Here is a 245,443-nt window from a genome sequence, read left to right as displayed (position 1 = left end):
CAAGACTTTTATTATGAAGTGATGTTGGGTTTTGTCAAAGGCTTTTTTTCTATCTAATGAGATGGTCATGTAATTTTGTCTTTCAGTCTGTTTATAAGGTGAATTATGTTTATCAGTTTACATATGTGGAACCATTCCTGCATCTCTGGTGATCTTTTTGATGTGTTTTTGGACTTGGTTTGTAAGTATTTTGTTGAGCATTTCTGTACCTATGTTTATAAGGAAAATTGGTCTGTTATTCTGTTTGTTGAGTCTTTCTGTGGTTTAGGCACTAGGGAATTGTGGTCTCATTAAAAATTGGGCAATGATTTTTCTGTTTCTGTTTTACAGAATTATTTGAGAATTATTGGCATTGATTTCTCTTTGAAAATATGGTAGAATTCTATCCTCTATCCATCTGGGCATGGGCTTCTTCCTAAACCTTTTTTATTTCACTAAGGATAATAGGTCTGTTTAAAATGATTATCTGATCTTGATTTAACCTTGGTAGGTTGTATATATCAAGAAATGTATTCATCTCTTCCAGGCTTTCCAGTTTTTGGAATACAAATATTTAAAGTATGTCCTTATGACTCTTTGGGTTTCCTCATCATCTATTGTTATCCACCTATAACTTTCTTTAACTTTATTAAGTTGGATCTTTCATCTCCACCTTTTAGATAATTTGACTAAGAGTTGTTTATCTGTCTTATTGATTTTCGCAAAGAACCAACTCTTCGTTTCATTGATTCTTTTGTATTGTTTTATTTTCTTTACTTGCTTCTGTTTTATTGATTTTACCCAAGAGTTTAATTATTTATTCTCACCCACTTCTTTTGGGTGTTATTTCTTCTCTTTTTTCCAAATCTTTCAGGTGTGCCATGAAATTGCTGAGATATCTCTCACCCCACTCCACCTCCACTTAAATGTAGGCACTGGTGCTGTGATGTTGTCTCTTAGGACCATCTTCTTTGTACTCACAAGAGTGGGCACATTGTGTGTTCATTTTCAGTACATTCTAGAAAGTCATTTCTTTCTTAATGTTTTTTCTTGATTCATTTTCCATTCAGAAGTGAATAGTTCAGTTTCCATGAGTTTGTAAACTTCCTGTTGCAGTTTACTATCCAGCTTTAACCAATGGTGGTCAGACAGGAAGCAGGGTGCTACTTCAATTGTCTTATATCTGTTGACACTTGTTTTGCATCCAAGTAAGTGGTCTGTTTTGGAGAAAGTTCCATGAGCTGCTGAGGACAAAATGAAATCTTTTGTTTGTGTGAAATGCTATTTTCACCTCTCTGCTAGGCCCATTTGACACTACTTAGCTCCAGCATTTATTTTAGCTTTTGTCTGGATGACCTGTCTATTGGTGAGAGTCGAGTAGTAAAGTTAGCCACTGTCACTGTGTAAGAGTAAATATGGGATTTAAGCTGTAGTAATGGTTCTCTTATGAACTTGGGTTTGGCACATAGATGTTTAGAATCACAATGTCCAGTTGGTAGATTTTTCCTATAATGAGTCTTTAGTGTCCTTTCCTACCTCTTCTGATTGGTTTTGGTTTAAAGTCTATTTTGTCAGGTACTAAAATGGCTATATCTGCTTGCTTCTTGGCTCCATTTATCTGGGCTATCCTTTCCCATCATTTTGCCATGAGGTCATGTCTATTCTTGGTATGAAGGTGTGTTCCTTGGATGCAGCAGAGGGATGGATCCTGTTTTTGAATTTAGTCTCTTCATGTTTATTTTTCTATTGGGGTATTGAGGCCGTTGATGTTGAGAACTATTAATAAGCAGTACTTGTTGATTCCTGTTATTTTGTTGTTAAGATGTGAATTTTTTTCCTCCTCATTTGATTTGATGGTATGCTTATTTCCCCTTGTGTTTTTTGGGCGTGATTAACCTCTTCTGGTTGAAGTTTTCCTTCTAGTGTCTTCTGTAGAACTGGATTTGAAGGGGTATACTGTGTAAATTGGGTTGCTGTGGAGTCGCTTTCTTTGTCCATCTATTGTGATTGAAAGTCTTGCTTGTAGTGTGGATTAGTGTCTGTGGAAGTCAGACTTTGTTCTCTTTCCCTTTGTCTCTACAGTCTGAAATATAACTCTCTTGATCTATGATGTCATTTAACTCAGATGTTCCTCTAGCATTTATGTTTTATTATAAAAGTAAAATAAAAGCTGGCAACATAAAACCAGTGAGATTTTGGACCTTAAATTTGAGAAAATAAATAATCCATCTTGGCTGTGGCAGGTTCCAGCTCTCAGTGAGTCCTCAAGGTGCTTATCATATATTTTGCTCTAAGTTACTTAGCATGCTTTACTCTTGAGAATAGTTGTTTGGTAGTGCAGCTGATGGCAAAGAACAAACACATAAGACATGATTGACAGGTGAGAAATATTTGTCTCTGGGAAGATAGGACCGGAAAGTGTCTAGTAAAGAGAAGGGGCTTTTCTTTTTTGAGTTGACATCAGATTGTAGCTCTATGTAGTTCCTATAATTTCTACTTTACTTGAAAGTTTACAGGCAACATTTTTATTTTAACTGAATATAGAATCATGAGTATGCCAAACTATTATTTCCTGAAAAAGAAAAATAGATCTTGTATATCAAATGAAAAGTAATCCAAATATTTGTTTTGCTGTTGAAATATATGATCATTCATCCTAATTTTGGCTTGCCATAATTTCATTTGAAATGCTGTTAAGGTTTAAAACATTACATAAATAATGGCCTTTGCCTTGAAAACTCATGTTCGATTATTCAAGGATTTGTTTTATGTTATTTTATGTATGTGGATCTTTTGCTTGCAAGCATGTCTGTGCACCATGTGTGTACAGTGCCCATCGAAGCCATGGATTCCCCTGGAGCTGGAGTTATAGATGGCAGGTAACTATCATGTCCTGTAGTAGCTACTCACCTGATACTTCTGAAAGTTACCCGAATAAAACTCATCGGTTCTCCAAGTTGAACTTTGGTCTAACACTGGCTACCTATTTCAGGTGAGTAGATTTTTTTCCCTCTGTTCTTTCCAGGATCCATGCAACAGACAAAAGCGCGAGAATCCCAGGAAACCTGAAGCCTAGATAGCTTCACAGATGCAGCAGAAAAACAAACAGCTCCATCCCGTTTTTACAAACGAAATGGGAGGCGTGAACTGGCACCCAGGTTGTTTTCTAACCTCCATGTGCACAGTGCACCATTGGCATGCCCATATTTACGCACACAGATGTGTGAACACACACACCACAGAGTTCATAAATCATATCCTTTCTGAAAAGAAATTAATTTCATCACAGTCATCCATGAACACTTTCAGAGATTTCCTGGAATTGACAGTGATTTCATCCCTTGGCCCTTAGGAAATTCAGTCTTGATGATGAGTGCATGTCATCACTCACTGATAACACGTTATGAACATACACTTTTATTTACTATGCCGTTGTATTTCTTCTAACATGAGTTTTTATTTTATTAATTGTGCAAGTCTTCTCTTTCATCTGCCATTGCTGGAGCATCATCAGCAACCGTATCAGAAATACTGACAGCAGACAAAGAAAATTACTTTAAGATTCTCAAATCTTCTAATTTAATTGGAACTGGAGAAGCCATCACTCTAGTGACATTATGTCACCAATGACTCTAAACAAAATGGCAAGTTAAGCAGGATAGTGCTGTCATTCATCACCTAAACATACAATTATCAGATCTAGAGCGGTAGATCTATCTAGAGTTTTTTCAGTTTCTTCAGTTCATCAGAATGTGGTCTGATGGGAGAGCCCAATTACAAAAAACAAACAGCAAACACGGAAATCCTACTTACCCCCCCCCCCCCGCCCCTCACCCCCCCCCCCCCCGCGGTCTCCCGCCCCCTGCCCCCCGCCCCCCAGAACTTATCATTTCTGGCGTGTTTCACACATTTGCCATCAGTAAGCACTTCCCATACTTGTGTTACCAGTTATGCTGCCACAGAGCTAGCTTTATGATGGAATCTGGGCTGAAACATTTAAATATTGCTGAGGAGACAGACGTTTATGCAGCTCAATTGTTTTGACTTTTGGTAGCGTGGTTTTTCTTTTCCTTCAGATATCACCTTCTCAAATTACTATCTTTGAACATTTGCACAAATTTTCAAAATCTCTACAAAATAATCTAAATATCTGACTGCTTATCCTGACAAAAATAGTCACCTGCTCAAATTTCACTGAACAGTCTTCATTCATCCATGGCTTTCCGCAGCCTGATGCTTGCTCCAGGCTCCCACGGTGGGGCTCACAGAGGGTCAGCGTTGGCTGAACTGTACACTCAGCAGAGGGCTTTGGGATTCTGTTTCTGTCTTGCCATCTGCTTGAGCATAGCACCACTAGAAGCAGAGCTTCCCGGCATATCACTTCTCTGCCTTTGCCACGTGACACTTTTTGTCTGCCTTTCTTCAGTTTTGTTTTTTCTCTCCTAAATGTCTGTTTCTTGAGTACCATGTTGATTTTGTGATGTTCTCGGTCTTAGTCACTCTCTATCATTGGAAATATGGAGGTCCTTAGACCCACTTTCCTTCCAACATGGACATTGCATACTCTTCCTATTCTTTTTTGTAAAGATTCATATTAAAGAAGATGTTTTTAAGACTGGAGTGGTGGTGCATGCCTTTTAATCTCAGAACTTAGAAGGCAGAGGCAGGTGGATCTCTGTGAGTTTGAGGCCAGCCTGGTCTACAAAGCAACTCTAGGACAGCCAAGGCTACACAGAGAAACCCTGTCTTGAAAAACTGAAAAAGAAAAAAAAAGAAAAAAAAGAAAAGATATTTTTGGCCACTTCTGAGAGCTATTGTCCAACTTTCCTCAGTTACTCCCCTGGAGATCCTAGTGGACCATACCTGCAGGCCATTTGCCATGTTCTTTCTTTCTCTATTGATATTTATATAGAGATCTTATCACAAGTGACCTTGTTGAACTTCCTGATACACACATAATCTGTTTTTGCCCTACACTTATATACATTTTGTTATTTTGATACACAAGGTAGGCTTTCCAGTACGAGCATGAATATAGATGCCGTGTCTCATCTCCAATCTAAAAGGTGCACACCTGTGATGTCATAGAAGTTAATCTGTTAGGGCTTATAGTAGGTAGCTTTGACCAGGTTAATACGCTTTCATTTCTTCTTTACCGTGAGTTGAAATTGCTACCACAATTGAGTATTGATGTATAAGTGCGTTTTACACACTAATGAAGATTATAATGTGATTTTCACCTTGAATTGTTTATTGATTGTTGTAGTAGTATATATTTTGATATAAAAATAGCTTTTCATATAGATAGCTTTAATCTGATTGAGTAAACTCCATGGGGCATTCCCAACAGCTGTGGTACTCTGACAGATAGGCAAGCAGACTCATAAACACACACCAAACATTAGAGCTTCCACTTACTAATATTTGGTTTAGAAAGTTTATATCCCATGTAACACTAGCTTATAATTGTTCCTTACTCATAGTATTTTATGTCTGATTCTGGAACTGATGCTATCTTGTCATAAAATGAGACAACTCAAGGGTGCCTTTTTTTTTCTATTCTGTAGGACAGTTCGTATAAATTTGGGTTGATATATTCCTTGAAATAGTAATCCTGAGACGTCAGCATGAATCCTCATGCACATTCATTAGCCTCACACTCAGGGTTTCTAATTTAGCAGGTCTAAATCAGACCTTGAGTTTTCATTTATGACACATACACAGCTGATCCTGATGCTTTTGTGCTGGGATCTAGACTTTAATAGCCAATTTAAAACTTGGTAAAATGTATTTGTAGATCATCTGAGCCTGCTTATTTTGTTTTGATAAATAATGTGGAGATTCTTAAACCATTCACTATCTTCATGACTCATTTTTAGTTCTGTTTTTTGTGATGTGTATTTTGGTAGGCTATGTTTCTTAAAAGAACAAAACAATATTAGTGAGCACTATATTTTTTGCATAGATTATAAAATAGTACAAATTGTTTAGGTTTTTTATTAAGTAAGATTGTAAGCATTATAGATATACATTTTAGTTTTGAATAAGCTAATATTATGGTAAAGGTGAGAGGAGAAATAATGAGTTTAGGCTTATGCCCACATCTGAATTGGAATGGAGATTGAACCTATAAGAAGCATATATGTGTGTGTGTGTGTGTGTGTGTGTGTGTATAGTATGTGTACATATATACATATATTATACACTAGATATGTATATGTACACATATATGTACTACCCTACACCTGTATATATACATATATATATATATGATGACAATAAATTTATGGCCCCAAATGAAGAAATTTGCCAAGAATAATAGATATAGATTTTGCCAAGGATAACAGTTTCCAACGTTTCAAAGCCATTCTTTAAAAAGTAAGCACTTTAGGACTGGAAAGATGGCTCATTTGGTAAAGTACTGGTGCAAGCATGAGGCTGTGTTTACATCCTAGCATATGTGTAAAAGCCAGAGATGGCAGTGTGCATCTGTCATCCTGACACGGCAGAAGCAGAGACAGGTTTGTTCCTGAGTTCATTGAACTCCACATTCAGTGATTGATCTTGTCTCAAAAATAAGGTGGAGAGAGGTTGAGGAAGACACCAGACATTGCCCACTGATGAACCTCTAGCTTCCATGTATACAATAACGTGTACATACATCCCTGCACTGTACACATGTGCGCATGAACCCACATACATACATACATACATACATACATACATATATATACACACATTAATATGTACATACATTCCTTTTAACACACACACACACACAATATAAATACTTCAGAATACGTCTTTAAAAGAAAAAATATGCCTTAAAAACCTGAGAGTTTCTTAGGGGAGATTAGCTTTTATTTCAATTTGAGAAATAAACATTTTAAGAGCTTTATGAGCAGATATTGGTTAAAAATAATACTTGAAATGTTTGAATTAGAACTTGCTTTTTTGTGAGCTTGAATTAGTTCAAGCTGAAATAGTAGGAAGCAGGTTTTACCCACATCCATCACTAAACAACTACAAAACAGCACATGAGAAAAGATTTTTTGAAAATCTTAGGCTACAGCCAGTGCAAGATGGGGATCCCTGAGAGAAGACAAACACAAGAAGAGCTCAATATCAGCTTATTGTTTGGAGGTACTTTTGGGGGAATTATGTTTTTTATTTGTTTGGGTTTGGCTTTTTTGAGACAGGGTACCCTGTGTATCCTTGGCTGCCCTGGAACTTACTATGTATAGCAGGCTGGCCTCGAACTCACAGAGTTCCACTTGCCTCTGCCTCCCAGGGAGGTGGGTTTACAGGTGTGTGCCACCAGGCCTGGCTAGTATGTTCATTAGTACATCAGTGATACAATTTATTGGTATTTATGCACATATTATCTGAATCTAACTTCATATATTAGTATGTAACTTGGGTATATGAAAGTACACTCACATAAAGAACTGCAGACACACATAAAATCTATACCATCTTACTTACTTTGCCTTGCTGCAGAAATTACATTTTTTAAACCTAAAGCTCAAAGTCATTAAATCTCCTTTCCTTTTAGCATTATAAGCATCTGTGGACAAAAGATGATGATTTCTTTATTATGTTTATGTTTATTATGCCTAAGAATCTTCCTGGCATACAACTGCATGGAATAAATGAAGTATTAAAAGCAAAGAGGTTAAGTTACAAGCAACATTACTTCAAGAATTTGCAGGGAGAAAGACAGCAAGGTGCTTCCAAGAGCCACAGAAATTTGTGGAAATGGTCATTTTCTGTTAGGTAAATTGCCTTACTTTAAACTGTAAAATGAAAACCTTTTTAAAAGCAAATACTGCTCATCTAACACATGCTTAGTGTAATTCCCCATTTGATACAAACTCAAACCAATGCATTCTGAATTCATAGCTCTTTTTTATTACTTAAAACAAAATTTATATATATATATGTATATATATATATTTTTTTTTGATCATATTCTTCCCCTCCCTCAAGTCCTCCGAGATCCTCTCACCCACTCTACCCAACCAACTTTAACCTCTTTCTCAAGTAAGCCAACAAAAACCCAATACCACTGTACTGAATGAATTTTAATCCAGCAACACGGCTGCTCTGGCAAGGGATCTCATCCCAAACCTTCTAAGTCTATGTGATCTGGCTGCAGTGCAGACATGCTCTGGATTACAGTGTGATCTGGCTGGAATATAGACACACCCTTAGCATACACACTTTTGTTCCAAAACCATGAAGGTAAGGTTGGTTTACAGAAGGAAGCAACCATGTTTGAAAGTGATGTCTAACCAAAGGGCGACAAATCAGAGAAAGATATAACAGAATAGGTCAGAGATAGGATATTCCCCAACTCTCATGAGAACAGAACAGAGTTTTTACTAAGAGTTTTTGGCCAGGACAATTTTACATGGACAGGTTGTAGAGAGAACCAGCTAGGCACAGTTGAAGACAAAGTAAACTGGAGAATGAGAAGGAGCCAGAACATTAAAACATATTGCCAGAATTTGAGGCCAGGTAGGGCAATTCAACAAGAAGTCAATAGAAGCCCATTTGAATCAGTCAGATTTGAGGGGAGTTTAGGCCAGAACAGGTGAGTTGACGCAGCCAGCAAGAGTTCAGATAGACAGCTGGGTGTGGTGGTGCACTCCTTTAATCCTAGCACTCAGGAGGTAGAGGCAGGCAGATCTCTGAGATCCAGGCCAGCCTGGTCTATGAAGCGAGTCCAGGACAGCCAGGGCTCTTACACAGAAAAACCCTGTTTCAAAAAACAAACAACAACAACAACAAAAGTTCAGATAGAGCTAGAAAGGCTTAGGAATGGGTTTTATCTTCTCCCCTCATCTGAAACATAAACAACATTTACATACAATAATATCTCTACTACAAACAAATAAAACAAAATAACACTAAAAGACTAAAGGGGAAAAAAAAAACCCTACTAAACTGTAAGCAAAAAAGGCACACACACCAAAGGCCTGTCCTGGAGTGGTTGATCTACTCAATGTCACTCCACTGGAGAAAAGTGACTTTCCCTCTCTCAGCAGGTATGAAAGACAGTTCAGTTGTTCACCTTTCCCCTAGTGGCTAGGCTTTCATTCATTCATTCATTTGTTCATTCATTCACTCACTCACTCATTCATTAAAAAAATAACAATACAAAAGCAGTTTTCATTGAGACTTTAGGCGAGAGTAGCATGGAAGAATGGGGAAATAACAGGACCCACAGGGTCCTGGAAACCTACAAGAAGAACTTTATGACAGGCAGATCTGGGTCCTGGGGTCCTCCTCAAACTAAGGCACCAGCCAAGGAGAAATAGGCAGTAAACTTCGAACCCCTACCAAGACCTAGCCGACGAACACGATATTCTCCACTGTTGAGTGGAGAGTGAGATCTGATTCTCACGTGAACTCTGGTGCCCCTTTTCTGACCATGTCCCCTGGATGGGGAGGCCTGGTGGCACTCAGAAGAAGGATAGCAAGTTACCAAGAAGAGACTCAATAATCTTAGAGCATACATAGGGGGAAGAAGTCTCCCTCAATCACAGACATAGGGGAGGGGAGAAGGGGGGAAGTGGGAGGGAGGGAGGAATGGGAGGAAACAGGGGAAGGGCTAACAATCAAGATGTAATATGAATAAATTAAAAAAAAAAGCAGTTTTCATGTGGAAGGCAGGTATAGGAATGCAAACAGAGTCCAGTGATTCTGCTAAGTTAGAACAACAACAAAAAGAAAAAGGAAAGAAAGCCATTCTGCTTAGTAACGTTCATGAGGAGGGAAGAGGTCACGAAGAGTGAGTAGCAGATTCTTCAGAACCCCTTGTCTTCAGCTGAGAAGTGACCTGCACACAGTGACAGGTGACCCTTCATAAGGACCACAGCGTGGCTCACCACCGGGGAAGCTGACAGAACAATTCCCAAGACTACACAGGGTTGTAAATTATCTTCATCCATAGACGAGGATTTGTGAAGCCCCTATAATGCAAAGAGCATCAGGGGTGGGGCACTTAGTGAGGATGACTTGGTTGCTAGTCTCATGGTCTCTGATCTACTGGTTGATAAAAGAGGAATCCCCGCTCCCCTCCCCCACCTGAAACACTGAAGCCTGGTATTAGGCAGAAGATATTAATTGTGGTTTACTGGGCACATATCCTCACACCCCAGGAGTGGACACTGAATGCCATGGAGAATGACAGATGGGTCACGTGGGGATAAGTAGACCCATAAGCACCGAAAGAGGTAGGCTTTGCAGTAACAGGATGGCTGGTGTGGTACCCATTAGTTCGCAAGGCGGGTTGTGATTGGTTGTTTTGAATGATTCTGTAGGTTGACAGTGAAGTAAGATATGTTAAGTTGAAGACAGGGCGGGTGCAGCTTGTCGTACTGGCAAGGAAAAATCATTTTTCACTGGTAGAAGATTTGTTGATGAGAATAAGATCCATGGAGCTGGTTGGTTCCCGGAGAAATGTGAGACTCAGAGACAGAACTTGAAATGTAAATTTAACACCATACACATATACACAACTGGTGGCAAAATCTTAACTATTTTACAGTTTACATATTACCAGCTGTACTCCAGAACACAGTTACCACCATCTTAAAAAACGTAAAAGATAGCAACAGTAGTATAAAACCCACAATACTTACTACTAATCAAGATGAAAATGTTACCATAAGGTACAGAAAACCCCGATTTAGCAAAGAGAAAATTAAATTAATTGAAATGAATCCAGGAAAACAGCAGTGATAAGATTAGAAATCACATATGTAGTCCTCCTACAAATCTTACCTGTATGTTCATGAAGGTAGAACATGCCATGGGATGATGAGTAAAATAGAATGGTTAAAAATAGCCCGGATAGAATTTCTAAAGATGAAAAATATACAACATGAGATTAAGACCGGTAGGCACCTTGGAAGGAAAAGTGGTGAACATGAAAACAATGATGGGAAAGATCCACAAGAAAGCACAGGGGAAACAGAGTGGGTTAAAGTGCATCAGAAGCCAGTGTCCCGTAGCATAACATCTAGTGACATAACGTGCGTGCAGTTAAAATTGTAGAGGAACGAAGTGAAGGAGGAAGTGCTAGAGGCATATCCGTAAACAGGGCCCACCAAATTTTAACAAAAGCTATACATCTCATGATACAGGAATCTTGATAAAAATCATTAGAAATATGCCAAAACACATCATAGTTCAACTGTTAAAAGCTCCAAAGGAAATGCTGATAACAGTCAGAGAAGGAATAAAAATACAAAGGACATTTAACAGTGTAGACTCGTCTTGATCCAAAAAAGGAGTGCAGCAATAGCATCAGAGTTCAGCAAATGAACATGGTCAGCCCACCATTTGCAAGTCAGTAAAACTATGTTTCAAATCCCGAAGCAAAATTAAGCTCTCTTCTGACTAAAAAAGCTGAAGGGATTCCTTGCCAGCAGACATGTGCACTAGGAATTATAAGAGACACTTCCTGGGCAGATGGAAAATATCATTGGAAGGAAATGTGGATTTAATCTAGGCAGTGGAAAGCCCCTAAAAGAGCAAACAGAAGATGGATATCTTATTATTAAATAAGCTTTTCAGTACCTTTAAAGATAGAGACCGTGTTAAACAAACAGAGTAGCGATGTGCTGTGATATTTAAATGTGATATTTAAAGCATTTGTAGGTTAAAATATGTGACAGAATGGGAGGATTAAATATATGACAGAGGAAAGGTGGGGAATGTGGACTTGCGATTTCATGGTGTTTAGGTAGTGTGTAGGCTGAAAAATATCAAACCCCACCAGTCTTGTCACATCCCTGTAGCACACGCACTTGGTAGGCCGAGGAAGGAGGACCAGCAGTCCACAGAGACTTTGGACTACGCAGGAAGAAAACATACTGGAGCCTGTGAGATGGTTCAGCAGATGAGGTTGCTTGTTCAAAGCCTGATGAGCTGAGATTGAGCACTTGTATCCACATGGCAGGCGGAGAGGATGGACGACTGCAAGTTGTCATCTGACCTCTACCCAGGTGTATGGAATACTTTCTCTCTCCCACACATAATAAAAATACAATTAAAATATTTTAAAAATAAAATATATTGGTTAAAGTTGCCTTCTCTCTCTCTCTCTCTCTCTCTCTCTCTCTCTCTCTCTCTCTCTCATACACACACACACACACACACACACACACACACACACACACACACACACGTAAGTAATGCTACCACAATTGCTGGATATATGTGTGTGTGTGTAAGTCATCATATACATACACAATCAATAATAGCAACAAAATAAAGTAAAAATGATAATCCAAAAGAATAGAACCAATGGATAGAATTTTAAATGGCACAGTTATAAAGCCAGGAGTTTGCCAGGCATGGTGGTGCACACCTGTACTCCCAGCAGTTGAGAGGTAGCAGGAGGAGGATTGAGAGTTCAAGACTAGTCTTAGCTATGCAAAAACTGCAATGCCAGCTGGGGCAAGAAGAGACTTTGTCTTCAAACAAACAGACAAACAATAACAAAACAAAACAAAAAAAAAAAAAAAGAAAAAAGAAAAAGAAAAAGAAGTAGAACAAAATGAAGCAAATAATCAGAAAATTTTGACCTCTACACACAGGTGATTATATTAAATATAAAAAGTCCAACACATTAGTTAAAAAAGCAGAGCTGGGGACATAGTACGGTAATGTGCTTGGTGTTCCAGCATTAGAACCTGAGTTCAATTTCTAGAACACATATAAAAAACAAACAAAATCTCACAAAAATGATGGTATAGTCCTGTAATGCCACTGCTGAAGAGGCAAAGAGACGGTGGCCATGTTATACTCTCAACCCTTGGAACAATATATTTAGATTAAATTTAATTAAAAATGTCCAAATTTGGTAGTCATTAAGAGAAGGAGACATTTTCTTCATTGTTGGGCATGGATGTCTGTGCAGCTGGACTCAGGTGAGGCTCTAAGCAACTCAGGTGCATTGTGTGGCATGGGGCATGTGTGCACAGTGTGTGCAGGCAAGAGCCATAGGCTGTCAAACTCATTATTGTTAGAAGCTATGTGTGTGCATAGTCCAAACCAAGAGGGCTCTCAAGCTGCTGAAATATTTCCTACTTTCATTGTTTCAAGAACAGTAATTGTGCTGAGAAGTGATATAGGGAGTCTCTAATTTTTGTAATTTAATGAGTTAAAAGACTTCACAGGCCATGAACTGTGGAGATAGCAAATTTCTCTATAAAAGGTATTCCTCACCCATGTTGATTCACGAAGAAATGAATAGTCTGAATATCCCTATAATCTCTTAAATATGAACAAATTATTATATGAATCCCTACAAGTTAACTTGTGGCTATTTTGCTTACCTACTAAGCTATACAACTATTTAAGAGAAAATAATATAAGCTTTTACAAAACTATGGAATATTTTCCAATGTTTTATGAGGCCATTTGTTTTTAACTGATACCAAAGCTGCTCAAAGAAAAAAAAAAGCCCCAAACAAACAAACAAACAAAAAATAACTGCCCCATTAAAAAAATTATGGATTAATATTCTTTATATACAGATACAAAAAGTCCCAAACACATTATAGAAAACTGAGCCCAAGACATGTTAAATGTATAATGCATAGTAACCAAGTGGGTTATCATAGAAGCAATGATTGTCTCTAATCAAGATATATCTATATTGTAGGCTTACATATATAAATAAATAAATAACCTGCTTCCAACTTACCCCAGTGAATCAAGAAAAAGCACAATCCTATGATTGTTTCCTGAAAAACAAATTGACAAAGAACACAGAAATACTTTAAGCTAAGTGCAATGGTGCATGAACTTGGAGAAGGAGATAAAAAGAGCAGGAGTTCAAGGCCCCTTTTGGTTATAAGTTTGAGACCAACCAGAGCGTTCTGAGACCCTGACTCAAAAAGTAAAAATATAACCAACCAACCGAATGGACAAACAACCCCCTTTCCATACTTAACCTGATTTTTTAAAGGTGTGTGCAGAAACCTAAGCTGATATAGTACTTGGTGTGGAGAATCGGTGCTTTCTAAGCTCAGGAACAAGACATAGGTGTGTGTTTTTCTCAGTCACAGCATGGGCAAGAAGGATTCTATCACAAAAATTAAACACCTGGAGGGGGATTTCCCCTCTGTATATTTGTGGCTGAGTCCGTGCTGTCTGCTGAGAGATGAGAGGGAGGAAAGGTCACATCCCACAAGATTCCTTCCCAGGAGCCATTTACTGCAACCTTTCCAGAGTCCCTTTTAGGATAGAGCTTTTGGGTCATTGACACTTGGAAAAAAAAAATCAGACTATATTTTAGACCACAAATTCTACTTGGTAGACACTTTTTTGTTTGTTTGTTTTAAGACCTGATCTCAGGAATATTTAAGTGACTATTGAATTAAAATTTCTTGCAGTTCTAAATGGTTCAGACAACTTAAAAAATTACTGTACTTTTTCATGGCCCCAGCTTTTCATTTAATAAACAAAGATCCAGAAAAAAGACCCGCCAAGCTGGGTGGTGGTGGCACAGACCTTTAATCCCAGCACTCAGGAGGCAGAGGCAGGCTGATCGCTGTGAGTTCGAGGTCAACCTGGTCTACAAAGCAAATCCAGGACAGCCAAGGCTACACAGAGAAACCCTGTCTCGAAAAACCAAAAAGATAAAAGAAAAAAGATACAAAGAAAGACCCCGAAACGTCTACAGTAGTAGGTTTTCATGACTTTAAAAATAGTCTTGTGTGATGTGTCCTTTGGCTATTCCCTCCTCTGGCAATGCCACTTCTGCTTCCGTAGTCTCCTTTAGCAATTTGTACCCGTGCTCTCTTTTCTCTCCCTTGAGCACCATCTTGTTGTGTGGCCCCTTACTAATTCTCTGATCTCGTGAGTATTTCAGATGAAGCACAGACAGCCGAAAGTTCAAAGCTAACATTCGTGAATGAGAAATAAAACATGCCATTTGTCTTTCTTGGTGCAGGTCTTGCTTAGAATAATTATTTACAGCTACACACACACACACACACACACACACACACACACACACACACACACCCCACACACGAGAAAGGCTCCTACTTTCTCTTCTAACTTGGCTTTGACATTGTCCCAGGAGTTTTCTCACATGGATCCCTGACTAAGGCCTCCTAGAGGCTCTCTCAGTCAGAGCATCTGGAATGGAGCCAGGCAGCCTTCATCTCCAGGTCTGGATGCTGCTCTCTGCGGTCGCACTGGTCCAGAACCAGACAGTATCTAGTTCTAGGTCTGTCATCTAGTACTAGATGACACATTTTTGGATGAAAACTAGGGACACTACAGTAATTCAAGTCGTCTAAAATAGCATAGCACAAAAATATGTGTGGCAGTCATGTAGAAATATTTGTACAGAAAAGCTAGCGTTCTCTGCTTGGTGACATGGGTATGTTCTAAGGTAATGGAACACCTGGCTGGATTGTGTGTACCGCTTACGACATTTTATCCTTTTGTTGGCTTCCCCCCCCCCCCCATGTACGAAGCTGTCTCTTGGTTTTTATCAACATCAAATGCAGTTGTTACTCCTACAACAATAAGAGACGGATGAATCCCAGCCAAATATGGACGTGTATAGCCTCAGAATATGGACTCAGATTACTCTGAATGACAAATCCTTCTGTAAAAGAAGTTGCACAAATTTTTGTAGCCTCAGGATAAAATGGGTAAACCCACTACTCTTTTAGCAAGTGTGTCATTAAGGAATCATGTAGGTGAGCTGCGTCAAAATGGGAAAATCTATGTTTGTGGTGTAACTCCATTCTTAGTGTAGTGCGGGTGGAAGCTAGCAATCAGCTAGGTTTAACAGTACATTCCAAAAGGGTTTATGAGTATTATTATATTCATCTATGAATTTAAATCTCCCAGGTATATAGATTTGACTGTATCTATGGTCTGTGCTGTCTTATTATTCCATCTTGCTCCCTGCTTTCATGACAATATTCTGGGATGTGGTACTCAAAATGATTACTGAGATTTGCTAAATGACTCTTACATGCATAATGTATACTTTGTTGCATCGTCCACAAAACTCCAGAACATAGTAACAGTAACCTTTTAAAAACATTGTTTAAGCAAATTATAGTCTTGTAGTTCCTACAATTCTCACTGAACTACACAATGAATTCTTAACCCACATTGCCTACTTGGTTTGCATTACTGCAATGTTGCTCAGAAGGGGGAATTAGTCCTAATATGATTACTTAGTTGTCAGTCATCTGCTGGCATGCATCCATTCTCACCTCTGTCAACTAGCAAGTAGAACATGGTGGAGTGTATGTGCTCGGATATATTTACAGATTGAAGATAATTCAGACACATAAAGAATGACAAATTGTGCCAGAACCCAAAACCTTTAAAACATGGCCATTGCTGTGATGTTGAACTGGGCATGGTTTAAATGTAGTCACAGGAAGTTCATGTGTTGAAATTATAAACATATGGACCATTATGAAGAACTGGAGTTGGGAATTTAATGACTTTGGTGCTCATAGGTGAGACACAGGGTGATTATTAGGACTGGAAAAAGTTGTCATGGTTGTGTCTGATGATTGACTATTAGTTTTATTTAAAAAAAACAGACCAGACAGGAAGATACATAGACCTACATTCACACTCTATTAGCATTATACACATGAAAGAACACTCAAGATAAATGATGTAGAAGGAAGAAAGATTCACGTTTGTCCATCGTTCCAGGAGTTTTAGGCTGTGGCCTTGTCCCTATGTGCATCTGACAAAGGAAGATATTCTCATGGGAGGGCACAACAAAGGTGTGCCTCCAGCAACCCACTTCTAACTGGTTCCCTTCCTCCTAATAACACATTCAGCTATGAACTTACTGATGGATTGATTAGTCCACTGAGAAAGTTACCATCCTCTTAATCTACTCACGTCTCATCAGCATCACTAGGGCCAGGCTTTCAACGCTTGGGCATTTACCTGGGGGCAGTGCATACCCAAATTTCATATTTCATTACTTGATCCTAGAGGCTCATGTCTATCTCCAAAGTTAAAGTGCCCTTAGCCTGTCAGCATAGGCCCCTACAGTGCAAGAACGCTAGCACTGTTCCTAAGTCCAAGCTTAAAATGCTTCTTTGATAATTCAACGCAAACTCTTAGCCAGGAACCTGTATTTTTAAAAGTATCACATATGTCTATATTGGTACAATGGTGTGAGAGGAACAAAATTACCATTTCAATAGGAGGACACACAGCAACAGGATGAGCCTAACGTGTGTTATAAATAAATAAAGCAGGACAAATATTATATCTTGCATTTCTATGTCTTGAGTTCCAGAGGCGTCCGTCTTTCGGGCTGCAGTCCACATCGCCTCTTTTCCAGTCCGATGTGTTCTCTGCACACGGCATTCCTTTTTGTGTGGTACACGCTCCACATTCTTGGAATCTTCGTTGTGGCTTAGATATCACGTTCATACTTTTATCCATTGGCCTCTCATGGTCATCTAGCAAGTATTCTGACTTTGTTGCACATTACCTGGACCAGGCCCTTCCTTTAAAAGCCAGCCTTTGTGGCCACATAATTGCAGCACTGTGAATACCTGCCAAAGCGGCAGCATCTGGAGAAGGCCGGAGTCGGCCACTACCTCATGCAGTCTCACAGTCTGCCTGACTCATGGCTTCAGTGCCCTTTGAGTAGTCTTCTAGCTGGACACACCAGCACACACGTCTCTAGGAGACCCTGTGCAAGAAGGCTGCTTGAAGCTGTCTTCCCCATTGTCTTTTGAATGACTTTTATACCCTTGGGCCTGCAATGGGTACAATCTGACCAATTCCTTGAGATGCCCACAAGCCATCTCTTCATTTGTGTCTCAGCAAAGTATTGAACTTTTCTTTATAATGACACTACTATCTAGCAATCACTCCTTTCTTCATTACAACATCACACCCACTTTTTTTTTTACTTAGTTGTACCACACATCCCCTCCTAATCTTTATACTCCTTTTGTTCACAGTTTCACTGTAAGTGTATCTAAAGCCAGGCAGCAATATCTGCATAAGAGCACGAATTATGGTCTGCCTAGAAGTCTCCACCAGATTAATTAGTGCCTTCGCTTTACACACAACTTGCAACAAAGTCCTTGGCATATATTTGAGGTAAGTTATTTGCCTCACGACAACATGAACGGACTTGTCTAATCCCCCAGGGGACCATTTATTTCCACCTGAAACCTCTCGAGCATACTTGTCCACACTCCTGACAGCGTTCTGGCCTTTGGGGTTCACAGCGAGCACCATCACCCACAACTGCCTATGAAACTTAACTTGCAGCGTCCCAAGCATTTCCCTAGCCTGCTTCCAATTTCCAAATTCTGCTCATAAACATGTTCCAGTGGCTTCTAAATATCACGCTTGGGTGTAATCAGGGCAGCGACCCTATTTCTGGCCACCAGTTTCCTATGCTAGCTGCCCGTTGCTGAGAACACCTTAAATGTGAGTCAGCTGATGAGAAGAATTTGTTTTGGTTCAGAGTTTCAGAGGCTTCAGCAATGAGCACTTGGCTTCATTAATCTGGACGTGATTAATTAATTCATGAAGTGGCATGAGGCAGAAACGTCTGTGCTTCTCTGTCCTGTTCCTGACTGTCCCCCATTTCACTTCTCACATTTGAAAATAAATTGTTACTTTCTGGCTAAATGAGTAGATTATAATATTACCATTTTTAATTTTAAAAGACAAGCACATTTTGATCTAATAATGCTTTAAAAAAATAATTCAGCTGGGGAGATGACTCAGATGGTAAAGAGCTTGCTGCCTGTGTGCGAAGACCTGAGTTTGATTCTCAGCGCCTGTGTGAAAAAGCCAAGAAGGGTCGGCTAGGCCTGTAATCTTTGCGCTAAGGAGATGGAGATGGTTGGATCTCGGTGACTTTTCTGGATGGCCTGTCTAGTTGAGCTCTGGGTTCATGAGAGAGGGACTTTGTCTCAAAGAACAAGGTAAAGAATGATTGAAGGACGTGCATAGTGTTGACCTCTGGCCTCCACATTCAGGGAACACACATGCACAATCTGTGTCCATTTCCTCGTCCCTTGCTTCCTTCCTCCCTCCCTCCCTCCCTCGCTCCCTCCCTCCCTCCCTGCCTCCCTCCCTCCCTCCCTCCCTACAGATACCTATCCGAGAAAAGACAGATGGAGAGAAGAAATGAGAGAAAGAAGTTCAAGGTTAAGAAATGCACACGCTGAAAGTATGTTGTGTAACAAATGAGAAGAGTCGACTCTTTATAAAGATATGAGCCAACGGAGAAAAGCTGAACATGTAAAGATAGAAAAAAATGATTCTCAAAATAGTAACGAGGGCTTTTAAATGAGAATGGCACAAATCCCAGTGTAACTGGCCTGATAAAACTATCAGGGCCATTGTAAAGAACATTGTAGAATCCCAGAACAGTACAGATATCCAAGCTGGCCAAGGGGATCTTGGGATTCCTTAGGGGAAAAAGACAACTTATATTATTTTAATATATGCACTTTGCCACATATGCATAGATTTAGTTACGGTACATTACATGAAAGCCTATGTATCTGTAAGCCTATGATGCCATAAGAGATTTGTATTCAGGGACATGGCTAACCCATGTAGAGAAACTTAATTTTAGTTTCAGCAGGTACTCATTTCCACATATCAAGGAAAACACATATTCACTGGAAATAAAAACAACATGATAATATTTTATTACTCTGAGGTTGTCTTCACACTCTCATGGGGATCTCCAGTGGTTTGAACAAGCTTTGACCATTTGAAGATTATCTTAGTTTGATATATTGGACTTAAGTAGTCTAGAACCAAGGACCAAGGTTAAATAGAAGGGCCACTTGCTTTCTTTTCTTTTCTTTTTCTTTTGGCTTCCATTCCTACTAAATTTTGCCAACAGTTCTGGAGTCAAGGAGAACACACTATTAAAAAACTGGACATCAGCGCATAAAACCAAGAAAGTGTTTGGCCCCAGATGCAGGGCAGAATCTGCTGGATTTCTTAGAACCCTCTGTGTTTTGGGGCTTGGCTGGGAAGGGAGCTCAAGGGAGATCCTTTGGCTCTTCCTGTGCAGCTGGGTGGAAGGACTAGCCAGGGTTGTGCAACACACACCAGATAAAAGCCCCCATCATTTACATGAAGCAAGAAATTTAAAGTGCATGAAAACCACTGTCTTTCTATAAAACCAAACAAAATTAACCATCAAGAGCACTCTTTTTTTTTTTCTGACGGAGAAATAAGTACAATCTACAATTGGTCCTCCTCTGAAAGTACTCCCGAAGAAATGTTAAAATTCTAAAGTTCCACAGCAGCATTTATTTTCTCTTTGCTTCCTATCCTGCTGGTAGAATTGGCAGTCATCATCTTCAATGTTTAAAGTGTCAACTCTAGGTTTAACAGACCTCTGTTGAGTTTGTGTTCTCAGTAACTTCCCTGTTCTTCACACACAGCTCTCATTTGTTTGTTACCTATTTCTTTTTATTTATTTATTTATTTTATTTTTTATTTTTTCTCCTTTATTAATTTATTCTTTTTACATCTCAATGGTTATCCCATCCCTTGTATCCTCTCATTCTTCCCTCCCTCCCATTTTCCCCTTATTCCCCTCCCCTATGACTGTTCCTGAGGGGGATTACCTCCCCCTGTATATGTTCATAGGGTATCAAGTCTCTTCTTGGTAACCTGCTGTCCTTCCTCTGAGTGCCCCCAGGTCTCTCCCTCCAGGGGACATGGTCAAAGGTGAGGCACTTACACTTACCAGGAAACTGAGACAGAGGGGAGGACATTCTAGTGGGACTCTAGATGAGAGAAGCATGGGAGAATGGCAAAGTAGAAGGATCCAGAGGGTCCTAGAAGCCTACAAGTAGAACACTATGATAGGCAGATTTGGGCTCAGGGGTCCCGCTCAAACTAAGGCACCAGCCAAGGACAATACAGGCGGTAAACCTTAAACCCCTACCCAGATCTAGCCAAAGGACAGAACACTCTCCACAGTAGAGTAGAGAGTGGGATATGACTTTCTCACATACTCTGGTGCCTCACCTTTGACCTTGTTACCTATTTCTTGTGAGACAGACTTTACTGTTGGAACCATCTCTTCTGTCCTGTTTTACTATTTTATTTGCATCATCCAGTTTGGGGCTGACAGTGAAAGTTCAGTGAATGAGTGGTTTCTCAAACTAGCTCATTAGGAATTGAATCTGTATTTCTTCTCTTAACAGGAATTGTGGACTGGATATTTGCATAACTTCACCTTACAAAGACATAGAGATGATTTATTAATCAAAAGGTACCACATATTACTGCCATAGTATAATTATGGAATATTCCTCATGGGCAAATATGTTTGGACACTGGATCCCTAGCTAACTGTGCTGATTTGGAAGGTTGTGGATCCATTAAAAGGTGGAAACTTCCTGGAGAGCAGGGACATTAAAGGAAGGTATTGAGGTTTTATAGCCTGACTCTACTTCCTGTCTGCTTTCTGCTATCTAACTATAGATGCAATGTGACCATGCTCCTGTGGCCATGTCTTCAGAGCCACTGTGGACATATCCTTTCTGAAGCCATGAGCTAAAGCAAACCCTTTCACCCTTAAGTTGCTTCTAGTGAAAGCAACATGATAGGAAATCTTCCAGAACAGATTTGCATGGCCTCACCTGGTAAAGGCACAGAAATGAGCAGTGCAGAATGTTTTATGAGAATGTTGCCATGTGGAAAAGATCCCTTGAGCATCCAGTTTATCCCCAAAGCTATTTCAGTGTCTTCAAAAGTCTTGGGAAATTTCTGAACATAAGAAAAACATAACTTCAGTAAGTCTTTATTTGTTGCTTCATCTGTTTTAAAATAGCCTTTCAGCACATATATCTACTAGAATCCTGATGTTCTGAGACTGGCATCATTCAATTTTCCCTATAAAAGCATCATTACAGTGTTTTAGACTGAAGCTTCAGGACCAAACTTCTACTTGGTTGATGAGGTTTAGCCATGGAGAAGACCTGTTTGCATCTAGAGTTGATAAGCACTATGTCACTTAGAGAAAATCCAGAACTTGTAGAGCTTGCCTTTCTGCTCAAATCCATTTCTTGGCTTTCACTGCATGGAATATGCAATAATATACCGACTTTAGATTGTAGTCTCCCTTTTCCACTTATAATAGAAATCCTGAAGTTATCTCAACATATGTGTACCTGAAGGTAAGGCTTGGTGTTCCCTCAGTCTTTGCGACAGCTAAGATGCCCTGCAGCTAAGTTCAGGTCGGTGTCACCTTACGATAGGTTTGCTCTGTTCTATTATCTCAGAGATTTTAGAAATCTCTTTAGATGGTAATTTGACAATACTGGTTCTTTCCCTTTTTCTTCAAGCACTCCTCTTTCTGGCTGCAGCACGGTTCAGCTGGAATTTAACTGTATCTCTTGTACCGCAAGGTGGACATCATGAACTCAGATTAACGGAGCTCTTTAAGACCCTAGAGAGTTCTGAGCCAGCCCAGCAACACAAATGTTCAGAAATTTCTCTTTACATTGATTTATTTAAATTACATTTAACAAGTTCTCTCTCTCTCTCTCTCTCTCTCTCTCTCTCTCTCTCTCTCTCTCTCTCTCTCTGTTCCACCTGTGAATCTTGGCATCAAACTCTGTGGTCAGACATAGTGTGTATATCTGGTGCAGATAATCCATCTTGTTGACTTGAAGTTTGATGTGCTTATTTTGCATAATGAACTAGAAACAACACCTATCTTCTTTAAGCAACTATTAGTTATATACAGCCAAGCTAATCTTAAGTGAAGCAGAATTCAAGGCAGATCATTACATAAGATCACATTCAATTGGAGCAATATCCCAAGAGTACCAAGAAGGGTTTCCAGTGACCACATCCCACCCACTAGCACTGAGGCCTAAAGTCGTACTGTGAGACTTAAACAAAATTAGACTACGATGGCCAGCATCTTGGTAGCCAGTTCATAAGAATTCAAGGCATCATTATAAGAAGCTTGCATTCTCCCTGGAGCTGGGATAGATATAATTTTCATTTTATGAATGGATTTAGCCTTTTCAATATGTACCAACATTTTAATACCGTTAAATCAAGTATCCACAAAAGTCAGTGTCACCTTATTAAAATTTCTTCTGTATAGTGAGTGTAATTATGCTGATAAACTTTTTCCCAGCAGCGTGAAACCCTTAATACAATTACTGACTATTGTTTTCCCATCTTTGGTTATGGCTTGGAGTGTTCTTCCTAGGAAATAGAATTGTGCAAATGTTGACTCCATGACTACCTTTCTATGTCCCCAGGGTCTAGCACTATTCCTGTCACAGAGATCATCATCTCATATTTATTGAATCAAGGACAATGAGACCCACGAGTGACAATCTTACGAATTAGAGAAAGCATGCGGTGAGTGCTGTTTTGTAACAGTTACCTAGGCTAGACAGAATTCCTTATTGTAGTTAAAGTTCCGGTGAATGAAACACTTCACGCTAAGTGGTACTCACTAAAACAATCTTACTCCAGCTGTTCTATTTGGAGATAACAGGCCCTGGTATGCTGATTCAGCAGTCCCTAACTGTGACTTTGTGTCATTCCCACCCTTGGAGACCAAACAAAACCGTTTCTATAATGGCCTCTATTACTCTCAGAAGTAGGTTACGAAGCAGTCAGCTGATTCATCTCTGGAGATGCCTCTCGTTGACCTTGTTAGAAGCAGATAAGCAGTGTCTGGGCTGGGAGAATGCGAACATGAATGCTGTGAAAGGACATGGAAGTTGCACTGTAAAGACCTAGAGGTATTTTCTTGTAACCAGGAGTGGGCAACAACCAACAGTCAGAAACGAAACCAGGGCGTCAGCCACACAATTACAGGGGCGGGGGGGGGGGCGGTGAATATTCTACAAACCCAACTAAGGTTGGACAAGACCCTGACTCTGAGATGACGAAGGCCTACATTTTTGGCAAGAACCAAACCAGAAGAAGCAGTTAGCCCAGTCCAAGGTTCCCGACACTCAGAGACTGTGAATTACTTCGGGAAATCTTAGTTTGTGCTCGTTGATTTCATGGCTATGTTCATTATATTATCTTATACAGTACCCGGACTCTGTTTTGTCACAGTATTTACAGAAGACAAAATTGAGTTTTGAAAGATTAAACAAAGTACCAAGGTTGGTTTACCTAGAATGTGTACAGCGCATGAACACATTAGGAAGGCCATGCAATCAGTAGAAAGTTCTATTCTGTATGTTCTATGTTGGAGAAGAAAGAGAATTGCAGCTGTTGACCTGGTGGGATTGCTTCTGTCCAACAAAGTGCACCTTGAACACCTCAATTCTCCCTAAAATGTGATGGTCCTAATACCAAATCTTTGACTTTCACTTTCATAGAGGCTCCACATTTTAAGAGCTACTTTGTAGCTCTGATTCGCGTACAATTTTTTATGTAGCTTCAAACTCACAGTGGAGGATCCTGCATCTTGAATACTGAGATGAGAGCTGTGGACCCCAACGCTTGGCTCTTACAGCTGCACCTTAAGAATGCCTGTGATTCTTACTTTCCCTCGATGTCTTATTTTTTTTTTTTCAATATTTGATTCCGCTATTTTATTTGATATATTCATGTTGCAAAAACCTCTCAGGCACCAAATATCATGAAGAACAGGAAGGAAGAGAGGAGTGGGGCAGAGGGATGAATGGAAAAAGTAAAGATGAGAGAGAAGAGTGGCAGAAACTACGTAGTGAGTTTTACAACTAAGGCAGCTGGGAGTCAAAGAAGGTAAGTGACTTGCCCAAGGCCACCTGCTTTACAGTTTATAAAGCGCGGTCCCCGAATAGGCTGGTTAAGACTTAATCCAGCTTCTCAGGCTGGTGAATGCGTGACTCCTCTTAGCAGAGGGCTTCCCAGGCTTTGCTCTGTGCGTACAGTTGAGGTACACACCTACTCTGTCTCTTCCTGAGATGCTCACATTGCAACAGACAACTATGCTTCTGGTTGATTTGCGGCCTTCTGCATTGTTAATAGGAAAAGGCCGATTGAATGGGAACATGAAACCAGAGTATTTGGATGCGTGTTTTCATCCATACATACTTGACAAATCACACTTCAAACTCAGGATTAAAAACAATGCTTTGGAAACAAATCAGGCCACAGTTACACCCGAGGGGAAAATTTCCAATATTAGAAAAGAGGGAAAAAAATGACAAAGCAGATGGGTGTAGAAGGAAGGAAGGAAATAAGAGGATAAGGAGGATTATAATACAAAACTAAAAATTAGATTTTTCAGAAATAAATATACTCTCGTGTTTGCGCTGTATCTTTGCAAGCCTTAAACAGCTCCTGCTTGTGTCATGCATCATGAATGTAGTCAGAGCTGTAAAACTCCTTGGAGCATGTGGAATACCATAGAATCTAGAACATTCTGAACCATCTGCCTTGCCATTACTTCATTTTACAATTGGAGATAAGATTGCTTGCTCTGCATTATATTTTTCTCCACGGATCAATATGCCCATTAACTACTTTAAGACATCACGGAGAAAAGATAATTTTGAAGAAGAAAAGTAACTCTTGAGCCCTCTCTCAGAGTCTCTCTCCATAGCCATAATCAGTGACTGCTCACCCGTCCGGTTGTTCACGGTGGAGAGGATGGAGCCCTTCTAAGCCTTTGCCTTTTCTTGCACATCCCAGCTATAGCCAGTGAACGAATCCAGTAGCTCAATTTGTACAACAGTTCCAGGCTGGGGCCCTTTATTACCAGATCCACTGCAGATGCCCCCTTGCTACGTCAACTTGTCTCGGCTGTTTCCTTTGTTTTCCTCCCCCAACTCTACTTCTGCTGGAATATCACACACGTTGTGGGGAATCCTCTGCAGCACTTCTTGAGAGCTGCTACCACCTAGTCAAGAGTAAAATTCAAATCTCACGCCTATCACCCTCCGCCTTCACTCCACTCTGTTTAAAAAATGCTGTCAGATCTTGGGATCTTGTAATTGCAAAACTTTTAATAGTGGCCAGAAGATGCAGGGTAAAGTTTTACAAGAGTGCACAGTCGGCGGTCTCTAAATGTCTAAAATTCTGTTTGATTGATCTATTTTAAGGCAACTGAATGTATAAATTTGAGTTTGGCACAGGCTTTTAAAGTAGTGGAGCTCAGCCTCCTGCAAGAAAATAAACAAATTAGGGACCAAGACACGAGGCCACCTTTATTTTATTTCTCTAACAAATGTTATGAGGCTTCTTTTTATGGTTTTGTCATAAAGTATTTTCTGAGTTTAATACATTTCCTAGTAGTTTAATACTGGACATGGTCATTTGTTCCTATTTTATTTTTATTCTAAAAGATTATCTTTAGGATGAATTAATATGTAACATAAAACGTTACTCTCATACAGTGCGCACTTAGTACAATGCAAATTAATGTTTACTGAACTGTTTTTAAAGTTGGAAGTTCTAAGCAGCACAAGGACCGCTCCAGCTGGATGGCTAACAGGAAGATGATGGGTAGTAGCCCCAGAGCCTTCTGGCAGAGATCAAGGAGGAAGCTTTTGAAGGAAATACAACAAGGGCCAGGCATACAACAGTGATTACAGGATGATAATTACAGAATGGACTTAAAGACAGTATAGAAAATTTGGATAAGACCCTATAAGCAGATTAAATAAGCTTCTGGCTTAAGAGAAGGGCCTGATTTGCCAAGCTAGAAAAGACAGAAGGTATGTAAATTTAATGCCAGGAGGATGACAACTCAGTTTGCTGAAGCATATGTTTGAAAAGCTATATAGGGCACCAGAAGCGAGTTTCGTTTGAATTCCCTTGAATTGCCCATTAACTATAAGGATATGGGGAAGACTAGGGATAGAAATTTAGATGTTAGAGGATCCAGGTTAAATGTGGTTAATATCTTATAAGTGAGCAAGATTTTTAGTATGGCAGGGAATCACAGCTGACTGATACCATGGAAAACATGCAAGGAAAGGGTGCTCAGAAGGCAAAGTCAAGCATCTCCAGCAACCATAGGGCACATAAGGTAAGGACTGAAATACGCCTCTTGGGTTTAGTAACATCTGCAAGGTGGGACTTCTGACAGAGATAATGACTCACAGATTGGCATCAGAGAGTCTTAGGATGTGAGGAGGTAGATGTGAGTCCATAGTACTCTGAAGAAACAAGTAATTGTCTGAGGGAGAGAGAGAAAAAAAATGGAATATGGCAACTGAGAATTTGAAAAAAACTGAAACATACCTGATTTAACAAAGGTCCCTAAAGAAATAGAAAGACTTGAACCAAACAATGTAGCTATTCTGCTGTGTGTATCATGGGAGGATCTGGAAGTGGAAAAAACGATCTTGTATAAGTGTCAGCATCGTCTCTCCGATGTAGAGTTCATTTGCTAGGAGTGATGGAGAACATCAAAGTAGTAAAGGCTCAAAAATATTATTGTGGGCTATGAAAGAGGAAATGGGCCAGAGCAATTAGAAGTGTTGCTGTGTAGTGCTAATGTCTCCACTGATGTGGGGGACTGTGAGTTTGTTGTGGCATCAGTCCATGCTGTCCTGGCATTTCCCCCCATTGGGGTTTGGCAGCCAAATAAGTGATGGGAAAAGGGGGTAGTGCTTGATCTACAGTTAGCTCTGGCATTTCAGGAAGGACAGAAAGAAAGATTACAGTCTCAAAAAAGGGTTTCAAAAGTAATGAGTCACAAGATTTATAGGCATGGGTGAATAAGGTGGGCCGCTCAATGTCTACTCATAGCAAGAAGCAATGCTGATTTGCATGACTGATCTCTGTTTGCAACATCACAAATATGAGGTGGGTATTACTTTGCCAGTTTATAAATGAGGAAATGAGCTCAGATAAATAATGAAATGAACCAAGTATAGAGATGAGAAATGAAGATAGGTTTGACACACAGAATATAACTTAGAAGACCAAAAGATAGAGACAGCAGAAAATTGATGAGATTGTGGAGAAAATATGGGAATTCTAGAAATGATAATCCCAAAGCTCATCACAGCTTGAGTTGGTACCATTGGTCTTTATGCACATATTGGTGTGAAAGTGTTGGATTACTACCCATACGAAAGTACCAGTCATCAAGTTAGAACAGAGGTTCTCAACAGGGTTCTCACGACCCCTTGGAGATGAACGAACCATTCAGAGGGGTCACAGATTAGATAGCCTGCATATCAGATAGTTACATTACAATTCATAACAGTAGCAGCAGTTATGAAGTGGCAACAAAAAATAAACATGCTGGGGGAAGCATGAGAAACTGGGTTAAATCGTCGCAGCACTAGGAAGGTCGAGAATCACTCAGAGAGGAGTTAGTAGAGTTAAAAAGGCGATTGTGTGATTGGCATTTGTGTCCTTTCAGTGTGGGAGTTGGGGGCAGGAATGGAAGTGGCATGGAAGAGAAAAGCATGCTTTTGCCAAGTGTAAAGATTTTTAAAAAGCAGCGCCCATCCCACTCCTCAGATTCTGTTCTTTTCCTCATCTATGCAGCTTCCGGTCTGACTTTGCCACTCCGATCGTCTACTTCCCTCCCAGTTTCACACTCGGACTTCTAAATCGGGAACCCCTGAGCATCCCCACTGACACACCAAACTCAACTAGGATCGTGACTTTTGATAAAACTCAGATGCGCACTTGAGCTCTCAGGTCGTGGTTTGGAGGACACAACGGAATGGTTGCTTGTAAAGAGTTCAAATGAACTTACAAAGGGCACTTCAGCTCAGGAATGCCACTTAGATTAGGTAGTTTCCAGGCCCTGATACTGAGGTAGAAGTACCACCATGCGCAGCCCCCCCCGACCGCCCCTCCCACGCCCGCTCCGAGATGGCAAGCTGCCCACCGACCATGGCTTTGTTAGACCCTTTGGGTAATGACTGCATTGGTCTTTTCACTTCTTTTAAACTTGTGGTCAGTTAAAGCCTCCGTGGGGTGATCTTTGTCCACGACAACTGCTCTTAATCCCTAGTTCATGTGTAGTTTCTTTAGTATCTGGCCATGATTTTCTTATCATTTGTCCCAAATCTATCATTGTAGCCTGTGTGACTCACCATTTTGATTTTTTTTTTCATTTCACATATCAATGACCTCTTTTTTCATTATCTTACCTCTTTTTTTCATTTTCTTATTATTTCAGATGTAGTGAGTTACCGAGATGAAAGCAACAGGCTGGATGAAGGACACAGACTCTAGCATACCATAACGCGACTCGCAGTCGACACTGATGAATTATGTCAGCATCCCTTACCTCCCTTACCCACAGTTGCTCAGTGAGGTACAAAGTCTGCTCTTCACAGATGATACTCTAAATTTTTAGTCACGAAGATATCCTGAAGCACTCTGCCACATCTTTTGATAAATATAATTCTGTGAAGATGTCTTAATGTATTACTATAAAAACCCCTAAGCAGGAAAGTACCAGGAGCAAGGCAGAGGCTGAGTATAGACACTGCTGTGACTCAGGCTTCCTGTGCTACCTCCTCAATGGCTGCACAGATACAAGAAAATGACTTTTCTGACCTTGTGTCTGATTTTACAAGTTAATATCTAATGGGAGAGCAAGCATTAGCTACCATTAACTCATAAGAAACTTGAAGACTTGCCTTTTACCCCAGCTTAAATTTCTGTTGGGCAGAAAACTCGAATTCTATATTTATTGTTGGATCTGCACTGTAAACATTACATTAGGCTTCCATTTTTAGCTGTTAAATAAAAGAAGTTAATGGAGAGAGTTTAGCTGCATTTTTGCTGAATATGAAAAGTACAAGATGCTTTGTGTCAGCAGCTGACTACATTAATAAAACATCTCATTTTTAATTGAGTTGCTCAAAGCAGGCCAACATGTGAAAGAGTTATAAGCTGCTACACAGTATAAGGTGAGTTCAACAAGATTGCATACAGTGGCCTGCCACTGAATGTAGTTGAAAAGGCAGAAAGTATAGAGCAGGAATGTATAACTCATGTATTCAAAGTTGTAGTAGAATATTTCACTGGGTAATAATGTCAACAAACACCTTTTGTTATTGTCCATGATTTGAACTGATTCAAATGCTAGTTTGGAACTTGATCGAATAAGAAATGGTATCCTTAAATTAATATTAATGCTATTATTATTTTACATTTTATAGCATATCACATTTAATATTTATTTATATAATCTATATTTATACAATATATCCTTATATATAAATTTATATTAATTATTTATGTTTATAATTTAGAAGTAATCTTGTGGTTAACTTAGAAGCATGGCTTAATAAATATTTATTTTTATGCTAACTATAATTATGGCAGTATTTTCTAAGCCTCTAGCAATCAATGAAAACACAGACACTTGATGTATTTAAAATGAGCCTTTACCCATGGCAAGGCAGATAGTACCTGCTAAGCCGTCCTCCAATAACTCCCATTCCATTCCATCTGCTTGTAATAATTTCTATTTGGGCTACTTCCTATTCATAATCCCAAAATACTTGCTAATGTTCTCCATCTCTTTCCATGAAAGAAAATTCAAAGTTCTTTCTCTGGGGCCACATGATTCTATTCCATGGAGATTCTCTTCCTCTTCTTCTTCTGTCCTGTATTTCTCTCTCTCAAGATTCTCTCTGTCTTCTAAAGCCCATGGGTACTTAGCCACACCTATCTCATTTGCCTTCCCAGGTATATCATCTTTTTATTGGTCAAATAGGAATATGTTTTTATGCAAGGTTACACAGCAATTTATTTGGCCTACATTAAAAAAAAAAAAACCAAGTAGTAATTGTCATCAAAATACATTAGACCAACCTCCAACATAATCTATTTAACTTTATGATTCCTTTATAAAATAACATGCAATGAGTAGAGATTTCTAGGGTTGTGTGAGTTTTTTTCTTGATTAAAACATTTTGGACAATTTCATATATGTGTATAATTCACACTGATTATTCTTACCCCTAGTCAGGCCTAACTCCCACCCACCCATCAGTCGTCCACTCCTGTCTACAGGTTACTTTCTCACGCTCATGTCTTTCTGTTTTGTTTTATGATCTGCTGAGTTTAACTGGGGTCCTCAGAGTGGTTAAGGGGATGGAGCTGCAGCATGGATCCTACTGTGCTCAAGTGGGATCATGTCTGAAGGTAGTGACTCCTCTCTCCCAGAATCCATCAGCAGATAAGAACACAGCCCCAGCTGGGTGTGGTGGCGCTTGCCTTTAAACCCGGCGCTTGGGCAGACACGGTGCAGGTAACCACAGCATCTGTGATGTCATGGTGACAGTGGATATTAAGGCTGACAGTATTTGTTTGTGGGTCGGAACATAGGTGTTTAGAAGGCAGTTTATGTCATGGCCACATAGCTGGATAACGTTAATAGAGTAGATCACCTCTTCTTGAATCTTTCCACCTTTTGTTGTTCTTCCTGTGTTAATGTCACCTATGTTGGACTAACCTTAGTTTCTTAAGGCATCCTCCATGCCAAATACCAAGTAACCTCTTCTAGTTTCCTGGCTTCTACATGCACTCCGAGTTAAGCACAGCTGCAGAGAATCAAAGCTAGGGGCCACAGTGTTTGTAAGTCCCTGGCAACTAGTTGAGTATGAGGTATTGCCTACATGTTGAGAAGCTTGATTTAAGCTGTAAGTAGGATACGGTTGTGGATGGACGAAGAGTTAAAGTGGGATAGCATTGCCAGTTGCGTGCACAGAAAGTGGGACAGTCAAGTGAAAGAGAGGACAGAAATTTTCTTTCTGGGATTGTTAAATATTATGGAGAATACAAAGAGAGAGTTGGAAAGATGTGTTGGGACAAGTCAGAGGGAAATGCTGTTAAAACTGATACGTGCTCATCACAACGAATAGTTTCAGTTGTACCTCTAGTCTTGTCCCAAGTTAGAATAACTCTAACACTTGTCCATTAGGTTAAATGTACTAAAAGGAGAAGCAGCTATCAACTCGAGAAGGAGGAGCCATAGTGGGGGTTCCAGGCAGGGTAGCTGGAAGGGGATGGAAGGAGGAAAGGGAGAAGGAAGTGGTTTAATTCTACTTCAATTAAAACCAGTCCTCAGGAAGGCAGAGGCAGGTGGATCTCTGTGAGTTTGAGGCCAACCTGGTCTACAAAGCAAGTCCAGGACAGCCAAGGCTACACTGAGAAACCATGTCTCAAAAAACTAAAAGTAAGAGAGAGATAGAGACAGAGATAGAGATACATAGAGAGAGAGAGAGAGAAGAAAGAAGTGAAAAGAAAAGAAAAGAAAGGAAGGAAGGGAGGAAAGGAGGAAGGAACAGACTAGCACGCTGCTCTGGTCTACTTTGTTTCTTTATAAAGAAGAGCCATTTAAAAATATTAAGTTTTTCCCCCACATTGTGTGTTATAATTCTAAACTGTATTATTGTTATTGAATAAATGTTCTTTTTAGCATCACCCCTAAGATAGTCACCACCAACACAAGCACTGCAGACCTAAGTAGGTCCTGCCATAGCTCATCCTTGCCTTGAGTACCCTTGCTTACCCACTAATGGCAGGCCTTCTCTCTGGCCTTGCCTTTATTACACATCTGCAGATTTCTTATATTTCATTCCTTTCTCAACGGACTGTTTTATCTTTGTGATTTTATTGAAACAATTCATGAAAGACTATCCAGGGGGGACATGTCAATATTAGATAGATTGATTTTTATTGTGACATTTGAGTATCATAGTTTTCTTGGTTCTTGGTCTATTTACCTTTTAGTCCTTCAGTCTCAAATTCTTTCATAATTTTACTTGGCCTTCTTTCTTTCCCCCCAATACAGGATTTGTTTTGCTCGTCTGCTTCCTCTTACAGGATGGCATGTGTCGTGGGCACTACCTTTTAATGGTTCCTAATGTATGTCCCCTCTGTGTTTTTCTGCTTTGACTCAGGCTCCATTCATTGTATTTTTGATTATGATTTTATATTTTGCCATCCAAAACTGTTGGTCATCATTCTTCTTTATGGATTTTTAGCAAAATCTACCTGTTCATCTCCACCGAACAAAAGTTTGCAAGGAATATGAAATTATGCCAATGACTTCCATAAAGGTTAAAAAAAATAAAATCCTCATCAATGTTTTCAAGGTAATGTCAATAGCCTTCTCATATACATGGTTTTCTGCTTATATACATCTTATTTTTTTTAACCAGAGTAATTCTTCCAAGTGTAAATTCTGCTTTATTTATATCTCCTGTCATGTCCTGTGCCACCCAGTCCATCATTCCCCTACTTTGCCACTCTAGCAAAGAAAAAGAGTCAAATTCAGGAGGAGATTCAGACTGCTGGACAGTCATCCTTGACATCTCTATCCACAGCTCAGCGAAGGCCTCATTCCTCTTGTCCACCACATTGTTTTGCATCAGTAAAAAACAAAACAAACCAAAAACATTAATACTATGTGGATGTAAACGTGAGTTTCTTACTCCAGGAAGATTAAAAGATGTCAAGCAGTCTTACACACTTACATCATGAGTATTAAGCATGCTTGCCTGGCAAACATTAGATACGAAACTTATAACAGGTTTGTGTGTGTGTGTGTGTGTGTGTGTGTGTGTTTCATATATATTTGTGTAGGTACCTCTGTCTTAGATTGACTTGGAAGCTCTGTTTTAAACAGAGCTCATAGCAAGCAATAGTTCACTGAGGACCCATCTTGCGCTTCATGTCTTTTGTTTTGTTTATCCCTTGTAGTGACTCTGTACAGTAACAATGTGTTTTTTTAACAATGTGTTCATTTTGTATGAGAAGATACTGAGAATTGGAGCCTAAGCCATTTTTCCAGTGTTGCAGGATCAACTCTAGAGAGAGGTCTCTGTTCCCAAAGCCTGTGCTTTTCCCACTAATGCACCCAACAGCCCCACACCCCAGCTGATGGCGTAGTGTCCTCCAGGGATACTGTTTAAGGGTTCATCTTGGCAGCTTCTCTCAAGGAAGGGTCTGCCTGTCCCTGGAGGCCATCAGAGGGGGGCTGGCCAACTGGGAGAGAAAGAGGGACAGAAGAGCAAATTCTCCACAGGAGGTGGATAAAGGACTGTGTGAAGAGACACACACAAAGGATTGGTGGTGTCCTCACCTGTTACTTCTCTTTTCTCCTTCCTCTCTGCCCCTCTGTCTTCTCCTCTTCTTTCCGTTTGTTTATTTTCAGCGGGTTGTGATTTTCTGTGTTACACTGAGAAGCATGTGCAAACTGAAAACACTCCTCTCAAAACTCACAGTATAAACCCACCTCTGCTTTTGTTTACATGATTAATTGTAAAAAATCAGGCCAATCCCTTTAAACTTATTACAACTCATTGCTTGGACACCTTTGTGGAGGGAGTGCCTAGAATTTAGGGCAGCCTGTATGCGGCCCACCTACAAATAGTAACTAGGTCAATTCAGTCAAAGGCAGGGAGCGCTGGATGAAATGGTTGTTACCTTTAAAAAACATGCTAAAGTGAAACTAACTGTGCTGGTTTGGTTTGGAGCATCTAAGGAATATATAACTTCATGTTACTAGGAACAAACAGTAAGCACATGAAACTACATCTCAGGCTCAGCTAAATGACCTTTTTCTGCCAAATGCTACTCTATGGAAAGAGAGACATGTGCACTTGAAAAATTATTCTACAAAATGAAATATTGCTATGCATTTATTGAATTCTTCAGAAATATTTACTTTTTCTCTGGTAGCAAGTTTATCTAATTTTTTAAAAACAGATATTTGTGATAAAAAAAATAAATGAGGGTAGATAAATTGGGGTAATTCCACTTTTATTTATTTTCTTTTAGATTTAATTATATATATACAATTATAATGTGTATAATATACATATATAATACATAAGTTATATATTAACAATGCATATTATATTATATCATTATATAACATATAAAATAACTATAGTAATCTCAAATTAATAATATAATTTATACATATATAATATTAATCATGTGTTAATATATAATGTATCATATTTAATATATTATAGATAATATATAATTAAATCTAAGAGAAAATAAGTATAAAAACAGCATATATCATATGTTATATAACATGTATTGCTTTATGTGCATGAGCGTGTTGCTGCATGCATGCCTGTGCAGCATGCACATATCTGGTACCCATGGAGGTGGGAACAGGGCATCAGATCCCTAGCAACTGCACTTGTTGGGCTGTGCTGTGTTGCTGTGAGCTGCTTGGTATTGAACACGGCTCCTCTGCAAAAGCAAGAAGTGCTCTTAACCACTGAGGCATCATTCCAGATCCTCATTTTAACCCTTATTGGTTGCTACAAATAAGACAAGATGATTTTGTGGAGGTGTTATAACTTACTCACACGTTATATAAATTTCTAGTGCATTCTCTTTTTTGGTATCAGGCACAATGCTTAACACACTATCTGTAGAGACTTATTTAAAACATTACGTAAAGTAAGTGGAAGGCTTTGTGGGAAACAAGGACCTGCATGTTTGTAATGCTTACCTGGAGTGGTTGGATTCTTATATGTAATTATTTTGCATAGGAAGGAAGCTTGGTCATCATGTAGTCTCTTTACAAACATTAATTGTATAGGGAGACTACACACAGTTAAATGCATAGGAAGTCCACAAGGTTTGCCCTTTTTTTCTCAACATGACGAGAGTTGTTAAATGTCATAACCACAGCGGTACTCTCTTACAATGGATGTGCTGTGCCTGGCTAACATATTAGAGTTGAGACTTTGAGACTTTTTTTCTTTATGCCAAGTACAAGAATAATTACAACTATCTATTGCAATTTTCAAATCTAAATGAACTGGTTTAGCAAAGACACGCTTATTGTACTTGTCTCACATACTAGAAAACTAGAGAATTAGCATGTATTACTAAGATTAACCCAACTTGTGAGAAGACATTTTTCAGACAACAGTGTTATATTTGAGATACAAAGTAAAACCAATGCACTCTTTGGTTTGCTTTGGTTATTAGTGGAAAATATTTTTCAAATTAAAAGAGAAATCCATTCTCTATTAGCAGTACTAAGAAAAGTCAGCTCCCATTCTCACCCCACTGCGTGCCAAGCTTTCCTTCCAGATGTTTTTTCGTATTTATTTTGCAATGTTTATTATGACAGTCCAAGATGTTCATGCCTTAGAGATACATTGGCGAGTTTATTTATAGAGAGACAGCTTCTTGAAGCGAAGACAGTTTACTTTGGGTGTGGGTTAAGCTACACAAGCACCAGAAAAAAAAAAAACGGGGCGTGCCTGGCTTTCTCCAGTGTGTTTCTGTTAACGCTTAGTTCCTTTGATTATGAGGACTCTGTTTTCTGTTTGTGTTTTGTAATACTGGACACTTTGTAGGACTCACCTTGTGAGAAACGAGCTCATAGTCGTTACCTTGCACAGGAAATGGGAGGAACCATGGCTAGCTGGAAGATAGACTAGAAACGCTTGCTTATGAGTCTGGCAGCCATCAGAGGTGAGATAGGAATAGATGGGGTTTCTTAAGCCACCTGGATGGAGAACAGGTGACTATATGTTGACAGGAACACTGATGTTTCTCAATGGAAACTTAGGCCAGCGACCACGGGAGCAACCCACGGTTCTGTTTGTCAATCAAGTTGGCTCCAGATACTTGCAGAGGAAAGATTCTTTTACCCTCTTGTTATGCATTGCAGACTGGAAAGGTGTTGAACTGTAAAGGCAGGAAGAGGCAGAATAGCCAAATTTTTCTTTTTTTTTAAAAATTTTTTATTAATTTATTCTTGTTACATCTCAGTGGTTATCCCATCCCTTGTATCCACCCATTCTTCTCTCCCTCCCATTTTCCCCTTATTCCCCTCCCCTATGACTGTTCCTGAGGGGGATTATCTCCCCCTGTATATGTTCATAGGGTATCAAGTCTCTTCTTGGTAGCCTGCTGTCCTTCCTCTGAGTGCCACCAGGTCTCCCCCTCCAGGGGACATGGTCAAATATGAGACACCAGAGTTCGTGTGAAAGTCATACCCCACTCTCCACTCAACTGTGGATAATGTTCTGTCCATTGGCTAGATCTAGGTAGGGGTTTAAAGTTTACTGCCTGTATTGAGAGAAGCATGGGAAAATAGCAAAGTAAAAGGATCCAGAGGGTCCTAGAAACCTACAAGTAGAACATTATGATAGGCAGATTTGGGCCCAGGGGTCCCACTCAAACTAAGGCACCAGCCAAGTTTTTCTTTCTTTCTTTCTTTCTTTCTTTCTTTCTTTCTTTCTTTCTTTCTTTCTTTCTTCCTTCTCCTTCTCCTTCTCCTTCTCCTTCTCCTTCTCCTTCTCCTTCTCCTTCTCCTTCTCCTTCTTCTTCTTCTTCTTCTTCTTCTTCTTCTTCTTCTTCTTCTTCTTCTTCTTCTTCTTCTTCTACCTCAGGGCCACTTTTGATAATTGATAAATTACCAAAATATTGGTTAACTGGCAAATTGAACAGCATTTATTTCAACAATAAGGCAGGGTTATCCCTGACTTCAGTAAGTTATCTTTACTTCACTTTGTTGTGTTCCTCAAAGTGTGTTTGTCATTTTCCTTTTTTTTTGTTTTACTCAAGACAGGGTCTCTCTCTGCAGCCTTGGCTGTCCTGGACTCACTTTGTAGACCAGGCACATAGAAATCCACCTGCCTCTGCTTCCCAAGTGCTGGGATTAAAGGCATGCTCTGCCATGCCAGGCTGTAGTTTACCTCTTACAAGAGACCAGGAGCACCAGGAATGCTCGGGATCCTGGGAAGTCTGGGGGCGGGGGTGCTGAGACATCATCCCCTGACATCCTTAGAGCCCTGCAGGGAAGCCTTTTGCCAGAGCCTGACTGGGGACTCCATTCCTTCCAACCCTCTTCCTCACTCTGTCCTTCCCTTCCAGGGGCAGTCTGTGGAGGGATGTATTCTGAAGGGTTCTCGACTCACTTTTAACATAACATGTCTTCCTTGTGTTTTCAACAGACAGGAGGAAAAGCAAAGTTACCTGGCACTTTTTCTTGGAGGAACTGAAATGATCACATACCCAGAAAAAGTCTCGACAAGTAAGTTGCCTGTGGCTGGATGCTCCGTAAGATGGAGTTTTAGTTTTTAGTCATTTGAAATACTGCCACATGGGAACATTGATTTTTTAAAATTTTTTATGTTTTGTCCTGTCTAGGAACTCACTCCTGGTTGTCACAGAGACATTTTCTTTTAGATTGGCCATTAAATAACTCTTGTTTCATGTGAATTTGTACTTAACTGTGTATATTTTTTCTTTTTTTTTTTTGGGTGGAGTTAGGTTCTAATACCTTATTTAAAAAAAAAAAAGAAAGAATCAGCTTGAAAAACAGTGGTATGTTTTCATCTTATTTGTACCAGATAGAAAGCATTAATATTTATTGTGAATGCTAGGTGTGATATATGAGTTAAAATAACACAAGCCTTCAACCTCACTGAGAGACTTGGTAATGCTTTCAGAACACTCAGGTCTAGTGTGATAGCTTTCCTGGGGTATCACAACGTTGACAGTGCTTTGCTGTGCGTTAAGGATGACAGACTCTACCTGCCGTCAGCTTGGCTTATGTATTTACATGATGTGGTTCTGATGGATGGAAAGGATGTCCATTACCTTGTTTTCTATTCGAGACTCACATAGAGCTCCCTAAACATGGAGTAAATGATCCTTGTTAAACCAATTTTAATTTACAACTTATTGATTCCTAATTATACTTTGTTGGTTTAGTCTTTATCTGTTATCTAATTGACTGATTTCTTGGGGGACGGGTGTTGGGAAGGGTGTAGGCGTGGAAGCGAATTGTTCACAGTCATAGGGGAGGAGAGTAAGGGAAAAATGGGAGGGAGGGAGGAATGAGAGGATACAAGGGATGGGATAACCATTGAGATGTAATATGAATAAATTAATAAAATAAAGAAATAAAATAAAAAATAAACAAACAAAAAATGTCGAGAAAAAAAAAAAAAAAGAATGCTTGTGAGCAAATGAGCTGCTCTAACCACCACGGATACGATGATACAAATTTGGAATATCTAGAGATCCTGGACAAGTGTGTTCTAAAATGATTCCTTTCTTTCTATAAATAATAGCACTTTAGATTCTATTAGGTGTTCTGTATGCACAACTCAAACACATCTTATTAACCCTTTCATGTGTACATAACAAGCTGTTCTTCCAACCTTCCATCTTCAACAAGTACAAATGCCGACCTTGTGCGATAATTCATCCTCCTCTCTCCTCAACGTGAAAACTCCAGCACTAAAAGGAGATGAGCAATCAAGAACAAGGAGTTTCTTGCTAGAAGCCGAGTCACTTTCCTAAAGAGACTCTACTTGTCTCTGTCCTTTAGGATCATAAATTAAACTCATTGCTGCTTTGGGGTAAGACAGATATTTTTGGGGATCATTTGAAATCCTCCCCCTCTTTCTTCTCCTCCTCCTCCCCACCCCTCCTCCTCCTCCTCCTCCTCCTCCTCCTCTTCTTCTTCTTCTTCTTCTTCTTCTTCTTCCTCCTTCTCCTCCTCCTCCTCCTCCTCCTCCTCCTCTTCTTCTTCTTCTTCCTCCTCCTCCTCCTCCTCCTCCTCCTCCTCCTCCTCCTCTTCTTCTTCTTCCTCCTCCTCCTCCTCCTCCTCCTCCTCCTCCTTCTCCTCTTTCTTCTTCTTTGGCTTTAAGGTACCGAGGTCAGATGGGTAGCACATTGGGGCCAAGCACATCTAGGATGACCACATCTGACTCACAAACAACTCAGTTTCAAGCTTCAAGATTTAGTAGCGTTTATCTCACTGTTTTGGGGCATGACAATATTGGCAGTTGTTCTTCTCCTGACCCTCTTAATGCAACTCCAGCTCTAGTAGCTGTAGAAAAGCCAACCAGAGGGATTGGCTGCTGCTTAGAGGACTGCTCACCTCAGGCCCTAGCACCGTCAACTCCTTTTCAGGAAGGATCTGAATAATTTCCTCTAAGAATAAAATCCCCAGTGAGGCAGCGGTGTGAGGAATGGAGAAGGAAAAGCAGTCTGGTCAATATCGAAAGTTCCCGATATTTGCCAGTTCTCTGTCTTTACAAATAAGAATTTAATCTCTTTTAATCTCACTTGATTGAATGATTTATTGATTGAGTGTGCAAATGTATGTGTGCGTGTGTGTGTCTGTGTGTGTGTTTGGGGTTGAGATGCCATATAGCACACGTGGAAGCCAGAGAACAGCTTTCCAGAGTCTATCCTCTCTTTCTGCTATGGGGGCTCTGGGGGTCCAACATAGGTTGTCAGGCTCAGGGATTACGCACCTTTATCTGAAAAGTAAACCATACCTTCTCCAATTTTGAGTAATTTTCATTGCCTACAGCTACAGATACTGAAGTTGTTTATCTGCCAGATTATTTTGTGGCCGAGTAATTTTATCTGCTGAAATGCTTATGCTGTTGATGTCCTAGAGGATGGGATGCTTGTAGTACTTGGGTGTCTCTTATCCCTGTATCTTAATGGCTAGGAATAAAAGTCATTCCTATCTTGTAGTTAGTCTTTCAATTCCTTCTGTCTCTCTTTCCTTTCTCCTACCTTCACTTTTCTCTCCACCTTCGTTCCTTTCTTTATTACATTAAATAGATGAACAAGAAAGGGTGTGAGAGCACTAGAACATGTGTACTCAGTGTCTCAATGTGGCTCAAATGAGCCAGGCATCATTTGAGGTTGCCTTGCCTGTTCCAACACTGAAGCTATGTTTCTGCATTTTGATGTACCTGCATGAGGACTAGGGGAAGCATGACAGTGCTGGTCATCACTGTGTGGACAAATAGAGGACAACTGAACTGAGAGGCGGAGCAAAAGCCCGAGGCTTTCCCAGGCTCCAGACCTGCTGCTCTCTTCTGGACTGATAATTGTCTTTTCTCCTGTGGCACATAGTGTGCAGCTCTCCCTTTAAGTCCTCTTGCTGCTCAATGCATTTGTTTATCACTCCATCATGCTGGGAGCCTTATGCTGGGTTCTGATTTAGGGGTAAGTCTTATTCTACACTGTTCCTCTAAGAGAACTTCTGAATCTTCCTTATGAAGTAGATTCTTAGACAATAACATATAATAGCCAATCTTGGAACCAAAGTACAGTGATTTTTGAAAGATACGGTGAAAGGAGGTTGGAGTTGACCAGAGCTGGATATGACTTCTGGGCTCACTGAATATGGATTGTACGAACTTTAGATACTTCTCTGTGCCTCAAGTCTCTTGTTTTTGGAACATCGGCATCACTAACTTCCTTAGAGGGATTTTGGCGTAATTGCATAGTACATCTTACTGAGAACACTACTGGATACCATAAAGGAGACCCACCGATTTCTTTTTTTTTGTTGTTTCTTCCTATTTTTTTCCTCCTTTATTAATTTATTCTTGTTACATCTCAATGGTTATCCCATCCCTTGTATCCTCCCATTCTTTCCTCCCTCCCAATTTCCCCTTATTCCCCTCCCCTATGACTGTTCCTGAGGGGGATTACCTTCCCCTCTATATGATCATAGGGTATCAAGTCTCTTCTTGGTAACCTGCTCCAGCGAACACTCTCTCTTCGATTTCTTTCTATTAAAAAAAACCATGACAAAAACATTGGAATAAGACAAAGATATGTTAAATTGATGAGAGTAGATATCATCGCTTAAAATGTTTTTTTTTCTGAGTGACTTTTGAAGGCGTAGTGATAAATGAGACGTTTATTATATCTTCTTTAGAAGTTCATGCCAGATCATGGAAGAAGGGCAGACAAACTACAGGAGCTGAGGGAAGGGGCAGGGTTGTGAGCGCTGACTTTCAGGTACTGTGGCACTCACAGCAGTTGTGATTAGCTGCTGGAGATCAGCATGAGACTGGGTTCCTCAACAACCTGTTACTAGGGAGGGAGGGGGAGAAAATGCAGTTCCACCTGTTAGTGGGAGCAGGAAGGGACAATTTCTGTAATGGTGTAGCTACTAGCGAGGTGCACCTGAAAACCAACCCTCCTCATCCATGCTACTGTAAGTAACACTAAAAAAAAAAAAATAATAATAATAAAAAACATCAGTGGGCTGCAAAGCGAAGCAAAGTGAAGCAAAGCAAAACAGAAGCATGTAAGAGTGAAAGAGGACCAGTTCTGAAGAGGAAGGGGTCAGCAAGAGTAGGAGGTGGACAGACGGACAGGAGCAGGTAAAGGATTGTGGCTATGTTGAAAAGCACATCATGTGCACTTGAAAATGGTGTTAATAAACCATTATGATGCTCGGCTAATATATGCTGGAAAGGAATTAAAATGGGAACTCTCAATTGATCTGAGCAATGGCTTTAATTAACCTCTTAATGGAAGATGAGCTCCGCATACACTCGCTCAGTGTGTGAGAAGTGAAGCCTCATAATGCATCCATCTGAAAAAAGAAGCCTTTCCCCAGTAATTTGCCTAAGGACAGTCGCAAAGCTACAGAGAAAGAACTTCGTCAGTCATCTTGCTATTGAAATACATTACCAGTCAATGGGGCTCTAGGGACATCACTGTGATGTGGGAGAAATACCAAACGCTCTCTGGCCTGGGAGTCACCTCCATCCCCCAACCCCATTCTTGCTGCAATGAGAAGTGGAGACCCCAAGGGTTAAGTGACATACCAATGGCTACAGATCTGAGGACAACTGTTCAGGTGATAGAACGGCTACAAATCCAGACTTTGGAGGTTTGTAGGTAGAATTTGGAGTATGCACCATGTCTGGGTATGTACCATGTCTGACAGATGCATGCTCTTCTACTCTTTGAATCGTATCTCTATATCAAGAACTCCCTGGACATCTGCTGCTATCAGCAATGTCTTTTATGGTGAGTGAGTGAAGTTTCCCATAAGTCAGTGCTGAGGCTTTGTTCAAGGAGGCTGCCTGCTTGAGTATTATATGAGTTCTGTGCTTAAGGATCTACCAGGTTGGATTGGAGTTTTATTTGAAGTTATTATCACATATCTTCATGTGTATTCTATCCAAAGTATGATTAATGTTAGTTGCAATTTGTTTTCTATTATATTTACTATTTAGCTTTGCATCAAAGATATAAATATTTTGTGGTGTAGAGAGCCGTACGGAAAGACATGACAGTAATTTGTCTCTGTTTTCTCTGTCTTGTTGGATTGTATTCTTTTCCTAGCCCTTACCAGGAAGTGTTGGTGAAAGAATGAAGATAAATACTTGTAAAAATTTTGTTGTGATCCACACTCAACAGAGATGCTGTTCGATACATCCAGAAGTTCTTGAATTGAGACATGCTTCCACTTAATGTAAATCTGTAGAGTGAGGTTTGAGTCCCTTGCGTAATGCATGGTTTACATGAGGCTTGAATAGGAACTCTCCTAAACAGAGGGCATAGATGCAGTTGATTAGACAATTTATGGTGTACGGATTAGAAAAAAAACCCACCAGAGTAAGAAAGAGGAATACAGTATTTAAAACTTTTATATCTTAAAAGAGAAGTGGGAAACCATTTAAGTCAAGAAGCTCACATGAGCAGTAGAGTTGGAGGAGGAAAGATGCCCAGAGACAGACAGGTAGGAGGCGGATTCAGTGCAGCTTGTCAGAAGGCAGTGGCCTTGAGAGGGCTGGAAGGTGGTTCACAGGGCAGCTGCACACCCCTTGCCCCTGCAGAAGGCTAGAAAGTGGGTCCTGAGAGAATGTGCTGCACACTCAGAGATTCCCGCCTCCTGGGCAGGACTGTCTGGGTCCTCAGGAAAACACGGTTGAGGATTTCTGCTAGGGTGACTCCAGTTCCCAAAAGAGATCCACAGGCTGAGAAAATACGGACAAGAAAGGGCTAAATGTTGAAGATGCAGGAGGAACTGACACCCAAAGTGCTCATTTCTAAGAAATAAGGAGAAGGGGCAGTGAGATCCTTTAGGTAGGCTCCTGTGTCCATAATACATTTTTTTTATTAAAGTAAGAAAACATTAATAAATATCCCCTAGCATCCCATAAGCAAGCTTCTGTTCACTCAGGCAATGGTGGACTCACAGAGGAAGAAGTGAGAATCTTATTTTCTGAATTTGTGCGACACTAGTTTTTGCATAGAGTAGACTTCTTCTTCCTAGTTCTTGAGTGTCTAAACCTCACCCAATAAAACAAGTGAACCAAGCTTTAAAAACTATTAACAAATATATTTATTGTGGTGGCTTTCTCCCCTACTAGATACACCTTGCTAGCAGTTAGTATCCCTTTAGTTCCAGGTGGACCCTTAAGCAGGTAATGAAATTGTTTTTTTCCCCTCATTAAGAAAGGAACACACACAACTTTGCAAACATGTTCATATTCACCTCACTCTAGTTTTTGTTTTCTATAAAGTCAAAATTTTTTTCTTCTAATAAGTATGTTTTTGCTTTTTGGAAGAAAGTTACAGGTACATGTTTACAGACTTATATAAACCGAGGTGTAGGAGACGATCAACCACACAGTGCCAACACAGATTGGAGACCTGTTCCAGGTGACCACAGCCCTTCGCGGTTCTGGAACGCACAAGATCATCTCCAGCGCTACGATTTCTTCCATAGTTTGCTCTACTCCAGTCCCACACAGTATATTTAACTCTGTTATGCACACTCAGTTTCTCGCAGAAATACAGGATGAGGGCAATAGAAGTAATCTTAAAACATTTGCTTCTGTGACGATAAACTCTAGAATTCCAAATGCCAGGCCCTAGTTCTGAGCGTTCACTAGATCTCCTGGACAAATCCACCCTGTGCTTGGAGCGATGCTTCTCTCCCCTGACCTTTGTTCTGAGGGACACTGCATTTTTGAAGTTGCAGAATTATCTTTTGCTTCTTAAAGACAATTACTCGAAGAATACTTTTTTTTTTAATAGGGAAAAGATGTTTCTTCTCCAGGTGTCATCATTACACTGAGGATAGCTTATAGCTTATTGATAATTATGTACATATTTTCTTGTCTTTTAACAATACACAGAAGCACATAAGATAACCATCTGAAAGCATCCCTTCCTTGAACGTTTGGCTCTTTGCTGTTAACTACGCTTGCATGAAGGATATAGCAACTATTCGGAATGTTGTTTAGACAGAGTGGTAACTGATGTGTTGTCCGTTTGTGGTCCTAATGGCTAGAACACCTGTCCTGGACATCTGGTTGAGACAGCAGCATGATGAGTCTACAGTAACCTCACAGGACCCTCTAGTGTACAGTGCTCACTGATACTGGTTTCTGTTGTTTATCTTGGGCTTTTCTCTTCTGCTGCTGCTGTCGGTCTTTGTTTTCCCGCTGCTCTGGGCTCTCTCTGCTGGACTCCAAACCTTTGCTGTCAGAGCTTGCTTCCTTCCTCTCTTCTTTATTGAGTTTTTTCCGTTTTCTCTCCCTTCCTTTTTTTCCTGAAATAAAAGGAAATTTATTTTAAAACGCTGTGTTCAATCATATTCTCCTTGGTTATTCTAAGTTGTTAAAAAGAGCAGTTCTTCCCCTCCCTCAAGTTATATATTATACTAACAGATAACAATGTACTCAGTGCTTTTGTTAAACCAATAGACATTTTGTGACTAATAAAATTAGGGGATTTATTTATTTATTTTTTCACTCTTTAAAAATATATTTTATTAATTTATTCATATTACATCTCAATTGTTTTTTCTCCTTTATTAATTTATTCTTGTTACATCTCAATGGTTATCCCATCCCTTGTATCCTCCCATTCTTCCCTCCCTCCCATTTTCCCCTTATTCCCCTCCCCTATGACTGTTCCTGAGGGGGATTACCTCCCCCTGTGTATGTTCATAGGGTATCAAGTCTCTTCTTGGTAACCTGCTGTCCTTCCTCTGAGTGCCACCAGGTCTCCCCCTCCAGGGGACATGGTCAAAGGTGAGGCACCAGACTATGTGAGAAAGTAATATCCCACTCTCCACTCTACTGTGGAGAGTGTTCTGTCCACTGGCTAGATCTGGGTAGGGGGTTAAGGTTTACCGCCTGTATTGTCCTTGGCTGGTGCCTGAGCCCAAATCTGCCTATCATAATGTTCTACTTGTAGGCTTCTAGGACCCTCTGGATCCTTCTACTTTGCCATTCTCCCATGCTTCTCTCATATAGAGTCCCACTAGAATGACCTCCCCTCTGTCTCAGTTTCCTGGTAAGTGAAGGCTTTCGTGGGACATGCCCCTTGGGCTAATATGCAGATATAAGTGAGCATATACCATTTGAGTCTTTCTGCTTCTGGGTTAACTCACTCATTATGATCATTTCTAGCTCAATCCATTTATCCACAAGTTTCGAGAATTCCCCTACATCTGACAAAGGTCTAATATCCAAAATATATAAAGAACTCAAGAAATTAAACACCACCAAACCAAATAACCCAATTGAGAAATGGGGCTTGGAACTAAACAGAGAATTCTCAACAGAGGAATATCAAATGGCTGAGAAACACTTAAAGAAATGCTCAACCTCCTTAATCATCAGGGAAATGCAAATCAAAACAACTCTGAGATTCCATCTTACACCCATCAGAATGGCTAAGATCAAAAATTCAAGCGACACCACATGCTGGCAAGGATGTGGGGAGAGAGGAACACTCCTTCATTGCTGGTGGGAATGCAAACTAGTACAACCACTTTGGAAATCTATCTGGTGCTATCTCAGAAAAATGGGAATAGGGCTTCCTTAAGACCCAGCTATTCCACTCCTTGGAGTATACCCAGAAGATGCTCCAGCACACAACAAGAAAATGTGCTCAACCATGTTCATAGCAGCCTTATTCATAATAGCCAGAACATGGAAACAGCCTAAGTGTCCCTCAATAAAAGAATGGATAAAGAAACTGTGGTACATATACACTATGGAATACTATTCAGCTATTAAAAACAAGGAATTCCCGAAATTTATGGATAAATGGATTGAGCTAGAAATGATCATAATGAGTGAGTTAACCCAGAAGCAGAAAGACTCAAATGGTATATACTCACTTATATCTGCATATTAGCCCAAGGGGATTTATTTTTACATGACAGTCACTTATACGCGGTGAATGGAAAACTTCACATGATTTTTTTTTTAACCATCTGAAATCTTCATTAATATGTAAATTTATCTGGTTCATATTTAAAGCACTATTTTACATTCAAATTTACATATTTGCAGTTACATATTTGCAAGCTGTGGTGTTATTTGCATGTTACCTAAGAGAAGAGAATTGATTTGTATAGCAAATATGGAAATAATAGTTCATAATGCATACCAAGATAATTATGCTATATTTTAGCACAAACTGAAATTAATTTGCATTGCAATTTTATTGTGTGCAGAGTGTGTTGAATATGATTGATAATAGTGCTAAGGTATAAGTTAAAAGGACAGAAACTTTTTGTTTTTAATCAACCAAGCAGATACTTCTCAGATGCATGCTGTATTCTGTGGAGACTCTTGACCTTGAACTGGGTTTGTAACATAGTTTTAGTCCAGACTCATACTGTGTGGTAATTTTCCAAGTGAAATCATATAACTATGAAAAAATTTGGTGAGTATTTGGCCAAGATACCAAAATGGATACTTTTTTTTCTATTTATTTAAGAGTAGAAAATTAACTTTTGTCAGGTGAACAACTTTTTTTTACATAAAATTTATGATTTTTATTTTATTTTAAATTTATGATTTTTAAGGACATGGCTTTCATAAGATTCATTAAAATATATGTACCAATAGAAGTTATTTATGGGGCTGGAGAGATGGCTCAGTGGTTAAGAGCACCGTCTGTTCTTCTGAAGGTCCTGAGTTTAATTCCCAGCAACCACTTGGTGGCTCACAACCACCTGTAATGAGATCTGGTGCCTCTTGTGGTGGGCAGGCACCCGTGTGGGCAGACTACCGTGTAAATAATAAATAAATCTTCAAAAAAGAAGTTATTTATACCCAGATCAATTCCAATGAAAGCTTAAAACCAATTATTCTTCGATGTGAGACAAATCTTAAATGTTAACCCCATACTCTCAGCCATGCAAACTTTGAAATATGCCTGCCTACAGTGAGGCACTATGGATGAAATTATTTTGGAAAAAATTATTTGTGTGAGAGAACCAAAATATTTTCGTGACCTGAAACACAGCCTGCAAATACTGAATTCAGTGGCTTGGCTCTTCTTGTCGTATGCTCTGGCTACAGAACTCCAGGGAGTGGTGTTATTGATGCTTCGTATGTATGCTAGGCCACTTCAGTCTCTTGGATTAATGACTTTATGCCATGAATAGCTTTGTCATGAGACTATATTTACAAAACCTTCCATTCAGATCATGAAAACTTGCCTTGTTGAGTTTGACAGAGTACATGTCCAATTTTTGAACGCCAGTAGGACAGTCAATAAAAATGAGAGTCCGGAGGAAGGTGAAACAAATATCAAATTATCTGAGGCATATGGGGTTGGACAAAAACAGTCAAGCATTGCTTCTAAGTGGAACTACTTATCCATTGATGTGTCAATTTCATTTTTCTTTTCACGACTAGATTTTTAAAGACAGACCCCAGGCCCTTTTGTTGGTTTTAATGACCACATTACATACTTGCAGAGCTGACTTGAAAGAGGTAACTAAACAAAAGGACAAAACAAACAAACAAACAAACAAACAAAAAACCAAAAAACAAAACAAAAAAAACCTGAATAGCAAATTTCCCTTCCTGACTATATAGTATAATTTAGTTTCCACAAAGCTTCATAGGCTGAGACTAGGCTAGTTTTCATGCACTGGAGTTTCTTTTCAGGAGGACTTGCAAGCACTAGATGACATACTATCTCTAGTTTGAGGGTCACCTTGAGGGTGTTCAAGTTCAACTCTTTAAAAAAAAAAAAGTCAACAAAAATCACTCCAACGTTCTGCATGAATTACTGACTCAAACAAAATGTTATTTTTATGGAAATTAACCAGAAGTTCAGTGTTTGACATTGTTCTCTTGATGATGGTCCAACATATTACAGCTGTGATCCCAACCATAACTTTTAGAAACATAAGAAATGTATTGTTTCTTTCTCGGTTATGGCTTGATTTATATGGTTTTTTTTTTTTTGGCCACTTGTGGCAACAAATTCAAACTTCCAAAATATTTCTGCTTACTAGCAAACTGATATGATTATTTCTTAAGACAGGCAGAAACATTTTTGGAAGTATCGTGGAGTTCAGTATTATGGCTTTATTATCCAAGAAACAGCTATTTAGTCTAGGCGGTGGGTGAAAAGGGAGGTTCTGCAGCAGCAACAGGAAACTAGCACATTGTACGTTTTTGCTGTCCAATGGAGGATTATTGCACAAGAGAAAAAAAATGAGATTATTCTTTTTCTTCACAGGCCATGTGTTAGTAGTTGGAAATGTTCAGTGTTTTTCTGCATAAATAATATATTTTACTCTTGTCCAAGGAATAAAATAGACATGCCCAGAATGGCTGCAGTCCATTAAAAATCATGTGCAATTTGGGATAATTTTGTAAGGTTTTCATTAAAGGGACTTCTCTTTCTATTGTAGCAACTTGGTGAGTTTTCATTGATGTGGTTAATAGTTATTTTGTGACTCTCTTGCAATTTTGCAAACTAAGCATTTCAATTAAAACAATCTGGTGTGTGTGTGTGTGTGTGTGTGTGTGTGTGTGTGTGTGTGTGTTGCCCTTCACTGAACATGCATGCGTATAGTACTCATGGCTATGTGTAGGTGTGCCTGACTGTAAAATCTTCTAATGATTTTCTTCTTCTCAATGTTTTAGCTATACAGGGGAGGTTTAAGCAGAAATCATCAAAGAGACATTGCTATTTGTAATGGAGTACAATCTCAGCCTGGTAGGATTTTGAATGTCCTCTTTAGAACTCAGGTTAAAATTTAATTGCCATGGTAACCATAGTTTTAAAGGGAACTCCACCCTTGTAAATAGAGTAAGGCTTCTATCATGGCAATGCGTTATTGCAAGAGTGGATTCCTGATGGCAGAACCATTTTGGCCCCAATTCCTCTCTCTGTCTCACACAAACCTACCAGCCTTTCTAACATATACCACACAGCCAGAGAGACCTCATGAGACCCCAGTGCAGCATCCTTAGACTTCTGGCCTCCATGTCCATGTGATAAGTGAGCTCCTATTGTCCATAACATACTCCGTGAAAGTCTTGTAGAAAAATAGAAAATTGGCCAGGAAGGCCCTTGTAGAGAGGCACTTGCTGTGAAGTTTAGAATACCATCCTTAGGGTCAGAGAACACTGCTCAGATTCCAAGTCTAATTCGTAGTCATAACTGCATAACCTTTTGCAAATTTTCTGACAAGCCTGAGGATTAACTGGTACTTCGAGTATAAACAATCCTTTCTTTCTGCTCAACTGTTGAAGGTTGAATAGGATGACTGCAGAGTGCTCTGCATGCTGCCTAACATGGTAGTCTGTGGCAAACAAACGCTTATATTGAGATTACAAAGCACCAGTATGTGGTTAGTCTTCACTTCATGCTGAAGTTGTGCTCTGACCCGAGCCTAAGTGTGAGATATCAAGAAGAGTGGCTACTGTGGTCCCCACGCCTCACTGAGACGGAGCAACCACAAGCTCTTACAGGGACACTCAGGAAGCACTGGACTCAGCTAACAGTCTTGGTGCAATTCCTCAGAGATGTTTAAGCTAAACCTCAGACAACAACAAAGTTTGTCCGGCTGATGAAGAAAGAGGGCAGGGTAGGCAGTGGATGATATGCCAGCATCCGACGGCATGCAAGGACATGCTGACCTGGGGCACTGAAAGTACACTTCCTTGGTTTGATCAGAGTCTATATATAGGACGTTACTGAGGAGTGCTGGCTTCAATCGCCACATTTGGAATTTCTCCCGAAGTGCTAGTGTTACTGAAAACCCTGGAAGGACAACTACCAGAATACCAGGGCATAGCGGAGTTTGGAGATTTAGGTTACATATTTTTGAATTTTAAAAAAACCAACAACCCAGTAACTCTGTATTTTAATATGTGACTTTACAGTTCCCAGTAACTTGTTATACATGATAAAAATCCATAAAGGGAGGATGGCTGGCACTTATAACTCAGTCTCACAGCTTTATACGCTTAAGTTTAATTCTTGTCAGGTTCATACATGTATACAAACATATTTTAGAAATGTCCTTTTCCCACTGCCCTCTCTTAAGAGACTAACATTCAAAAAGAGTGGCTGAAATCTCTATGCCGACAATGAAGCCACACATGACTTAAAGACTTAACACAAATCAGCATCGCGAATGTGACTATATAATAGATAGTGTTGAGAGTGTGAAATCTTTCTCTATTGATGAAAAAACATGTAGTCTTTTACATAAGCACTGTCTAAAATCTTCTATAGATCTGATTCAAAACAAAGATGCCTTTTAAAATGGAGGTTCCTAAACTCTGTCCTTGACAGTATGACTTGGTAGTTGGTCTTTCTTTCTTTCTTTCTTTCTTTCTTTCTTTCTTTCTTTCTTTCTTTCTTTCTTTCTGTCTTTTTTTTTCCCCTTGGTAGTTTTTATAAAGAAACCAGGTACCCATAGTTAACAACTTCAGACCTACTTTATTTCCCCTTTTCTTTCTTTTTCTTTCTCTCTTTCTCTCTCTCTTTCTTTCTTTCTTTCTTTCTTTCTTTTAGCATTTTCTTTTATTCCCAATGATTTTATTTAAAATAGAATTTCATCTCTTTCCTCCTGCCTTTGCTTACTCCAGCCCCTCCCAGAAACCCTCTCTCAAATCCCTTCCAGCTCCCTTTGCCATTCTCAAGTTGATAGCATCCTTTTCTTTATTATTATTACACACATTATGTGTATATATGCACACATACACACAAAACCTTTTGAGTTTATTTTGATATCTGCCACACCTGAAAACTGCATTTAAAGCTGATTTCCTTAAGTATATGCAACCAAAGTTTAATTCAGATCACATGGTTTCTAATGATGTGTTTTTCATAATGGATGTAAACTTGGCAAAGACGTATTAATCCTAGTAATTTGTAAGCACAGTTTTAAGATTAGGTATATTTAGAATAGGAACTGAGATGGAATTTGAAAATTAGTTGCAAATACTCTTTTAAGAAAATGTCAAAAATCTATGACCAAAAAAGAGTAAATATTTACAACTAACTGAGAGCAGAAAATATCTTGAATTACTTTCTTTATACAGTCCATATTATACATTATGTATTAGACATTAAAGTCCCATGTGAAAACCCAAGCCTTAAAGTACATTCAACACTCTTTTAAACATAATGGGAGTATGAAAGAGAGGTATTTTTCCTGGAATCATGAGTGACAAGTACTTAGATTATAAATACCATGTGGTGTTTTGTTTTTGTTTTCTGTTTTTTGTGGTTTTTTGGTACACTTCAAAATGTTTAAGGAGTTTATTTTAAGGAGTTTATTTGTGAAGTTCTTAAAATTGCCATCAGGGGGAGCTGAGGAGCTTTAAGTAGTTCCATGTTTCAAGAAAAACTAGGCTAGATTTTTTTTTCTTTAACAACAACAACAACAACAACAACAAAACCTAAACTTGTGCTCCCCACTCTAGACTGAGAAATGAACATTACAGATTCTATGGCTCCAACCAAATAGCAAAATATCCTTCTAAGAAGATAAAAGTTTGTCCACTATGCCTTTAGTTATAAAATGGAATTCAACCTCAAGCCCATGGCTTTATATGTTAAATGAGAGTCAATCTGACTTGCAGATCTAAATTTGGCCATGTTTTCATGTACAAAGGACACTAATGACAACTTTCATTAGTGTTAGGTAATATGTCAGTGGAGTAGCATTGCAAGGGACGGGGGCTGCTACAGTGTAGAGACTTTTATGCAGTAATTATGATCTGCTGTGTAGATACATAGTTAAAAGGCCTTTGACCTGAGGGCTGTATAAACACAGGACGGCGTGACCCAGTGGTGAAGAACCCAGCTGAAAGTCATCAAGGCCAAATGGCCTTCTCGGCTATATTATTACCCAGTAGAGCTGACTTGAGGAACATACTCAGACCTTTTGCCCTCTTTCACTTGTTTGTCTTATTACTAAAACAGATATATGTATGGCCTCTACTGCCATTCTAAGAAATACAGTACAAGAACAGTTTAAGAGATTAGACATCTTTTATAGACTAATAGGCAGAAACTTAATTTCTTCAATTTGAAATGTAAAGCTATCCAAATTATGTCTTCTGTCAGACTATAGGCAAAGCAGTTCTGTTGCTTTTCTACTTGACTTGTAGAGGTAGAGTGCCTTTGATTAGCAAGTCAGGGAAATTTAACTTGACCTAATACTATGCACTCTACTGAATGCTGTTTAATTAGGGATGGTCTCCTGAAGCCAGGTTGCAGTGACAGCTCTCTGTTCAATGAGATCTGCTAAGATTTAGATTGTGTTTTACCCTCAATTGGAAAAGAAGATTTTAAGAGGTGCCTTCTACTCATGTTGTATTCTTTTCAGAATTCAGAAAGAAGAAAACGCTTAAGGTAAGATCTTACACGTACATTTTAGGAGGCGGAGGCAGATAAATCCAAGTTTCCTAACGCAGCCCTTGGTTCTTGTCCTCTGTGACTTGTCCCGGCTTGCTTCCTCACCCACTTGGCTGGCCTCACACTTCCTCTTCCTGCTCATCTCTGTACCCCACCCCCACCATGTGCCCCCATTCCATTTTCTGATGGCATATACTTGTTAACTGGGAACACAATTTCTAGAAGCCCTTGCCTTGAGTTATAGACTCATGGTAAATCCTCTGGCCACATGGCCTCTTCCTGGCCCCTTCCTCAGTTTTCGAAGCTTTCTCTAGGTGGGGGTACTTTACTTAATGTTTACTTCTGCAGGTGCCCTCTGGCCCCCAGTGAGGATTCCTGCAGCAATCTGGGTGCACAGGGTGAGTGCAGGTCTGGTCTTAAAAGCCTGTGATGCCACCTAGGAAGATCTCCAGTTCAAGGTGAGCCTGAGCAGCTTCTAGAGACCTAAAGAGAGAGCTTGGAGGTCATAGGTAGAGTGCTAGCCTACCAGGTACAAAGGTCAAGAAGCTTCCAGCCCTAACACTGCCAACAATTTTTTTTTTCAAATTTCAGGCAACATTTTTAAAACAGTAAGGATCACCAGACTTCAGTGAACCCTTCCACGAACACATATACTTGTAGTTAAGAATGTTGTGACTGTAAGCTTTTAACGGACATTTTGAAAAAAAAAAAAAGGGTTCCTAAACACAGTTCTCACTGCCTTTATTACCTATTTCAGCTCAACCTCACATATTTTCTCATGGTGAAGCTTAGTTTATATACTAGGCATGATAGGAGACTAGCAAGAACAAATGATCATTAATAACCGCATATTGCAACAAAAGTTATGTTGATGTGTCTTAGTCTGTCTTTCTCCAGTTTCTTCTTTCCCTGAGTCCACCTCTGGCCTTGTGATACTGTGAGCCTAAGCACGACGAAAGTCCACATAACAGAGCTGGCCATTTAAATAAGTCTGTATCGTACACACGGCAGATGGCTTAGACCAAAGGTGACTCTTGGTCTGAGTGGATGCAGCTTGTCCTAATAGCACATCATTTATTCATCTCTAGAACAGTTAGCTAATATGTTAGAACCACAGTTGACTATGAGCGGTAAAACCTCTGATAAGAGGAGATTCTTCAGATTTTAGTCTCCACATAAAGATGTGAATGCCTATAACTCCAAAGTTGGTGGGCAGAGACAGATGGAATTGGCCTAGCTGAAATAGCAAGCTTTATATTAGTGAGAAATACTAACTCGAAATACATACATACATACATACATATACATACATATATGTATACATACATACATATATGTATACATACATATACATACATACATATATGTATACACACACAGGTACATACATTAGAGTTATAGAGAAAGCCACTTCAAAATTTCCTCTAGCTTCCACATGAGTGCACAAGGATGTGCTCTATCACACACGTGCATATTTAACACACACAGACACACATCTACTATCTATTATATTTTCTCTATTCAATTCAGAAACATTATTTGACTATTAAACTGTCATCATAAAATTATTTTAATCCTTTTCAAAATTATGAAATACTTTTGTATTTTCTCATCACCAAAACAGATATAGCCTTTGAAAATCCTACTGAAAGGTGGAACGCACTCCTTTTAGGAACTATTTCATCTTCATGAGCAACATAAACATCAGTGATCACAATGTTTTAGGACCTGTTATATTAATAGTTATTAGGGAAATGTTTGTAATGATAATTTATATTTTACATGAGTGAGCGTTTGCTCTGATATATGTATGTGTGTGTGGTGACTGCAGAGGTCCGAGGAGAGCATCAGATCCCCTGCAACTGGAGTTATAGATGACTGTGAGCCACCATGTGGGTGCTGGGGATGGACGTCAGGTTCTCTGCAAGAGTAAGCGCTCTTCATCACTGAGCTACCTCTCCACTGCCTTTAAGAGCATCTTTTGAGAGATTTCCCTCACTTCTCTCTTGTTTTGGTTCATTATCCACTAAGGAGTCAGAATCTGAAACTGGAATTTTGGTTCATGTCATTACAAAGTTTTCCGTGACCCACACAGAGTTAAGTCAATCCCACCTCCTGAATCTGTTGCCTTGACCCAAGCCTGAGCTCCTTGTTTGCATAAGCCCTAAAGAAACTCTTTACAGCACTGGACATGGCCTAGTAGGATGTCTTCTTGTTGTACCCACTATTAAATGAATTGAAAGAAAAAAATTGGAGAATATACTCAAAGATTTTTCTTAAAGACAGAACTATTGGCAATGTTTAAAAATGTACTCATTTTACAAGTAAGATGAACCTTATTGTATAATATTTTAAGAAACAGGGTAGGGCATGACACTTTATATTAGATATTTTAAATTTAATAATATTTTTATGGACTTATTTCTCTTAAATAGACTGTTATTTGGCTAAATGTTTTGTTGAACTTCTTGATTTTAGTATTTTAAATGTAAGAATTCTTAATTTTGAAATACCTTCTACCACATTAGGTCAGATTACAAAACTCTTGGGTCAAGCACAATAATTTACATGTTGAAATGTTTTTGGTTGGCACATGTCTGAATTAGATGCTGAGTCTTAAACAGTTTCATCTACTGCATAAGCATATATATATATATATATATATATATATATATATATATATAAATTCTGAGAGTCACTTGATGCCAAAAATGTGTTTAAATTCATTCTAGTTTAATTCATTAATTTTCTTGTTCCTTTCTTTGATCATAAAACTCATGCCTATCTTATAAAATATATGTTACAGCCCACTAACAAGTCATTCTTCATAGAATATTTGGCTATTTTATATAGCAGCTATAATCCTGTGATCATTATTTGTAAACAGAAATAAGAATACTTACAGTTCAGAAAGCTGGAGAAGTTTTTTTAATCACTTGAGAATGTATTTTGATCAAGTTTACTCTGAATTCCCTTTGACTGCTCCTTCTATCACCTCTCACTGTACTATTCCTTCACTATTTCATTTATCTTTTTCTTAAAAAAAAAAACAAAACACCAAAAACAGAACAAAACAAAAACTGAAACCCATTGAGTCCACTTAGTGCTGCCAGTGTGTGCCTGGGTGTAGGGCATCTCCTGGAGCCCTGGTAGCCTCCCAAGAGCTCAATTCCTGTGAACAAACAAAGAAACAAAAAAAAACAAAACAAAACAAAACAAAAACAAAAAACCAACCCTCATCCCCTACCTCCCCCCCCCCCCCGCCACTGATTTGCCCTATCCCAGAAGCCATCAGTTGTTAACCTTGCACATGTCCCATGCATGTTGTCATGGTTACCGCAGTCATAGATGCGCAACTGGCCTGCTGTGCCCATGACACGCTGGCTCTGCAGTCTACTATCTCTTACTCTTGCAGTCTCTCCCCTACTCCCTTAGGTGATGACCCTTGAGCCTTGGAAGGAGATGGGGTGTGGACAGATGTCCCTTTGGGGTTGAATACACTGGAGTCTCTTATTCTCTGAACTTTGACCAGTTGTGGGTCTCTGTGTTAACTGTCATTTACCTTAAAATGAATCTTCCCTGATGAGCACTAAGAGATGCCCTAAGCTGTAAGCCATCAGTAGGTGATTTAATGTTATTTCCATCTAGCATAATAATAGCAATAAGTTCTCCCTTAGGACCCACAACCCACCTACCCCGGGGATGCCGGCTTTGTTAGTGGTATCAGGCATGAATTCTGTCTTAATGAAGTATGCCTTAAATTCAGTCAAGACATTACTGATTACTCTCCGTACATGCACACCACTATTGCACCGATGGGCAGTGGCTGAGCACTAACATTTTAATGATCATAGAGATGTAGTTGGCAATATCATTCCTCACTAAAAATTTTCAATTTGGACCGACTTTTCTCAAAACATTAGTAAATATCACCCAAAGGAACTGATCTGTTCATGTCCTTTACGTGTGTGCATGTGTGTGTGTGTGTGTGTGTGTGTGTGTGTGTGTGTACAGTGTCTGTGAAATGACAGAGGAGGATATCAGGTGCTCTATCACAGCACTCTCCAATTTATTCCCTTGGCAGGGTCTCTCACTGAACCTAGAGTTTGAGTGACAGCCGGCAAGTCCTAGGAACTTTCCTGGCTCTGCCATGCTAGCTCTGGGACAACAGCGGGTTTGTGGCCACACACAGTTTTTCACATGAGTGCTGGGGATTTGAAATCAGATCTCCATCCCTGTGCTGCATGAAGTCTTAACAACTGAGACTTCTTCCCAACCCATCATCTTTTTAAATTTCTGTCATAGTTACATTCTGTGCCATTTCCCTTCTCGCTACCCACCCCAGTTTGCATCCTTGATTTGCTGAGAATACATGAAAAACATGTGATGTTTATGACAACTATGGTTGCCCTCAGAATGTGGGAAGCATGGGTGACAGGAGCCCCATGGAAATGCCATGCTCTTCATAAGATGATGTAGAATTTTACACATAGCCCATACAGTCTTCTCATATACTTTAAGCCATCCTGAGATGGATTTAAATGATGATGTTGGCATCTTGGGATTGATACTACCTAATACAATACCCATGGACTATAAATAAACTATTATGCTTACTTGTTTAAAGAATAATGCCAAGATTAAAAGTCTACACATGTTCAGACAGATGAATTTTGATCTGAACTCAGTTGAATTTTCAAAGGCAGAGCTGTGGTTTGAGAGATGATGTAATTCTTTTTAAAATAACTTCAGCAAGTTCTTTCAGTAATTTAAACATTAAAAGCGGAGAAGGGACTCTTAGAAATCTCTATCATGCAGATTCTAAATTTAAAGTACATATATCATATTTAAGATTTCCTATAGAGGTATTTACAATCAGCATATACAATTATCAATCCGGCCACCTACCCAGCAATACCATGAAGTTTGGAAAATTTCTTCTTTAGTTCCTGACTATAATTACTTCCTTTAAAAGAGTTTTAATATTCTTTCTCATGAATTAGTTGGTTTAAATTTTGTGCCAATTTAAAATGGCTTCATCACTAATGAAGAGGAAGGCCTCAAGTACTATCTATATTGCGGATTGCTCTGGAAGCTTACATTTTCAAAAGCAGTTCTTTGTGTATCTTCATTTTCTTGCTCTAAATCTTTCTGAGTTGACTCATGTTTTCCCACCTTCGGCTCAGGGACTAGATTCTAGACAGATGCCTGACAGGCAGACAGGAGAGGGGTCGGGTGGAGGGGGTGGGGATGGGGGTGGCACAGACAGCCCAAATGAAGGCATTCTCTGTTTTCTTCCATATCCAGGACAATAGATTTGGCAAGCTTCTGTTTCTTCTGGTGAACCACTTTTCTGTTTGACCTGTCCAGACAGGCCCCGGACTTTGGCTGTGAGCCAGTCAGCCAGCCTGCTCTTCCTTGTCTAAGATGGCCAATCCAAGTACAAAATAAAGGGATGGGCTGATCTAGCTCACCAAACCCACTTACTCCTCCAGTCCTCCAAGGGGAACGTGATTTCAGACCCTGAAGTCTCTCATCTGTAAAAAGCCTTCTTCTTTCTGCACCCCTTTCTTTATGTGCAACCTTCTTCACTTTTGATACTTTTGTGCCTGAAACATTCCCTGCCTTTCAGGTACTTTTCCCAGTGAGCCATTTCCCCAGCCCTGTGTCAATATTAGACTCTTAATGTATACGGCTTGATATTTTTTTTTGATATAGGGTAGTATATTCATTGTATCTCCTGCAGAGTTCTGAGTAAAAATGCATTTGGTTTTATCCATTTTTCTTCAGCTGCACATGCAAGTCCCACACTATATTCTTCCATGTGTGGAAGAGATGTTCTCAAATCTCTTCATGGTAACTATTGTTTTAAAAGGGAATCTCTAAGCCAAGGGCATTGTCTTCATCTTTGATGAATTATAGCTTTCTAATTAGCAGGAAAGGCCTTTGTTTCCAAAGGCCGAACAGAATGCTACTTGAGAAATTTGCTCCAGCTGGGTAAATTAAAGAACTGAAAGAATTCCAAAAAAAAGAGACTGTTCTCTGGGCATGTATCATTTGATTTTCATTCGGATAAATTTCTACTTGCTCCAAGGATTTGTCTCAGAATTTTGTTCTTCCAAGACAGAAAAGGAAGTGTTGATAGCCACGCTTGGCTCCACCCCACTTCTTCCCTTACTCAAGCTGTCTGTTTCAGTGATTGACAAGGCTGTATGCCTTGCCCTTGCTGACAGGCTGGCGTGATTGATTATATAAGAAATCGTGATATTATTCGCCCCAGCTCATCCTCTTATGCACTACTTCACTCTGCTGTTAATTCTATTTCTACTACAGCCTACTCGGTCTTTTCTTTGAAGTGTTTGCTGTCCTGTGGGGTGGGGCGAGTAACTGTAATCTAGGATGCCATCACGGGGAATAAAAATAACTTCTAAATGCGCACTTTGTGACACTTTTTTTGCTAAACACATTACAGCCTTTTATGGTGGCCAGTTAAAATTTCCAACTATTTATTGATTACATTAAGCTAATTCTGAAATGCTTGCATATTCTTGTCCTTTTTTTTTTCTTTTCTCCTTTTCCTTTGATTCACTGTTCTCTTTGTCCTTTGTCTTTGCTGTATGCCATTTTGAACTCTTGTCATAACTGGTTTGAAGAATGCGCGGGAGCTGTTGGTGTACTACAGTGGTAGGGGTATGCTTGACATTCCCAAAGCCCTGTGTTCTGATCCTAACACCACGGAAACATACAAGCAAGAGTGCTCACAGAAACTTCACTTCAGTGTTTCTAGTTTCACCCTTGTTGCTGTGATAAGACATCCTGTCAAAAAGACAACTTGGGTGAGAAGGGTTTGCTTGGCTCATAATTCCAGACTAAAGCATCACTGCAGGGAAGTCACCGAATTGGATACTTGAGGGAGATGGTCAGTTAAGAGCAGAGAGAAACTTCAGCATGGGTGCATGCTGCTTGCTTGCTCTCTTTGGTTTAGGTTGGTGTCTGGACACTTAGTTCAGATCTTCTACTCCCTACCATCCTGGCACCCCATCCTATCCAGCTGAGGAACTAGTACTGAAAACACTGGATTTCGTTCTTACCACATCGCTTATGTGTTAAGACAATTTTCCCACAGACATGCCCCAGGCTAGCCCAAAAGTAGGCACCTTCGTTGAGTTTCCTTCTCGTTCTAGGATGCGTCAAACAGTAAAAGCTGATCACCCGCAGTCAACATTACCATATTGAACTTTGTGATTACAGGTATTATGTAGGTAAGAGCCTGAGGGCAGAGTTCACCTACGGCAAGGAGTGAATTGTTGCAACAAGTGCTTTTCCTATTCTGTGCAACAGACAAACTCAACATGCCTTCCACATGCATTGCTCCAGCCAGCAAGACGGCTCTTTGTAATTGCTTCAGTAGTGGTTACATAGCGACTTAATTTTCTTAAAATATTTTAGCAGTTGGCTGCTCAGTGATTTATTAGTATTAGTAATGTTTTACTGTATTTTATTTAAAGCTTTCTATCATTCTTTGTCTATCACTCTATTGATGTGTGTCAGGGTGGGTGAGGGTTGGAAGAGTAGACACATGTGTATCAAATGTGCTTGATTGTTTGTGTGTGTGTGTATGCATATATTTATTTATAGGTCTGTTCCAACCGCAGATGGAAAAGTTCTATTTTTTTTGGTGTGGATTTAAAAATATAAATCCCAAGACAGCTGGCTTTTCAATTTAATCTTTGATAACTTTAAATGGAAGTGTTTCCTTTGAAGGGCCATTTCAAAAGTTTGAAACTTCAAGAAATATGTTTCACTGTATCTCCCAGCACCCCTCTTTTGCTTTTTCTAAAATAAGTCTCTAGCCCAGCCTGACCTCTAACTCTCCACATAAATAAGATGACCATGAACTTCTGGTCTTCTCCCTCCACCTCCAGAGCTGTGATTACAGGTATACGATGCTGTACGCAGGCTATGTAGCTCATGGTAGGCGAGCACTCTATCAACTAGTCTGTGCTGCAGACGTCAATGTTTTCTTAGCAACTGTAGTTTGTTAAGTAACAACAGTAAAAATGGAATATGGTTTTGTAATGAACACCTGATTATGGCGAAATAGATCAAAGAATTGCTTTCATTTTGGGAGGGATCACAAACTTCTCTGTATGTTTTGTCCATCACCATTGACACTGTCTATGATATTTCTTTGGTCCCAAACAATATGTTTCCCCCTACTAGTTTTGATTTGCTAAGTATATTGCAATAGATAACCCAACACATCTGTATTTCTTTTTCAACCCATCTAAGTGATATTGGGTTTTGTTTCTATTTTTTTTTATGTTAAGTATAATTACAATAACTGGTGTGGAAGGATTGTGATGAACTTTCCCTATAGAAATTCTCTCTTTGGCTCATCAGTGTTCTAACATGGAATACAACAGCTAGGGCAGATGACGTAGTGGCAGGATGGGCTGAGGATAATGTTGTGAGGTTTCTAGGTGGAGGTTTCTGACCTACTTGCTTGATTTTGTACATAGAGAGAAGCACGTGAAATACATATTACTGTTTCCTTGGTGAGCATCAACTCATTGCTCCAAAACCAGGTGGTAATTCCACTTTTCTTTTTTTTCAAGGGTCGTGCAGTAGCTATTCAATAAATATGTATTGACTAAGTTCAATTAAAAAAACAACAATCTTTTCTTAATTTTGGGGCCATCTTGCAATGAAGAAGGAGCGAGGAAGGGCAGACATTGACATAGAAGCCTTTACTAGTGCATTCTCTTGTGTTTAGAACTCTGCGTTCCAGACACATCATCTGAGTTCTCAGCCAGTTAGACCCTCCAGATACTGGATTCAAGTGGCTACAGTTCACTCAGAGGCATCATGGTCCCAGGAAAATTATTTTAGCTTGTCATGCTGTAGTCAGTTCTTTCTGGGACCAAGGCAATGATTGAATTCCTAGACTGTGGCAAGAAGAGACTCTAGGAAGCCATGTTTCCAGGGAGGTGAGAGGGTATTATATTCCCTCTGATTCTAACATTTTAAAGTCTGGAGGATTCTTAGAGAGTTAAGAGCTTCCAAGTTTTCATGAGGTCGGTCAAGTGGGTTATAGTCCATGTCCCAGCTCCAAGCTGGGTAAATATTTTGTGTTTTGGACCATAAGACACACTTGCCCCACAAAAGTGGGGGAGGGGTAAATTAGGATGGGCTTTATGGTCTGGTTGCTGTTTTTACTCTTTTTTTTTCTTTTACTGCTCTAAAAAGTGTATATGGTCTAAAAAGTCTTATGGTCAGGTACATCTTATAGTCCAAAAAATATGGCATATAACAATTTTTTTTCTGAGATTGGAGAAAAAGAAGGGATCTTGAAGAGCAGCAGAAAAGAGAGGCGAGAGAAGAAAGGAAGGGAGCTTTGATTGTGAAAAGTTAAAGTGTTCTAAAAACAACTTTCACTTGCTGAAATTGTCTTCTACAGCAGGCCTACAAGATGCCTTGGTGTAGTTGGGAATGCAGCCTTATTTTAAAGTCATGAAATATGATCCTGGCTCATCTTGCATCAATTTTAGGGCTTTTATTCTCTTTTGAAGTGGTGCTGCAGAGTTTCAGAAGCCTGAGCTGCCCTTGAGTTTTGAATGACTGTGGCTTTTGTTGAAATCCATTGGATTTTGCTTTCTGTGAGATGCCACCCAAATGAAGGGCTGTAAGATGGTGTGATGAAACTGTCCTCTTCAGAGGGTGCAGCAAGGGCAGCATGGACATGCAGAGTGCAACTAACGGGCAGAGAAAGTCCTGGGAAAGGCTTTAAGTACATGACCTGACGATGAAAGAAAATGTGGCAATCTCTGAAGAGACAGAGCCTTCTGCCTTGCTCAACCTTAGGGAATGTATTTGTTATTTACGTGAGAAAGTTAGAAGTCAAATAAAATGACGTGGGAAATAAGAAGACCTTGCGAAACAGAGACAATGGCTGCGTGTGTTTGTGTGCATATGTGTGTGTGGTGTTTATGGAGGGAGTTCTTCTTCATCTGTTGCCTTACACCTTTGGGACAGGATCTCTCACTGCATCAGGAGTGAGAGTGACAGGTAGCAGGCCTCGGAAATCCTGTCCTTATCTTCCATACTTCTGGGTTACAGGCATGCACGAAGCCATGTACAGCTTTTTACATTTGTGCTGAGATCAAAACTCCTACCCACTGAAGCATCTCTCCAGCACCAGCAATAAAGGCTTTAAAGCATAAACAGCTAGAGATAATCCATGATATGGGGCTTTATTCTCTGAGCACAAAGAACCACTTCCTTGTGTATCTGAAGACTGTGGTGCCGATGGCTGTATAAAAACCCTGCTTTTTGGTAGAGAAATTTTAGGGAGACAGTGTAATGATCCAGAGATGATTAAGATCATCAGGGAGTAAAATCATTAAAGGAAATGGAAGATATGTAGGTTAATCACCCCGATATGCTGGGATTTGGCCGGAGGTAGGGAGAATCACTTTGTCTCCGTTAGATCTTGATGGCCCTTCATCAACCATAGTGTAGAACGCTGTATGCTTGGAGGTTTTTAAGCTCTGGGGGACCTGAGCTAAGGATGCAGTATGTTTTGGGAAGGCTTTACTATATCTCAGCAGGTTGAGGCATGGCTCTGGGAATCTGTCCTAACAAATAAAAACTTATCACATGACTTCTGAAAACAGCAATCACTTTAACATCAATGAACGGCCTCAGCCAAGTTGTACTCCTGCTTCTAACAGCCAGTAACACTCTTACTTATACAGAGAATACTATGGTTTTAAAACCATGGTCGCTAAGTATTTACAATCACCCTTCTCTATATACCTTCCAAAGTGTCTTTCAAAGGTTATTCTTCATGAAATCCCAAGCAGTCATTCCCTTGTATGTGAGGAGAAAGGCAGTAAGAGTGTTTCTGTGATCTCAGACACCAAAGTCACAAAGATCAGAGTCTGAATCCTGCCAACCTATTTAGTCAGTGTCTATCTTTGGGACATGAGCCCTAACTCTAGAGACCTCATCCACAAAAAATATGAAGACACATACTTAAAAAAAAGTATGGCATTAAATGTGAAAAAAAAAATAGTGGGCTAGGTGTCCGGAGATGTGCACTTTGCACTTGGCTGCGTTACTCAACAGCAACGTGACTGAAGGTAAAACACACTGATTCATTTGTCATGTTTGTAGAAGAACAAGTAATATGCAAAAACTAAGAAGTGGAAAAGCACTCAATTGAAAATCTCTAAAGTAATGCTTAGTTATGCTGCTTCTATGAAACCAAAGGAAGTGCATAGATTAAGTCACGTTAAGGAATCGATTGGTCTTGATCTGGCTCTAGTGAAATCTTGGGAGTACTCAATTCATTTAAACTTTCTGGGATAATTCTTAACATTTTCAAGTTCACATGCATTGGTAAAATTATGAAATATTTTAGCACTTTCATGTCTCTTAAATGTGTCACTTATTTGTCACTTATTGTTAAGTGCCTGCCACCTCTTAAGTCTTTTTTTTTTTAAATAAAAAAGCAATTCATTAATATCCTGTGTGTGTTTGCACATGAGAGAACTTGCCCTGCCGTGTGTGTGGCAGTCAGAAGGCAGCAACTTTACTGCCTCTGTTCTTTCTCTCCTTCCAACACAGGGTCCTGGGATCCAACTCAGATTTGCACATCAAGTATTGAACCTCCTCAACTAGATTGTAGTTTTGTTGTTGTTGTTGCAAAAACTGTGTGAGAGAGAGAGAGTGGGGGGAGCATCTATGTTTGTAAGTGCTTCCCTGTGCCTTCTATCTTCCTGTCAGGCTGCCATCTTACAGCACAGATGGCTAGCCTGCTATTGTTGTTGATATCTTGATTTCTTTATGTCTCTGGTGTTGTCCACCTTAACTTCACAATGCATAGAAGACCCTTCATAGACTAGCTGATTTTCTTCTCTTCATTTTTGTTTTTGTAAAGTACCACCTTTTCTTTAATTTGTCATTGCTCCACCCAAATTATCTATCTCCCTACTATTTGCTTATGTGACTTTTGTACTTTGGTAAATGCTACTCAATGGAAAGGTAGTTTTTATTTTTTATTTTTTTAAAAAATTTTCCTTCTCCTTTGTTCCTTTAAAACCAGATCCTCAAGAAAATTTTGGACTTCTAAATACGTATAGGACATATTTGTATCTCCTTTATTGCTAATTTTTTTATATTTTATTAATTTATTCATATTACATCTCAACTGTTATCCCATCCCTTGTATCCTCCCATTACTCCCTCCCTCCCATTTCCCCCTCCCTCCCTTCCCCTATGACTGTGACTGAGGGGGACCTCTTCCCCTTGTATATGCTCATAGGGTATCAAGTCTCTTCTTGGTAGCCTGCTATCCTTCCTCTGAGTCTTTATTGCTAATTTTATTTCTACTCCCTAGGCCAGCCCCAGGGAAAGAATAGCTAGTTTATGTCTGACATGCATCAGTTACATACAGAACATAATAATCAAATGAAAAAAAAAATAGGCAGACAAAATGTACAATACCAGAATAATGAACAGTAACGTGGGGAGTGCTGTCACAAGATGAAATAAAAACTTTTCTGAAATAACACAATCTGATAACAATTCTGTTCATATGCAAATTCCTTTGTACTCAGGCCGTTCTGTGTTCTTTCCTTTTCCCTCATATCTCTCTCTCTCTCTCTCTCTCTCTCTCTCTCTCTCTCTCTCTCTCTCTCTCTCTCTCTCTCTCTTTCTGCACTAGTTGCGGTTTCAGAGACTTTGCTATTGATGATAACATTACCCAGTGGATAAAATGAAGTCCTAGGATCACTGATTACGGAGTAGTTCAATCTCATCCTGCCCCAGTTTGATTCCAGTTCTGTATGAACAGCATAATCCGGTATACACTAGCTAGAGATGGAAGATTGAGTTACATTCAAAACAAAACAAAACAAAACAAAACAAAAAGCCCCCATGTTTGTGGGAAAGCTTTTTGGAATCAGTGGAAAGAGATGGATAATGAAAAAGAGATAGTAATGAAAGGATTTAGCTGAATTTGTCAACAGTGATTATGGTGGACATCCCCACCACGGATGCCCACATCGTCAAAACGACTCACGTCAGTTAGCGTCTGTAGTTTGCTAGAACATTCACCCAGCACCACTAAGAAACTATTCTGCAAATTAGATTCCCTTGCGTTTGAAAGAGACATAAACCGATTTTTTGAAACAACCCTACAGTAGGCAGTAAATTGCTCCCCCGCCCCCCCACCCCCACCCCTCCCCCCCGCCCGCAAAAAGAGGAGGATATCGGCATGTCCTATTCGCGGATTCTACGAACCTGTTACTCTAACTAGATTGCAGATGGAGTTAAAGTTGCTAATTTGCTGACCTTGGCAGAAGAAGATTACCTAGGGTTATTCTGATTGGTCCACTTAACATACTTGGCGGTTCTGTGTCACAGCTTTCCACACACAGTGTACATATTTTCATGTCAATTTCTGGAAAAACTCCTATTAAGCAGAAATCATCTGCACTATATCATCTGCAAGACTGAGACAAAACGAAAGAATGCGAAGGCCTGTGATTCCGTAGGAAGCTTTCCCCCAGCACTTACACAGTGGGTTTACAGAGCGATGAGGGATTTCCTGGAAGTTTCCACCGCTGTTCCAATTCTTCCTATCAGAGTCTCCTGAGGTTGGAAAATTTTGCCCTTTTTAGAGACTTTTTTTTTTTTTTTTTTTTTTTTTTTTTTTGTGAAATGGTAAGGGGTTCTAAGTTAACCAGAAACCAACATAGGAGGCTGCATTACGTCAGAGCTGCATGTTTAATCTGCCTCCGTAGAAATGATCAAGAAAATTCACATGACATCAGAGCTGCCTGTTTAGCCTACCTCCATAGAAATGTCCAAGAAAAGTCACATGTGAGAAGATACAGGTCCTGCTCAACAACATCTTCATACTTTTAATTCATCATTTAAAGAAACACTGGTAGACCTCTAGAAGAATATATATTTCAAATATCTACATATTATATTTATCAATGTTCACTCTAATCTAAGGCAGTACATTTATATTATATTGCCTTAGTCCAACATATTTTCCTTAGAAAACCTAACCACTATTTGTTCTGACTTGTAACCAGAAACATTTATATGTAGCACAGAGAAGGTTTCTATTTTTCAGAATGTCAATTACTTAAGGAAAATCATTGTAGAGGAACCTAAAGCTATTTTTATCCAAAAGTTAAATATTTTATTAACATTTGTGATTTATTCAGTGATTCTAAAAATTGAACCCAAGGTAAATCTAATGTATGACATATATTCTGGTTGTTAAGAAATAGAATCTTTTGTGACTTATTTAATTTATATATATGATATATTTTACATATATATTAATTAGGGATTTGATGGCATGTATGTCTGTGTACCCAAGGAGGCCAGATGATGACACTGGATTCCCTTGAACTGTCTAGTTCTGAGCAGCCATGTGAGGTCTGGGAGTCAAAACAAGGTCATCTGAAAGAACAGCTAGTGCTTATAACCGCTGAGCAATCCCTCCAGCATGTTTGATAAGAATTGTAAAAGAAACTATCTATGAAGCTTAAAGGACCTCAAAGACTTGTATAGGGTAGTATTATTCTTTGTCTTGCTCAGTGCTTCCCCATAAAAAGCAATATCTAGTACATCATTAAGAATCTCTACTGGGAGATATAACAGTTAACTCTCCTGTATTTTAATTTATGTTATCATTTACTCACAGGGCTCCTTGTCCAAGAACCACAGCCAAGTATCTATCTATTAACACCTAATAGATAACTAGATTCATTTCTCATTAATTTCTGAAATTCATATACTTCCAGGCAAACTGTGTCCCACAGACTATGTATGAATTCTAATTGATAAAAGCTGTTTCACCATTCTTGTCTTGAAAAAAAAAATACAAACTCAGTAACAAACATAGAACCTTAAGTCTACTATTTGGCTCTAACTTCCTTCTCTGGATAGCATTACAACTGACTTTTGAGGAAAAACAAACAGATGTGTAAAAAAAAAAAAGGTTTGGCTTCTTATAGGTTCTCTCCTTTGTTTTTAGCTCTTTTTCTCGGGTTATACAAAGAGATGAAGTAAACACAAATCCTTTGGACTGATATTTTTTACACTTTACTTCTTCCACTATTTTTCTTTTAACTCTGCTCTGACTATTCACTCCTATGGCTTGTGATATATCATCCTCATATATTGTTATTAATATATACAATACAGAATAAGCTAATGTGGTCAGCCCTTACTACTGGGGCCAATCTCAACTCTGTTCCAATCACCTCTGCATTTGTGATATGTTCTTGAGAGGGCCTTGCCTAACCTGCTGCCTCAAGGTAACCTTGTCTCATATGGTCAACAGTTTTCTTCTGCCTAGCATTACCATTAGTGACTATTTGGTGTGCATCGGTCACTTAAAAGACTGGGAACTCACACTGATGACTCTGAAACAGATTTTAGTGTTACTGGCTTGTTCTCAAGAATTGGGTAACATGTTATAGTTTTTGATGATTTGTTGGTTATTTGTTATTCTTTTAAATTCCCAAGGAATGAGCAAAATACCCAGTGGGAACATTGATGTCAGCCATAGGCATGGCAGTCACTTTCGTGCGGGACTTTAGCCTTGATACATCTCAGGAAACCCCCAGGGCTGTCCATTCCTGGGGCAGAGTTCTTAGTCTGAAGAAGGGCTACCACTAAAGAAGAACCAACTTCGAGAGAGTTCTTGGCTTAAAACGTTAAGCCATATGACTCAGTATGGTGGGTAGAAAAATAGGTAGTATTTGTTAGAATAAAACCTCGCTGCCACAGAGAATCACCAGGAGAATGGGAAGACAACTGGCAGCCATTAGGCAAGGCATCTGAACATTTTCCTCAAAATGTGAAGCAGGTATCACCAGAGATAAATATAAAATAACTATGACCTTTAAATAAAATTACATAAATGCAGAAGCTCTAGAGCCTACTATTTCTTCTTAAAACGTATTTTGAGCTTTACCTTTTTCACTATTATTCTAAATTAACCCCAAGCTCTTCTCTGGTGACACCTTGACCAAATGGCATGTTTTCTTCCTAGATGCTATAAAAACTATCAAGCTTGCTTCACTGCAATTATTTTGTATTTGTTTGACCACATTAAAAAGTAATAAAAACCGGCTTAGTTAAACATGTGTGATTTTAGAATACCCAAACCCAACAATAAGGAATATTTTAGGTTTATTCGGGGGGGGGGGGGAATAAAGGAGAGAGTTCCTTGATGGTGGAGGCCAGGCCGTCTTTTTACAGGCTTGCACTCTGGCACCGTTTCTGCTTATTCTTTGCCTTAATTCCCTCCCTCTCTAAGATTAATTACACGACCCCTGAAGAGGAATAATGTGCCCCTTAACTTTAGCCAAAGCAATCTGGACAACCTCAGGTAGGCCTGGTGAGGCTCCTCTTGGGTGGTTTTCATTTGCCTTAAGAACATTAAAGTATCTCATACATCTATATTTATATCGGTGAATACTATACTGTAATTAAATATGAAATGCTATATACAGGGGGAGGAAGTCCCCCTCAGGCACAGTCAGTAAGGGGAAAATGAGAGGGAGGGAGGAATGGGAGGATACAAAGGAGGGGATAACCATTGAGGTGTAATATGAATAAATTAATAAAATAAAATTAAAAAATATTTCTATTGAAAATGTAAAAAAAACATGAAATGCTGAAGACAATGTTAAGGTAAAAGTGGGGTCACAAACCTCTCCTTTGGTAGTTTCACAACTGCAAAAACAGTGAGGAATTTGGTTTTGTCTGTGTCTGGTTCTGTTCAGCGTAACAGAGTATCCATGGCATAGCCTTTCAGGCAAGGACTTCATGAGCGCATTAAAGTAACGGTGACTCCTAATGACAAATGTAGAATGCTTACAAGAAATTAAGATTACTCTTACAGGGATTTTGATGTATTGCTCTACATGCAGCCATCCAGTTTGACCAGCACTATTTTTGTCGAAGATGCTGTCTTTTTCCTGTGTGTATCACTGGCTTCTTGGTAAAAATCAGGTACCCATAGGTGTGTGCACTTCCTTCTGGGCCATCATTCTGATTCTACTGATCAATGTCATTCTTTCATATGAAGCTGATAATTGTCCTTTTAATTTCTGTGAAGAATTAATTGTGTTGGAATTTTGATGGGGATTATATTGAACTGTAGGCTGCTTTTAGTAGGACATCTTCGCTGTATTAATCTTGATGATCCATGGGCATGGGGGAGCTTTCCATCTTCTCGTATCTTCTTAAGTTATTTTCTTTGATGTCTTAACATTTATATTATATAAGTCTTTCACTTGCTTGGTCAAAAATTATTCCAAGATGTTTTTTGAAGCTAGTATGATAGGTATTATTTCCCTAATTTCTTTCTCTGTCCATTTGACATTTGTATATAGAAAGGCTACTGATTTTTATTGGTTAATTTTGTAACCTGATGCTTTGCTAAAAGTATGTATCATGTGTAGAAGCTTCTTTAATAGATTAATGAGGTCAATGGGAAATGCTGTCTTCTTCCAACAGAGCAATGCCAACAAAAGAAAATCTAGTGTAGAGGTAGTTTCTGCATGTATCCATGACTCTAATGTTCTAAAAATAATCTATGTTTCTTTTGCTCTTGTTGCACATCTACAACCTTCTCATGAAAGCATAGCTATAATTCAAAGTCTAGCCCCTGCTACTCATAGACTGATTGATATGCCAGGACAATACAGAGATGGAATCCATGAGGTCAACCTTGAATTTGCAAATGTCTAATTGGGTTTTAAGTAGTTTATAAGGCTTTGTAGATAATTGATAGGGTCCTGATGACACCTTAATGTTAAAACATCTATATTTCCTTTTCAGGAAATATATCCATTTTTTGTTTAAAAATGTTTAAGATCATAGTATAATTATATCTGTGCTGGCGAGTTTCGTGTCAATTTGACACAAGCTAAAGTCATTGGAGAAGAGGAAATCTCAGCTGAGAAAATGCCTCCATAAGATCAGGTTGTTGGCAAATTTATAGTGAATTTCCTTAATTAGTGATTGATGCGGGAGGGCCCAGTCCAATGCAGATGGAGATACTTGCTGGGCTAGTGGTCCTGGTTTCCATGAGAAGGCAGACTGAGAAAGTCATTGGGAGTTAGCAGCAAGCAGCATCCCTCTATTGCCTCTGCATCAGCTCCTGCCTCCAGGTTCCTGCTGTGTGAATTCCAGGTTTAACTTCCTTTGATAATGAATAGTGAGATGAAATCAATACCCAATTAAACCCTTTCCTTCACGAGTTTCTCTGGTCAGAGCAATAGCAACTCTAACTAAGACAATACCATTTCCCCATTCCCTTTTTCTGCCTCAAACCTTCAAATGTACCCTCTTGCTGTCTTTCCAACTCATGGCCTTTGTTGTTGTTGTTATTTTGTGTGTGTGTGTGTGTGTGTGTGTGTGTGTGTGTGTGTGTGTGTACATAAACACAGCCTGTTTTGTCTATATAATTTTACTTATGTCTGTATGTTTCCAAGGATGATCATTTGGTATTCAATAACCAATTGTGTGCTCTTCCCCGGGGAAAACCAAGGGAACTTCTCTTTACAACATGTGGAGACCATTACAGAAAGCCACAACTGATAGAAGCAGAGTTGCATCCATGTGTTTTGACTAATTTGAAATTAAGCCTACTTTTTGAGCTCAATTTCATGTCTAAAACATATTTTAAAGTTTCTTTCATATTTTATGCCTTCACTGATAAAAAAAATAATAATACTCAGGCATGCCATTTGAAGTGAGCTAGTCTTTGGTTACTTGAGGTTAAGGCAGTAAGTAGGTATCACATAGTAGTAGTAGAGAAAACAATGTCGTTGCAACCAGTCCACTTAATGCCTACCATTCACACCCTCGAGTAAGCATCCCATAAAGTCATCATGTTAGAGCACGATCCTCATCTGATCCTTGCCAGTTTCCTTTTTTCCAGCGTTGAGACACAATATTCTAGGAGAAAATCTGTACCAACCTCACATGCCTTCAGCAGATGTCTACAGCAACAAGAGCAGCATGTGATTTTTTTTTTCCACATCATCCTGAGCTTCAGAGAACAACCCCAAACACCATGCTGCATCTGCTAAATTGCACACGCACATGGTGTTCTTTCTTGGAGCTCTACCCACTTGCAGCTTGCTTCACACTGAGAGGCCTCCTGTGGTGAGAATTCTGCTCTGTGTGTCCAGCACATCCACTCGTTCATATGATACTTGTGGAGGCCATAGATACTACACAAATGCAGCAGAAAGATCCAATCTCTGGAAATACCTGCTCTAATCAATTTTACTTTGTATCTTTAGTGTTACTTAATAGTAACTGGATGTGGCATTAACATTCATAACCTTTGAAAAACCTAGATGAAGTTTCTTAGTAAGATTCACAGCTATTATATATCATGTGAAGATAGATAATGAATTAATGCATTTATGCGTAAGAATATGAATGTATATGTAAAAAAGAAAAATAATAATTAAAAAAAGATTCACAGTTAAAGCCAGCATGGTGGCACATGACTGTAATCGGAGCACCCGGGGAGGCAGAATCAGGTGGATCTCTGAGTTCAAAGCCAGCCTGGTCTACAAAGAGAGTCAAGGACAGCCAAGGCTTCACAGAGAAAACTTGGTATCAACCACAGGAGCAGCAGCAGCAGCAGCAGCAGCAGCAGCAAAAATCACAGTTAAATATAGCCCTGTGAGAAGTGCACAAGGCATGTAGTGCCTGGGCATTACAAACTCCACTGATACTGTTTGTTTAGGCAGCCTGATATGTGAACATAACCACTTAACACCAATTCAATATGATGTTTACAGTTTCAAAGGTGATTTGGGCTTTAAACGTCAGTATGAGTAAGCAAAGATGAAATCATTGGTCTCTTTGTTTAAGTTCAGGTTTGTTTTCTGAACAGTGGAATAAGTATACACAGAATAGACATATTTGGTGGTAGAAATGGAATAGCAAGTGTATCAAGAAAATAATGCTTGTTGCTAATCCTTATGTAAGGGATGCAGATAGAGATAGGGAAACAGAGGAAATACACTTCCACACTGACATAGGGCAAAGTGCTGAGGAGACAAGGTAAACCTTATTCTCAACAAGACGCAAACTCTGAGCACAATTGTGATGCAACCGTTAGCTGGTGGTTGTGGTAGTTTAATACATATACCCTTCCTGCTGAAGATATTTGAGATCACACTGGGATTGGGGTCAGAAGGCAATGTTAGTACAGTATCAGCCAATTAATATTGCTCAGTCAACTACTCACCCATTATCTTAATTTCCTCATTTTAAAGATGGAGTTTTTAATAAAAGGTGCCCATGCCTAGGATACTTAAAAGACTACATAAGACAATTATGTCATACGCTCAGGGAATAGGACTGTTCAATGGCTGCTGGATCGGGAAGAATCTGTGTTAATGGATGTGGCTGTAGTGAAAGGGTTCAGTCAAATACAGGCATAAACTAAGCCAGTTATTTTCCTCTCTGGTTTTTGTAACCTGTTTTTGAGTCTTTGTGTAACTCCCTTGGAAAATTCTTTTATTTCACTTGTTGTAACTAGAGGATTCATTTCTATTTTAAGCATCTTACTGTTCTCCCAGTATTACACAAGCAGGTAACTGACTTACTGAGTCTTAACTCCTCAGTGTCCAGAAGTGAATAAACTCCGGTCAGCGGTCTTATTATTCAGTAGAGTTCTACATATTTAAATCTACTTAGCGTGTGGATACTGATTCTTTATTCTTTCTGATCACAAACCTGTGCATATTAAACAGGTTTGCTTCAGATTTTAAGATCAGCAGTTATGTACATTGTGTTTACGTGTTTGTGTAAATGCATATCTATGGTTTATAAGTCTCTTTCCCCTAGAAATATGAGCTCATAAAACTGACTGTTAGTCTAATGAAGTAGACTTTAAGGTCAATCCATTGTTTAATATAATAAGAAATATCTTGCGTGTTTCCTATGGAGAGTTAGGTACTTGCAGTTAGAAATTTTGGATCACATGTAAATGGTTTTATTCTTTTTGACACTTGAACACATAAGTTTAAATCCTTTGAATTAACTTTTTGGAAGCTTAGTATTGCATACACATAGTTCAGTTAGGCAATGAACATCTGTCATCTGCCATTTATTAATATTAATTATAACTGGTCAGTGGCTTGTGGAATCCAAGTTCAGCAGCTGAGAGTTTTCTGAATTTGACCTCCTTAGCACTTATACAAAAAGTGTTCAGAATAGTTCTCCTGAGGCCCCAGCCAATTTAAGGCCAGTTTGCAACCTAATGTTTTACATTATGTATTTAGCAATCAACAAAGAAAGAACAAATGACAAACACCCTGAAGAAAGCATGAGACCAGGACATTAAAAGCACGAGATGTTCAGAATGATATGAGGTTGTATGTTAAGTGCTACCTCAAGGTAAGGTCATGGTTTCAGTAGATCTGGGAAGCCCTGTCACCAGTTTTCTCTCTATGGTCCCGAGTTTTACTATATTACAGGATAAATGAAAGGGCCATGCTCTTAAGTTTGTGCAAGGAAATACAAATCTGAAAGGGAAACCCAGAAAGAAATAAATCTGAGGTCCAGAACAGCACATCTCAAGGAAGGTACTTGTCACAGCTGCTTGTTCTTATTGCTTTATGTACTGTAGCTATGGCTCAGCAGATGCAAAACTGCACGGCCCCATGGGAAAGACACTGAGATCTTTTTTTTTTCTTCTGAGATTCAAGTGATTTTTCCTAAGGAAAAGTTGTTGCTCTTTTCTGTAGCAAAGAATCAAGAGATATGTCAAATTCAGACCATACCATGAAGGTATGCGAGACACATCCAGGAGGTTCGGAAAACATGTTGTTCAGTGATTTTTCCCATAGAGCAGTCTAGCCCGTGCATGTTGGCTGGCTAGAACTCACTCTGCACACAAACGCTATTCTGACAGTACATTTCTTTTTGTTCTTATGGTGCATGTGTGTGTACATGATGTGTATGTGTGTACATAAGGGTGCACATGCCACGGCACTCTTGTGGAGATCAGAAGTTTGTGGAAGCAGTTTAACCCTTCCACCTTTATTGGGTTCTGGGCATGGAGGTCAAATTACCAGGATTGCTTGGCAAGTGCCCTTACCTACTGAGCCATCTTTCTGGTCCTTACCATTTATTTATTTTTTTTAAGTTGAGATAAATTATTTACATGTATATTATATAAATACATATTATTTATAACATTTTATAAATATATATATAGTATATCCTAAACATTTAAGCATACAGTGTAGTGTCACGAAGAACATTTACATTATGAAGCCATCACAGTTCGAAGGATCGAGTCTTCATTGTGTAGACTTGGAACTCTGTACCTCAACAACTTCATTTTCCCTTTCCCCCTGTCCCTAGCATCTACTGGTCTACTGTCTATCTCTGTGATTTTGCTAGTCTTGGAAGTGCATATAAGCAGAATCCTTGGCTATCCGTGTTAGTGTGTCTGGTGGTTTCACTGAGTTTTATCCATATTGTAGCAAGTACCAGAATTCCTTTTCCTTTTTAGACAGTGATGGGCACTGAATGCATATGCTACATTCTTTTTATCCAGTCTCCCATCAATGGTCAGTCACCAATTGCTTACAACTTCTGGCTACTGTAACGCTGTCCTGAACATGGACTTTCTGGGCCAGATGGCAATTCTGGTTTGGGTTCCTGTAGAACTGCTATACAGGCTCCGTCGCCATGCATCCCTATGGCCAGTGCGCACAAGTTTCAGTTTCTCTCTTTGCTCGCTAACAACACATTTCTATTGCCAATCGACTTTTGTACTGGGCTCTGCATGGTACTTCAATGGAGCAAATGGCTCTGTGACTAAAAACCAGTCTGAAAAACTACAGGGCTGCACGAGGGGAGGGGCCTGAGCTCAGTCCCCAGCATCTCCAATAGCAACAAACAACATGTGAACTGCAGAAGCATCCGCAAGTAGCCGCGGTGACAACTGCTGGTAGCAAAATCAGATCCACGGAGACACCCACTGCAGGATTTTTTTATTTTTATATTTTTTTTGTAGCCCATTATAATGGTCAACTACTCCTGAACGTGAGACTGGCCCTGGAGTGATATACCCAGTGTCATCAAGACACAGACTGTCCTATCGATTTGATACTTTGTCTTCTTTTTACCCATTTCTCCTTTTAATTACCTTTCCAATCCCTTAGATTGATCTTCACATAGCACTTAGTGCCATTTTCCTCTAGACTGTGAACACAGCTGCTAGAAGAACAGATTTCTTTGAAGGAAGACTGGGTTAGCAGGGGGAGGGTAGTCCAAGTAGTTGTACAGAAATAGAAACGAAGGCACACGGACTAAAAGATGAAGCTATACTCAGTAAATAAAAGCAATTACTTAGTGTCTGTTAAAGTAGCTGTTTTTAAAAGGGCTGACAAGAGCCAGCAAGGGAGCTTGGTGACAAAGGGTCCTGCTGCCAAGAAGTATTTTGACTTGACTTCTAATTTTTCATAAAATGCTATTACTGTATAAGAAGACAATATCTAGAATAAGATTAGGTCTAAGAAAAACCTTCTAAATTAAATCAGCAGGACAGAAGTGATATATGAGCACTATGTAACCATATATATATATATATATATATATACATATACAGTATGTATACATATAAACATAGACATATGTATACACATACCTGTATCCTTCTTTATACATACAAACACAATTACACTAGTATGCGTAATATGTGTGGGATATGATTGGTACTCAATAAATGTTGGTTGGACTCATTTATGTCTGCTAGTGTCTTTCAGTATAAAAATTAGCATTGTAGTAATAATTGTAGTTATTTAAAATAGATGTAAAACTGCTATATTATACTTGAAAGAAGCAATAAGAACACTTGCTATATATGTGACTTAGTCACTATTCCTACTATACAAAGAAAGCTCACAGCTGTTCTGTTTTATTCTATAGAAACATTGAGGAAATGGATAAATTATAAATAGGCACCTATAGAACCCTAAGTAAAAATACTGGTGGACATATATAGCATAATCGTCATAAAAATGTCATATATTAACATGTTAACAGTCAGGAAATGTTATTAATAAAGCAATAGGGAACTTGTTAATTTTTAAGGTTAGCAAGAGTCTAAAGGATAGATAACATTAAGTTCTGATTATTAACTACAAAAATGGTTCAAAAATGGTTCACTGGATCATTTTAATATATTTATTTTCAAATTAAATTTTATTATGATATTATAATATAATTAGATAATTTCTCCTTCTGTCTCCTGATTCCAAACTCTCTTATATACTTCTCTCTGCTCTCTTACAAATTCATGACTTCTTTTAAAAATTTTTTTTGTTAATTACATATTTGTATATATTCTTCTTTATTCAGCCAATGTTTGGTACTTATTACATGCCAGACACAAGTATAAATTCTATATACACTGGAAAAATCCTATTTTAATGTTCTTAGTATTACTATTAGTATCAGCTAAAAGATTAAAAAAATAAACATATAAAGCTGACATAACTTGCTTAAAAACCATAGAGCTAGCTAGAAATACACTTGAGGTTTAAAAATGGGTATATAATCTTTTTTATATCTGCTAGAAAGTAAATATTATTACCATAGTAAAAAGAATGATCTGGAAAAAAGACAGAACAATTTAATATAACTTTTTTTCAGCATATGGAACTAAACTAAGAGGAGAGATATTGTTAATTTTTAATTTATACATCTTCAAAAATTTTGAGCCTTTTCAACAGCAAATATATATATGCATATATATATACATATATATATATGTATACCCATAAAATGCTTTAGCAAAAACTAAACAATGAAGCAAATAACAGTCACGACAAACTTGTGGTTGAACTGTTCGTAAATAGTTCAGATTGCAAATATTTCTGTACTTTCATTAAAATGACAATGGAAACACTAGACATTATAAGACATTCTGGGCATGAGAATGAACAGTGAATTTAAAGTTGAAGATTCTTATGTGGATATCAGCTGTTACATCGATGAAAATCAAGCTGCACTCCATAGAGCCACAGAGGTTAGGGTTAGAATAAGAGGCTAGGGGGCACACATGGCTCTCCCTAGGACATGGAAACAGACTGGACAACTATGTATGGGTGGGGGAGGTTGATTGGAATGGGAGGACCCAATGGGGGAGGGGTAGAGAAAAGGAGGACGAAGGAAGAGATGTGAGGAGAGACAGCTTAGATTACAAGCCTTTTGAAGGGTTGTATGAAAACCTAATATACTACAAGCTTCCTAAAGTATATACATATATGAGTGTGTTCCAAATGAAAGAGCCAAGCAAAGGTGAGGACAGGGCCTCAAATGGACATTTCTTGTCACCAAATGAAGTTTCTAATACCAGGAATAGATCGCATGAATTGAGTTGTTGGACAGAGGGGTCCCATGGGAATCCCCAAACAACTCTGGCTGTTGCCAGAGCTACAGGCTGCTCTCCACCAACTGACAGCAAGGCTCCATTGCTGAAGACAACACCTATACAACTTACTGAACACGGAGAAGTTAAGCTGGTGCCTATATTGAGCTTTGGTACAGGAGGGTCCTCTACACTCTCCCAAAGAGAGAGGTGAACACCAGCTCAACCACCAACTCTCTGACATACAATGGTGTCCCCACCTGCAGGATCTGCTAGTGCAGCGGTGGCACAATGCTTATGGGATTAACCAACCAATATCTGATTTGACTTAACGCACACTCCACAACATGGAACTCATAGCAGACACCGCTTGGGTGACCAGGAACCTGAGGCTAGATAGCCCAGGGAAGTAGGATAAAACCAAATTAAAGTGTGCTACTAGAAAACTATAGCCATAAAATGACTCTTAATCACATTTTGCTATGTTCATACATCAGTACCTTGCTCAGCAGATGGGAACAAATACAGAGACCTTCAGATGATGGAGCCCAGAGTCTCGAAGTGGAATGATGAACAGCCAAACAATCTAAGACCCAAAAATGCCCATCCTTCTGTTTTGGAGATATGTATGTATGTATATATATATATATATATATATATATATATATATATATATATATATATATATATATATATATATCACAGCCTCAGAGTCTGTACTAGGATGTTTTCCTGCTGGCAAAAACCAAGCCCCCTGCCCCACGAAGTGGTTCGTCTTCTAGTGGCTAAATATCATCTGCTCTCTCACAAGTCTGCTCTCCATCCCACACTTGGGATCAAAACAAAAACATGTTTATCTCCAGTACAGAGACCCAAAGCCAGGCAACATGGATAGTGAGACCCTGGAACACAAAGCCCTAAACTGGATGCCTCCATTAAATCCCTCTCCTCAGGGCTCAGGGAACCCTGGAAAAGGAGGCTGAAAGCACGCAAGGGCAGAGAAAATAGAGGACATTGAGGAAACCAGGCATTCTAAACCAACAGGATGAACACACATGTAAACCCACAGAGACTGAGGCAGCATGCACAGGGCCTCCATGGGTCAGCACCAGTTGGGGTCCTGGAGCTGAAAGAAGAAGTAGACACACGACCCCATCCCTAAACAAAAAGCAGTGTCCCATGGGTACCACTGGCAAATGAAATAGGAATAGGTGGCACACCAGCAGAAGATAGGCAGCAGAAACGAACTCAATTGCATTCGTGCAGGCTCCTCCTATTATGTTATGCCAGGGCTTTATTTTATATTATCTTGTAGTTTAACTTATTATTTATATGTTTTCTCCATTTTTACCCTACAAGTTCTTTGTGCATGTATTATGGCTTCCAGATTAGTGCTTTTGTGGGATTCCTGAGTGGATCTCTGCATCTGTTTCTTGTGCCGCTTCTTGGGCTCTTTTCCTTCTGCTTATTTATTTTGTCATAGTCCAATGTGTTGGTTTATATTATTATATTACATTATATTATATTATATTTAGAAGCCTGCTTGTTTTCTAATGAGTGACAGAAAGGGACTGGATCTGGATGGGAGGGAAGGTATTTAAGGAACTGGGAGGAGGGGAAACTGTAATTCGAATATATGTGAGAAAAAATTCATTTTTAGGAAGAATAAAATTGAGGCTGTAGTGGTGCATACTTGTAACCTAGCCTTTGGGAGAACAGAAGGAACAAATCGTGAATTCAGGGTGTTGCTGGCTTTGAACTGCATCATTTACACATAAACACTAAGGTCCTGTATATATGTATGCATTAATTAATGAGCTAATTCATTAATGAGGAAAAGACACATAGGTGGGAAAATAAGACATGAGGAACAGTATTACAGGCAGTGACAAGATTGGAAGCAACAGGAAAACATTAATGTGAGCCTTCTTACCAGCTCAGGGAGCCTTTTCTTCTCTTTTTCTGTTGGGGAGAAAATGTTTCCTGAACTGTTAAGATGGCGTGGGTTAAAGTGCTTGCATGGCAAACCTGATGACCTCAGTTGATCCCTAGAACTTAGTGGAAGTAGAGCAATGGCTGATGAAAGTGGTCCTATGAAAATTACATGGAGATCACACTCATACACACATACTACACACACACACACACACACACACACACACACACACACACACATGCACACACACATACACACACACCCTTACACACATACACACCCATATACACATGCACACACACATACATACACACACAGACACATATACACATACACACACACACACACATACACACACACATAGGCACACACTATCATTCACTAAACATTTTAAATACATGGAAACTCCCTTCTCCTGCACATTTCCAGACAGAACTTGACAAGCTGGGGAAATGTGAATCTTCTATGGCTATGTTCATGAAATATTTCAGTAATCCAAATTGTAATTGCTAGGAAGAAAAATTAAAGCATAAGCCTTATAGTATGGGGTATAAATCAGAAAAAAATTAGGATGCAGGTGACACAATATACACTATCCTGAGTAATATTTCACTATATATATGGGCACTTCATAGAATTAGTTATCTACTAAATATCCTGATTACATTATGGAATACTAGATTATTATTTATGTTAGTTAGGGTAATGCTTTTGTCCATGAGTTACAATTAGTTAGACAAAAGCTCCAATTTTAAATTGTTTACATTTTCTTTAAAATTGTTTTCATTATATTTTATTTATTTAGTGTGTGTAAATGTGTGTGTCGAGATCAAACGACAGTCTGTAGGGGTTGGTTCTTACCCTTTACTGTGTGAGCCCCCAGGATCCTGCTCAGTTCGTGAGCCTTTGTGGCCAGAGCCACTACCCACTGACCCATCTCACTGGCCTATATGGAAACTCACATATCCTGCTTTACTATTATAATTAGAAGTTCTATATGTAATTACTAATTATTAAATATGTATAATTGTTAATTATAAAACATATGCCTCAAGTGTGAATGTAGTATATTATTTCCTTGTCTGAATTTAGATACTATGCCAAAGTGAGAGACAAATGTGCTTCCAAATGTCCGATGGCTTGTGCTGCAAAAGTAAAGCGACACCTCATGCATCTGTGCCCACATCCACCCTGACTCACCAACTGTAATTTGCTCTTTGTTGAGCAACTTCCCTGTTTATCTGATTCTTTGCAAAATCAGAAAAAATAGAGAGGTCCTTCTAGCAGAAACAACAAATAAACAAAACAACTCCTCATAGACATATTTTCCTGTTTCAGCAGCCTGGTCTCATAGAGGCTAGAGTTATGACCCGGTGGTGTATGCATAACATAAACACAAAAGTTCAGTAATTAGTTCTGAGTTAATCTCAACGTTCCAGTGGCATGGTGAGTAATTAAGCAAAAGGTCATTACCCACACTGGTGTGTTTCACACAGAACACTGAGCAGCTAGAGATGGAAATGAGCACGCTTTGACCAGAGTCGGCAAATCAGTCCCAGAAACCGTTCAAGGAGTAGTGGATTCTGTTAACGTCAATTTAATCCCATAAAAATGTTTCTAAAACCCAGAAACTGGAAAAATTGGTTAAATGAAAATATTATTAGCATTATGCTAAGACATGCACATCTGGTCAAAATTGAAAAAAAAAAACCAAACAAAAACCTTCCTTAAACTTCATCACTTAAATTGCTTTTCCATAGATATTTTGGGGAAGAGTATATGTTTCTATTTTGAGTAATTTTGAGCACTTTGTATCTGGTCATGGGTGTATTGAAGTGGGTCATTTAAACCCATACATCCTTATTTGCAAGTCGAGCCACTGTATGCGGTGGTCCACTTGGACCCAGCTTTAACTGTGGGCTTGCGACCTATTGAGAGGCAGACCAATCAAAATATCGTAAGTGCCTGAGGCAGTGATTGGTTCAGGGAGTGGACATGTGACTGAAACTGGCCAACTAGCCTCCTGTCGGGAGTCCGACAGGAGGACAAGGAAATAGAGGTAATTATCCCTTTAAATTAGGATTTTTACATATGGACTGGGGCTGCTTAGAGATGTGCCACAATGGAAAGCAAACCAGTGAACAGGGAGAGGGAGGGAGGGGGAGTTGAAATTGTGGAGACAGAGGAAGTGATGGCTTAATGGCACCAGACACTGACAAAAACCTGTCTTTCGGGTCTGTTGTTTTGTTTGTGTTGCGTAAGATAATTTCAGATCTGTTATCTTTAATTCAAATGTCCTGATGAAAACTGGTGTATGGCTTTTTTGATAATGGCAACCAGTTCATACAAATTATGAATCATTTTTAGAGATGTTGCAATCAGAAAGAGAAATTATTGAAAATACTTTTAATGTACATCATAAGGAATGAGGATGGGTTGGAAAAAAAACATGTTAGGAGAGACTGAGTCGACAGAAGAAAACACTTGAGGAAGCAAGTGAGACTATAGTACACTAAGGCGTCTTGGACAATCTCCCTCTCAAACCATTTGCTGTGTTAGTGATCATAGCTTACTGGTGAAATACACTGTGCTGGGAACCACATGCTTGCATTTGTTCATCAGTAAAATATACATCTTGTTCTGAGAAGTTTGTGGTGGCTCACGCCTTTAATCCCAGCACTAAGGAGGCAGAGGCAGGCGGATCTCTGTGAGTTCGAGGCCAGCCTGGTCTAGAAAGCGATTCCAGGACAGCCAAGGCTACACAGAGAGACCTTGTCTAGAAAAACAAAATGAAAGAGAGAGAGAGAGAGAGAGAGAGAGAGAGAGAGAGAGAGAGAGAGAGAGAAGTAGAGAGAGAGGGGGAGAGGGAGAAGGAGAGGGAGAGAGAGAGAGAAGTTCAGCTTAACACTCAGACAGGGCTAAATCCTTTTAGCGTCACTGAGGCATTCTCATTTGTAATGCCCCAAGTATACAGATTTTAAGTACAAAAACTCTGGTTGGTATTTACATAACCTAGTTTCCACAGCTATGGTTTGGCATCAGAAAAAGTGTCTTAACGATACAGTAAACAGGCCGTTTTTAATGTAACTGAGTGTGAGAGCATTTCTCTTCAAAGCCGATCACAGAGATCGACTGTGACCCAGTTGAATCTGCTCCCTCACACCTCCTGGGCGGCTGAGGAAGGTGTGCACTCCATTCTGCCATACACAAATAAGCACAAGGTTTGCCTGTAAGGCTTCTGTTTGGTTCCTGGAGTTAATAAAGAGAGAACAAGATAATGATCTATGGGAAGAATATTCCTTTTTGTGTTTGTAAACTCGGAGTCGTCTCCTCAGCCAAAGGGCTTCAGCAACAGCAGCAGTTTGAGGAGTGGTGGGGTGCTGTAAGGGAGACAGGGCCCTGAAAGGAAGAAGTGTCTTTTTTTTTTTTTTTTTTTTTTGCTGAGAAATGTTTACTTTGTAATTAGCAAAATACAAGAGAGTCCTTTTGGAAACAACATTTGGGGGTTCAGAATTTAAATTTATGCTGATGCTCTTGGAGTTTCTCTCTAGGGAACCCCACTAATTGGCAGGAATCTCAGTTGGCTGGAGCAGGCTGTGGATGAAGCCAAAGGTCTTGGGGTCATTTCTCCAAAGGCCCTATTAATTCAAGCTCTGTTCCACAGCCACAAGCTGCACCTTTAACCCCACTCGGCCATCTGAAAAACACGTATACTAGAGCATCGACATGGGGGTCACAGGAGAAATACATACATCTGCCTTGAGACTAAAACAAAATACAGGCGGGTCTATGTTATTTTTGCCACCATAAACAAATGCTTTCGTAAATGGGTTAGTAAACTCCCAGGAAGACTGCAGCTACCAGTGTTCTTGTCATGAACATGGAGACTCTCGACACAGGTTTTTACTGTGAGAAAGTTGAACAGGGTGATCATAGTTGTATGGAACATCAAACATGATATTAATGCCTAGGTAGGAAAATAATGGTGAAAGGGGCATCTTTCTAAAAAAAATTTTCCCACTGCTGCATTCACCACACTTTAGGACACATAGGACAGAGTGGTACTTAAGTAGCAAATATTTATCTATATGAGTGTGTCTTGGCCTGGCTTTTGAAAAAAAGTTTATTTTATGACTGTGTGTGAATGGGTGTTTCCCTCCATGTATGTACGTGTACCACATGCATGTGGTATCTGCAGAGGTCAGAAGAGGGCATCAGACCCACTAGGTCTGGAGTTATGGATGCCTGTGAACCACCATGTGGGTCCTGGCGATCAAACATGGGTCCCTCGCAAGAACAACAGATGCCCTTAATGGTCAGGCCTCCTCTCCAGCCCCCTGGCGTGGTTTTTGTTTTTTTCTTCTAGTCTTGTGATGGATCACTCTGATTGTCAACTTGATGTGACTGAGATTCACCGTGGAACCAAGCCTCTAGGCATATCTGTCTATGAGGAAGTTTCTATATTAAGCTATTCAAAAGAAGAGCCATGGTAACTGAGGGTCCTGGACTGAAGACAAGGAGAGAAAGAGCTGGCTACCAGCATACATCTCACTCTGGGCTTTCTGACTAAAAAGGCAATGTAAGTAACTAGTTGCCTCAAGTTCCTGCTGCCAAGGCTGTGATCTCAAAATAAGCTCTTCTTCATGAAGTAGTTGTTGCCAGGTATTTTGTGGCAGCAATGGGAAAACAAACTAACCCGCTTCACTTTTCACACAGGAAGGTCCGATAGAAATGATGCGATGCACTTCTCTATTGTGTTTTATAGAGAGAGGGACAGTGTCACAGTAAGAGGCTGGTGTAGACTGACGGGCTATATTCATTAAACTGCAATCAGGAAAAAAAAAGATCTCTGGGTGGCAGAAACGCTCACCTTTCTCCCTCCCCTTCGCCTGTGCTTGCATGGCACCTTGCAATGGAACACCATGCTTGCCCCAGACAATGGGTGCAACTTATTTTCTCACCTCGTGAGCCAGGAATGACCTTGTGACTAGCACAAGGTAAGAGAGAAGGTGGTGGGAATGTAAGCTTGCCTGTTCAGTCTATCCTCAGGAAAAAAACCACTTTGCCTTTCGTCCTTGGACTTGATGAACCTTCTTGAACATTGGACGTAGTCTGGTTTCCTCAGTTCTTCAGCCATTCGGGAGGAGCCTGGGTGAAGCCACGTGAAGGAGCCCAGCTAAAGTCATAATTGCTGGATGGCTTTCTGTTTAAACTGCCCAGTCACTGGTTTTTAAATGCATGGCTGTTGTTTTTTGCTTCTATGTTCTGAGGTTACTTGTTATAGAGTACACGTTTATGGAAACAGCTCTCATCACTAGTATAGAGGCCAGGGCAAGATCCTTGCTTGATTAGGGGCTGAAGAACATTTGTAATATAGTTAGTATTCTCCTAAGTGTGTATTGTTTTAAACATGTTAAAGAGGAGACTAAAGAGATGTACCTGTTGATGAAGTCCCAGCCACATAAGCATCAGACCTGTATTCAGATCCCCAGCACCCATGTAACGGCAAGGCACAACAGCACGCGTTTTGGCACCAGGCTTGGATTGAGTGTGAGAGACAAGCAGAATCCAGTAGCTCATTGCCAAGACATTCTAGCCGGTCTCTGAGTTCCAGGTTGAATGAGAAGCTTTGTATCAAAAAGTAGGGTGCACATCCATCAAGGGGAACACCCAGCATAACCTCTGGCCTACGCACCTACACATACACACACACACACACACACACACATACACACACACACACACACACACACGTACAAGTGCACAGAAAAATATATACATAACACACACACACAAGAGATATAGAGATAAATAAGTTAAAAGAAAAGGAGCATTAGATATTTAAATATATCATCCGTTTAAAAGCAATCTCAAAGAACATAGACATTTGTAAGGATCACGTGGGCAGGTTCTGTTAGAATAGCAATGGCATGATTTCTGCCAATACAGAAATTAACACAATTTTTTCCTGTAACTTTATGAAGGACAGACCTATATGAATAATACTAACACAAGTATGGCTACAATAAATGCTATCCACCATAAATGTTGACCACCATCAATAATGTCCCATTTTAGCTTATAAAATGTAAATGATACAACTTGGTTTTAATTATGAAGAGGTTTTGGCAACTACAAGTTGAGATTAAAAAAAGTAATATAAGCCAAAGAACACAGGCTGTGAAATAGAAGCCTTCCTATTTTTGCAGAACTTTTAATGATAAGAAGTTGGTGAGTGCTGGGAATGGTAGCCCACATCTTTTTTTCTGATCCCAGTACTTGGGAGGCAGAGCAGATATCTGTGAGTTTGAGGCCGTCCTGGCTTACATGGTGAATTTCAGGATAGTAAAGACGATGGAGAGAGACCCTGCCTCAAAAACACAGAACAAGGACAAAAACAAACAAACACAAAAACAAACAAACAAGAGGAGAGGAAGAAACAGAAAAAGAAGAAAAGGAACTATAATAAAATAATAATAATAATAATAATAATAATAATAATAATAATAATAATAATAATAAATGTACTAGTCGTTTGTGAGCATACAGTGGAATTGTAAACTGTGTAAAGGAGAAAACTCTAGTAACTGTCACGCACTTCTATATCCATTCAAAGGTTGGTTGTTTCCTTCTCCTTCCTCAAGGTATCATTCGTACAAATAAAAGCTCTTGGATTAGGTTTAGACCCAGAAATATGGGCCTCAGAGAATCCTTAGAAAGATTTGTCCACTAAAGGTCAAATTAAGAGATGTTTCTAGCTTTCTATAGCAAAGTAGAGTAAGTATTGCTTCAAATATTCTCCGCTATATTTGTATAAAATATAAAAGAACTTTAAAATTCCTAACGCATAAAGATTAACATTCAAAAAGGTGCAAGTATTTGTAACATTTATTTGAATATTATATATTGAAGATCTATTAGCATAATGAATTCCATGAAGATGTATAAAAAAAATCTCAACAAAAAGACTTGGATTTAATTCTAATATCGAATGTTGGAAAATAAGAGATAGCAGTAGTTTTTGTAACTAAGTTTGGTAAAAGGAAAGCTAAAAATCACTGAACACTGCCAGGCTTCTTAATTAGTGACATTCGGTGAAATATTTGTGTTAGCCTTTTAAAGGGAAATAAATATATTTATGTTAAAGAATTACTTCTCTGTGAACGATGTCTATATAACACTGGAATATATATTTTTTAAAGTTCTCTCTCTCTCTCTCTCTCTCTCTCTCTCTCTCTCTCTCTCTCTCTCTGTGTGTGTGTGTGTGTGTGTGTGTGTGTGTGTGTGTGTGTGTGTGTGTGTTTCCATGAGCTGAAGAGAGGCCGTTAGGTCCTCTGGAACTGGAGTTACAAGAAGCTCCAGTGTGGAGGCTGGGAAGCCACCTCTGATATTTTATCAGAGCAATGAGTGTTCTTAATCACTGATCTATCTCTTCAGATCCCCGCATACTTTTATTAGAATTCATATATATATATACATATATATACACACACATATATATACATGTATATACACATATACGTGTGTGTGTGTGTGTGTGTGTGTGTGTGTGTGTGTGTGTGTGTGCCTTTATATCAAGCATTGAGTGTCCCCCTTTGGGCCATTGTTTTGGTCTTTCCACCATGTACAGATATCCAGTGGTGGCAAAAGGCCCTCCCCAGAACATGAACAAACAGTCCTTTAAACAGTCCTTTTGAGTAGGTCTGGCTATGTACAAGAAAGGCGACAAAAAGATCCTCAAGTTACATCGTGAGGGTTAACCCCTATATTATTAGCAGTTAAGAATGTCCCATCTGTAAACCTAGACTCCCTGTTCAGATCTAGCTAATGGACAGCTCATTCTACACAGTTGTGGGAAGAGCCGGGACTGCCATGGACATGAACTCTGGTGCCCCTGATCACTTCCCCACAGTGGGGAGGCCTGGCAGCACACAGAGGAAGAGGATGCATGTTATCCGGATGAGACCTGGTAGGCTGTGCTCATATGGTGGGGGGAGGAAGTCCCCTTCTGTCAGAGGTCTAGGGGAGAGGAAAGGGGAGGAAGAGGGACAGAGGGAGGGACAGGAAGATAGAAGCGAAGAGATAATAATCGGGATATGATCTGAATAAATTATTTAAAAAAGAATGTCTTATCCGAAACCAAGTAACTCGTAGTCTCTCCTGGCTCTTGTGAAGTGCTTTAGTCTACTCACAGCAACAGCCAGAGCTCACCTGGAAGTGCTCAAGAGCAGAGCACTCTGCTCTCACGAGGGCCTTGGGCTAGCTGGCCTTTCAAGAGATGACAAAGGGGAGAAGGTACAATCTGCATTTCTACTAACAAGAAAATGCATTATTTGTCCCTGATAGTGAGAAATGTATCTATTTGGTTTTTGAAGAATTCCTCTGGAAATCTCAGTTGTATTGAAATACTATTTAATATAAATCCTTCCTGTAAGTAACTCATTTCTAAGTCAACAGAGTAGTCACACACGTTTAATAAGCTGACTAAGCTGAGCGGTGGTTCACACTACACCTTCAATCCCAGCACTAAGATACAGAGACTGGAGGATCTCTGGGAGTTTGAGTTTAGCATGGTTTGCATAGCAAGTTCCAGGCCAGACAGACCTATATAGTGAGAGCCCACATTAAAAAAAAAAAAAAAAAAAGAAAGCAAAAAAAAAAAAAAAAGCAAGCAAGAAAATCCCCAAATCAATAAAACAAAGAAGACAAAAAAGTTGACTCCAGAGAACTTCATAAAGAGTGATTTTTTTCATTTACCTACCAGGAAAGTGGTTCAGAGGGGAGGACATCCTATTGAGACTTTAGGTGTGAGAAACCTGAGAGAATGAGGAAATAGAAGGATCCAGAGGGTCCTGGAAAACTACAGGTGGTTCTGGGCCCTGAGGTCCTCGTCAAACTATGGCACCAGCCAAGGAAAATATAGGCAATAAACTTCGAACCCCTACCCAGTCTAGCCGATGGACAGGACATTCTCCACTGTTAAGTGGAGAAGGAGATCTGACTTTCACACAAACTCTGGTGCCCCATATTGGACCATGTCCCTTGGATGGGGAGGCCTGGTGGCACTCAGAGGAAGGATAATAGGTTACCAAGAAGAGACTTGATACCCTATGAGCATATACAGGGGGAGGAGGTCCCCCTCAGTCACAGACATAGGGGAAGGGAGTAGGGGGGAAGTGGGAGGGAGAGAGGAATGGGAGGATACAAGGGATGGGATAGCAATTAAGATGTAATATGAATAAATTAATAAAAATTTTAAAAAAGAGTGATTTTTTTCCTCTTATTGTAAATGTATTTATAATGTTGGTAGTAGAGTAGCTCCCATTTAGAAGTTAACTTGTAACACATCTTCTTTTATGTAGTTTTATATAGTGGTTTACATCTTACTATAAACCTGAGAAGACACAAGGCCATCTACAGTTTACTCAGATAAAATGGCATTATGATAATTCTATGCTAGTTTCTTCCCTAGGGGGCTTCGAGCTATTCTGCTCTCTCTGTTGAACCAATTCCTTCTCATTTCTCAGATGGAGTCCGTGCTCATTCATCTTCAGAGAACATGGACTCTTGCCTGAGTTTGTCCATGTCTTCTCTCTATCCCAAGATCACATGACGCCTCTGATTAATGCACATCCTTTTCACAAGTTAAACAGGTATTTTTTTCATTACTTGTTAACTTTCCTAAACACTATTTATACTTGGAATCTACAAATGAACAAGAAACACATTGATCCTTCTCCCAACACACACACAGACACACACATGTATGTACGTACACACACACACTCAGACACACTTATGACATCAATGTTTATGACAGGCACAAGAAGAAGTATATTAGAAGATCATGTCCTCAAACAAGAGAGAAGATATTTAATATGATTTACTTTCTCTGCGGGGTGAGATTTACTTCATTTATATTTTTTAAAATGTACAAAATACTGATTAATGCTGTAGATTATATAGAAAGAAGGCCACATGTAGTTCATTAACATTAAAGATCATTTAGTAAACAAAAATAACTTGGTGGCAATGGTTGCATACCAACAGAGTGCTCAAACCAATTGACTTCCAAAGCCAACTTTTAAACTCTGAGATTTTTAAATTAATTGGTAACAAATGTAAAAAGGGCCCTTTTTCACTAGCCAACTTCCATCCCTGAAACTAAGTTTTAATCAAAACCTCTGACAGATTTACAAAAGTTAGACATTTTCTTTAACATAACCCATATCTGCAAATTTTGTTTGTTTGTTTTTTTGTTTTTCAAGACAGGGTTTCTCTGTGGTGCCTTGGCCATCCTGGACTCACTTTGTAGACCAGGCTGGCCTTGAACTCACAGTGATCCGCCTGCCTCTGCCTCCCGAGTGCTGGGATTAAAGGCGTGTGCCACCATGCCCGGCTGCAAAATTTTTAATATGCTAAGTTCTGAGTTAAAGTGGTAGGTGTGGACTCCATACACTTTCATGGCAGGCAGTTAATTCTCCTGATACAATAAAAGTATTATGCAAAGCTCAAGTGACCCAAATTCTTTATTTCTATAAAGATTGTTCATGTTTGTAGTATGGTCCTCTGTGTTCCCAAGAAACCCTTTCACTATGTGATACTGTTTATGATCATCTGTTTAAGCATCTCGGCTTCCCACCAGACTCTGGGATAAACTGCACAGGACTCTTAGGGAGGATTCTACCTAGCTGTGAGTCCTTAGGCATTAGCATCGTACGTGGCCACACGAGTAAGAGTTAAGGGAAGGACTGAAATAAGCTAAAGGAAGTTCATCTGCAGAGGCTCCAACTCCTGTCAAATAACAGTTAGCTTACTGAGAGGGTCATTTGTAGGCCCACTAAAAGACTACCTATAACTATTTGAAGATGTACAACATATTCGTAGGCAGTGGTACCAAGGGCATGATTGAGGAACATGGGAAAAATGATAATTTCAATATCAGCAACTAAAGTTTTTCTAAATGAAGTTTCTTTCCACCTGTGCACTATATTCAACGATAAATTTCTCCTACATGCTTACAGCTTCTTATATGAAATATATAAAGGCAGCTTGGAGATGGAATGTTCCCAATAATCTTGATCCTTTACCTCACATGTGAAACTTGGAAACACTGGCACCATTTTAATTTGTAAGAGAATTTGTTGTGGTGGTTGGGGTGTCCCTTTGCTATAGTATCACTCCAGGTGATGTTCACTGCGTGTTTAGGAAACTTTCCAAAAGTCCCTAGACAATAGCAAGGCAGGTCATAGGAGAACTCAAGGCCAAATGCTTCTAACAACCTCCTGAACTCAGGTTCCTTTACCACAGTCTAAAGTTCTGAGATCAGGCTCCATTCTAAAAATCCCATCAGATCTCTAATCTGTAACTTAGGGCTACGGTGCTCGTTTCCAAGGCTGAGGAATACGGCCAAATGGTCCATAAGCTATAAAAATTGAAATACGGATCACATTGCGAGGACTCCAGAAAGGACATTTTGGTTAGCGTGTCTGTACCTCGCTCTCCCTTGGGACACTTCTTTCTTTGTACTGTACATGTTCTTGTCTCGCTGGTCGGGGGACACAGGTTACCCTTGGCTGACGGATGCTGCAGTATATCGCGGACCCGTGTTTCAGTCCCTCGTTTGAAACCGCACGTTTTCCCTTTCTTCATGCACGGGCTCCAAGGACTCCACTCACTGGCTTCGCAGTGCACTGAAATGGAACAGAAAGTCTCAGTTGGCTCCCAGGTCCAGGCGGCATGGTCAATGAAACAAACAAGCAACGAAAAAAAAAAGCCACAGTGTATCTCCTCAACACAGCCAAATTTCTGTACATCACAGTTGGGAAACATAGCATAACATAGCATAAGTCAGGGGCAGAAGTAGGATTATTTTTTTTTTTTAGTATACATGCTGTTGGGTCAGTTTCTTGCATTGAATTGGATTTCGGCAGTGGACCTGTTTCCTAGCATTGCTGTAATTTCTGGGTAATTCTTAATAGAGTTTGAGGCATATTGTGATTATTCACTAGGGAACTAAACTTTAGCAGATTTCAGAATTATCTGGAGGGCCTGATAAAACAGAGGATGCTGGACCTCACCCTAGAACTTCTGGTGACATTTTTAGTGTGGAGCAGATGTGTGATTTTTTTTTTTTTGGTTTGTTTTGTTTTTGTTATTGTTTTTCTGTTTTTCAAGACAGGGTTTCTCTATGTAGGCCTGGCTATCCTGGAACTCACTCTATAGACCAGGCTAGCCTCGAACTGACAGAGATCTGCCTGCCTCTGCCTCCCTGAGTGCTGGGATTAAAGGCGCGTGCCACAGATGCGCCTTTTTCGCAATGTAAGCGATGCTGTGTGCAGACATGGGAACACCTTTTGGTTTGAGAACATGTGTGCTAGAAAACGGTAAGCAGAAAAGGAATCCAAATCCTTGTCCTTTACTCAGTGCCCTGCTTATTTCCCATGCTGCGCAAATAGTATTACTACTCAGTCAAGGGGCATCTACAGCATCAGCGGACTTCTGGTCAGTGACAGCTAATAAACTCCTGTCTGGACTGGATGTCCTCGCGTGGTTCTTAAAGGGCAGGGTGTGCCCTTCCGAAGCTCTTTGTGAAGTTTTGGTTCATTTGTGTCAGTCCGTCTGCTTTTCATTAATAATATTCCTGGGTTTTTGTAGTAGACATTTGCACTTTTGATGAAAAGAAACACCCAAAAGTGCTATTTTTTTCTTTCTTCTTTCCCTTTTTCCTCCTTCCTTCCTTGTTTCCTTCTCTCCCTCTCTCCTTCCTTTCTTCAACAGAGTCTCTATATGCAGCCTAATCTACACTCAAGAGTCTGATCCTCACGCCCCGGCCTCCTGATTACCAGTACTATAGATGTGTTCGGTGTGTGCTACCCTGGCTTTGCCTTTAAAAACGCTGTTCCTGTTTTTATGACCACAAAGTCTCCTAACTTACAACAACAGAATGGCTTCCAATTATAACCCTTCCAGATAGTACAGGCTGGTCTCCATAAGAACAGGCTCTTCCAGTAACCTCACCCATTGTCTTCTGACTTAATCGTTTGTTATTGTACAAGAATGCTATCTCTGAAGAGAATCAGAGATAAGAACAATAACCCAACTGTTCTGGAGATTTAAGATTAAACTGCTAGATAAGTAAATACCTTTTTTGTATGTGTTTATTGCTAGAATTAAGAGGACAAATTAGAAAAAAAAATACTATTTAATTTGGAAGCCAGGATATTGTTGGGCTTTGAAGACAAAGGTGATAAAATCAAATACGTACTTTGACTTAACATAGGTAATTACTGATGTAAATTCAGATGACTGGTGATAAAGGTGAAATTCTGATGTAAATCGTAGATAATTCCATTTGAGGAGGTAGTATAACTAGTGAGATTAGATGGTAAAAATCTTTAAATCAGATAGTTAAAAATGGTGTGAAAGGAAGAGATTTTTTTTCTACAGGAATACTTTAGAAAATGTGATAATATAGCAAATAATATATTTTCATAAAAATGGAAACATTAGGAAGATGATAGACATAAGTAAAAGGATGGTTTAAGTTCCTGTTAGATTAAATGAACAGTGTATAATTGGGATATAACTTTGTTAAAAGACACTTAAGAATGATCTGAACATAGGAAGTTATGCTCCTTCCTTACAGCCAATGAAGTAAGCATTTCAGAAACATGAGTGAGGCCCTAGGCCCTAGAAAGGGCTGTACTGCGTTTGTTCTCACTCTGAGATGTAGAGAAGAAAAAGCCATGGCAAAATTGGGAGGAAGGTGGACCTGTGCTGGCTTGGATTCAGTCACTAACTGCAGGTCCCACAGGAAATACAGGGAGGGCATGAACTCTGCCTCTCAGTGTTTAGAGTGGTGCATCTCTCTCTCTCTCTCTCTCTCTCTCTCTCTCTCTCTCTCTCTCTCTCTCCCTCCCTCCCTCCCTCCCTCCCTCCCTCTCTCTCTCTCTCTCTCTCTCTCTCTCTCACACACACACACCATGACCATCTGCTTCTCCAAGAGGAACAATGAAGACAACAGAATGACACTGTAGGGAGGAAGCCTGTCTGGAAGTGGATGCTGAATTTGATTTGTAAACCACAGGGACTGGATACATTGTGACACTCATCTTTCATGCCACATCTCTATGGAGGTGATGTTTTTGTTTGTTTGCTTGTTTGTTTGTAAGCTATAGCTACAGGTAGAGGAAAGATATTCTGCCTAGTAAACAGTGGAGAGCTCCAGCTAAGGTTTTGATCTAAGCACTGAAAGCTAAGATGTGTTACGCTGTGCACATTTCAGTTCTCTGTGTCCAGCACTCCATACTTGTTACAGGGATGACTTAGATAATCTTTAGTGAACTGAAGCATGCTATTATTGTCCCTGCTAATCTGGAGCAAGCCTGCATGTGGTGTGCCTGAGGATCCAGTACCAAGAGAGGAGACTTCCCGTCGGGAACAGGCTGCAACAGCCCTGAAGTTGCTAATCTGCAATACAACCATGTCCTAGGTCACTTATTCAACAAATGGCCATTTGGCAGCTAGTGCTATTTTAAAATATATGATCATCATTTAAAAGTTATGGTAAGAAATAGACTTGGGAACTTTGGAGATAGAAACCATTTTTCTCTGAAAGCTAATCCCATAGCGCCAATTGTTAAATCCTGTCAGTAAGAGGAAAGCATTAATGCACGCTTAGCTTTTAAATACTGAATGCTTCCTAGTTAACAGAACTTAAATATCCATCCTTGTTTTTGGTAAAGAAATCTCACAAGCTTCCGCAGTCTACACTTGACTATTTCACTGAGTGTTTCCAGTTTTTTTGTTTGTTTGTTTGTTTCATTTTTTTTTTCACTGCTTGGAAGTTATTACATTCAATCATCAGCCCTCGGGATGAGCAGGCTTGAAGAGCTTCCATGGATCTTTTACACTTCCCTAAGTTGTTTTTCTATGTGTTATTGACTAGATAAAAGAATGGGAGGATACAAGGGATGGGATAACCATTGAGATGTAACAAGAGTAAATTAATAATAATAATAAAAAAGAGTGCAGCAAAAAAGAGTCACAGATTGATTTGACATTGGTGTTTTCCAGTGCATCTGGGGTTCTTTTTATCTACTGGTGTTCTTCTGCCAGAAAAGAAGGTATGGAAATCAAAGTTGTGGCTGTCCTGAAGTGCCCGAGCCACCAACTTATATTTGTTTCTCCATCACCTTAGGTTCTAACAGCAGCCTGCTGTGAGGAGCCTGGGGCATCTCTGGAGACTATCTTATTCTGAATCACGAGGCCCTGTGTACAAATGCCAGCATCGGGACAGCATCAAAGGTTCCTGCAGCCACTGCCCAGGGGATTTTGAGTTTTCCTTTGCTGTTTTCCCATTCAGTTTAGCATCTGTTCCACAAGTGTGCACCAAACTCATAGCTCTAGTAGCTGGGTAACACTTAAAAGAGAGAAAACACAGCCTGACAGTGATCTGTTATTTAGACAGGCAACTTATGTGAGGGACCTCCCCTCCAGGAAACCAGGCCTGCAATTAATCAAACCTGGGACTGTCTCATTCTGTCAGTTTCAGTGAGTCCCAAATTTTGTCTTTTTTTTTTTATATGTTTAATACATGTACAAGAAGGCCACTGCATCATTAACAGGATATACTGAGAGAAAAGTATCACTATATGGAAAACAACTTTGATTATGGGCTGTTATTGAATTTAGGGATTTTGCAAAACTTTTGGTCTAATGTGGAAATTAGTTTAAGTTCTTCCTGTGACACACTTCCTTCCTTCTCTCCCTTCCTCTCTCTCTCTCTCTTTTTCTTTCTTTCTCTCTGAAATGAAAGAAGAGGTTGCTGATGATCAGAATAGTTTGAAACAATTACAAGCAGTCCTGAAGAAATAGCAGAGCACTCTTTTTCTTTCTTTTTTTTCTTTTTTAAATTTTTTATTATGTATATAGCAGGCCAGAAGAGGGCATCAGATCACATTACAGATGGCTGTGAGCCACCATGTGGTTGCTGGGAATTGAACTCAGGACCTCTGGAAGAGCAGCCAGTGCTCTTAACCTCTGAGCCATCTCTCCAGCCCTAGCAGAGCACTCTTAAGTTACCCATAACGCAAGCTAGCGACAGCTATGTGAACACAGGTTTCTTTGTAAATAGAGATGGACAGAGCCTATTGGAACTAGCCTCTTGGGTCCTTGTGTAATTGGGCATTGAGAGGGACCTTCATAGAGACTTCCATTGTCATCTGAAGAACTTCTCATGCTTTCTAAATTTTAGAGGCTTTCCTCACCAATACTGACGCATTCCATAGTATGGTTGTTGGCTTCTAAGCCTTCTGGGCAGCTGTCAAGGCACTTTCCAAGGTGTAAGTAAAATCCACTTTTACACTTTGTGCAGAAATTTTTGTTGAAACAGGTATCACAGTCAGCTTTGCATTCTGAAACAAACAAATAGAAAAATAATTGAGACTGTTAACGTTCTCCAAATCATTGCTGGATCCTCTTCCCACACACATATAATGTTTGCATCAAAGTTGGGGTTTCATGCTATTTGGCTTGACTGAGTTGAGGACTCTCTCAAAGTCATCCAGTTGATATATATCAGTTTCCGCTTTCCAAATGGTGGCATAATTGCCTATGAAAATGCTTTGCTAATGTATACTGGACACTCTGATTTCCAGCATCTAAAATACAGACTTCTCTAAATCTGAAACATTTGATCACTGACATCACGGGTCAAAATGTTATAGACTTTGGATGTTCAGATTATGGATATTATATCAGTAAAGTCTATACAGCTATTCTCAAATCCAAAACCCTTCCATATCATCTCTGCTTGCAGGCATCTCATATAAGAGGTACTTAACATGTCCATATGGCCAAGTAGCTCTTTGATAGTAACTCTACTTCATTCATATTTAAATAAAATACACTGAGATTCTGCATTTATACTGTTCTCAAGCAGCGCTTGTTCATGCAACAAATATTTAAGTGTTCACTGTATGTCAAAACCTGTAGCTACTGGCTGATAGCACTTCATGGAGGGGATGCCCAATATTCTCAAAGAAGACACAGTAAAGAACGTCATCAATTAACTCTTATGTAATGATTACCATAAGCCATGGTTATTTTTGCATATGTTGCAATGTTGTTACTTAAAGTTCAGCATAAATCAGGACTCTCATTTACAGCCACAATAGCTGAGGCTCAAGTCTAGTCAAGAACTATAGAAGCAGGGAGAAAACAGTAATCACAATAGCAGCCGGTGAATGTAGGAAAAACACATGTGACTGACAAATGGAAGAGGCCAGTTCTCTTGGATGAGAGGGCCATGGGACACCTCACTGAGAAAGTGATGCCTTTAGCATCTCAAATGGGAGAACAAGCAACTTCCAAAGTGCCAGAGGAGCCAGCGAAGAACAAAACTACACAGGCTTACAGGGCTCTTAGAAGGGTGACAGTAAGTCTCATGCATCATGGAAGGAAGTCACAAGTGGCAGGTCGGAAGGACGGGTACGGTGACATGCAATGTGTGGGTAGAGGGGTGACATTTCATGACTGGAACCTTTCAAAGTTCACTTGGTTTTCTTTGTTGAGCTGGAAGTTTGAGGTCAGGATGACAGTCCTCATGAACGTAATTTTTAACTGACAAATAAATATTTTTTTTGTTGCTATACTGGAAATTTACGGAGGCCAGAATAGCTGAAATAATTCTTCTAGTTCATGAATATTTGCAATCTTATAAAGCAATGTGACCTCAGTTGGTTCCGTTACCTCTAGTGATTTTCTGTATGTCCAGTGAGTGATGATCATATTCCTGGCTTTGGGCTTTCCAACCAAACACAAACAAACAAGTGAACAAACAGAAACAAAGCTTGAATAAATGTTTTTGTAATTTAGTAGTAAAAATTTATGTGTGTGTTGCCCTAAATATTATGGAAATATTACTTATTTTTTTAGTATTTTAGGTTTATGAGGAGCTCTTTCAATCAGGAAAATCCCCGGGATGAGATAAAAATATAAAGTGGTGTGGGCACTTACTTGTACACTTATTTATATCTGGATATCGAGTTCCATAATATCCACTTGGACATGAAGAGAGACACACTCCTATCTGCTTCATGCCAATTCTTTCCAGAACAAAAAATAGTCTGGGCTTACATGACAAACATCCATTGTAATCCGAACACGTCGCACAGCCTCCTTGGCAGCCTTGGCTGGCGTTAGGATGCACTGGGGAGGGAGACAAAGAAGACAAACAGAAAGAAGGGTTAGACCATAGACATGGAATTCAGTGACATTTCCATCTGTGTATATGTTATTTTAATTAGCTTTTAATTTGGTGATACTGGGTGAATGAGATAAGATTTTCCCTACCTTTTTTTTTTTACTTGGAATATTCCTTAACCACATATAATATTTTCAATTTGAAATCTCAAACACTTGGGCATTTGAAAATGCATAATATATTTGATTAAAATGATTCATTTTAAAAATCCCAGTAAAATATAATTCCTGAATCAGCATCCAGGAAAATGGGGGATTGACAGTTTTGTGTGTTGGGGGGTTATTTTTAATGCAATGAAACTGGTAAAATTTACTTGACTTTGTGCCATAAATGATTAGCACACGTCTCTGATTTCCTCGGCAAGTGCTTGGTAAAGGACACTAGTTCTGGGACATCTATTTTCAGCTTTGCTCTAAGAGTTTACTCTTTGACCCAACTCAAACTGATTCAGAAACTACATTAGCATCTTATCACTGCCCAACGATTCTCTGAAATATTTCTTACCATTCAATTTGACATAATGGAAGAACTTTGCTTTTAAATATTATCAGCAAGTCTATCTGCATCAAATGCCAGGGCTTATCATAATTTATGTTTACTATTTGGCCCTCTCGGAAGTAAGTCTTAGAGTTTTTATGCCCCCGTTTAAATGTACTCATCTGCGTAGAAGGCGTATTCACTGGGGATGGACTAGACTAATGGAAGGGTCATACTCATCACACTTTCCCAGAGTTGTAACAATTATGATGCAAGAAGTAAGAGTGATGGCAGGTGAGTCCGAACAAACATCAACACATATCTGAGTAATCATTTACTTGAGTTCCTCTCATTTAACTTGATCATAGGCATTAATTATGTGTTATCTGATAGGGCTAACTAAGGAGCACACGTCAAGTAGCCAACGCTCAACGTTATTGTCGTTCCAAAAGGATTCTCTATTCAAATACAATACTAGGCCTTTATAGGACTTGGAACATGCAAGAAGAAAAACCATGTTCCTTTAAGAAGCAGAAATATTTACGTTTCATCCCTTCTCAAGTCTCTGATGGGGTTGAAGACCAGATAGTTTAGTCTTACAATTAAGCTTAGTTGGTTAGGAGTTAAGATGTTTTTAGATCAAGATAGATGTTTTAAATAAATAGAAATGAGATATGATATATATTGATTTTCATTTAGAAATTTAGACCCGACAAGATAGGAAAGATGCTTTCTTCAAGTTTGACAAATACAAATAGCCAAATCACTATGAATGTAACATTTAGATAACTCCTGATTGTCTCAAGGTTCTTCTTGTTGTATGTAGTTTATTTTATTCATGTGTAATAATATAAATGCATATGTTAAAATTAATTTTAAAAAAGAAGCAGAAGTCAGCACACTAGTGTCTAAAGGTATCTTAGCATATTTCTGACTTCCTTTATTGACATAGGAACGTATAAACATCAGTCGACATGGCCACTATTCATCTGTCTTTGCAGTGATGTCTGATAATTAAGCTCTTTATTGCAGAAACAAAGCCCTCCAGTCTTATGGTGCCACACCAGGAAGCAGGGAGAGGGAGGAGAACCCGGGGTCTGGGCAATAAACTTCAAAGGTCTCCTGTTAATAATCTTCCTCCACCAGCTAGGCTCCACCTAAGGGCTCCCCACCCCTTCCCCAGATAGTATCACCTCCTAGCAGGGCAGCAAGTAGTCAAAACATGAGCTGTGAAAAATACTTCATATTTCAAGTGTAATGATAGTAGGGGAAGGTGTGAGCTCCAATAGACCTTTACATTATTATTCTGTATTGACAGTGATATTTGGTTATTAAGATCTTCATTGCAAAAAAAAAAAAAAAAATAAAGCCCTCCAGGCATAGTTAGAAATGGTACCCATAAAACCAAAGGGCCTTCCCATTGGGGTATCTGGGTTAGCGACATAGAGGTCACTCGGTTGACCTGCTTCCCTGGCCTGCAGGAAACCATCCCCGAACCAGCCGCAGGAACCACAAGCAGCTCGTTCTCATTCCAAGACGTTTCATAAATAAACTGAGGAAATGTGGGGGGGGGGGGAAGGGAGGGCTGCTTTTCCTGTACAAGCTCGGGGGTGGGGCGGTCCTATAAAGTGGACAGGGAGGTTTTGCCATTATGGGACCTGAGGGACTTGTACCAGAAACTCCTTTCCAAGTATCAGGGTCATTTTTCATGCCAGGGGCTCAGCACTGGTGGCTTGGGAAAAAAAAAATCAGAACCTGTTTTCAACAGGGATAACCCTCAAAAGCAAAGGTGTAGGAGAACCCCAAGTGCTCAGAGTTCAACAGAATTTGAAGTCAGAAGCTAGAAGTCAAATGAAACACGCTAAAGACTTTTCACAAAACCCACCCGTGGAAAAGAAGATCATATTTGAAAAAAAAATTGTCTCCAGTTCAGTCAGGCAGTGATTCCAGGCGAAATGAAGATGGATCCAATCGGTCCACACCAATATTTGTGCTTACCTCTGAACTGTCTTAAGGAAAGTGTGATTTTGAAATTTTATATACACTAAAGCCTTTATGAATTATGAAACAACTTTAAACAGATCAGTTATTAATAGTAATGTGATTTACAGTTTCAGAGCCTCAAACACTAACATTTCATTTAAAACACTAATGTTTCATTTAAAAATTGGGTTTGGATTTTCAGAAACTCCTCAGTGTCAGGTCTGGGTGCAGTGATTGGCAACCACTTCCTGTGACATGGTAAGACATGCCAAGACCTTGCTCAATTCCCTGCAAAATGATGCAAGTCAGCACTGTGATATAACAAATCTTTTTTGTATTTTTTCCACTACGAACAAAGTTTTTTTGAAGGAGCGGGAAGGTTCAGTTGTCCTAGCTTGTGGTGGAAATCAGAGAATGTATGAGATGCGCAGTAATGTTTAAGCACAAAATGACCAAAAAGAAAAATAAAATGTTTCCTTGGGAAAGTTTAAGTGGTGCCTATGAGAAATGACGACATTAGGACTCTGAAGTTCAGATCCTGGGACCCTGTTTTTATGGGTGAGTACTGTAGTGTTCATTGCTTTCATGAAACCTGTATAAGGATCACTGAAATTATAGTCAGTGTTACACAACTAGATATGAATTTCCCAAACTTCATCTTAAGACAAGAGCTTTTTACTTTTTATATGGAAACCACAGAAAACTTTGGTCTGGATTGCCTGTAAGAACTCTTACAGCCATAAAATCTTGTGACTCCAAAAAAAAAATTTTTTTTTTAAAATTGTCATGCTTGTTCCTTTCTGACCCATTTTTACTATCTTTATTCTCCCTTTAGATATTATTATTTTTGTCAAACAGTATCTTTCTACTATTGTTATACACGAACCCTGGAGATGGTGGCAGTGGAGAGGTAAGGGGTGGCTTGTAGAAAAGCTTCCATTTTGTTTTAGAAAATAGTTGGAGTTTATCAACTCATCCATGACCACGTCAGGCTAGAGGAGGAAACACCACAATTGCTCCCACTGAGAAGTAGACTGGCAATAGTCTGATGCAAGGCTGTGTAAGTTCAAGGTAAAGGAAGAATCAGGACCCTTAACAAGGCCGAAGTATAGTGAGTTTAGATTATGGAGCCCTTTGTGGCACATACCATGCCAATCATTTTGTAGACAAGAGAAGTTTCTCTCTGGTGAATGATGCCATGTGATTTCTACTGAAACGGTTTTTCCCTGACACCTCAGCAGGCCTGGAAATCATGAGATAGTTAAGGTGGTGTTCTAGGTAAAAGACTCACGGTAACTTCAAATTAAGCTAAGGCAGAATGGTATGTATGGGTTGGATGCATATTCCCACAGTACCATGGTGGTGTAGTCAAGCAAATATGGTAACCAACAGTACATGATTTGAACAAGAAAGGGCCTTGGGAAGTTGTGTTTTTGAGTTCTTGATAGTGAAGACAAGTGTGACTTTGACTTTAACCCAAAAATAAAGAAGCAAGCAAGCAAAACAAAAACAAAAACAAAAACAAAAAACCAACAACAACAACAACAAAAACCCCACCCACCCAGACTCTGCCAGGTACCTTAGGAGAAACAATGGGATGGAGAGACTTCACATTCACCTTGGCCTTCTTTTTAAATTTCTCTCTTCTTATTCACATGTTCGCCCTGAATGTTTCTTGAGTTAAGAAGTTTATTTGGTCTGATAATTTCTCGATAGCCTTTTTTTCCCCCAAATAGCTCCCAGCTTTTATACAGTGTGGCTATTTATTGCATTGACTTTTAATGAAAGAATAAAGCCAGTAATATAAAAAAAGTTGTATAGTTGTGTTTTTAAAAACAAGTGGTAAGCTGATAAATATTTAACAGAAAGTTAAAGAAGAAAATATTTTTCTAGATGTCCTTTGTTTTATTAATTCATTTATCTAGACAAAATATAGAGTTTTAAAAAAATGTTATCTTGACTAAGTTAGGAAATGTACTTCTACACAATCAAGTCTCACAAGAGACTTGTGACAGCAGTGTTTCCTTGTATTACTATAGAATGATATTGTGATAACTGAAAAGTTAGAGGTGATTCATGGTCCCTTGAATGCCTGGCAAGATCAATTTTAGGAAAGATCAAATGTTAAGAATTAAAATTACTTGATAGTCTCTTACAATTTTTCTTTTGGTGAATACAACAAGAAAATATTGAGTCTTTGTTGCTGTTCATTCATAAGTTAAAGCTTCAATCTGACCGTGGTTGAGACCTTATAACCCTCTAAATAATTTGGAGGAATTGGGTATAGATATCAAAGTAGGCAAAAAAAGCTTATTTGAAAATGTGTAGTTATTTAACCAGAGATAACATTATGTGTGGCTACACATACAGACCTGCAGTTGATACTGTAATCATCATCAATCACTTTCCCACCTTATTCTAGGAGACAGGATCTGTCATGAAAACTAGAGTTCCCATATTTGTTTAGTCTTACTGCCCAGCTGGCATTAAGGATCTCCTGTCTGCAGTTAGGGGCTCTAGAGCAGTGGTTCTCAACTTTTCTAATGCTGTGATCACTTAAGACCACTCCTCATGTGGTGAACCCCAGCTATAAAATTATCTTTGTTGTTAATTCATAACAGTAGTTTTGCTAGCATTGTGAATTATAATACAAATATCTGTGTTTTCCAGCGGTCTTAGGTGACTCCTATGAAAGGGTCCTTAAATCCTACAAAGGGTTGCAAGCCACAGGTTGGGAACCACTGCTCTAATTTTTAGGCAGGTGCAATATCCAGTGAGCATCTTCACTGACTCTGGGGATCTGAACTCTGGCTCTTATGCTAGGCTGGCAGCTCTTAAGTACCAATTTATCTTCCCAACCCCACACTGTTTTAGATCCTCACACCATGATAACAGAATAAAACGTTCATCCATAGACTTCTGCTGCTATTGTTATTTAATAATAATTTGTTGAAACAACTATATTTATTTAGGTGAACATATGTAAATAATGCTATTTACCTATTCATTTAATGTTTAACAATCTATTAGACATTATATTTAATATTTGGAAAATTAGTATATTAAACATTAAAGATTTAAAATTCAATTACTTAAATACATATGAATATAAATGTGTTCATATGTACATATAGGCAAATACACACATACAAATATGTCTTCTTGCACACACATGCACACACACACTTCAGTTATAGGCCAGGCAGTAAGTTTAGTTTGCTCCAAAGGAGTCTCACTGGGGAAACTAACAACCCTGAACTGTAGGTTGCATGCCCTGCAGTAGATGGCAACAGAAAAACTCAACGGCATCTTTGGAGGTTCCTTGTCTCATAAATTCATGTCAATTCAAAAAAATTAAATTATACTTATATGTATATGTATATGTATACATGTACGTACACACACACACACACACACACACACACACACACACACACACACACACATCACTCTTTTTACCCTATAGGTCTTTTGTGTGTATATTATGGCTTCCATATTGTGCCTTTTCTTGGGATCTTTTCTTTCTATTTGTATGTTTTGGCCAATTCCAAAATTCTGATGTATGTTTTTATCTCTTAAAAGCCAATTTGTTTCTTTCTGTTCTTTTTCTCTTTTCTTGAGATTTATTTATTATGTATACAGTATTCAGTATTCTGCCTGCATGTCTTAATGCATGCCAGAAGAAGGTGCCAGATCTCATTATAGATGCTCATGGTTGCTGGGAATTGAACTCAGGGCCTTTGGAAGAACAGCCAGTGCTCTTAACCTCTGAGCCACCCCTCTAGCACCCCACCTTTTGTGGTAGGGTTTCTTTGTGTGGCCCTGGCTTGCCTTGAATGCAGAGATATGCTTACCTCTGCCCAGCAGAGCTGCTTGTTCTCCACAGTTGTGGGGAGAGCAGGGACTGCCTCTGACATGAACTCTGGTGTCCGGATTTGATCACTTCCCCTTGACGGGGTGGCCTTGCAGGCACACAGAGGAAGGGGAACCCGTCTAAGGGAGAGGAATAGGGCAAGAGAGGGAGGGAAGGAGGGAACTGGAAGACACAAATAAGGGCAGAATATTTGGGATGTAATCTGAATAATTTATAATAAATTAACATTTAAAATTATAAAAACAAAACAAAACGGTTTTTGAGACAGAAAAAAAAAGAAGACAGTAGCCTTGACTGCCCTTAAACTTGTTCTGTAGACCAAGCTGTCACTAAACTCATGGAGCTCCACCTGCCTCTTCCCCTTGAGCGCTGGGATTAAAGGCGTGCACCACCTCCCACCCTACCTCATGCCACCTGTTTTTGTTTGGATTTGGTTTTTTGAGGCAGGGTTTCTCTGTGTGGCCCTGGCTCTCCTGGACTCACTTCATAGACAAGGCTGGCCTCGAACTTAGAGATCTGCCTGCCTCTGCCTCCCGAGTGCTGGGACTACAGGTGTGCGGTAGCACTCTACTTGTTCATTTTCCAAGGAGAGACAGAATTGGTGGGGGTGGGGGGCGGGTGGATCTAGAGAGGAGAGAAGGGTGGGGAGGCACTGGAAGGAGCAGACGGAAGGAAAACCATAACCAGGATATGTTATATGAGAAAAAAGTCCATTTTCAATAAAACATTTTTTTTAAAGAATGAAATTCCTGGATCATATGGAAACAAACAAACAAAAAGAAACAAAGAGTAACTGCTAACATGGTAAAGTCCACTGTATGTTTTAACCCAGTTTGTCATCTCTAATTGTAAAACTTATGTGTCCAGCAATGACGTCACAGGATTCTCAACAGCCTCAGTAAGGAGAGTGTTCATGTCTGCTGATCCTGGCCAGCTGCTCATCCCCCATGATAACGCTTCGAAACAAACTGTTTTTCCAGGGAATAGTATCTCTGGGACCTTGGGAAGCCTTTCTTTTTTCTTCCTAAATAGTTATTTCCTAAAATGAGACTGATATTTTTATTCTGTAAGGATTTTAAAACAATTTCAAAGCTACATAAGCACAAGCTAAAGTTAAATGATGATTAACTACTCTCTCCACTAAAACCAAGCCTGCTCACAATGCTAAGAAAACGGTAGCAGTTGTACAACGCTTAGAATCTGCCGCGTGGGGAATCCTTGGCAGTTACATGTGAGTGTTGTTAGCTCCTAACCAAATTGGGGTCTTGACCATGAATCAAAGATGGGTGAAAATGGGCTGCATCGCGACGGACATAGCATAGAGGCCACAAACTAAGGTTTTTGGTTGAACCAACTTACTGTGTTACACAACACAGAGACTACATGAGTGAAGGTGGCATCAACCAGTTGGTGAGTACACATAAGCGGAGAGTTAAATAAGTAGAGATTATCCTCGGTCCCAGGGGACCACACACACAGAATCACTTTTTGAAGCCTGGTGGTAAGGAAAAGCACCAGAAACAGTCCTTGTGGATCCAAGAGTTGACCTAGCCGAGCACAAGCAAGAGCAGAGACTACAGCAGTGAGGAAGAAGCGGCCACCAAGAACCTGCGAGCCTCCAGCACTGAGTGACAGGCGAGGAGGTTAGAAGAGGAAGTAGACTCAAAACTCCAAAGACCCCCTCTTAAAGGCCACAGATGAAGTGCATGCAGATTCTGTAAACATCAGAGGTCAAGGAGAGAATGCATTTGGTCTGGTAGCGTCACTCGCCTTAATTTTTCTTAATATTATGGGCCTGGCAAAAGAACAGGCACCCAGTGTTGCATACAAACATGTTCTTCTATTAGTTGTTATATTAGAGCAAATGTTCTAATAGGGCACAAGCTTGGGAAGGTGCATTCAGACTCCAGCCCCTGAAGAGCCGCGCACACGTGTCAATGCTCCTTCCTGTGAGAACATTCCATTTCCCTGTGTCCCATCCCATTGCCACCAGCAGAGATTTTAGTTTGCTTGGGGGTCTTAAATGTTCATTTCTCTTCTAGTGGAGTCTATTTGGGGGTCTGGGTAGGGAAAGAGAAAGGAAAAGTTGTAGAAAATATGAGAGGCCATAAAAGAATAAAAACCTTTTTTTAAAAAAGTCTTACATATAGCTCTTTTTCTTGCATTTCTCTAAATCTTGCCATAATTAGTAATGCAGATTGCATTGGAAATTCAGGCCACTACCACTGATCTATGGGTTCATTCCGACACTGAGACTATTAAAAGAAGAGACTTTTCCTTGACCACAAATAGAAACTTCATCATAAAGGGAGTGCGTTCTGCTCCGGGCTAACACGTAAGGTACTGAGTCAGCATCCCCAGCTGTTTCTAAGGGAGGGGAGGCTTCCCCTTCTCCAAGTGGCCATGTTCCCAAGTGGAGGTGAACAGAGGACAAGACGGGCTGGGGAGGGCTGAGAATCCAGATCCAGCAGAGAGCCAGGACTTGTTGATGAGTTTGTGGGTGGTAAATAACAGCGTTTTTCAGGAGACAGGTCCAACAGTGTTCATCCAACAGTGGGAATCATTATGTGCTCTGGCCTGGCTAACAGAACCATTCCCTTTTTTTTTTAAAACGGGAGAAATAATTAGAAGTCAACATAAACAGAAAATGTGATCGTTTAATGGTCCTGAGTCTGCATGGGTGTGAAGCCGTAACTACCAACTCACATTCTTGAGCGAAACAAACTTTAGTCTGTATGAAAAAACAAACTCTACTTTGTTATATTATGAATAAACTTGGATCTTCATGCCACATAGCATGCTAAAGTAGCATATCTGATGGCCGAAGCCTTAGCATAAGCAAACAGCAGGCACAGATTTGTGGTGTTTTAATAGGCACAAGAAGATGTGCAAATAGCAAGCATACCATTAAAAAAATACCTGGCTTTACGTGTCACATCTAAAGCTTGGAGCAGAGAAAATAAATGGCTGTTTCTCCTTGAGTCAGGAAATCGCTGGTGAAACAGAAGGATAAGGATGCACCTTTCTGAGCAAGATGCTTTGGTGCGCACTCTCTCCGTTGATACCTCATTTGGAAATGGGGCCCTGCACACTTCCCAGAGGTGGCCATGCAGAGTGGCAGAGTGGCAGACTCTCAGCCCCTAGCTTGGTTTGGAATCCAAGTTCTACTTTTCTGACCTAAATCACTAACATTTATCTCTTAATCCATATTCAGTTACTCAGCACCTTAACCCTGTTAGCTGGCAAACATACAAAGAAGAATAACACAAATTAACCTGTGTCACGATAATTATAATCTGATTATTTATTCTGGCATAAGTTGATTAGATATGTGGAACCTAGGATTGCCCATGTACTGTCCACAAGTATCTATTTGATAAATTCTGAGAAGGCTGACATTGTGCAAAGTACTCGATGTTATTATAGACACTCACTAAAACTCCATTAAGTGCACTACCTCCTGTCTTCCACTGGAAGCCGCGTGCCATCTCCATTGTCCCTTACTAATAATTTGACCTCCATGGGAATTCCAAATGAAATGCAAGTATCTGAAAACCCAAAGATAAGATCCACAAATGATAGAAAATATGACTTTTTTCTTTCAGGATCAAAATTAATTTCAGCTGTCTCCATTATCCATAATCTTTTTTCCTTAACAGATAAATAGTATTCCATTGTGTAAATGTCATATTCTCACTACTTATTCATCAGATGATGGACAATTGGGCTGTTTGCTTTTACTTTTTTTATTATAAACAGAGAAGTGATGAAACATGGATAAACACATCTCTAGAATAGGATAGAGAGTCCTTTGGAAATATGCCCAAGCATGGCAGATATATTCTCAGCATTTTAAGGAAACCTCCACACTGATTTTCATAGTGGCTGTGCCAGTTTGCACTCCCACCAGAAGTGAATAAGTGTTCTCCATTCTGTACATCAAAACTTGTAGGCTTTTCACTTTTTCAAACCTACTTTACTACAAAAGCCAGCATGTGTGATCATTTGGGGGGAGGGGCGCGAGAAAAAATATACAGGTTTAAAAGGGGTTAATGGAACAAGAAGGGTGAAATTGGGGTAGGGTGGGACAACAGGGTAGAGGACAGAAAAAAGGAGAGGGGGAGACAAATAACCTAAAGACGTTTTGAAAAAGTCATACCTACTACTGTAGGTACTTATGCACACACACACACACACACACACACACACACACACACACACACACACACACGCACACACACACCACAAGCTAACAAAACAAACACAGTGCCAGGAATGAGCTGTGCCTTTTTTTTGGAGTTGTTAGCCAATTAGGTCTCATAGATCTTCCCTCCCAAACATTACAGACTATTGCCAATGCTGTTTATTCATTACTCTCCAGAGCTTTAAAGACACTACTGCCGAAGACACGGTGTTCTTGGGCCACTGACCACGAAGAAATCAAGCTGGTACTCACTTGGAAGCTTCATCCTTACAGGATAATTTTCATAGATCTAGATCTAGAAGGTGCTATACATATTACTAGAGGATAAAAAAATAATCATCAATATTGCCAAGGTGTGACTCTCTTGAACTACAATAATGGCTGGTTTGGAAAGACATGCCCACTGACGCATAGTGACACCAACATGATGGGAATAACCAACAAGCTTCTGAGTGGATTTAAGGTTTGCTTAGTAAGATAAAATCCATACATGACACTCTTTTTGGGCCAAGAACCTATGCTAGATAGATCATGGGCCTGAGGAGAGAATTTATTGTTATGATTGTGCTCTAAATAGACATAGTATTAGGAGTCGTCCTAATGAACTAGTGTTATACATATGGATTAATGAGCCTCTCAGCCCTTGTTGGAGGAGCTTCCATTTGTAGTATACCATGATTAGTAAAGAAAACCACAACTGTTCAAGGTATTGAAATGGGACATCTATATCACATCCCCTTCTACCAAGGTTTAGGGAATCACTGTGGAAGAGGCGCAGAGTTTAAGAGCAAGAGGTGGTGGGAGAGAACAAGGAAATGCAGAGAGGCAGCTGCTCATGTGAGCTCAGTAATCACAGCAGCCTACTCAACCCCAAGCCAGCTCAGGCCAGACCAAATCCTAGCATGGAAAGGGGAGGTGGGCATGAAATCCCATCCCTACCTGGGGAGCTGTTGGCATCTGATAGTTGCTGGGAGGTGGGAGTCAGTTTTTGTTAAGAGTGGAGCCCTGATATGTGGACCATGTCTCAACAGTAAGCCAACGCAACACAAATTCTACCTGACTTGTGGGGAAAAAAAAAAAAAAGAGGACACCAAGTTTGTTGAGAAGGGACAGAGTGGTGGATCTGGGAAGCGTGGGGGAGGGGTGACTGAAATAAAACACGTTCTGTGAAATTCTCAAGGAACTAATAAAAGGGGAAAAATCCTAAGTGTAGCTGAGTGTGGTGGTCGACACTTTTAATCCCAGCACTTGGTAGTCCAAGGCAGGCAGGGCCTCTGGGAGTTTGAGCCCAGCCTGGTCTACCACCAAATCCAGCACTGTCAAGATTAAACAGTGAGACCCTGTTTCAAAAAAAAGTAGAAGACAAGTTGTTGTCCCATACAATGTCTCCTATATGCATCTGAGATAGCTGGTGGATTTAGCCAGTGCTAAAAGATAGAGTGCTTGTGCGGATGCCTCTTTGTAATGTAGGAGATTTGGGACCATGCAAGGAATACACTAAGAGTCAAAGAAAGAAGCTGGTTGTAAGGACCACAGACACAGATAGCATCAGTGATGACCCACTGACTACATTCCAGGCAGGAATGTCCATGAGGCTGACAACTCACCAAAGACAAGGTGCTTAAACAGACTAAGACAGATAAGATGAATTATAAAAATATGAACAGTGAGCCTGGAGAGATGACACAGTGGTTAAAGGCAGGTACAGTTCTTTCAGTTCCTTTCAGTTCAGTTCCCAGCATCCATGTCGGGCCAGATAAAACTGCCTATAACCTTGGTTCTGAAAGGATCAGAAACTCTTTTTCTAGCATTCAATCTCACCTGCACTAGCACAGGGACATAGTCTTTATTCGTGTTTCTGTCGACTGAGGATGTGTTTGGAATTCCAGTGGGTGAGTTCTAAAGATTCTGATTTGGGGACGGAGATGGCAGACTTCAGTATCTTCACGTGTAAGAAGCATTTCCGGTGATTCTGACACAGGCGGTGTAATTGCCACCCTATTTGAACATCACATCTTTGTGATCTGAAGGGGTTCAGCTATTGCTGGAAGCACTGCTCCCAGAGACCGAGAGATAACACTGGGATAAAACACAGTCTCTGGCTCGAGAAGTGCATAATGGTTTCAGAAATTCATTTTATTTTAAATCTAGAAAAGACCACACATATATAAACGGGAAGCTTTTTGCAACAGAAATAAAGGGCACAAGGCATTACTGATAGTTGAGATTTTTTTTTTTTGACGTGCCATCGTCATCAGTTAAGAGGAAAATTACTCAGACAAATGAAGAGATGAAGAGTGGAAAAGCAAGCAAAAAATTCCCAGGCATGTACGCAGAAAGAAGGTTCACGAAGATGCAATTATTGTGGTGCTTAATAGGTTCTTATAAATCTTCTTATCTCGATAAATTTTCAGATGAGAACAGTAATATCTGCATAGATGATTAACTATCAACTTACAGAATCATAAATGCCTAATTAGATAAATGTCCTGATATTTATTAACTATGCATATTAGTTATATATGATTATTTTATGGAAACTCTTATGTAAAAATGTCTTCCTGTATAGAACCCCATGTACTTCTTCTTTCTCCTTTATGTGTTTGGTCAATCCAGGCTTGGTACTCTTGCCTAGATATTTTTTCCTTCCCTTGACAGGAATTCAATTGAACAGGACCTTAATGATCTGCCAGTAAAAATCTTGTCAGTTAGTAAAAATCTCACATGTAACAAAGATTTCCCTTAGCCTACATGCTGTTTAAGCCAAACCCAAAGAAGTTATGAAAATGTTAGATATTTCAGTGGAAATATTTAGGGATTTATGCAGTGAGGGAAAACCCACAGACTTGCTTGAGGAAAAAAAAATGTCTTCCTTTCATGCTATATTTTTTGCTGCTTCCTGGGCTTGTAGTAAAATTCTATATAAATGATATCTCTGAACTTTGTTAAATACTATGGTTAAATCCTCTCTGTCTGTTTTAAAAGGATAGTTTAGCATAAGTGATAGATCATGGAAGTAGCCCATTGGGACTTTGCGAGTGGCATGGCCTTCAGTAAGGCAACAAAGAGCGTGTGAAATAAATCTTATTATAAGATCAGGGAGTCAGTTCTCCTTGGAAAGATTACAAATGAAACAAGTCTGTCAGATTTGTTGTAAAAGTGGGCACCATTTGTTTCCAAAGTCAGAAATCCAGGAGCTCTCTTCGGCCCCATCTCCGTCACCCGTCCTCACACGCTGCGGTTCTGTAATGAACAGAGCTCACATCTTCCACTCCCCACCAACGGCTGGGCTGACGCTGACCAGTGACTAGCACCATGGCTGAGAACTCCAAGCTCTGATCTCACTCATCTTCTTCTGTTATAAAACAGCTTAATGCACTTTTATACTTCCCAGCAACCACTCTTGTCAATTATTCTGTTGTGTTCCTTGTCTCAGACTGACATTTTGTCTAATGAGGTAATAGTATTCCCATCTTCACTGCAGAGGGATGTCCTCCTTTAGCCTTCCCTGCCCCTGGCAGTATCCCCTTTAACAGGCTTAATGAAAAGCAGAGTGCCACAGTGACGGCCGTTAGGTTAGATTTTGAATCTATAATGTTTGTGTCATTTTGATGTGCTCCTTAACTGTTTTACCTTCAGTTTTTTTATTTATTTATAAGATGCATCTATGCATCTTGCAGTTGTTTCACAGGGTTACATAAAATAACACTCATAAAAAGTGGCTAATAGTTGCCTTTCTTTACTTAAAACCCTTCATGAATCAATTATAAGTTATAAAAAAAAAGATCGGAATCAAATTATTCTCACGTCTTTCAATTTTAGGAATGGACCTCTTCAAAGCTATCAACTAGTGTTAGAAAAATCATAAACAGACTTACAGTAGACATCCAAATAACTTGTTGACATGCATTTGCCAAGCTAGGGCTTTAAGTAAATCTGGTTGCATGTTCCCTGTACTGATCAAGGGGTCGGTTACCATAAAAGGTTTGAGAAATGCCTTGAATAGAAGAACAAAAAAATGCACCATTTTAAAACATAAAACATTTTACTGTTTGTTTGGTAAAAGTAATTCCAGCTAATGAAGTAGTGTGAAAGTTCAGCTATAGAAATTAATCAATGCACCCAAAGTGGAAATTTGTTCAGCCAAACTATGCCACTCTATTACAAGCTTTACCTAACAATGACAACTACGCCTACAGTACGCATAGCATGCTTCCTGTGATTGTCACAAAGGTCACACCAAGTGATGACTCCTATTCATTGGCCATAAATTTTAAGACAAGAAAAATGCTTGGAGGCCTAATAAATTCCAGTGTTTTGGACTGTGCTTCCTTCCATCTTTGTGCTTCGTTCCCACAATGCCATACTCCAGATAAATATCTGGAGATGGCTGGGACTCACTCACTACAAAGAATACGATTTCCAGTTCTATTCAAACATCTGAAAAAAGGAGTATGCCACAGCTTAGAAATGTCGCCTAAACATTCTGTTTGTCTCTCTACCGATTTAATTCTGGCTTCTTAACTCAACTTTTCAACAACTGCAGGATGCAGCAACAATAGTTTTCAGGTGTCTTGTAGTCATGTTGGTAACTGTAACGCACAATAAATGTTCAGTAAGTTCATGAATGTATTCGATGTCCATTCAATGAGATGTATAATATTTAAACTAGAGCTAAATTGAGCTTCATCTTTGCCCTGTATTTTCCCCCATTATATTGGTTTCTGCTTTGCTTTTTAAAAATATAGTCCAAAAAGCATTCAGACATACAAAGAAATACTCATACTTTTAAATGTAAGGCATAGCTTCATATCCATGAAGCCGTGGCAGACAACTGTGTATGTTTAGAGTGTGTGGCAAGAGGGCAAGAAAGGCTCATTGCTGTCGCTATTGAAGGGACGTAAGGGCAGTAGCCTATCATCCTGCAAATGGAGAAGCAGCATAGCTCTTTCCAGTGCTTACAACCTAACCACAGGCCGACCAAGCTGTGAAACGATGAAATGTCTAACAACAATAAACCATCACACTTCTTTGTTTCTTCCTCTGACTCTTCTTCCACAGTCGTCAAAACCCAACGAGATGCAAGTTTTGAGGTCAGCCAGAAGCTACAAGTCTCTTACATGAAGTTGATGAGGTTTCTGTCTGTGTCCCGTAGATCCTGTGTATCATTTTACTTTTACCAAATCATTATGTATTACCCAGGATTCAAGTGTGAACCAGTTTAGTGAACACAGCATGGTTGATATCATTTGATATCAAAGGCACAGGAAGAAAATCTCATTGTAGATGTTGAGACACAGTTCTTAGTTGACCTCGAACACATAGAATATTAATGTAAATTTTCTTAAAATCTTATTTTGTAAAGAAAAAAATCAAAGAAAAACAAGAACTCTTAGATTCTGAATTGTCATCGATTAAACTGAATTCAAACATACAGATATTTGTATTTGCTTGTCATCATCATGGGAGGGAGAAACAAGTTTTCTAGGGCAAGTGCTTATTTTCCATCTCCTATCATAAGATTATTGATACTGTAACAATAATCTGACACTCAGATGGCAATGTTCTTTGAACATTACCTCGCTTAGCTATGCCACCCTTAACCTGCCTGTCTGTCTGCATTCATGAGTCTACATCACCAACTGAGAATACAGCATAGCAACTATTCATAAGTGCTCAGTATTATGGGTCCCTAAGAGATTATGTAAATATGCTGGAGGGGTTGCATAGGCAGTATCCAGTACTCTGCCTTGTTGATTACATAAGTGATCTGAGCACCTGTGGACTGAATTCTATGGAAGCCAGAATGTCCTCGGTACTTAAGAATTCTTGTGTGGACAAAAAACACAGAAAGAAAACACTAGAAGCTTGCTCCTGGAGGCTGAGGGTGCTGCCCTATTTTAACAAGCGACATTGGGCACAAGCAGTGGAAGTGAGCCCTTATCCCGTTTAGCACTGATGCTAACGCTAGTGATAACAGAGAAACCAGAGCTTGTGTCAGAGCGGCTCTCACGGACACTGCTTCACTCCGATAAGCATGTGGTGAAATAGCAAGGACCTGACTAAGTGATAAAGGGATGTGTCATTTGCCCTGCCTTATAGTCAATTTAAACACTGGTAGCTCACTTTTGGTATTTCCAACTTAAATTAATTTTCTCTACATTATGTGCATTATTTAAACATAAACCCTGGAGGGATAAATGACCAGTAGTAATTTGCAGTTCAATTTACACACAGCACTTTTTAATTCCTGTCTTGGCTCCTTTTCCTTTGGTCTGTACTGAGGGTGTGGGCATCTACGTATCAGATGAAATGAGATCTTCCATTGCAGACGTTAATAAAGACATATCATTTCAGAAAAGTTACTTACACGTTGTTTAACCTCCAATGGAAAGGGTTTCTCTAAATATTTACAATAGAACAGTTGTCAGAATGAATCATGAATAACGGCTGGCTTACTCCCAGAAGGAGAGGGTTGGTAGTGGGGGAGAAAGGGGATTTCTGGTCATATAATTTTAAGCAGCCCTAGAATTTTAGGGAGCTTCCTGCTAGCATATGAAGAGTTTATATTAGCAGAAGGTACTTCAGTATGAAAAGCAGGAGAAGTAAGATAGTGGAAAAACCACTTTAGTTTATTGCTCTTGTAAAAATGGCTTCACCATTGGTTCCAGGTTTAAAGAAGCGAAAACACATAGTTTTCAGGGACTCAATAAACTGTCCACAAAGAAAGAAACTTGTATAAGAAGTATGCGGAAACATCAACCTTATTCTGAGCTCTAGTTCTAACGGCAGTTGTGGAGTGGAATCAACACGCAGCAAGCTTTATGTGCGGGGATAGAACTCCCATCCACCGAGATAAGTACCAACAGAAGTGCAGCATACTTTGTGGTGAACTGTATCACTTCTGAACAAACCGTAAATTAAGTATTTTGGCTAAAACTGTTTCATAGGGATCCTCAGAGTTAGGACCAATTCCTTTAGTTTATGCATAGTATATTCAAATTATTGACAAATGCTGAAAATGGCTGTGGGAATCATTTAAAGCATTTTTTTTTCTAGCTCAACCGGGAAAGACTGGATTTTTTCCTATTCCTAGATTACTGTCAAAATCTAAACAAATGCAGTGAAATGCATGGCTCTTCCATATTGATTACAAAGAGAAGCAGCTCATTACATTTCATTATGAAGACATATATGTATTATATATGAGGACAGAATGTGTCTGCCAAGATACCTAGAGATTGCCAGTTGGAAAAAACTGACCAGCCAACGAATTTGCCTGGCTAGTTAAAATAATGCCATTTGCTTCCTTGTGTTTAAACAAAGATCTGGTAGTCTGAGCTCAAAGTACTAAAGGGATATATACTGAAGTCACTCTAAATTCGGAAGGAATTTGAAAATTTAAGGAGAGTGAGCCCTGGAAACTTTAAGGTTTCATTCATTTAAAGAGCCCTCACATGTGGCAACATCCACTGAGCTGTCCAGGGAATGGCTGTGGTTTCTTTTCTTTTCTTTTTTTTAAAAAATATGTACTTATTTATTATGTATACAGCACTCTGCCTGCATGTATACCTGCAAGACAGAAGAGGGCATCAGACTGGATTGTAGATGGTTGTGAGCCACCATGTGGTTCCTGGGAATTGAACTCAGGACCTCTGGAAGAGCAGTCAGTGCTCTTAACCTCTGAGCCATCTCTCCAGCCCATGACTGTGGTTTCGATGCAAAGCTTCCCCTTGGATTATTGAGCACCAGTCCATCTGTACTTCTTGGGTGGAAAGATTTAACGCTCTTTTTGTTTCTTATACTGAATCTTTCAAATGGAAGCCTCGCTTCTTTGTTAATACTTTCTTTCTTTTTTTTTTTTTTTTTGTGTGTGTGTTAATACTTTCTACTTAGCCATTCTGATAATAGGTTTCTAAAAGGGTTTATTAAGTACAAGGAAACCTAAATTTTCCCTTAGCTCTTAGCCCTCTTCTAAGTGCAGATTTTAGGACTCCTGTCTTGTTGTTAAATGCCCTTTCACTAATATTATGTCTAAACTGACCTAAGGATGTTTATGAGGATTTTTTTTCTCTTTCTTTTCTTTCCTCCTCAGATAACTCTTTTACGAAGACTGGGTTCCTGGAGCTCCTTTTATCTGTGCAGGAAGGGAGGAGGCAGACTCGAGATGATGAGAGCAAGCGAGTTCTCTGTGTGTGTTTTGCGCTCTTGCAGACAGACAGGTGGTTTACGAGGGCTGTGACGTACACAGTGCCGCCGGCGGGGTGGTGGCATGTTTCCATCTCATGCATGCTCGGGGTGAATAACCTTTTGAGAAGAAAGTTGGTGGAAAAGCATTGTTTTCTGTGGGTTTCCTGCTTTCTGTAGCTTATGATTGCTCCCAATCCTTAGGGAGAAGTAACTAGGTCTGACCACGCAGCAATGTCTCAAGCATGCTATGATGACCCTCCTCCCAAGAAGCCTGGCTTTCTTCAGTCTAATTACTTCTGGCAATTGTGGTTATTGGGATTTGGCCTAGTGACTCATTGCAACCCAAATTTTCCCAAAGAGCCCCCTTAACAAGCACAATGAAATCTGACAGGAAGCCCAGACTTCCACCTCGTTTTTACATGGAGCTTTCCCTAATTTATGGCAAGGTTCAAAATTTCTGTGTGGACTAGAAAAAGAATAATAATCAAGAGTTAATGAAGATAACTTCTCAGAGGAGATAGGATTACGAGTGAAATAGCATCATCTGCGAATGAATAATCTACCACAAAACTTAATCCACTGGATAGAGTGTAGACCGTGCTATTTATAGCAGCATTCCTGATCACCAGTAGTCAATCCAAGCTAGTCAGAGACTATAAAAGAAAGGAATGTTTACTTCTTGTTAGGCAGATGCCTCCCCATTAAGATGTTCCTGACAACAAGGAAGACACTAGGGCACATTACCAATCATCTGGTAAGACACAAAAACAAAACAAAAAACCCTAGTTGTTTATTATTAAGTAGCTTTGGAAAAAAGTTTGTGTGGAGCTTACATTCTGTTGCACTGTTTGCTCCCTCTCTCACCACAGCAGTGCAGTCACCTTCTCCTAAAGGTAATGCTGCGGGGATCCGGCATCTGGTAAGGTCACTGTGAGCCTTCCTGTGTGCACTTTGTGTTCTCTTTTAGGACGAAGTGATTGATTTGCTCTCAGATAGCCATGCTTCCACAAGTCAGTGCCTTGAGTTTATCAGTTCCTCATTGAGAAATAATACTGTGCTGTGAGATGGCTTTCTGGTCTTCAGACAATACACATCTCATGCCTTTTCACCCTTCACACAGGTTTATTTTGTCTGTCTAACCCTCATAAAACTGGCCTACTTTTCAACGGTTGCTCAGCTATAGCTGCTATTCTTGAATTAAGGGGTCTGATGCTACATCACTCTCAGCTGTGTTTTAGAGTCGCCAGACTAGTTTTAAAAATAAGCCTGCCTATCTAGGGCCTATCTCCAAAGACTGCGTCATCCAGTCTAGTAGTTTTTATTTTTAAAGATCTCCAGGTGATTTTAATATGAACTTAACATCAGCAACCCCTATATCAAGGCCCATAAAGCAAAAATTCAGAGTGGAGGTTCTCACTAATGCTCATGGTGAAACCAAATGACAGAGTTTATGAAACATCATAAAGATAGCTTTCTGGATAACAACAACAACAACAAAACCAGCCAGGGAAATGCCAATTGTGATCGTAAATTATATACAAGGGTTTTGACATTTAACTACAGCATTATAGCTTTGCCCACAGCTTCGTGCCGAAGTAAATCTTGTCTGGGATGCGTATGACATACTTGGGAAGAAGGATTTTAGAAAATGTCAAATAAATTGTGTGATTTTATTGCTTGTGATTAAAAAAAAAAACGATTAGCAACCCTGTTTAGAAACTATCCATAAGGAAGGTTTGGGAGAAAGAGGACAAAGGAAGTGACAAGTGCAGGAACAGGGGAGAACGAGAGAAGAAGGGGAAATAAGAAAAGACTAAAGTGCCGTGTGAAAACACAGTGCCTCATGCGCCAAGTTTTGATAGTCAAGAGACATGGGCTTTGCAGCTAAACTTGAACTCCAGTCTAGCAACCGAATACCACCTCTCTGATAACAGAATGAATAGTAAATGATAATAAATAGATAAAACGAAACTCTACATTTCTTCTAGAGTGGATGTGGGGGCTAAATGAGACCATTATTTTCCTGAACATACTCAAGTAGTAAAGGGTTTCTACTCAGTGGTGAGATATTTAAGGAATTTACTGTTATCATAATATTCGCTTTAATAGACAATTCCAATTGTGTACTAAAGTAAAGTACATAGAGTGCAACAGTGGCCTTGAGAGCAGTGAAGCATAGAGTTTACCCTGAGGCATTTAACATACTTGGGCATATTATTATGCCCCACAGCTGCTGAGATGACACGTGCTCAGTGTACATGGTAGCCTTTGTCAAGGTGACAATACTCAGATATGTAAGGTTCCTTTGTAGCTCTGAGAAGCAGCAATCTTTCTCTTACTTGTTTGAATGTAAGCCACGGAGACGGAGCTTGAAAACAAGTAGCCCATGGCTTCTGTTATTTTACATTGTGTGGTAGTGGTTTTTATTATGTGGTAATAAAATGGGGGGCTGTTTTACTGCTCACTTCGAGGAATGTGCTTTCTATTGGGACATAATTGCAAATATGCTTAACCTACGTTACTACACATTGATTTTTAGAGACGAATTTGAAGGACTTCTGCTAAGCCCTTAAAATACTGGGAAAATAGACTCCCTTTGCTATGAAGCCGCAAAGTGAAGAGAAGGAAGCGGTGAGAAAACTTGGACCTGTCTGTTAAGATGCTGGTGGAACACATGCTGGGAATGTTGCTCAATGTAGATTAAACAACTAGATGCCTGCAAATTTTATCCCATCTTGAAATCAGCACAGATTCATTGAGAAATCTACGATCATTAACGACAGCAGCAACCACTCTCTTGCGTAATAGAGAGTACTGTAAGAGAGGAGCCATGGTTGAAAATATCTTAAAGCACTTAAAATGAGCAAAGTGAGTCAATGTAATCTCCCTGCCACTACATGAAGCAGCCTTAATGTCAGCAATGCAAACACTTCTGATGAAGGAAGGCATTGCTGCAGCTTCTTGATGTATTCCTTTTTGTTTCATGTGCATTGATGTTTTGTCTGCATGCATGTCTGTGTCAGGGTGTCAGATCCCATGGAGTTGAAGTTACTGGCAGATGTGAGCTGCCAGGTGGGCGCTGGAAATTGAAGCCAGGTCTTTTGGAAGAGCTGCCAGTGTTCTTAACTGCTGAGCCATCTCTCTAGCCCCCATGTCTGCATTTTCATCCCATGTGTCTAGATAGTCTTGTTTTATGAGTGGCACTGCCATCCTTGACTTCAGCCCTTGATACTTTCTGAAGTTGGAGCTCAAGTCTGAAGTGTCCTCCTAGCTCCTCACTAAAGAGAGGTCAGGAGGAAAATAAGCTTCTTACCAAACATACTTGTCTCATTCTTGTCTTTCTTTGTTCCTATAATTCCTTCATTTACCAACATCTGAACCCTTATGCTCCTAAACTGATGCCAAATATGGTCTTGCTTCTTTTTCTTCTTCCTACTTAGTAAAGTGCCAAGAACTCTTGATTTCATCAGAGTGATTCATCTGCCATATTCTCTGGCTCCCTCACACAGTGTCACAGTGCAGGCCTTTTGTCCTTAAAAGTGGATTCCTTATCTGCCCAGGCCATGCCTCAGCACTCTACGGCATGACATGAAACCCTAAAGCACTCCTCTACTTGTGCTCTGAACCATCTCCAGAGAGTCTAAGGCTGAGGACACAATGAGCCTCCCCCCTGCCCACATGAGTATGCTGATTTAATCTTTAAACCATGGTTGTGGTTTTCAGACACTACAGATGTGAAGGATACATAATGTCATATTTAACCCATTTTCCAGTTGGAGAAGTCACTCAGTTAATCTCTATAATATGTTTTATGGGATAAATTTGCTTATTATAAGGAACGACTTGATTTGCTTTTTCTTAACCCTCTCCTGATAAGCTCAGGTGAGTAAGGTCAGTGCAATTTGAAGAGCCATTCAGCTCTCTGATCTTGACAAAAAGATTAATAGCTGTTAAGACTAACAGATGGTGTAGATCTAGAGATTTAAAAAATTCTCATTTGTCATGGAGAAATTACTGTCTAGTATGATAAGGGGACTTGCCTGGGTCATCTTAATACTAGCAACCACTGCTGGGTCATGAGTTGGAGTCTTTAGCTCTCGTCCACTCTTCCTAATGGCCTTTGGGGATTCTTCCATGCCAGGCCTCAGTCTCCATCATTAACTTATGAAACTTGTTCTTTATCAAGTCATTAAAGGTCAGATGCAATATTATATAAGATAGTTCTTTGAAGGGTATATTTTGCATAAAATACAGACAGTTACAATTATCCATCTATATAATTGAATGAGCAGGCCTTTTTTTTTTTGGTACCACTTCCTGTAAAGAGTTCCCAAATTTTAGTGGCAAGAAATGGTAACTACATCTCTTGCTGACCTTATAACTAAAGCAGAGATGATCTTATCAGATAAGAGGCACTGCAATTGGATGTTTTGTAAATGAACACTGTTCGCATATGAAATGATTTCAGGTATTCTCTTTAAGGGTTACACTGTTGAAAAATTTCAGGTGGAAAATGAGAGTTCTTATGACTTAGTGACACTCAGGCATTTAGCATTCTTGACAAACTGTAACCCTTGATAATGGAACATTCCATTGTTTTTTAGTATTCCTTGATGAATAGTTACATCAGAATGCTAATAATGCTTCTGAATTAAAAAAATCTCCAGTATTTTCCACATATTCATATTTATGTTTTGTGCATTTTATTAAGGCTTACTTGCAAAGAATTTTACAACTCTTAGGTGGCTCAATAGATGATAATTTTTAAGATACATACTCATTGTATTCTTTTAAAAAATGATAACAAGGAAAGCTGTCTGTATTTTCCAACTAAATCAAAAGGAAGACAAAATCCACATATCTTATGAATCAGCACATTTCACATTGTTGTTTGGCAATAACACACTATACAATATACTATAAGGACCAGAAACCATCCCCACCAGGTCAAACACAATTGCAACACACTATCATGACTGACTCTTGCTATAGTCTCCAAAACTTAATGATGTTTTCTTAATGGCAACCAAAGCTGATCCTTACATATCATGAAACACAATATTCATTGCGGTCGCATTTCAGGAATTGACTGAAAGTTGGGAATGGTATTTATGGTGAGTGAGAATAGGTGTATAAATCAATAGTGAGGATGTACTGAGACAGATCAGGGCGATAACTAACTTGAGTGTTTTAAAGAGAGATAAAGAGAAAGGATTAGTAAATTATAATATCTGTAGCTGTGATTTTGAAAGTTTATTTTTGTAACTTCAGAGTGCTGTTTTTGATATTACTTCAGATAAGGTTCTAAAATGCTTTGTTGTGAAGGATTTAGAAACCGCACATATTTAAAATGGTTAGACATTTAACTAGAAAATATTTTAGACATTTAGTAGCAATCTGGAGATCCCTACCCGTATTCAAATAATCTGAAAGGATCAAATGTCTAAGAAAGTCATTTTGTCATAACATAGCAAGAGTTTTCCTATAACAACTTGAAAATCAAATTTTACTGCATGTTGTAATTTCAATTCATTGCTTTCTGGAGACCTAATTTGTAGGACATTAAAACCAGGGAACTCTTTAATGGATAAATGGCTTAGCAAAGCCCATCTACTTACAAGTTAAAGTGCTGTTCATAGCATGCGTTCAAAAGAATATTGAAGTGAGTGTTGTAAAACCTTTGTATATATTCTTATATCACCAATGCATGGAGAGACTTGGGTTAAAACGACAGTATTTTAAAGGTGCTCAGTAAACTCTTCCTCCTGAAGCAATAAACAAAGGCTTGAGACAGAGCAGCAACAAGGTATTTTAGGAAACAACCGTCAGAGCTCAAAGAAGTTTTAGTTGCCACTCAGAAAACTAAATGCCTTTCCCCCCCTTTTTTGTGTTATCATGATTTCCTAGGAAATTGAATTTACCTTTGATTTGCATTCACACCGTGTTATATGCCATAGAATGCACTTTCTCCGACAGATTTTGCCCATATCACCCAAACTATTTTTCTCAAAACTAAGGCATACAGGTGAAAAATATAGGCAAGTAAGAAAAAAAATGTATTGCTCCCAATCTCCAAATTGAAACATTGAAATTAATGTTTCAAAATAACACTGTTTCATTACTTTATCTGTTAACTTGTTTACCAGGCTCAGCAATGCAGTCACCAGGAGTGTTCAGTACCTTACAACTTAAGTCAACAGCAGCTACACCGTCATAAGCAATGACGGGCATAATCCAGTAAGCATATTATCAATATAACTATTTTTGTTGTATTCTTCCTTATTTTTCATATTTCTCTACAGACTGTATTAGCTTCATTTCGACTGTTAGGCATGTAACAGATTCCTAAAATACGCTTGGTCTAGAATCTGGAAAACTAAGATAAAATTAATAGATACCCACACAATTAAAGGAGCTAGTACCTCATATCCTCTTCCTGACAGGCAATAACTCTTCGGGGGGCACTGTCATCCTGTGAGTCCTTCTGTGTAATCAAACAAGGCTCTAGTCCTGATTGGTCTGTAACTGGTCAACATTTGTCAGCGTTATAGTAATACATACAAAGATTCCCGGTCAAGCAGAATAGCGTAGTGTCTAATCATAATTGTAAAAGGACAATCTGGAGATGACCAAAAGTAATTATTCTATTAGCTTGATAGTGTCTCTGTGGCAGGATCAGCCATAGTGCAAATACATAAAGGGCAGGGAGCTTTATAGGAAAAGACAATTTTCATTGGCTGGCTCTCTAGTAGGGTCCTGTTTCTTACACCCATTCTCAACAGAAGGGAGACTAATGCCAGGCTCTACACATCAACTGACAGTTTCTGGGCCCACATAAATAATCCAGGTGAAAATGTGATGCCTTAGGAAGGATTGTTGCAATGAAGACGATGTTTACATTTTATTAACATGTAGCCCAAATTCAAAGGTTGACTTTACCAAACTTCAAAGTCTGAGCTGCAAATGAGATTAATGAGTGAGTTTAGGCTTTGTGAGTTTGCAGCCAGTATCCGAAGCTAGGCTGTGCTGCTTAAAGTCTTGCTCAATGGCGACTTTTTGAGTAAAGACTTTACATTTTAACCTGAATAAATTTATTATGTCACCTCTAGGCACTGCATATCAATCAAAATCAGCAGAATCTTGTTGTGTTTATTCACCATAATTGCAGAGACTTCTGCTTTAAAGCATTGCATATATTTCTGAGAGAAAATGGTAGTTTGTAATAATTAGGGCCACTGGTCTGTTGCCCAGTAGATATCAATAGGATATCAATTATCATAGAGAAGTGCAAGAATATTTGCATGACTTTGTGGGCTTTTTGTGACGACAAACCATGGCTCTTTATGCCTGAACATATTTAACACTGCAGATGACAGTCTTTGCTAGCAAGGACCTTTGGTACTGAGATATTTAAGAGACCACTTAAAAGAAAAAAAAACTTTAGGAAATACTTTTAACCTTAGTTTTCTATCTCTGTTGTTTGCGATGTTTCTAAAAGTTTGAGAAAATGAAGCTATCTACTACAAAGCCAAAGAGAGACTCTTAACAGCTCTCTTAAATTGTCTTATTGTGGAAAAATTAGGGACGTCTGACCAGTTTTAAAATAATTTGACTACTGCTTTATTATTCATTATAAAAGCACTCAAAGTCACTATTAAGGAGATTTTTATTCAGATATTTTAAAAACGTATTCAGGTGAATTTATGAACATACTGCGTTAATTTCAAGTTTCTGGACCTTCTGATCCTTGTTCCAAAAGCCGTGCTGCGCCTGCCTCATCTTTCTTCCGTCTGCTGGAAGGACGCAAGGGGTCGCCCCTCTCCCAGGATTGCAGGAACAACCGAGCTGTAAACGCAGTCCCAAACACACCAAGAGTGTAGCTTGGCAGGACCGCTTTTCCAGACCCACTCCCATAGAATCACTGGAATTTCAGCTCGGTTTTACTTATTTCCCTTTTTAACCCCACAACACAAGCAGAGGGCGCCTTTGGCTTGGCTTTGAGATGATCCTAGCAGAGGAAAGCAGTCTCCTTTAGACTTAACACATCACCCCTTAGTTCCACCCCAGATGTGCGCACCCCGAGTTGCCCCCCTCCCCCGCTCTGGTCCTCGGGGTGTGAAGATGGGATCAAACACACTGAAAACTTTCTTTGCCTTCTTTTGTTTCCTTCAGAAACAGAAGGCACCGAACCAGAAATCCAGTGACACTGAGACACAGGACCCTGCCCGACCCCTCGGCAAGTGTGCAGCTCCTGAGCCGGGGTGGGTGGGTGGGGTGACACTACCAGTTGTAGTGGCATGAGCTACGCAGGGCAAGAAGCTGTGTTCCTCCTGGCTTCGGTTTCTTCACTGGCCCCCAAACTCAGTGCCCATCGGACCTAGCTAACCGGGATCCGTGGCAATACGGACCTCTGAGCCCCAGGCCGCCGCTTCCCTGTGAGGTGGCTGCGGGGCCTGAGCAATAGACGGGGTGCGAGGGTTGCAGAGAATACAAACCACTCAGAGGCCAAGAATAATAAATCGGATGCCTTGACATGTTTAGTTTAGGCCCTTCTGCGCCGAGACGCGATCCTAGAGGCAGTAGGGCCAAATCGGACTCCAAGCCTCTGGCGCTCCTGCCCTGCCACGATTTTTAAAAGCAATTTTCAGGTGAATCAAACTTTGTCTAGCAGTACAAAGGGAGCTTTCAGAGGACCCTCACGTCCAGGGCCAGGGCAGAGACAAACAGTGGCGAGAGGAGATTGCTACATTTTCACCCCACACAAGTGCTGTTGTGTCCTCAGAGCTGCCAGCATTCCTGCCCCACGGGTTTTGCGGGCTGGACATTTGGGGGAAGAGATCTCATCTGGAGACCAGGCAATGTCCTGGGCTGCCCAGCTGACCAGGTTCGAGCTACCGAGGCAATAGCATTACTGGAGGCTTTCTGAAGCTTCCCGCACTACCTAGCCCTGGGCTCCAGAGCCTTCCGCAGAGGAGGGTCGTCCTTGTGTCTGGGAAGGGACTTCCCTCACCAGCACGTACAACAGCGAGCCCGGCCACCCGAGAATAAATAGAGAAGCCACCCTCACATCTGTTCCCCAATCTCTGAAAGAAGCCGGCTTGCCTCAGATCAACTTAGGTGCAGGCTACCCTGAGGGATCTATGTAATTCCAGGAAGAGCACAGTTTCACACAGCCAGGACCTAACACTCTCTCATGTAATTTGGTAAAGAGCAGCGAAGAGATGGGCTAGAGGGAACACTGCTCTCGGTAGGTGCCTGTCTCAGAGGACCCAATTGAAAGAGTCTGAGGTGGCCAGAGTTCTCACGTGGGGTAGGCAAAGCGACAAAGTAACTGAAGTTCCAAACCTCAGGAATTGGTCTGCATGCAGACCAGGAAGGTGCAACTTAGGGCACCTCCGCAGGCAGTCGTGGAAACCCCGGCCACCGCGCCACTCCACTCGTGCGCGTCGTGGGAAGCAGCAGCGCAGGCGCTTGCTCTCTGTCTCCCGGGGACCCGCCCCAGGATGCTTGATGACTACCACAAAGCAGCCTGAGGGTCCTAGCCAAGGTTCCCCAGAGCCGGGCGGCAACTTGGGTGAGCCAGTGCCCCATTGAGGCAGTATTAAGCAACCCTAAGGTAGTTCGTCCCAGCTGCCCGGGGCGCTAGGCCCGCGTTAGGAGCCTCAAAAGGAAAGCACAAACCCCTAGAGCGAATCTAAGGAAGAAACGAATATTTCCAGATCTCGAATTACAAGGAGGCGCGAGCCAGACTAGCGCCGGGTGCCGGGACTCCAGCACTGGCTTGAATGCTGGGGTAGCAGTGCCTTCGCCCGAACTGTTATCGCCTATGGGAAGCATAAGACCTGGAAAGACTATTTCCTCTGGCAGCTGACTCGGGCCAGGCAAAGCGACCTGACAGGTGAATGTGGTGGAAAGGAGTAAATGCTTAAGGCAAATCCAGACAAAACCACAAAACCCCCAAAACAAAACCTCTCCACCCACCAAAAACAAACCCGACACTTACTTCTTCGCTGGCGCCTTCCCCGGGAGGCGTTTTGGCTGCCAATGTATTCCATAAAGTTCAAAATGATAAAAAACCAAGAAATCAGTCGCAAGTGCATAGTAACCCAGTAATGTTTCTTTTCTTCTTCTCCTTTTTCTTTTGACTATTAGTTATAGTTAAGGTTCTTTTAAGGAGATATGTGTGTAGGTGTTAAGCACGTCTGTATGGATCATTGAAGAACCAGAGCAGCGGGACTTCTCCACTGAGATCCAACAGGCGTGCTGTGATGGCAAACGAAGCAGGACGCGTGGACAAGGAAACCAACAATTGCATTCTCAAACTGTCCGAACACAGCCGGCTGCTCTGGGGTGGCTGTCATCGCCGCAAGCGAAGGTTGCAGGAGTCTCTAGGCTAGTCACAGGTTAGCCCTAGGTTGCGCTGAGGCGGCGGTGGCGGCTGCAGGCGCGGTCCTAGTGAGCAGTGGCCCCTGGGGCTCAGAGGCTGCGGCTGTGGCAGGGACCCCGGGAGCGCAGGGGAGCGGACGCCGTGGGTACCGTGGCCATGGCCAAGGGGCGCTGGAGAGACCCGAGCTGCTTCTGGCGCTCCGGAGCAGGAGCCGCTCCAGTATTGGGCAGGGCTGGGAGCACCCCCCCATACGGGAGGAGGGGGGGAGGGAGGGGAAGAGGGGGATGTCTGCGGGGGGCGGGGGGAGGGAGGGGGCGGGGAAGGAAACTGCCGGAGCAACAACCCCGAGCGACCTCAATAACTTTCAATTTCAAGAGGGAAAGAGGGAGCTGGAAAAGTACAGGCGTTGCGATTTGGCAGAGGGACGGGAAGAGGCGCCTAAGGGGTCCTGGGTCTACAGCGGAGCATCTCTGGACACTGCAAAGACCGCGGGAGAATGGGAGGAGGGTTGGGGGAGGCCCTCTGTGGGACAGTTCGGACCCCGAGAGGTGAGAACACAGGAGTCCAGTGCGCCCGGGGCTTCTGATCCAGCTGTACCCTAGCCACAATGCCCCGCTCTTGTCCCTTGTCTCTGGCAGGGTTCACCACATCTTGGTGGCCATGTCCCTCGGCTATTCAGAATCCCTACCTCCAGCAACTGGTCCTGGGCAACCTACTTCGTGTCCCTCACGTCCCTAGTTTCCCGGGGGAGGGGGGTTCTGGCTACAGATTCCTGCTCATTTCCTCTTAGGCTTTCCCCGAGTCTCTCTGTTGCTTTCCTCCCTTCCCCCCCACCCGGCCTCACCCCTGTCTCAGTGAAAGTAGCTGTGCTTGGGGGCTGGGCGGGTGGTCCGATGTACCCTTCAACTTGAAGGTGCTTTACCTGATCTCAAGGGAAGGACCCAGAGGTGTGTGTGTGCTCCGGATGGAAAAGCTATTGTACTGAGGCTTTCTTCCAAAGCCAGCCTGTGCTGTAGCTCTGGGAGATCCCTCCCCCCAGGCGCTTCCCCCAGTAGTCAGCTAGCCTGTTAGAGTTCTCTCTTGTCTTCTAATGCTCTTGAGAGGATCTGTTGTACATTTTGGCTTCTCATTTGGGGGACTGGGAATACAACGTGGGAAGACTTGCCCCCATTTGAGGGGGGAGGGGGAAACGCCAAAAGGTCCTTTTCTTGCTTCTGTTTCCTGAGCAAGTGGGGTGGGGGTGGAGGGCTGTAAGCAGCAAGGAAAACCAGGTTCCCAGGGCAAAAAAATACCACCAGGGACGAGACCAGCCCTCATGTATTATCTACTGTTGGGCTTCCGACCTCTTCCTCAGAAGCACAAACCCACGTAGTTACTGAAGTTATTTTGTGGAAGGTCACAAGCCTGAAAGCGTCTTTAATGTAAACCTGTCCTAAGGTTACTTAACAGTATTCAGAAGGGTTCCTCCGCAGTGCCAAATCTTTATACAACACTGGACTGCAAGCAGGCCACTTCAAAAACAAGTAAGAGTTGCAGGGTTGCCTTCAATTTATGTGCCCATCAATTAGAGAAGTAAAGGTCATAGCCCCTACTTGTCTCATTTTGTAGTCTTTTAATGCACCCCAGGTTACGGGTCTCAGATTCTGTTAAGCTCCCCAACACTGGGATTGAGGAAATGAAATTACCTGGTCACAAAAGTCACAGAACTTCAAACAGGTTTTCTTTGCAAAGCTTTAAAACCTAGAATCTGGGTGGGTGGATGGCGGCTGAGTTATTATTAAATGGCTATTATTTTGCCTACTTGTATTGGAGGCTTGAAAACAGGTATAATAGCCTATCAGTATGATGTATGAGGAAAGCAGTATGAAGTCATGTCAAGAGCATGATTTTTTTTTACTCGTTTTTAAAGATTTCCCATTTACCACACAGTTCCTTTTTCTGTGGTTAAACTGTTTTCTGAGCAGCTCACAAGTAGTAGGAGCTGCATGAGATGTATACACACACACACACACACGCACGCACACACGCACACACACACACGCACGCACACACACGCGCACACACACGCACACACACACACACACACGCACACACACACACACACACACACACACACACACACACACACAGAGACAGACAGAGAGACAGACAGACAGACAGAGACAGAGACAGACAGACAGACAGAGACAGAGAAAGAGACAGAGACAGGGGAGGAGAGACGGAACACCCCTAGAGAAGTTGCTGATGCCCACCTGCTTCTAGTAACAGCTATCTGGTAAAGAGACCACCGTAGTTCTCTGTGCCTGTGCCCATCAGCATTTTTTTGTTCCTTCTTGCTTAATATCCCAGACCCAGAATATCTGTATCATAAAATTTGGAGGATTTAAAAGCTATAGGAGGCGCCCTTTGAAAGGGGCTTCAGAGACAACCTTTCTAATCCTCGAAACTTGAGTCGATGGGACGAGATTGCAAAAGGCATATTAAAAAAAAAAAGCAATTTGGTGAGAAGGTTCAGGGAAATCAGCATGCAGACAGACACTTGTCTCCTCACTGTGTGCTGTGCAGACATGTGTTCCTAGGATGAGAACAGGAATGGCAGGGTAAGTAAATAAACGAACCCAGTGAGCAACTAAAGTTCTTGAGCCATCCAAGAAAAGAAGTGTCAGAAGAAGTGGGCAGGAAAAGCTTGTCAAAGAACAAGCACCATTCAGAGGAAACATAAGGAAAACATTAAATAAAGGGAAAGAACATTCCTTCTTTCTTGATGCTCTGCTTTAGAATAACATTTTTTTTTTTCTCTTTGGTCCATATTACCTTAGTATTAAGTGTGTGTTTCCTTGCCTAGCTAAGCCTTTTGTTTCCTCTACTCTCCTGGAAGCTTACGGAAGTCATGCCACGGGATATTTTGTGCAATAAAGTACCCACTTTTTCAACTCAGTAAAGGAAACAACGCTCCTAGAAGCTGACATTGCCTCACAGAGCTCCAAACTAAAGCAACTTAGAAGCCATGAGTGCAGCACCGAGTTTGACATTTTCTTCTGATTTTAGCATTTGTCACATCAAACTAGGATTAAGAGTTGGAGACTCAGGGCAAGAGAATAGTGTGGGTTTGGATAAACACGAGGAGATAAACACATCCAGAATCTGACTGCAATTTCTCGTCTTTACTGCCTCCCCCAACCAGGCAATGACAACAGTAACAAGTTATTTTTATCCTCTGCAGCAGAGGCACTTTAAGGAACAAAAATGACTGTCATATTGTTGAATCCATACAGCAAGTATGTGGAAGGGATCTTGCTCCAGAAAGAGGCAGAGCACAAACCTAAGAGTTTAGTATGGGGTACAGCTTGTAGTGATGAGAGATGCTTGGCAAAGTTGGAACTGACATCAGTCATTATGCCACAGAGCTAATATGCAGATTCGGAAAATGCTCTGCTCTCCAGTTGCCCAGATCTGGCTGCATGTGAGTGAGTAAATCAAACATAGCACTACTGGCAGGGTCTGGGTTACTAGTGTAGCGAGAAGCCATCTCATAAACATGGAGCAGCTAGATTATTTATTTATTTATTTATTTATTTATTTATTTTTGTGGGGGTGTTTGGTTTGGTTTTTCGAGAAGAGGTTTCTCTGTGTAGCCTCAGCTGTCCTCGGCTCACTTTGTAGAGTGCACTGTTCTCAAACTCACAGAGATCTGCCCGCTTCTGCCTCCCTGAGTGCTGGGCTTAAAGGCATGCGTCACCAAGATTGCTTCAGATAGATTATTTAAAAGCCATTGAAATTAGTAGATGGAGTGTAACCACCATTTTACACAGGGGCAGAATTATTTGGCCAACTGAAGAAGTGATTCCAATGATCTACAGCACTAAGAAAATGAAAGTCAATAGTAGAGAGACTGTCATCAGTTAAGAATGTTTTTCCTTCTAGATGAAGTTATGGAACATTTATAAAATTGTGTTGAACACTGTCTGGTAGTTTTTATTTTAAAACTAATTTCTCTCCTGGCATCATCTAACTGAATACCCAGCAGCAGTATTCACTGTGAAGAATGCAATGTCTCAGAAAAATGTGCTTGATTAAAGGGTTTTTAACTTTCAAGACACTTTGTGTTGTACTAAGATGGTACAGGTTTAGAAATCTGGGTACCACGGTAAGTCCTGGCTCTATATTTTTTATTGTATCCCAAATGTCTTCATTTGAAGACTGAAGAAATTCAACCGAGTGATTTCTAAAGACTCTGAATACACTGAAAATAATGGAAGTACCTTCCAAAAAAGAGAGACAGGCTTGTACTTCCAAATGTTGAAGCTATTTCTAGCGGTATGACATCACAGTTCGCACTTGCAGACTTGTGTTTAATTGAATTGGTCCAGATTTAGAATTCTGCCTTTGAATGTGTCACTCTGCTTGCAATGCCTAGCCCCTTACAGGAATCCTAAACTGCTCTGGTCTAGCAAAGATAAATCCAGGACTAGTTGAATCTCTCTGTGTCTGTAGACTCTGGGATCCCAAGCATGGGTACATCTTAGTCCTCAAACTCTGGACGCAGTCCTAGAGCAAGCAGAGATAGCGACCCCTACATCTGATGGAGACAATGACCCATTTCAGGTTGATTTTGTGAATCCTACAGGATGGTAAACATGGACTCTGGGGAGCAGGGTTTTTTTTTTTTTTTAAATTTAATGATTCTTTATGTTTTCAGAGAAAAGACAGAAAAAAAACTTCATTATTTCCCATTTCTGTCTCTCTTTTTATAAGGATGTATGTCTGTTTCCTTTGTCCCTGGAGACTCTTCAGAAGGGTCACAGTAAAGCTTAAGTAACTGTGCCCACATCTTTAGCTTGAGGAATTGCTATCAAAGACATGAAAGTGTTGTGGCATATGGAAAACTAGAGGAGAGGGGGTGTTAGTGAGAAAATGGTACACTGACGGATACCACCTCAAAACAGATCTCAGAGCACATTGTTTCCAGGATGAGACATCTGGGACCAGATAAACAAAGTCACATGTGCCCGCGCTTATATAGAAATGGCCGTTAATATTTACCATTATCTCTAGGTCTGAGTTTGCTACCACCTTTGCCCCTCAGGAAGTTAACTATTTTGAATCAAGTCAACAGGGCTCTTTTCTGATGGTTTCTAGTTAAATCAGTGCTTGGGAACAAACAAAGTTTGCCTCTTCTTCTTCTTCTTCTTCTTCTTCTTCTTCTTCTTCTTCTTCTTCTTCTTCTTCTTCTTCTTCTTCTTCTTCTTCTTCTTCTTCTTCTTCTTCTTCTTCTTCTTCTTCTTCTTCTTCTTCTTCTTCTTCTTCTTCTTCTTCTTCTTCTCTCTCTCTCTCTCTCTCTCTCTCTCTCTCTCTCTCTCTCTCTCTCTCTCTCTGTTTTGGCTTCTTTCTGGAGATAGGTGTACCCTGTTGGGGCCAAGTAGAGCTTTGTGGAGCAGTGCCTTCCCTATGACTCCAGCTGGTTCTCAATCAGATTTTAATACCATAACCTTACATCCTCTCCCTATTCTGGAGATCTCTCCCGAGTCCCTAAGTGCCACAAAGTTGTCAAATCTGGGACTTAAAACTAGGCTGTCTAGTTGAAAGCACTGGCTTTCACTGCTGTCTCAGCCCACCTCTCTGGAGAAGTGCATGCTTATTAAAACTGAGGTAGCAGGGCATGGTGGCACACCTGTTAACATTACCACAGTAGAGGCAGAAGCTGCGGGCATCTCTAAAAATGTGAGGCCAGCCTAGTCTACATAGTGAGCTCCAGGATTAGGTCAGGGAGGGAGGGAACTCTTTTTTTTAAAATATTATTTATTTATTTATTTTTCTCCTTTATTAATTTATTCTTGTTACATCTCAATGGTTATCCCATCCCTTGTATCCTCCCATTCTTCCCTCCCTCCCATTTTCCCCTTATTCCCCTCCCCTATGACTGTGACTGAGGGGGATTATCTCCCCCTGTATATGTTCATAGGGTATCAATTCTCTTCTTGGTAACCTGCTGTCCTTCCTCTGAGTGCCACCAGGTCTCCCCCTCTAGGGGACATGGTCAAAGGTGAGGCACCAGAGTATGTGAGAAAGGACGGACACTTCATACTCATGAAAGGTAAAGTCAACCAAGATGACATCACAATTCTGAACATCTATGCTCCCAATACAAGGGCACCCACATTTGTAAAAGATCTGCTAAAAAGGCTTAAACCACACATCGATCCCCACACAATAATAGTGGGAGACTTCAACACCCCACTCTCACTGAAGGACAAGTCATTGAAACAGAAACTGAGCTGAGAAATAACATCATTAACCAATGCCATGGGTCAAATGGATCTAACAGATATCTATAGAACCTTTCACCCAAACAAGAAAGAATATACCTTCTTCTCTGCACCCCATGGAACCTTCTCCAAAATTGATCACATCATAGTTCACAAAGAAAGCCTCAACAGATACAAGAGGATTGAAATAATACCTTGTATCCTATCCGATCATCATGGGCTTAGGCTGCAATTCAACAACAACAGAAATAACAAAAAGCCTACACGTATGTGGAAAGTAAACAACTCTCTGCTAAATGACACCTGGGTCAGGGAAGAAATAAAGAAAGAAATCAAGGAGTTTCTGAAATTCAATGAAAATGAAGGAACAACATACCCAAATTTGTGGGATACACTGAAAGCAGTGCTAAGAGGGAACTTTTGTTAGGTAATAGAATGGCCAGGCAGCAGACCTCAGAACAGTGACATCATGGACTCAGACAGTGTGGATTGCCAGCATCACAATGGCAATAGCAAAGCAGAGTTCATGTTGGAAATTCTAGCCAGGCAATGGGAAACAAGGGGACAAACAGGAAGAAAAAGAGCAAAGCAGCCAGGAAACAGCCTCAGCAAAAGTGAAAGCTGGCGTTGGTTTGGAGGCATGTTTTCACTAAGGCTCTTTTTACTTTTTTTTTTTTCCTGTGATGCTAACAATATCTCCACCATTGAGTAAGGGTACCTTATGTGAAAGGGCTGTTGGCTGTCAATCAGCCAGAGACTCATCTCACACATAGTGGTTGGGTGTCTTCTGTGAATGACTCCAGTTTAGACACCAGAGCAGAGTCTCCGTGCATCAACCTTTAAGTGAGAGTATTGAGGGGCTGACTCGATGGGGCTTCTGTGTCTCTGACTGAAAGCAACGTCGGAGTTTGGGATGATGAAAATTAAGCCTCACACAAAGGGTGCGAAGGTGTGCTCAGCAAATTTTAGGAGGCAGATCCTCAGAGTGGCAGCTAGCTTTAGTGAGAAAGCAACAGCCTCTCCTCCTGCACACATCCTTCACGCATTCATTCATTACTACTGCGCTTCTGCATAGCTACTTTCGGCCAACTGGTTATTTTTCTTCGAGCATTGATGTGGCATATGCCATCTAGGCCCTAGACTCACGTATGTGAAAAGAATAGGACCCTACCCTCATGGAAATTTCCTTCAGTGAGGGAGGCAGACAGACATCATTAAACCCTCCATACGATAAGTGCCAAATGATAGCACCTATGCATAGGTACGCTATGGGAAAAAAGTGGAATGAGGGACAATGTCTGTAGATGATGCAGTGTATTATGGCACATGGATGATAAATCCTCCTGCAGATAATGAAGGGCCAGCCCCCTCCACCTTCCTCCCTTCCCCCTGGTTTAAGAATAACTGATTCAGGCATGGAGAGAAAGCACTTCTTTTTTTCCTTATTTTACGGAGGACAGTGGCTCCAGTCGGCTGCCTGCTTGCCAGGGGGGCAGCCTAACTTCACTGCTGTCGACAGCCCTCCTCCAGCAAGCGTTGTGTTGTGTTGACTGGGTGAGAGGACTGTTAATGGCTGATACCTGGTGCTGGTCTATGTAGGTTAAGGATTTGACCAGTTTACTGGGGGCAGAGTCCTATCATCTGAGGGGAAAAAAATTGACATTTCACCCCTCCTATTTCCTAGAAGTGTTTGAAGGAAGTTAGAGTAATCGGTGAAGAAATAGGTGTTGGCCTTCTTAGGGCTCTGGCTGACCCTATTCCTGTTTTCTACTCCTCTACACATCCTTTCCTGTGAACCATGACATGGTGTTTCTAGACTGGCGTTTTGAACATCCATTATCAAAAGTCTGGCCTGCTGAGTCGCATCCACTTAGTTCTCCAGGCTTCTGCATGCTAGAAGTTCCAGACTTTGCAGCTCCATCCTTGCTCTCATTAGTGGTAAGGGCTGGTTCATTCTTCCATTCTTCTCTTCTTTCCATCCGTATAATCTTTTCTTGCTAGGAGCACATTCTGATTCCTCATCGGGCTGTGAAATGTGTCCATTGCGGAGAATGAACCAGGATGGTGTTTTGTTGGCTGGTGCTCTTTGAATGCTAGTCCATTCGTCACTCTTACCTACTTGGTAGGTAAGGTTCCGTGCTTATCAGCCAAATTTACTCAGTTAATAGTATTTGTCGAGAAGGGAGAGGGAACAAAGACTTTTCTTCCCAGGGAGCTTGTGTCAGTCAGTCATACACTGCAGTCCAGCAAACAACAACCAAGCCGAATGACTTAAACACCAGCTATTTATGGCTTCTCACAACCTTGTGGGTGAACTCACCATCCGCTGACCTCCCATGGGTTCCTCACGTGCACAGCTTACATGTTAGTGGAGAAAGAAAGAGGGCAGATCTCTTTTACCAGAGATGTCTTCTTTTTCTTCTTCTCCTTCTCCTTCTCCTTCTCCTTCTCCTTCTCCTTTTCCTTCTTCTTCTTCTTCTTCTTCTTCTTCTTCTTCTTCTTATTCTTCTTCTCCTCTTCTCTTTCTCCTTCTCCTTCTCCCTCTTCTCCTTCTCCTTTTTCTTCTTCTGTACAAGACTCTTCACGTTCTAGAACTGGGAACAGAGAAGTTTCCAGGGGGCTTTCAAGAGATAATTGGGACTTAGGGAACCCAAGCACATGAAGGATTTAATGTAGCTCCCATAAATCTGGGTCAATCATTGTGAGAAACAGTTGTTATAAGGGAAGCCTGGAACCTTCCCTTAGTCTGTCTCATATATGGGTTCCTCCTGCCTTCCCTTTTGGCCTTTTCTGTCACAGTATGATAAAGTACAAAGATGACTGTCATAATCCCAAAAGATGGCAGGGATATGCTCGTATACTTCCTTAATCTTCTGTAATTCTTTGTCCACAGTTGCAGATCCATGGGCTTTCCCCTTCCATATTAGCATACCGACTGGTGTTTTCCTTGTTCAGATCTTGGTTCTGTGGCCATGATGATGGCTTCAGGCATGTAGCTTTTCTGACATTTCAAGGAGATGAAATCTTACAATAAACCTCCAGTTCTTCCGGCTCTTACAATTTTTTTTTTTTGGCTCTTACAATTTTACACTCTGTCTTTTGCAACAACCCTTGGACTATAGGTGCAGGAACTGTATTGCAGACATGTCAGTTTTCACTGGGTACCACATGGTTCCTCGTTCTCTGCATTGTGATCAGCTGTTGTTTTCTGTGATGGTCTCTGGCTTGGCAAAGGATAAAGGGAAGAAAGGAGTGGGGAAGACAATGTAATTCTATTTTAATTAAAAAAATCTTTAAGGTATTTCTCTTTATAAATTTCCCAGTCTCAAGTATTTTGTTATAGAGATAGAAAATGAGCTAAGACATGTGGTTCTATGGCCTGAATGTGTTCGTAAGTCTTGAGAGTGCTACCTTCATAACTTGGATTAATGCCTTATAAAAGAAAATCTAGATAGATTGTTCTGCCCATTTATCTGTGTGAGGACATGTCTGGGAAGCTCCATCTTGCCATCTCATCTTGGAAACAGAGGAAGAACTCATCATCACAGGCCAACTATGCTGACTCCTTGTTTTTTGACATCCCTCCCTCTAGAACAGTGTGCAACAACTTCTTGTCTATGTATGATCAATCTTTAGTACTTAACCCAGAAAAATCACAGCTGACTAAAATGTAAAGAATGAGTGTCAGTGAATTCTCAGTAGAAATAGGATACCAGGTATCTCCGTCCTTCTCCACCAAGGCTCCGGGACCAGTGTGGAAGAGGAGACAGACTCTAAGAGGCAGAGGATGGGGGAGGGCTGGAGCAAAGCAGTGTTTTCCTGAAATGGCAGGACCCCCTACATTCATGAACCATAGTAAATCATGCTCACACAAGACCTACAAAAATTAAGTCAGTCAACATTCCAGCACAAAAGATGGAATGGCCCAGGAGCCCTCACTTCTGGCTGAGGAGCTATTGGGCAGTTCTGAACATCTGGGTGTAGGACAGGCAATTTTCTCTAAGGATGTGGCCCCTCAAGATTTAACTCATGGTACTCATGAGTGTTGGGTTACCTACTAGGGCAGTGGTTCTCAGACTTCAAGGTGCTGTGACCATTTAATACATATCCTCATGTTGTGGTGACCCTCAACAATAAGATTATTTTCATTGCTACTCCGTAACTGTTATTTTGCCACCATTGATAATCACAATATAAATATCTGTGTTTTCTGATGGTCTTAAACAACCTTTATGAAAAAGTTATTTAATCCTTAGAGGAGTTGCGGCCCACAGGTTGAGAACCGCTGGTTGAGTGGCTGGCCCAACCACTCATGAATATGTAGGGAGCACAAGTGGACTCTGTAGTTATGGAGGAGCAGGAAGAGAAGGAGGAGAACCAAAATTGAGAGGAAGTGGAGGTTGTAGGTAGAATGTGAATCTGGGAAGAATTAGAAGGAGAAAGGGGAAGTGAATAGGAGTTTTAAAAAGCACTGTATTAAAATTTCAAAGAATAAAAAGTATACTAAAAATGGATTATCTTGAAACAATTGGTTATGGCAGAAACAACAGAGACATCATATACTTATATACAAGCCCAAACTAGCTTCTAGTAAATAATTTCTTGAGGATTTTCTTCCAAATAACTGTAAGAATAGCATACTTGTCTTCTCCCTCCTATGTGAGTGAATGCATATTTGTATTTCCCTTCATGTCTGTGTTACTGAAATTATTTATAGTTATCACATGTCATTTTGAAATCATCACAAGCAAAATTTTATGTTAAAAACAAATAGTCCTAAGAAACGTTAGGGCACTCACATTATTTAAATACATCATTTTCTTCTGAGCAGATCTTGAGAGATGCCTCTAAGATAGCTCCATCTGACAATTAGTATGTCTCCGGAGACTGGAAAGGACGTGAAGTGTGTCAAGACTGAATGCACAGCACACGCCTGAACACTAGGACAGAAAACTAAGAGCACTTTGGGAGTTTTGCATCATTACCATTTCTTTCTAAATTATCAAAATTGCTACTGTGATTTATTTTTATTTTTATTTTTTTTTAACAGAATTAATCCACTTTATTTTTCTTGTAAAAACCCTTATGTGGTAGCCACAGCTGGAGCCTGGGTCCTCTGAACAGACACTCTGGTGTGGGTTTTCACAAGATGATCAGTGAATTCCTGATAAGGAGACTTGGTGAACACAGTTTCTTTCTGGTTGGGTGTCAGGTAGCTGTAGGTCTTAGAAATGGCATCAAAAGTGGCCTTGGCAAAGTTGCCCAGGGTGGCAGTACAGCCCCTGGCTGATGTGTAGCAGTCATCAATACTGGTCATCAGTAGCTTCTTGGGCACAGGAGCTGAGACAATGCCAGTGCCTCTGGGGGCAGGGATGAGACGCACCAAAACAGAGCCACAGCGGCCTGTCACCTTGCATGGAACAGTGTGTGGCTTGCCAATCTTGTTCCCCCAGTAGCCTCTCCGCACAGGGACAATGGAAAGCTTGGCCAAGATGATGGCCCCTCGAATAGCAGTGGCTACCTCCTTGGAGCACTTAACACCAAGACCAACGTGACCATTGTAGTCCCCAATAGCGACAAAAGCCTTGGATCTGGTCTGCTGGCCATCCCATGTCTGCTTCTGCACTGGCATGATCTTGAGAACCTCATCCTTTAGGGATGCGCCCAGGAAAAAGTCAATAATCTCGGACTCCTTAATGGGCAGGGAGAACAGATAAGTCTCCTCCAAGGACTTGATCTTCATATCCTTAACCAGGCGGCCCAGCTTGGTGACGGGGATCCACTCCTTGTCTTCGGCTTTCCCTCCACGAGCCCCGCGGCCTTGACCACGGTCACGGCCTCGGCCACGACTGCGGCCCCTAAGGCCGCTGCTGAATCCTCCGTGGAAGCCGCCTCGCCCTCCTAACCCTGGGCCCCCGGGTCCTCCGGGCCCTCCCTCTGCACCGGCGTCATCCGCCATTTGGTGTTTTCCCGAGGAAGAAGAAGAAGCGCTACTGTGATTTATATTTGTTAATAAGCATTACATAAAATTACTTTTATCTCCTATGACCAGTTTCTTTTTCTTTTTCTTTTTTTCCCTGTGGAATGTGATTTTATTTTACGGAGAATAAAGAAGCTGTGTCCTTGGAAATGACAAGTGCTGAATCTATCTGATAGAGGAATGCAACTGCTGTGCTTTTCCCATTTTATTTTATTAATTTATTCATAGTACATCTCAATGGTTATCCCACCCCTTGTATCCTCCTACTCCTCCCTCCCTTCCTCCCATTTTCCCCTTACTCCCCTCCCCTATGTCTGTGACTGAGGTGGATTTCCTCCCCCTGCATATGCTCATAGGGTATCAAGTCTCTTCTTGGTAGCCTGCTATCCTTCTTCTGAGTGCCACCAGGTCTCCCCCTCCAGGGGATGTGGCTATGACCAGTTTCTAAATGGTTCCCAGAGGGAGCCTTCAGTGTGGACACACAGATATGCTTGACTGGTTATTAATATCTATATTACACTCTGATTTAAGGATGGCAGCCTCTACTGAAAAAGAGCTTACCTTATACTCTTGAAATAGATGTACTTTTGTTTCCTGAAAATCATATTGCCCTTTAATTACTCTTACTGCTGAATCCCAACCATTTATCCTTTGAAGGATAATAGTGTCTTCATCCAGTAGACTATAGTGTCATTGTTTTGGTGTGAGTTTCAAAGCTACTTTTCTTGGACTTCTAGTACAAATAGTCTCATTATGGATTTGTTTGGTGGTTTGTAGAGTCACATTTCATATATGCATATGTGTATGTATATATGTGGATGTATGAGTAGATAAATGTAAGCTAAGCTGTCTAAATATTCAGTTTCACTAAAAAGCACAGTGCAGTGAGGAATCGAGAATTCAAAGCATTGTCAGAGGAGAGTAGAAGTGGAGGGCCTTTTGTATCCTAGGAAGAGAGCAGACACTGAAAAAAGAAGGCAGACCCAAGCATCTGGGCATTTAATTCTTCATGTTACTTTCCCTCAGGAGTCAAGAAGTACTAGGTACATGAGGAAGTTGGAATCAGATGTCAGAAGATACACTGGCCTTTATTTCTGTGCTGGTGGGACTTGATAGATTTTTCAAGCACAGAGCTTCTGGAGGCCAGCCACATCTTGTTTAGGACTAAAGTGTTAGTAGAAATGGCGGAAGGAGTCTCCCTCTACCACTGGCCTGCAGAGCACAATGGCGCCTCTGGCTCTCTGCTTACTGGATACAGGTCTACTTCACATTTCCCAGCACTTCTTTAGAAAAGATGAGAACAAAACTGACATTAATTACTTTAAGAAACATACTCGAAGGAGCCAGGATTGAGTCTACCACATTCTCTTTTTAGTGTTGCTGTGGTCATGGCAACACATAGGGAGCCCTCATCAGATGTGGTCCCTGACTGGGCAAAGCATGGGTCACTGAGCTACTAACACTTTCCTTGTCAGGTTTGGGGTCCCTCGCTCAGAACAGGCTCCCGAATATATAAACCAACACATATGCAGTGTGTGAGTAAATAAAACTATAAAAATAAGGAAAGAATAATTTAAAGAATAAATGCAGAAGGTCCCATTGACACACGGGTGAGAATGACTGAAAGATAGAAGAGTTGAGTTCTTTGAAATAAAATAGATTTCCTGCTGCTCCAGATATTAACAATTAACTCATGTGCTCACTTCGGCAGCACATACACTAAAATTGGAATGATACAGAGAAGATTAGCATGGCCCCTGCACAAGGATGACACACAAATTCATGAAGCATTCCATATTTTCTAAAAGATGTTTTTAGGTCTAGATAGATGTTTTAAGTTGATAGAGATGAGCTATGATTTTGATTTACATTCAGAATTTTAGACTCACCAAGATAGGAAATACATTTCCTTCAAGGCTTCCCAATACAAACAGCCAACACACTATGAATATAACATTAATATAGTTCCTGATTGTTTCATGATTCTTCTTGCTGTATGTAGTTCATTTTATATATGTGTAATAATATAAATATATATGTAAAATATTTTTTAAAAATCCCACTTACAAATTCAAACACTTTAAGAAAAGTTAACTTATGTATTTTCTTTTTCTTTTTTTTAAAATTTTTTTCTCCTTTATTAATTTATTCTTGTTACATCTCAATGGTTATCCCATCCCTTGTATCCTCCCATTCTTCCCTCCCTCCCATTTTCCCCTTATTCCCCTCCCCTATGACTGTTCCTGACGGGGATTATCTCCCCCTGTATATGTTCATAGGGTATCAAGTCTCTGCTTGGTAACCTGCTGTCCTTCCTCTGAGTGCCACCAGGTCTCCCCCTCCAGGGGACACGGTCAAAGGTGAGGCACCAGAGTATGTGAGAAAGTAATATCCCACTCTCCACTCTACTGTGGAGAGTGTTCTGTCCATTGTCTAGATCTGGGTAGGGGTTTAAGGTTTACCGCCTGTATTGTCCTTGGCTGGTGCCTATGTCTAGTTTGTTTTTTTTTTTTTTTCTGTTGTTTTTGTCTGTTGCTATTCTTGGCACATTTTGAGATAGTGTCTTCTGTAGCCAGGGCTAGCCATGAACTCCCGCAGTCAGGGCTAGCCATGAACTCCTGATTCTCTTCCTACATTCTTACCCCCACTAAGCTCTGAGAGTATAGATTTGTGCTGCCCATAGCTATCATGTCTATTATAAATAATTATTTTCTGTGGTCTTGCACGTTTCATGACTATGATGAAATATTGGAAACAGCTAACTTTATAAAGAACAGAGGTTTATACAGTTCACAGCATAAGTTTGACTCATGGCAGGAGCATGCAAAAGAGAGAGAGAGAGAAAAAGAGAGAGAGAGAGAGATTCCTGTGGTGAGGATGATTCAAGGACTTGGCTTGGTCTTGTCACAACTTCCTGTTGCTGTGTAGAGAGCTTGGAGGCCCCAGGATGGCCATTATCACTTCTAAGGACAGCTCCCAGTGATCCGAGGATTTCCCTGCGCTCCCACCTCTTAAGGTCAATGTAATCCACTGGGAAGAAAGCACATGCCAAAGTAGATTGAGGTACATGTACTTCAGAGGACACAGGGAGTCCTGGAGAGAGACTAACCTACTCTTTCCCACTCGGCAAGTGCCCCAGTCTGGTCTACATCTCCTTCTTTGGATGCTATGCTATTGATATAGTCTCAGGATTCCACATCACCACTTCTTCAGGGGCTTACTGGTCTGTTATATGGGTGCTCTGTGCAGTGTCTGCCAATTCATAGGAAGTGGAAGACAAGAGAAAACAGGCTTGCAACCTCAACTGAGGGGGAAGACTTGAGCGACCAGTGCACATGGTGCTTCTAATGAGTTTGCGGTGAGAGAATTTTGATTCTCCTTTACAATGTTCCCAAAATAAATGTTAGTTAATGTCCATTGAACGGCCAATCATGCCAACATAAGGCTTCTCTGATGAGCTGAAATTCCAAAGGAAGTGAGGTGGGGTGACTCAGTGCTTGGGTGTGTGTTTGTGGGGGGATTGTCTAAGAATTGAGGTCAGCTTGGTCTACATAATGAGTTCCAGAACAATTAGAATTGCATAGTGAGACCCTGTCTAGAGCTGAGAGGATTGGAGGAGATCATTTAGCTCTTCAACATCTGTCACGCTATTTTGAATATGGGCATTAATACCTAGAAGATTACGTGACTCCATTGATGTGCTCTTGGCGAAGTTAAGTCTCTTTGCAGCTGGGTTGCCGCTTACCACACCAAGGTTCTGAATGCTGCTCCATTACACATTAGGGGGGTTGTGGCTCTTCCATCGTGCAGCTGCATCTCTGGTGCCTGAGAGGGGTTCACTCCTCAAGCAGTTCATCTGTTCACTCCCCGATGCTCTAACCTTTCTATACTACAGGGCTACGTTGACCTTGACCTTGGTTTCCATCCTCCTTTTAACCTAAGGACTGCTCATATGCTTTAAAACAATTAGAACTTTGTCAGTTTTCTTGGGCCAAAAACTTTGGTTCTAGTTCTTTTTAATAATTGTTTACTGGCATTCATATATTCTCCATTTGTGAAGTCTATGGTCAGGTGACTTCTGATTTTAATTGAGAGAAGGCAGTATTTTTGAATGCAGAGTAGTAACTAAAGGCTGTATTTGTTTTTATAACTAAGAAAATCCATATGAATTTGCTTCACAGACTGATTCTGTTTTTATTTTTCAGCTGAACTTAATGAAAAAAATAACCTACTAAAAAAATAAGGCATTGTGTTTATATATTATTTATTTTTGCATTGCTAAATTCACTTATTTATTTTTAAAATTACTCTGATGAATAAAATCCACTTGGATTCTACTTCTACAGAGCCCACCAGTGCGCAAGTTAAGTGCTTACCAAGCAGATAGTAAGCATAAAAATATTAACAGTGAGAAATCAAGAGCACAGTTTTCAGAAGCTTACAACTTATTTATGAAGTTAAGAACAGATAGGCTCTTCTGTACCAACTATTCATGATTGAAAGAAAGGTACTCTTCAACTATAAAGAAAATGAACCCAATTAAGCCAGTGCAACTAAGGTGCCCATCATGGAAGCCTTGAATATTAAATTAGATCTGAACCGTTTAGTCTAAATATGATGGCAGTTTTGCAAAAGGACAGTTCAGATGTTGAATGTTTTTTCAAAGGAAGATGTACACAGCAGTTATTCTTGCCTCCCCCAAAATTGACTGAAGAAGCACTCTCTGCATGAGAGTTGAAAGAGACAGTAGCTTCAGTCCATGCTCCATTCTCAATCACTCTGTTTAATAGGTTTTATAGGTGGACCAAGGATCCACAGGACCAGTAACAGCTGGAAACCTGTTGAAGCCTTGGACTCCCAGGCTCCACCATAGCCTTACTCAGTCAAACTCTATGCAGTCATTTTAACCCTTTCCTCCAGTTATATGAGACTTAAAGAATCTGTGTCCTGACACATAGCCACCCAAGAGCTTGGAAGTGAGCTCTCTGTTACAACATAGTTAAGTTAGAGCCGGGCATGGTGGTGCATGCCTTTAATCCCAGCACTTGGTAGACAGAGGCAGGTGGATCACTGTGAGCTCAAGGCTAGCCTGCTCTACAAAGCAAGTCCAGGAAAGCCAAGGCTACACAGAGAAACCCTGTCTCAAAAAAGCAAATAAAAAACCAAAGATCAAAACCAACCAACCAACCAACCAACCAAACAAACAAAATAACCCCAACATAGTTCTGTCAGAGCTGTCGAATGGGAACTAGGTATCTCTATGACTTAAATGTTCCCTGGGAGATCCAAGTGTGCCCCAGGGTGGGGACTCACCGTTCTGCTCATGCTCAAATGGACCTAAAGAGAAGGGTCACTTAAACCCCTGCTGAAGAGAAGAAAACAAAACAAAACAGAGTCTATGTTGCTGGAACCCCTGAATTCTTTTCTTTCATCCATTCACTCATTCATCTTTTGGCTTTTCAAGGTAGGGTTTCTCTGTGTAGCCTTAGCTGTCCTGGACTTGCTTTGTCGACCAGGTTGGCCTCAATCTCATAGCAATCCTCCTGCTTTTGCCTCCGCAAATGTGTGCCACCACGAATGGCTGGAACTCCTGAATTCTAAGCCTGACTTTGCAGAAAAAGTGGTTGTCTGTGTATTTAGCCTACCTCTCAGTTTGTTTCAATCTGGTGGCCTTGCAGGCAAGCATGTTGGCCTGGAGTTGTCACAATCTTTGTCAGGTGACAAAAGGTGAAGAGGAAAACATGCAAAGGAGAAACTGTGAGCTGAGGCAAAGATTCCAAAATATGGAGGAGGAAGCGGGGCTCCAATCAGCTAAGCCCCTGGCTCATTATCAAGAAGCATGGAGACACGTAGAAGAGCAAAGAACCTTAGACACTCTCCTTGCTTGGAAAAAAGAGCTGCTGCAAAGATGCCTTTAAACCGTGATAGCCAGCCATGGGTGGACTAGTTGTAATCAGAATGATTAGCGAAGTCTTGTGAGTGAGTACAAACGGAAAGAGAAGTTGTTCTTCAGGCCATGGCCTGCTAAACCTCAGTTGATTTCATTTTTATGTGATTGTCAGAATGAGGAATGTCCACTCCAAAAAGATACAGTTTCTTTACATGATGCAAGAATCTCCAGTGTCTCCATACAAAGCTGTGTGAGCCACGTGGCACAGTGTTACAGTGAGAGACACTGCAGAGCACAGCTTCTGAGGGGTTTATTAATTGATTTACTCTCTGTGGCGAGGAGCTCAGGGTTTGCCCATCCAACAAGTAAACAGCAACAGAGAGCACATGGAGAGAGGGACAAATGAGGAACTTGGGCAGGAAGGTGCTAAGTACCCTGTGAGTGCTCTAATTGCCTATGGATGGTACCCTGAGCTCCCCTCAGAAACCTTGCCTGTGGGAACCAGGGGACACTTTCCCATTACATCTCCAATCCTTAGGAGTAACTTTGATGTTTATTTAACTCCTGGATCTTACAGGAAGACACACACACACACACACACACACACACACACACACACACACACACACACACACACTAATACTCCCTAGATACCCCTGGTGCTTAGCTTAAAGGAACTCCCAAGCTCCAAAGAGTAAGCTAATCTAGCTTGAATATCTACAGAAACTACAAGACCTCAAGATGATTAGCCTTTGTAAGAAGCAGCCAAACTGAACATTTGGCTGATAACTCTTGCTCTGCCTTCTCATTCTAGCAAGGGCTTGTGATTTCCCAACAAAGGCAGCAGGAGTTGCAAAACAGCAGGACTTTGCTACAGTTCGTAATTAATGAGGTGCTAAAAGTGCCCTAGCAGAGGCTCCCAGACTCAGTGTGTGACTCAAAGGGATAAGAAGCACCCAGCTTTTCAAACAAGTGTCAGTTAAATAAACAGAAAGTCAAGCAAGTCCAGCCCGTGGAATGGGAGACGGTCTACTGCTATCAGGAGACATCACAAGACCGTGTAATACAATATTAGAAAGATTAGTCACTACGGTTTGCGAGTTGTGAAAAACTGGATTATTTTTTTCTTCCTCTAGTTCTTCAGGAGGTATGTAATTATCTGCCTTCCGTGTTCAGGGGAGTCAAAATGAACTCCTGATTCCTCCCTGGTGTTCAAATAAATAACTGATCTGTGAGGTTCCCACCAGCATGCCTTTGCTCTATCCCTTCAATGTATATTAATCAATCAAGTTAATTATTAATATTGGGAGACAAGTCAAAGTACTTTATTTATCAACTAATAGCTGAGGACCCAGAGACTAGCATGAGCTTTTTGCAGGAAGAACATTACTGAGAAAGTATGATATAAAGTGCCATTTTTTTTTTTTTGCCAAAAATAAGAGGTGTAGTTTTTTTTAAGAGAAAAAGGATTTTTTAAATATATTCAGGTGATTGTTATTATTCACACTACATTTTATGCTTTCTTTTCTCTTATTTACAAATTTCTTTATGTAAATGAACTTTGTGTTTGTTCGCACTTGTCTGTAATTGTAATAATGCCTGCTATTGTATATTAATAAGTTTCTTCAAAATGACTATTATATAAAATGTATATATCTCTAGAAAATATTATGTATAGTATATACATATTTATTTATAGGCTTCCTAATGTGACAGTAAAACAAAAATAATTTGGTGAAGTTGCCTACCTAAGCTTGGAGTCCTGTTACAGACCCTTAGACATATTTCTGTTTGAAATGATGTGTGGTACAGCTGCTTCAGGGTCACTGAAGACATTTTCATGTTCAACAAATGTACTGATATTTAACATGCAAAGCAAATGAAAGAGCGCTTTTACATGCATTCTAATGTTAAAGTCTGTGAGAACTGAGCGAGTCCTTGCTGTAGTCCTTCATAATATGGAACTAATACAAGTATACTTGCCATAAAAAACACTTACCATTTATGCATTTACCAGTGAATATGTGTGCTTTCTGGATACAAGAAGCAGATTCTCACAGAGCTGGGTTCATACACTTCAAATTGGAGAAATAAATCTTTCATGATGATAGGTTTATCTGATTTGAGAGAATTTATTAAATATGAGCTGATAACAGAAACTAGCGGTCTCATGCTAAAGCTATTATTGTGAATTTGGAATTTTAAGACTTTAAATCACACAGGCAGTCATTAATGACCTTACTCCAGAGATCTCTGGCGCTGGCACCTGCATGTAAACGTGACAGAGGTTTAAATCACTCGAGCTCTACCCATTAAGAAAGACCAAAGTGCCTTGCCTTTGTGTCTATTTGTTTTTCTTTGGAGGAGAGTTAATTTTAACACGTGGACTTTCCATTTTTAACATGTGCCCTGAAAAAGAGATCTTTTTACTAATGAAGACTTTTCCTTCAATGTGCTCTAGAGGGAGTCAAATCTAAGAAAGTTATGTTTGAGGCATTTCGAGTACTCTTGGCTCTTTTCATAAATTCCTTTCCTTGATGACAATCGACTTCGACTCTCTCAGTTAATAAAGGCTGCAGTCAGGACTCGCTTTGGATCTGGAACTCATGAGGCCAAGGGAGAGGCAAATTCCTGTGTGAATCAATTATCATCTCACAGAGAGGGTACCCTGTCCCCGGCTCATACTGCTGGGGTCATCTTGTGCATCAATATACACTTTGGCATGAATGGAGAGAGAGAGAGAGAGAGAGAGAGAGAGAGAGAGAGAGAGAGAGAGAGAGAGAGAGAGTGATGGGCAGGGTGCAGATGAAGAGATCATTAATTGGAGAGAGGAAATCTCAGTCCTCCCGAACTGGGATAATATAGAAAGACTCTTAACCTTGTTCAAAGTCAAGTCTTCAAATTCTGCTGAATGGAAGGTTGAGTTAGGTCTCTGGCCTACGTTTTATGATATGATTTCTAGTGTGGAAGATTTCAACATTTGTTCTTTTTATTGCACTATTAATTTCACTTGCTCTCCTATCAGCTTCTATGCGTAGCTGTAGAAATCATGTGTAGTTCTCCAGGCCCAGCTCAGTGGTACCACTCTATGACCATAAACCTTGTCCCCCATCCATGCTACAGGAATAATTTCTGCTTCCTTAGCTTTCACCTGAAGTTTGCTCTTATTTTCCTTTTGCCATTATCGTATCCTACCTGGTTCACAGTCCTTTCCTTAGATTTCTTTCACCTCAACAAAATGTTCAAAAGCCCATACGTATAGGAATCAAGCGATCCGAACTTCACATCATCCCTGCTATACAACGTTGTACTGTTTGTAGGAGAGGTTGAGCAGAGATTTATTGAGAAACTGAAAAAGGAATGCTGCTGACATAAGAACACTGATTTTTCTTAACGTATTTAATTATGAACAGAGACTTTTTTAGTCAGTTCCTCAAGCTTCAGTGAAATGCTTATGAGGACATCGTTTGGGGAAAGTTCTTTAGAAGTTAAGGGAGAAAATATTATGGAGATTTCCTCCAGCTCATTCTTTAAGAGCTTATTCAGTTTCAATGTCCTGTGCTGATCATCAGCTGATGTATAACAGAGTTGATTATGAGTGAGTGCTTTTAGAGATCTGACTAGCATGTCCAGTCAGTCAGTCCCCTGTTGCCCTTGGAGGGAAAAGGTAACCAACATTTTTCCTGACCAGTGCCATTCTTGCTTCCATATCACAAGGGGGCCAAGTTCTCAATAAGAGCTAATGGTGGCATCAGAAACCATCACACCTAGGGCAGTGTGGGTTAGATCTCTTCTGCAGGTCTTTTTTACTGCTCTGGGCTTTTCCCGATAGCATGCCTTCTTGCTGTTACTGTTACATTTTTATTTCTAGGCTTGCTTCCTCTGTTATGTAGAAACTTATACAGCATGTGCACAACCGCTTTCAACAGGTTCTCACTGCCCTCTCCCATTCTCCACAGATAGGATTTGCAGCAGAGGAGAAAGTGACCTGCAGAGCTTGTCTTTTGAGTGCTCCAGAAGTGACTGTTCCATGCTCTACCTTAAATGCGACTTTTTTTTTTTTATCAGCAACTTCCTACCTGAGGCTCAAGGAACATTCAGGAACAGGAGAAGAATGTAAGAGCTGAAGGATGGAGGATGATACTGGGAACTATTGTCCGGGTGTTTCTCATGGCAGTTCAAGGGGTCCAGTTTTAGCTGAAGAGCTATTGGTAAGTGATGGCTCCAGGGGAGGCAGTCTGCCTCTGCTCTGAGCATGGATAGTCCCACACCCATGCACATGTAGAAAGCACTAGCTAGAACCAGTGAGTTATAAAACAGAATCAGAAGCAGAAACAAAAGAGGAGGAGGAGAAAGACATAAAAGGAGGATGTATTGGTTGGGTCCAGGTAGAGTTAAAGGGGATATTTGGGTTAGGTGTCATCAAGATACGTTGTATACGTGTTTGATATTACCAAAGAATAAATAAAAATATTTAAGAATATTGTTTATCCTTTGAATGTCTTTCAAACTCAAAGTATTTATCTTTTATTTTAGCTTTTTGGATATATTTAATTGCAACTTATTTCATTTCTCATATTGTGTGAACCCTTCACTTGATGACTACCATAGTTGAACCTCTATAAATGTCAAGTTGCATTTGACACTTTATATGGGAAATCTCACGTATCTTCCTGTTCTTCATAGTGTCATGGACACATGTGGTTTCACCTGTGGGAATAAGAAAGGTGTCGTAGTTAGGGCTTCTGTCGATATTATGGAGAAGAGGAACACAAGCAACTTGGGGAGCAAAGACTTTATTTCATCTGGAGACTCTTAATTCACAATCCATCACTGCAGGGAGTCAGGACAGAAAGTCAAGACAGGATCTTGGAAGCCGGAACTGAGGTATAGGCCAAGGAGGAGTTATGCTTCTGGTTGGCTCACTCTGGCTTGTTCTGTTTTCTTTCTGACACACCCTGGGACCACCTGCCCAGGGATGGCACCACCCAGATTTGGCTGGGCCCTCACCATCCATCAAGAAAATTCTTCACATACTTTTCTACAGAATAATTTTTATGGGTGATACTGTCTCAATTGACATCCCTTTTCCCTAGATATGTCTAGACCTATATTAAGCTGACAAAAAACCAACAGCCTCACAAGAGCTTCCCTCTTTTCACTGGTTTTCTTCCCTTTTGGAACAAGCCTCCCTAGTTTCCCATATAGCAGAAACCTAGTCATACGTTTTGAATTACCTCTTTTTCTCTCCTAAGCTGCAGAATCACTGGGGTAAGAAGACCTACCACCATCTAAGGATAGGCCTGAACATTTAGAGTTGTCAAATAGAGAGTGTGAAGATCGATCTAATATTAATGGGCAGGTAAAATATAAGAGAGAGCAGGACAAAGGCACTTGCCAGGAGTAGCTTTGCTTGGAGTCATGGCAGCCTGGGCTGTCATTCTTGTCCATCCCTTGGACATACAAAGCAACATTCAAGGGTACTTTTATCCCCTGTCATCACCTCTCTTGCTCATCCTGTGTCTCCTTCTCTGGCATTCTGTTGAACCTGGTAATGTGCAGTAAGAGTATCTCACAGCAGTTTTGTAAGAACTAGTTTGACCCTGTTATTTCTCACTTTGTTGTGGAATGAAGATGTTTGTATCTAAGAATCAAATTATAGATGTAACAGAAAATAAAACATACTTTACATCTTACAACATGTAGTCACTATGAAGAAAATGTCATGATTTGGATAATTGGCATTCTCAGTGACTTTTCGGTTGAAGCTTCTGCACCATCTCCGGGGTCTCTTTCCTGGTGTGAGGTGTATTTATAAATGACAGAGAAACTAAAGGCGACGTGACTGAACTAAAGGCTCTTTGTGCAGTCTGATCTTTTCTGGTCTTTCACTGTGGTTTGTGTCGACCTCTCCTCTTGGCTTCCAAGTAGACCCAAACCATAGGAATCTACTACTAAAGATGTTTTAAGTGTGTTGCTTCTAGGCCTTTTGCCTGTGATCTAGTGCAAATGTTGTAAGGCATAACGTAGATATGATACAAATGTAAAAACTCCCCTACCTTTCCTCCTCCCTCCTTTCCTTCCATCTTTCATTTTCTTCTTCTTATTTTTCTTTTAATTTGTATAAATTAACCAACTAGCTTGAAAATCCTCTTGGAAGCCTCTGAATGGATAACTAATAATACTCATACATTGAATAACTTCAAATAGAGACACTAATGTCATAAATTATTTTTTTTGGAATATAGAATTAAACACATCACAGCTATTGCAAACATTTAGGACCAGTTCTCAAATATTACCTGAGAAAAAATTGTGTCATAAGGTTCATAGTGACCTATAGACCACCTAGAATCTATCAAACTGAGGCACTGTCTTTATCCGATGTATGATATTTGTTGTCTCTATTTTAAGTGTTCTCTGGCATAGTTCTTATCAATGGTAGATATAAGTAAGCAAAAAAGCAAGTAATCATCTTCATTTTAATTGTAAAATTTCCAAAGGATATAAGTATCATAGCTGCTGAAGGCAAGCATGCATTTCTACAATGGAAGAAGGTCCGCCACTGCAGTAGCCAAGAGGAAGAAATTTAGGTCAGACACAAAAGTGCTTATGATCTTCTAGGCTTTCTCCCAAATGACCTTCTGTTACGGACTAGGCCACATGTCCCAAAGATGCTTACAAACTGTCAAAAATAAAGTAATTATTTTGAAATCAAATTTTTAAACATTAGGCTGTGCAGGACAATTGAAATTCAAACTGGGGCAGTCCACTACTGGCTGCTATAAGCCCATAAAGCAAAAAATAATTTGTTCAATTTTAAGAGTCCCCATGCCTTTACATTTCCAACATTCCATAGTCTCTTCTCAGAGTTAAGGCAGTACTTTAACTGTGAGCCCCTATCACAACCAACCAACCAACCAACCAACAAATTTTATTCTTCAAATATACAATATCATAGAGTAAATGTTCCTTATTCAATAAATGAGAAACAGGAGTATAGGATTTGAAGAGAAAGCCAAAGCAAATCATTAACCAGGACTTATTTCCTGCATGTAGATGTCTGGCATCAGGGACATGTGGCGGTATCATCTACACTCTGATGGCCCTGCCACTATGGCCTGGTTCCATGAGGCACATGGCTTTTCTCTTAGGCCAGCTCCACTTCTTGGAATTTTTAATCATTCTGAGATCTCCATTGCAATTCAGTCTTCAGCTGCACAGCTTCACACAGCACCCACTTCAGGGTCTGTGTGCCAGAAACCTAAGCCTGCAACGCATTGCCGTACATAATAACCTTTTCTCTGAAATCTTGGTGCAAACCTTAATGGTCTGGTCACCCTTGTATTCTCTATACTATAAAAGAGCCACACACTTTTAATCCCAGTGTTTGGGAGGCAGAGGCAGATGGATCGCTGTGAGTTCGAGGCCAGCCTGATCTACAAAGCAAGTCTAGGACAACCAAGGCTACATCAAGAAACCCTGCCTTGGAAAACCAAAAACCAAAAACCAAAAACTGAAACCAAAACCAAACCAAACCATTCCAAAATGAATCAAACCAAAACAAATGAGCCCTGTGCGGCCTATACCACAGTCTGTTGCTTGCATGAATGTGCCTGTCCTTTCCTGTGGGGTATATCCTAGAAAGCCTTTTCTTATGTTACCAGTGCAATGCCAGGGAACACTTTCTCTTCAAATGAAAGTAACCCACACTTGTATATATGGGGTCGTGACTCAACTCACCTTTCCTATAATACCAGGGCAGGGTTCCATTCTTATCTCATAACCATAACCTATTTACCAGTTAGAATGACAAATTTCCCACACTGAGCTTGTCTAAGAGCTGCACTGCACGTGTGCTCTCACACTGCACACTTCCCTTTCCTTCTGTATGCCTTCTTTGCCTCTCACTATAAATCTGGTGAATAGCGTTAAACAGCACCCACCCACCCATTGATTGGTTCTAGGCTGCCTCAGAATTTCCTCTGTTAAATGACCTGATTTTGATCCCATTCTCTCAACTTTGCAAAATGCTGTCAGGGCATCACTAGATTGTTAACAGAGATTGCACCCACCCAATTCATGACTATGGATTGTTTTTCTCTGAAACCTCATGTGCCAGGCCTTAATTGTCTGTTTTTTTTTTTTTAAGTCAGTATTCTGGTTTTTCAAACTCCCACCAGAGTGGCCCATTAAGTTCCACTTGCAGACTTAGAGTACAGTTGTAAACTCTTTCACAGTCTTCCCAGGCACCAGTTTCAAAGGTCCAAGAACCACCAGGCTGTGACAGCACTGACCCTACCCCTGTGACCAGGCACCTTGCAGAACAACCAAAAGGACTCGATTTCTGCTCATGTTTCCACATGATTTCACTGTCATGGAGGGAAGGCGTGGGTGCACTGGTAGGAACATGAGGTCACTGGCGACGTAGTGGCAGCCAATCGGGAATGGCAGTAGTTGGTCTCCATTGCAATAAATTATCTTAAAAATCATATAGAGCGGCTGCTGGCAGATCTCTCTTGTTTATATTGTATTGTATTTATGTTCAGTTTTGTGCTAAGATAAATGAGAGAGAGATTAAAGTTCCCAAAGGATATTCTTCATAAGTGTTTGCATTCTTTCTCCATTTGTCTTCTATTCACTACAGACACACACACACACACACACACACACACACACACACACACACACACACTAGTCTCTGTCATTTAGCACATGCCTTTTTTTCATACCATGCTAAAAACAAGAGTAGGATAATTTTCCATTACTCTGGGCAATTTGAATGCTGTTATAAATAATTTCTTAAAGCATGTACGTTCACATTTTTAAAAATTCCCCAATTCAGGCCATTTTATTTTATGCTAGTGTAATTAATATGTGCATTTGAGGGTCTCGACTGAAAGGTGGAGATATTTTGTATCAGACAAAGCTGGTATCAGTACCCTGAGAAGTGCTTTTATTGTTCTTGGTGTGAGAGTATATATTTATTTAAAAATGTATTTATTATTCTCTCATACAAGACATCCCAACTGCAGCTCCCCCTCCCTCCACCCCTCCCATCCCAGTTCCCCACACTTTCCCCCCCCCCCCAGGTCCAACAACCCCACCCCACTCCCCTAATCCCTGACTCCCTCTCAGAAAAGAGCAGGCCTTCAAGGATTATAAACAAAACAAGGCACAACAAGATACAATAAGACCAGGCACAAAACCTCACCTCAAGGCTAGGCAAGGCAATCTAGTAGGAGGAAAAGGGCCCCAAGAACAAGCAAAGGAGTCAGACATAACCCCCCCACTCTCACTGTCAGGAGTCCCCCTTAAACCCCATGCTAACAACCGTAACATAGCCGCAGAGGACCTACCAGTCCCATGGGGCCTCTGGGATTGAAGCTTCCATCTCTGTGAGGCCCTGTGAGCCCTGCTTAGTTGATTGGTTGGGCCATGTTCTCCTCAATCCTCAACCCCTTTGCCTTTTGTTGATACATAAGTGAGCATTAAAAAGAAAATTAATACAGAGTATCCTTGTATCCTGATACAAGGTTGTCAACATGTAGCATAATCTTTATTTTTGGTACTGTTTTATACTTTCTGACTTTTATGTTTCTTTCCAACTCCATTGATTCTATAAACTACATGTTAGATTTTACTTGTGTAATAGTTTGGCAATTATCTCATTTTCAGTTTAACAATGATAAACTTTTTGCTTTAAATATTTGTACATTTTAAAATTTACTGTTAAAGGTTATTTTTAAAGGAACTTTAGTTTGTTATTGATTTTAGTTTTACATAAATGGATTTGTATAATTTTGTAAACATACAGTGGAATCACACAAGTCTCCAATTCACTTGACCCCACCTGCTTCCCAAGGCCATGTGCACAGTGGGGACTGTTGATGCTATCATTGTTTCTTTCCCTCATCCCACATATCACTTTCTGCCCCAGAATCTTTTGCCAAGGAGTCAGACTGGATCTGATATGAGGAGAATGGCAGCAGCATCTAAATTAGGCCCAAGCTAACTAACTCTCTTGGTTCCTTCTTTCCAGTGGTCTGCATTTGGATGGATACTGAGCACTGAGCATGAAGCCTGTCTTTCCCTGTATCTCTTCAGAGGGGATTGCTGAGTTAACTTTACCTGCGGAAACATGGGCAAACACTGATCTGTTCATCTCAGGTAAAACACCAGTGACTGACTGACTGCATGGCAGTAAGCAGTGGAGATGGTAGCCAGAGTGCAGATTTCAAAGGAAAGCAGGAATCAGGGAGAGAGAGAGAGAGAGAGAGAGAGAGAGAGAGAGAGAGAGAGAGAGAGAGAGAGAGAGAGAGAGGGAGGGAGGGAGGGAGGGAGGGAGGGAGGGAGGGAGAGAGAACCGGAAGTGGCATGAGGCAGAAGCTCCCACAGCTCATCTCCAGTGATATACTTCCTCCATAAGGCCACGCCTCCTTAGCGCCACCATATGTTCAAATACCAGAGCCTATAGGAGGCATTTCTCATTCAAAGCATACACAGTCCAGCGTAGGAAATCCACCAAAGTTTAACTTGGTAAATCAATGAGTTCATTGTATTCACAGAAGTGTGGGTGAAGGGTTACTCACAGGAACACACGTGATCCTCGGACAGCTGCCTTGCCACAAAACCCTTAACATCCTCATGAAGGAGGACTATGTGGGTGCTGAACTGTGGAATCTCACGGTTAAAATGACACCTTCCCTATACATTAGTGTATCCTGAGATTATTATGCCTGGCAGCTAGAGGAGGCAGTAGGGTTGGAAACCCTGGTGAGAGTCTGGTGAACCTGTCCATGCTCCCTTCTACCAGGAATCGTCAATATCTCTATTACTGTTAACACAGACCTGTGAGATGGTTGATGGGCGATCATATTATTCTGTGAAGAAAACACCATGCTTCATCAGGATGATTAACATGACCCAGAAAGAATAGGAGACGAGCGAGCTAAGTCTTTTTTTCACTTTCCACCCAACCCCCAACTGCTGCAAGCTGCAGGCATTCCATGTGGTCCGCCACCTGACCCCAGTTGTTTTCCTGTGAAGCTATGTCAGTTGTGTTCACTGCATGCTGATTTTGCTGTCTTGGTGGTTTCCCATTTTCTTACTCACTGCATTGGGCATCTACATTTTATTCCTAGCCTGCCTCTTCCCACTCATATAAACAACTGGGTTTTACGTTTTATTTTCATTCCTACTATCAACCATGCTTTGGTCTGGACACACGTAGATTTATTATTTCAAAGTGAATACCACTTAGACTTTTGAAAATGTAGGAAATAAACAAAAATGTTCTTTTTCCTCCGTTTTGCCCCTGGACTTTTAATATGATATCCTCTTATATTTAGACCAAAAATAATTTATCTTTGAATTAATGGAAGGTTTCTCTGTATGGAATGATTTAGTATGGATTTCCCTGAAATTTGATTTATTCATGAAACTGTTGATTGGAGAGTGCCCTATGCCGCTAGTGGTGTTTGCATTCTTGAACACACGGAGTTCTGCAGCGAACAATGCCAAGATGGTGCTTTATTTATGTTCTAGCACACTGATTAATCTACTTCCTTGTTAACTCATGCATACCTGTTTCTAATTTTTATCTTTTCAAGTAATACTATAATAAACGTTCTATAAGCGGTTCTCTGTGCCCATGTTTAAATAATGATCTGAGACCAAGAAATATTACAGGAAAGACCAGTGGAGAGGAGTAACATGCATGTCTACTTCAGTTGTTTTCATCATCTCTACAAAGTTTTATTGTCATCAGTTTCATCTATATTCCAAGAAGCACTAAATTTTTCCATAATGCCAATATAAGGAATACTTTATTATTTTTAGTTTGCATTTTTTGAATTGAAGAGGATGGGAATACCCCTACCTTTACCCCATGGCCAGTTTTGGCTACTAAAAATGTTTGGTTTTTTTATTATTTCATTATGGTATTTTGAGTCCACAGAAAAGAGTAGGAACACGAATGTGATTGTTTACTTGATTTAACTCTTTCTGCCAATGAGACACTGATTTTCTGTGTTTCATGCTGAATTGTTATCAGTACATTATATTCTGACAGATGATTTTTTAATTTGATTTTATTGTCAAATGAACATTTCAGCCTTACTTAGAACCAATTATCATTTTTAATATTATAATTATAATCATTTGTTCTTAAATCATTAAATTTGATCTTATTTCTTAGCTATTAGCCAAATGTAAAATTAAATAAAAATCCCCCAACCAAACTACATATAAAAACAAAACCAGAACTTTTCATCTATATTAATATTTTCATATATAACTTTTTACTTCCTGTATATGCATGTAGAAAATTGTATCTGTATATCCATATAATTTGTGAAAAATGACTTGATTAATATCTATTTTACTTTTGTTTTTTAACTCAAGCTAAAAAAGTAATAATTACAATATTTATGGGATAAAATATGATATTTCACTAACTTGCTTTATAACCTACTTTCTTTGCTTTGTTTTATCACATAAACATTTTCTGACTATGTCTTTTTATGACTGTTTCAAGAGTGGTATACTTCTGAGACTTTGGATATTTAAGGGTGTTTTTCAGTTGTCTTTATTTGGCAGCATAGTATCTCTTGTTGGGCTAACAACATCTTCCTTTCAACTACTTTTACCAATCATTGCAGAAAAGAAGTTCATGTAAATGATTATTCCTTAATTTTCATCATGTAAACATTTTGACGAGTTTGCATTATTTGCAAGGAGCCATTCTCACTTGACTTTTCAAACCTTTTCAGTGAGTTTTTCTTTGATATTATTTTCTACAAGTTCATTTTGAAGGACATTATAACACAGTTATCAATAGCCAACTTTGACATAAAATGGTTTTGTTTGTAATCTTTTCTTTCTCTCCAGAAACTCTGTTTTTGAAGTTTCATATTCTTCTGCTGTGCACTCAATTTGATACGTTCCCCTCATTGTCATCATTGTTCTATTTGTCTTCTCTGGAGCTCCAGCACTTTCCTTTTTCTCTTTCAAAATGAAAAACAAAATCATATACTTCTGGTGTGTGTAGCCCCTTTTGACGTCAATGTCTGTTTCCCTTAGTGATGGTAAACTCTGCCTCTGAAACACATAGCTATCATCACTAGTTGATGCACAATCCAGGTTTTACATGTACAACTACTTAGTGTCACAATCTGAGATGTGTTTATCTTATAGGTCAATGCTTGCTATATGTCGTTGTGGTGATTTGAATAAGGATGGGACCCATAGGCTTATAAAGTGGAATGCCTAGTCACTGGCATGCAGGACTGTTTGGAAGGAGTAAAAGGATCAGGAAGTATGACCTTGTGAGAAGAGATGCAGCCTTGTTGAAGGAGGTGTGTCACTGGGAGTAGCCTTTAAGGTTTCGGAAGCTGATGAGGCCTGGACCAATGCATCTTCCTCTCTGCCTTCTTTCTGCCTGTGGATCAGCAGATAGAGTGAGAAGTCTTAACGGAGACTTCCAGCCTTACGTGCATGCTTTATAAATAGCTACCTGGCATTGTTAGGTTAGGTAGTGAGGTTAAGAGAAGAACAATAGCTCAAGTTAAAGGTATTAACTAAAACTAGAGACACAAACACGGATGAGCGATTTTAGAGAAGTAGTAAATCAAAAGATATTTGGTTTGCATACATGATAACAGCAGTTAGAAATTATGTGATGCCAGCATAAGAGGGAACAACACAAGATGCCTGAAATGACTAATTGAGTCTAGGTCAAACTAGTAATTCAATAACAGAGCAAGGACGGTCACACAGCAGTGAATGCAAGTTTCAGTTTTCCACTTTGTGCACATTACATACATGGAGTCTGGAGGATGTCCATTTTGGACATACTCAGGTTGTAGCTATAACTATGGGCCTGAGTTTAGACGATCATCAGATGATACAAGAGATGTAGACTTGAGAGTTACTGGAATATGGTCTAGCAGCAGAGAGAGTGAGTCTGCTGCTCATGCAGGAACAGGTGACAAGAAAAGAAGAGACTACGGGTAGAGACAGCAACAAGAAAACAGCAATGGGCCAGTGAAGAAGTGTTTGCCCACTGCCACAGGACACAACAGAGCAAGGAGAGGAATTAGCACCTTCTAGGAAGGTTAATGAAATTCATCCCAGCACTCAGGAGGCAGAGGCAGGTGGATCGCTGTGAGTTCGAGGCCAGCCTGGTCTACAAAGCAGGTCCAGGCCAGCCAAGGCTACACAGAGAAACCCTGTATGGAAAAACAAAAAAAAACAAAAAAAAACAAAAAAAAAACAAAAAAAAAAAGAAAGAAAGAAAGAAAGAAAAAAAAAAAGAAAAAAAAAAAGAAATTCAAGATCACATCTGGGATGTAGCTAACAAGAGAGCTTAAGTTGTGCAAGTGAAAAAGGGACAGAGCACTTGGCCATGTCAAGTTGTCAAGATTCAGAACAGTTAATATGAGCCAACAAGACAGAGGGACAGTGACAGGAAACATGTAGGCCCCCTGATGCCAGAAGCCATACACTTGTGTAGACAGCAAGGAGAAAGATTCCCCCCTTAGTCCTCAGGTTAAAAGACAATAGATGTTAAAACATTGGTTGAAACAAGATTAAAAATTCTATCAGGAGCTACTACAAAGACCAAGGCCTGAGAACTGTCAAAAACATGATTAAAATGTTGGACTGCTGAAATCTAGGCTGTGCAAAAGGAAATGTAACCAAACATATGCCGTAGTTAACATTCTAGGAGCAAAGATGAGGAAGGAACCAGGGACCTTAATTTGGTTGAAGATTTGTGACTTAAGAGTCTGTAAAATAACTTTGGAGATGATAAGAGTGGCACCATGTGATGAAAATCAGATGCTTACATTTATATTTCAATCTTGGGTTAGCTTTTCTGCCTTCAAGAGCTCCGCATGCTAAGCATAAAAGTAACATACGAATAAGAACAATGTAGCTTTCTTGTCTGAAATAAAGAGTAAAGCATTCTAGAATTTGGAATTTTCCTTTCCCCTATATGATGACTGATGTAAGCAGCTTGTCTATGGCTCCGTATCTCAGTGAAATAATTATCCCATGTGCAACAGAGATAGCATAAGGACGAATCCCCAGAATAAGTAAATGAGATGCAGAACATTTCCTCAACACCCACGCAAGCATTCTGTCCTGGTCAAGACGTTGAAGCTTTTGTAAATCCATTTCAGTGAAAATGCCTTCTGAGACGGACCTAGCAACAACTTCAGACAGGCAGAAATGAATGGCCAGGTCAAAGATAAAAATGAACACTGTTGATTGCAGTCATTATACAAAAACACAAATTGTCATTATCATTAATTTTCATTTGTTTCTTTTTATTTGATAGAGGGTCTTACTATGTAGCTCTGGCTGGTTCAGAACTCACTATGTAGACGAGGCTGACCTTGAACTCAGAGATCCTACTGTCTCTGCCTCTTCAGTGTGAGAGTAAAGGCATGCACTACCATGCCTGGCTATACTTAATTTTTTTGTTCAGGCTAGTTTTTATATTTCTATTAGCTTACAATTTAGTAAAATTTTATGACGTGAATATGCTTAGCCACTCGCAATCTTGCTTCACTTTCAACTGTGGGAAGCAATAGCAATTAGATATACACTGCACCTATGTGCATGTAATACTTAGAAAATACTTCTTATCCTTCTAGGTCAAATCATTAATAGGTATGGCACATTAAGCCAACTAACAGCATAAATATTTTTGTTGGAGAGGCCCCCGTGTGTTTGCTGCTGTGATGGTCTGCTTCCAGAGATGACTGCCCACAATAAGTTACTTTAGGGCAGAGCTCTTGTGTTCTTGCACTCTTTCTATCTTTGAAGTTTGTTCTTAACATGCTGCTCTAAATATAGATGAATGATCAGTGGCTTTTCTTAAACTTTCAGCAGTAAAAACAAACAAACAAACAAAATAACAACAACAACAACAACAACAACAACAAACTCCGATACCCCAAAATGGAAGTTACGATTTGGAATGCCAAGAACTATAGGAGAAAAATTCCATTGATAGAAATCAGAACCTTGTTGGGCCACAGTCCTATTTTGAAGTCGTGAAACATTGCTTTAGTAGCCATAAGTTCCGGTGTGTGGTCATTGACATAAACATCTTTCTTTTCTTTGTTTACAGCACTGCATCAACTAAGCGCATCTATCTGGGTGTGGCTTGGAGCAGCCAAACTGCTGACTTACAGCCTTGATTGGTTGTCCTGGGTGAGAAGGCCGTTTCCCTTCATCTCTGAAAGTGTGCTTTCATATTGCTCCCCTGAACAGTGTTTCCTCAGTAATTCCTTTGCTTCTGAGTAGGAGGGCTTGTTAGACCACAAACTTCCAGACTCAATTTTTGTGTATCCTGATGAAAATTCTCAAATTTCTGGACTGAGTGTAAACATCTGTGTGCTCTGTTTAAATTGAAGCTTACTGAGTGTTGGCAAGGCTTTGCTGAGAAAAATAGGGCATTCTTTTTGTATTCACAGCGTTGCTTAGAACATTTAAGAGATATAGCAGAGTAATCTAAGCTTGGTGTTTTAGCATGTCTGACTTGATACTGTATTGTCACTTCTGCCCCTGAGGCTTCTATCTCTCCCACCACATGCTCCTATGGGATGTACTGACTTATTTCTCTGCCTCTTATTTACCTTGGCTCATCCCTCCTGTCTGCAGAGTGTGTCTTCTCCTGCTTTTTTTTTTTTTTTTGCTTTGAAAATATCCTTAAGGCCTAGCCTGACTGCTGGGTATGGTGGTATAAATCTATAATCTAACACAGTACAGGCAGAAGTGTAAGTATCAGAAATCAGAGGTTAGCCTACACTATGTAATAAGTTTGATGGCAGCACAGGATACATGGCAAAACCCAGTCTAAAGAACATAACAAACCAAACAAACATATATATATATATATATGTCCTCTTTTTATTTATTATTTTAATGTTCAGTTTTAAAAATTCTACAACTGTATTTTCCTGTAAGTTGTATAAATTACAGGAAATTAAATGAACACATGAAAGTTTCACATTTTTGTTTAGATCACCTGTCTTAGAATATATCACAGTAAAACATGGCCTTTGGTGTATATTCTAGATTCTTTGACTTGTCAGAAAACAGAGAGCATATGCCATAGTTGGAAATACAACCCCAATGTTTAGCAGCCTGGGAATTCTTGGGGATTGTTTAAAAGTAAGTTCATTCAGTTTCAGAATATATTGAATCCCTAGAGGTTAAAAAACATACATTTTTAGACAAAAGAAACAGTGCTCCTGGTGGGGTGAAAATAGTATGATGAGTTTTATACATTGTTTGATGATAGTAGCAACACTTAGGTTCACACTCTCGTAAATGAAATCATCATTCTCCCTCATCTATAACTGATGTTTCTACTTAAGCTTGATGATGAAAATAAGTTAGAATCACAGGTTTTAAAAAAGGAAAGACAGTGCCCCTTAAGACAAAATACCATCCTGAGGGAATGTAGAGTTTCATACTGAACTGTCTGAGGGAATTGAATCTCCAAGCACTGTGTAGAGGCAGGTCACCAGGCTAAAAATTGATCCAGATTTTTAAAACCCGGAGTACTTTATGACCAACAGAATCAGAAATCACACAAATCAGATAGAGATAATCAAATCTCATACCACAGCATATAAAAGGACTCCCCCAGGGGCCCGGCACCTCCTCTTCTCCCTCCCTCTCCCTTATGAAGTAATTTCTTGGCCCTCAGAACTGTTTTCGGGATTGACTGAGAGTGTTTGTGCCAGAGTCCCATCCCATTTGGCACAAGGAAAGGAACAAAGCCCCCAACAACTCCATTGATTTCTACAGGGACTTGACTCCCACCGTCTCCTCCTTTTCTGGCTGCGACTCAGGACAGATTGGAGAATCAGATGCCATACAGAAGTCATGGTAACAACTTCAAAGATGATCACTGCTTGCTCTGTACTAGAAAGCTTACACCTATAGATTGCTCTCTGTACTAGAAAGCTTACATCGATCCTGCCGGGACTTGGCAGAAGGTGCCTGTTTTGTCCTCAGAGGTGTGTCCTTGTCTCTGGCTGGAGTCCAACTGTGGATCTCCCAGAGAATGGGATTGCAGATTTCTGTAGAAGCTCTGACTTATTTCACAGAAGGCTGGACTGCTTTGGTCCCTCTACAACTCCTTCATACTTGTGTGTGATCTGCAAATAAAAATCACTTTGTGAAAACACTTGTAAATAATAGTCTACATATGTAAGAAATCAAGCCCAGGGGAGTGTGCTTTCTGTAGTAGAAAGAGTACATATGTATTTGGCAAGAGAATTTAGAGTTTGAACGCAGGCTTCGCTCAGTGCTTACCAGCCTGTTTTTTCTCAGTGTCACCTCTCTTTCAGGGGCCTCACCTATGTCACCACCATCTGTGGCTGTCAATATTTAAGTGAGGGTCTTTCTGACTCACACAATATCCTGCTGTGAAAATGGGAGTGTTTAGTTTTGTTTCTCAAATAGTAGTGGGACACTAAAGAACACTGGCATCACAAACAGCAGACTGGGTTAAAATATATATATATATATATATATATATATATATATATATATATATATATATATATATATATATATCAAGTTTAGTTTGCCACTGAAAGATGCTGGATTCAGTTGTCCTAGCTCTGGGCCACTGCTCTGCGGTGAAGATTTGTAACGTTTTATTTTCGAGATGTATTCATCCTAAAGGCCTAGCCTAAGGGAGGGGTGGTGGAAAGAGCATTTACTGAGTTTCCAGTCTCAGTAGGAGTCTCCGTGAAGAGGAGATTGTTTTCAAATCACAGGGGTGCTGCCCTGTTATTGAGGTCACATTGTCTGTAGAGTGTGTGTGAATTCTAGATTCACAGTATGTGTATCTAGAAGGAAAGACTACTGAGTTATGATGAATGGAGGCCTTGACTTCGAGCACTGCCTCCGACGACCTGAATAACAAGAGAGATAAGGAGGGGCATCTGGAAAGCGATGACAGCTGACAGCAGCCGCAGCAATGGCGATAGTGATCCCACTGGGTCAGACATCATGTGGAGGACTTCATACGCACCAGTGGGTAAAATCTTCTCAACAGCTCTGTGTTCTTGTTATCCTCGTTTTCACAGATGAGATTAACAGCACTAGGTTTAGGAAGAAATGCTATCAAGTTTCTCAACAAGTGCAGCAGTCATTGCTTTCTGGGACATTTTTAATTTTTTTTTAATCTCTTCTTTCATATTCTTATTTATTATTTACATATATTTATTTAATTAAATCATTCTTAGAAATGTATTTATTTGGTATTCTTATTTCTCATTTTCTAATCTTTGCTCATTCCATTCTTGGGGGAATACACAATTATTCAAAAATAATGTGTTTAAAAATTAGAGAAGATGTGCTTACTAAATTAAAATTGATTAGGACATAGAGAGGTGGCTCAGCAGTTAAGAGCAGATTCCGTTCTTACAAAGGATCCAAGTTCAGGTCCCAGCATCCATGTTGGACAGTTCACAGATGCCAACAATTCCAGCTCCAAGAATGAAGCATCCCTTCTGAATTCTAAGGGCACCTGTGCTCACGTGTACACACCTCCACACAAAAATTTTTTTTTAAAAATCTGAAGTATAGGAGATGGTAAGTGTATTACCAGCAATAAAAGAGGAGCGTAAGGGGCCCAAGAGATTGTTCAGTGATTAAGAGCACCTATTGTTGTAGAGGACCTGGGTTCAGTTTCCAGCATCCACACGGCACCTTATAACCACAAATAACTCCAGTTCAAGGGGATCTATGCCCTCTTTGAACCTCGGGAAATACTTAGTCTCACGAGGAGTGGATGTGTATTACATTCAGGCAAAACACTCAGACACTTTTTTTTTTTTTTAATGAAAAAAGTATGTTAGCCAATGGAATAATCACGCACTGGACATGAAAGCAATGCTAGAGTTGAGCAGAAACTCAGCGAATACCTGTAGCTTCATTTTACAGGCAGGAGAAAAAAAGCATGTTTAAAAAAGTGTACCAGGGAGAGATCATATATACGTAACCGCGGGGCTTTCCCCCATGTCTCAGCCCCCCAAAATAATGATCTGAGACTTATCATTTCTGAATAAATGCCTAAGCCATAAGTGTTGACTCATTTCCTGACTAACTTTCAAATCACTTGTTTATTCTATACTTTGTGTGCCACATGGCTGGTTATCTAGCCTAGTTTCATACCTCCATTTTCCTTGGGGTTCCGGGATGAATCACTCAGCTCTTTCTACTCCAGAGTTTGTTTCTTCCTCTGCAGGAACTCCCACCTCCTATTTCCTGTCTCAGCTAATAGGTTATTAGTTTGTTCATTTTTTTAATTGATAGGTGATGCTTCCATACAGACACAAGAGATCTTTTACAACCACAAACTTAAAAAAAAAGTGCCCATATGTAAATCCCTATATCACTAAATGCTAGCTGTTTTTCTTTTGAAAAAAACTCACTATCATTGGCTTTTTGGAGGCACTATCTAAAATGAAAGGAGTACAGGTTGATTATTCCTTATTCAGAGTACTTGGCATGAAAACAGTTGAAACTCAGAATGTTTTTATTTTATTTTTGAGACAGAGTTCTGGATGTAGTCCTGGCTGTCCTAGAACTTGCTGTGTAGAGTAGGCTGGCCTTGGACTCACGTAGACCCTCCTGCCTTTGTCTGCCAAGGGCTGAGATTAAAGGTGTGTATCACTACACTCACTGGGACCTCGCTAAACTCTGGAAGTTGCTCTGTTTCCCACACTCAGGACAGCTCCCTGTGCCCACTGAATGTTCCAGTCCCTCTGTACATGGGTTACAAGTACAGTCCCCGTCTGATACTCTTGTCCACATGCTCTTTTATCTCAGGGTCCCACCATGAAAACCCAGGAACATTATGTTCTGGGAGAGAGATAAAGAACAACAACAAAAGCAAGAACTAAACCCATTGACCCTGTCCTTTCTTTTCCGGCTTCTTTAATTCTCCATTTTCTTACTCATCCTTGTGTTTGCAAACAAAGGAAAGCATGATGTTAGCATTTGTGATTGCCACACCTTTAAAGACTCAGTGAGATTCTTCTCCTTATTAATTAAGCATTGGTATCTAATTTAAATAGTCTAAAGTTACCAAAATTTAGTTAAGGAGACAGGGGAGTTTGCGTACTGCCTGTTTTTCTCCAACCGTTTAAGTGATCTTTTGAGCATCTCTGATAGGCAGACATACCCGATGCTTCTATTTCTCTTCTGAGCAAGCCAGTAACTTGACATGCCTGCTACAACTCTTCTCTTATTATTTTAATATTTCTGTTTTAGCCAAAGCTGACATTCATTTTCCTAAATCTATCCAGGCCAAGAGGCCAACATTACTGTTCTGCCAGTCCTGCTCTCCCTCGCCTTGGCTCTCTATTGTTGCTATGGCTTGGATGTACTTTTGTCTTCCAAGGGTTTATGTGATGGAACCTTGGTCCTCAGTGTGGAGAGCTGAAAACTTTTCGAAAGGGTGGCCTGATGGAAAGGGATAAAGTCATTGGAGTTCCTGCTCTCACAAGGTAGTCTTATGTGAAGAGTTAATTTTCCTAAGTAGGCTGCTATAAACAAAACAGGAGAGGCTATTTCTTGACTTCTGCCTTGTGGCCTCATTGTGGGATTTTTTTTTACCTAATTCCTGTCATGATGCTGTCTGTCCAGGAGAGAGAGAGAGAGAGAGAGAGAGAGAGAGAGAGAGAGAGAGAGAGAGAGAGAGAGAGAGGAGGGCCCCCACCAAAGGATGAATCACTAGGCTTCTCCAGTCTCAGGCTTGCAGTCTCAAAAACTGTGAACTAAACAAACAGTTTTTCAAATATTTTATCATAGTAATAAAAATGTACAAACACAACTTTTTAAAATGTGTCAAGTAATTTTTTTTGTCCTGTATGTCACTTCAATTTGCATAAGACAATATTAAATTTCAGGTGTTGTCCTGGCACATCTGGCTTCAGCAGTGTTGGCTCTTCAGTCAGGTTAATCTTGTTCTCCCAAATCTTTCCGTCCCCACCCTTCTTTCTGGCATCGTAATTTCAGCACAGGAAATGTCCGGTGAAGCTTGTTGTCAAGCCATTCATGAAATGGGACAGGTATTTGCTAGCTGATCTGTATGTGGCCTTTAGATTCATTTGTCAAGTGTTAGCGGAAAAGCAGTGTGTTTCCCTTTGTCTTCTGGTTAGAGGCAAAAGCTTAGAGGCAGCTTCACTGCCCACTAAAATAATGCTCAACATCCTTTCAAGATTGAAGACAAAATCATATGCCTTATCAAGACTCTCTACCTGAGTGGTTCTCAACCTTCCTAATGCTGAGACCCTCCAATTCAGTTCCTTATGTTGTGGTGACCCCCACAACATTATTTTGCTGCTACTTCATAACTGTGATTTTCCACTGTTATGATTTGTGCTGTAAATATCTGATACGCAGAATCTCAGATATGTGACCCCCCAGAGTGGTCTCAGCACACAGGTTGAAAATAACGGGTTTACCTTGATGTCACATGCCCTCACCGTCTTCACTCTCAGTTAATTGGCACTTTTCCAGTTAGTGTTTCCCTTTCTGTATGCTGGGCCCGCAAGGGCCTTGGCACACTAACACACATCATTTGTTCTCAGGAAAGGCATCTGGAGGGTATTTAGGGCTCTTTGTAGTTCCTAAGGTAGTTCTGAAGGCATTACTTCATGCATGTGAGAGAGAGGAGCCTGCATTCCCACCTCTTCTCATGTAAGATTAACTGGTTTGCAAAGATTATATGACTGCCAATGGCTCCAGAATTTAGTCATGAAAATCTACATTTGTCCCTTCAGAAAACTTTCTGAATATTTTCTCATGCCCCAGTACACTTCTTTTTATTGTTCAATCCTCAATTTTATTCTACAGGTTTCTTATAGTTATAAAAAGCTCAGAGGAATTTCATATGTGCAAAATAAATGTCCGATACTTAAGTCACTTTGATTTATGATTGTTATTGTCACTTCTATTAGACAGAAAACCAAAGCCCTAAAATGTCATGATTACAGGGAGCATAAAGCTCATATCCCTTACTTCCTACAAAAATGATTCAAAAATATGTATTTATTACTATTTTAGCATGCATGCATGTTATATGTGTAAGCATATGTTTGCTTAGTGGTATGTGTGCATGCATGCAGTTGCATGGATGCAGAGGCAGTGGCCTCTGAAGGTGGAGTCACAGGCTGTTATGAGCTTGGCCTGGCTGATGAGTGCTTGGTTATCTGCAAGATCAGTGTATATTCTTAACCATTGAGCTATCTCTCCGGCTCTCCTATGATAAAGTTTTTTTATCAAATTATTTTTATTGAATTAGTGAATTTTATTCTGCCTGGACAGGTCATGGTTTTCTATTTCTAAGACATTCAGGGTAAGGATTCACTCTCATCTTTATTATTTTTATTTGTATAAAAACCCCAGAATTTAAAGAAGGCACATTTAATAAAACAGATTTTATTTCCTTTATAGTGATTCATCAATAGAATGAATAGAAGTTGAATAGATTGACTTAACTGTGCCCAGAGGTTCTGTCTCTTGTCTGATGCTTTTAATTTTAAGATGGGAAACATTACTTGATGTTTTGCTCTCTCAGTTATTAAATATTTTCTGAGAACAAGGTGTGGTTCCTTAGTTTTCTCTGAAAAATGGAAGAGACATGCATTAGCTAAGGAGACTATGATTCCACCGCAACCAACCCCATGGTTGACAAACAAAAATTGTCAAAAAAGAATCCAATTGGCCATCTCTTATGACCTTAGGAAATCTTTCTTTAGCTGTCATTCTACTTTTACATTGTGAAGTTATCTCTCCTTGGCTGGAGACTGCTCATATGACACAATTATACATGACAAGCCAAGAACAAACAATACCAAATACTTACTAGTAGTTCCTAGTCTTTTTGCGTTCAACAATTTTATAAAAAGTACTAGATTGAAAAATCCTTTTCATGTACCCAAATTCAATTAAATGTATTATGTAACCCTTTTAACTAAATTAGATCCACATTAAATTAGATATTTTAAAGCTATTTCCCTATAATTATCACTGGTTGTTTATTTGCTCAATTCCACTGTCTGGAAAGCACTTCCTAAATACTTATTCAAGGACAGCATCTATGTTTTGCTCTGCATATCTCATTATAGATGGGGTGTCTATAGAAGAGAACCTGTCTATTGGTAAGAAATGGAATGAATTCTTAGCCCTGTGTCTTCTGAAAGAGCTTCTAAAATGTTTAATGCAAGACTGTATATTACTTAAGTATTTTCTGCTTTCCAAGATTCTAATTAGCATATCTGGGAGGAGGGTCCCTACCATGAAGTTGATGGTTGGTTAAGACTTTGAGTTCCAGTTTTATAACGCTGCCATCACTTTTACCTGTGTCTTTTCCCTTTTGCCTCTTGCTTGGGAGTGTGTTGCTCTGAGTGTGTTCTGTGCAGACTCTGGACAGACAGAATAGAATTCCTTCATTTGGCACAGTTACTTGAACCTCCCGGCTCTGTGCTAGGTATTCAGCATCCAAAGCCATTACTATCCAAGTCCAAGGCCCAGCCCCATGGTTTTACTCCACTCAGTTTTGAGATTAAGTGAATTATCAACAAACATGAAGAAGCTGTTTTTTTTTGTTGTTGTTTTTTTTTGTTTTTTTTAGTTTACCAACCGTTACCCAACATCTGTGAAAGAAAGGGGTTATATTACTCTCACCAGCTTATGTCATGATGGGTAATTGAAGATTAATAACACTTTATTAATTTTTATGCAACAGGAGTGCCAAAGGGTGTGATTTATTTAAGAATAAATACAGTTTTAAACAGTATAAGACGCCATGGAAATAGAACTTGTAAGCGCCTTTTTGTTGTTTTTGTTTTTCGAGACAGGGTTTCTCTGTGTAGTCCTGGCTGCCCTGGACTCACTTTGTAGACCAGGCTGGCCTTGAACTTGCAGCTGTCAGCCTTCCTCTGCCTCCCAAGTGCTGGTATTAAAGGCATGTACCACCACACTTGGCTTGTAAGTGCCTTTTAAAACTAATTTTTATTTGGGGGTTCCTTAATCCTCTATGTTTCTTCCAACCCCCAACCCTTGAGAGGAGAGAAAGGAGGTTAGAAGGAAAAGTGGCATAGGTCTCTTTAGGCTTAGTTCTAGCTGGTAAGGATTGTCAGGTTATTTGAGGCAATACCATTCTCAGTCATCAGGATATCCAACAGCAACAGTCATTCTTCTCCAATTGCCTTCTCAAATAGTTCTCTCTCTCTCTCTCTCTCTCTCTCTCTCTCTCTCTCTCTCTCTCTCTCTGTCTGTGTGTGTGTGTGTGTCTGTGTGTGTGTGTGTGTCTGTGTCTGTGTCTGTGTCCTCCAAGCCCCCTTCCTCTCTCTGGGCTGTAATATTTATACTGTTGCAGAGATCTGAGAATTTAACTGCAGCTGGTAGAGTCCACACACCCGTCTCTGAGAAGCACAAGGCTGTTATCAGCTGTGGACAATCTAGAAGCATCTCCATATTCAACACTTGGGATTAAAACAGAAAACCTGTTTCTGTAACATAACCGAGCTTTTAAAGAAACTAAAGCTTCCACTATAAGAGTTCATATGGAATTAGATTATTAAGAAAAATTTCAGTAACCATTCCATGTGGTCACTGCCAACCATGGTCCAGATGTATGAATTACAGCAAATTCAGAGACTTATGGCTGCAAGATGCCAAAAATAAACTACCATTGAAAGTTCTGTTCTAAATAGTACACTTACATCACCTCCTATAAGGCTCAAAGAACAGTGCAGAAAAAAGGAATGGAAACTAAGTAAGAACCAGAAGATAGGATAAAGAGCTGGGGATGCCATCCTCTCACCTGGATATACAATTCCACTCATGAACAGGTCACCTGCGTTGGGCCACAGAAAACTGGCTCAATTAGTCATGGAAGGGAGAGACTCATGGCGTTCTGGCACTTACTGCTAAAACACTGAGTATTTGTGGTTTCTCAAAGAGGAGGAGACATTGTCTCCACTTGTGGATGAGCTGGTCAGCCTACTAGGTTTCAGTGGATCACTCCAACCCACGGGACCACAGAGGGCCCTTGTTATACTCAGTAGGTCACGAGACAAAATGAATAGACTTGAAGGTTAGGGAGATGTTTGAAAGAAGGGTGGAAGTAAAGAGGAAGTAGGAGGTGTGAGAAGGTGAGAGGCGGAGTGCTCAGTATGCATTATGTATCTGTGTTAAATTCTCAAAAAGAAAATTTAATTGACAAAAAGGAAAGATTACATAAAATATTTTGGCAGGTAATGCATGTTGAGTTAAAATTTGCCAGATGTTTAAAAGAAGCTAGTGTTATGGAACACACACACACATATACACCCACCCACACACACTCACCCACACACGCCCACACTCTCACACACAAGCACACACATCCCTTAAGAAAATATTATTGAGCCTGGAAAACATGGGGCATATTTAACAAACATTGCAGACTTCAACTTGTCAGAGTGTGAGGCAGAAACAGCACAGAATGAGTGAGGGTGCGGATAAATTGCACACCACCATGGTCCAGACTCTTCAGATTATAAAATAGGAAGAGGCTGGCAGACCAGGGAACGACCTCAAGGAGAACCAACCAGAAAAAGAGGCAGCAGCACCACGTGCCAGAGGTTGATGCGTGTGTTTAAATGTAGCTGTGCTGAGGGTTTTAGAAGGATGTCTCAGAAATGCCAGTGCGGGACAGAGAGAAAATCCATATTAACACTGCTATAGAAAAAAATCAAGCCTTCCACCGAGGGACAAGCAAAGCGTGATGGGTATGCCGAGAAATAAAAGCCGGCTGTTGTTCTTTAATGGGCAGAGAAAACATCCTAAACACCCCATCTCACTGAGAGAGTTGGGCGGTGGCACTTAGGCACCTTCCTCATGAGCAGTCAGAAGCGCAGACGTTTTTTGCTCATTCAAGTTTGTTTATTGATTCATTCATTGCTCCCCCCACCCCCCTCCAAAGGAAAACATTTATCAAGCACCTTCTTTGTGGAGTAGACTGCACAGGACTCGGTGGGAGATGAAGTCAAATCTGAGTGAGAAAGGGGGCTGCCGCCAAGGCTTCTGAGGTGTTTAGCTTGGGTGAATGGTGGGACCCTGTAACCAAGACAGAAATAGCAGCTAAGAGTAGCGGGCAATTGTGTTTGTTTGACAAATTAGAGAGTTCTGTTGTAAACCTCTGAAGATTAAGGAAATTACAGACTATGCAAACAAGCTGTCTGGTAGGCAATTGTGGCAGTTTGTTCGGAGCTCAGGGAAAGCTTAGGAAGTAAGTAGTTCTGTGCCAGAAAGCCTGCAACAACTTTCTCTCAAATCCTTGCTGCCCCCATCTTCCTCTTATGCTTTAACTAGCATAAATGTTAATTCCCCAGGGGCCTTCTCTTCTGCCTTGTTCTCTGCCTTTGTGTCTTGTTTTTCATTTCCTATGTCTCTTTTGTCTTTTATTCCTATCTGTGTGCAGTTGTTCGCCTGCACAGGTTTGTGTGCGCCTCTGTGGAAGCTGGAGGAAGATTTTTTGGTTGTCGTCCTCTGCTGCTGTCTATGGTAATGGATTTGATGGTCAGGTGTCAAGCCCCAGAGACTCTGCCTCTCTGTGAACTCCAGCACTGAGGTCACAGACATGTGCCATAATACTGGACCTTAAAAAGCATGTGCTAATGATCCGCATTCAGCTACTTATGCTTGTGACACAAACACTTAATCATACCACATGGGCCGCCTCCCGATCCCTCTATGATGGAGTGATATTTAATGCATTTATTTGTTTACTGTGCTTACATATTTAGCACATGGTTCTAGTCTTTGTAACTATACGTGGTTAAAACATAGTAACGACCTTGATTGTCTTGCCTTAACGAAACAATATAAATTCCTGGAACATAATTAAAGATCAACACTTCTGTATGTAATTAGTGAGTGAAATACCCATTTGAGAGGTGATAGTACCTTGATGACAGTCAAGTCTGGCATGATCATGAAATCCCTCAGTCTAACAAAGAGGAAGACAAGTGGAACAACATGGGGACATTTTAACACCACCATAACACAACTGATCAGGAGTATTCAAGAGAACAGAGAGAGCAATGCCTTGAAGCCCAAGACAGGTGTTCAAGACTCAGTTATATGTATCTGAACAAGTATATAGTGAATTTCAAGAAGTGTGTGTGTGTTTGTATAAATGTACGTGTAATGTATGTTGGTGGATTTTTCGTTTTTTTGTTTTTTGTTTTGTGTTTTTCTGAGACAGGGTTTCTCTGTGTAACCTTGGTTGTCCTAGAACTCACTACATAAACCAGGCTAGTCTTGCACTCAGAGATCTACCTGCCTCTGCCTATGGCACTCTGGGATTAAAGGCGTGTGCCCCCTCCACCATATAATATATGTTCTACATATTACCTATATGTAATTATGTTATGTATAGTATATATTAAAATATGGTCTCAATTCTCAATCTTTATTTATTTATGTGTTATTTTATCCTTCTTTTCTAATCAATTGTGTGTATGAACCATGGCTATTAAGCACATTTCACTGTACACTTGAAAACTTCCATTATATTTGGAACCACCACTTACTTAGTCTGAAGTAGCCATCCCATGTTTCTTATACCAATGTCCAGTGTGAAACTAGGAAATGTGCGTGTGTGTGTGTGTGTGTGTGTGTGTGTGTGCCTGGCTGGCTGGCTGGCAGGGAGAGTACGTATGTGTTCTTTTAGGATAAAGAAGAGTTTCAGCCAGTGAAAGAAACTGTCTCATGTGCTCTATGTAGGTCGACATAAGACAGCCCAAAAAATACAGAGAGCAAAGGACCTACATGTACTGATTAGAAGATCGAAATGTCGCCAGGAATGACCCACAGAGTGAATAATTTGTTTCCCTAGGAACATATGGAATCCACTGACTTCAGGAAATATTTTCAGAGTGCACACATATTTCTTCAAGACATTAACATCCCAGGGGAGGAGGAGGGGTAGAAACATGACAGGGAGTAATTTAAAGTGGCAGGCACCGCAGCTTTCTTTTCCTGCACTGGAAACCTGATATTTGATACAAACGTAGATGATTTTCTTATGATTGCTATAAAGTTGATACTGTTCCTTTCAAATTCCCTAAGATTTATTTTTTCCTCCTCCTTTGTGGAATTTTGTTGTTTTTGAATGGCTTGGGTTGTGGGTACAGAGAAATCAAAACATTGCACATTGTTTCATATAATGTGACCACAAAAAAACGCAAACGCTGGGGCTCTGATTCACAAAGAATATTGCCTATTAGTTACGGTATGGTTCAGTGGGAAAATGGAGTCTAAAATTAAATTATATTTCACTAGACTGTAACACAATCAAACCTTGATTTTCGTGCACTCGTTATGTTATTTCCCTTTTAATTAAAATCTTTTCAGCATCTCTCAGAAGATTATAACACCTCAGGAGACTTACATGCTGGGCTGTGATGCAGATGACACAGGCTCAAGATACATTTTGCCACTAATAAAAGATGTGCTTTTTTTTTTTTTGAAAGGTACTAAAATTCTTTGGATTTTAGCTTCTTCACCTAGAAAAGAGAAGCCTTGCTTCCAACTCTAGGAAAATGGTGAGGATTTGATCACAGAGCTGTGAGTAAGTAGAGTTTCCCTTTCTTTGTCTTTGGTGAATTTTTAAATTGTCAAGGATTGCTGAGCATCTCCAGGATTCTCTACAGACACCAGAATGGTTTCATTTACCGGAAGCGAACATTGCCAAGGGACACCTAGGAAAGTTCAAAGTGACTTACATGCACATGATTTTTCTACTGAAACCAATCAGTGTTTTCCCATAGAGAAATGGCTCCTCAGATTATGAAATTCATTTGAGGATATAGAATTTTATAATGACAGCCTTTTTCACAATGACCGATAATAAGAAACATATCTTAAATTGCAGCCATACATTTTAAATGTTTGTCTGCCTATCTATCTATCTATCTATCTATCTATCTATCATCTACCTATTTGGTATACATATGTATGCATATGTAAACCAATCATTTCATAAAATTAAGCATGTATTTCTTTATATAGGGGACTTTAGTTTTTCTCTAACCTTGTTTGTTTTGTTTTATCATTTATAAATTCTTATTTAATAATTTGATTTCATTATGCATTAGCTAATGAATAAATCTACCAAGGAAGCTAGCTCATATCTAAAATTTTTTCTTTATTTCAGATATGAAGTAAAGTCTCCACAGTATGACACTCTTCTAATATGTTAGCTCAATGAGCAGCTATGAAAGCCTCAGATTTACAGGATTTTTCCTGATCATCTTATAAAAATTTTCACCAACTCATTTAAACTAATCAACAGTCAAACTCTTTTTTGTCGAAATTTAGGAAAATCTTTTTTTGTTTTTTGTTTGTTTCTATGTTTTTGAGACACAGTTTCTTTGTGTTATCTTGGCATCCCTGGATTTGCTTTATAGACCAGGCTGACCTTGAACTCACAGTGATCCACCTGCCTCTGCCTCCCCGAGGGCTGGGATTACAGGTGTGTGCCACTGTGCCTGGTGAAAATTTAGACAAATCTTAACTCACTTATTTTTTTTATGACCTCTCAGACCATTTACAAGAAAATTTTTTGACCCCTTGTCTACTTTATATTTATTGTGGTTTTGTGTAAAAACTGTCCAATTTGTGCTGCTTGTATGTTCACGAGCGTGGGACCAGCCACTGGAACAAGAACAACCACAAGGAAAAAACGTTAGCATACAGCCCTCAGTCTGCCAAGCAACCTATGAGGTCATTACCCGACTGCCACTATGTGTGCTGCTGCCCGGGAGTATAAAAAGGGTAAACCTACCTAGTCTCTCTCTCATCTTCGCTTACCTCTTATTCTCCACACCCCCTCTCTCTTTCTCTTTGGGGCATCCCATTTCTTCTCTTCCCCCCATGTTTCTACAATAAATCTTATACCATGTATGTTATGTGATACATACTTCATATTTAACATTGGTGGCCTATACAGGGATCGAATCTGAAATATTGGTATCTTTTCTCCCTCTCTCTCTCTCTCTCTCTCTCTCTCTCTCTCTCTCTCTCCTGCCTCTCCTACTTCCCTACACTCCCATGTTCATATAATAAACTTCTTCATATCATATCTGTTGCCTGGCATCTCATATTTCATATTTAACAAAAGTGGCTATTGCCCCTCCTCCCTTAAGCTAATAGCAACTGTCTCCAGCTAGCAACTACTCCTTCTGAGCCCCTCCCTGATCCATGCTGGGATGTTGATTAGCTTTATTTGATGGGGTAGGGGTCTTATGCAGGCACTCACATCTGCAGTTGAGTTCGTGTGTCCAATATCTATGTCAGGTCTGGAAGACAGAGTTTCTCGGCACTACTCTCCATCCTGTGGGTCTTAAATTCTATTCATTGGCATCTTCCATGATGTTCCATGAGACTTGAGGGTCTGGTTATAGACTTCCCATTCATGGCTGAGAACTTAGCAGGCAATTTTTCTATGCATTTTGTCCAGCTGTTTGTCTCTGACGAGTCACTGTCTACTACAAAAAGAAGGTTCTCTGGTCAAGGTTGAAAGGCGTCAATATGTATGGCCATAAACACACATATTTAAAAAGTTGTTAGACAACACGACCATTAATCACTCTAACAATAGTAAGTTGTCCCTACAGCCTGTGACTTCTCCAGACACAGGCTTCTGACAAAGTTTACAGTATCAGGCATGAATTCCCACCCCTGCCCCCTCTGCCCTATTGAGCAGTTCTCAGATCCAATAGAAAGTTGTTGATTACCCCATCACCACCATGCCACCATAGAATCCGGTGACTTGCCTGGCAGGTTGGTACCGTGGCACTTGGAGTCCAGTGCTGGACATGGCCACTCCTGTGTTGTCTTCTCCTGCAGCTTGCATAGCACCTTCCAGGGCTGTAAACCAGGGAGCACGCGAGGAAGCTGCACCAGTTAGTTGGACTGATTTTCTCTATCTACTGAAAGCAAGTGTGTGGCGCCTCCAGTGTATGTAATATTAGACACAGACCTAAACATGAATATTTAATCCTGTAATTCACATATTAAAAAGCAGAGAAGAATGCCAGAACGCTTTCAAAGTCAGGCGAGGAAATGAAGCTTTCAGTCACTAATGAGCAATCATTTAAGTGAGCAGAAGCCTAAGGCACAGTTTCATAAGCTGTCACTGGGTTGAACATAGTAACAATAATTATTGTTACATAATTTATAGTAATTAACCTAGCAATGAAGTTCTAAAATAGCTTAAAAAGTCTTGAATTATTTTTTTTTAAAAAGAAAACAATAAAAGTACTAATGATTCACCACTTTCCCATCCAAGAGCTATTAAAAGTTCTGAGTCAGTAGATGAGGAAATGCTTCCAGACAGTCAGTGTATCACAGGGAAGAACACCAGCCCTGTCTTTCACCCATTGGATTTAAGGTGCTGCTATTTAAAATGCTGATTTCTCAGACTCTATCATTGCCCCCATATTCATCTTCATAGAAATCCACAAAGGTACCCTCCTTAGATGAGGAAATTCTGACAGTTCATGGTGGCTGGGGAAGGGTTGATCATCTTTCTTTGGGATTGTGGTCACTGGGCCTGGGGGGTTGTTCGTCGTTCATGCTCCAGTGGGTGACCCCACACTCATGCATATGCAAGTGGCACTAATTTGAGGCAATGGAATATAGGAATATAAGTTTATTTTAAGATGAGTGGCCTGAAGTTGGGAGCGGGATATTGAGGTGGTTCACAGAGGAAAGAGTTGTGGGGGGATAGAATTAGATATGATCTGCACATATGTTTTATAAAGTGAGTATGAGTACACACACACACACACACATGCACACACACACACACACACACATGCACACACACACACACACACACACACATGCACACACACACACACACACACACACACACACACACATGCACACACACACACACACACACACACACGCACACGCACACACACACACACCCCTTTATCCCTTTCTATCTTTCTCCTATACATTTTGAGAACATTCACTAGATTAGTCTTACACAGCTCATGTTGCTCACTTGGTAGTGTGGCTGCCTGACACACACAAAGCCATGGGTTTGCTCTCTAACACCCACACACCGGGCATGGTATCCAGGATCCAGGCACTCAAGAGCTGGAGGTGGGAGGATTAGAACCTCATTCAATGGTCATTTTTTTGACTACATAATAAGTTCAAAGTCAGCTTGGGACACACGAGAGCTATGATAAGAAAAAAAAAACCAAGAATATTCATTGGATCATTCTTTTTCCTCTTATTACATCATGCTCCATAGCCTGCAGCATTCTAAGTAATGAAATGTTTTCTCTCGTGATTTACAATTGAATCATCTCTAGTTACCCTGAAGCCAAAGGTATTTCTCCTTGTTTATGAATTTGATTTGAGGGTACTTTATATTAAAGAATCCAATCACCACGCTCATTATCCTTTCTTTTCATTTTTAATGCTGCGTCACTCCCTGGTGTGGTGACAACAGCATATGACTCATTACTTTCCATGTAGGTCCCTTTTCCAAACTGTTTAAGTTTGCTCATGTAACCGATATTGACCTGGATACCACTGCACCATCCTTCGACAGGGTGTTTCCTGCAAATTAATACCTTATTCTTATTTTTTATCACCTTATAATATTTTCACATTTATGTAGCTTTGTCACACTTTTCAGCCTCTGTCATGTAACCTCCATTCTTGGGAGTGAGACACAGGCTGCTTTTCAGATTTGTGCACTTATAAAAAGATGTTTGAAGTGACTGCCTATGTGTCATGAGCACAAAGAATTGAATGTTGCAGAAAAGAAATGTTTAATGCCAGAAACAAAATTTCTCTCAAAGTAATGAAAATTCCCTGAAAATTTTCCTGGCTATTCCTTTTGTAATTTTAGGAAATGGGAATATTTATTTTTTAAATGTCACAATTGTAGTCAGTAAAATAAGAGAACCTAGTCCATCCTGACAGAGCAAATACAAACACCTCAGAAGAGGATCCTGGTCATAGTTATTAACAGAAGTCTCACTAATTGTTTAAGTTTCTTCTTTCATGTGTAGAGTACAAGATCTTGGGTAGAAATAATGGGATATTAAAAAATAATACCAAATAATATAATTCCATTAATAGCTAACATATGCAGCAAAAAAGTTCTACTTAGCAGTGAAGTTTTCTGTCCTTTTGTAGTTTCCATAGTTCATTTAGACTTATTCATAAAATAAATGTTTGTTCTCAAATTCAGTAGAAGTTCTTTTCCAACATGATATTTTTATTGATTATTTGGAAATTTCATATCATGCACTTGATCACATTCACTCTCCAATACTCCAAGGTTTGCCAACCCCGTGCTTGGAACCTCCCACTACAACAACAACAACAACAACAACAACAACAACAACAACATGATCAAACTAGTCAGTTTGGTCCTTGGTTTATGTTTCCATGTTTGTGTTGTAGTGTAGTTATTTTGTATTATATGGCTAGTCTCTGCTTATGAGTGAGTATATACCATGAGTGTATTTCTGGGTCTGGGTTACTTCACTCAGGATGATCTTTTCTAGTTCCATCTATTTGCCTGCAAATTTAAAGATTACCTTGACTTTAATAGCTGAGTAGTATTCCATTGTGTAAATGTACCACAGTTTATCTATTCTTCAGTTGAGGGGCATCTAGGTTGTTTCCAGATTCTGGCTATTACAAATAAAGCTGCTATGAACATAGTTGAGCAAATGTCCTTGTTGTATGGTAGAGCATCTTTCAGGTATATTCCTAGGAGTGCTATGGCTAGGTCTTGAGGTAGCCCAATTTCCTGATAAAGCACCAGATTGATTTCCAAAGTGGTTGTACAAGTTTGCACTCCCACCAGCAATGGAGGAGTGTTCCCCTTTCTCCATATCCTCATCAGCATGTGCTGTCACCTGAGTTTTTGAACTTAGACGTTTGGATAGGCATAAGTCGGAATCTCAGAGTTGTTTTGAGTTGCATATCCCTGATAACTGGACATGTTGAGCATTTCTTTATGTGTTTCTCAGCCATCAGATATTTCTCTGTTGAGAATTCTCTGTTTAACTCTGTATCCCATTTTTAATTGGATTATTTGGTTTGGTGGTGTTTAATTTCTTGAGTTCTTTATATATTTTGGATATTAGCCTTTTGTCAGATGTAGGGTTGATGAAGATCTTTTCCTAGTCTGTAGGCTGTTGACAGTGTCCTTCGCCTTACAGAAGCTTTACAGTTTTATAAGGTCCCATTTATTAATGGTTGATCTTAGGGCCTGAGCTGTTGGTGTTCTGTTCAGGAAGTTGTCTCCTGTGCCAATGAGCTCAAGGCTCTTCCCAAGTTTTTCTTCTAACAGATTTGGTGTGTCTGGTTTTATGTTGAGGTCTTTAATCCATTTGGGCTTCAATTTTGTGCAGGATGATAGATATGGATCTATTTTTATTTTTCTATATGTAGCCATCCAGTAAGACCAGCACCATTTGTTGAAGATGCTATGTTTTTTCCATTTTAATTATGTTGATTCTCCTGATACATGAGCAAAGGAGATCTTTCCATCTTCTGAAATCCTCTAATTCTTTCTTCAAAGATTTGAAGTATTTCTCATACAAATCTTTCACTTTCTTGGTTAGAGTTACACCACGGTACTTTATATTATTTGTGACTATTATAAAGAAGTTTCCATAACTTCTTTCTTAGCCTGTTTGTCACTTGTATATAGGAAAGCAACTGATTTTTTAAAAATTGCTTTTGTATACAGCCACTTTGCTGAAGGTGTTTATTAGCTTGAGGAGTCCCTTGATATATTTTTTGGTGTCACTTATGTATACTATCATATCATCTATGAATAGTAGTAGTTTGACTTCTTCTTTTCTGATTTGTATTTCTTGATCGCCTTCAGTTGTTTTATTGCTCTAGCTAGGACTTTGAGTTTTATATTGAAGAGATACGGAGAGAGTGGACAGCCTTGTCTTGTCCTTGATTTCAGTGGAATTGATTTAAGTTTCTCTCCATTTAGTTTTATGTTGGCTATAGGCTTGCTGTATATTGTCTTTATTATGTTTAAGTATGAGCCTTTATTCCTGCTCTCTCTGGGACTTTTAACATGGATAGGTGTTGGATTTAATCGAATACTTTTTGGCATCCAAGGAGATGATTATGTGTTTTTTTTCTTTCAGTTTGCTTATATGATGAATTACATTGATGGATTTCTATATATTGAACCACCCCTGCATGCCTGGGATAAAGCTTACTTGGTGAATGATAATTTTGATGTGTTCTTGAATTTTGTTTGTGAGTATTTTATTGAATATTTTCATATCAATGTTCATAAGAGAAATTGGTCTGAAATTCTCTTTCTTTGTTGAGTCTTTCTGTGGTTTAGGTATCAAGGTGACTGTGGCCTCATAGAATGAGTTTGGTAATGTTCCTTCTTTTTCTTTTTTACAGAATACTTTGAAGAGAATTGGTATTAGCTCTTTTCTCAAGAGCTGGTAGAATTCCGCACTGAATCTATCTGGTCCTGGGCTTTGATATTTTTGTTGGGAGACTTTTGATGACTGTCTCTATTACCTTAGGTGTGATAGGACTATTCAATTTGTTTACCTGATCTTGATTCAATTTTAGTAGTTGGTAGCTATCAGGAAAAGTGCCCATTTCATGTAGGTTTTCAAAGTTTGTGGCATGTAAGCTTTTGAAGTATGATCTGATGTTTTTTTGGATTTACTCAGTGTCTGTTGTTATATCTCATTTTTCATTTCTGATTTTGTTGATTTGAATACGTTCCCTCTACGTTTTAGTTAGTTTGGCTAAAGGTTTGCCAATCTTGTTGGTTTTCTCAAAGAACCAGCTCATGGTTTCATTGATTCTTTGAGTTGTTTTCTTTGTTTCCGATTTATTGATTTCAGCCCAGAGTTTGATGTTTTTCAGCTCTCTACTACTCCTCTTGGGTGTGTCTGCTTCTTTTTGTTCTAGAACTTTCAGCTGTCTTGTTAAGTTGCTAGTATGGGATCTCTCTACTTTCTTTATAAAGGCCCTTAGTGCTATAAACTTGCCTTTTAGCACTGCTTTCACTGTGTTCTATAAGTTTGGGTATGTTGTGCCTTCTGTTTCATCGATTTCTAGGACGTTTTTTATTTCTCTCTCTCTCTCTCTCTCTCTCTCTCTCTCTCTCTCTCTCTCTCTCTCTCTCTGTCTCTTACCCAGATGTCATTGAGTAGGGAGTTGTTCAGTTTCCACGAGTTTGTAGGCTTTTGGTTGTTTCTTTTGTTGTTGAGTTCCAGCTTTAATCCATGGCTGTCTGATAAGATGCAAGGGATTATTTTAATTTTCTTGTATCTGTTAGGTTTGCTTTGTGACTGAGTATGTGGTCAATTTTGAAGAAGGTTCTATGAGGTGCTGAAAAGAAGGTGTAGTCTTTTGTGTTTGGGTGAAATGTTCTGTAGACATCAATTAGGTCCATTTGTTTCATGATGTTTATTAATTTCCTTGTTTCTCCATTTAGTTTCCGTCTTGATGATCTGTCTTTTGGGGAGAGAGAGGTGTTGAAGTCTCCCACTATTAATGTGTGAGGTTTGATATGTGGTTTAAGCTTTAGTAACATTTAAAAAAATGAATGTGGGTACTCCTGCATTTGGGGCATAGATGTTCAGAATTGAGACATCATCTTGGTGTATTTTTCCTTTGATGAGTATATGGTAATCTTCCCCATCACTTATAATTAGTTTTGGTTGAAAGTCTATTTTTACCAGATACAAGAATGGCCACTCCAGCTTGCTTCTGGTGTCCATTTGCTTGGAATATTGTTTTCCAACTCTTTACTCTGAGGTAATAACTACCTTTACTGCTGAAGTGTGTTTCTTGTATGCATCAGAATGATGGATCCTGTTTTCACATCTATTCTGTCAGCCTGTGTCTTTTTACTAAGGAGTTGAGGCCATTGATGTTAAGAGATATTAATGAGCAGTGTTTGTTAGTTCCTTTTGTTTCAATGTTGGTGGTAGTAGAGTATTTGTGTTTCTGTGTTTTGGATTTGTGGATGTGGAGTTATTTATTTCATGTCTTTTCCTGGGTGTAGTTAGCCATCTTTAGTTGGAATTTTCCTTCTAGTACCTTCTGTAGGACTGAATTTGTGGCTAGGTACTGATTAAACTTTGTTTTGTCATGGGCTATCTTGTTTTTTCCATCCATGGTGACTGAACGTTTTGCTGGGTATAGTAGTCTGTGTTGGCATCTGTGGTCTTTTAATGTTTACATGACTTCCTTCCCACCCCTTCTAGCTTTTGTAGTCTCAGTTGAGAAGTCAGGTGTAATTCTGATCACTTTGTCTTTATATGTGACTTGACATTTTTCTCCTTCAGTTTTTAATATTCTTTCTTTGTTCTGTACATTTAATTTTTTGATTATTATGTGGCAGGTGGATTTTCTTTTCTGGTTGAATCTATTTGGAGTTCTGTAGGCTTCTTGTATGTTTATGGGCATTTCTTTCTTTAGGTTGGGGACGTTTTTTCTATGATTTTGTTGAAAATGTTTTCTGGGCCTTGGAGCTTGGAGTCTTCTCCTTCTTCTATTTCTATTATTCTTAGAGTTGGTCTTTTTATAGTTTCCCAGATTTCTTGGGTGTTTTGTGTCAGGAACTTTTTAGTTTTAATGTTTTCTTTGATTGATGTATTGACAACTTTGATTGTATCTTCCACAGTTGATCCGTCTCTTACATTTGGTTCGAGTGGCTTGTATCTGTGGTTTCCGCTCTCTTCCCTATGTTTTCCAACTCTAAGACTGCTTCAACTTGTGTTTTCTTTGTTGTTTCTAATTCCCTCTTTAGGTCTTGAATAGTCTTATTCATTTCTTTCTCCCATTTGATTGAATTTTCTTGTAGTTTTTTAAACTAGGATTTATTCAATTCCTTTATCTGTTTAGATGTATTTTCCTGTAACTTTTTATATGATTTATTCAATTCCTTCATCTGTTTAAATGTATTTCCTGTGTTTATTTGAGTGATTTATTTTCCTCTTTCAAAGATTCTATCATTTTCATCACCTCAGATTTAAAGTCTTCTCCTTGTACTTCATGGGTGTTCATATCTCCAGGGCTTGATATGTTAGGATCACTGGTTTCTGGTGTTGATATATGGCTCTGAGTTTTGTTGCCAGTTTTCTTGGGCTGTCCTCTAGGCATCTGGTGTCTCTGGTGTTAGCAAACCTAGAGGTTCCTATAATGAGCTTGCTGTGTGTGTCCCATGTTGGCCAGCAGATTGGGAGCAAGTAAAGAGAGCTCCAAGTCAAAGGTTGTTTGCTAGGGCTCCCCAGAGGTCTTCTCATGATGTTGGACAGTGAGTTTTAGAGCCTTCACCCAGCTCAGCTCAGCTGGGTCCCCTGATTGTATCCCAGGTGGGTCATGCAGGAGAGGAGTAGGCTGATAGATTTCCAAGCCCAAAGTTGTTCAGGTGCCCTACAGTACTTTTTGAGATTGCAGGGCTTTGTCAATCTGCTGTGTTCCAGGTGGATTAAGTCAGTAAGCAGCTGGGATGCTGTGTGAGATTCAAGCTTGAAGCTGCTTGGGTGCCCCACATATCTTTCTGAAATGGCAGCAAATGTGAGTCTTGGTCTGAGTCAGACTCAGCTCTGTCTTTCTGCTCTGTATCCCAGATGGGTCAGGCTGGTAAGCAGCTGGGGAGCTGAGGGGCACCATAACCCAAAGCTGTTAGTGTGTTCTACAGGCCTTCTTGATATGACAGGTCTCTGCTTATATTCTCTGTGCTCCCATTGGGCTAGGCCAGTAAGTCACTGGCTGGTGGAGAGAGGTTAGAACATAAAGCTGCTCATGAAACACCAGCTAATGTGGGGTGTGGCCCACACAGGTCTCTGCTCTGTGTGTGTGCTCTGTGACTTAGATGGATCAGGCCAGTAGGATGTAAATGGGTGGGGTGAGATCAGAGCCAGAAGCTACTAGCAGGATATCAGCTAGTGAGGATTTTGGCTCAAACAGGCTCGAGCTCAGCCTGTTTGCTTTGTTTCTTAGCTGTGTCACAGCAGTTTGCTTCAGGCAGGTGGGCAGAGATTGACCCAGGTCCGAGGTGGCTCACAGGATAGCAGCTAATGACAATGGTAGCCTGAGCAAGGACCTGCTCAGGCTTTTTGCTTTATGTCTTAGCTTTGTCTGAGCAATATGCTTCAGACATGTGGGAGGAGACAGACCAACATCCCAAGTTGCTTGTAAGATGGCAGCTAATGGGGATTCTGGCCTGTGCTCAGATTCAGCTTTGCTGTTATACTCCTTGTTACTGATGGGCCCAGCTTGTAAGCATCTGAGGTGTGTGTGTGTATGTGAGAAATCAGAACTCCAAGATCTCAGAAGCTGCACAGTCCCTCTTGAGATGGCAGGGCTCTGCTTATCTACTCTGTGACCCAGCTGGGCTAGGTCGGCAAGCAGCTGGGGGGGGGGGCTGAGAGAAAGAGAGAGAGAGAGAGAGAGAGAGAGAGAGAGAGAGAGAGAGAGAGAGAGGGCAGAGCAGAGCTCCAAGGTGCTTGAGTGCGCTGCACTGTTTCTCAGGGGGCGGCTAATGTGAACTATTTCTGGTTCCAGGCCTCAGCTCTCTCTGTGTGCATCCCATCCTAGGTCTGGCAAGCAGTAGATGGGTGGTGAGAGGCCAAAGCTGCACAAATATCCCACTGTCCTTCCCAAGATGGAAGCTAATGTGGGATGTCCCTGGGGATCTTTCTTTGGGTTAGCTGGGTGGCCAGGGGTCAGACCCATCTGTGCCCTACACAATGTGGATCCCTCTCACCTGGGAATCAGCAGCACAGGTGTTTTACAGCTCTCAGTTTGGTCTTTAAGTCCCTGTGCAGTCCTGATTTTCCTGCTAATCAGACACGGTGCGTGATTGGTGCTGCCATCTTGGATCCCCTCCCCTTATCACAATTTTAAAGCTCTCTCTTTAATGGTTTCCTGTCTACTTATTAGAGGATGGGCTGGGGTGGTGGTAGGGGTTGTCATAGAAGCTTTCTATGCCCCTCTTTCTCAACTGTGACTCTACAGTCATTGATATCACTGCAAAATCAGTTTCCTTTCTCTTTACAGTCAACAGGAGCACAGATCATGGCTTCCTCATCATCTCTAGTGACAGGACAGACAATGGACACATGCCAAACTGAGATCCGGTGAAGCAATTGGCTAGTACATAGTACACATATGTCAGTAAAGTGTTTTAAAGCAAGTGTTCCAGGTCAAGAAGATCATAGTGGACAAGGGTAGCAACTGGCTCGTTGCTCTGGGACTGGTATTGGTGCCCCTGGAAGTAAGTACTTTCTAAGAGGATCATGGGAAGACTAGTGAACCATGGCAGAACAACTCAAGAAAAAAATATGAATGGCTTCTGTGGTTCTAATATATCTTCAGAGCTTGGTAAATGGTATATAAGGGGTTGTCTAATGTGAAAATCAGCCAAGTAAATGAAGCCTTACTTTGGTCTGTTATGACTATCATTTGGGGAAGTGACTTTACCTTCATCCAAATGCATGAGAATACATTTTCTCTGAGAGTGTGAACAACAAACCCAAGGCATTCATATAGTCTGAGCTATTAGTGAGACATAATATTTCTGTGAGTAATGAGTCAAGTGCCCAACACAGTGAAAAATTACTTCTCTTATTAAGTACTCTATTTGAATAGCTTTCAATGGAATCTGAAAAAAAAAATGATTGTGCTATTGTCCTAAATTTTAAGTCGTAGTTGTTTCACAAGAGATGGGCAAAACTTGCAATACCAAAAGTCAGAGTTACTCACGATAGTAGAGAATAGGAGGTATCACTGGGCCAAATGACTCAGCTCAGCATCACTTTCATTGCTATCATATCAGCTCCTACAACAGAGATCAGCCACGTACCATAAGTTGACTCGGCATGCATTGTACCACAATCTGGCACAAATGCCTACTTTGCCCAGTAGAACACAGATGAGACAGGCTTAGAGTGGGATATGACTTTCTCACATACTCTGGTGCCTCACCTTTGACCATGTCCCCTGGACGGGGAGACCTGGTGGCAATCAGAGGAAGCACAGCAAGTTACCAAGAAGAGACTTGATACCCTATGAGCATATAGAGGGGGAGGTAATCCCCCTCAGGAACAGTCATAGGGGAGGGGAATAAGGGGAAATTGGGAGGGAGGGAAGAATGGGAGGATACAAGGGATGGGATAACCATTGAGATATAACAAGAATAAATTAATAAAGGAGGAAAAAAAACTATATATGCAAAGGTTATTATTAAAGCATACTCCAGACAAGCACATTTATGAAAGTTTTTGTACAACTAGATTCCTGAGAATCTGTAGGTCTTCGAAGCATTTAGGACTAATTTTAAAGAGTCTTCACTTTTTCTTTCCTTATATAATTTTTACCAAAGATATGCTTGTTAGTATATATTACTATAGAATAGAATGAAAGAGTAGGTGAAAAGTTTAAGGGCTGGGGTGGAGTTTAGTGGTAGAGTTCCTGCCTAGCATGTGCAGGGCCCTGGTTCAAACCTCAGTACTGAAAAGGAAAGAAAGAAAGAAAGAAAGAAAGAAAGAAAGAAAGAAGAAAGAGGATAAAAGAAAACCAATAAAGGTTAAGGGGTAAGGGTTGGGGAGGTCATCTCCCCTTTGACCATCCCACCTCACAGCAGACAAGTGGCAGGGTCAGCTCTCCCTTGCTCCCACTCCTGGGGCCAGCTCACCCATGCCCTTGTTTCCAGGGCCAACTCTACTGTACTGCCCAGGTGTGAGAGGCAGCTGGGAGAACTTGCCTTTGGGGCCATGAAAGTGATGAGCTGGCCCTGCCCCTCACTAGCTGCAGCACTCAGGAGAACAGTCTGTACCTTCACTGGGCAGCACAGTGGAATTGGCTCTGGATGTGTGGATTCAGAAGACCCAGGAGAGGGCATGAAAGCAAGAAAGCTGACTTGGTCTCCTGCCAATGGCAGCACTGGGTGGCTTAGCAGGAGCAATGCTGGAGAGGTTGCCTTGGTGGTTTGGGTGAGGGTGGTATGGATAATGGCTGACCAGCTTAGCTACCATCCAGGCTGAGACTCAGGACCACTGGATAATCCACAACATCTGTGCACTGTTGGGGCACATGAAGGGGCAGGTCCTGATGATCCAATGTTGCAGAATCTCCATGACACAGGACAACAACAGTGAGGATGGATCCATTATGGTGTCACAAAAGCCAGAGATGTTGATCAAGACCAACGACTCACTGCAATGAATGTTTGCAAGGGAAGATGTGTGGAAAAGAGGGGTGTATGATGGGGCACATTGTGACACACTACAGCTTCCATGCAAGGTGGTTTTATGCCTTCTTTTGATTATTTGTGTGTTTTTTCTTGTTGGGGGAGGTTGCAAGGATGGAGGGCAGATATCAGGTGAAGAGATGAGTGGGACTGGGACACGTGATTTGAAACTTAAAGAATCAATAAAAAGTTTTCTAAAAAGAGAACTATTTTTAATGAACTGAACATTCAATGGAGACACATGAACAAGGACAAAAGAGGGACAAAGTGACCATACTTAAGATAGGATTGTCTCTATTTTGATTAAAATGATAATGGAATATTATCACTCTAAGAATCAATTATTCAAAGAAGAACAACCTTTTAAGGAGGAAACTGTGACATGAAGATTGGATTTATAAAGGGGGCAGAGTGGGGTGGGCTGGAAGTACATATTAGGACAAGACATTGAGAAATGTATGAACAAAAGAAATAATCAATCAGAGGTCGCTGTAAAATATGGCCAGGAAAGCTGACCAGCTCAATACTCAACATTCAGTTCAGTTCTTGTTAAGGTATAGATTTAGTGTTACCTTTAAACCAGCCTTTCTTCTCTGGATACTCAATATGGACATTACTACTATGAGGATACATTACATATACTATGATTTTATAAGTAAGCTATGACATAGAGTGGTTAAATGGTAACTAGTTCATCCAGGCTCATTCAGATGACAAATGGCAGATTTGAGGTTTGGATCTTGAAGATGCAAACATTCCAAAGGAGCATTTCATGGTTTAAATTTTGGACGAGAGAGACCAGGTGTCTGATGATTTCTAGACATGAGTTGACTGTGGCTCACTATTCTTAAGTTCAATTTAAATCTCTCAAATTACTCAGAGGAGCCCGGTAGCATCCATAAGAAGAAATGTTTTTCCATCCTAGCCTCTAGATATCGGTCAATGCAATCATCTTAGAAGTGTTTCCTTATAATGTATAAAGTTAAGGAAAAGACAAAGTGCTGGAAATTTACACCATTGAAAGTAGGTTTTCTTCTTGTAGTGGCAATATATTGGTGATGTCTTAAATGAAGAGGGTGCACCAGAGATGGGTTGTCTCATTTTGTGAGTAGTTATTTAATACCTGCTGTGTGTCGGACACTCAAGACATAACGACACTCCAAATAGAATAGGGTTGACGATTTAAACAGCTAATAAGGCTATGTATAAATGTGCTAATTAACTAGACAGAGATATATACCAGCAATAAAATTGCAGACAGATATTTCAACGTGAAGTATATGTCTGTGCTGGACACATGTACCTGTATGTGCAGTGAAGGAAAGATTATAAAATAAATATTTATGAATAAAGACCAAAATAGACAAGGGCTTTCTAGTGATAGCTTGGTAAGTTGGACTATACCAAAAATAACCACACAGTGTGACTTATGCATGACTCTTTCCTCTTTAGCAACAGTGACTCAAATTATAACCTGTGACATATGACTAAATCACGCTGAAATGGTGTATGTTTGGATTATTTCCACTGAATCTTACTTAAATGATAATTTATTTCTTTTAAAATATAAATTGAACTCATCAATCTAATTAGAATTTCTGATCAGATGTTATAGCCAGCATTATTATAAACAGAACAAAGAAAATACTTATTTTATGAACAAGAAATAAACAGTTGAAGAGACACATGTACATAAGGACTAGCTAAATATATAGATATGAAAAATGATTTTCAAGCTTTCATACACTTGGTTTGTCTCAGCTTTTCCTCTTGATGTTTCAGACAAATATAACTTAGGCATCTTATATTTGTGAGGTCAAACACAACTTTTATTCTTGTCATGCCAATTAGTTTTGAGATTGGTGTAATATGTGTGGCTTATAAAGCGACTTGATACTGTCACGCATCCAGGCCAAAGTGAGAAAATTGGCACCAGCCCAAGACATATGATAGAAACATGCAGACCACATTCAAGCAAGCAACAACACTTTTTCTCTCTGGAAGTTGTCACAAAAACTTGTTGAGAGATGTATCTAAAGATGAAGGAAATTGACTACAAAAGAAAAAATAATATGCAAAGTGGCATAGTAAGTAATTCATTTTCTAAACATGTTGATAAATTTATAGATTATTGGCTCAGTAAAATAAAAATTTTTATTCATAGATATGTTCCATGGGAAAATACAATGAAGTCTGTGTAGTCAATAGGAAGCAGACATGGCAAGATACTTTTATTCTTTAGGGAACTGATAAGAGAATTAATTTTATATATTAAATTAAAGAAGATGTACACTCATTTATTTAATCTAGGTATTTGGGAAATGAAAGTATAAGAATGAGAAATACAGATTATCCTGAAGTCCACGTGATTCTTAAGGCCAGCCTGGGCTACATGAGACTTTTTTCTTAAAAACACAAAACAAGTCTCTTCTTGGGAGCCTGCTATCCTTCCTCTGAGTGCCACCAGGTCTCCCCATTCAGGGGATGTGGTCAAATATGAGGCACCAGAGTACATGTGAAAGTCAGACCCCACTCTCCACTCAACTGTGGAGAATGTCCTGTCCATTGGCTAGATCTGGGTAGGGGTTCAAAGATTACGGCCTGTATTGTCCTTGGCTGGTGCCATAGTTTGAGCCCCTCAGTCACAGTCATAGGGGAGGGGAGTAAGGGGAAAATGGGAGGGAGGGAGGAATGGGAGGATACAAGGGATGGGATAACCATTGAGATGTAATATAAATAAATTAATAAAATTAAATTAAACAACACAAAACATGCACAGATTTCACTCATCCAGGATTTTTATATTGCCTGAAAAACAGTTTTCAGTTTTCACACACGTATGAGAATTGCTACTTACACATTCTTCAAAATTCTCTTAGTTCTCAGTAAATCTACAGCAGAGTCACATATGAACATGTTACTTTCTGTGTCCCCACTAAAGTTATTATTATGAATATTTTAGAAAACTATGTTTATGGTTTAAAGTTTTAGTGTAGCTACAAGGAGAATTTTAATGCCCAAAAATGGAAGATGTGACCTAGAAATAATGTAGGGAAGGAAAAGACAAAAATTGGTAAGAAGAATAGTAAGTTTAGAAGTAAACCCAAATTTTAAACCCCATATATGGAATAAACTTTTAGGTTAAAGAAAAATAATATCAAATATATTTGAAATATTAAAAAAAATTAGATAAATTCAATTACATTCATGGGAGCCCCAACTTATGTATGATAAAGTGACTGTAATTGCTTGTTGAGTAATTCTTATACTTTATTTATAAACATCAAGCAACACAGAATTCAGTGAGTTTAAAAGGGATATTTTTTACTTATCTGAGGTGGACCTTATGCTTACATCCACAACTTCCTGTTATCACATTTGTCCAATACTAGAGACCATATTAACCAATGACAATCGATGTTCTATAAGCATTGTCTCATGGGAGGTCCCAGGAAAAGCCTATCTCAGCTTGTCAATGATGTGTTGTAGCAGTCTCAGGCTGGTTATGATGATCCAAGGGGTGGTCTTTTGGTAGATGGATTCCATAGTTAAGAATAATGATATACTTAGAGTATGCCTCTGTAACAACCTCACTTTATGAGACTTCTATTTCTAGTTAACTTTTCTCTTCTTGGTACCACTGTGCTTTCTGCATGTTGTTATGGTGATTACAGACCTGAAGACAACGTGCATCACTGATAGTCCAGTATACAGAAGACAAATAAGCATCTGAGATGTCAAAAACCCTTCCAGTCAATAAGTTCCTTTCTTAGTGGTGTATTCTATCTGTTGTCCATACTAAAGATATTGTGTGGATTAAAACTATTTAAATATTGGCTAGATCTGGGTAGGGGTTTAAAGTTTACTGCCTGTATTGTCCTTGGCTGGTGTCTTAGTTTGAGCGGGACCACTGGACCCAAATCTGCCTATCATAATGTTCTACTTGTAGGTTTCTAGGACCCTCTAGATCCTTCTACTTTGCTATTCTCCCATGCTTCTCTCATCTAGAGTCCCAATAGGATGTCCTCTCCTCTGTCCCAGTTTCCTGGTAAGTGAAGGCTTTCATGTGGACAGAACATTCTCACAGTTGAGTGGAGAGTGGGATGTGACTTTCACATGTACTCTGGTGCCTCATATTTGACCATGTCCCCTGGAGGGGGAGACCTGGTGGCACTCAGAGGAAGGATAGCAGGTTACCAAGAACAGACTTGATACCTTATGAGCATATACAGGGAGAGGAAATTCCCCCCAGGAACAGCCATAAGGGAGGGGAATAAGGGGAAAATGGGAGGGAGGGAAGAATGGGAGGATACAAGGGATGGGATAACCATTGAGATGTAACAAGAATAAATTAATAAAAAATTTAAAAAATAAATAAAACTATTTAAATATTGTTGTGAAAATGCAGCCAACAAATTACATCAATTTAGGAAGATGCATATTAAATCACTATCTATAATTTTAATAGAAGCACACTAAATCCGGGATATGTTATAAAAAAGAACTCTCCTGGGAGACATAACAATGAAGTAACATGACAGGTGCTTAAACCTGTAAAGTTGGGACCAAGACTAATCCATAGTGCCTTAAGTAGGACTCTACAACAGAGATTTATTTGGCCCAAACTGGTAATAGTAACAAATTAAAAAAAAAAGATATTTGGTTATGAACAAATGTGCTTCAACAATTATTTAAAGTGCAGTATGACTTATATGTGTTCTTGAAAAGTTCAGTGTTTGAAACTTCCCAAATTCAAATGCTGACACCATTTGGAGGGGGAAACTGGGCTTAGATGAGGTCATAAAATAGGCAACCCACAATGGTATTGATGACATTATAAGAAGAGTTTGAGGTCTTAATTTGAAGACTTTCAAGGCCTGCAGTGTTAGGCAGTGGTACAAAGCCTCTCTCAGTGGGCATTGATTTCAAGCATCACAGTTTTTACAACTGTAAGAAGTCAATTCTTTTTATTATAAACTGTTCACTTTTAGCCTCCTTTACAGGATCAGACAAAAGACTAGGTTCAATCTTGTTTGATCTATGTCTTTAGACGTTGTTCTTGTATTATTTGTGAAACAACACGGAACAATCTTGTCATTTCTACTCTTCTTCATGTTGACATGCATCACTAAACATTAAAAAAATAACTTTGACAATGTTAGAAAGCCCTACCTAAATATTACCAAAAAAAAAAAAAATCACACAGATGCCATTTATTTCATAGTGGTTTGTTTAGCTAATACGTGGCTAAGTTCTGGCTTACCACCATATGCTCTCCCTCACATATATTCTCCTTCTTTTTCTTTGTGTGGCTTATTTCTCCAGGGGAGGGTGGGAGTGGCTTATTTGTCCAGAGGAGGGTGGGAGTGGCTTATTTCTCCAGGGGAGGGTGGGAGTGGCTTATTTGTCCAGGGGAGGGTGGGAGTGGCTTATTTCTCCAGGGGAGGGTGGGAGTGGCTTATTTCTCCAGGGGAGGGTGGGAGTGGCTTATTTGTCCAGGGGAGGGTGGGAGTGGCTTATTTGTCCAGGGGAGGGTGGGAGTGGCTTATTTCTCCAGGGGAGGGTGGGAGTGGGAGGATGGGGAGGGTGGGAGTGGGAGGATGGGGAGGGTGGAGAAGGACTCAGTTTTCTTTAAGAGGCTGAACACTGGGAGTTTGACCATACTCCAGTGAGTATATAGACAACAAAAATTGGACTCATTTTTATTTTGTTCTTTTATTTCCCTTTGCAGGGGGTTGAGGGAGGATTCAAGAGTAGGAGGCTCAACCTGGGATGAATGGGAAGCAAGTATTATTGAGGTGCCCTGTATGAAATATCCAAATAATTAATAAAACTATTATGCTTGATGAAAAGGAAAACAACCTGAGAATAGTCATAACTTAGTTACACTTCAGATTGAAATGACTGTGGGTAACTAAGTTCCATCTGATCATACTCTATAGAATAAAAAGGCATCAGTATCTTAGTAGACTTCAGTAGAATATCTTCTGGCAAGGGCAATCTTACTCAAGTGAATATTAGTCAGTCATAAATACTTGATGAAAAACAACTATCAGGTATTAGAATAAAAATTACCCAAATATCATAATCTCAACTTCAGCTTTAAAAAAAACTAGATTATATTTCATAATTTGGGAGGTACGATTAGCATAAATCACTGAGTTAATTTTATCTTTTATTCACTTCTCTACCAAAGATAATTGCCGTGTGAGACTTTCCACATTGGAGGATGATTTGTTTCACATTTTCAATATATACTTGGTTTACTGCTGAAGACCACATCAGAAAAGTGAATTCTCTCATAAAGCAGCTTGGGCTCTCTGATCATCGCTTTTGAAAGTCTCGTACGTTTGGCAGCAAAAACCATTTACCCATTTCAGAGAAACCAAGGCTTAACTCATGACTCTGGAGCATGTTGATGATGCTGAGCATGCCGAATTGAATGCTACTTCAGTTACATTCATCTATTTCACAATCTTCATTGTCAGGCTTAGCATTGTGCATTGCTCTCATTGAATCACAGTGTTTTAAAGCTTAAAGCAAATGGTACTAAAATACCACTGATTGCTGGATCGTCTCCCCTCTGCTGATGGGTGTTACCTTGCCGTGTTGTCAAACACTCAGATGCTTACAGGGGATAGGCTCTAAAATCCCCCAGGATGTTTACGTTACTGGGAGCTTTGAAGACCCTGAAGGAATACTATAGTTTGAGGACAGGCTGAAGGTTTAGACTTACGTGTGATAACATGTTTTCTGTAATAACACAACACAATAGGGAACAACAACAACCAGTGATTATATCAAGATATCTGGAAAAAGTATAAAGGACAAATTGAAAGAGTTGAAAAATATAACACTAAGTTGCAGTTGTCATAGAAAACATGAGCATCTTCCTTTCAGCACTTGATAGAAATGCCAGACAGAAACTCAAAGGAAAATAGAAAATCTGGGTGATAAAATCAACAAACAGAATCCAAGAAATGGGTATAGAGTAGTCCATTAAATAATTAAAGAATACATATTCTTTATGAATGTTCATCACCAGAATGGATGGATTCTGGATAAGAAAAAAATAAGAAAAAATATTTACAAACTTCAAAATTTATAACACTTTAGGACACATACTAGAATAATCTAAACATATATTTATCAATATTTTGAAAATACATAAAACTTTAAAAGGCCAAAGGGCAACTTACCATGTAAGCTAGAGCAAGTGCCATGTGAAAAATAAAATTGACAGCAGTAAATAATTACAATAAAAAATTCTTCAGCCAATTGCATGAGTTCCCACATGAAGGGATTAGGAAAAGAATAATATAGATCCAAAAATAGAAGGAAGAAAATTATAAAAGCTGAAGTCACGGTCCACATCTTTTTCTTGAAGAAATGACCCATACCTAAGCTTATGGTCCTAGAAATACCATCATTATTATTATTCTAACATCATTTATTTTGTGAGCAGTCCCATGCCCAAACACCCAGGATGAGCAAGAGTACTATACTCCTAGACACCAAGATTGCTTTAGAAAAGGCAAATGACCCAAAGAGATTTGGTACTATGACATTCCTATCTCTGACTGACTGTTGAGAGAACAAAATGACATTATTTTCATACAGAATAATAGGAAGGCATGAGTCTCAAGTTGGAGATGAAATATTAGCTGAACACCAAGATTGGTGTGAACATAGAATGAAGCCAATCAGAAATGAGACACACCTTCACTTTTGTTTTTTTCCTCCTTTATTAATTTATTCTTGTTATATCTCAATGGTTATCCCATCCCTTGTATCCTCCCATTCTTCCCTCCCTCCCATTTTCCCCTTATTCCCCTCCCCTATGACTGTTCCTGAGGGGGACTTCCTCCCCCTGTATATGTTCATAGCGTATCAAGTCTCTTCTTGGTAACCTGCTGTCCTTCCCGCTCAAACTAAGGCACCAGCCAAGGACAATACAGGTGGTAAACCTTATACCCCTACCCAGATCTAGCCAATGGGCAGAACAGTCTCCACACTTGAGTGGACAGTGTGATATTACTTTCTCACATACTCTGGTGCCTCACCTTTGACCATGTCCCCTGGAGGGGGAGACCTGGTGGCACTCAGAGGAAGGACAGCAGGTTACCTTCACTTTTGTTTTATTCTGCATTCTGATGTTTAGAATTTTTGTCTAATTTTTAAAAAAAATTTAATTTATTATAATTTAGTCATACTACATCTTGATTGTTATCCTCTCGCTTGTATCTTCCTCCATTCCCACCCTCCCTTCTTCTTCTGCCCTATTCCCTTTCCCTAGACCTCTGACAGAAGGGTACCTCCTCCCCTACCATATGAACACAGCCTATCAAGTCTCATCCAGATAGCCTGCTTCCCCTTCCTTTGTCACCAAGGGGAAGTGATCATATTTGGGGCACCAGAGTTCATTTCAGAGATAGCTTGCACTCCCCATACCACTGTGGATAATGAACTGTCCATTGGTTAGATCTGAACAGGGGGGCTAGGTTTACTGCATCTATTGTCCTTGGTTGATGCAATAGTTTGTGCAGGCTCATCTGTGTCCAGATCTACCAGCCTCGATGGTTTCCTTGTGGGGCTCATGAACCCTCTGGGTCCTTCTGTCCCCCAATTCTTCCATACCACCTTCCTCTGGAGTTCAGCAGAGAGTCCCAGCATCTGTCCTGATGCCCCCTGGATGGAGTCTTTCAGAGGGCATCTATGTTGGGCTAATACCCACTTATAAGTGAGTACATACCATTTGCATCTTGCTGGGTCTGGGTTAACTTATTCAGGATGATCATTTCTAGTTTTGTCCATTTGCCTGCAAATTTCAAGATTTCCATAATTTATAATATAGCCAGAATCTGAAAACAACCTAGATGTCCTTCAACTGAAGAATAGATAAAGAAACTGTGGTGCATTTACACAATGGAATACTACTCAGCTATGAAAAACAAGGAAATCTTGAAAACCGCAGGCAAACAGATGTTAAAATTTTTAATGCAAGGAAAATGTAATGCCTATACTAAAAATACAAGGGTAGTTTACATAAGCTTTATAAAACATTTTGGTGGTACTTTCTAGAATACAACATTAGTTAAAGGGGCTTGAGGCTAAGTGCTTTATTTGGAATAATATGAATATCATGCAGGTGTTATCAAAAGCACTACATTATCTTATTACTTTAAAAAGTAGAAATCAAAGCACATGTTGCAATGGTTTATTTGGGAAGCTGAGAAAGCATTTAAGCTATTGTAATTGATCAACTGTTACCCTCAGTGCTGATCAGTGAGGCGATGTTTGATGGTGGGTGAGCAGTGAGAGGTTCTTTATAACCTTGACACAAGGGTTACTTAGGGAGAATCAGGCCAGGCAGGGCTACATAATGAGACTCTGCCTAAAAACAAACACTGTGGCAGGAATTTTCTCCTAAAGAGAATGTATAGAAATAGATAAGGAGAAAGATAGAAATACTTCCACATATCTAGAATATAATAATGTTGTTTATTAAATTTTTAGATATTCAAATATCCCTGTAAATTAATGAGATCATGTGATTATAAGGAAATTTCAGTGTAGTTTAAAAGGCAAGGATGAAGATTAGTTTTAAAGTTTGTGTTCAAATACAATGTATGTTATAGGAAGTGAAGTAATAGATGTTTGTGCTTCACTTTGAAACAAGAACCAGAAGCCCATATGATACCTTTGGTGCATCAGGAAAAGGCACTTGCTCTGCAGGACTGATGATCTGATTTCAATGATTGAAAGCCATAGGAGAAACAAAAAATTGATTCCAGTCCTCTGACCTGTGCACCACACACATGCCACACCCAGGCACACACAATTATAAAATCCATTTAAGAGGATGGCAGAGCAGAGCAGACAAATTAGATTTATGGGTTAGTCATTTAAAGCTATTTAATTGGGAACATGGAGTTCTTTAACCCATTGCGTTCATTGATTACCCAGGCAAGCTATTATTAGTCATCGTGATTACATTTTCAATGTATTGCCACTACAAGGTTACGGGACATTTGAACCACTTCTAGTTCTTTTTGGATGAGAAGCCAGGGCCAGTGACATGGTCTGAATTTTATTCCAAATCCAGCCATGGATAGAGCTAACCAAATTGATGGTAAACAACAAGTATAAAGTACTTCACCCCTATAAAGTCCGCCTCAACATTACAATTTTGCTTGAACATTTAAAATTACAGTTATTCAAAAAATAAGGAAATTTTAAACCATGATATAATACAGATTAATTTTATTTTTCACTAATGGATGGCTGGGTTTCTTCTCAGACAGTTGACTTACATCACTTAGAATATATTTCTAAAACATTGCATTCCTGTTCTTCTGTTTAGAAATCTTGTCTTCCATGCTTTCATATGACAAACAGACACGAATAAGTCAGACTCTAAACAGCATATATGGCAGTAGCATTTCCTGAGCAAGGAAGAATCTTTGACCAACAACTATCAAGAAAACAGAGGTCTCAGTCTCAAGGGTTATAAGAACTTGCATTCTGTTGATAGCCCAATGTGTTCAGTAAGCACACAGCTTAGGCTCGTAATTGGACTTTCTGCATCTGTGCTAGGCCTTGTGATCAGTGGCTCTGTGCCTGGACTTATAACCCACACAGCCCATTAGGATGTGGATGTGGTTTTACTATACTAAGTTTATAATTTGTTACACAGCACTGGGGAAGCAAATACCATCTGACTTCCTTTTTTTTTAAGTCTTTTCATTACTTTTCCACCATAAATGGTATAAAATTAGAAGAAGACTTCACTTGATTGATGTCAACAGGATCTGCAAAGTTAAGGATTGTAATAAGAACATGTGGACAATAGCAGATGTACCATGGCTTAAGGCCACATTCTGTGAGTGCATTTAATGTGTGTCTCTTATCCATTTATACCTGTGTGCCTTTTCAATTGAGAGAACTGTCATAATATATTCCTTAAAATATTATTTATTCAAGGATTCCTAAAGAAAACAAAACACTTCTTTGAAATAGCCACTTTTATTAAATAAGCTATTGGCTACCAATTAAAAATCTACCCTGTGTTTTTAATAGCTGAGAAGTATTCCACTGTCTAAGTGTACTACAGTTTCTCTATCCTTTTCTCAGTTGAAGGATATCTAGGTTGTTTCCAGATTCTGGCTATTACTAATAAAGTTGCTATGAACATAGTTGAGCAAACGTCCTTGTTGTATGGTGGAACATTTTTTGAGTCTATGCCCAGGAGTGGTATAGCTCGTCTTGAGGTAGAGTTATTGCAAATTTTCTGAGAAATTGCCAGATTGATTTCCAAAGCGGTTGTACAAGTTTGCACTCCCACCAGCAATGGAGGAGTGTTCCCTTTTCTCCACATTCTCGACAGCATGTGCTGTCACTAGAATTTTTTTTTATCTTAGCCATTCTGATTGGTATAAAATGGAATCTCAGAGTAGTTTTGATTTGCATTTTCCTGATGATTAATGATGTTGAACATTTCTTTATGTGCTTCTCAACGTTAGAGATTCCTCTCCTGAGAATTTTCTGTTTAGCCCTGTATGCCATTTTTATAGGATTATTTGGTTTGTTGGTGCTTAATTTTTTGAGTTCTTTATATGTTTTGGATATTAGTCCTTTGTTAGATGTACATTTGGGGAATATCTTTTCCCAGTCTGTAGGTTGCTGTTTTGTCCTATTGACAGTGTCCTTTGTCTTAGAGAAGCTTTTCAGTTTCATGAGATCTCATGTGTTAATTGTTCATTTCGACCCTGAACTTGCAGGCAAATGGATGGAAGTAGAAACTATCATTCTGAGTGAGGTAACCCAGACCCAGAAACACTTGGTATGCAATCACTCATAGGTGGATATTAGCCATGTATTACAGGATAGCCATACTACAATTCCCAAACCCGAAGAAGATAAGTAACAAGGAGGATCCAAGGGAGGATGCTTAAATCTCACTTAGCAGAAGTGGTTTTAGAGAAGGAACAGAGTAGGAAAGGGTAGGAGAGGGAGCATGGAGAAAAATGAGGGTGGAGTTCAGATGGAGGGAGTGTGGGAATGGGATGACAGAAGGCTTGCAGAGAAAAGAGAAAAGTTGGTCAGGGGCATCTTTGTGACAAGTTGGCGACCTAAGACAGGGCAGGCTCTTGGGAGGATATGGGGGTGACTGTAGCTGAGATCATAGTAGCAGGGGTCATGGAGACTGAAGACACTACCCTCTAACTAGACAGGGCTTCTAGTGGAGGGAGGGGAACACCAACCCACTCATAAAACGTTAGACCTCAAATTTACCCTGCCTACAAGATGTGCAGGGCTAAAAATAGAGCAGAGATTGAGAGAATTTCCAACTAATGTTGGGCCCAGCCTGAGACTCACCACATGGGAGAATGCCAACCCCTGACATTTTTAAAGATACTCTGCTATGCTTGCAGATAGGAGCCTAGCATAACTGCTCTCTGAGAGGCTGCACCCAATACCAGATTGAAACAGATGCTGAGACTCACAGCCAAACATTGGGCAGAGAGGAAAGAGTCTTTTAAAAGAGCCCAGGAAATGTTAGAAGGACCCAGAGGGGAAAAGAACTCCACAAGAAGACCAACAGAGCCAACTAACATGGGCTCAGGGGGAATTATAGAGACTGAAGCACCAACCAAGGACCATGCAAGGTCTTGACCTAGGTCCTCTACACATACATAGCTGATGGACAGCTTGGTTTTCATGTGGGGATCCTAAAATGGGGAGCAGGGGCTGTCTCTGACATGGACCCTGTTGCCTGCTTTTTGTTCACTTCACCCTCGTAGGGCTACCTTTCCAGGCCACAGGGCAAGAAGATGTGTTTAGTTCTGATGTGATTTGATGTGCTGGTGTGGGTTGTTGTTGTTGTTGCTGTTGTTCTTGTTGTTGTTGTGGTGGTGGTGGTGGTAGCTCCTCTTATCTGAGGAGTAGGGGAGGAGGGGTAGGGGGAAGAGGAAGGATAGGCTGGGAAAAGAAGAGGGAGAAGGCTACAAAGTGGGATGTAAAGCGAAGAGAAAAAAAACTGTAGCTGAGGCTCCAACGTTATAGAGACTGTTCAGGCAGTAAACTGTCCTGGTCAACTTCTTCATTTTGGAAGCCGCTAACATGCACTGCTGGTTCACTCAGGAATTTAAGTTTTATTCCTTCTCAAGTCTCTGAGGGGCGTTGAAGGCCAGATAGCTTAGTTTTACAATCAAGTTTAGTTGGTTAGGGGATTAGATCTTTTTAGATAAAGATGAAGGAGTTAAGATAGATTAGAGTTGAGATAGGATAGCTATTGAATTTCATCCAGAAATTTAGACCCAACAAGACAGGAAAGATGTTACTTCTAGTTTGACAAATACAAATGGGGAAATCACTATGAATGTAGCATTTATAGAACTCATGATTGACACATGGTTCTCCCTGCTGTATATAGTTTGTTTTATACATGTGTAATAAAATAAACATATATATATATATATATATGAAAAAATACTACTCCTTGAAATTATGTATTTATTGTTTTCTTTCTTTTTTTCTTCTTTCTTTCTTTCACTTTTGTTTTTAGTTTTTTGACATAAGTTCTTAGTTCTTTTCAGATAGCCTTCCTTTCTTGATCTATGGGGAGACCAGACTTGTCAGGAACTCACAGAGATATGCTTGCCTCCTCTGTGCTAGGATTAAAGGTTTGTATACTATTCCTGGCTATTTATTATTTCTTGGCTCTATTCTTTAATCCCGCTTGTTTCTGAGATGAGGATATCTTAAGATCTTATGAATAAACTGTGTGAGCTTTATTTGCTCAGGCCAGCACTTGGGAGCTTGAGGGAAGAAGTTCACCAAGTATGTGTTTAGGGCCAGCCTGGGTTACAGATGAGTTCCAGGTCAACCTGGCCCACAATGAGGCCTTGCTTCATACATACAAACAATAATACATGCGTTGCTCTATGGTTCTCATCACCTGCACACATGCAAACCTAGCCTTATAGATATTTTGTGTTTCAGTTCATTTGAGCGATGTGCATCAAAGTCACACAAGCTAATGCTCTATAAATGAAGTATATGTCTTTAGTTGTTGCTTCACACAGTCTTGTGAAGTTGATGCTATGAACGTTTTCCATGCGGATAACCACTCCACCATGTATGGAGATTGCTTTGGCTAACTATGTAGCACCAATATTGAGAGCCATGTATAGCCTATATGGTTAAGTTCTCTCTAATAGGAAAGTAAGATTTTCAGGTCATGGCATAATGCAAAAGTTACACGTTGATAATATTACCTGTGAGAAATTATTGAACCAAATCTGAGCTCACCTCTTTTCTAGGTTGTGCAACAGTTGGACTAAAGAGAAGATGAATTCACTTTAAATTCCTCCCTCACACTTCAAGCTTTAGTTTAAGCCTGTTTGGTCTCCTTTTCCTAGTTTAAGTATGTTTTTTTTTCTTTAACTATTAACATATAGTATTATCTCACCAAAGGTAACAAACTCGTTCTTAAGACTCATTTGTTTGACTTTATGTGTATGCATGAATGCCTGTGTTTCAGGATGTATGTCCAGATGCATGCCTGGCGTCCACAGAGGGCAGAGCTTTAGGAAGTTGAATTATTGTCAATTGTGAGCAGCAATGTGGGTTCTGGAAACCAAAATTAGGTTCTCTGTAAGAGTAGGAAATGGCCTGACCCATGGAGCCATGAGTTAATTCTTCCTCATGAACTAAGGTTGGATTTTCTAAAGCCAAAATAAATTTCATAGGTTAAAATAAAAAATAAACAAACTTGCTTCAGATAAATGGAAGCAATGGAACTTCAGGCTTCAATGTTGTTACCAGAGAAGAAAGAACTTAAGTACTGCACTGGCCCAATGGCAGGTGCTCCTTCCACAGGTGAGGGGTACCAGACACAATGGATTCTTACCAAACAAAATTTAACAAAGCAAACAGAGCATCCAAACTGATGAAAGATATGCCTTGATATATCTAGTAGAAAATGAAAGAACATGCAGTTATATAGGAAGACCTTGATACAAGTTAATCCATTTTACAGTAGGCAAAAAGAAAGTAAGAGAATATGAATAGTCTAGACAATATAATCAACCACATTATTGTAAACATTTCTATCAAATTTTATAAACCACTAGGAGGGGACAATTTTTAAATATTATGTCTGTAACCAGCTCAGTTATAGGAACTAAGGGCCTTCACTCCTATAAAATGCCCGGGAAAGGATAGTGTTCAGAGTCACCCAGGACTATCTCCGCCACAAATGGAAAAGCATTGATCAGGTAAACACCATGGATACAAGATTCAGGAAGCTGCTTTGGGTGCCTCCATGGCAATTGCTCTTAAAATTAGGAATGGGATATCGAATGATATCAACAGCAGGAAGTGAAAAGTTATCGGCAGCTTCCAGCCTCAAACAATGGAGTTGAACACACTCCTGAAACTGAATCTGGAGACCCCTGACGAAATGATATATAAATGCTGCAGAATCTCTTTTTCAGGATGATGATAAACAGACACAGATCCAGCAATAGCTCCTCCTGCATTTTTCAGGAGAGACCTGGGTTTCAGATTCATTCACTATAACCAATTATGACTAGTAACTCTGCCTGAAAAATGAGTAAGACATGACAGAGTTTTTATATATTCAAAATCTTGGTTTTCAGTAATTATAATTTTCAGGGACATCAACAGATGATGATTGATGGCAAATTTTATACTACCAGAAAAATGAGGCAGACTTTCCAAAAGCTAGTTTGGCAAGGTACACCACAGTCTTTAGAAAATGAGTGAACTATTCTAGAGGGATGCTTCTTGGAAGATAACTGGAAATAGGCAGAGACCTGCACTAGCCTAGCCAGGAAAGGACTGTATGACCAAATTACGCAATGTTTTTAAGGGCTTGAAAAAATATAGAGACCGTAAATTTAATCTGTGCAACTATTAAAAAATAATGTTTTAGAAAGGGAAACCCCGGAGTGAGAAACTGTTCACAATATATTACTTGATTAAGAAAAGTTTATAAAAATGACAATATAATGTGATTCAATATTCTATACATATCTACGCATGGAAAACAGTATTAAGGAGCTAAATCTATCAACAGCCTTTTAGTGGCTCCTATATTAGTCAAGACAGGTTACATTGTGATTTGGCGGCACACAGCGTCAAAACCTCAGTGGCTGAATACACGACAGCTTATTTATTTGTTCTTTCAGGATCTGTTGAGGGTATGGGCATCCTTCCAAGGCAGCTGTCCTCCATGTGGGAGAACAGAGCTCTGGGCTAATGTGATCATGTGGCAGCTCAGAGCAAGTGCGCCCAGGATTGCTGACATGAGGAGGTGAGGGCCTGTGAGCACACACACACACACACACACACACACACACACACACACACACACACACACACACACACGTAGCTCTCCCCTGTATTCACATGTGACCCACTAACCCCTGGAAATGCTGAAACATTAAAGACTCTCACATAAGAACCCAACACTTTCACTCACCTCAAATTGGCATCTCAAAGTATTCTATCATTAAAAAGTTACATTCAATAGATTGCATTCGATTCACAACAACCAATCGTGTGACTAATCTGGAGTATACCGTCTGCTAAGACAGTTCCAATTGCCATAGCTAAAATTACAAATAATAATAATTTATCAAAGCCCCAGAAAATTCTAGAATACCTAATCAATAAGTAATAGTGAAATGAGATGTGATGCAAAGCTTATATTTATTTCAGACTTCTTTAGATACCTGTTGTTTTTTCCATTAGATAATTCTACTACATTTTAGGTACAACGTAATCTCAGGTCATTTTATATCTGGAGGGCACAATGATCTGCCTTGACTTCCCAAAGTTGGTGTCATTCCTTATTTGTTTATTATTTATTTATGAGAAAATTTCCAGGAATTTATGCAGTCTAGTTTTCAAGCAGTTTGCGCTGCCCAGCATCATTTGGGAACACCGTAGGTTTCATTCAGTCTTTCCGCTTATAGTGAGAATAACCCAGGGTTCAGGCATCCCCATCAGAGTCATGGCTAGCTATTCTGATGTAAAACCAAACTGCCTTTCACCAGACACAAACTTATTTCAGTAGTGGGATTGGGAGGCCCAATCGTGTCCTTTTGTTAGGTAGGTGAATATCAGCTATTGGACACTCCGTTAAAAAGAGACTGCAAATGGACGTGCAATACAACAAATAAGCTGGTACTGAGTAACATTCCAAATTGCTGAATTTGTTAGCAATGGACATTAGTGTTCTTTCTTTAGAGTTTCCCTTCCAGTGTAAAACTGACCTGGTCCAGCTGGGGGCTTTTGGGGTGCAGCACACAAATAGCAGATGGCTCCACACATAGATAGCACAAATAAATGCTTTGCTCTAAACAGGTGAGCTGATGTAAATCACAGACACAGACATAGATAAAAACAAATCCTTTATAAAGACAAATCACTCGCGCTATTAGAAATGTAAGGTATGCGTGTGATTCACGGATTCTCTCGGCATGTGGTTATAATCAAATTCAACTTTTCCTATTTCACATACAAAATGAAGTTGAGAGTTAGGCTGGGAAGAGAACGTCAATTGGCTCTGACAGGTTGGAGTAGTTTTCAACGTAGCTTTGAGAGAGTGGTTTTTCTTGGCTAATATATATTTTTCAATTTTGTCAATTGAGACAGAAACCCCAAACATCAGAAGTGTTTGCATGCTGGCGATCTTGTGCCAGGATGGCGCATTGACTTTGGTGTACAAAGTTAAGACCATGAATTTTCCTAAATACAATTGCAAACACATGTTCTATTCCAAAGCAGGCACTGAAGAACAAATTAAAAAACAAACAGCACAGAAACAACACCAAGGGTGCTCCTAAAAATTATAAAACTACAACTGCCGTCACTACTTTTTACAACACCGAATGACTGAGAACCATACTGAATGAGATAGGCTTTTCGGCTACTTACAGAGTAATTGAATTATAGAGATTAAATTATAAATGTGATTATTTCACAAACTCCCTTCTCTCTTTCCTAGTGACAAAGCTAAGTGCACGAAAAGCTAATTTCATGACTGTTTATATTTGCATGTCATTATTAAAGATGACCTTTTCTGTTTGTTTTTTGTTTTGATACATATTGTGGGGTTCAAATGAAGATCATAACACAGGTATAGAAAACAATTTTATTATAATCTTTATAATATCACAAGTTCAGAAAATCATTACCATGATCATGAGCAAAGAACTAGTTATATTTCCTATGTACAGTTATGATTATTCTGTATCTATTGTTTTCAGCACATTTCCCCCCTCCCCCCCTTTTTTTTTTGAAAGAAGCCAGAGTTGTCCCATCATGTTGAAATGGGGACCATCGTATATTGAACCCAAGTGTTTGTCTAGAGGAAAGCAATGCTTTTTTAAACTTTCAGAACTGACAATGCTCCAGCTTTCGAATTTTTTAAATCGCTCTGATCACTCTCTATCAATAGAGAAGCAATGTTTCCTACAAACTATTCCTTTGAGAACAACTGGCCCCTAAACTCCAATTTAGAACCTGCCTGGGACATGGTGTTCTCCCTTTCCATGACCTTCAACCTATAAACAATAGAAAGGGACTCGTTTATTTAGTTTTCATCAATCAATCTCTGTCTTCTCCGAGTGGCATGTACTTGCCGATGTTTTCCGCGTTGCTATTTTGGTGCTGGTTATAGCTCCTGTCTTAAGTCATAAGAGAGAGCTATGTAAGACAGGGGCTGTGTTTATGTAATTTTTTTTTCTAATCACACCTAATCCAATGCAAATGAGAATATGTGAGCTTGCTCACAAGTCTTGATTGGGATGGCAACTATGATAATTTATGTTGTTTTCCTGTAACGCTAGTAACTTACACTTGCTGACAGAAAAGTTGGGGGTGTTTTGTCTGTGTGTGTGCGTGTGTGTGTGTGCGTGTGTGTGTGTGTGTGTGTGTGTGTGCATTTTTACATTTCATTCAGCAAAAAAAATTCTCTATCAAGACACAATGCATAAAATTTAACTGCAGGATTCCTTAAATTTCTTCCTATTGTTTTGGCTTCTCTCCAGTTATCTGGCAGAATTATATATGAGACAAAAATCTTTAAATTCTTTGCAATTTTCTCATTAGATTTATAGCACAAATCTCTTGATTATTCCATATCACTCACTATTACTATCAGGCAAGCATTAAAGAAACGGTAAAGGGCAGTTAGAAGAAGACTGGGACACAGCAATGTTTGGTATTTTTCTTTCCACATTCTAATGTAATCCATCATGGCCCAGACTGCCAATCACACGGCTCACAGAGAGTCATGGACTGTTTTTCTCCTCCACAATTTTTCTCTTTACTGCACAGTTGACGAATTCTTCCCTATTTATTTTCATTTTTTTCTCTTGTGGGATGTGTGTGTGTGTGTGTGTGTGTGTGTGTGTGTGTGTGTGTGTGTGTGTGTGTTTGCTGTTGTTGTTGCTGCTGCTGCTGTACTTGTCTATAGTTGAAGCATGTGTGGGCTCATGTATGTGCAGGTGCGTTTACTCATACGCATGTACGCACATGTGGAGACCAGAGGGGGACACATGCTATACAGCTCTACCACTCGCTGCCTTGTTCCCCTGAGACAAATTCTCTTGCTAACACTGATGCCTGCACTTTACATTGCTGCCTAGTTGTCCAGCAAACTCACCCAGCCTGCTTGCCTCCGCTCCCTGGGAGAGGGGTGTCAAGCATGTGAGGCCATGCCTGGCTTTGAATGTGGGTGCCAGAGATGTGAACTCAGATTCATATGCTTCTGGAGTGAGTCCTCTCGCTCATTGAGTGGGGTCTCCAGGCACCATTTGACCTTCTATTTTCATCTAAAGGTGTCACCCACTTCACTTTAAGTAAAAGTTTGATCTGAGCCTGTGACAAGTATAAACATCTGGTGACATCATGCCTTCTCATGAGAAATCACTGCAGTGCTGCTTCCTGCCACTTTTAGGCTTCTCTGAATTTACCTTCTAGTGGCTTCATGTACCTATTGTTGAATAGAGGTAAATTTTTAAAACAAGTATCAGATTGTGCATATTTTTCTCTGTGTCTACCACGTCACATTGAGTTACTTGGAAGGAGTTAAATAACAAACACAACTTAACAAAGCTGTTACTCTTAGTGTTCATAGTTATTATGTTGTTATGTGTTACATAGCATGTGTGGAGACAACCCCAGGTCGCAAGCAATAATGAACTTAGACGTTCCTAGAAAGAACAATTGAAATCTGGGAAGGATGGCTCAGGTCTTCAACTTAGACCTCACAGGCAGATATAAAAGGATAACTTCAATTTCACATACAGCCCAATCTACATGGTGATTTCTAGGCCTGCTAGGAGTACATACTGAGATCCTGTCTCAGCAGTCAAACGAACAGAAATAGTGAAGAAGAACTCACCCTAAGCTTTCCTACATACTTTATATATCAAATATGTGGCCCTCATGAGGGGGACAATGGGGACCACACACTGTACTGCTGCTTTGCTGAGCTATGATGGCAGTATATTCAATGCATTTTTAATTTATGCCAGGCTTATCAGGTAATGGCCCCACTGTAACTGCAGGAGCAGTTGTATTAAAGTAGGCCCATTTTATGTGAAAATATTGCTGACCACGTCGACCTGTGTGTAACACTGACAGCATGTACACCCTGAAAAGAGCAGTGAGGCCATCAGCTCTGATGCAAAGGGACTAAAAGAATCTTCATGAAACTGGCATGACTATAAGTCACTGCAGTTTTGCTAATTTTGTAGAGTTACAAATGCTTCTATATTCAGCTAGTCCCAGGGTAGTACTATGACATCACAATTAAGATAAATTGAAATATATTGTGTATAACAGTGACATTGAATCTTTAAAGGTGAGCTTAGAATTTTAATTTATATATTTTTAGTGACATTGTAGGGTACAAAGTCCTTTCCCAAGGCAACTACCTGTAAAATCAAGTTGATGAGGAGATTTGACACCAGACACATTTAGACTGAGGAGAAGAAAATATCAGATCAACTAACAAAATCTAAGAATTTCCCTATGGAATTGTTAAAGAGGGACATAGAAGGTCCAGATGACCCGTGCCAAAGGAATAGCCTAGACAGAAAGCTATCAAAGAGAACTCTTCAAAATTGTGATAAGAATGCTGAAGTGTAGCTCTCCACAATTTATGGCTTCTGGTGGGTGTGCAGGTAGGGACGGACTCAGTTTTCTTTAAGGGCTGGCCACCTGGAGTTTGACCATACTCCAGTGAGTATACGGGCAGCACAAATTGAACTCTTTCTTTTTCTTGTGGGGGTAGTAGCCACAAGAGTTGGGATAGACTTCAGAGCATTGAGAAGTGACTGTGATGAGGCTTCATGCTGTGAAATTGCCAATAATCAAGTAAAATATTACAAAAAAAAAAAGTCTCTGTGGAGAAATGCTTGCCGAAAGCTATTTTGTCTCCTTAACAACACATAGTGCTAATATAACATTGGCCAAAGACTCACGCAGACATAGAAGTGTCACTACCTTGTGACTGTTGACTGTACACGTTGGGACGTGACAACTGAAGTGCAGCGGCACTGGCCGGGGCGGAGCACAGACTGAGAAAGAGGGTTTGTTTTCTGAGTTTGTATTTGCTGGTTACCTTACCCTCAGCAAATTCTGAAACTCGTGTCTGTCAGCTGAGAGAGCTGAGGGACAGCGTGGACAGACTATCTCTTCCATCAGGCTGTCATAAGGAGTAAGTACATACTTCAACACTGGAAGCAGTTTTCACACTAAGCCGCTGCAGACAGAACATCTTTAATATAAGATGTGATTTATAACTGGCTGGACACATATTTAAGATATTAATGTTTTTGATTATGAGGCTCAAGTTCAACAGCTCCGTCATTTAAAACTAAGTACTGTTAAGCTAGTATTTACAGACATTTTCTCTCATCCTTTCTTCATGTAAATATCCCTAGGTCTTGCCCCATCTTGTGCTTACCCGGAGCCACAAGGGTTCTGTAAGCTTCGTCTTGAGGGCTGAATCTCTTCTAGTGCGGTGAGAGACATTAAGATCAGAAAAGTGAAAGTTTCAAGTTAGAAGGTGAATCCACTACATTCCGTGGCATGACTTAGAACATGCCACCAGGACTAGTGCTAATGGTTTTGAGCCAGAGCTTGCAAGTAAGACTTGGTGAATAAGAACAATCAGGCAGCTTTCTGGAGACTTGGCATTTGTTGGAAATAGAAATTGCTGGCAACTGGATTTTTAACTTCTTCAGAAAAAAGAAAGGTGTGTATGTGAGTGATTTCTCCCTGATTATAGAATCCCAGTAAAGATGAAGTATGATGCCTCAGTGCACAACTAGTTCTTCTAACGTCATGTATATTAATGGTTCTGCAGATATGTTTGCCACAGTGTTTAGATGCACAAGGTAAAAAGCTGAGTTCTTGAAGGCATCTGATGTTTGCATGACCTCCATCAGCTATTAAATTCATTCTACAGCATTCTAGGATGGTTTCTTACTTTCAAAAATACCTACCTCCAGAATAATTCACTGAAAAACATAGCTCACAGGGCATCATGGGAAATTACCTAGTAGTTTATCCCAAATCTACGGATGTTGACTCACAGTACACATTATATTACAGTGAAATGATTCCACCCCAAACTGACCATAGACACACACACACACACACACACACACACACAGAGAGAGAGAGAGAGAGAGAGAGAGAGAGAGAGAGAGAGAGGCAGACAGACAGACAGACAGACAGACAGACACAGACACAGAGACAGACAGACAGACACAGACACAGACACAGACACAGACACAGACACAGACACAGACACAGACACAGACACAGACACAGACACAGACACAGACACAGACACAGACACAGAGAGACCCAGATAGAGACAGACAGAGACAGAGAGAGACATATATACAGGTGTGATTTATTTATTTTTATTTTATTTGTGTGGGTGTTTTAGCTCACATAGCATGTGCCTCAGAGACCAGAAGACAGCGTTAGACCCTGTGTCACTGGAGTTACAGACTAGTGTGAACCGTCATTCAGGCTCTGGGAATAAAAGTCTGGCCTTCTGGAAAAGCAGTCAATAGTCTTTGCTGCGGAGGCACATCTTCAGCTCCTATATGTTGCATTTTTTGGTGGAGTTACTTCACTTTTCCTCTCATAGTATGACATTAAGACCACGGACTGGCATGAATACTTATAATTGTCTCTTTGAACTTGATGCTCTCTCAACTATATCCATGTGCATTGGTGCCTCCTGTGTATGTGGCCCTGTGTGACACTGGACCTGTTCACCCGCAGCATGCTGGCCACCTACATAGCAGTGGTCATTGACATCTGGTTGACATTCAGTCCTTGGCTAGTGCTCATTCTCTGTTATTTCTATTTGGCCATAGAAGTAGTTAACAATTGCTGAGTGGTGGCAAATTTGAGGCCAACATCTTTAGAGCTGAAACGCTCCTGCACTCATTCGATGAGTGTATAGGAGTACGTGAGAACATACACTATACTCCCCTGAATGTTTGCAGAGTGATGTAAGGAGTAATGCAGTTTTGGTTTATACGTGTCTTAGACATCCTATGGGATGGGTGTTGCTCAACAGGCACTCACAGGACTTGGCTATTCTTTGTCTAAGTACCAACAAGAGGATATTAGGAATAGTTTGAGGCAACAGACATTACTTTTTAATAGTTTATAGATTTTTTGCCAGGCAACGTGGGCTTTGATGAGAAGTCTATTAACACGCAGTATGGGCCTCTGGAAAAAATGAACTTCAGATATCCGCTGTTTTGGCACACCCAGACTTTAGAAACTGACCTTTGGCATTTGTTGTGCCTCCTGCCAATACCAGAGGTAGCATTTGAGAGTGCTAGAAATAGAAGGAGCACAGGACAGTGGAAGTAAGGAAAGCTTTTGCTGGAGGGAGAGGCCAACTACAAGTTAATTTCTGCTTTTTTCAAGGGCCACTTATTCCCCCCTCCATATAAAGTTCCTAGAAATTAGAAAATACCTTCTTGTATTTGAATGTCCTTTCTGTCATTTTAAGACAAAGGAATGATTTATTTTGGAAACTAAGTGGCCCTCAGTATCATTTCAATGTATATTTGAGAAACTTTATGAGTAGGATGAATAAACGAAATGCACTATTTACATTTTGCTAATTCTCCTGCCTTGTTAGAAAGCTGCTATTTTGCAGAAAGAGAAATATGTTAAAAATGTACGTATTTTAACTATAAAAATCAATTGTCATAAATTGTATATATAGCAAATCACATGGGAAGTCTTTATTTCCTAATTTAAAAAAGCTGCCTCAAAGAACTGTTTCAGCACACGGAGGCACATGGGCCGCTTGGCAGACAGCCTAATTGAAACCAAGGGCCCAGGAGAAGAGATGAAGTCTGCATCTGCCGTCCAGAACTGGCTGCGCTACACTTTGAACCAGTGCTGATGGCTTTGTACACAAAGATCAAAATGAGTTTGTTTTATTCAGCTGGGTTGTGGAGGTGCACGTATTTGGGCTTCTGGATGTAATAAAGCATTGAGCTCTCAGATAAACAAACTATAAATCTAATCAAGTTTGGGCACAATGATAAGTAGATTGCTTTATGAGAGAGAGAAAGAGAAGAAAAGGGAGAGATAGAGGAGAAGGGACAGAGAGTCACATGACAAAGTGGCCAGTTTCTGTCTTGATGCAACATAATAGCACTGAGTCACAATCCTGATGTCTCAAGTCTTAATGATTGTTTTCTTCTCCTTCCTTTTCTTTCTCCTCTGGCTCCTTACCAAGTTTTCTTCCTCTCACCTTTTCTCCTCAGGTTTCAGAGATACGACAGATCTCTTCTATATTAAGCAACCATCCTGGGAGACCCATTAGAGTCTCCAATGGAAGCGATGAACTATAACTTTTTTTTTTTTTTTGGCGTTTGAGTTGGAGGCTGAAGACTTTATTTCCCTCTCTGTTTCTCAAAGGGAGAATGTGCTAGTGTCAAAGATTTTGTCTTTGATGGGTGCCTGGTGTGGTGTGTGCAGTCACCAATGTCACCATAATTCATCCTTTATCTGTCCATAGCTAGGTGCTGAGGAGAACAGAACCTCAATGGATGCTTTATCTCAAACACATTTTGATGTAACCAGTACTAAGTATAGTGAGTGTCTTAGCAATGACGAAGAAATGGAAAGGTGTCATTGATTTATTCCTGTACTTTGGATACTTTCGTCCACTGCATAACTTCAAATATTGTTGGAATCCATCCATATCCTCACTTTACTAAGTAGCTGCCATATAAGCCTCCAGTCATGATAAAATATGTGCCCATTTGGAATGACTGAATTCCATAACTAGGATTTTTACTCGAAATCCAAATGACAAAGGATTTTTTTAATTTAAAGAGAAAGCTAGGTTGACAGGTTTAGAATCTGCCCAGGAAATAAATAACAGTAACTTCAAACATTTCTCCATAACTAGACTATGCAATAAATAAACAATGTCTAAAATAAGAGACACTCATAGTCTGTAACACTAATTATGTATTCATTAGCATGGTTAGGTGTTTTAGAAATCCTTCATAATGCCAGGTGGTAGTGGCACACGCCTTTAATACCAGCACCCTGGAGGCAGAGGCAGGTGGATCACTGTGAGTTCGAGGCCAGCCTGGTCTACAAAGTGAGTCCAGGACAGCCAAGGCTACACAGAGAGACCATGTCTCGAAAAACAAAACAAAAAAAGAAAGAAAGAAAGAAATCCTTCATATTCATATTGAAATATAATTTAATTTGAATATGGTTAAAATTGTATACATTTCAAGTAACTTTTAGTGTAACTATTACTTGTGTCTGGTCCAATATGTCTCACCACTTCACACTGGACATGGTGCCTGTTGCTAGTGTCAAATGGAGTTAATGATGAAACTTCAGGAAATGTATTGTCTTTATACCTATAGCTTTGAAAAGAAAAGCCAATTTACAAATTACCCCCCTAATTCTATTTTATTAGTTTAGATGTATTGATCTTAGGGACAGGAGGGGTAACTCTGTGGGTGGTAGACGCCTTGCCTAGCTTGTGTAAGGCCCTGGATTGATCCCAGGATGTAGAAGCCAGGCTATGTGGTGCATGCCTCTAAGCTCAGCGCTCAGGAGGCAGAGGCAGGAGAAGAAGTGGTGCCAGGCCCCACTGTTCTCTATGCTGCTTGAGTACAGCCCAAGCTACATGAGACCTTGTCCTGATACCCCACCAAAACATTTATAGATCTTATGAAAGACATGAGAGTGCACCATGGAAAGGGAAATTTGAAAGAAGAACTTACATATAATGTCAAGGTTCAGAATCACATATATTGGAAGAATTTTAGTTTCACAATACTGAAATACTGAATGGATCTCCTTTTATTCATGAAAGAGTATAGAATAGGCATAGACACCCATAAGACTAAACACTTAAAAAGTGGGGTGTGAAGTTATGAATGTCTTAATGGACACTACCCTGGAAAGAATTTCAGATACCCAGACATGGCAAACAAAACCATTTCTATCATCTGCAGAAAAACAAACAACCCTAACAATGGAATTGGTATCCAGGATGAATATCACCGCTGCTTCTGTGTAGGAACATGAACTACATGTTGTATTGTGCATTTTTTTGTTTTTCTGTTTTTAAAATAGTTATGATATGTTTAGGAATATTATTTCTAGCAAACATTTGTACCACTCTGGAAGTTTCACTATAGGACGTTATTAGAACATTACTGGTTTAGATTAAGCAAACAAACACTTCTCTCAGGCACTTTGATTTTAACAGAATCATTTTGGATATATGGCAATTTCATTGGAATATAAAAAATTATATTCTCCATACTGTAATTTGTGCTTGTTTTATCTTTAATCCCTTGTGGTTGTCTCATCAAATTTCAAATGAAACTGTTTTTGGATTTTCACAATAAGACCTCTCATGAAAAACTCAGTCATTTCTTTTTTTGTTATTTGCTTCCTGGAATTCTTGTCCATTTCTGGGAGAGAGCCCTGGGCAGCTAGCTACAGGGCTCACTAGATTCTTCTCAATGCTCTACAAGGACAATAGGATAGTCTTTCATTTCACTTGTATAATTAGCTATTGTGTCAGTATTAAAGATATCAGAAAGCACTGTAACCTCATAGATGGTGTAGACAGCAACTAAGCAATTCCAACGACACCTGCTTGTCTCAATCAAGACTTTGGGTATCATTAGCAAAGAAGCATGCTGGGGCATGAGGAGCGGATCTAGTCACCTCCACCTCAAGGCTGGAATTGCCCTAGCCCTGCAAATAGCTGTGGAATATGGACACCATTGTTTTGGATACAAGAGTTTTGAGACCTGCTCTGCATCACTGTTGATGAAATGTAACACCGTTGTCTGGCTCTGTGTTAGTGCAGCTGTTCACACCTAGCCACATATTTATCATCCTCCACTATTATCTCAAGATATTCACTCCCTAATGAGCCCTAATAACTTTGTATGGGAGATGTTGTCTCTCAGTTCACTGTAATCCCTGAGAAGAGAGTAGGAGACATCTTGCCACTGTACCAGGTAGATTAGATTGCACAGATAGAAACAAATAAAGGTTGATTAACTGATTAATGGAAACAGATCTCAATCTCTTGTCCCTTGGGGGCTATGCTAGATGCCATGTGCACAATAACAGACATGACATGTATGGGGTCATAACAGAGGTATGTCCCTTTATTGGAATAAAAAGTAGATATTATTACGTGTGCATAGTCAGTCATTCCCTTGTATCTATACTATATCTACCTTGATTAACTAAAAAATATTTTGTAGATTAAAAATATCATTAGAGTATCAAATTAGTAACGTGGTTGAATTTACTATTTATTAACTAGATTTCTTAAAAGTTGATATCTTGATTAAGGTAATGTCCTATTTCTTACAACTTTCATTACAGAGAGATATTAAAGCTAAGTTTTTCTAAGGCAATCAACATATATACATTACTTGCAACAATGTATCCTAAGATTTCTGCATATTCAATTATTTATGGTCCAAGCTCTTCAACACACTTGGAACCATTGTTTTTTGACTCCTTGACTTTTCAAGTATTCTTCAAAACTTTGTGTTACTCTCCACTCAAATCTCTTCCTTGCACTTCTCTGGCTAGTACTACCACTGATGTTACAACTGTTTAAGCCGGTAGACAGCAGCATGAATCAAAGACCGTCATCTCCTCCTCTGGGCAGCTTCTTGTTGTTTTGAGGCCGGGACTGGTTATATATCCCTGTCTACCAGAGATTCATTACATTTCCCAGACTGGCCTTGAAATCACAGCATCTTTCCTGACTTGGTTTACTTTTCTTAATACCCTTTCTTTCTGGTTTTGAGGTATCTCACCTCTTGGTTCATTTCCACATCTTGGATCAAATCTTCCTCTCTACAACCACTTTGTGCTAAAGCAAACAAACAAAAACCAAATCAGAACAAAGTAAAATGGTTTTAATGATCCTTGGGAGTCCCTCTTCAGCCCACGTTGTCTTGATTTCATATCTTTCCCCAGGGCAATTTTTCTCTTCTTAAACAACCTTCAGCTACTCTGAACTCCACTTCCAAAGAATTCTTTTTTTTTTTTTTTGGTACAGGACATCTTTATTTGTAATTCTACATGTCCCAACACTGAACTCTTTATCTCTTACTCCAAGCTGACTGCTTATTCTGGCATTTACTGCTTTAATTTATAGGACTAGCATTAAGTACTGCCCCATCCTATGCTGTGGTCAGTAACCTGGGAGAGATTCCCAGACTCCTCACAGAGTTTTATTCCCACATCAAAGCAGTTCTGATGCTTCTGGATGAAGCCTTGGATGAGCCCAGGCATCTGTGTGCTCTGTCGTACCCCCATCATTGTTTTAGTGAGGTCTTTATCAGATGGAATCTAGTTTGTTGCCTTAGGTTCTTTATTATATTCATTGAATCATCACCTCTACTTTAAAATTCCTGATGTTCCACTATCACAGGAGCCAATTTTAAAATCTTTTCTTTTATAAAAACAGAAATTAACTTTTTAACACTTACATGTTTGTGCACGGGGAGGGCGGTCCAGTGCGCTCACGCCATGGTGTGGTGTGAAGAAGACTTCCCTGCAGTAGTTGGTTCTCTCATTCCATCATGTGGGTTCTGGGGACCGAACTCCCGTCATCAAGCTTGGAAGCAAGTGGCTTTGTCCACTGAGCAGTATCGATGGCCCTCGAAACAGAAATTTAAGAAAGATCCCAGACTTTTTTGGCTAGTGAAAGGAAATCTCAGTTCTTGGACATTGCAACAGAGACCTGTATGACGACCTGACTGCCGTCTACTTTTGGAGTGACAGCGTGGTATGGTGAACACACCCTGTGTGTTATTCCGACAACCAGACCTGAGTTCCGATTCTTGTTTTCCTATCCGCCGTCTGCCCAACCGTGAAAATTATTAGCCCTATGATCTGATCCTAGAGTTCTTCATGGGTGAAATGTGGGTCAGCTTTCATGTTAGCAATGAGCATAAACGAAGCTAGATGTGACCTTCGGAATAAACAGAAGAAGCCTGGCCTACTTTACTCTCTGTCTTTACCTTATGCCAGCATCCTGACATGCATGAAATATTTTTCATCTCATTTTGTTACCATAAATCTATACTTGTTCATATATTTCCTCTAAAAGTAACTCCTTCTTTACTGGAAAACTCTTTCTCTTTCTGTAAGATAACATTAAAGGATATATCTTCTCCAACCTGTCCCTAGAGCCCTTGCGAACGGTAACTCCTGGGTCGTTAAACATGGAGGGTACCCCGTCAGTCATATGATACTTATTAAAAGCTGATGGGATGCCAACACAATTAAATAAAAACACATAAAAGGATCGCTCAGATCATTTTCTAGGCTATAAAATCTTGCACTGACTGAGGTGTCGTTGAAGGGTTTTGATTATGATTAAAAATGAATATGGGTGCTGAGAAGGCTCGGTCCGTAAGGCGCATGCGCAAACCTGAGGCCATGTGCTGAGATTATTAGCACCCTCATAAGAAGTCAAGCACAGTAGCATTATACCCTGTGGTCTCAGTGCTGGGAGAGAATGACAGGATGATACTCGAGACTTGCTTGCCAGCAAGTCCAGCCAATCAGTGAGCTCCAGGCTCAGTGAGGGATCTTGTCTCAAACTTATGAAGGGGGAATAGGATAGAGAAAGACCCCTCGCAGTAAGTTCTGAGTTTAAAGTGCTTGCACACACTTAAGCACCGGCATCTCTTTACACCACAGCACGCGTGCGCGCGCGCACACACACACACACACACACACACACACACACACACATACACACGCACACACACGCACGCGTGCACATGCACAGGCACACGCAGACGCATACAAACACGTATGGGAGCACGAGAGATGTACTCAGTAACACAATGCTTGTCTGGCATATGTGATTCCCTGGGTTCCACCCCCCAGCACTGGAAATGAAACATTTGAATGGAATTTATGGTAAATTATTAAGCATCATAAGGCTTATATGGAAAAGATAAATATAGTTATTTTTGTCTAGCCCACAGAACAGCTAAAATCTTTAAATAACAGTCCTCAGTAATGACACATTTCAACACAGTGAAGAGAATCAGTCCTCATGCAGCTCCAAATGATTATGGATAGTTTAGATTGCTGTAGGAAATGTAGACACATTAGCAAAACAATGGAGAAGTTCTTCAAGTGCCTGAGGCGCTCCCTTCACATCATCCTTTAGGGTATGCTGAGAAACTTTCCTCTAGAATGGCGAGGAATGGACCACTCTGTTCTTGCTGGCTCCCTGTATCCATATGAACCCATGGACACCATCACATAACAAACAGTTCTCTCGTGCAAATGTAAGCATACTACATTTTTCTTAAAGCTATTAAACCCTTTTATTATAAGCAGTGCTTGTGCTAGGGGAGCCTAAGGTTCACAGATGGATAGCATAAACCCATATAATTACACTACATATCTGCAAATAATTAATTTGCTTTGTGCATGCAATTTGTGTGTCATTGCCCAAACATCCTCTTTCAAAAATATAATTCAAAATGTGTTGAACGGGGCATCAAGCCTTTTAGTCTTCATAGTGACATGTTTCAAGAATAAGTTATAACAGACATGAAAGTAGATATTTGGCTAGTCTTCCACAGGACCAATGGGTAGTTACTAGGTTATTAAAGAGTGATTATAAAGGCTGAAGGGATTGCAGGGTTTTAGACAGACTTGCCATATCATGATCCAACAGCATTCAGGAAGCTGGCAGCCAGCCATATGTTGCTGGGCTGCTCTTTCCTCTTGCTCTCTTCTTCCAGTCACTAGAGACATGTCTCCTGTTGGCCTTGCCTTCGCCTTCCTTGGGAATCTATGACCCTACCTCGATGTAGAGGCTGACCCTTTTTTTTTTTACTTCCACACATTCTGATCTGACTCTCTAATCCTCTTGCCTTGATCTAACAGAGCCTTTGTCCCACAGAAGAGGCTTTACATGACTCTGTCTGCAGCCTCATGTTATCTGCTCCTAGCATTCTTGAGCTAGGACCAAAATGATGTAAGGCCAGGGCTGGTTTCTGCAACTAAGAGCAGCTGTTTGCTGACCTTACAGCGCTGTAAGCCCTAGCTCACTGGTTCTTAATTAGGGCCAGTCTCACCTCTGGTTGGGAGTTTGTATTTGTGTAGGAACCTTTGGATATCATTGCTATGGTGTGGTTGGAAATCAGCGATGCAAATGTCTCGCAATGCCTGGGACAATCCAGGGCCACAAAGATTTGCTGATAACACTTGTGCTGGCAAGTAGGTTGAGGTTAGGCATTATCCTGTTAGTATCAACAGCTATCCAGTAACCGAAGGTCACTTTGATGTTTTTGCTAGGATTTCACATGGAAGAAAAGCTACTTCTATACTATGTTCTTGGAAACATTATGATCTATTCCACCTGGACTTCTAAGAAGGGCCCCAGAGCCAATCTGCCTAACATCTAAGCATTTCTAGCATTCCATTTAAATAGATAAAAGAGCACAAGTATATTTAAGCAACCAGCAGCCATTGGTGAATATCGAAAAATCAGATTTCAGTAAAGTCCTAACATCCTCTTGGTAAAACATCTCTTGCAGCACAGAGTCAGGATGCCCTGCCATTGCACACTTCCTCAGCATTTAGCTGTGTAACCACTTACAAGCTTCTTGTCCACCGCCCTAGTTGTGCAGGGAGTATAGAGTACAATGGGATGGATGAGAGTCCTGTTGCAATGTCCCTGTACTTGAAACCTGCTGGCTAACAGCAACAATAAACTAATGTTTATCATTAGTAGCAGTGTACCCAGCATGGGGGCAAAAAAAAAAAAAAAAAAAAAAAAAAAAAAAAAAAAAAAAAAAAGAACTCAGTTGGCTTGAGTCTTGTTGCTTTACATGTGGCATAAACTATTCTCATGTAAAGTAAACATAATATTTAAATCACAGTAGGATGGCAAACAAGATAACTCACTTGGATCACAGATGTCCAGAACTTCAGTGGAGAAGGAGTAAGGAGGAAGTTGTTTTGTTTCCTGATACTGCTTCGTCTCTTAATTAATTGTATGGATTTCCTTTCTGTCCAAGGTTTGCTTACCTCTCACTTTAGTAGCAGAACATCTCTTCAAAAGCAACGACTCAATTCTTCACTGTTAGAACATTGCTCATTAGAACCCCCTACTGTGAGTTTTGTTGCTGTGAGCTTTCATTTAAAAGGGCTATTGTGTAATTAGCAGCATCTTGGTATAATTCAGTTCTGGAGGGTGAGAACATTGAAACCATAGGCTGCGCTCCATTCATTCATCATGTACATCTGTGTACAAGAAAGAGCCATAGTATGTTGAAGTACAAATATCCTTAGGAAAAAAATAAAGTGCTTAACAAGATGACTTTTTGAATTCGTATAAGACAAATAATGGTCCCATGTCATTTCTTCCTATCAATTCCAGATGCACATACACATTTACCAGACTTTCCAGTAGTTGCTGTTTTGCTCATGTCTCTTGTGACTCTACCAGAAGACCTATTGTTCTCTTAAAACAATACTCTGTTGCCCAATCACCCCTGCCCAGCTGGCATTTGCAGGTGCAGTGGTGATTGTGTCAGCCTGTGGTAGTGGTAAGGAGTTGCCTTAGACTCCTTAAATAGTAATATAAGTTTAGTTCTTCAATGGGAGTTAAAAGGTTTTAGATTTATTAATATTATTGTATGTGTATGGGTGTTTTGCCTGTGTGCATGTATGTGCTCCATGTGTGTACCTAGCACCGGACAAGGTCAGAAGAAGGGCATTGGATCTGCTGGAACGGGAGTCATGATGCTTGTGAGCATCCAGGTGAGAGCCAGGAACAAAACCCAGGTCCTGTGTAAGATCTACAAGTGCGCCCAACTGCTCATCCATCTCTTGAGCACCCTATAACAGGGATTTAACATACTCAGAAACAGCTTTCAGTTGTACATAAAGTGATCACCTAGGACATATGGAAGGGAAACTTAGGCTCATGCATCCAAGAGCCAATTCTCCCTGGGCACTGGACTTCAGAACTTAACCCTTTCACTATTTTCTCATTTATAACTTTTCTTCTTGATTCGTGGGACTGTAATATATACTTTTGTATGCATGCTACAGAGGTCCATTGACTTACAAAATATTCATAAAGCAATGAAAGACCAAAAGTATTTAGAAAGGATTTTAGATAATATTTAACTCAATCACACGAAATTAAAAAGATAATACAGAGAATATTGTGTATAATTATTTCTAATATAAAGTGATATTATTTTGTAAAATTATGTATAATGTTATGTTTCATAATTATCACATTATAATACCATTTTATCATTTTAATGAATCCATAATTATATATCCATGTTCATAATTTTTATAAATGAAAAAAATTCTCAACGAGTTCATGTACCTACCATATAAAACCTTGTGGATCAAATGAGCATTACTCTTCCAGATAAAGAAACATATAGTCCTCTCTGTCCTCTCATTATTTTCACATTCTGAAACATTTAGACAGGCAGAGCCAAGACACTGGGGAGATGGATCCAAACTCTGGCTTTGCCTGCCTCTTGTCTTTTTGTGCAAAAGTGAAACTCATAGCATTTGATGCTTGCAAATATCTATGTCTTCCTTTTGTTCCTACAAGTTCTCTACACAGCTAAGATCTAAGAAGAGGTAAGAACATGTCTTAATCTCTAAAAAGGTCATTTCATATAAAAGACTATAGGATCCTACTGGACTGAACTCTGTCCTTTGTCTTTATTTTTCAGAGACAAGAGTCCAGGTTGGCCTCAAACTTATGGATGTGTTTCTGTTTGAGTTGCTATCGGGGTCACAGGCGTGTGCTACCAAACCTACCCAGTGACATTTGATATTATAGCCTTCTAAAGAAGTTGTAAATATATTATCAAGAGTGAAATAGCCTCAGAGTTTTAGGTGTCAGAGAACGAGATATCACTTAAGAAAACAAAATCACTTAAAAGAATTTTTCTGAAGGCTGGGGCAACAATAGGGCCTGAACACATCAACAACCTATGGGGGCCAAAGCATTTTGAGAACTAGATGCTCCACACATCTGCCTAAGACCATGGAAAGTAATAAAAATGATACCTAATGGTTGAGAGGACGTTTTCACCAAACCCCTAGATCCCAACTCAGTTCCCTCCTTTCTCTGTTTGTTTTCTGCTCTGCTTGACGCAGTTTTCGATGATCCCTTTGTTTCCAATCTCTTTGCACAGCTCTTTAGAAACTCGTAGAGCTGCAAAGGGCTTCAAGCAGGAGAATATTCAGGACATAAGCAGGGATACTGTCACTTGTTAGGTGGCACAACTTGTGAGAAACAACAGCGTTTGCCTTTCTTCACTCCCTTCATGGTTATTGTTTCTGTCACAGGAGGGGGAGAAATGCATCACCAGAACAAATCAGGTTATCATCATCTATACCAGTCAGCGTTGTTGGATGCTCTCTGCTTGAGATGCTCTGTGTTCATCTCGGAGAGTGGCTCACCAGCCATGGCCTGTGCATGGGTTTTGAGTTATTTCCCATGCATGCTCCCGGTCACTGTGGGGTCCTCCTTTTGTAAATCAAGTTTTCAGCCTCCATTGTTCTCCTTTTAAAGAACATTTTATTTGAAAGCCCAAGATGTAAAACAACTGGAAACAGCTGCTCTCTTGGAAACAGGCACATGAAGGGACTCAGAGCCCACGCTTCTCCAAATCCCTGAGGATTCTGAAGACCTCTGCTGAACAGCAATCCCCATTCCTTTATCCAAGTATAACTTAGCAGCGCCCCGTGTTTGCCTGGAAAGGATAATCGGCACGTGGAGCAGTATGACCAGGAAGGCCACACTGTCCCGTTTGTCTCTAGCTCAATCTGGCTTGGCTCTTGTACACTTTGGACTCAACCGTGTTCCCCGACTAGTACAGTAAAATCTTTGCCCCAGGATTCTTCATCTGAGAGATGATAACATTCAGATATTCTTGTTTGACAAGCCAAGAGGTCTTAGCCACAAATTAAGAGTCTGGAGGAGGGAGATGCCACGTTTCTACTCAAGGCTGCATCCTCAGTGCATAATTCTGTGCCTGGCACACACTGACCATTCAATACATATACACAGAGTGGGTAAGTGGTCATGAGTGGACAAACATGCGTGGAAGCGCAAGGAGTTCAAGGAATGTAAGAAAGCGCAATTAAAATGAAATTCATATTGCTCAACCTGGGGAATGCCTTATTCTTGAGAACTTGCCTCACCTAATTCCCCAGTTTCAATCAGTAGACCACAAGGGACCCCCATAATTTGCCTGGGGCCCTTAGAACGTTTCCACCTAGCATTAGTTTAAGTCTCCCTTCAGACTATATTCTATATTCTCTCTGTTGCTCCTTAGCAAGCTCACACTCATAGGAAGCCTTACATAGCCTTCTAGTTTATTGAGAAGTGTCTTTTAGTTTCTGAATATTTTTTATTTGCTTTATTTTTCTACTGTGAGTTCCCAGAAATGTTTTACCTTACTGGATTAGTTCTCCCTTCTTACCTAGTGAATGCGTCTTACTCTTGCAAATGCAGCTCATACAAGAATGGCAGCGTTAGGCTGAGAAGAGCAAACAAAACCCTTAAAGTGATGGAGGGTGGTCGGACAGTAGGGAAGCTTGCCCCACACATATCAGCTCTTCATTTTTGACTCATGGAAAAGTTCACTGGTAAGAGAATAGGTAATTTGCCCCATAATGAAAGCTCATCTTTGCCTACATGTGACCGAGCTAAGGATTTTGAGAAAAGGTAATTACCTTGGATAATCAGGAAGGACCCTGTGTTTGCCCCCACATGTCTTTAGTAGAGGCAAGATGAGGGCATTTAACAGACAAAGGCAGAAGAGGCAGAGAGGACACATAATGATAACATAGGAGCTGAGATCAGAGGGATGGGCCACAAGCCAAGGCATGACAGTGGGCACTGCAAACTGAAAAGAGATAAGGCATTCACTCTCTCCTGAGTCATTCATTGGAAGGAATAAACATACACATGGAAAATGCATTCTTTTAAAACTTGAATGCTCTGTCTTAAACTGCTCATTGACAGGTGTTGCTAGGTCCAAGGACAGCTCATGAATATTTGTGAGTACACACACACACACACACGCACACACACACACACACACACACACACACACACACACACAGTCAAAGTATCAGTATTTTTGGCTATGTCCATGTGGTAGTATTTCAAAAGTTGTAGAGGGCAAGAAGACTGAAAAGTTTCTGAGAGTCTTGACACCAAAAAGAGCTATTGCAGTGTGTTAGGAGGGAAGAAAGAGGAAGGGGGGGGGGTAGGAAGAACAATGTAATTGTATTATAATCTCAAAAACTAGAAGTAATTATATTTTTAGAGCTGTTATAATCTGTAAAGATAAAAGAACAAGTGTGAGTCTGATAGAGGGCACTTTGACTATACGCAGTGATATAAACCATGGAGAATATGGGCATAGAAAGTGGACTTGTTAGTGAGGGAAGTAGGTACTTCTAATTGGGAGCAGTGTGAAAATGGATAAAGATATTAAACTTTAATATTTATAATTCAAAATTAGTGTCTATGTTAGTTTGTTACTCTAGACCGCTAGTCTTCACATACAATGACCCCTGACTGCCTTTGTACAAGAGAACTGTCTGGAATAACTGGCAGACACAAAAGAGGGCCCCCAGGCACCTCCTTCCAAAGGGTAGTAAGAGACCTCAGATGTGGACACCCATGGTCTGATGCACTGGTGTTGATAGCCAGCCTAAAAGGAACCCAGGGAGACCCAGGCTGGCTTCTCCTCTGACAGGAACATCAGTTTCCGCAGCTGTGCTACTGCTGACAGGAGCACGCAACCCCCTTTTCACCGAATGAGCCTCTGATTTGCACAGACATTCGAGATACTTTAACTTAAGTTCTAGCAGGCTTGTGTGTGAACTGGACCACCTCACAAGTCTCTACTTGAAACACATTTACTGAGAGATCGGGATGACACAAAGTCCTTTTTTGTGCCCTCAAATTTGAAAAGCAGAAGCATATGGTTCTGCATCTATTAGAGATGGCATGGATCCTCTCAATATTCTAGTTATTGAAAAGTGCAGAAAAGCGATGGTGATGCTTTAAGTCCATCTGGTCATTCGCTTTATGTTCCTGTGATATCATAGAAGAGGGTTGTTCACACAGCAGCACTCATGGACCATGGTCCTGGAATTCAAAATGGCACTTGTAAGCTTTTGAAACTAAAACTTATTATTCTGATGAGCTTGCCAAAAGGACTTATAGTCAGTGATGATTTTTGTCATGCCCCTCTGCTGTGGTAGGACAGGACACTGCAACAAGGTGCATGCCTTGTTAATGTTTTCTCACAGTGTACATTAAGCTTTTTATGGTATGTATCCCAGAGCAATGATTGTGTTGCCATCATTGGTACTTCTGAATGGGGTGCTTCTGATCTGGCAAGATATTGGATTTTATCTACTTTTTAAAAAATATATTTTATTAATTTATTCATACTACATCTCAATTGTTATCTCATCCCTTGTATCCTCCCATTCCGCCTCCCTCTCAATTTCCCCTTACTCCCCTCCCCTATGACTGTGACTGTGACTCCCCTCCCCCCTGTGACTGAGGGGGACTTCCTTCCCCTGTATATGCTCATAGGGTATCAAGTCTCTTCTTGGTAATCTGCTATCCTTCCTCTGAGTGCCGCCAGGCCTCCCCATCCAGGGGACGTGGTCAAATATAGGGCACCAGAGTTCGTGGAAAAGATTATCTACTTTTTGAATTTGACAAAGTTACAACTTCCGGTAAATGTTTTAATATTTCTCTAAAGAAACAGCAAAGACACAAAACTTCTGTTTGTGTTACTCTGTTCTGTATTAAAACTTCAGCATTTATAGAGCAGACACCGGAAGTGCTTGAAGAGAGAGAACAGGAAGGGGGCCTACCATAGTGGTCCTCTGAAAGACTCCACCCAGCAGATGCTGAGTGAGACTCACAGCCAAACTTAGGGCCAGAGCTCAGGGTGACTTAGGGAAGAGTCGGGGGATAAAAGAGCCTGAAGGGGACAGGAGCTCCACCCAGGAGAACAACAGAGCCAACAAATCTGGGCCCAGGGGCCCTGCAGAGACTGAGGAACGAACAAAGAATGATACATGGAGAGAACCTAGAACCCCTGCTCAGATGTTGTGAATAGGCAGCGTAGTCTCCATGTGGGTCCCATATTATGGGGAGCAGGGGCTGTGTCTGACACGGATCCTATTGCCAACTCATTGATCACTTCTCCCTGGTGGGTCAGCCTTGCCAGGCCACCGAGGAAGAGGATGCAGGCAGTTCAGATGAGACTTGATAGACTGGGCTCAGGTGGTAGGTGAGGAAGGCTCCCCTTTTCTGAGGACTATGGGAGGGGGGAGGAGGGGGGAGAGAGGGAGAGTTGGGCCTGAGAACTGGGAGGAGATGAGGTGAGGGTTATAATCAGAATGTAAAGTGAATAAATTAAAATATATATACTTCAGCATCCACGGCACTCCAAATGATGGATGGATGAAGGAAGGAATGAATGAATGAATGAAGGAAGGAAGGAAGGAAGGAAGGGCTAATTGGATCCAAGCACGCAAGGAAACACTGGCAGTTAGCAGTGCACATCCAACATGTCTTTTTATGATTATAGAGATGGTCAAGACATAGAAGCCCTGCTAATACAACAGCACAAAAGCTGTATTTGAATTCCAAAGAAAACGAGAAAGGTATTTTTAAGTTAAAAGCCGAGGGTTGACAAACAACAGTGTATTCAAACAGAGGTGGACCACGTTGGCAAGGACAGAGGACACATATGAGAAAGTAATGAGAAATCACATCACACATCAAAAAATTTTAAATTCTCACAGGAAATGGAAGAGATATATAATAAATATTTCACTACTAACCACCTTCTATCATCTACCCACATATCTTCCTTTTTCTATATGTCAATACATTTTTAAATTTTCATTTCAAAGCACTTTGCCCCTAGACATGCGAACGCATTTGTCAGTGAATCCACTATTTGTTTACTTTTTGGAAGCAAGTTATATATAATAACTACACAACTCTTCAGTGTGCTATTTAATAAACTTGACAATTGCCTATTCATTTCCAAAAACACAAACTGCTATCAGAATCCGTTATTCCACTGTCAGGTCTTGTAACTGCTGCCTTACATGCAACAATGTGCCAGTGATTTTCAAGCACAGATTGAGTGCTGGGATTACAGGCATGCAGCACCAAGCCCAGCCATATTTTCTTTTCCTTAGGAGAAAATGCTTTCCTAAAAGTCTCTAAGTCATATGGTAAGTATAAACTATTAGAATTTTTCTATCATTCCCAATTACCAAGGAAATGTGTTAGAATTCTGCTCACTGTACATTTTCACTTTTGTCAGAAGCCAAATGTTAAAGCATGACTTATGGCAAGCCTGTAGAAGAGCCTCCATCTTAAGCTCCCAGAATCTCTGAGGAAAAGAGCTATGGTAGCCTAGGGCATGCTTTTGTAGGGCATAATTTTGTAGGACTAGCAGCAGGGGTAAGATGATTTTATAAAGTGATTGTATGTAGAAAGAGTCTAAGAAGGTGGCTTTAATTATTCAGGCATAATATAATAAAGACATGCCAGACACAAGACAATGGATATAGAAATATTAAATGTTTAAAAAAAAAACTCATAACGAAGTCATCTAAAGCAGGACTGTTAACTGTTTCCCACTTCTGACACCCTGTTTCTGAGCAATTCTTACCTGATCTCAGGTACGTAGACCAAAAAGAAAATGTACACAAGCAAACATTTACTTCTAACAAAGGCAATTTAAAAGAAACTAGTTAGGTGGCTATGTGCTTACAAGTTTTATGCTGGCTGGGAGGCTAAAGCAATAAGACTGGAAATGGGCCAATGTCAACTGTTGAGATGGTCTCCATTGCTTATATGTATAGATTGGACCAGCAACCTCCTCCCCTTGTTGGTTGCTATAGAATCCAGCCACCAGTAATTTACCTAGTTAGGGCTATTTACAACATCTGGGTTCTTCATAATATTTTACATTTGTTTAGTATGTCTTTTCTCCCTGGATGCCTTTTTTGACCTCTCTGTTCGGTTATACTAACACGGTAGAAACAGTTAAAATATTACCTGACCTGTGGATTCTCCTCTGAGTTCTATGGAGCAATATATTCACATTTATGACAAAATGTACTATTCTATCCATGAGAAAAAACATGAATTTCATAGGATTATGAGCAATGCTAGGTCAAGTAACATACAGATTATTGTGGTAGACTTTACACATTGAGACTATTGTGGACTACCCTCCTGAATGTCACCGATAGCTTCATAAGATTCTTGGAAATCATTTAGAAAGAAAAAAATTAAAAATTATGTTTGAAGCCAGGTTCATCTTCCAAGATTAGCTGTGATGTATTAGTTATATAATTTAAAACAACTTCATTTATCAACTTTCTGTTAGTGCACCAAATATTTGAGATAACCAACTTAATTGATAAAGTTGAATCTGCCTCCTGGTATCTGACTCTCCTCAGGAGACTGCATTGCCTTGAGGGATGGGATGAAGTCTGTAGCATGGGGTACGCTGTTCACCTTGTAACACAGTGTGAAGATTCTAACATCCCCTTCAAGAACACACTTCTGTCTGAGAGGGAAAGTTCAAACGAGATGTGTCTCTTAAAAGCTGTACCATCTCCAAATAGGACCAAGGTCATAGCACCAAACTTTTAATACAAGGGCCATTCTGGGACACGTATCTAAACCATGGGCAGCAGATGAAACTGCTGTGAATGGCTTCAAGTTTGTCATAACACTGAATTTAGAAATCCCAAATATATAAATTAGGGGAAATTTAATGAATCAATATAAATTAATTTGTAAATGATCTATGCAAGGTAATCTGATTGAAGACTCTCGATAGTTAAAAGTAATTTAAAAGTAAATACTGACAGTATGGGCTGAGAAAATGATAAAAAGTAAAAAATTTACTAAGGAACAAACTCAGAGAAGAAAAGCCAGTGTGGTGGTTTATGAAAAAAAAAGTCACATTTTCTTCAACAAAACATTTCTGGGGGATTTGGACTATCTATGTAACTTCCTCCGTTTTGCACTTTGTGGTGTATACAGAGCTTCAGGATGTGAGGGAAGCCTTAGTTAGCCAAATGGAGCCTAATACAAGGTGACACCTTACTAATCACAACTGCCATTAGAGATGCCATGCTTGCAGGCCCAATCCCATGCACGACAAAACACAACAAGTGTGCTTTTAATTCACTTTTACACAGACAAAGTATTTTTAAGTGTATGGATGAACAGCTTTCGTATAGTTTAGTAGCAAATAGTTTATCTGATGAAAACTAGAAGAACTGACATAATAAAGACAAAGAAAAAATCCATCATGAACTTTTATTTTAAAGGGCAGACTATAGGCTACTCATTTGCACCCCTTTTTTCCACTCAAAAAGAATAATATGATTGCACATGCATAAGCTGTGTTAACATTGATGAAAACGGTTATTTCACGGTATGTTTGATTGAAATTCATCTAAAGGGTTGTTTCACACTATATGTGATTGAAAAATCCATGTACATAAGTAGTGTAAGAACAATAATGTATACATGGTTTTGGGTCACTGTGTGTTTTCGGGCTGTTCTAGTGCCTGATTTTAATATAACCAGTTAGCATGTACAGCTTCGCAGTGATTGAGTACCATGTAGAATCCCAGCATCCATGCCTTCTGAGGTCTCTTTTGTGGTTGCTTCCATGTTGTGTTCTGCCTCTGCTTCTGCCCTGCCATGCCGAGAACAGGTGCTGCTAATCTAAATACTTTGGAGAATAAAACTGTCCTTATTGATTGCATGTGACTACAAAACAGGCTCTGGGAAGCTTTGTCACTCAAGGAGCGCCTGTCTCCGCTCTAGGCTGTCTGGACCATGTGGATGTCTCCCCTGTAGTTTTCTTCCTCTACGGCTCTGTTGCTCCACAGCACAGATGTTTCTCCTATTGTTGTTACATGGTGATTTTTCAAGCGGCTTCATAGACAGATATTTCCAGATGTGTCCCCCATTTCTCTGGACAGACCTTTTCTCCTTACAAAGAGCAGATCACACTGCTGCTCAGGCTTTTTGATCTGCTGACTATAGAAAAAACAAACAGCATTCTATTGATGTTGTGTTTTGGGGGGCTTTGGAAGTAACATCCACAATAAGTGCCCTCTTTGCTCTTTGAAACACTATTGGCAGATGTTTTCGATGGATTTCCCCCTCCTGAGAGTTTTTATTCTCACCCCAAAGTCTGCTTTGGAGGGAAAGGATGAATTAATACGGTTCAGTTTCTTTGTCCATTTCCACTTAGTTACTTTATAGCTGTATTGACTTTTATTGTGAGGTAAACAGTCTTACAAATTAAGATCTAGTTCATTGGTATTGATAAGAGGTAGTTAATCTTGGGCACTATGTGATTATTCACAAAAGGGAAACTTTAGTTCACGCTATAATACATTTCTTGTGTTTCAAGGGGGAAATTATGAGTGTAGAGTTTTTGATATCTGATTATTATTTTTTCCATTGATCTTCCCACCCATCTATCGCTTCTTTCATTTCTACTTGACTATTCAGTACCTGAAGGTTAGACTTCGCACATGGCTACTCTGCAGATATGGAGAAAGAAGAGCTAGAACATGTGCCTCAGAGAAGCCCAGGATCCACTTGTGGATCTGAGTGCGAGACTTAGAGCAAGCACTTTGTTGTCAGTCTCTGCAGAGACTTAGAGAAGACAGAAGGGAGCAGAAGTTGGATGAGCCACATCAAGATGCTTTAAACAACTTTCAGACTTTGGCCAAATTTATGACAGATAATGAACTGTTGGTGACTTAAAACGCTCTTTTGTGTCATATGAACAATAGATGTTTTATAAAACAATACTGGCCCAGGGCATGTTTTTATTAGCACTTTGAAATAGACAACTGAAGAACATTTTGGACTATAATATTTTACAGAGAAAGCAAAAAATTCAAGTAAATTATTACACACAGAGATTCCCCAATTTTAAATATTCGATAAGCAGAAACACATCTTTCTTTTGGCCAGTCCTATTAGCCCCACCAGCAGAATAAATAGGATAATTAATACACAATAAAATCTTCTTGTGAAAATGACCCAGAGCTTCTTCAAGAAAGTTACATCTGCTTTTAAATTTTTATATTAAAGTTTTTGTCTTAGTCTCCTAAATATTTCTGACCTCACTCTCTTGAAGAGGACTAGTGGCATTGCATTTAAGTCAAGAGGAAAAATGGATTGAAAGAATGGGAAGCCTTACTTACATAGGCAGGAAAACTTTGACCTTGAGTAATTGTTTTAATCGTCTCTGAGGATAAATGTAGAACAAGAAACTCCTCTCAGAATGGAAGCCAGTATCCCACCAGAAGCCTAAGAGTTCACAGGTTGGTTTGTTTGCTGACAGGAATTAAATGGGTAAAAGATGCATAAGACTCACCTCCTCCCCAAGATTGTCCATCAGCTTTAGGAATAGTTCTAAAAGTTGACCTGAGCATCTGCAGTCACTCATCTCTATCTGAGGGCAGAATATGGAAAGTAGAAGATTGCCTAGGGCTTGAGACTCCAGTAGTTTGGCCCTGTTTGAATCATTTACATTCCTGTAACTTACTACACACTCGTGCTTATGTAAATAGACTACGCATGCACTCCGGTTGGCAAGAAGGACTTGGATCCAATCATTTTCTTAGTTTGTTGGTGACCCACTAGGGTAAGTAGATGGTCCTTTACTTCTCTCTAGGAGAAGCAAGGATAGTCTATTAAGTTATTTTAGACTCCTTTATTTTATGTGTATGAGTGTCATGGCTGTGCACTATGTGTGTGCCTGCAAGTCATTGCAAGCCATTATGTGGTGCTGGGAACTGGACCCAAGTTCTCTGGAAGAACAACAAATGCTCTTAACCCTTGAGCCGTCTCTGCAGCCCCTAACAAGGACAATCTTTGTTTCAAGCTAGTAAATGTGTATCTCACTAGAACTGAGAGTAGGGACCCAGAAAAAAAATATATATATAAAAATAGATAGTTTTCAATGGCCAAAGACTGGTTACTGGAAATATTTCTTGTAACTTTATAACTCTTAGTAGTGTTTCCTCTTTTGCTCCCCTAAAACAGTAGAGACACATGAAATGTAGCATGTATACCATGTATATTTAACTCTACCAATAGAAACCAGTGTGGATTTCTAGGTTTTATCAAAGTAGGTTTGCCATTTGCAACAGATCTGCTCTATGATGGAAGCTGTTGGTGACAAGGATGGATTGCACTATGTGGGAGAAAGAGGCTTATGATAAATCTCTACCTAGTTCTTTATTTTATTATGGACCTAAAAATGTCTTTTTAAAAAACTCTTAATTATATAAGACAGGTTACATGATTAGCTGAGTTTCAGTTGAGTCTTATTCATGAAGAAGTGGTATATTTTGCAAGTGACCTTCAGAACTGGGCTGTTATTGACTGGTAAAATTTTCTCTTCTCACTGCTCAATGACTATTCTTGTCTTCACAATTTAATTTCATCTTTCTTAAGTGACTAGTGTTGACCAGTGATGCTTTGTCCAGACTGGAGCTTTAAGAATCTGTTTCTTGTTGTACTAACCAAGGACAGCGCATGCAGTGAACCTAGACCCCCTTTTTAGATCTAGCGAATGGACAGTTCATTCTCCATGGCTGTTAGGGGCAGAGTGGGGACTGACTCTGACATGAATTCTGGTGCCCCGATTTAATTACTTCCCCTCGGTGGGGAGGCCCAGCAGGCACACAGATTTGCTGTGGTCATATGGTGGGGGAGGAAGTCTCCTGTTGTCAGAGGTGTAGGGAAGGGGAGTAAGGGGAAAATGAGAGGGAGGGAGGAATGGGAGGATACAAGGGATGGGATAACCATTGAGATGCAATAAGAATAAATTAATAAAATAAATTAATAAATTTAAAAAACTATATATGTTATATTCTGTCAACAAAACTGGTCCTTGACATTTTTTCTGTCTGAAATTATTTTTGGTACGTTTCTTTATCTTCACTTTCAGCCAACAGAAGTTATATTCATTGCCTTGCTGGTATATCTCAAATGCTGTTTCTATGAGATGCAGTCTACAAAATCTCTTAAGGAGTTATATCTCAATTATTCAATTTCCGTTACATTTATTTTCCTGGTCTTTGACAGAATTCCTTAAATTAAAAGACTAAGTCGTGTCTAAAGAGTAAATGCTAATTTGGAAGGCATATTTTCAGGTTCACTTCTTGGGAATGACAGAAAGTTTGAGGTGAAGTGGTGAATCATGACCAGGAAGTCCTTGAGGAAAGCCACGCCTTAGACAAGAAGGAGAAGTCCCTTGGCTTTTGTCCCCCTCTTCCCCATCTCCTTGTGATCTAATTAGAAAAGTGTGTCTTACTGCAAGTTGACCTCCTGGCATTTGAAAATTATTAAAAATTTGAGAAGAGGTTGGGAGTGCCAACCACATGCCCAGTGGTGTGTCTACTATGTCTCAGTCCAACACATATATATGAGACTGTCGTAAATACTCCAGGACAGCATTTCTCTGTCAATATTTTGGAGTGAAATGGGAAACTACAATGGAGGTTCCAGACTTTATAAGCTTTTCTAGTGATTTTCTGAGAAATGGGCAAAAGTGTGGAGGGAAATAATCATTCATATTTAACGTGAGTTTTACCTTAGTCGTTTTCGTACCTTAGTCCATTGGGTTCAGTGCGAGGTATAGCCCTTAGACCACTGGGTTCAGTGCGAGATGCAGCCCTTAGACCACTGGGTTCAGTGCAAGATTCAGTCTTTCGTATTTCCATCATCGTTTTTTGAAAGGAGCTATCATCAGGGGGCTTTAATAGCTACTGGTGACAAATCTGATTAGAAACTGTAATTAGGCCAGTACAGTAAACAACTGTGATTCTTGAGCTACTTAGTAACAGCACACCACTAATTCTAATGCCCTCCCTGTAAAGCCTTTTATCCTAAATTAATGAGATTTCAATCTAAGACATTAACAGACTTTGAAATGTTCCAAACCAATTTATGCTGGACACTGCCTCTAGAGCCATAATTCATGGATCTGATCTCAAGAAACAAACACAGAGAGAATGCGGTGCTAAATTTATTGCTGTTTGTATTTATATGGCAAGAGACAGGGATGCTTTGATGTCTTCCAGTGACTTGAGCAACCACACACAACACAGAACGGTCTTTACCTTCCACTTGGCCAGTAACATGGAGAAATGTTGTTTTTTTCAAATATATGAGTTTTAATACAATCACTTAATGAATGGATAAAATGGGTCGAGTACTGTTTTATATTTGGTAATCCCATAAAATCTATAGGGGATTGTTTCTTGGAGAGCTCTCTCCTCAACATGGATATTAAAACCTGCAGATACGAAAGTCTCTCATGTCTGCTCATAGCTATGTGCATACCTTCTCAAAGAATTTTCTGTTGCTTTTGTTTTTATTATTTTATGTGTTTGGGTGTTTGGCTTGTATGAATGTCTGTGTACCACATGTATGCCTGATACCTATGGAAGCCAGGGGGAGGCCATTGGAATTTGAGTTGCGAGCTGCCATATGTGTGCTGGGAGTTGAACCTGGACCCTCCGGACAATCATGTCTCCAGTTCTGTCCTCAACCCATCCATATACTACTTTAAATCACCTCCAGATTACTTACAATATTTAATATGTTGTAAATTCTATGAAAGTCATTACTTAAGGGGTGGGTAATAAAAGGTAGTGTATACATGCTCAGTACATATGAAAAACATTCCAAACATTTTATCTTTCACAGATAGTTGAAGTTGTGACTGAGGAACTCCACAGGCAAAGGAGGTGCTGATGCACCAGCAGTCCCTAAGTTAAAGGAAGACAATAATTTAAACATAATTCACATTTGGGAGTCATGTTACGAAGGGCAATGCCATTGAGCCATCCAGCATTGGAGATGCCTTATCTGTTTTTGCTCATCTTTCTCCTATTGTACTATCCTATTGAAAGTACAATACATCAATGATAATAGTACACGCAGACAAACAGTAAAGACACTTACACACACAATTGCTAAAGGATTTTTAAAATGACAAGCACAAAGAAAAATGCTAACAGCATTCAATTGAACATTTGAAATAGGCTTTTATATTCTGCCCACATATGAAAAACTAAAATGCCTTGTGACAACATATTGTTTAAATAGTCAAGCCAGTAGGAAAACCAAATGAACATTTTACAAAGACACAGAATAATAAGCTAACAAAGGTATATAATACTCTTTTTCTTCATTTTGACAGAACATAATTTGGTCTTTCTTATTTCATATTCTTCCTTTCTCTTGTTATAAATAAATAAAACTGCTTGCTAATATTTCCCTTACTTTCATCCTAATGTCAACAATATCATTAATATTTCATTTTCTTTGCTGCTTTACACAATGATTTTTAATGTTTTAGTTCTTCTAAAATCCACTATAGTCACTACAACTAAAGTGTCCCATGATTGTTATGGCCCAGATTGCTGGTATCTTTAAGAGCTAGCATATTTGACTATTTCTTTGATTGGATCCCTGTATTTCTGCTTTGTGTTAAAGATTTTGTGTTATATTTTCCTGAAAAAAAATGTTGCATTATCAACTAATCACTTTTCATAATGGAAAGGGAGATATAATTGTATATTTCCTTTACAATCAGGTCTTGTGTGTAAATGTTCTCAGCACTCCAGAGAACAGAATACACAATTCATTACTCAAAACTACAGCAATTCACTTCCAGTACACATTCTCTCTCTCTCTCTCTCTCTCTCTCTCTCTCTCTCTCTCTCTCTCTCTCTCTCTCTCTCTCTCTCTCTGTCTTACCTTCTGTCCAATACTTTTTCTCAACTTTGATACATATGTTGGAGCATCTGCCTATCAAATTCCACCTAGACACAGTTACATCAAAATGAATAACTTCTGACAACTGTAAGTCTTACATCTTCAATAAATGATGTGTAAATGCTAAGCCAGTCATGTCCTTCAACAAGGAAGGGAGTGCTGGAGATACGCCTCAGGGTTAAGATGGTTTAGAGGACTGGAGTTCACACCCTAGCATCCACAAGGAGAGACTGGAAGTTGCAACAAATCTTGTGACAATTAATTAGTATTAAATGTATAATAGTTACTATTAACTTGCCCATATAGCTAGCCTTGCCTTTCTAATGCAAAGGCATAGTCTTGTGACATATGCTGTGGTTGCTTTTATGTTTGACTTTTAAAAGGCCTACTTACACCAATCAAATATGTTGGCCGACTAGATTACAGAGCACACTTTAAAGGTGTTCAGAATCCTCTGCATATGACAATGTCTTAATATGTAATATTAGTCCATTTATTGATTGAGGAAGTGGTCCCTCAATATTCCCAAGTTGTCACTTGGTTATTCTTATACAGAAAACTTTTAAACACAACTTACATTGTAACCTTATCCTTTTAGATTGTACATCCAAAGTTATCTGCATTTCAAAAATATATTCCTTCTTTGGCTTTTGGTGACATTAATACACAAAAATGAGTACTCAACAAGATGTTCCCTGTAATATGTAATAGTGTATTAATATGTAATATAGACAGGCAGAATGCTTAGAAAATATAGCAGAAATTATATGTCCTCTTACAGTGACTGTACTGTCTCCTCATGTGTGCTATCTCTCTTCTCTAAGCAAAAATGTTGCTTTGTCCATTTTCTCTTCCTTTTTTGTTTGCATTTCTGTACCTTTCTCTATGTTTTATTTCTTAACTAACCATAGCTTTCTAGCATGTTTTCTACTATCTTTGAAGCCCAATTTTAGAAAGAATACAATTCATATACTACATCAAAGTGTATAATTCAGTGCGTTTTGATACATTTGCAAAGCTGTGAAACTATCACCATGAATTCTGGACATTTCAACCCATAGAAAGAAGCCGTGCACTCTTTAGGAGTTGTTGCTTGCTCTTGCTCAGTCTTCTTTCTTGGCAACCGTTATCCCAGCTTATGTACTGCACATTTGCAGAGTAGAAGTACTTAATACAATTATAAGAAATGTGCTCTTTCCTACCTGGCCTCTGTGTGTGCAGCATTTTCACAGTTCTTTCGTATGTGGTGTGTTTTCCCACTTCGCTCCTCTAATTATGGTCCACTTTAGAGCTGTGCTAGAATTTGTTCAACCATTCCCACAGTGATGGAATTTGGACAGTTTTAACTTTGAGTCTATCGTGAATAATGTTGCCACGAGTATTCACAGGCAAGGTTTTATAGGACTGTAAGTTTTTAGTTTTCATGGCACACACATAAGAGAAAATTTGTGTTGTATAGTAATTTTAGCCTTAACTTTGGAGAGAAATGCCAAATTGCTTTCTGCAACTGTAACATTTGCATTTTCCCTAGCAGTGTATGAGGGCTCCAGTTTCTCCCCACTGTTACCAAGACTCATTTTGTTTTTAGCCATCTAGTCTCATACTTCTGGCTGAAACAAGATCTCCTTGTGGTCTGGAATTACACTTGGCTGATGACTAACTCTGTCGAACAGCTCCTGTGCTTGTTGGCAATGGTACATCTTTAGAGAAATGTCTGTAATGATTCTTTGCCGATTTTTGAATTGGTCTATTTGACATTTCTTTATTGAATTCTATTAGTTATTTATATATACTGTATGCCTGTTAGCCATATCCTTCCACTGTGAAGGCTGTCTTTTTACTTTATTTACAGTACCCTTAAATAAAAAAAAAATAATCCTGATGCAGTCTCAGATGGCTAATTCTAGGCATGGATTTAGTTAAATGAAAGGATACAGAGGTGGTTTGCAAAGCATTATTCATTGTTAAAGAGAGTTGGCACCCGCAATTAGCCAAGGACCAGGAAAAAATACAGAACCAGGTACATTGATGCATTCTATCTTCTAGAGCTGGGGCACTCTTCTACCCTTGGACTTTCTAAGTCCATGTTTTCTGTATGGCATTGGACTCTGGAATTTGTGGTAACTCATCTGCTAGGGTGTGCGTGTAAAATGTCCCCCTTGGCTCATGTGACAGAACACTTGCTTCTCAGTTGCTGATGGTATTTTGTTGTTTTGTTTTGTTTTGTTTTTTAACAACTTTATTCATTTCGAAGAGGCACTCACATTCCATAGAGCTCTTTTGGACATCAGAGAACAGCTTGTAAGAGCTATTTTTCTTCTACAATATAGGTCTCAGGCATTGAAGTCCAGTCATCTGATTGTGCAATAAGTACCATTACGCACTGAACTGCTTTCGTAGCTCTGGGGGTGTTTTGGTTGGTTAGTTAGTTTGGCTTGGTAGGAAACAGATTGTTGGAGATCAGGAGTGATAGCTCCACTCTGTTTCCTGAATAAATTCTCTTCTCTGGTATGATATAGCAAGCAACTGTCTCATGATCTCATGAGACACAACAAGGCCACTGCCACATCAAATTCTAACCCTGTGAATTATAGTCAAAACAATTTAAGCTGCTTCTTGTCATGAAATATCTTGTTATAGGTATAACAAAGCTATCCACTACATAAAGCCCAGTAACTTAAGAGTTCTTGGGCCTTTGGCCTCAGACAGTTACAGTCAATTGCCATGGCTCTGCAACCTACAACTCTAGCTGATGGTGCTATTGGCTCTCCATGTCATGTGCCTATGATAGGACTACTCAGACTCTATAACAGCAGGAGCTAAATCCCCTAGTAATTAATCTACCATCCCTCTCCCATATCTATCATCTATCTATCTATCTATCTATCTATCTATCTATCTATCTATCATCTGTCATCATCTAATCATCTACCAACCATCTATTTACCTATCTACATTCCTTTCTTTCTTTCTTTCTTTCTATCTTCATCATCATCATCTATCATCTATCTTATGTATCTGTCCATCTTCCTAGCAGCTATTCTTTCATCCATCTGCCTTCTATCCATCCAGCTATCTATTGTTTATTGACTTGCTTGTTTATCTATTTATTTATTTTGTTTCTCTGAAGAATCCTGACTAGTGTCGAGACTAATTGAACCATTTTCTTTTAGTTTGTTCAGTTATTTAAAAAAAAATCTTATCTGGAAAATTATTGCCTCATCCTGGGTCACAACAATCTGTATGTATATTTTCTTCTGTTTTGTCATCTCAGTTCATACATTTCATTCATTTTGAGTTAATATTCATATATAATATTTCATAGGAATCCAAATCCATTATTTCACCTTAGCACATTCCCTTTTTAATACTACGTTAAGATGATAATTCTTTTCCATGTTGAATGATTTGATATTCACTTTAAAAAATTTGAGATTATAACATGAACATAACAATTCTTTCTTCCCTGTTTTCCCTTCAAATTCTCCCATATACCCCTTTCTTCTTACCTTCAAATTTATGGCTTTTATTTTAACTAATTGTTACTACATGCATCTGTGTATACACACACACATAGAGAGAGAGAGAAATATATATATTCCTAGATAAAACCTGTTCAGTCTGTACAATGATGTTACTTGTATGTATGTTTTCAGGGCTGAGTATTTTGTGCTGGATAATTTTGTGCTTTTCCTTGAGGCAGCACAAAATGCTCCTGCTTGCAGTTTTCCTTGGTTTCCTATAGTTCTTTGTGTAGGGTTGAGGCCTATGAGCTTTTCCCTGTCCAGTTGCTTTGCCATACACAGGTGAATTATTAATAAGCTCATATCTCCTATATTTTCTTGTATTTAACTGGATCTTTACACTATAGGATTTTTTAAATTGCTGTGGCTGTCTAATATGTACTTTGAAATTGGGAGATGGTAAATCCTCTACTTTGCTGAGAGCTTTGTGATGAAAGTGGTTTGTTTTTTTTTTGGTAAGAAAACATATTAGAATTTTAAGAGATTAATATGAAGAATTAATACTATTGTGACATCCAGCCTAAGAGCGCAAGGTGTTTCAGGCCTCCTTTAATTTTTATGAAAAATGCTTTATGATTTTCCAGCCAAGTCTTGACTTTATTTTATTGAATCTTTTCCTAAATATTTTAATTTTTTGATGCTCATGGGTGAAATTATGCTCTTAAATTTACTTCTAGAGTGTTTTCTAAAGGTTTGTATAAATGCAACTGAATTTTTGCATATTACCCTCTTATTATATCAACCTTGTTTAATCCTCTCATTAACCATAGTAGAATTTTGCATGTGTTTATTAGCAGTGTATTGGCTGGTTTTGCGTGTCAACTTAGAACAAGCTAGAGTCATCCGAAAAGTCAGAGCCTCATTGGAGGAAATGCCTCCATGAGATCCAGCTGCAAGGCATCTTCTCAGTTAGTGATCAATGTGGGAGGGCCCAATCCACTACAGGTGGTGCCAACCTTGGGCTGGTAGCCCTGGGTTCTATAAGAAAGCAGGCTGAGCAAGCCATGGAGAGCAAGCCAGTAAGCAGCACTCCTCCATGGCCTCTGCATCGGCTCCTGCCTCCGGGTTCCTGCCCTGCTTGAGTTCCATTCCTGACTTCCTCCAATGATGGACTCGGATCTGGAAGCGTAAGTGGAATTAAACCCTTTCCTCCCTAACTTGCTTTTTGGTCATGGTGTTTTGTCACAGCTATAGAAACCCCAGCTAAGAGAAGTGGGTTGCTGAAGGTTTCCTATGTAGAAGAGTATATCCTGAACAAGCACAGATCTATTTCATTTTCTCACATCTGTATGCCTTTGTTGCTTTTTTTTTTTTCTTCCCTGAAGATCCCAGCTAGAACTCCAGTAACTTCCAGAATGAAGCTCTGGGAATGGAAATCTTTGTCTTACTCTCGGATGGAAAGGTTTTGAATTTTCTCCACTAAAAGTTGACATGAGCTGCTGGTTGTGCCTTTGTCGGGTTGAGGAAATGACCCTCCCATTTACAGCCAGTTGTGTGGTTTTAATCAGGAAAAGATGTCATGTCTTCCCAAATGAACACTGGTCATGATGGTCATGAGCTTTCTTATTTTGTTTTATTAATGTGGAGCATTACATTGATCGGCATCATTATGTGAACCAGCACCTCATTTCCAGGCTAAATCCAGCTTGGTGTGGAATCGCATCTCTGCTGTGATATTGCTGGGTTTTGCTTTCCTATTATTGACCGAAGGTTGTTGCATATATGCTCATCAAGGATACCGATTTGTAGTTTTCTACATCATATATTTTGGGAAATCTTTCTATTATGCTTTATATTTTGTTTTTGTTTGTTTGCTTGTTTGTTTTAACATCTTTACAAGTTGCAGTTTCACTAAATTTTTCATTTTTATTTCATCAAGTTTTGTATTGATGTATTTCTGGAAGTTTGCCCATTATCATCTAGGTTATCTAATTTGTTAGCCTATAATAGCTCATAGTAATTTCTCATAATCTTAATTATTTCTGTATGTTAATAAGAGGTTTCTTCTTTCAAACTTCATTTTTGTAGTTTGTCTCCCTGTTCTCTGGTACTTTAGCTGACCATCAATAATTTCATTGATCTTTTTTAGAGAGCCATCTTGATTTCACTATTTTTTCCTATTAAGTGTTTTATTCTTTCTACTACTTCCTTCTGTTTGTTTTAGAATTAATTTAGTCCTGTAGTTATTTCTCAGGTTGGAATTATCCATAATTAACTTAAATCCCATCTCTAGGTGCAGAATTTGTACCTATAGATTTCCGTCGCAGCAATGTTTTCTGTACCTCACAGGGGTTGTTTGTGTCCGTCATATAAAGCTTTCCCTTTACTCTTGTGGTTTATGTTTCTTGGTATTTCCCAGAGGAATATATTTAATTCACTCAGAAGGTTGTGAGTTTATTTTTCTTCTGCTAATGATTTTTAATTTCATTGCATTGTAGTCAATAAATGTGTTTTTCATGGTTTCAATCCTTTTAAAATTACTGAGACTTGTTTGATGCTTCATAATATGGATCAAATTTCCTCAGAAAAATCCCATGTACACTTGGGAAGGAAGTGTACTCTGCTGTTTTATGTGTCTATGGGAGATGATCTGGCCTCACTGGATTACAGTATTGTCCAAGTTGCCTATTTTTCAGTTGACCCTCTGTCTCCTTTATTGGAAGTGAAACATTTATGCATTATCTATTTCTTAATTTCAGTTAGTTTTACTTCATATTTGTTGGGAATCACTGCTAAGTCCATATATATCCATATATGGGTATATGGATATATAACTTTATATTTAGGATGGATTATTCAATTGTTATTATAAAATGTCTTTTTAGTTTCTGGAAATAGTTCTTGTTTAAAATCCATTTTGTTTTCTATTAATACAACCTTATTATAATCTATCATTATTTGTTTAGTGTACGTGGCATAACATTTTTCTTATCCTTTTATTTTCAGTCTAGTCATGACTTTGAACTTGTGTTGTCTTTATCACAGTATAGATTTGGGATAAGTTGAGTCATGTGCTTCTCCCTCGGTTGGCACTCCTTCCTCCTTTTTGTCAATTTTCTACCCTTTGCTTGGAAAACTTAATCTGTTTACATTTAATTTAACTGCTAATAAGGAAATAATTCCATTTCCCCATTTGTTAGTCTTCTTTCTTCCCTTTGTTCATCTGATTGAGATATAGTCTTGTGGTGTAGCTCAGGCTGGGTCAGAGCTTATGGGCATTCTCAGCTGAATGTTCAGAGTGCTGGCACTGCCACACTCATGCCACACCACCACTGGCCTCGGCCAATGGTTTTCTGATATTTCTTCTAACTCTGCCTTCTTCTGTGCTGAAAGATAATTTTTAGCATATCGCCATAATCCCCCTTCTTAATTCATATTATGTTTTGAATTATTTTATTTCCTAATGGCTGGCTTGGGGCTAACCATAACATTTTAATTTATTATAATTTAGTTGTTTAATAAAATCTAATTTTGGTAGAATATTAAAATTTTGCTTCTGGTAGCTGTTCTCAATTTTTTTTATATTGTTATAGCTATGGTTGCATAATTATACATTAATGCTCATTGACTGGGATTTATAGTTATTCCACTTTTTAGATTTTAAATAAAGGGGAAGAGATAAAAGCCAAACATACATTTACATTGTATTTATTTTTAACTCACAGGAAGAGCTTTTTTGTGTTCTTACTTCCATATATGAATTTATGTTATGATTCAAAGGCAGA

The 245,443-nt window shown here is 39.8% G+C and overlaps 2 protein-coding genes and 1 long non-coding RNA gene across 4 annotated transcripts; 1 reads left to right on the top strand and 2 right to left on the bottom strand.

Annotated features, from left to right (window-relative positions):
- Positions 1-44,071: 44,071 nt before the first annotated feature.
- Positions 44,072-128,420, bottom strand: RSPO3 (R-spondin 3). The gene is made up of 5 exons (XM_084775824.1): positions 127,789-128,420; positions 98,811-99,002; positions 97,061-97,207; positions 92,285-92,482; positions 44,072-45,304 (listed from the first exon to the last, which is right to left on the bottom strand). The coding sequence occupies exons 1-5, from the start codon at positions 127,883-127,885 to the stop codon at positions 45,111-45,113; spliced, it is 828 nt and encodes a 275-aa protein (XP_084631950.1). The 5' UTR covers positions 127,886-128,420; the 3' UTR covers positions 44,072-45,110.
- On the top strand, positions 128,067-164,479 carry LOC311594238. Of its 2 annotated transcripts, XR_014778002.1 has the most exons (4): positions 128,067-128,188; positions 156,351-156,478; positions 162,450-162,532; positions 164,138-164,479. It is a non-coding gene; the product is annotated as an uncharacterized lncRNA (long non-coding RNA). The 2 variants fall into 2 exon arrangements; XR_014778003.1 differs by lacking the exon at positions 164,138-164,479 and having other exon boundaries at positions 162,450-163,170.
- LOC311593602 (small ribosomal subunit protein uS5-like) lies at positions 139,465-140,420 on the bottom strand. The gene has a single exon (XM_084774947.1). The coding sequence runs from the start codon at positions 140,395-140,397 to the stop codon at positions 139,522-139,524; it is 876 nt and encodes a 291-aa protein (XP_084631073.1). The 5' UTR covers positions 140,398-140,420; the 3' UTR covers positions 139,465-139,521.
- Positions 164,480-245,443: the final 80,964 nt, after the last annotated feature.

The sequence above is a fragment of the Acomys minous genome, assembly GCF_964271855.1.
Source record: "Acomys minous genome assembly, chromosome: 3".
NCBI lineage: Eukaryota > Metazoa > Chordata > Mammalia > Rodentia > Muridae > Acomys > Acomys minous.
The sequence above is the reverse complement of the archived record's forward strand: the minus strand, read 5'-3'. Positions and strand labels throughout refer to the sequence as shown.

Bases quoted from the DNA above. Each gene is read 5' to 3' on its own strand.
- RSPO3 (XM_084775824.1), bottom strand. From the start codon at position 127,885: ATGCACTTGCGACTGATTTCTTGGTTTTTTATCATTTTGAACTTTATG. The intron at 92,483-97,060 runs GTGAGGAAAGCC...GTTCCATTTCAG, and splicing joins TATGGAATGCGTCAGTATTG to TGCACTGCGAAGCCAGTGAG. The intron at 45,305-92,284 runs GTACAGACACGC...CTTTTATTTCAG, and splicing joins GTGTCCCAAGGGAGAGCGAG to GAAAAAAAGGAAGGGAGAGA.
- LOC311593602 (XM_084774947.1), bottom strand. From the start codon at position 140,397: ATGGCGGATGACGCCGGTGCAGAGGGAGGGCCCGGAGGACCCGGGGGC.